The 281,457-nt window shown below is 50.9% G+C and overlaps 8 protein-coding genes, 2 long non-coding RNA genes and 1 pseudogene across 14 annotated transcripts; 8 read left to right on the top strand and 3 right to left on the bottom strand.

The window, feature by feature from the left end:
* Positions 1-18,848: 18,848 nt before the first annotated feature.
* On the top strand, positions 18,849-37,142 carry LOC120858556 (ras-related C3 botulinum toxin substrate 2). The gene is made up of 7 exons (XM_040234689.1): positions 18,849-19,023; positions 21,143-21,214; positions 29,292-29,409; positions 30,093-30,155; positions 30,476-30,635; positions 33,856-33,988; positions 34,595-37,142. The coding sequence occupies exons 1-6, from the start codon at positions 18,989-18,991 to the stop codon at positions 33,984-33,986; spliced, it is 579 nt and encodes a 192-aa protein (XP_040090623.1). The 5' UTR covers positions 18,849-18,988; the 3' UTR covers positions 33,987-33,988; positions 34,595-37,142.
* A 13,434-nt stretch (positions 37,143-50,576) lies between these two features.
* Positions 50,577-57,375, top strand: LOC120858557 (somatostatin receptor type 3-like). The gene is made up of 2 exons (XM_040234691.1): positions 50,577-51,227; positions 55,813-57,375. Exon 2 carries the CDS (start codon positions 55,849-55,851, stop codon positions 57,115-57,117), a length of 1,269 nt encoding a protein of 422 aa, XP_040090625.1. The 5' UTR covers positions 50,577-51,227; positions 55,813-55,848; the 3' UTR covers positions 57,118-57,375.
* Positions 57,376-63,450: 6,075 nt separating this feature from the next.
* On the top strand, positions 63,451-64,548 carry LOC120858558 (annotated as a pseudogene).
* Positions 64,549-69,099: 4,551 nt separating this feature from the next.
* Positions 69,100-76,446, top strand: LOC120858559 (complement C1q tumor necrosis factor-related protein 6-like). The gene is made up of 3 exons (XM_040234692.1): positions 69,100-69,268; positions 71,542-71,800; positions 74,100-76,446. Exons 2-3 carry the CDS (start codon positions 71,548-71,550, stop codon positions 74,645-74,647), a joined length of 801 nt encoding a protein of 266 aa, XP_040090626.1. The 5' UTR covers positions 69,100-69,268; positions 71,542-71,547; the 3' UTR covers positions 74,648-76,446.
* A 21,089-nt stretch (positions 76,447-97,535) lies between these two features.
* On the top strand, positions 97,536-140,271 carry LOC120858560 (interleukin-2 receptor subunit beta-like). The gene is made up of 9 exons (XM_040234693.1): positions 97,536-97,658; positions 97,991-98,207; positions 128,069-128,171; positions 128,722-128,827; positions 130,486-130,634; positions 131,770-131,935; positions 132,475-132,595; positions 133,929-134,013; positions 137,423-140,271. The coding sequence occupies exons 1-9, from the start codon at positions 97,571-97,573 to the stop codon at positions 138,176-138,178; spliced, it is 1,791 nt and encodes a 596-aa protein (XP_040090627.1). The 5' UTR covers positions 97,536-97,570; the 3' UTR covers positions 138,179-140,271.
* Positions 140,272-154,962: 14,691 nt separating this feature from the next.
* Positions 154,963-155,493, bottom strand: LOC120858561. Its single transcript, XR_005719891.1, has 2 exons — positions 155,418-155,493; positions 154,963-155,196 (listed from the first exon to the last, which is right to left on the bottom strand). It is a non-coding gene; the product is annotated as an uncharacterized LOC120858561 (long non-coding RNA).
* A 187-nt stretch (positions 155,494-155,680) lies between these two features.
* On the top strand, positions 155,681-195,279 carry LOC120858562 (transmembrane protease serine 6). Its single transcript, XM_040234694.1, has 18 exons — positions 155,681-155,809; positions 161,294-161,490; positions 166,382-166,515; positions 167,919-167,986; positions 168,561-168,745; positions 169,002-169,043; positions 173,372-173,576; positions 176,259-176,395; positions 177,754-177,866; positions 178,151-178,260; positions 186,507-186,652; positions 187,030-187,128; positions 188,075-188,188; positions 189,578-189,694; positions 190,019-190,187; positions 191,545-191,816; positions 193,806-193,942; positions 194,464-195,279. The coding sequence occupies exons 2-18, from the start codon at positions 161,295-161,297 to the stop codon at positions 194,620-194,622; spliced, it is 2,403 nt and encodes an 800-aa protein (XP_040090628.1). The 5' UTR covers positions 155,681-155,809; position 161,294; the 3' UTR covers positions 194,623-195,279.
* Positions 195,280-198,085: 2,806 nt separating this feature from the next.
* On the bottom strand, positions 198,086-208,869 carry LOC120858563 (BTB/POZ domain-containing protein KCTD17-like). 2 transcript variants are annotated; one of them, XM_040234695.1, is made up of 7 exons: positions 208,615-208,824; positions 207,317-207,425; positions 204,891-204,982; positions 203,862-203,957; positions 201,966-202,091; positions 200,565-200,634; positions 199,067-200,375 (listed from the first exon to the last, which is right to left on the bottom strand). In XM_040234695.1, the coding sequence occupies exons 1-7, from the start codon at positions 208,807-208,809 to the stop codon at positions 200,020-200,022; spliced, it is 1,044 nt and encodes a 347-aa protein (XP_040090629.1). In that variant the 5' UTR covers positions 208,810-208,824; the 3' UTR covers positions 199,067-200,019. The 2 variants fall into 2 exon arrangements, with proteins under 2 accessions (XP_040090631.1, XP_040090629.1); XM_040234697.1 differs by lacking the exons at positions 199,067-200,375; positions 200,565-200,634 and adding an exon at positions 198,086-198,958 and having other exon boundaries at positions 208,615-208,869.
* A 25,054-nt stretch (positions 208,870-233,923) lies between these two features.
* On the bottom strand, positions 233,924-244,830 carry LOC120858565 (3-mercaptopyruvate sulfurtransferase). 3 transcript variants are annotated; one of them, XM_040234701.1, is made up of 3 exons: positions 244,712-244,830; positions 239,101-239,722; positions 233,924-235,576 (listed from the first exon to the last, which is right to left on the bottom strand). In XM_040234701.1, the coding sequence occupies exons 2-3, from the start codon at positions 239,693-239,695 to the stop codon at positions 235,278-235,280; spliced, it is 894 nt and encodes a 297-aa protein (XP_040090635.1). In that variant the 5' UTR covers positions 239,696-239,722; positions 244,712-244,830; the 3' UTR covers positions 233,924-235,277. The 3 variants fall into 3 exon arrangements, with proteins under 3 accessions (XP_040090635.1, XP_040090636.1, XP_040090634.1); XM_040234702.1 differs by having other exon boundaries at positions 244,616-244,739; XM_040234700.1 differs by lacking the exon at positions 244,712-244,830 and adding an exon at positions 244,249-244,369.
* Positions 244,440-252,473, top strand: LOC120858564 (thiosulfate sulfurtransferase). Of its 2 annotated transcripts, none has more exons than XM_040234699.1 (3): positions 244,440-244,489; positions 245,756-246,371; positions 252,006-252,473. In XM_040234699.1, the coding sequence occupies exons 2-3, from the start codon at positions 245,777-245,779 to the stop codon at positions 252,302-252,304; spliced, it is 894 nt and encodes a 297-aa protein (XP_040090633.1). In that variant the 5' UTR covers positions 244,440-244,489; positions 245,756-245,776; the 3' UTR covers positions 252,305-252,473. The 2 variants fall into 2 exon arrangements, with proteins under 2 accessions (XP_040090633.1, XP_040090632.1); XM_040234698.1 differs by lacking the exon at positions 244,440-244,489 and adding an exon at positions 244,882-245,086.
* Positions 252,474-266,090: 13,617 nt separating this feature from the next.
* LOC120858566 lies at positions 266,091-272,696 on the top strand. The gene is made up of 3 exons (XR_005719892.1): positions 266,091-266,244; positions 272,239-272,349; positions 272,543-272,696. It is a non-coding gene; the product is annotated as an uncharacterized LOC120858566 (long non-coding RNA).
* The last annotated feature ends 8,761 nt before the right edge of the window (positions 272,697-281,457 follow it).

Below are 281,457 nucleotides of genomic sequence, written 5' to 3' on the forward strand. Positions count from 1 at the left end.
CAGAGTGAGGTCCAGCCATGCCCTGGACAGCCAGTCAGATAGGGCACTCCATTCTCTGATGGTTCTATGGGCACTTGATGAGTTCTTGGAACAGGTATGCAGGTCATTAATGGATTCTGGGTGCAGATAACCAGTGAAGGGACCAGAGGGGAGGTTATGTGAACTGGCTTGGAGGAGAGAAGGCAGAAGAAGGAGGGGAATCGAGTGGTGGGAACAGCATATGCGGACCACAGAGGTGAGGCTGAGCAGGTGACCTCTAGGCACATCTGTGGGTCGGAGCGCAGGCTGTTAGGTGAAAGAATCTGTGCTTGTGGCTTTAGTAAGGGGCAGGGAGATGAGCTTTCAAAGAAAAATGGCTGCTAGACTGTGGGAGGTTTTGCATGCCAGAACGCAGCATATATTTCTTATCTTACCAGACTGATAATAGATCAGGAAGGACCCACCCTTGGTAGGAAACCTCTCTTGTGCCAGACACTGTAGAGGGGTGTTCATGTCTTTTGTCTCCAGAGCTCCTCACCACATCCCTTTGAGACAGCTATTGTGATCTTGTTTCATAGATGAGTGAGGCTGAGTACCCTGTGGATCACACAACCTGATGTGAAGAGCTGGGAGCCAAGCCTACCGCTAATTTACAGTTTAGAAAGGTTGCTCTGACAGTTTTTTTTTTTTTTAAAGGACTTGATAAGATAGATTAAAAGTAAACAGACACAAATGATTTTCAACAAAGATGACAAGACTGTTCAATGGAGAAAAGTATTATTTTCAACAACAGGTGCTGGGAAAACTGGATATCCACATGCAGGAGAATGAAGCTGGTCCCTTACCTAATACAATCTATAAACATTAACTCAAAATGGATCAAAGGCCTAAATGTAAGACATAAAACAAGAAACTTCTTTAAAGAAAACATAGAACAAAAATTTCATGACATTGGATTTGGCAATGCTTCCTTGGATAAGACATCAAAGGCACAGGTGACAAAAGAAAAAATACATAAATTGGAGTTCATGAAAATTTTAAAAATTAGTGCAAAAATACACTATCAACAGAGTAAAAATGAAACCCAGGGAATGGGAGAAAATATTTGCAAATCACATATCTGATAAAAGTATTATTGTTGTTCAGTTGCTAAGTCAAGTCTGATTCTGTGACCCCATGGACTGCAGCGCACCAGGCTTCCCTGTCCTTCACCATCTCCTGGAGTTTGCTCAAACTCATGTCCGTTGAGTCAGTGATGCCATCCAACCATTTTATCCTCTGTTGTCCCCTTCTCCTTCCTTCAATCTTTTCCAGCATCAGGGTCTTTTCCAATGAGCTATCTCTTCTCATTAGGTGGCCCAAGTATTGGAACTTCAGCTTCGGCATCAGTCCTTCCAATGAATATTCAGGGTTGATTTCCTTTAGGATAAGGGATTAGTATACACAATATATACAGAACTTCTAAAACTCAACAACAGATAAACATACAGCCCAATTAAAAAATGGGCAAATGACTTGAACACACATTTTTTCCAAAGAAGATATACAAATGGTCAATAAACACATAAAAAGATGCTCAACATCACTGATCATCAGAGAAATGTAGAACTACAGTGAGACACAATCTCGTATCCATTAGGATGAATATTGTTTTACAAAAGCAGACAAACAGGAAACAACAAGTGTTGGTTAAGATGTGGAGAAATTGGATCCCTTGTGCACTGTTGGTGGGAATGTAAAATGGTACAATTGCTGTAGAAAACGACAGGGTTGTTCCTCAAGAAATTAAAAATGGAATTACCATTTGATCCAGAAATTCCACTTCTGTGTATAGACCCCAAGGATTGAAAACAGAGCCTCAAAGATACCACGTTTGTGGCAGCATTATTCACAATAGCTGAAATGTGGAAGAACCCAAGTAGCCATTGATGGTTGCATGGATAAGCAAAATGTGGTCTATACACGTGATGGAATATGATTCAGCCTTAAAGAGGAAATTCTGCAAAATGAAGAATTTTTTGAAGTAATTCTGCAAAATGAAGAATGTCTGCAAGCTCCATCCACGCAACATGGAATGTGAGGACATTATGCTAAGTGAAAAAAGTCCCAAAGGGACAAATACTATATGATTCCACTTATATGAGGTCCTTTGAGTAGTCAAGATCACAGAGACAGAAAGTAGGACAGCGGTTGCCAGGGGTTGGGGGGAGGGGGCGGGGAGTCACTGTTTAATGGGGACAGAGTTTCAGTTTTACAAGGTGAAAAGAGCTATGCGGGGTAGCTGGATGCACATTATGAGTGCATTTAATACCATGGAACTGTACACTTCAAGACTGTTAAGACAGTGATTTTTATGTTATGTGCGTTTGTGGTATTTACATATTACAAACGTATGTGTATATTATATGTGTTTATACATGACATAGTATCGTGGGTTGACACATCTGGAACTCCACAACGAGATCTAGCTTGCTGTGTGCGTCTGGGCATCATCACCATGCAGATGACCACAGGGTCATGGAACTGCATGAGGTCATGGGGGCTTTGGAGTGAGTGAAGGACTGAGATCAGATCCCTGTGGAGCACTGTGCTAAAGGTTCCAAGCTGGATGAAGGGCCCAGAGATGAGAATGAGGTTAGACAGGCAGAAGGCCTGCAGGAGAGAGGTCAGGGAAGTCAAGGGCAGGATTTAGAGACATCAGCTGTTCATGTTTACCTGGCATCTGCTCTTCCTTAACCAGAGAGGGTCTTAGCTTTCTTTTGGGACCAGCACCCCTCCACGTTCAGTCCAGGTGATTTATGAGGCTGACCTCATCCGTAGCTCCAGGAGGCAAGTGGAGAAGGCCTGACCCAGGTGCAGCTAATAATATTCCATCCCCTGGCTGTGGTGACTGGTTCAGCAGTAGTCCCATGACTGAAGTAGGGCCAGTGAGATTCAGTCCTGGGACTTCTGGCAGAACAAGGAGGAAAACAAAACTTTCAGGTGTCATTTCTAGCTGGGTAGATGACGCAAATCTGGAGCCTTCCTGTACCACCAGAAGGAGGCTGAGAATTAAGCCACAGCAGAGGATGGTGAGTGGGGAGATGCAGAGCAAGAAAGATCGAGTCCGGATGAGGTCTTACAAGGGCTCCCAGGGGATGCAGTGGTAAAGAACCTGCCTGCCAGTGCAGGAGACACAGAAGATGTGGGTTCAATCCCTGGGTCGGGAGGATCCCCTGGAGGCAGAAATGCTCACTCCAGCATTCCTGCCTGGAAAATCCCATGGAGAGAGGAAACTGACAGGCTACAGACCAAAGGGTTGAAAAGAGTCAGACACGACTAAGGCCGGCCCCACGAATGACAATATGAGCTTCTGGATCCATCCTTGCCTGAAGCCTGGACAACCATTAATAATTCCCTTTCTGGCTATGGCAAACATTAAAAATTGTCTCACTCAACACTATTCCCAATCCATCTTCTCCTTTCCTTCCTCTGCGACAGAGTCTGGAAAGCTAAATTATTATTTCCGAGCCAAGGGTGGCCATGTGACATTTTACGACCAATAAGGAAGTCCCTGGGGAAAGGTGCTCCTTTTTGAGTAAAAGGAAATTCTCATTAAGAGAATGCATTTGGGGTCCTTTGCCCTTCTGCCTTCTTGCTGCTTGGGATGTGACTGTGAGGCTAGGGTAGAGGGGTGAGTGTGTGGCCACCATCTGGCAGATACACAGCAACAAGCTGAAGATACATGACAAGCGCTAAGGATGATGGGACCAAGACACCAGCAGAGCCGAGGCTCCCCACGGCATCGCAGGACTGCTGCTTCAGGCCTGGGCGGCCTCTTCCTGACGTTTTGCTGAATAGGCAATAAGGCCCCCTACCTGATCAAACTGACTCATTTGAAAAGACCCTGATGCTGGGAAAGACTGAAGGCAGGAGGAGAAGGGGATGACAGAGGATGAGATGGTTGGATGGCATCACCGACTCAATGGACATGAGTTTGAGTAAACTCCGGGAGTTGATTGACAGGGAGGCCTGTGCTGCGGTCCATGGGGCCGCAAAGAGTCAGACACCACTGAGCGACTGAACTGACCGACTAACTGACCTGACCAAGCCCCTGCTGCTGGGTTTCTGTTACCTGCAACAGAGTGGAGTCTGTAGACACCTGGGGCTCGGGCAAAGGAAGCCAAGTAAATGCGAAGCAAGTATGCTTAAAAGGGCAGGGAGTGCAGCTGAGTGATGCAGACAGGCTGGGAGAATAGAGCCTGTGATGGAGTCCTGGGTGAGCTCACTTGCCTTCTCTTACCCTCCCCTCACTGTGCTTTTCTGTCCTGCTCGTGGCCTTGGCTGCAGCTCCCCTTGGTCAGTTCTGCGGTGTTCAAGGAGTTGTTCCTGGAGGCCCACCCACTCACAGAGTACGTCCTGTGATTTTTTTAAAGCACCCAATTCTCCACCTTAAATCCCTCTCTACTGAAGATAACTAGGGTGGTTTTAGTTCCTGCACGAAAATATGACTGATACAGGATCAAGAAGTGACCCTTGGGTCTAGGAATCTGGAAGTCCCAAATGACCTTTGAGAGAGCGGTTTCAATGGAGGGGTGGTGAGGGGCAATCTGTTTTGGAGCTCCATTGGTGCCTTTGAAGAACATGGCCTAATACACAGATGCAGGCCAATCTCCAGAAGTACAGTGCTGTGGAAGAACCTGAGTATGTAGATTTAGCTCCCAAGTGTGTCTTTGGCTCGCTGGGGTCCCTTGTCTCCAGCCCTTCTAGGCCTAGTCCCTGGACACCTCATCTTTGTGTATTGATGTCTGGGGTCTGGTCTTGCTACAGTTGGGCCACAGAAAAACCAGATTGCAGTGGGTGAGGGGTTTCCTAAGAAGTAAGGCCAAGAGATGGCTTGGATAGGTGGGTAGAAGCTTGGGGGAACACAGGCAAAGCCCCAGGACTGTTCTTCTCTAGGATGGGAGGCTCGGTGTGGGAAGGGGTGGATGTGGGAAAGCAGTTGGAGATGCTGCAGAAAGAACAGAGCAGCATCCTAGAGGAGAGGAGAGGGACAGATGATGAAAAGGGAAACCTGGCCCAGTGGCCTCAGCCTCCCAGATATTTAGGAGTGTTTTTTGGCTCTCACATCACTGGCCACGTGCTCACGGCTCTCTAGCAAGTGAAGGGGGTGGGCGTGACCACACAGCTGACTCCAGGTCTGTGAGTCGGGAGAGAAGGAAGTTGGAGGAGGACCCATCTCTGGCTGGGTTAGAGTGAGATGGGAGTTGAGGTCTACTGAAGGAGAAGGTTTGTGGTTCCTGAATAGGTGATGGTCAGAGGGCCCCGTGTGTGTGTGAAAGAGTGCCCTCAAGGGCTCAGTAAGGGGTTGGCTGAGACCTCAGTGCCTTGCCAAGACTGAAGTTGGAGTTGCCCCAATGGACTTTCTCCAACCACTGTGTGCAGCCCATGAATGGGCTGGGTAGGGGGTGGAGGGTAGGGATGTAGGCAGGCAGCCAGTGTGTGGTTGGGAGAACAAAGTAGGGAGAAATTAAGGGTGCTTTGGGTAACTTGAGGAGGAAGAGCAATCTGAGAATGAGCTGCTGTCTGGGGTGTGGAGGGGAGGACAAGAAGGGGGGCCAGGGCAGGAGGCCGAAGCTGGGTGAGGGTGGGTCTGGGAAAGCCTGGAGAGGGGACAGATATATCTCCCTTTCCCAAGATATTTCATACTCAGTGACAAGTATATGGTAAGAGGGATTTTCCACACTTATATTTCTAGTCTGGCTCCTTCCCTTGCTCCAGACACATCATCCAACTCCATACTTGACATTCTCATGTCCAGTAGTCTTCTCAACTGAAATTCCCAGAATGGAAGCCTGAATTCCCCATCCTGCAAACCCTCTCCTCCCACCGTCATCCCCTCCTGGTTAAATGGCACGTCTACCGGCCAAGTTGCTAAGAATGAAACTGGCACCGTCCTTGACTCCATCAGCCTGTAGACCGCACAGCATATATCTTGGGTCCAGCCACTTTGTACCTCCTCCACCACCACCTTGGTGGTCCTAGCCTCAGTCCTGTCTCACCTGGACATTTCTGTGGTGACAGAGTCTCCCAGCTTCTGCCCTTGTTCCACAATGCTCTATTCCTCATATGGCCACCAGAGGGTGCCATAGTGATGTGGTTCCTGTGGCTTCCCCGTTCACAGACTGCGCGCACAGTCGTGCCTGGCGCCTGTCGGCCTGCTGGCCACTTGGCCTAGTGCACTTCATTCAAGCTCCACGGGCCTTTTTGCTGCGCCTGAGAACTCTTCGAGCTCCTCCCCACCTTTGCCCTTGGCAGGTCCCTCCTGCAGTGCTCAGACTTCGATCTTTGAGAACTCAGCCTGGTTTCTAGTCAGACTAAGTCTGCCTCTGCCCTTCTGTGTCATTCTCTTCTCCCCAGCCTCCTTTGTTATCTTTTCAGGGCACTTTCACCACCTGTATTTCATTCTATTTATTATATTCTTTATAGTCCGTGTCCCTGCCGGCTCTGAGCTCCCCTGGGCAGAGTCTTGGCCTTTTCCACTGCCATATTCCCAGGGCCCGGTGCCCAGCACAGGTTGTTGAATATGCACTGAGTAGCACATGTCAGCCTGGAGTGGCGCAGGTGACCTGTAGTTCGGGACCTGTCCTCCCCACCCCCCAGGCCAGGTCCTGTTGAAGGTGTCTTCCCTCCCCCTCCCTGCTTAGGGTTAGGGCTCCAGCTCACCCACCTGAGAGCAGGCAGAGCTGGACAACTGACCATAGCAAGGGCACAAGGAAAAAGGTGAGAGTGACACGGTTAAATGGCTGGGGGTCCGTGTGGGAGGAGGGGACACTGAGAGCGGATGGAGCAGGAGCTGCCCCAAGACTCCTGGCCTCTGGCCTCGGAGCCAAGGAGTCTCTGTGCCTTGGTTTGTCCTGTGTGGCTCATGTGGTGCCTGAAGGCTGACAGGCAGGCTGACTGGAGGATGGGGGTGGTCTCTGCTCCTACCTGCTCACGGTAGAGGTAGGGGCTGTGCTGAGGAGTGGAGAGGTGAGTGGTGGGAGCTGAAGGGGGGAGGACACCCACTGCAGAGTCTTGGGGAGACATAACATCTGGCCTGGCGGGAAGAGGAGCAGAGATTTCTGGCAAGAAGAATGGCGGGTGCAAGACCACTCTGAGCGGGCAGCGGAGGGCCTCTGGGGTCTGGCCTGGTGGTGATAGAGGGTGAAGGTGGGTGGGGACCAGCATCGAGACCCTCCTGCCCTAACCATATGGGAGTGGGCCTTCTCTGGGGAAAACAGGTTCCCACTGACATGCCGGAAACCTCCCCCGAGAACTGATACTGACACATCGGAACACCTCTGGAGAGAAACGGTGAGTTCTGAGCCAGGCTGTGAGATGGACTGTGAGAGAAGGAGGTGGAACTATTCAGGAGGGAGAACCCTCAAGGCCCTGGATGCTGGACGGCGAGGAGGGAAAGCCCAGGAATGCTGCCCAGTTCAAGGCTAACTAAACCCATGTATGAAGGTAGCACAGATGAAGGTTGCTTCAGGCAGCGGGGAGAAGATACACTCTTAGGGTAGATGGTGTTGGTCAAGGGACAGCCATCTAGGACTTTCCTGGTGGTTCAGTGGTTAAGAATCTGCCTTCCAATAGAGGGGACATGGGTTCAACCCCTGGTTGGGGAACTAAGATCCCACATGCTGGGACAACTAAGCCTGTGAGCCACAACTATTGAGCCTGCATGCTCTGGAGCTTGTGTCCTGCAAAGAGAAGCCTGCATGCTACAGTGAAGACCCAGCACAGCCAGAAAAAGAAAAAGGAAAAAGGGGGATAGCCATTTGGAAAGACTAAGGTAGGAGTGGTACCTTAGTGTGATAGTACCAGATGTGTCAACTAGCCAAACGTAAAACCGAGATCATGACAGCAAGGAGAAACCAGAGAAGGCTCTAGAAATGCAATTTCAGGAGGGCGGAGGCCCTTCTAAGAATTACAAAGAAACTAGAAGCCAGACAAGAAAAGACAGAGAGACTGAATGACATGCTTCTGAAGAAGTCTGCTTTGTTCAAGCCACTATTAATAACATGGTGACAATCTGAGTAAATGTGGTTGTAACCCATGTGACAAAGAACTAATTTCCCTAAAATGAAAATCAGTGAAAAAGACCAAGCCAGAATAAGAAAATGGGCAAAGGGCATGAAAACACAATGCCCAGAAAAGGGAAATGCAGATGGCTTTCAATGCTATGAAAAAATGCCGGCTTGTGTTAAAAGAAATGCAGATTAAGATGCCATTGCTTTCTCTTTTTTTGGCTTCTTGGAATATCAAACATAAGAAAGGCACCTAGAAGACGATTGATGAGAATGAGGAGAAAAGAGCTTTCACGCCCCGCTGCTGGGAGGATGGCTGACTTGGAGACAAACGGCAGCTCTAGCACCCAGCAGTCTTCAGACACTCACACCTGACCAAACGGTGTGTGCACATTGTAATACAGGGCAGCACAGCTGGAGGATAAACAGGCTGAGGAAAACCAAGCCGTCCTTCAGAGGGAAGTGATCAGATCAATTCCAGCACGTGAAACAATGGAATTCTGTTCAGCGGCAAAAGCGAATGAGGAAGCTCTTTATCGGCAATTATGGAACGAACTCGAAGGTAAATAATAAATGGAAACCAGCTACATGTGAGACACCAGGCCTCGTGTGCTCCCTTTGTGGGTGAGACAAAGGAAATAATGAACGCCTTTTTCTGTCGGGATACTTCCGGAAGGACACAAAGGACACTGGCGATGAAGGTGGTTTTCTAGGAGGAGACTGACTGGCTGGGCTAGAAGATAGGCTTATTCGTGACTTGTCGTGGTCAGTTCTTGTGTGCCTTTTAGGTTTTAGACCATGTGAATGTATTGCTCATTCAGAGGTAATGTAAAAAGATTAAAATAACAAAAAAGTTTAAAAGCTTAACAGTGATGCTGTCTAGGCCCCAGTTTAGGATAGTTGTGTTGTAATGGGATGGGAGATGGGGAAAGCTGTGGAGTTGGAGGGACCAGTGGGCCATCTGCTGGGGGTAAGGGAAGCCCCTCCAGTGGGCAGGGGAGCGAGATCCAGGAGTCATATTCTGGGGATGGTGATAGAACCCAGAGAGGGCTGAGATGACTCCAGGGGGTGTAAGAGAAAGGTCAAGACAGCACCTCGGGAGCAGAAGTGTGAACGAGAGGAGGAGGAGGGTGACCTGGCCAGGGAGCCAGGACTGGAGGGGCAGTTCTCAGTGATCATCAATCGGAGGGTGGTCTGGGGTATGCGGGGAGGGCTCTGAGGTCTGAGGGCTGGGGAGCAAGAGTGGCCTGGCTGTGCTCGGTCCTGGGTGTGTCTGGGACACAAAACCTGATCCAGGGGCAGAAGAAGAGTACTTGATGAAGAAAGGGGTCCGCGCTCTGCATCCAGGGCTTTGTGGGGAATCTCCCAAGCAAAAATCCCCTCCCTGTGCCCTGGACTTGCCCCCTGGAGGCTGCTGGGCCTCTTCTTGGCTCCTCTAGCAGGAAGGAGGGAGATGACTGGAAGTGGAAAGTGGCCTGAAGTGATCGGCAGAGGCAGCTGGGTTGGGGCCCAGGGTAGCAAACAGCCCTCAGCGGCTATTTGAACCAAAACTCAAGGAATTTGACTCCAGAGCCCAGTCATTCTGGGAGGACCATGCCAGGCTGGGGGTCAGATTCCATCAATGGGGACTGCCTGGAGCTAGTCACCCCTTTTCTTCATTTTTTTTTTTTTTTTTAATTTTTAAATTAAAAAAAATTTTTTGGCCACACCGCGTGGCGTGTGGGATCTTGGTGCCCCGACTAGGATTCGAACCCATGCCCCCTGCAGTGGAAGTGCAGAAGCTTAAATACCAGACGGCCAGGACTTCCCTGGACACCCCTTTCTGACATTTCTTGATTGTGATGCTGAGCCTGGGGCTGACCAAGGCAGAGTGAGCCTCCACTCAAATCAGTTCCTAGTGCTACCTCTAGGGGGCCTGCCAGAGACACCCAGGGCAACTTCATCCCATTGTTTTGTTTTGTTTTTTTAATTTAAAAATTCTTATTTCTGTAACAATTTACTAAGTTCCATATCAGTGCCAGATATTAGAATACAAGGAAGACTCAGAAAATGTTGGCTGCTATTCTAATAAAAGGTTAACATTTTTATGAAGATTTAACAATTTTAAAGTTGTATGCATGTGATGATACAGCCCAAAGATTTATAAAGCAAAAGTGAAAAGCAACAGAATTACAAGAACTGAGAAATTCGCCAATATAGTGTGAGAGTTAGCATATCAATACCCTTCTCAGGAGCTGATAGATCAAGAGACAAATGAAAGCAATCTGTAATGATATAAATGATTTAAGCAGACAGTTAACATCTTTGACTCATGAGACACACGTGGAACACTGAAGATGTACACATTTATTTTTAAACTTTTTATTTTGCACTGGGATATAATCAATTAATGATGTTGTGATAGTTTCAGTTGAACAGCAAAGGGACTCAGCCATATATATCCATGTATCCATTTCCCCTCAAACTCCCCTCCCATCCAGGCTGCCATATAACATTGAGCTGAGTTCCGTGTGCTATACAGTATGTCCCTGTTTGTTATCCATTTGAAATATAGCAGTACACATTCAAAACTTCCTAACCATCCCTCCCCACTGGGCAATCATATGTTTGTTCTCTAAGCCTGTGTGTCTCTTTCTGTTTTGTAAACAAATTCAATTGTATGAAGAACCTATACATTTGTGAAAAAACAAACCTCATACTAAGTCATACATGAAGCAAGTCTCAGCAAATTTAAATGAATCAGTGAAATACAGTCCATGCTTTCTGACCACAATACCGTTAGGAAGACAAAACAAAAAACCCCTTTCCCCAGCATTTGAAGATTAATAACACATTTTCAAATGACACAGTCAAAAAGTAATAATGAAAACCCTAAGATACTTAGAACTAAAACACAATAAAATATTACACATCAAAAGTGTACCACAATTTTCAAAAAGCTATAAGCTGTAGCTAAAGTAGTATTTGAGAAAAATTTATAGCCTCAAGAGCTTATATGAGGAACAAAACAAGGCTGAAAACTCATGACATAAGCATTCAAAACTGAGAACTAAAATAAGAACAATAGAATAAACTCAAAGACCAGAAATTAAGTGGAAAAGATTGTATAGTAGAAAGGATATACAAGGCCAGAAGTTGGTTCTTTGAAAAGACTAATAACATGAACAAATTTGGGAAACAATTAAGAACAAAGTTTGGAGACAAAAATAATCAATGTAGAATGAAAAGAACGGATATAACAAAAATTAAAAAGTAGAGATTAAAAAGATACAAAATAATACTATGAATTGCTTTATATCAGTGAATTTGAAAACCCAAGCAAAATAGAAAAATATATTGACTATTTCTAGAAAAATAGACAAAAATTGACTTGAAAAGTAATTGAAATTTTGAATAGCTCTGTATCTATTAAAGAAATTGAATTAGTAGCTTAAAAATCTACCACCCCCTCCTCCTACATCATCCCAAACTAGGCACAGATAACTTTACAAATATTACAAAATATTCAATGAAGAGACAATACAACATTACCCAAACTTCTCTAAAAATGGAAAAAAAGATAACTACTGCCAACTCATTTCATGAAACTAGTATAACTTTGACACCTTCCCCTCAAAAAAAAAAAAAAAAGACAATGTGAAAAAGGAAAATTACTGGCAAATCTCACTGATGAAATTGGGGTCCCCCACCAATACTGGCAGTTTGAAGCCAGCAATATATAAAAGACAATCATCATGACTGCATTTCTTAGGGTACAGTTTAAGCTGCTGTAACCAAAAAACCTCCAAACACAGTGGCTTAAAGAAGACAAGGTGTATTTCTCTCTCACATCCAGATGTGAATGGTTCAAATCTACCATCTCCCACACATCCAGGATTGCAGCAGTATTTCTATCAATACTTCCTGTCCAGTGGAGAGGAAAAAAAGATGTACAGGACACATGGCATAGCCTTCAAGGAGATGGTAATACAAACTGCACTCCATTCATACCCTTTTCCTCCCAATGTGATTACGGGACCACATCTTGTTGCCGGGGACACTGAGAGACACGGACTTCAGCTGGGTATGCTTAGGGTTGGCTACAAATCTTGGAGCTCTGTTCTTAAAAAGAAATGGAGAATGGCTATTGGGGGATAGTCAGCAGCATTTCCCAGATAGACTAAATTAGGTTTATGCAGGAATAAACCTGACTTCCCTAATTCATTGGTAAGTGAACGTTTGCTTAGTTGTTACAATATGTCCGACTCTTTTGCGACCCCATGGGCTGTAGCCTGCAAGGCTCCTCTGTCCACAGGATTTCCCAGGCAAGAATACTGGAGTGGGTTGCCATTTCCGGGATCAAACCCATGTCTTCTACATTGCAGGCAGATTCTTTACTGCTGAGCCGCCAGGGAAGCCCCAAGTGAACATCAGGGAATGTATTAATATTATTCTCAGTATCACCATAGATACATAAGAAAAAAAAGCACTCAAAACCAAACACTTATGGTCAAGATAAAGCTGTTATTACTAAGAATAGCAAGGAAGTTTCTTTAACTGATAATAATATACGATAATAATATCTGCCAAGAAAAGCCTGAATCACATTCAGTGGTGAAATACTAGAAGCATTCTTTTTTTAAAATATAAATTTATTTATTTTAATTGGAGGTTAATTACTTAGAAGCATTCTTTTTAAAATCAGAAATAAGCAAAGATGCCTGCCATCACTGATTCTATTCAACCCAAGGAGTTATGTTATAAAAATTGGGAAGGAAGAAATAAAACTGTCATTTTTCACAGATAAGACTGTCTACAAAAACAGACTCATTAGTAAGAAACTCTCCATAAATTATAATAAGAATTTCCATCCAGGTTGCCATATATATAAGTGCAATCTACAATGTTTGACATTTTTCTATGTATAAGCAACAAACAGAAAATGACATTTTAAAAAGTGTTAGCTATAATGACACTGAAAGTAATAAGGTATCAAGGGATAAATCTTACTTTAAAAGTGCATGACATTTCTTGGGTGAAATTATAAAATTTTATTGAAAGCTATAAAGAAGAAATATGACATTTTAATGGTAGGAAGATTGAAGGATGTTACCAAGATGTCAGTTCTCTCCAAATTCTTCTATAAATTGAACAGAATTCTAATCAAAATCCTGTCATAGCTTTTCTTGGAACTTGACAAGCTGATTCTAAAATTTCTGTGAAAGAGCAAATGGTTAGTGACAACTGTAACAACTTTGAAAAAGTTTGAGAGGAGACTTAGCCCTTCTGAATATAATGACCTAACAGAATTTCGGTAATTAAGGCAGCGTGATGCTGGCTCCAAGGTGGACACATAGACCAATAGATGGAGAAGGTAGGAACAGACTCACACACTCACAGACACACTTGCTGCGGACAGCTCGGCTGCAGCTCACTGGTGACAAGACAGGCAGCTGTGCTCATTAACGGTGCTGCTGGGATGTCCCTGGTGGTCCAATGGTTAAGAATCTGCCTGCCGATGTAGGAGACATGGGTTTGATCCCTGGTCTAGGAAGATCGCACATGCTGCAGAGCAACTAAGCCCAGGCACCATGAGTACTGAAGCCTGTGCTCCTATAGCATGTGCTCTGCAACAAGTGAAGCAAAGAAGAGTAGCACCCACTTGCCACAACCAGAGAAAGTCCCAGCAATGAAGACCCAGTGTAGCCAAAAAATGGAAACAAATAAAAAACGGTGCTGGGGCTTCTCTTGTGGCGCAGGGTTAGAGGTTAAGAACCCACCTGCCAATGCACGAGACACAGGTTCGATCCCTGTTTTGGGAAGATCCCACTTGCTGCTGGGCAAATAAACCCGTGCATCACAACTACTGAGCCTGTGCTCTAGAGTCCAGGAGCGCAACTAACTGAGCCCGAAGTGCCACAGTTACTGAAACCTGTGTGCTCGAGAGCTTGCGCTCCACAGCAAGGAGAAGCCTGTGCACCACAGCTAGGGAGTAGCCCTTGTTCTCCACAACTAGAAAAAAGCCTGGGCAGCAACAAAGACCCAGTGCAACCAAAAGCAAATAAACAAAGTTTAAACATCTAGTCAAGGCTATGGTTTTTCCTGTGGTCATGTATGGATGTGAGAGTTGGACTGTGAAGAAGGCTGAGCACCGAAGAATTGATGCTTTTGAACTGTGGTGTTGGAGAAGACTCTTGAGAGTCCCTTGGACTGCAAGGAGATCCAACCAGTCCATTCTGAAGGAGATCAGCCCTGGGGTTTCTTTGGAAGGAATGATGCTAAAGCTGAAACTCCAGTATTTTGGCCACCTCATGCGAAGAGTTGACTCATTGGAAAAGACTCTGATGCTGGGAGGGATTGTGGGCAGGAGGAGAAGGGGACGACAGAGGATGAGATGGCTGGATGGTATCAATGACTTGATGGACGTGAGTCTGAGTGAACTCCGGGAGTTGGAGATGGACAGGGAGGCCTGGCGTGCTGCGATTCATGGGGTCGCAAAGAGTCGGACACGACTGAGCAACTGAAATGAATTGAACTGAACTGAAACAATTATTCTTAAAGTGGTCTGGAGTAATTGGTCATGGCAATGGTGAAATTAAATCCTTAATCTCATGAAAACTGAAGAAATCTCATTTTACCACAGCCTAAAATCCATCCCAAATGTTTAAGGACCTAAATGTAGAAATGAAACTTTAGAAGCTTTAGAAGAAAATGCGGTAGAATATCCTGATGAAGTTGGAAATAAGGCAGAACTTTGTAAGCAAAACTCACTCCAGAAGTACAAGTTATTAGAAAAGAAATTTAAATCAGACTACATCCAAGTGAAAATTTTATGTATTAAAAGTCACAACTGATTATAAGACATTTCAAAGACTGGAAGAAAGATTTGTAATGCATATAGTAAATTTAAGTTTGAAAATCAGAATATATAAAGAACTTCACCAAATAAGTATCAGAGAGTAGAGATGTGGACAAGAGATATGACAAGATAATTTATGGAACAGGAATCATCAGTGTCTGATAAAGATGCTCAACCTCACTAGAAACAAGTCAGTATAAATTACAGCTGCAACAAGATGCTAATTCATACCCATGAAGTTGGCAAAAAGTCTTACAAAGCCAAATGTGGGCGAGTGTGTGGACCATGAGGATCCCTGAAAAATGACTTTTCAGTCTGCATTTAGGTGAAAGATGTAGGTGCCCGACAGCTCTGCTGTCCCTCTTCTAGAGGAACCTCACCCACCAGCTTCAGGTGTCCATAAATATCCATAGCAGAACTATTTGTAAAGCAAACATCGCAAGCCTCATGCATATCCAGTAACAGGAGATGGGATAAATGCATTTTGATGCAATCATATCACACGATATTACACACAAGCAAAGATACCTGAACAACAGCTACAGGTTAAACATTTACCAGTACACTGCTGGGTGCTTCCAGAATGCTAAGGCCTGTGGTGGGGGGAGGAAGCTGACCTGAGCAGCCCCCGGATCAGAACTAGGACCTCTGTGAGCACGATCTAGGGAGGTGAGTTGGGCTGAAAATGAGGAAGGGTTTTCTAACAGACCCGGCTGCCCAAGGTGGAAGAGACTGTCCCCTAAGGGAATGAGTTCCCCATCATTGGAGGTATGTGAGTTGGACTGGGCAGCTGCTTCGTGGGCCAAGCCTTGGATACTGGAAGTGCAGAGGCAGGGCTGGATAAAGATGGCCTCTGTGATCACTCTGCGTGTGCCCAGAGACCCCGTGCTTCTGTGAGTCAGTGAGCTTGCACAGTGTGGTTAAGAGAGGACTGAATGAATAACCAAACTGTGACACATCCCTGGATGGAACTGCTCACTGACGAAAGGGGGTGGACCACGGGCATACAACAGCTCGGATGGAGCTCAAAAACACGCCGAGGGGAAGAAACCTTTTGCAAGAGGCTGAATACTGTGATTCCATTTATGTGAAACACTAGAAAATACATGGTAATCTGTAATGATAGAAAGCAGATCAGAGCTTCTCTGTGGGGGTACGGTGGTGGGGGAATGGGTGTGCTGGGGTGAGAAGAAACCTTCCACAAGAGTGGGAAAGTTCTCTGATGTTTGGCGTCTTGACTGTGGTAGAGATTTCATGCATATGTGTATTGGGTTGGCCAAATGAACCCAAAGTTCACTTGGGTTTTCTGTAAGATGTTATGGAAAAACTTGAATGAACTTTTGGGCCAAACCAGTATCTGTGAAAATGAATGGAACTGAACACTTTAAATGGATTCATTTAATGTATGTAAACTATGTCTCAATATAGATAATTTAAAAAGAAAAAGTGAAGAGGCCTGGAGAGGAGGCCACTGCTGCTGTATCTTGGTCTTGATCACATGCACAGGAGCCTCAGATGCCCCATCTGCAAAACAAGGCTTCCAGTGTAATGGTTACAAGTGCACCGAGTCACTCTGGGCAAATTCATCAATCACTTTGGGCCTCAGTTTTCTCATCTGTAAAGTGGGGGAACAATAGAGACACTACCAGCCAGGGTTTAGAGCAGTGGTTGCCTCACTGGAGGCCCGCAGAGACTGCTACTTCTCTTGCTTTGCAGATACCCGGTGGTGGTCACCCAGGCTGCCCTACTCCCCATTTATTCTCCTGCCATCCCTGCCCTGTCCTCACAGCCATAGGGCTACCTGCAGATTGGGGCCATCCCAAGATAATCTGTGGTCCCCAGGCCTCTGAGTCACTCTCGTTACATGTTATAGGTTCCTCAGGGGCAGCTTTTCATCTTCCTGGTTTTGTATCCACTGCAGTGCCAAGCCCAGAGCTAGGTATTCAAGTGGTATATAATGGATGCTTGCAGAAAGAAGGAGGGATTCGGGTGGCCCTAAGTCAGGGAAGATTTTGTTTGTGTTGTCCTGGAGATTGGCTTTCTCAGCCTGGAGGGCAGGTACAAATTTAGGGCCGTCAGAGCCATGTACAGTTGCATAGATTGTTCACTGCACAAGGGAGTTCCTTCCACCCCACGGGACAAACAAGGGATGAAACACAGTATATATGTGCACTTCCAAGTCACATGGCCATTTGCATTGGCTGTGTATTCCCAAAGAGGTGCATTCTTTTTTCTTTTTAAATAAACATTTTATTTTGGAATAAACTTAGATTTACTGAAAAATTGCAAGGACAGTGATAGAATTCACCATATCCTTCAACCAGTTTTCCCTTATGTTCATAGCATTTATATAACCACAGAACTTAACCTTAGTATAATACTACTATTTAATTTCAAATTTGTCTTGGAGTTTACTGCCTTTTCCATTAATATCCTTTTCCCCCCCATTGTTTCAGGATCCAATCCAGGATTGCATTGAGTACATTGTTTTCGTTAGATTAACACAGAGATTACCCTATGGGATCCCAGTGGTTGGGAAAAGAATGTGGATTTGTGGGGAGTAGCCAGAACAAAGTCCTTAGGTGGCCTGTGAGGTGCCCAGTCTGGGTTGTAGGGGGGACCCTTGACCTTCCTGACCCTGGCTGGGTGCCATTAAGGCTTTGCATTGTCTCCACTCAGCCCATGCAAAGCACAGAGAAAAGACATCAAAGTTGGTTGGTGAGTTTTAATCATTGGCTGGCCAAGTTTTTTAGAGCAGGTCCTCAGGGAGGACCTTTCCCTTTCTGTGGAAGCCGTTTTTGGCAACCCTGTAGCTTGCGTGGAAGGTTCAGGAAGGTTCAGCTCCTCGTGTTTGTTGGTGGGAGAGGGGTCATTGACCCAGCACCTGGTATTCCACACTCTCTGGGCAGTCTCGTGGTTTGTCCTGAGTGACCAGTGAGCGACTCTGCCCATTGCCTCCCTCCCCTTGTCCCTAGAGCCAGAAGGGTGCTGGGTGTGGGGAGCACAAGCAATGAGAGTAACAGCTAGGTGAACTTGGAGCTCCCTGCAGAAAACCAGTGCCACTGGGATCCTGAGTCTCCTGGAGGCTGAGCGGGCTCACTCCCCTGCCCTACCCAGCTGCAGAACTCAGGTTTTGTACCCCAGACAGCAGCTGGGGTGACAGAGGAGCTTGGAGTCACCTGACCCTGGGTTTGACTTCAGGTTGGGCAGTCCTCGTTAATCAACCTAAGCCCCAGACCTTCAGTTTCAGCATCGTTTAAACGGGCCACAGCTCCTGAGCCAGGGCGCCTGTCCCCAGGGCCCCCTCCAGCACAGGGCCCAGCAGGTGTGGCACTACCGGTCACTTCCGTTTCCCCTTCTCCATCAGCTGACTCCCCACTTCTCTTCCTGCCTCATCATATTTCCACCATCCTTGCACACTCAGGGGCTTCCACACTGGCCCTTGCTCAGGGAAGTCTTCCTGTCTTGCCTAGGCAGTCCCCTCTGGAGTGCCCTTTCTCTGACACCAGCTTTAACGTACCGGCTCAAATGCCACCCTGAAGGTCCCAGCTCACCCTCTGTGTGACTCTGAGATCCCCTCCCTACCAATCCTCTGTGCCCCCATTACTTCCTAGTTTGTTTTATGGACACCTGTGATGAAGCTGTATCTTCCCACTCACATCCTGGACTCACGAATACTAGCTCCTGTGCTTGGGACACAGTAGGTGCTCATTAAATGCTTATTGCTTAGAACTGAGGTGAACTACACTCTTGGAAGCCTCAGGTTCTTAGAGAACAGCTCTGGCCCTGCCTGTGGAAGTATGTCTCCAGCCCCGAGGGTCCCCAGATCTCCTGCTGGTGCCTCAGAGCAGCGAAACCCGTGGGGCTGGCCAGGGCCCAGTCCAGCACCTGAGGGCCACCCCGCCCTGGAGCCGTTCTGCCAGACCGCACGCTCCGCCTTCTGCAAACGGCCGTGGGGGCAGAGGCTTGGGTAAGTTCCCCTTCCGCTTCCTCCTGCATCCTGTCCCGCTGCTGCTGCTCCCCACTCAGGACACCTCTCCAGCTCTCCACACCCCACGCGCCTGCAGAAACGCTGGGGCTCTGAGCTGTCACCACTACCAGCCCCCAGGCCTCGGACACCATGCAGGCCATCAAGTGTGTGGTGGTGGGAGATGGGTAGGTATCTGGCTGGACTTGCTCACAGCTCCCTCTGGGGGTAGCCCTGGGGCCCTTGCACCCTGAAGCCCCCTGCCTACAGACAGAGGGGTCCCTAGGAGGCAGCCAGAGGAACAGCTCCCTTTTTCTCCCAGAGCCCAGAGGGAACCCCAGGAGTGGGCTGCACACAGCTTCACTCTCTGCCCCACTCATCCCGGAAACTGCCTGCGTAAAAGACTTAGGGGTACCTAGGGCCTCTCACCTGCACCCTGAGAGTTGGGGCTGGTCTCTTATGGGACTTTGGTCTCTATATCTGTGGCTGCCGGTGGGGGGTGGGGCCCCAGGCTGACCTGGGCTTTAGTCCCTGACTTGCTTTGCTGTGTGGCCTTTTGCAAGTCACAGTGCCTCTCTGAACCAAAGCTTGGCCATCTGGGAAGAGGTCCATTCCCTCAGGGTTGATGTCGGGTCGCTTGAGCTATTTTGAGTGGTTGTCCTGCACGTATGTGTGCTCGGTAAAGCTTGCCTTCTAAGTCTCAGCCTGCCTGGCTGGGGAGGTAGTGTGGGGATGTGGGTGAGGAGCAGAGGGGGAGGGGCGTGAGAGGCAGCGTTAGGGCAGGAGAAGGGCGGGGCGGGGGGGACTGTGGGGGGCGGCCCAGGCGTGAACTGAAGGCCCTTCTCAGCGGTCGGATCTCTGTGACCTTAGCTTGTCATGTGCCCTTACAGGCCTCAGTTTCCTCATCTGTAGAATGACGGGTTTGATATCCCATCTCTTGGGCCTGCCAGCAACACTGCCTCAGGGTCCAACACAAAGGTACCTCTTGAAGTTTTCTGTAGGTCCATCCAACCCCAATGTACTCCAGCATGTTCTAGCCGGCAGGCCTCCCATCCTACAGAGGGGCAGCCTGAGGCCTTAAGAGACTTGACTTTCCTGTTCAGGGTGCGGTAGTGGTAGGGGGCTGGTTTATCATGGCAGTGGGGTGGGGTAGTGGGGGCGGGGGCTGGTTTATCAGGCAGCCTTTAGCTGATTGTGATACACGGCTCTGCCCATTATCTGCCTGCCTGTCCAGTCCTGCTCACTTCTGCTTTGTATCTGATATGAGGAGGGGAGGGCGGAAGCCACAACGTTCTAGTCACTCAGAGGTACCTTGCTGGCAGGCGGGGGTGGGGGGGGGTGGGGGGGGTGGGAGGGGACGAGGAGAGAAAAGGGCGGGTGGCCCCCTTCAGAGCCAGAAGTGTCGAAACCAAGTGGAGCAGGGGAAGGCCCAGGGCTACCTGTGGCCCGCACCCCCTCCCAGCCCAGCAGATTCAGGGTGCAGACAGCACCAGTCATGGCACTCACTACTGACTTTGTGCTTACCGTGTGCAGGCCCTGGGCTTCCTCACGCTCCTCTGTTTTATCCTCCCAACAACCCTCATATTAGGCACGTCTTACAGGTGGGAAAACTGTAGCTCAAAGAAGTTAAGTCATCTGCTTAAGACCTCATGGGATTTGAGCCCTGGTCTCTCTGATTCCTGAACTCATGCTGTTAACTGCCACACCCTCCAGTGAGGTGGGAGGGGAAGGAGAGGGGTCAGGCAGTCCCCTACATTTGGCGACTGCTATGCTGCGCCAGGACTGTGCTTCAGTCTTTTACCGGCTTCATCTAATTTACATCTCTGTCTCTCCTGTGATGATGGACTCATCTCATCCCTGTTTTCTGGACGGGGAAGCTGAGGCATGGGGAGGTTATGTGGCTTGCCTGAGAGCGCATTCCTGCTGGGTGGGTGATGAAGGATCTGGATCCCAGGGCAGAAATGGCAGAGCCCTGGTCAGGCTTCGGGAACCTCCTGGGGACCCGCTGCTGTTAATCCTCTGTTTCACATCAGAGTCACCCGGGAAAGCCTGTTACAAATTCCCAGATCCACGCCACACTCATGATTCAGAATCTCGGGTAGGACCCCAAAGTCTGTCCTTTAACAAACATCTCAGTGTGATAACGCTGATACAGAAATTCTCAGATGGGGACACTGAGGCCCGCGGAGGTCGGGCTTCGGTCTCCCCTGAGGGCTGGGCTAAGGGACTGTGGAGGTCCTCAGAAAACCTCTCTAGGTCTCAGGCAGGGCCCCTGACTGCTGCCCTCTTGAACTTCCTGTCTTTCAGAGCCGTGGGCAAGACCTGCCTGCTCATCAGCTACACCACCAACGCCTTCCCTGGAGAGTACATCCCCACCGTGTGAGTTCTGCACGTGGGTGGGACGCTCGGAGGCTGGGGAGACACGCATGGACCACCAGGCCCACCGCCCTTTCAGGCACTTCCTGTGTGCCGGGCCTGTGTGGGCACTTAGGGGTCAGGCTCCAGCCAGTCTTGGGCCTGCTGATCTAGAGGGGGAGGTAGCCACCTGTGCCAGGATGAGCACCCCAGGCTCCCAGAGGGGAGAGAGGTGCAGGAGGCAAGCCAGGGAGCGGGGCCTTCAAGCAGGGAGACATGGAGAGCTGGCCTGAGCAGAGCTGGGTGGAAGGGGACTGGAACAGAAGAGTGGAGTGGGTGCAGGAGGAGGGCCTTAACATGGGGAGACTGGAGACGTCAGGGCACATGCGTGTGCAGGGGGAGAGGACAGTGCCATTGGAGACCACACAGGACCCACCCTTGTGTTGGATGTGGAGCAGGGCTGTCACCTGATTTGCAGGTATGGAGGAGTATGTGGGGTGAACGGAAGCACCAGCTCCTCTCTCCTTGATGCTCGGCGGCCCCACTCCCTCACGACAGCCCCCCAGCTCTGCAGCACAGCACTCAAGGCTGTGCGTGGCCTTCTCCAACCTTCCCCTCTGGCTTCACCACTCAGTTCTTCACTTCTTGTTCTGTTTCTGGCCGCCTGGTCACCAAACACACCCTGGACATTTCTACTTCGGGATCTTTGCTCCAGCTCTTCCTTCTGCCTCGAGTGCTTTTCCTTCCCATGCCCATGCGTCTAAGTCCTCCAGGCCAGCTCCAGCATCCCTCCTCCAGAAAGCCTTTCTGACATAGCCTGAAGGGGTCTCTCACTCCCTAGACAGACTTTATCTGATCTTTTCCATGACCAAGAGTCTACAGAGGGCAGGGGGCCATCTCCAGTTCTTTAAGGGACTTAGGGTCTTACATGCAGTATAATCTACACATTATCTTAGAAGTGATGTATATATTTTGAGTTGACCTAAATTGAACTTTATGGAGAGGCCCTAGGAGGATAGATCACAGCTATCATCTCTCAAGGGCCTACTGGGTGCCGGTCCCTGGAAATGTCACACGTGTGTGACCTCATCTGATGCTCGTGGGAGGAGTTAGGATTATTTTAGTCCCACAGTGTCTGTGGGGGGAGCTGAGGCTTACAGAAGCTAAGGGACTTGCGCCCCCGCCCCCCCCCCCCGCCCAGGGTCACCAGGTGGCCTAGGATCTCTCTATTTCTCTCTGGCACAAGGGGCCAGGCTCCAGTTGCCTCAGGGACCCCAGCCCAGGCAGGAGGATGGCAGCTAGGAGAGGGCAGAGGGCAGGAAACCTGGGAAAGCAATTTCTAGCCTGGTTCTGTTCCCAATTCCCCATCGGGGCACCAGTGCCCCCCTTTGCATCAACCTGTATCTGCCCACTCACCATCCAACACCAAACGTTTCTCAGTGCCTCCTGGTGCTGAGGATGGTGGGCTCTAGACGTGGCAGGGAGGCAGGTGCAGCATTAGGCCAGCCAGCTCTTGCAGAAGGTCACTGTCTCCAGGACTGGCACTGGCACTGGCACCACCTACTCTCCTGCCCCTTTCTGAGCCTCAGTTTCTCTTTCTTTAAGAAATGCGGCGGGGTTGGGAGGTGCCAAGTTTCTTGCCCATGCACCTTCCCTGTGCAGGGAGAAGGGAGGTGAATTCTCTGAGGCAAGGTGGGGGAACCAGCAGAGGCCAAGGAAGGGCCAGGTGCTCTCAGCAACCCCTGGTGGCCCCGAGCAGATTCGGTGGTCCTGGACAACTTTACAGGACAGACAGGATGGGCCAGACAGGGCTTACCTTCCCAGGATGCGAGGAGCTGGGTCAGAGATCAGGGCCTGCTCCCAGGTGGGCCATCCAGGAAGGCTCACAGCGTCCCACACAGGAGGCTCCCGCACTTCGTTTCATGCTCGGAGGCCCCCATCCCCAAATTCTTAATGTTTGAACAAGGGGCCCTTCCTTTTCATTTTGTGTTGGGCCTGGCCTGGTATGTAGCCAGCCCTGCACCCCTCCCTCTTTGTCTTCCATACGGAGTCACTTGGCTCTGGACAAGCCCCTAGAGGGGCTCCTGCTTCAAAGCCTGCACTCCTGTGACAGAGAGGGGAAAATAAGCCACCTTGAGCCCTTGACACTGGAGGGTGGGGACAGTTGGAGAGAGTAGAGTTGGGGGAAACAGGCAGCCTGAGATCTCCGGCAGAGAGATAAAGGTCAGGAGGGCTCTGGGGCTCAGGGTGGCAGGGTTTGCTGGGGCCAGAGGCCTGTGCCACAAGAATCAGATCAGATAAGAGAGAGAGCGAGTTCAACTTACTGCCTAGGGTTGGGGGATAAGAGCTCGAAGTCAAAGCCACGTCTCACAGATGGGGAGACTGAGGCCTGCTCTGTGAATGGTCAGGTGCTGGGCATTGGAGATACAAAGACGAGGTAGAAAGACCCTGCTATGGGGTGTTCGTGACCTAGAGGATCTCCCCCTTACCCTCTCCTTATGACCACTCTCAAAGGGAAGCCCAGGTGAGCTTTCAAATGCAAAAACTAGATAGAGGAATACCTTGCTGAAATTCCCCTCTCAAAACCCATTTCCTACTCACTCCATTTTGGTCCTTGGGGACCAGACATGCCAGCCTCCCCCAGGCCTCTGCACTCGCCACTTCCCATCACTCAGTTCCCTGCTGAAGCAGTCCATCCCTGACCCTGGTCTAAACAATCCCTCCCTCCACCCAGGCCTCCTCCATCCCTCCACACCCTGCTGGATGGTCTCCGTTGCCCATCCTGATCTGACTTCTCCTGCTGGGATGGCAGCTCTGTGAGGACAGGGCCCTGGTCCATCTAGTTCACTAGACCGGCTGCTAGAACAGAGTTGAGCACCTCACTGGCTCACTGTAGTGACTGGACCACCCTGGCTGGCAGAGAGGGCATGCTCCAGTCTGCTCTGAGAAGGTGCTGGAACTCAGCCACCAGCAAGGAGCTCGGCTCTGCGGAGCTTCTCTCTGGGAAGAACACAAGGAGTTAATTTGGGTTAGATGGGCCAGTATTTGGTTTTCACTTTCCTTTGTAAACTGGCAGTCCAGCCTGGATTCCCATAGACAGGATGGCGCCCAGCCTCCCTAGTGGAGATTCCAGAGGTCCTGCGGGGGTTTTCCCACCTGGCCTCGCAATGCCCCCTTGACCCATACTCCTGCCACCAGGTGTGTTAATCCCTCCCTGTGTCAAACTGGCTCAAGCCTGCTCACTGCTCCTACACAGCCTCTGTCCCCTCCCATCCCATCTGGGACACCCATGCCTCCGCGCCTCCCCCAACCACCCGCCTCTCTCACTAGCGGCTCTGTCTCCCAGCTTCCCCTCTGACCCTTCTGCAAGATGATCCCACCCAGTGGCCAAGAGAACCTTTTCCAAATGCAAAGCTGAGCATGTCACCGCCGCCTGGTGAAGGCCTTCGGTGGCTCCTATTGTCCCTAGGACCGGGCTGCGAATCCTCACAGGGGTCCATGCCTCGCCTGACATATCAATGCTCCCTGTTCCCAAATCAGCAGCCATGCGTGCCCCGTGTTCTTTGTGTTCTGTGAGCCCACCTTCCTTCCCCTGGAGGCCTGGGTGGTGGTCAAGTGATGCACAGGGCTGAGGGCCATTTCATCTGTCCCATGCCCTTCTTCCTCTCCATGGCAGAGGGCTACAGAGCCGAGTGTGGACCACACAGACTCTGGGTAAAAGCATACCAGCTGTGTGACTGTGGGCAGGTTACTCTAGGGCTCTGAATCCCAGACACAATGTAGAATCCAGTTCCTGGGTCCACTGAATGATCTAAGTGTAAAGGACCCAGAGCAGCATTTGGGACCCCCGGGTGCTCAGCAAGCATGGATCCCCTGCCCTCTGCACAGGTCTGGGTCAGCCCCACGTGCTGTGCTGTGCTTAGTCTCTGAGTCGTGTCCCACTCTTTGCAACCCCATGGACTATAGTCCACCAAGCTCCTCTGTCCATGGAATTCTCCAGGCAAAAATACTGGAGTGGGTTGCCATGCCCTCCTCCAGGGGATCTTTCTGACCCAGGGATCGAACCCATGTCTCCTGCACTGCAGGTACATTCTTTACTGTCTGAGTCACCAGGGAAGCCCAAGAATCCTGGAGTGGGTAGCCTTTCCCTTCTCCAGGGGATCTTCCCAACCCAGGGATGGAACCTACATCTCCCACATTGCAGGTGGATTCTTCACCATCTGAGCCACTAGGGAGCCCCTGCACCTGAGCTCAAACTTCACTTAGCCTCTGGCCATCAACTCACAGTGATGCTTATACCACAGGCTTTTCTGAACTGGGTAACAGGATCTAGCCCTGGCTCTGCCACCAACTGACTGTGAGATCTTGGGCAAGTCCCTTCCTGTCTGTGAGCCTCAGTTTCCTCATCTGGAAGAAAAGAGTGCAGGTTGGCCACGGTGGTGGTGTATGTTCCGTTGGTCCTGGCTGCCTGTGGGTCTCTGGACTGGGGGACTCGGGGGTTGTGGATCACTGTCTCTGCAGGAATCCCTCAGGCTCTGGGGAGGGGACAGTCAGGGGGCTGTTTCAGGATGAGGTTGCTCAGCTTCTCAGCATCTCCCCATGGGATGGCTTGAAAGTCCTCTCTGCCTGGATCCTCTTAGTGGCCCTAAAAGATGGCACTTTTCTTTTTTCACATTGAAGAAGTGAGGCTCAGAGAAGTTGGGCTACTCACCCAGGGTCACACAGCCAGGACTAGGCTTCACAAGGAACTTTCTGGTCCCTTCCCACTCGGGGCGGGGGGCTGTCCCCAGGCAAATCCACCCTCCTATGGAGCATTAGTCTACTCTCTCTCACTCACAAATGAGTGCTCAGAAGGAGACCAGATCAAATCCCAGCTCCTGTGCTCCTGAGCTGGCTGACTTTGGATAAGTTATTTGACTTCTTGGAGCCTTGATTTCCTCAACTGTCTGAAGAGAATAATTTGAGGTTCTTTTGCCTTGGGTCACATGGGACTTCAAAACCTAAGGTATGAAGGTCCCTAGCCCTCTGCCTGGCCCCAGAGCAAGTGCTTAGTCCTGTGACAGGTCCTACAAATCAGCTCTTTCCCCATCACCGTGGCCCCTGAGATCCTAGAGCTGGTTCAGAGAAGATAGATATCCTTGGCTCAAGGAATCTTGGGGGAATTTTTGGTGTCAGAATTTCAGACTAGACATTAGAGGAGATAAAGTCCCTATATCCTAAGCTCACCCCAAAGGAGTGTTTCTGGCCGAAGCCAAAGAAAACATAGGGACTTCTTTTCCCATCACGCCCTGCGGTGTCTCCCTGAATAGTGCCTTTGGCCTGAAATCCCACAGCGGTAATGGGTGGTACCCAGAGCAGACACAGGGCAACTGTTGCTGTTGTCATTTAGCCGCTCAGTTGTGTCTGACTCTTTTGAGACACCATGGACTGTAGCCCCCCAGGCTCCTCTGTGCATGGGATTTCCCGGGCAAGAATACTGGAATGCGTTGCCATTTCCTTCTCCAGGAGATCTTCCCAAACCAGTGACTGAACCTCAGTCTCCTGCATTGGCAGGAGGATTCTTTACCGCTGAGCCACTATGTGCCAAATGCGATGCTGGCCTCAGGGCAGCGAGGAGCAAGCCAAGCCTGATGCCTTTGGGTGCTGAGTTCACCACAGATTACTGAGTAGGGGTGGGGTGGGGGCTCCGACCTGGCTGGGGCTCAGGGAAGGCTTCCTGGAGGAGGTAACCTTGAGATGGGGCTGGAAAGAGGATGAGTAAGAGTCAGACTGGCACCAGGAAAGAAGAGGAGGAAGCCCAGGGAAGAGCATTTGCAGGAACTTTCCAGGCAGGAGGGAGCAGGGCCATCTGAGGAAGTGAAGGCTGGATAAGCACAGGGTATTAAAAGCATCAAGTGGCCCACTGCTTTGGTGGAGGGTGCCTGTCAGAAGACAAATGTCTTTGAGTTGCTCTGAAGCACTAGGGCTTCTGCAGCCTGTCACTGAGCAATGTTCTTGGAGGACTTCATGGAAGAGGCGGCTTCCCAAGTACTTTGGTTCAGTTTAACTCTTTTCTACCTGCACTTACTAGGTGCCAGTCCTGAGACTAAAGAAATAAAGAGACACAGACCCTGCCCCCATGGAGCCCCAGCTACATGGCAGGAGAGACACATTAATGCCAGCTCACAGTCTAGGCAAAGCAGCTGCCTGAGGGAAGGGATGACAAAATCTTTCCAGGTGGGGGACAAGGAAAGAGGTGGCCAGGATGTTTCCCCACAGAGGAGGAACTGCCTGGGCAGGGCTTTGAAGCATGAATGGGAGACAGAGTGCTGAGGGCACAGAGGAGTATTCCCAACAGAGGCACAGGCAGACAGGGGCACAGGCTTGAGAGCATGGTGGACCGTGCGGCCTGGGAGTGAGGAAACACCTTCGACAAGGAGAGGGTGGGAGGGCATTCCAGGCAGGGGGGCACAGCGTGAACAGACTCAAAGAGGCAGGAAGCCTGAGTCTTGCCAGAAACGGAAATGGCTTGGCTGATGTGTGAAGGGAGACAAGCTGGAGGAGCCTGAGGTCTCAGTGGGCCAGGTCAGGGGACAGGAAGCAGGACCTGTGTGGGTGACCTCAATGCAGAGAGAGAGGTTGTGGTCCCTCGCCCGCAGGGAAGCTGCGGAAGCAGCTGTGGCATGGAGTAGTGAACACTGGACGTGGATTCAGAACTGGCTTCACACCTGGTTGGGTCACTTGCTCACTGGCTGTGTGGCTTTGATCCCACTTTCTTTTTGCACAGCATTAGAGACCAGCTGCTGCCTCTCAGGAATGTGTGTAGCGAGAGAAATACTATTGAACTGAACCTTTAAAAAAATCTGGAAGCTCGTGTGATTGTCCCAGAGGCCTGTCTGGTATTGGCAGGGAGTTTAGCATGTGCATACCCTTCAGCACGTGCCTTTCCAGTGTGTGCCAATGGCATTTCCTGAAATCTCCGGTGACTAGCAGCTTTTGGGTTGGGCTGGAAGGCCAGTGAATTAATACCCCAGGATATCCCTCTGCCAGTGGGAGGTGGAGAAGGTGGATAAATACCGCAGCTCTCTGCCTCCTCAGGGGGATGCCCTGAGCTCAGAGGTCCTAGCAAGATGGAGTCCCAGTTCCACCTGCTCCCCAGTAACACCTCAATAGCTTCTGCCCCCTCCCTTGGCTCCTGGGATCACTTCCCAAGTAACTTTCATCTCAGGGTTTGCTTCTGGGGGGACCCAAACTAAGATGGAAATGAGCATTCATTCAACAAATAATAGGTACCTGTAGGACTTCCCTGAGGGTCAAGTGATAAAGACTTTGCCTTCCAATGCAGGGGGTGCAGGTTCCATCACTGGTTGGGGAACTAAGATCCCCTAAACCTCTAGGCCAAAAAACCCACAGTATAAGACAGAAGCAATACTGTTAACAAACTCAATAAAGACTTTAAAAATGGTCCACATAAAAAAAATAACTTAAAAAAAAATTGGTTGACCAGCTGCAGCATTCAGCCTCAGAGGAGGTTAAAGTTTATTCTGATTGTGCCTTTGAGAGAATGTTACACAGTCTCGAAAAATTATCTCTTCAAAGGATGTGTGCTGTCTGCTGTGCTTAGTCGCTCAGTCATGTCCAACTCTTTGTGACCCCATGGACTGTAGCCCGCCAGGCTCCTCTGTCCATGGGATTCTCCAGGCAAGAACACCAGAGTGGGTTGCCATGCCCTCGTCCAGGGGATCTTCCCAATCCAGGGAGGGAACCCAGGTCTCCTGAATTGCAGGCAGATTCTTTACCAGTTGAGCCACGAGGAAAGTCTAATAATACTGGAGGGGGCAGTCTATTCCTTCTCCAGGGGATCTCCCCGACCCAGAAAGGATAGACAGGGCAGAAAAAGAGTAGAGGCAATGTTTTCTTCTTTATGCTCTCCTGCGATTAACATTCTTTTAATATAACGGATTGGCATTTAAAAATTAAAAATCAACCCCAACTGTAGAGTGCAGCGTGGCTTGGGTCCCACTGTGGCCCCTCTCTGGGTCTTGGCCTCTGTCGTGGAACCAGGGACTGCAAGTCCGCAGACTCTGGGGCTGGAAATGGACCCTCTGTCTTGTTCCCACAGGTTTGACAACTACTCAGCCAATGTGATGGTGGACAGCAAGCCCGTGAACCTGGGGCTGTGGGACACGGCTGGGCAGGAGGACTATGACCGCCTCCGGCCACTCTCCTACCCGCAGACGGTACATTGCCCCACCCTCCTCGTGGTCCTGGCCTTCACGTCCCTGTTTCCTCTGCCTGGAGTGCCGGCTCGGCCTGGTGAACCCTGACCCTCCTTGAGGCCCAGCTCAAGGAGTCTCCGCCCTCCATTTGGCTCTGTCTGTCTTCACTGTGCCTTCCCATCCTCCCGTGGGCTCTGGCTCCACCTGGTGCCCAGTGGGTGGGGTAGGCAGACCCTGGACAGGGATCCAGAGGAAGCTCGGGATGATCAGCCCCCGGGGGGTGTGGCGGGGGGCAGGGAGACGAGGGCACAGCGGCAGGTGGCTCTGTGGCTTCTGGGCTCTCCCTCCAGGGTGGCAGAGAAAGGGCTGGGACCAGCAAACCGACAGAGGGGTAGTGAGAGCATGGACTCTGGAATTCCAGAAGGCACAGCCTTTAATCCTTGTAAACCTCACTTTCCCTGTCTGTAGAATGGGGTAGCAATGGCATCGCTACAGCGCGATGTGAGGAGAAACCCCGGCCTTTAGGAAGTGTCGGATAAACAAGCAGCAGCCTGCTGTAGAGAAGGGAAACCCTGCTCTGCCAGATCCTAAAAGCCCAGCATCCCCTGGGCTGCTCCAGCCCTCAGTAGCTGCCCAGGTGTGGAGGGCCCAGGTTGGACGCCTCCAGGCCTCCCCTCACCCGTAACCCTTGCTTGATTCCCCAGGATGTCTTCCTCATCTGCTTCTCCCTTGTCAGCCCAGCCTCCTATGAGAATGTCCGGGCCAAGGTGAGTGGGACGGAGCAGGACCTTAGGGGTTAGGGCAGGCGACCCTGAGAGGGGAGCATGGCAGGGAGGGACTGGAGACTTTGGCCTGCCTCTGGGCAGCAGAGGATGTGGGCAGAGAGGGTTCCCAGTGCCAACCATGGCTGGTGGGCGGGGATAGGGGGAACTCGGGTCTCAGAGACATTTGGGATAGTTAACTTTACTCTCTGATCTTGCCCTCTCCTTTCCACACACCCTCATGCCCCCTTCTTCTCCTCTCCCATCTTGGTGCCCCTCGTCTCTCAACTCCTTGCATGACCTCCTGCCCCTGCCCGCCGGCCCAGTGGTTCCCCGAGGTGCGGCATCACTGTCCGAGCACACCGATCATCCTGGTAGGCACCAAGTTGGACCTGAGGGACGACAAGGACACCATCGAGAAGCTGAAGGAGAAGAAGCTGGCGCCCATCACCTACCCGCAGGGCCTGGCACTGGCCAAGGAGATTGGTAGGGGGCTCGGCTCAGAGAGGGGAACTCTGACACAGCCTTGTGGTGATTGCGAACATAGCTTCCAGGGCCAGACTGCATTCCAACCCTGGCTGTGCCGGGTACTAGCTGTGTGGCCCAGGACGAGTCACTTAGCCTCTCTGCCTGTGTTTCCTTATCAGTGAAATATGGCAATAGAAGTGGTTCTGAGTGGTTAGGAGAATTCAGTGAATTCACACCCGTGAAGCCCCCAGAGAAGCACCAAGCACCCTGTGTTGATCACTGTTGGTACTAGGCCAATCCATAAGCAGCTTCTGACATGACAGACGGAGAAGGGTTGGAGTGGGGTGTGCTGTGGTTTCTCAGAGGAGGAGCAGTCAACTCAAGCTTGGGTTTTCCGGGTAGGCTTCCTGGAGGGGTTGTTTCAGCTTGGATTTGAAGGGTGATGCCTTCCCTTCTGCCTCCTTCTCACCCCCCATTCCCCACCCTCCTGGCTTCTCAGCCCAACTCCTCTTTGCTTCCCGGTCACTGGGCCAGAGAAGTGAAGTGACTTCTCAGGGTCCCACAGCTGGTAGGTGGCAGAAGCAGGATTTGAACACAGAACCGCAAGGCACTGCCGTGGGGCCCTCCTCATGGTGGCCCAGGGCTGTCTGCACCAGCTATGACTGGTGTGTCTGGCCTCTTCCATGGTGTCCAGTTCTGCTGTCTTTCAGGCCCTGACCTGCCTGCTGTCTGGAGACAGGGCACTTGCCCAAGAGCCTGGGACCACCAGCAGGCTTTGGCCACTCTGAGTTGCAATCCAGCTACCCAGGGCTCTCTGGGTCACCACAGGGTCCCCAGGGTTTGGCTCCTGAACTGGTGCGGCCTCCTCCAGCCCCTCCCTCCCTCAACCCTAACCCTCTTCCTTCCGCCGGAACTGGGAGGGCCCTGGGGACTCACATCTCTCCACAGTAAGAGAAACCGCAGCCTCCACCTCCCCTTTCTCATGACTTGCCTAGAGACATGGCCATCTTTCCCAGGGGGCCTCTGCTGCCGCCTAAACACTGGGTCCTACGTCCCATCCTGGGGGCTCTGACTCCCAGGCTCTCTAGTCTTTCCTCAGGGATACTGGGGATTGACCCTGCCTTCTCTTCTTTCTGATCAGCCTGCCCCCCGGATTCCTTCCATCCAAGACAGTGCCTCTGAGCCGGAGACTCTTTCCATTTTAAAGCAGAGGCTTTGGGATAAGATGGGGCCTGGAAACCTGGATTCTGGTACTAGCTCTGGCACTGTCTGTGTGACCTTGGACCAGGGGCTCCCCTCCTCTGGACCTCAGTTTTTCTATCTGTACAAGCCAGCCTGCACACTCCTTAAAGGTCCTTTCTCTGCCAGAAGGAGATGACTTGGGGGTCCTGCCTTGGCCTCTAGCCAATTTTTCTTGGAGCTGATCCCAGATGAAAGTGGGGTAGAGGCAGTGACTTATGACTTTGAACTTGCCTCAGACTGGCCCAGGCCAAGGGGGAGGCCTGGGGAGCCTTCAGGGCTGATGAGACAGTGGCGGCCTCTGTCCACCAGTCCAGTGTGCTGACTTGTGGTGCAGCTGCCAATTCCAGCTGACATGGATTGACCACTTCCTGGGTGCTGGGCTTGTGCATTCTCCTGCTTCATCATCATAGCAACTATGAAGGAGGAACTCTCATCACCCCACTTTACAGAGGATGAAACTGAGGCTCAGGTAGAAGTCAAGAGCTCAAGGTCACCCAGCTGGGATGTGGCAGAGCTAAGACTGGAACCCAGGCTGCGTGGCTCCCTCAGTCATGATCAAGGTGGGAGACTGGGGTGCAGAGAAAGGCCAGGCCCCCAGTCAGGACTCTTTCTCTGGATACTCCTAGCCAAGAAGTAGGAGGGTGGCAGGTGCCAGGAAGGACACGGTGGGTGTGAAAGGAAGAAGTGGACATTGGCCACAGTCCCTCACAGTCCCTTGCAAGGAGACGGTGGCCAAATGCCCAGGGAGACTCTTCTGGGCACAGAAGGTTCCGTGAGACTCCCAGACCTAAGTCATGGTGTTTCGTGCCTGCCAGCCTGGCCCTGCGACCACCGCCCATGCGCCCTGCTGGGACAGTGCCCCCATATGCAAGGGCGATGGGAGAGTCCCGAGTGTGGCTTTAGACAAATGGCATCTTCTCTGAGCTTCAGTGTCCTTGTTCCTGCCCATCCTTTCTTTCCCTTGTCCCGGGTTGCCCCTCCTGAGATCCCGGCTCCCCTCTCCAAGCTGTGTGTCTCTGGGCCTGGGGCATCCCCTCACTGGGCCCGTTTCCTCACCCAGGAAGTGGGGACTCACAGAATTTCTTCACAGGGTTGTCGGAAGCACCCAGCTCAGCGCCTCGCAGGGAGCAGGTGCCAATCAGTGTCAGCCTGCTTCCTCCTCACAGAGGAGTGGACTCTAGGGAGGAAGCAAATTTCCCTGCTCCCACCCCTCTCCCGCTCTGGTTCCTAAAGTTGGCCCCCAGGCTTCTCTCAGGGAGAACTTCTCAATTGCTCACTTCAGGGAGACAGCTTGGGTTGTTGTGAACACAGAAACTCACACAGGTTCCTTCCAGAAGGTCATGAACACTGCCCCAGGAGTGGGGCTCAGCCTGCCTTCTTCACTGTGCCCTGGGCTCCAGCCCTGAGTGGTCACATGGGAGAAGGACAGTCCCCTCACAGGTGAACAAGGCTCCCCATTTCTCATTCCTCTTGCTGAGAGTTCTCAGCAGCCCCTAGGGGATGGGAAATGTGTGTGACTTTGGACTAGCGACTTTTCTGAGCCTCAGCTTTCTCATCTGTAAAATGGGGTGATCTGAAGGACCAGTTCGATGATATTTGGAAGGTCCTGGTGAGCAGCCCATGGGTTCTTCAGGCCTCCTACGGGAAGGTGGAGGCAGGAATGTGGCAGTCTTCTGAAAGAAAGTGAAGTGCTGAGAGATTTGGTCACTGTAGCTTGAGCTCCTTTCTTCCCAGGAAGGTATCAAAATTCCTGCCACTTTCCGCAAATTACGGGCTTATGTGTTCAAGAAAGACACAAACCTGCTATCGTGGGTCTTAACCTTTTCCCCTGAATAAAGCTCCTCCTTTCAGATATGAGGAAACTGAGGCACAGGGGGGTAAATGTGTAAGGGACACAGCCCAGGGGGCCCCCACAGCCTGGTGTGGTTGTATGACTTGGGAGGGGGTTTTGCCCAGCCCTGACCTAGGCCTCTGTTCTCTTGCTGCCCTGACCCAGACTCAGTGAAATACCTGGAGTGCTCGGCCCTCACCCAGAGAGGCCTGAAAACTGTCTTTGACGAGGCGATCCGAGCCGTCCTGTGCCCGCAGCCCACACGGCCACAGAAGCGCCCCTGCAGCATCCTCTAGGGGTAAGAGTCCCACCCACATGGCTTCACGACACTCCCTCCCCCCCTTCCCCCACTCCCCACACACAGCAGGCCGTGGCTGGGAGGGAGGCGTTCAGCCACTGCTTGGTAGCCCTAGGTTTCACCAGGAGCGGCATTTAGGCCAGGACAGATGGGGGACTATTGAAGGGGCCTCAGCTGGCTCATTTGCCTGAGCTGGGCCTGCTCTGTGAGCCCAGTTCCCAGAAGGAGGGTTCAAAGTATCAGAAAAAATGCCAGGTAACAGGAGCCAAGCGTGGTGTCACTGAGCTCCCAATGTGCGGTCCGGGCAGGAGGGCAGAGAGGACCAGGGTAAAGAGATACTTCAGCTCCTGTCCCTCGGGAGAGCCCAGTTGAGCCGGGGAGACCCGACACTCACATATAGGGTAGAGGCAGGACAGACTAGCTCCGAGGCTATTAGGGCAGAAGAGGGATGGGTGGGGGTGGGAGGTGCCCACAAGGATAGAGAGGACTTGGCCAACCTTGAGCACAAGCTGGGAGCTGGACTGAGCTGGGAGCCAGGATAGCTGGGAGCGGGCTGTGGATTCTGCTTGGCCCCAAGTTCTCACCCCCTGTTTGTCTTCCTTCCAGGATGCACCCAGCCTTCCCAGCCAGATGGTTCTGACTCTCCAAGGGCTCCAACCAACGCCCAGTGGCCCCCTGGCTGGCCATGTTCTTCCCTTCCTGTGGCATTTCTTAACAAGATGGCTACAGAGCTTGGTTGACCGTCTTCTCTGTGCTGAAGGTCCCCCTGGAGGCCCAAAGAGTGTAAATTTGTAGGTGCTGTGCCCCCATCCCCTCATGCTCTAGCCTTCTCAAGGGCCAGAAGGAGGTCCCAGCACCCAGTAAGCCACCCCTGCGTTGCTGTGGTCAGATGCCACACATGGTGTCATCTACCGCGTTACTCTTCCCCTCACCCCCAACGCCTGAATCCCCTCTGGGAACTTCAGGCCAGATGGTTGCTGGCCACCACTTATATACCTTCAGAGATGGATCTCTCATTCCCTTCTGGGGCAGTAGTATACTCTAGTACTGATGGTCTTGCTTATTGAGACTTTTTCTGAGGAGCTAAATTAAGTGTCTCAGAAGGTTTGTTTCTCTCTGGTCTTAGTCCTCCTTTGGGGACAACATACATTCAGAGTTTCTAAATCTCTGTGAGTACCTGCCCAGTCAATCAAAAAACAGGGTCCTGCTGACTCCTGCCATCTCTCAAGTCTTTCTGCTCCACTCACAGGACCCTGAGCTGCATTTATCTGTGAGTCTTAAAACTTTCAGACCTTGCCAGTCAGGACTTTTGCCATTGCAAATAGAAACCCTGCTTAAGCAGAAAATAAATTTATTGATTCAAGATTGGAAATATCATGACTTCAGGTGCAGCTTGATCAAGGGGGCTCAAATGAAGTCATCAGGGCTCACTTTCCTATACTTTCTGCTGTCTGGTTCATTCTTGGGCACAGTGACTCTCAGGGCTTCACCCTTCCAGTTTCAAGTTCAGCAAAAAAAAGAGCAAGTGTCTGCCCCAGGCAAAGTTCTGATTAAGGTTTACTCTGATTGGTCCAGCTTAGATCTTCCCCCTTTCAACCAATCACATTTGTCAGGAGAATCCTGTGCTCTGATTGGCCAAACCTAGACTACTTGACAAGCTAGAGCAGGGAGAGTAGGCCGTCGTTTCAAAACCACACCCACTAGGGTGGAGGTGGAGGGATTTGGTTCTCAAAAGGAGGCTGAGAGCCTTGTCAGAATTTGGGAATATGGGTGTCGAGCAGCCAGAAACCCCAGTCTCCAATATTGGTGGTCCCAGGAAAGTGTCCATACAGTGTAAGGAACCAATGGCGGTCCCCGCAGGCACTAAGCACAAGGAAGTTCCTTTAAGAGAGAGATGGGGCTGCTGTCAGATTAACAAAGCTCATCCCTAAAGCGCCACGGATGGGTATGGAGTCAATCTCCCCTCAGTGTTTGCTGATTCACGAATGCCAGACTTTCCAATCCTGTGGATGATCCTGCTTCTCTTTATCTGAGCTTCATCCATCCATTCAACACAAATTTACCAAGCACCTACTCTGTTCCAGGCACTGTTGTGTGGTCCTGCGATTCACTCGAGTTATTGCCCTCAGGGGCTGACAGTCTAGAGAAGCTAAAATAAAGGATTTTTACAAAGAGATATGAGACACTGTCCTGACAACCCAGAAGTCTCTCAATTCGCAGCCAGTGAAATGCTTTGAATTTCCATTTCTGGCTCCCCCAGGGCTCCTGGCCACTTCCACTGCCCCAAGACCTGAAGTTCTGATGCAAGATCTCAGCTCACTGTCCTTCCCTCTTGAAAGCCCCACCATCTAGAAAGGGATGGGGTGTAGGCAGGGAAGCCCCATGTCCTTTCTCAGTTTCAGCTCAGACAAGGTTGTTATGTTTTTAAAGTTACCTCTCTTCTGAAACAACCCCAAAAACCATTAACACTGTTACCTCACCCCACCCCTAGGACACACGACACAAACACAGATATGTGTGGGTCAGAACCCACACTCTAAGAGGTCCAAGGTTTAGAAGCCATGAGAAGGCTTTTCCCAGCAGGCCAGAGTCGAGAAGAACCTCTTTCTGTTCCCTGCCCTTCCGGGGCCTTGGGATAAATCCAGGACCATCCTGGTGGCCTCAAGCCTGGCCACACCCTGCCTTCCTCTCTCCTCTGCCAGGTACTTCTTCTACCAAGCCTACCCCAGTGAATACAGTCCTTGTTTTATACCAGTAATAAAGTCAGGAAATAAATACTCTCACCATTGTGTGGTTTCACCTAGCACATATGATCTCATTTAATTCTCCTAGCAGCCTCCCAATGTAGTACTAACAACTCTGTTTTGCAAAGAAGTAAACAGAGACATAGGAGTTAGGGCTCAATTCACTAAGGCAGACACTGTACTTTTCAACCCACTACCACTACTTGCATCCTCCTTGCTACTAGAATCCTAGTTGTGTTCAGAACAGCAATGTATCTAGCCCTAGACAAAAATACTTGTTCCCAGCCTGCTTTGCAGCTGAATTTCCAAGTTCATTCAGTTCCGGCCAATAAGACATAAAACGAAAGTAATTGGAGAGGCAGCCTGTGTGAAAGTTTTGGTTTTTCTCCATAAAAAAATGATAGAACCAACCAAAACTGCCCTGTGTCCTGGCTCCTTCTCTAGTGAATTCTGATGAGATGTCTGGAGCTGCAGCAGCCATCTTATGAACCTGAAACCACAGACAGAAAAATATAACCTAACATTCTAAGAATGGAGAAGCAGAAAGATAAAAAGCCTGGATTCCTCAAAACTTTGGTCAGCAGTTGAACTACTACTGCCAATGGCTGCCTGTTAAGGGAACAGAGCAAAAATGAAACCACTTATTTGTTTATGTTGCTGTTGGTCATGCCTTCTATTACAATTAGCTTGAGGTCTTAGGACTCCTAGCTCTATGCTCCTTCCTCTGTATCATTGCGTCCAGAACTTGCTGGACATTGGATGAGTCACTCGTTTCTGCTTTGCAAATTGGCTGAGGACCAGAGGCCTTCAGAAAGGAAAGAGAAACCTTGAGGAAAGTCAGTGAAGAATTTTGAAATAGGAAGAACTGTTAGTTATGGGCGAGAGCCGACAACATGATGATGTTCACTCATTTGACAGCATCCACTCCCAAGCACCCTGCTACTGTCAGGCTTGGACAGGGTATCAGGGATTGGCCCCTTGCAATGAGATCATCACCTGATGGGCAGGAGAGCACCTGCCAGATAAGCCTGCTTCATTTGGGGCTCTCTGTCTTGGAGTCTGGCTTATCCTTGTGTCTTCTTCTAAAACAAAGGCCAGGGGCCCCCTTGGCTTTTCCCATTCTGAGCTCCCAGCATTCACTGGTTACTAAGACTGGAAAATTCAGCTTCCCAATATCTGTTAAACCTACCCTGTCATCTGGCCCATCATCACTTCCTGCTCTAGGCCTTGGAATTATCCCCTGGACAGTAGTTATGCTTTCTCACAAGCTTTCCTGCCTGCACTCTCCCTGCCTTGTCTAACCTCCAGCAGGCATCCTGGGAGATCATCTTCATTTAAAAATATAATTATGCCACTCAGAATCCTCCATGTAGGGTCACCACGATCCTAACAAGTACCTGGCATCTAGTGGATGCTGGATAAGCCTCTGTTGTTTATATAAATGAACAAGCAGACAAAAAAAAAAAAAAAAAAGGACTTTAAAGGAGAGAGAAACTCAATCCTTCTAGAGTCCCAGCTGAGCCCAGCCTTCCAGCATCCTCATCAAGGCATCAGCCATGTGTGGGAGCCATCTTGGATGTCTGCCCAGTTGAGTCCCCAGATGACTGCCACCCCAGCCAACATCCTGTGGAACAGAAGAGCCAGACAACAGAGCCCAGCCATCTCACAGGATCATGAAAGATAATATGATGGTATACTAAAATAATGCCTCTTCTGGGGCCAAAGTCCCTGCTGACTCTTCCTTTGATCTCTTAACTCTCCTCCCTACCCTCTTAACTCCTCCACTGCCCAAGAAATAGTCACCACTGGGGCCAATCGACACCATCTAGGTAGGCCTCATGGGATGTGGGAGGCAGTAGGGAGTGAAACAGAGATCTAGGATAGTTCTAGAAGACTTTGGAAGGCTTTGAGAAAGTGAAATGATGAGCAGTCATCCATGTAGTCTGAAGTTCAGTTCAATTCAGTTCCCATATGCCAACAATACACTCTGTGCCAAGTGCTGGGAGCTGGAGGGGCAAAAAGGGGTGAGACCCAGCCGCCTGCTCCCCAGAGGCGCAGAAGACAGACGTGTAACTCAACATCTGCCACGGGGTTTGAGCAACATACCACAAAAGTGCATTCAACAGAAAAAGGAAGAGACCTTGGTTTCAAGGTGCCAGGTAGAGATGTTTCCACCCCCTCACCCCTGGCTGCAAAGCAGCCTAACAAGGAGAACATGAAACAGAAACACAAAACTCTCATCTTCAAAGAAACCAGGAGACACCTGTGGCCCCAAACCACAGTACATAAGCATGAAGAGCAGATGCAGGGGTGGTAAATGATTTAACAGAGCCCAGGAAAGACAAATCTAAGTGCCTGCTCTTCCATGGCAGAGTGGGGTAGGGGGGTTGGAGACAGGAGAGATGCAACCAACTGGCCTTACAGAACTGTGAGGGGCCTCCAAAGTGGCAGACCCAGGTACCACAGATGGTGAGGCAGGAAGCTGAAAACAGGGGGTTGTTTAGAAGTCTGTATAAGTAGTTAGACTCCCTGGTCCTCTCCCCTGCACTATGCACCCAGCAATCACCCCTCCCTAACCCAGGCAGGGAAATCCAACCAGAGAGTTCTGGACCTAAGGACACTAGCCACAAAGCAGATGGGGTGAGGCCCCAGACCGATTACTGAGGATGTGGTAGATTTGATTACGCTTAGCAGATAATCACTCCCTCCTTCCTCTCCCCCTGGGGGAGGGGTGTGCTTCCCTACTCGGCTGATGCTGCCTCGGCTGTGTGACTTGCCTTTTGGCCCATAGGATGTTAACATATGCCTCAAAAGGAGAGGCTTGCTGTGCTTGCACTATGTTCTCTTGTGTTGATGAAAGAAACCCCAGGAAGCCTGCCATTTCCAAGAGTACATAAGAAACAGGGAGCAAGAGTGTCCAGATGACCTGCAGACCTGCAGCTCAAAGCAGATCAGCCTATCTAAGCCCTGCCTAGATCAACCAATCCCAGCTAACCTGAAGGTGTGTAGTGAAATAAAAGCTTATTGTTGTGCACCACAGAGGATTTTTGTGGTTGTTTGTTACAAAGTAGTAGCTGACTGATAAGAGAGGATTCAGTGAAAGTCTGAATACTTAACAGAGAAGACCCCAGCCTCCTTCTCTTAGCCAGTTTAGGAATGCAAGCACCCAGGCATACATTCATCCCAAATAGTAAACCATGGATAGGCTTTGACCGTCCCAGTGAAAAGGCTTATAGATGGTGACAGCTGGTGACATCTGGATGTTCTTGACAAAACATCCAGCTATTCCTACAGAAATGTTCACTATTTTGCGAGTCCTGCCTTCCTACATAGAGTTTCCAGTCCAGTTTTTAATGCTTTATTCTGCAAAATGAATGGATAACCAAAGATGACTAGTTAATTGAGGAAAGTTCTAACATGAAAGAGATCCAATCAAACAAATAGAAAAAAAGGAACTAGCATGAAATAGAGACATAGTAGTGATCAGAAGAATACTTCAGAGAAATTACTATTGCTATCCTTAGAGAGAAAAGGAAATGTCTTATGTCCACAAATAAATATAGAATGCCAAAGCAATAATCAGGAAACAGAACTCTTAGAAATTAAAAATGTGCTGATGAAAATTTTTAAAATTAGAAGAGTTGGAAGATAAAATAAACTAAAAAAAAAGAGAGAGAGAGAGAATCCTTCAGAAGATAGAAGATATGGTAAAAGTAAACAACAAGAAAACTAAAGGATTAATCTATGAGACCAGTAGTAAAATAATAAAAGTTCCAGTAGGAAATAATAAAAAAAAATCTTTCCTAGAACTTAAGAATATACATCTTCAGATTAAAATGGTTCACTGAGTGCCCCCAAACACTTGGGACTGGTGAGGACACAACCTTAACATTATAAAATTTCAGAAATTTAGGGATAAAACAAAGATCCTAGAAGCTTCCAGAATGATATTTTAAAAGTTACCTAAAGTTATACACAAAGCATTGAAGATAAGAAAAAAAAAAAGAATACAGCTTGAAGCTAGAGACCTGGACAACTGCCCTTTGCCAATCTAGAGTCAGTCTAGAGTTTCAACCTAGAATTCTAAGCACACTGGGCCATCCACAAGGGTAGGAGGAGAATTAATGGTTTTCAAGCCTGCATCTTTCCTCAGGAAGTTACTGGAGGATGTAGCCGACAAAATAAGGGAGTAAACCATTAAAGAGGAAGACATCGGATTCAAGAAACAGGATCCAATACAGGAAAAAAAGGAAGGAAATCCCAGATATGATAGTGGAGAAAGTATTCCAGGATGTCAGAGAGGAGGAGTTTAGGAGTCTCCAAGAAAAAATTATCACTGAAATTAAATCCTGGAAACTCCACTGTGTGGTTTTTATGGAGCTTCAGGAGTATATGGAAAAGCTTAGTCCAAGAAAACTAAGATTTAAAAACCCCTAATTGCACTCCTCTCACATGCTAGTAAAGTAATGCTCAAAATTCTCAGAGCCAGGTTTCAGCAGTACATGAACCGTGAACTTCCTGATGTTCAAGCTGGTTTTAGAAAAGGCAGAGGAACCAGAGATCAAATTGCCAACTTCCGCTGGATCATCGAAAAAGCAAGAGAGTGACAGAAAAACATCTACTTCTGCTTTATTGACTATGACAAAGCCTTTGACTGTGTGGATCACAATAAACTGTGGAAAATTCTGAAAGAGATGGGAATACCAGACCACCTGACCTGTCTCTTGAGAAATCTGTATGCAGGTCAGGAAGCAACAGTTAGAACTGGACATGGAACAACAGACTGGTTTCAAATAGGAAAAGGAGTACGTCAAGGCTTTATATTGTCACCCTGCTTATTTAACTTATATGCAGAGTACATCATGAGAAACGCTGGACTGGATGAAGCACAAGCTGGAATCAAGATCACCAGGAGAAATATCAATAACCTCAGATATGCAGATGACACCACCCTTATGGCAGAAAGTGAAGAGGAGCTAAAGAGCCTCTTGATGAAAGTGAAAGTGGAGAGTGAAAAAATTGGCTTAAAGCTCAACATTCAGAAAACGAAGGTCATGGCATCCGGTCCCATCACTTCATGGGAAATAGATGGGGAAACAGTGGAAACAGTGTCAGACTTTTATTTTGGGGAGCTCCAAAATCACTGCAGATGGTGATTGCAGCCGTGAAATTAAAAGATGCTTACTCCTTGGAAGAAAAGTTATGACCAACCTAGATAGCATATTCAAAAGCAGAGACATTACTTTGCCGACTAAGGTCCGTCTAGTCAAGGCTATGATTTTTCCAGTGGTCATGTATGGATGTGAGAGTTGGACTGTGAAGAAGGCTGAGTGCCGAAGAATTGATGCTTTTGAACTGTGGTGTTGGAGAAGACTCTTGAGAGTCCCTTGGACTGCAAGGAGATCCAACAAGTCCATTCTGCAGGAGATCAACCCTGGGATTTCTTTGGAAGGAATGATGCTAAAGCTGAAACTCCATACTTTGGCCACCTCATGTGAAGAGTCGATTCACTGGAAAAGACTCTGATGCTGGGAGGGATTGTGGGCAGGAGGAGAAGGGGATGACCCAGGATGAGATGGCTGCATGGCATCATTGACTTGATGGACATGAGTCTGAGTGAACTCCGGGAGTTGGTGATGGACAGGGAGGCCTGGCGTGCTGCGATTCATGGGGTCATAGAGTTGGACACTACTGAGCGACTGAACTGAACTGAAGCAAATGAAGGCTTTCTTATCTCTCTTTACTATTCTTTGGAACTCTGCATTCAGATGGATATATCTTTCCTTTTCTCCTTTGCCTTTCACTTCTCTTCCTTTCATAGCTATTTGTAAGGTCTCCTCAGACAACCACTTTGCCTTTTTGCATTTCTTTTTATTGGGGATGGTCTTGATCACTGCCTCTTGTACAATGTCACGAATTCCAGTCCATAGTTCTTCAGGCACTCTGTCTATCAGATCTAATCCCTTGAATCTATTTCTCACTTCCACTGTATAATCGTAAGGGATTTGATTTAGGTTATACCTGAATGGTCTAGTGGTTTTCTCTACTTTCTTCAATTTAAGTTGGAATTTGGCAATCAGGAGCTCATGATCTGAGCCACAGTCATCTCCAGTCTTGTTCTGGCTGACTGTATAGAGCTTCTCCATCATTGGCTGCAATCTGATTTCGATACTGACCATTCGGTAATGTCCATGTGTAGAGTCTTCTCTTGTTTTGTTGGAAAAGGGTGTTTGCTATGACCAGTGCATTCTTTCGGCAAAACAGTTAGCCTTTGCCTTTGTACATCAAGGCCAAATTTGCCTGTTACTCCAGGTATTTCTTGACTTCCTACTTCTGCGTTCCAGTCCCCTATAATGAAAAGGACATCTTTTTTGGGTGTTAGCTCTGGAAGGTCTTGTAGGTCTTCATAGCACCATTCAACTTCAGCTTCTTCAGCATTACTGGTCAGGGCGTAGACTTGGATTACTCTGATAGTGAATGGTTTGCCTTGGAAACAGAGATTATTCTGTCGCCTTGAGATTGCATCCAAGTACTGCATTTCAGACTCTTATGTTGACTATGATGGCTACTCCATTTCTTCTAAGGGATTCTTGCCCACAGTAGTAGATATAATGGTCATCTGAGTTACATTCACCCATTCCAGTCCATTTTAGTTTGCTGATTCCTATAATTCCTAACAGAAGCAGAAGATATTAAGAGGAGGTGGCAAGAATACACAGAAGAACTGTACAAAAAAGATCTTCACAACCCAGATAATCAAGATAGTGTGATCACTCACCTAGAGCCAGACACCCGGGAATGCGAAGTCAAGTGGGCTTTAGGAAGCATCACTACAAACAAAGCTAGTAGAGGTGATAGAATTCCAGTTGAGCTATTTCAAATCTTGAAAGATGATGCTGTGAAAGTGCTGCACTCAATGTGCCACCAAATTTGGAAAACTCAGCCGTGGCCACAGGACTGGAAAAGGTCAGTTTTCATTCCAATCTCAAAGAAAGACAATGCCAAAGAATGTTCAAACTACCACACAATTGCAGTCGTCTCACACACCAGCAAAGTAATGCTCAAAATTCTCCAAGCCAGGCTTCATCAATATGTGAACTATGAACTTCCAGATGCTCAAATTGGATTTAGAAAAGGCCAAGGAACCAGAGATCAAATTGCCAACATCTGTTAGATCATCGAAAAAGCAAGAGAGTTCCAGAAAAACATCTACTTCTGTTTTATTGACTATGCCAAAGCCTTTGACTGTGTGGATCACAATCAACTGTGGAAAATTTTGAAAGAGATGGGAATACCAGACCACCTTACCTGCCTCCTGAGAAATCTGTATGTAGGTCAAGAAGCAACAGTTAGAACTGGACATGGAACAACAGATTGGTCCCAAATTGGGAAAGGAGTACGTCAAGGCTGTATATTGTCACCCTGCTTATTTAACTTATATGCAAAGTACATCATGAGAAATCCTGGACTGGATGAAGCACAAGTTGGAAACAAGTTTGCCAGGAGAAATATCAATAACCTCAGATATGCAGATGATATCACCCTTGTGGCAGAAAGTGAAGAAGGAGTAAAGAGCCTCTAGTTGAAAGTGAAAGAGGAGAGTGGAAAAAATTGGCTTAGAGCTCAACATTCAGAAAACTAAGATCATGGCATCTGGTCTCATCACTTCATGGCAAATAGACAGGGAAACAGTGGAAACAGTGGCTGACTTTATTATTCTGGACTCCAAAATCACTGCAGGTGGTGATTGCAGCCATGAAATTAAAAGACGCTTACTCCTTGGAAGAAAAGTCATGACCAACCTAGACAGCATATTAAAAAGCAGAGACATTACTTTGCCAACAAAGGTCTGTCTAGCCAAAGCTATGGTTTTTCTAGTAGTCATGTACGGATGTGAGAGTTGGACTATAAAGAAAGCTGAGTGCTGAAGAATTGATGTGGTGTTGGAGAAGACCCTTAAGAGTCCCTTGGACAGCAAGGAGATTCAACCAGTACATCCTAAAGGAAATCAGTCCTCAATATTCATTGGAAGGACTGATGTTGAAGCTGAAACTCCAATACTTTGGCCACCTGATGCAAAGAACTGACTCATTTGAAAAGACACTGATGCTGGGAAAGATTGAAGGCAGGAGGAGAAGGGGATGAAAGAGGATGAGATGGTTGGATGGCATTACCAACTCAATGGACATGAGTTTGAGTAAACTCCAGGAGTTGGTGATGGACAGGGAAGACTGTCATGCTGCAGTCCCTGGGGTCACAAAGAGTCAGACATGGCAGAGTGGCTGAGCTGAACTGAACTGAAACAAATGAAAAAATGAGACACTTATTAATTCCTGGCTGAGCAGGGAATAATATTTATATTAAATTAATAACAGAGACACTGAATATGCATTTAACAGAAAGTTTCTTATGTTGAGAGGATGGGGAAAAGAGACTAGAGTGTGCAAGAAGCCTAAAATCTTTTTACCATAATATGAAGTCAGTATGGATGGGCAAAACTGGGGATTAAAGTGATAGAAAAATAAATGGCGTATTTAACAAAACAGAGATAAATACAAGGAGAAACAGCTAATGGGGTGAAATTTCCTCTGGGATAGAGAATGGATTAGGGCCAAAGGAGAACTCCTTTTTTTTTTTTTTTTTGCTGTTACAAATCTGTTTAGCACCATTGGTTTTTAACATATACTTGCTAACAGTACTTTGATAAAAGCAAATTAAAAGTAATTGCATTACAAATAAAAAGGAAGCACAGAGGAGCAAGTTCAGAGGATAGAAAGGCTTCAGAGAAGGCTTCGCTGAGCATCTGACACCCTGAACCTGTTGAAGGATGGTGAGAGAGCCTGGGAACAGCTTGTGCAAAGGGCCTGGGGCATATGTGTTTTCCCTGAAAGCCATGTCTCTTAGAAAGAGAGGAAGGGTGAGTGGGAAGAGACACAGGCAGAGGCAGCTTAAATGGGTACCCAGCCATGGTGGGGACTGTGGCTTCCATTCTTCAGTTACAGGTGGCCTTAGAATGGTCTCAAGGCGGAAGCAACTGACATGACTTGTTTTTAACAGACTCTTTCTCCTTAGTGAGGAGGGGATGAGGGCAGAAGCAGGCGGACCAATAAGAGGTGATGGTGATCTGGCCCAGAAGGGACAGGTAGAAAGATGAGAGTTTCAAGTAAAAGCAATAAGGCTTGGTGCAGGGAGGGGCAGAGACAAGCTGATAGGCATTTCCTTCATTTGACCTTTTCATGAAACTTTGGGGCTGGGTGGGAAGTGGGGGCACATGATACTGAAAAAGAAGGTTTGCAGACGAGTTTCTCAAAGTCGTGCTGCTTCACTGAAGCAGATCAGGGACTCAAACTCACCAGCCCAGTCTGCTAACCCATCTCTTTTGACTGCAGGAAGTGTCCCTGGGAACTGTTGCTGGGTAAAAGAGTTAACTAATTCTCATTCCCTGTGATCTTGTGCAGTAGGTGTTTAAGATGATGGACTGTGGTTCAGAGAGGTTAAGTAACATATCTAAGGTCACACAGTCAATAAGTGGCAAAGCTGAGATTCAACCCCAGGAGGACATAGCAGGGGCTGATGAACCAGAAAAGAAAGTGAAAGTGAAGTTGCTCAGTCGTGTCCAACTCTTTGTGACCCCATGGACTGTAGCCTACCAGGCTTCTTGGTCCGTGGGATTTTCCATGCAAGATTACCAGAGTGGGTTACCATTTCCTTCTCCAGGGGATCTTCCCGACCCAGGGATTGAACCTGGGTCTTCTGCATTGCGGGCAGACGCTTTACCTTCTGAGCCAGGACACCCTTAATAGGGACTCCAGTGACAATGAAACCCCAGGGCCTGGGCTGGGAAGGGGTTTTGGCTAATTTCTTCTTAGTCAAGAGGACAGACCTCAGCATCAGTAGCTGCCCAGTGGCCAGCTCTAACCTGTGCATTGTGGAGGAGAAGGAGGAGGAGGATCTATCCTGCTTCTCAGGAATAGGAGGAGTCTGGGCCTCAGTTTTTGGAAAACCACCCATCTGATGGCAGAGACACAGTCAGTCTTGGGGAACCTTCTAGGCTGAGGCTGGAGGCATGACCTTAGGTTTGAGGAGGTCAGAGTCTGATGGGGGAGACATAACATTGTTCTGTTTTGGGGAGGTGGGCTCAATAGCCCCTCCAGGACACCAGGTAGACGTGACAGACCAAGGTGACAGGTTCAGGCCCAGGTTAGAGGTGTACCATGGACCTCAGTGCCAAGCAGGGCAGGGTCACTCCACAGCTCCCAGACACAGCGTCCCAGCTCTCCAGAGCTCACAGGTGTGGAGTTGCACTTCCTTCTGCCTTGCCATCCTCAGGAGGAGGGGCTTATGGGGGGGTTCCAGGGCCACTCCTGTTGAGGGAAGACTCCCTGAGTGGAATCAATGTCTGATCAGGTCACATTTCCCTTAACCTGGTGCCCGGGATCCCTCACCACCTCTTCAACCTCCAGCTGGTGTTCAGCAGATCAGTCTCCCCTTCTTCCTTTCACGGCAGCTACCCATTCATCCATCCATTCATCCATCCATCCATTCTCTCCTCATTGAATGTGCAGTGCCAGGCTGGTGCCAGGTCTGGGGACACCATGGGGACACACACAGAGTCTGCTTTTCTGGAGCTCACAGCCCAGCATAGAAGACACGGAGAGTATCCAAACAAGGGGCACAGCCTGTGCAAAAGCCCTGAGGATGACTAATACTTTCTCACCAGTTCTGGACTGGTGAGCCTTTGAAAACCATACGCCAGATCACAAGACTCCTCTGCTCATGTCCTGCAAGACTCGCAACACATTCGGCCTGAGATGACAAAGCCCCGTGTGTTCTGGCCTCGGCGGCCTCCCTGCCTCCCTCTTCTCCAGCTATGCTGGTCTCCTCCTGGTCCCTCAAACACGCAAGCAGGTCCTCACCTCAGCACAGAGCACAGCCCTTCCCGCCCCATCTCCCTCACCAGCAGAAGGCTTTCCGAGATCACCTGTCTGATGAATGAATGGAGGACAGAGCAGAAGAGTGGCTGAAACAGGCCAGGTGTGCCTAACCCTCAGGTAGGTGAAGAAGATCAGCAGAGGAGACTCGGGCAGGCAGCAAGGCTGGGAGGGTGAAAGCCTGCTGGGCTGCAGGGGCTAGGCTTTATTGTGAGCTTCTGAGAAGTTGCTGGAGGGCCTTGGGTGAGAGAGGGACAGGGTCTCTGATGTCACCCCTCATTCCTAGGAGTCTCAGAGCCTACCTGCCCCTTTTGACCTTGTGCACACAGATCACTGATGTCTGGAGGGAGGGCCTTGTTGGGGAATGGGCTCTAGGCAGAAGTGCTGTGTCCCCCATAGTCCTACTCTGTGCTGACTACCACCTCTGCAGGCATTGTCTTGCTGGCTTTCTGAGGGTCTATAACACACGAGCACTGGGAACCTAGCCACAGAGTCAGTCCAGCCCTGGTCCTGAGGAATGGCCCAGTGTGGAAAGGGGCTTGGTGCATAGTAGGTGCTCTATAAAGATTCCTTCCCTTTTCCCCTCCCTTTCTGGCTTTTACCTCCCCTTGCCTTCTGAGAAGGGGTCAGGCCACCCAAATGGGCAAGATACTTAAGAAGATGTCTTTGGCACAAAGTCACTTTGCCTCTCCACTCACTAGCTGTGTGATCTGAGCAAACTGCTTGCCCTCTCTGACCCTGGCTTCTCCATCTGGAAATTGGATATGCTAACACTGCTCACCACTGGCGGTGTGGTAGCCACGAGGCTTGGTGATGCAGCCAGTTGGGGATGCAGGCTTCATAAAATAAATGAAAGTGAAAGTCACTCAGTCGTGTCCTACTCTTTGTGACCCCATGGACTATGCAGTCCATGGAATTCTCCAGGCCAGAATGCTGGAATAGATTGCTGTTCCCTTCTCCAGGGGGTCTTCCCAAACCAGGGATCAAACCCAGGTCTCCTGCATTTCAGGCAGATTCTTCACCAGCTGAGCCACCAGGGAAGCCCAAAAGGCTGTTGTTACTACCTGCTACTGATACACTTATGATGCTCTTGTTGAAAGAGGAACTTAGGAATGACTGAGTCCCATCTGCCCAGAATCTGGAATCAAGGTTGCCAGGAGAAATACCAGCAACCTCACATATGCAGATGATACCAGTTTAATGGCAGAAAGAGGAGAGGAACTAAAGAGCCTCTTGATGAAGGTGAAAGAGGAGAGTGAAAAAGCTGGTTTAAAACTCAACATTCAAAAAACGAAGGTCACAGCATCCGGTCCCATCATTTCATGGCAAATAGAAGGGGAAAAAGTGGAAGCAGTGACAGATTTTATTTTATTGGGTTCCAAATCCACTGTGAATGGTGACTGCAGCCATGAAATTAAAAGGCGCTTGTTCCTTGGAAGAAAAGCTGTAATAAACCTGGACAGCATATTAAAAAGCAGAGATATCACTTTGCTGACAAACGTCAGTCAAAGCTATGGTTTTTCCAGTAGTCATGTACAGTCGTGAACGCGGGACCATAAAGAAGGCTGAGTGCCAAAGCATTGATACTTTCAAACTGTGTTGGAGAAGACTCTTGAGAGTCCCTTGGACAGGAGATCAAACCAGTCAGTCCTAAAGGAAAGCAATCCTCGATAGTCTTTGGAAGCACTGTTGCTGAAGCTGAAGCTCCAATACTTTTGCTACCTAATGTGAAGACCCAACTCACTGGAAAAGACCCTGATGCTGGGAAAGACTGAGGGCAGGAGGAGAAGGGGGCAACAAAGGACGAGTTGGCATCATTGACTCAATGGACATGAGTTTGAGCAAACTTCGGGAGATGGTGAAGGACAGGGAAGCCTGGCATGCTGCAGTTCATGGGCTCACAAAGAGTTAGACACGATGGAGCAAGTGAACAACAATCTCCCCATGGTCCGGATGAGGAAACCCCTCATGGCCCAGAGAGGGTACAACTTACCTATGGTCACATGGCATGAGCTGGGGCATGGCATCCAGGGGCAATCAGGCCTGTGCTCAAGCTACAGACAGAAATCTTAAGGGTTGGCAAATATGGTCCAGGGGCCAAGTCTGGCTCACTGCCTGCTTTTTTTTTTTTACAGCCTGCCAGCTAAGGATGGGTTTTACAGAAGACCGTTTGCAACTGATTTGAGGAAAGGAAATGCTAACTTTGAACTCCAATGAAGCAAAACATTACCCTTCTCCAAAAAAAAAGGGGGGGGGGGAAGAATTCTACTCTTCTCAGCAGTAGATCTGTATCACCAAAAACAAAAAAAAGTCCTCGATTGCTATTATTATATTTGAAATGTTGTCAATTGACAGAGTGGGAATTTGTGTTCTCCTGTATACCAGCTTTCATGTTGTCTCTTGGCCCCCAAAGCCTGAAGTAGTTGTTCTTTACCCCACCTTTCTGTTCCTCACCCTGCCTGGGGGCTCCCCAGACTCAACCAGTTTCAGGGCTGAGAGCCCCAACCCAGCCTCCCGCTGTAGCTGGGGGACCCAGACCATAGCACTGTGGACTCCCCACCCAGTGCTCGCCCCACGCTCCCAGCCCTCCTTGCAGCACTGACCTTGGAACCCAGCTATCGCCCTGGGGGATGTGTGCACCGTGGCCTCGGAGGCGTCCCGCCACTGGCTCTCGGCCCCCAGCTCCCCTGAGTACCACACTCTTCCTTCCAACCCCTTGCAAGAGCCAAGGCCAGCGTGGGTGGCTGAAATCTCCCCGGTAACAAGATCTGTCCCCCCTTCCAGCCTCCTCCCCAACCTGCTGCCCCTCCTCCCTCATCCGCACCTGCGCTCTGGCCCCTCCTCCCGGCCCCTCCTCCCGGCCCCTCCCGCACCCCCACTCCTGCCCCCTCCTTGCCTGGCTCTCCATGCCACCATCTGTGGCACAATCCTTCTCTGTCACTCTCCCTGCCACCCCCTCCTTCCCCTCCCTCCTTCCCCGCGCCCTCTCCCTGCATCTCTCTCTGCATCCCTCCCTCTGGCCCCTTCTCTGCTCTTTCCTCCTCTTTCTCTTCTGCTGTCAGGCATCTCTCATCACTCCCCCTCATTCTGGCTCTCCACCCACTCGCAGTCTTCTCTCTCTGTCTCTCCCTGTCTTTCCACCTCCGACCGACCCCCGTTTCCCCTCTCTTTCTATTGGTTTCTTATAGTCCTCTCTTCCTCATTGCTCTTCTTTTCCTTGGGAGGTTTCTCCCTGCACCCCACCCCCAGCCTCCTGCCTACAGACCCCCATTTGTGTCCCTTCCCCCCACCACCCAGGACGTGTCCTGCAGTTGGGGGGTGACGCACCAGGCGGTGGGAAGTCAGGGCCGGAGACCAGATGGGAGCGGCTCTGTGGGCAGACGTGGCCGTGGCCGCTGCAGGCTTAGGAGGGGGCCCGGTCCCGCCAGCAGTCTAGAAGTGGGCACTGTGTGGGGACCCCAGCTCAGGGGTGCTCAGGGATGCCTGGGGACTGGGCAGGGAGAGGGGACAGCAGAATGATAACCAGCCTGGCCGCAAGGAGGGAAGCTCTCGCCCCATGGGCAGGTAAGGAGGCTGGGGCCTGGATGGGGTCCCAGAGGGTGGGGTGCTGGAGCCCGCCTTCTGCCCAGGATGAACTTGGGAGGCTGGGGCCGGGGGCTGGGAGAGGGTAGGAAAGTCTAGGGAAGAAGGAGGACTTCCTGTGACTTTCTTGATGGACAGAAGGGTCCTGGGGCCTGGGGGGTGGGCATTAATCTTAGAATCTCATATCATGACTCCAGAATCTCGGAATCACAAAACAGCAGTGTCGGAGCTGGACAAACCAGATGCCTCATGGCATTTAGCTTAAGTGCCAGCTTTCCTGAGCTCCCCTTCTGGACTGGGCACTGTGCTCAGCACACTCCCATTTAATCTTTACAACAAACCTGGAAGGTGGGTACACTCATCTTTATTTTAATAGGAGGAAATTGAGGTCCAGAGGTGGGAAGTGAGTTGTCCAAGGTCACACAGAAATTTGGCATCATTCCTTTGTGGCAGACACTAAGTCCCCAACCTAGGGGCTGTGGGCTTGTAGGCTGTGCTCCTGGGGGTCAGGTCTGAAGTGGGCACAGACCATCAGGGCCTCTTCGTGGGGGGCAGGCCCAGGGGAGCAGAGAGCAAGCAGAATGCAGAGTCAGCCGGGGACCATCAGCCTGTGTTGCCCAGGGCTGTCTCAGTCCTTGTTATCTCTCAGCCCAAGGCCTTCAGGGAAGCCTGCAAAACCAGGAGGCACTGGTAATAGGCAGAACTGGGCTCAACTTCTGGCCTCCCACTTACCAGATGCGTGACCTTGTACAACTGACCGAACTTCTCTGAGCCTCAACTTTCTCCTCTCTAAAAACCCTCCCTCTTGGGTTTGGCAAGGATCTCATGATGTGTATTTGAGGCCTATCCCAGGAGCATCCTCCCACCTGGCTTTGAGTTCTACTTGCTGAACTTCTTGGTCTGTTCATATCTGCGATGCTCTGGGTGCTGCCCTGGGTGCTGTGCTGGGTGCTAACGTTACAGGTACAAATAACTCAGGGTCCAGTGCCTAAAAGCCAGCAATCTAGAAGGGAAGAGGGTGGGATATAGACAAACAGAGAATGATCTGGCATCCATGAAGGCCGTTCTGAATTGCTGTGGGGCTCAGGGCAGCCGCTCACCCTCTCTGGACCCTTGTTCCCTCTGGAAAAGCCTTCCAAGGAGTCTGCCCCCGATTTTCAGGCAAGCTTGTGCCAAAGATAAACCAGACAGGGAGAAAAAGGCCCTCCTCGCCAAAGGATGAACCAGATCATGCAGAGTACCCCACCTCCTTAAAAGGCAGCATCTAAATTGCAGGTCTGACTTACACCCGAGGAAAGGTATAATTTCCTTGCTTCTGGCACTCTGGCCTGTTAAACTTTGACAGGGAAGATGCGCCCAGATAAAGGCGGAGGCAGGGAGTCTTCCAGGGGGGCCAGGGGCTCTGGGAGGGGCTATTTAATTCTCCTGCGCGAAGGCAGGGACTGGCTGGTACCCTGTGTTCCTGCCAAGGCTATGTGTGTTAGCACATGTGTGTGTGTGGGTACACAGGTGTGTGTCTGGGCAGGAGACGCCATCCTCAGAGCTCGCCCTCAAGCTTCCCCCAGGGCATCTGTCCCCGCAGCCTGGAAATTAGGTTTGCCTGGCTCACTGCTCCTCTCTTAGGAGCCTCCCTCCTCTAGCCCTGGGCTGTGATTGGCCACCTGACAGCGATGCTATAAAGAGGAGCTGCACACAAGGAGGCGAGGTGGCTGGGTTGGTGACGCAGAGCTCCCCAGCCAAGGAGGTCTGGACTCTTAAGTTCCCAGATTCACAATTCTGGGTCTAAGGGCTGAGTCCAGCATTCTGGAAATCTGAACTTCAAAGACACAGAGTCTAAAAATCTATGACTCTACAAGTCAGTTCTAAGACTCTAAAATTCCATTTTTAAGTCTCTAAGGGTCTAGGGATTTGGATCCATGATCTTAATAGTTCAAGAGCCTAAGGAGCAGTAAGGAGAGTTCTGAATAGGCTAGTAGGAAAGCTGAATGCCAGCTGGTTTCCCTGACCAGTTATGATCCTAAAATAAGTGCCTTCTCTAGGCCTGGCCTCAGTTTGCCAGCCTGTGAAATGGATGGGTCGGGAGTTGGTGTAATGAATCCTCCCAGCTTTGCCCCTTCCCAACTGTGTGAGCCAAGCGCAAAGCCTCATTTGGTCCCTGTGTGTACTGTGGGGACAACCTAGTGCCCTCTTCATAAGACCCTATATGATGTTGCACGTCACTGCTGAGCCTGGAGCCTGGAGTCGGTGCTCAGTCCCCAGGGACTGGCAGTACTGTTAAGATCCTATGAACCCACCATTCAGACTGCCCCTCAACTAGTGCCTGGGGTGACGGGAGGTTGAAGGCTCTCCTGAGGCTTAGAGGAGCAAAGAGGGGATGCTCTGAGCCCAGTCAGCCTGGGGAAGCATCAGGAGGAGCCAGGGAGAAGGGGTTCTTACCCGTTTTTGGCATTGCCCTGCCTGCTCTGAGACCTTGGAAAATCCAGGTCATTGGGCAAGGGCAATCAGACATGCTCACCCACCTAGAGGCGTCTTCTCTGAGTTGGGGTGCCTCCCCTCTGAAGGAGCTTCACATCTGAAAAGCCATGTCAGGACAGGGCAGTGGGGACCATAGGTCCTGCTGAAGGCATTTCAGGTCCAGGGCTGGGCAGGCAGGGGGACACTGGAGGAAGTTTCCCCTGAGAGCTTTCCTTTTCCCTTGGGGTTTCCCTAGGGAGTCAGGGAAGCCAGCAGCCGAGGGACTGGCAGAGGGGGCATCATTTGCAAAAGGGAGAAAGTCCAGTCCCAGAGGAGGCTCTGGCCTCCAGTCCTGGCCTATAACTGGGTCTTCAGAGAGCCAGGGAGTCCTGCTGAGGAGGCGAGGGCATCCTAGGCCAGGGGCCCTCCCTCAGCAGGGCCTGGGTCCCCTCCGTCAGCAGTTCATCCTCCCTTTCTGTCGAGATTTGTCCACCCGGGGTTCCTCTGATTCACTCAGTGCCTCAGACCCTGAGACAGAACTTATGTAGAAGGGACGCGGGAAAGGACCAGAGCTGAATATGAGCATCTCCACGCTTAAGGAGAGTCAAGTCCGGCAGAGACGCCGGGAGGAGGCCTGGCTCCTCATGACACAGGAGAAGTGCAGTAAGAAGGTGCTCACACAGTGGGGGCGGTGCTGGTTCCCACTGAGCCGCTGGGCAAGCTCTTACTCACACTTCAAGGCCTCCTTGAAGTGCCCTCTTCTCAGAGGAGCCCACCCCACTGGGACAGGGGGGAGCTGACTATTCTTGTCCTCACCTCCAACATGTTATGAATTTTTCCACCATCAGTCAGCCTTGGGAGCAGGAGGGACAGCAGCCGCCCGACCCCAGGTTCACAGTCCATCGTCCTAGGCAGGGCCTTTGTAGGGGGCACGGTGGGATGGGCCAGGCCGAGAGGATCCTCAGGGGCTTTGATTCCCAGGGAAGGGGACACCTCTGAGTGTGTGGTTCTTAACTGCATTCAGAATCTGAGGAATTGGATGAATGCACCGGCCTCTGCCCAGAAAATACAAGGAGGTGTTGTTACCTTTCACTGGAGTTTGGGCAGGGGGTGGGGGCTGGCTATGGATCCGCTGAAGTTCATCTAGAGACTTGGGCTCAACACTGAGGATGGGTGACATGCAGCAGTGTTTTCAAGTGTGTGAGCTGAGACCTGTTGGGGGGTGTCTTAGTCTGTCCGGCTTGCTCTAAAAGAATCCCATAGACTGGGTGGTTTATATACAACAGAAATTCATTCCTCACCATTCTGGAGGTGGGGAAACCCCAAATCAAGGTGCCAGGAGATTCAATATATGGTGAGGACCTGCTTCCTGGTTTCCAGCTGGCTGTTTTCTAGCTGTTTCCTCCCATGGCAGAAGGGACCTAGGACCTCTCTTCAGAACAGCACTAATCCCATCCACATGGACTCTACCCCTGTGTCCTAATCACCCCCCACTGCGGCTCTCCTTCCTAACACCATCACACTGGAGGTTAGGGTTTTAATATATCATTTGGGGGGGAAGGACACAGTCTATCTCAGAGTCTATCAGTGGGTGATCCACTTGGGTCTCTGCCAGTAAGGCGATCATATGTAGAAAGGGCACATATTGTGTTATGGAAGAGTATGACATCGCTGAGTTGCAATATAAAAGGCAGTGGTGTCAAAAGCATTTGAAAAGGGCTGGTATAGAGAAAAGGACCTATGTTGTCAGCAGCTGAATGAATGATCCACTTGCCCCTTTACTGAAACATTTGTGGGACACTTGTCCTGTACACAAGGGAAGGGACCAGGCCACTGTTGGTCTTGCCCTCTGGAGCAGGCAATCCCAAGTCCCCTGCTGCACCCCTACTGCGTCATATAGGGTGTTCACTTTACCTCTCTAAGATTCAGTTTTCTTGTCTGAGAAGTGGGACTACCTTGCCAGCCTCCCTTGCTGGCCTGTGCAGAATGAATGAATGACTTGTCCAACTCTGGGCAGGTGCCCAGGGAGTCTCCAAGTTCAGTGTGATTGGGGAGAGGCCACGGAGAGAAAGTCATGCCCTGCCCTGACCAAGCTGTGTCCTCCCTCCTCCAGGCCAATAGCTGGCTGCTGACCTACCCTCTCTTGGCCATGAACACCCCTGGCTCCCTTTCACTGGTGCCCGTGACCTCAGAACCCGGGAACACCTCCACAGCCTGGCCCCCAGATGCTGTCCTCGGAAATGCGTCCACAGCGTCAAGTGCGGCAGGGCTGGCTGTCAGCGGCATTCTGATCCCACTGGTCTATCTGGTGGTGTGCGTGGTGGGCCTGCTGGGCAACTCCCTGGTCATCTACGTGGTCCTGCGACAGACAGCCACCCCATCGGTCACCAATGTCTACATCCTCAACCTGGCGCTGGCCGATGAGCTTTTCATGCTGGGGCTGCCCTTCCTGGCTGCCCAGAACGCTCTGTCCTACTGGCCCTTCGGCTCCCTCATGTGCCGCCTGGTCATGGCTGTGGATGGCATCAACCAGTTCACCAGCATCTTCTGCCTCACGGTCATGAGCGTGGACCGCTACCTGGCCGTGGTGCACCCCGCCCGCTCAGCCCGCTGGCGCACGGCGCCCGTGGCCCGCACAGTCAGTGCGGCCGTCTGGGTCGCCTCAGCCGTAGTGGTGCTGCCCGTGGTGGTCTTCTCGGGTGTGCCCCGCGGCATGAGCACCTGCCACATGCAGTGGCCCGAGCCGGCGGCCGCCTGGCGAGCTGGCTTCATCATCTACACGGCCGCGCTCGGCTTCTTCGGGCCGCTGCTGGTCATCTGCCTCTGCTACCTGCTTATCGTGGTCAAGGTGCGCTCCGCTGGGCGGCGGGTGCGGGCCCCCTCGTGCCAGCGGCGGCGGCATTCTGAGCGCAAGGTCACACGCATGGTGGTGGCCGTGGTGGCGCTCTTCGTCCTCTGCTGGATGCCCTTCTACGTGCTCAACATCGTCAATGTGGTGTGCCCGCTGCCCGAGGAGCCTGCCTTCTTCGGCCTCTATTTCCTGGTGGTGGCCCTGCCCTATGCCAACAGCTGTGCCAACCCCATCCTTTATGGCTTCCTCTCCTATCGCTTCAAGCAGGGCTTCCGAAGGGCTCTGTTGAGGCCCTCCCGCCGTGTGCAAAACCAGGAGCCTCCCGTGGGGCCTCCGGAGAAGATGGAGGAGGAAGAGGAGGATGGAGATGGGGAGAACCGGCACGAGGGAGCAGGGAAGCAGGGGAACTGGGGGGAGATGAATGGCCGGGTCAACCAGATCATACAGCCAGGTCCCAGTGGGCAGGAGCAGCCTCCCAGCAGCACCACCAGCAAGGAGCATCAGTTCCTACCCCAAGAACCCTTGGCTGGGGAGAAATCCGACACGCTGCACATCAGCTATCTCTAGAAGCCTGTGGAGGGCCAGGGTAGCCTGAGGAATGGGCAAAGACTGTGGGTGCACCTAGGGTGTGCCACCCGAGGTAGCAGGGGCCCATAATGGAATATTTGGAGGCCTGGGCTCTAATCCCCTTGCTGTGTGACTTACTGTGTGACCTCAGATAGGTGGCTTCCCCCTGTCTGGGCCTTATTTTCTCCTCTGTGACTCAGGGATGGGAGACAGCGGCCTGGATGAGCTCTATCCGATGAAAAGTCTGGAGGGGCATCACCACTGGGCTGATCTTCCTGAATAGGGTCAGGATAAGGGAGGGGGTGGAACTTCCCTGGTGGCTCAGGGGTAAAGAATCTGCCTGCAATGCAGGAGCCACAGGAGATGAGGGTTTGATCCCTGGGTCAGGAAGTTCCCCTGGAGGAGGGCATGGCAAGCCACTCCACTATTCTTGCCAGGAGAACCCCATGGACAGAGAAGCCTGGTGGGCTACATTCCATAGGGTCGCAAAGAGTCAGACATGACTAAAGCGACTTAGCACGCACAGCACAAACAAGGGGAGAGGTACAGCTGGGCTCTCCCCTTCAGAGACAGAGCATCCTGAATATTGGCCCTCAGAAGGATAAACCAAGGCCTTGGATTTCCTGGGCTCAGTCAGGTTCACAAAGGAGGGAGTGGGGCCCAGTAGTCACAGGGGTCAGTACTGCAGCCCCAAATGGGAGGAAGTCTTCCCTAGTAGGGAGAAGGGGTGTGAGACTGCCCAGGCCGCACATCAGCTCTGCTCCTCTTGCTGCAAGGCCAAGGGCCAGCACTTCTCCTCTCTGGACCTCAGGCCTCACCTGCTGAACAACCTGATAACCTCCAGGCCTTCTTGGTCCAGATGGTCAGTGCTGGGACTCCTGTGTTCCTGGACAAGAGAAGAGGCAGATTTTCCAGGAAGCTAATTAACTCCAGCTTCAGGGTCCCTGACTGCTTGGGCCCTTCTGAAGCTCTGAGTCTAATTTTGTCTTTGTAATTTTGTATTCCTTTTCTTAAACAAGGACCCCATACTGCACAGGCCCCCCCAAAGGCTAGCTCAGGCCCTGTTGGGGGCAGCTGACCAACCCTCAAAGCATCTTGTTTTGTGTCCTATGGCTGGAAGGGGTCTCGGGGTTTTGAGGGCTCAGGAGCCTTCTCATAGGAGAAATTCTCCCTGCTTCTCCCCTTTCATTGACTAAGGCAGGGACCTGGCCTGGGCGGACTGGCACGGAAAGGCAGAACGTCTAAATAGAACTGAAAAGAAGAGGAAGAAGAGGAGGAGGGAGAGGGGAAGAAAAAGGAGGAAGAGAAGGCAGAAGAGGGGGAAGGGAAGAAAAAGTGGAGGTCAGATCTGTCTCATGACCTTGGGGCAACGTTGGCCCCCCTGGGCTGAGCTCAGCGGCAACATCAATGAAATTGGGTTGCCAGTCAGTGCCTGGCCTGATCAAACTCCAGGAAAGGATGCCATCAGGATGGAAAAGCTAATGCCCTGAAAGGTATGGGGCCAGCAACCCCTGAGGGCCTGCAGCACGCTGAAGTGTTGGGCCTTGATGGGAGCTGGGGGCAGAGCTGAGAAGCAGGGCCTGGCTCCCCAGAGAGGTTGGGAGGAGTGGCATGGCCCTGGCAGGCTGGGGAGCAGGCATCCTGGTCTCTCATTCCCCAGTCCAGGGCGGGAAGGCTCAAGGAAGTAAAGACTAGAGGAGGCTGGAGGGAGACCACAGGGAGAGGCCACTGTGCAAGGTTGGGCCTGGGCTGGCCTGGACTCTCTCCCCGAGATGACCCCTTAGAGCCACAGCGAGACTGGTTCTGAGGAGGGCGGCACCTCTTGCTAAATCTCCCAACCCCCACCCTTCAGAGGGTAGGGGGTCCTCAGAGAAAACATGAGAACCACAACATGGGAGACCTCCAGATCCTGTCCAGCCTTGACCTCTCTGGGCCTCAGTTTCCCCCTCATAAAATGGCAGTGGTTGTCCCAGTTTGCCTGCCTCCTGGGATTTGGGAAGAAAAGGAGTCATCTGGGGTAAACTGCCATGTAGGCTGCAGTGGGTGAGGCTGGGGCCTAACAGATTATAGAGTGGAGGCAGCCTCCTCCTTTCTCATGAAGTGGCTTCTCTGTCTTCCAGTCCTTGGGGGTAAGGACACTACAGGATCCAAGGAAGGGAAGTTGAGGTTCAGAGGCCAAGAATCGGGGGGCAGGGCTTGGGGGAGAATGAGGCCCCATCAAGGGGAAGGAAGTGGACAAAACTAGAGCTTGTACGGAGGTTGGAGCCTGCAGGCCCAGTCCTCATTCTAGGGTTCCCGAGGAGGGTCTGGGGGTCTGAGGGAAGAGGACCCCTGGCATTCCAGAATTTCCTGCTTTCCTGATTCCTGGGGCAAGTGAACCACTTTGACAAGGGTGGCTGAGAGGCCCCTTAGGAAAATTCTGACTCACACTCTTGTCAATAAAGTTGGTGACACATGACGACTGGCCTGGGCCAACTGCTCTGACTAGCACTGTGTTTTAGATTGGTGTGCCTGAGTGGGGGTGTGTCCATGCATGCCTTTCTATCAGGATACTCCTTCTCTCCTGTCTCTCAGCTCTGCATGCTCAGGCCTCCTTGTGTATTGCCTTCCAGAGTCCTGGTCCTCCAGGAGTCATGGAAGATGCTTCTGACAAGCCTCAGCCTATATCCTTAGAGAGCTTGATCCAAAAGCAGTAAACCTACTCTTTTGCTGTGTCCAAATTTCAGACCTCACAGAAGAGAGCTGATTGGTTCTAACTGGGTCACATGATGGCCATATGGATAGATCACCAAAGACAAGGTGATAGAATGCCATGATTGGTCAGATGTGGGTCATAAGTCCATCTTTCCAGCTACAAAGAAGGTGGGACACTGTGACGGACAGTTTGGCCTGACCAGTGAGGTAGGGAATTAGGTCAAGGACAGACTCTCAATGGCAGGGAGAAATGAGACAGGCAGCAACAATAGCAGGATGGAGGAGGAGTGTGTAAATACAGTGGCAGGCCATATAGTAGGTGCTCAGGCATCTTAGCCATATCCACGAGAGAAGGTGCCTTGGGGTGAAACACAGGGCCTGCTGTGTGTGTGGCAGTTGTGCATGGGTGGGAGCAGAGGGACTGCTGGCAGCCAAGGTTGTGTGGGCAGTGGGGCCTTGGCTAGGGTCACCTCTCTGGAGCCCACAGCCCTCCAGCTTCCCTGACTTCCTATGTGTCACTCACTACCTGTGCACACACATGTGCGTGTGGGAAGGGGAGTGTCCTACTAGCCTTGTGCTTCCAGGCAGGGTTCAAGCCTGATGTATCCATGTTCCCAGCGCCTGGCAATGCTGTGGGCCCTTCATAAGATGATTTGGGATAAATGAGTGAATGGGAGAAATTCCATTTCACAGTTCCAGGGGGAAATTGTCACACTGTTACTCGAGCTTCCTTTGATTGGTACAATGTGGTGGTTGTTCAGTCACTCAGTTGTGTCTGACTCTTTGTGACCCCATGGACTGCAGCATGCCAGGCTTCCCTGCATCACCAACTCCTGGAGTTGCTCAAACTCATGTCCTTGAGTCAGTGATGCCATCCAACCATCTCATCCTCTGTCATTCCCTTCTCCTGCCTTCTATCTTTCCCAGCATCGGGGTCTTCCAATGAGTCAGCTCTTGGCATCAGGTGGCCAAAGTATTGGAGCTTCAGCTTCAGCAACAGTCCTTCCAATGAATATTCAGGGTTGATTTCCTTTAGGGTTGACTGGTTTGATCTCCTTGCAGTCCAAGGGACTCTCAAGACTCTTCTCCAACACCAAAGTTTGAAAGCATCAATTCTTTGGTGCACTGTGGTGACCCTGAATAAATGTGGGAAGAATCGAGGGGGTGGAAAGAGCCATATGGGGGTTTGGGGTTAGAATCTGTGGCTTATGGGAACCACAGGGGCTATGGGTTCAGGAGAGGCTCTGGAGCTGTGAGCCCAAACAGGCAGGAAGGGGTGGTGATGGTCCTCCCTGCTTGATTCCTTCTCTCCAGATGTCCAAGTTGCTCAAGACATCCAAGACCCAAGACCTTACCTTAAACTTGTCTCAGAGGCAGTTGCCAGGCAACAGCCCATGGCTTGTACTAGGACTTCATACGTCAGCCTCAGCACCAGCAGAAAGGAGTCTGCAGGGCCTGGGACAAGGAAGCCAAGGACCCAGGGCTACAGCCCTTTTCACCTCCAAGGAATGGGGGAGACAGAGGCCACTGTCCCATACGGAAGTGACAGCCTGGGTTCCAAAGGACTTCAGACACAGAAGAAAGCACTCGAAAGACAACAAGAACTCCAGGTATAAAGTGAGGGGAGTTATACAAGGCCACAGTCCCATCAAAACACCAGGGCGCTCCTCTGTGGCCGGCAGGCCCTGGTGAGACTTGGTGAGTCTACTGGAAGGCCAGAGGGCAAACACATCCCTTAAACGTCATAAGACCCAAAGTCAGGAGACCCGGGACGTAGGCCCACTCTGCCACAAACCTACCATGTGGCCTTGGTCATTCACTTGACCTCTTTGGGCAAAGTTCCTTAAGTTGACAAAGGTTTTCCTGTGTGCAAGGCCCTGACACTGGACTGGTTCCCATGCTTGTGGCGCTCACAGGCAGCCACACAGGTAAACGGACCACTATGCAGTGGGAATGCTAGTGCAGTGTGCTCTGGAGGAACACAACTGGGGAGAGGGGTCTGTGCTGGGGGTGGCACTGAGAGCAGAGGGTGAGCCTGAGTGTGTCTGGCAGGGGGACAGTATGTGCTAAGGCCCTGGGGTCAGAGAAAGGCAGTGAATGAAAGGGAGAAAGGCCCAGTTCAGGGACAGAAGCTGTGTCAGATAGGACCTCCTAGGAAGTTAATTTCCACTGTGCATCGAATTGTGTCCCTCTTCCTCAAATTCATATGAAGCCCTAACCTCCAGTACCTCCAGATGTAACTTTATTTGGAAATAGGGTCCTTCCAGTCTTAAGGAGTTCAGATGACATTACCCTGGAGTAAGATGGATCTCTATTTCAGTATGACTGGTGTTCTTAAAAAAAGGAAAATCAGGACACAGACACGAGCATGGGGAAAATGCTGGGTGATGCACCCAAAAGTCAGTGCCAAAGACAGCCAGAAAACCATCGGAAACTGGGAGAGACGTCTGGAACATGCCCATCCTCTCAACCCTCAGAAGGAAACAGCCTTGCCTGACACGTTGGTCTTGGACTTCCAGCCTCCAGAGGTATGAGAAAATACATTTTGCTTGTTTAAATCACCTAGTTTGTGGTAATTTAGTCCAGCAGTCCTAGCAAACTAATACAATTACCACCAGCAAAACAAAGCCAGCATCCCTGCCTCTCCTGGGCCTCTGGAAGACCTTGGACATTATCATTCATTCATGTCTTCATTCAACAAGTGTTTATAGAACAGCTGCCAAATGCAAAAAGCAGAAGGTAGAGAAATACAAGGTCTGTCTTCAGGGGTGAAGGAAGTCGCATTGAACATAAGAGATAAAGCGGTGGTTCTTAAGCCCCTGCAATCTGGAACTGTCTGGTTTTGAATCCCCACTCATCCATTCACTAGCTGTTTGATTAACCCTTCTGTGCCTCAGTTTCCATCTCTCTGAGATGAAGATGAGGCTAGACATCTATGTTAAGAAGATTATGTGAGTAGTACAGTCCATTGTACAAGGTTTCACTGGTGGCTCAGGCAGTAAAGAATCTGCTTGCAATATGGGAGACCCAGGTTTGATTCCTGGGTTGGGAAGATCCCCCGGAGAAGGGAATGGCTACCCACTCCAGTATTCTTGCCTGAAAAATCCCACGGAAAGAGGAGCCTGGTGGGCTTCAATCAATGGGATCGCAAAGAGCTGGACACAACTGAGTAACTAGAACTTCACTTTCACAGTGCATTGTAGGTACTATGTATTAAATAAACCTGAGAAATGCTTTAACAAAAGTGAGAAGTCATCCATGGGTGGGGGTGGTAATCTTGCTGGAGGGGTTATAGCCCAGCCAAGCGTCAAGAGGGAACTGGAGTTTGTGCTCTGGGAAGAAGTGTGAAAGATGTTCAAAGTACTATTGAACAGCTCTCATATCCATTTTACAGCTGAAGACAGTGAGGCCTGGGATGGTCACATGATTCACCCATGGTCACAGCACCAGAGGCAGACCAAGAACCCCATTTTCTTAGTCCCCACTCCAGCGCCTATAGTTTTTAGAAACTACGAAAATGAAGGTGAGTGTGGCAGGAGTGATGCTGGGTGTGGAAAGAACTCAGAGGCCAATGGTGTCAGCTCCTCCTTGGCAGCCACTGGTGGTGACAGGCGATGTCCTTGAGCAAGACTCAGCAGTATGAAGGGCAGCCCAGGCCTCTGGATTGTTGATGTCAGGACAGAGCGGGGCAGTGATGTCATCATGCTGCTGGTGGGCAACAAGATGGACCTGGCCAGTGAAGGCAGATGACCACTGAAGAGGGCAAGCGGCACGCCGAAGAACTCAGTACCATGTTCATCGAGACAAGTGCAAAGACAGGCTACTGCGTGAAGCAGCTCTTCCGACCTGTGGGCTCGGCTCTGCTTGGAATGGCAAATGTCCAGGAGAGAAGCAAAGAAAGGACGGCTGACATCAAGCCAGACAAACTCCAGGAGCCCCTGGCCAGCGAGGGTGGCTGCTTCCATTGATGCAGTCTGACCTTCCTTTGACACTGCTCATTTGTTGTGATATTGGTTGTGTTCTAGAAGCCCAGCCCAGCCACCCTCCAGCCAGCCTTGCAGCCTTGGCATAGGCCTGTCTGGCAGGCTAAGATGGCCTGCACACAGGAGTGAACGTCACTGATGTATTTGAGCATACACATGTGTGTGGAGGGCAAGGCCAGTCTTCACTTTTTCACAAGACAGTGCTTGGAGCCACACTTGGCCTCCTCCAGGGTCCCAGACATCCCAGGTCCTGGCTCACATAGCCCAGGGACACAGCCTGCAGATAGCTAGGAGCTCCTAGCCTCTGGCCATCTTGTAAACAGGAAGGGAAAATGAGGCCTGCAGTCGTATAGGGCCTCTCCGACTTGCTCTCTGCTTTAATGACTGGGAAACATGTCAATATTTGCATACGGGAACAGCTGGCCCTGCTGTGCTTGGTCAGCGGGCCCAGAGCCTACTTGGTTTCACCACCTGCAAGAACAGGGGTTATCTCTGTGCTCCAGGGTGGGTCTACCCCGGATCATCAGACAGGGCAGGTGCCTGCCCCTGGATGACCATGATAAATGGCAGCAATTACTGCGAGAACAAAGCAAACACACAATGATCACTGCAGTGGGTGGCAGTGACAGGTAAGCTCTCTGCCATACAATCTGTTTCGAACCTCACAGCCACCACTTCTTAGCTCTGTGTGCCTTTGGGCCAGGCTCGAAACGTCTTGGAACCTCAGCTTTCATATCCATAAAACGGGCTCAGTAGCCCCTGACTGTCGCCGGAGCGTTAGCTTCGGATGAGTCGAACGCCGGGCTCTGTGTCCAGCAGGGGGCGCCGAGTGACCTTCCGCTCTCCCCTTGGCTCCCTCCAGCAGCTCCACTCGGCCGAACTCGGCTCAACTCGGCACCATTCGGTCAGACCCGGCTCTGATCCGCCAGACCCGCTTGACTCGGCTGGACTCGGCTGCGCTCGGCCAAGTTCGGCTTTGCTCGGTTCTGCTCGGCTCCACCGGAGCTGACTCTCAAAGGCCCCTCCCCGGCGCCGCGGCGGCTGCTTTCGTCCATCTCGTGTTAGGCTTCTGGCTTACAGGCGCGGTGGCCGGAGCGAAGACGCCGGCGGGTTTCTTTGGGGCGGGGGTCTGTTCTAGCAGAGCCCTGGGTGTTGCCAAGAGTGGCCGCTGCTGGCGGCAGTTTTCCCCAGGGTTTGAGCCCGAAGTGGGAGTGGGGGGTTGTTGGGGCTCCCCCCGCTTGGGGGTGGAGGTGTCGCGCCCCTTAATTTGGCCGAGAGAAGTGGGAGGTGGCAGTAGCCTCCCGCGTACCTTGCCCGCCCCGTCATCTGGCTCTGCCCCTAGTCGGCCGTGAGGAGGAGCCAGTTGGCGCACCTGCTTCCCTGAGCCTCAGTTTCCCGCTGTGTAACCGCCGTCCTTGTTAGGGGCCAGGAGGGCTGGGATGGGGCTGGCTCTTCCTTTCTGTAGGCCTCTTGGGGATTCGGTTTCCCCTTCTGCAAAATGAGATTAAACTCGCCCAAGTCAGATGAACACCTGTAGGACAGACGTGGGTTGCTGAGAAAGCCCAGGACGGAGAAATGGAGTCCGGAGGGCGAAGTTCACCCTCGACTACTCAGTTGGTCGAAGGAGGGGCTCTGCAGATCCAGGAAGCAGAGTAAGCTAGCAGCTTGGGAAAGCGATGGTTCTATTGGACCCCCTACCCACGTTGTTGGAAGAAGTGAGGGAACGGCGCATCTCAGTGGGCCCTCCATCTTACCCCCTGCCAGCTCCCTAAGAAGGGGACGGATGGGGTACATCAGAAGGCCGGGTGGCGTGGGGCAGGTGCCTGGCTCCGTGACTCCCCAGTGGGTGGCGCTCACGGTTTCCTTTGTTTAGTTTCTTGATGACTGCCCTCGAACAGTTATTAATAGATATGTGACTTGCCATACACCACTTGCATAGCTGACTCCAGGAATCCTGTTTTCTGTTCTCTCTCACTTTATGACGGGCACATTTTATTTTTAAAAAATGCATGAAGGGTTCTTGTTGCAAGCACCGAGTTTTACTATTTTTATATCTTCGTCCAAACTTTGGGCTGGAAGGTGGGTGTGGCTAGGAGCTTGGTTCTGAGAGTCAGTGAGTCTGTGTCTCAGATGTGTGCCTGAGGAGAATGGGCTAATGTCCTCACCATATTCACTGGGAGAAGCACTGGTTGGTGGCCAGTGTATGTATCCCATTGAATATCCTGCCAGGCTGCTCAGATGGTTTAGGTCTCCTCATGTCCCTCTGGCCCAGGGACACCAAGACTCAGAGGTAGGGGGACGTGGCCAAGGTCAACAGAGCTGGAAGGAAGTGGAGCTGAGATGTAACCCAGTCTTGTCTGATCCAGGGCTTGTCTCCAAGCTACCTGGGCTGCTGTGGAGAGCTGCAGAATGGCTGGGGGACTAAGGGCTCATGTACAAATGGGGAAATTTTCCGGATGATGGAAGACAGTGGGAGGAAGAATATTATTAAAGTTGTGTATAATATTCCAGAGTCCAACCCTCTTGTCAGCCCTGCCCCTCATTACAGCCAGCTGGCTGGGAGCTGGGGGCGGGGACAAGGGGCCCTTTTCTGGGTCATTGACCACAGCTGGGAGTCAAAGAAGCTGGACCTAGAACCTGGTGAGAATGGTTTTCTTGTCCAGACCTCAGCCTCCTCACCTGTTAAGTGAGATGAGGCTCCTTTTTTTTTTTTCTATATATACCTAGTTTATTAAATTTATATAGCAAAGTTAAGTCATCAAAATGACATTAGCACCTTCCTATGGCATTCCAGAGAAAGTGTGTAAAATATAAAGCTCAAATGTGTGATTAGTCCCTCAGTTGTGTCCAACTCTTTGCGATGTCATGGACTGTAGCCCGCCAGGCTTCTCTGTCCATGGAATTCTCCAGGCAAGAATACTGGAGTGGGTTGCCATGCCCTCCTCTAGGGGATCTTCCTGACCCAAGAATCAAACTGTGGTCTCCAGTATTGCAGGCAGATTCTTTACTAGCTGAGCTATGGATCAAATGTGTGATATGGATGTTTCCAATTCTTTTCTACAAAGGATTGCTTTAACATCCACTTGGAATTCTGTACCACTTTTAATAACTAATGTAGCACTTCCCTTAAAAAATATTAGTTTCTAACTCTTTGGAGAAGACCTTGATGTTGGGGAAGATTGGAGGCAAAACAAGAGGGTGGCAGAGGATGAGATGGTTAGATAGCATCACTGACTTGATGGACATGAATTTGAGCAAACTCTGGGAGACAGTGAAGAACAGGGAAGCCTGGCATGTTGCCGTCCATGGGATCGCAGAGAATCGGACACAACTAGCAACTGAAGAAGAATGTTATTTTCCAAACCTTTGAGTTGAGGCTCCTCTGCAGCGGGCCTGTTGTACGTGGCAGGAGCACACAATGGGCCCTGGACCAAAGCAATCCTGTGTCCCCACCCTGCCTGCCCACACCCCCCATCCCTTTGTCCTCAGATGCTAGGCTTTGTCCTCAGATGCTAGGCTTTCTAAGCCAGATCTCTGAGAGACAGCCAGGAGCCCTGTCCGCCTCCAGAGCTGCTGATTCAGCCCTTTTCCCTCTGGTGGCAGCAGCAGGGGAGGGAGGAGAGGGCGGCTCCCCTTACTTCCCTCCCTCTGCAGCCCTGGCTCAGTGCCCTGGGAATGCTGCCTGGGGCAGGGCCACATAGAGGGCACAGCCGGTGTGGACCTGATAGCTTTCCCAGGGTCCACAGTGCTTCTATCTGTGTTCCTTTGGGCTGCTTTGGACCCCTAAATAGGCCTGGGTGGGGGGCACTCCAGGTGGGCTTGCGAGAGGGAAGCAGCACAACACTAGAAGTTGGGAGAGTCTGGCTCTCATCCCAACTTAGACTCCAGTCTGATGTGTGGCCTTGAGCCAAAGACTTGCCGTCCCTGAGTCACAGTGTCCCTGCTGGACAGAATAAAGGATTGGATTAGATCACCCCTAAGGGTCCTTCCAGGCCTGGATATTCTGCTGTGTGATTATCCCCCCGAAGTAATAGAAAAACAGAAGCTCAGAGACAAGAGATGGTCAACAACACACAGCCAGGACTGTTCCCTCCTTCACACTTTGCCCAGCTGTGAGTGGGGCCTGAGGGTTAACGCCCAAAGCCCCAGACTTCAATAAACCCCCCTTAGGTCACTGCACTCTTGTGCCACCTGAGAGGCACAATGTCACCACCTCTCTCTGCCCAGGGGACAGACCCTGAACTGCAGCCTTTGCACACAACCGTACCCAGTTGGGTCATCGTGGGAACTCCTTCCATTCTGTAGGGTTGTGGTTCCTCTTCACTAACTGTGTGACCCTTGGTGAGTCACATCAGCTCCACCACTAGCTCCTTTTCCCAAGGCTGGGGTAGGAAGAGTAGAAATAATGGATGTCAATACCCTTTGGGTGACAAAAGCCCCTCTGAAGATGAAGGCTGGCACAGGCAGTAAGTACTCAACAAATGTAGAGGGGACTGGAGGGCGAGAGACCTGTGAGAGTCTTTGTACAGGGGTCTTGGCCCAGGGAGCCAGGACTGCAGCCTTTGCAAAGCCTCCTGCAGCCTAACCAGAAGGAAGCAGAGGCAAGACCCTTCCTGGGGCCCTGGGGTCATCTATACAGACTGCCCTCCTGTGAACTTGAGAGTTATTTCCATGGCTCTAGAAGACCAGGAAAATGGATAACCGTAACAAAATTTCCAGGCAGAGTAGGACTTTGGTGTCCATTGGAGGTGGAGCTACTGACCTGGTGGCCACCCTTAGCTGATCCCCGAGGAGATATGACCATCACTCAACAAATACTTACTAAGCCTCCCCTTGTGACTGGCACAGAGGATGAGGCTGGGGACTGGAGTTCTACAGAAAACCAGGGCCTGAGAGGGGAACGGCCTGGCCATTGGGTGCCTGAGCCAGGATTTGAACCTGCGGCAGCTGGGCTGGTGCCCATGCCCTCTGTATGCCTCCTGCCTTGGTGACTCAGGACTAAGGAGCCCTTCAGCTTAGGCTGGAGCCTTCCCCTTTCTGAGCAACTTAGGGGGTTCCTGCCCTTACCCTTTCTGGGGCTTGATTTCTCAGCCTGCACATCAGGAACCTCAGACCCCTTCCTGCTGGAAATGTATAGGGTCTCTGAATTAAACAAGACCCTCTAGGACTACCAAAGAGTTAAGCAAAGGGAATCAATCCACCAGCTCCCTTCATCTCCGCAGAACCTAGAGGCTGGAGGGGAGGGAGCAGGGAGGAGGGGCAGTGGGAAGCCAGCCTGCTCCCTCCGCCCTCCCTCCCTCCCTCCCTCCTTGCTGCCTCCATCCCTCCTCCCTCCCTCCTGGGCCAGCCCGCCAGACCTGGGGGTCTGGGCCAGCAACAAGTTATTATCATCATCGCAAACATGGATCAAGGAAACAGAGGCTGCCGGGAGGCCCGGGGTCCATGAACTACTGTACGAGGCTGTCGGACACTGAGTGAGTGATGGGAGGTCCTGCAGCTTCCTCCAGCAGGGCCAAGGGGGTTGGGGTCAGAGCCTGGAGTGCCTCTCCTTCCTCCTCTCTTCCTGGACATATCTCGGGGCCCTGCTGTCTCCCTCTGGCCCCTGCCAGCACCCCTAGGCTCTCTCCTCCCCATCCCTTCCTCTGACTGAGGTGCTGGGGAAGGGCTGCCCTCCACCGATGCTCCTGGCTTGTGCCCACTCCTGCCTGGATGGGCACTGAATCTGCTCCAGCAGGGCTTGACTCTCCCTTAACCCTGAAGAGGCCCCAGCTCCATAGTGGAGGCAGCAGGGACCCCCGAATCACCCCCGTGGCATGGTCCCTCCACTTGATGCCTGCCTGCATGACACTCTCCCCCAGGGGCAGCCAGTGACCAAGGCTGCGGTTATTACTTTTGTTAAGGGCTGCTTTGCTTCCTGCTTCCTGCGTCCCCCTCCCCCTGCCCCAGGTCACAGTTCTGTGTCACAGATATTTTGACTCCCAGCTGTCTGGCCCAACAAAAATGTCCCCAGACCATGCCAGTTTTCTGGGAACAGTTCTACTCTTCCTGTCCCATGCAGGACTAGGGGAGAGGTCATGTTGGGCAGCAGAGAGAGGAACAAAAGTTTAATTAAGAGTGTTTTACCAGACGGGTGACTTTCCTGCTTTTAAATCCTCCCAAATAAGCTGGTGGGGAGGTGGTGTTGTCTCCTCCTTGTAAAATGTTAAGGAGCACGAAGCCCAGAGAGGTTAAGCCACTAGCCTTAGGTTACAACAGCTTGCAAACCATTCTGGAATCTCTGGTCTGATTCTAAAGTCTCACATCTGTGGCCAGGAAAGAGGGGATTCTGCTCTTCTCAAAACCGATGGGATGTGTATTATAATTTACAAATAAAAGGTAAGGGTGATAATCTTGGCCAGAGTGGGTGCTGTTCCCTGAAGACCTGACCTGCCTTATTGAACAGAACCAGGAAACCAGCACAGGGTGGGGGTGGGGTGTGGGGAACAAGGTCACCTCCAGAAGAGGGTGATGACTCTGGAGGCTGCTGCCCACTGCTAGACCCAGCTCTGGGGAGCGGGGAGGGGAGGGGGCTGGTGCAGGGAGTGCTCCTGCCCCTTTAAGACCCAACTCTTACTTCAGTGCTCAGGTTAGGATAGAAAGGCATTTAAAAAAAATAATAATAATTTTACCTCTCAACCCGTATTAACCACAGAAAAATATTTTTGAATTGTACTAAATGTTACAGGAGAACAAAAAGGAAATAAACAAAGAAACGCCAGAAGTGTAAAAACCAGTCTGGTTTCAAAAAGCAAGTTTCTGATCCTGCGATAATGTGTGCCAGCCCCCAAAGACTGCCACCACCTCAGAAGCTCTTTGCCTGGCTTCCTGCCCACCAGCCTGGCTCGTCTCCAGTCACTGCTGTCCGGGCTACCTTCTGCCCCTCTTCTGGAACTCTGGATCCCTTCTTGGCCAAGGCCAAAGACAGAGTCTCACAAATCCTTGGACTTCCTTGTTCCTTTTAAATTTTCCAGAACTCCCGGGTTCTGTTCCTTAATTCCAAATTACCACCCTGGCAGCTGATTGGCAGGTCTAAGATGACTGATGTGCCTAAGATAATTGACACAACCACCTTCCAGTGAATTTTACTCTCTCCTGCTCCCTCCCTATAGGGTTAGGTGAGGTTGAGTTGTGTAAGCTGTTGACTGCTCAAAGATGCTGAGCAAGGAGGTGGGCTGACACCAGCTACACACCTTCAGTGTTGCATGGCTGCTGGGACTTCTTTTGTTTGTTTCTTTCTAATTAGTCTGTCCCAAGGGGCTCCTTCTTCTAACTTGTATTCCCTTGACTGTGGAGTCAGTGACAGGAAAACAAGGCCGAGGGAGATTGGGAGTGTGGAAAAAGCATTTTACCGTCTCATGGGCTATGTCACATGGGCAGCAGGGCATCGTCCTCACCCACCCCAGCAGAGACCTCCCAGGACCTTCATCTTCAGAAGGGGTCCTCCTTTGTGGGCCCACCTGTGGCAGAAACCCCCAGGGACTGGAGACTCGGACTCCAGGCCCTGCACTACCGCAGGTCTCTTTGTGAACTTGGAGAACTTGTCTTCCTGTTTAGGCCTCAGTCTTCTTGTCTGTTAAATGGGGCACCAGTGCTCCCTCCCTGGGTTACATCAGGAACACCCATGCTGCAGGTGGCAGCATCCACTCTGGGCCTCAGCGGAGTGTAGCCCTTCAGGTAACTATACTCCTGTCCCTCCTTCCTGCTCCAGGTCGCCATGGGGACGGCTACCCTGGGCCTCCTCTGGGCAGCGCTCCTGCTCCCTCTCTCCGTGTCTGGACTCCCCACTGAGGAGCCCACCTCTGGGGAAACTGTGGCCTCTAGTTCCCCTGGGCACTGTCGACGGTGCTGTGACTCTGAAGACCCCATGGTCCTTGCTGATGCTGCGCATGCGTCCTCAGCCTCTCCGTCTGCCCTCCCATATGTGCTGCCTGAGGTCAGGCCCTACATTAACATCACCATCCTGAAGGGTGAGGACCCACACAGGACTCGGGCTGGGCTGGCCTGCTTGGCGTCAAGGAGGGCGTGTGGGAAGGTCTCTCCCTGGGCCTGGGGGAGATGAGGTGAGAGGCGCAGGAGAAACCAGGACAGAAAACTGTCTCAGACCCTTTCTTTCATTCACACGTTATACGAGTACCCACCATGTGCCAGGATCATTCTGAATTCCGGGAGGGAGTGTGTACAAACCAGACAGAGATGCCGTGTCTGTGGGGCTTCTGTTCTAGTGGGGAAGGCACACAATGAGCAATAAACACATCACCCAAGTTAAAAAGATGGATGGTGATGAATGCTATGGAAGTGCCGGGGTGGAAAAAGCACGGGGAGAGCAGGTGTGGGGCGCGGGCTGCATGTTGAAGGCGGGTGGTCAGGGGAGGTCTCACTGAGAAGGTGGGGAAGAAGCCATGTAGATACCTGGCAAAGAGCATTCCAGGCAGAGTGAATAGCAGCTCACTCTATTCACAGAGTGAATAATGGACCTGGTATGTTTAAGGAGCAGGGAACAAGCGGAGGAGCTGAGGTTAGAAACAAAATGTGGGTTTCTTCTCTGAGTGAGATAGGGAGCAAGATGGGGGGCGGGGCTGAGCAGACAAGGGGCCTGACCCGGCTCAGGTTTCAAATGGATCCCTCTGATTTCTCCTGGAGACTAGATGGTGGGAGACAAGGCAGAAATGGGGAGAGCTGTGGGGACCCCCTGAGCCATTCAAGTGAGAGCTGACTCCCTGTCCTCTAAGACCAGACCCCAAGAGAGCTACTTCTGCTGTTGAGGGCTGTTACCTCTGTCTTTGCCCACAACAACCCCGTGAGGGCGGTATACTAAATCCTCCCACTTTGCAGATGGGGAAAACGGAGCCTCCGAGAGAGGAGATCTTCTGGGGTCATACCACTGTCAGAGGCAGAGCTAGGATTTATGAGGAGGAATGCAGAGGACCACTCCACTCCGTGGATCTGAGACCCTCTCTTCCTCACCCCGCTTTTCTCACCACTTCACACATCACTGCTTCCCCAAGGCCAGCAGAGCCCTCTGTGTGAGGTTAACGGGGTACCTGGCTGTCGACAGTACTTCCCCGTCACTGTCCTCCATAAAATCCCATGCACCTCTCCTGGGCCACCTCTCCAGCTGCCTGTCAGGTGGGCGGGTGTCTGCTGTGGCGGAAGGCACCTTTCTCCTTCCCTGGGTCCCAGCCGCAGCTCTTCAGCTTCCTTGCTGTTTGGGGCAGCAGGGTCTCTTCCTTCCTGGGCTCGCTGCGTCATGTATAAACTATGACTACCATCCCTTGGGACTGGGATGAAGAAAGTGCTCTGCAAACTGTAAAGTGCAGGGCATGTGATAAGGTAGTTACTTCACCAATGGGGCTGGTGAGGAAGACTTCTGCAGAGACCTTGACTCCCTCCTCCTTGCTTCTCTCCAGGCTTCTCCTCCGAGGGCCTGTGTCCTCTTTTCTGCCCTTTCTTCCCCTCTTCCTAGCAACATCACTGTGGTCAGAGGGGGCCCCAGGAGAACACAGGGCTGTCCATTTCATTCAAAGGGATGTGACTGAGGGTGATTACTGGCACTGTGACAGGCAGCAGCAAAATATTTGGGATCCGTTTCCTCAAGAAGCACAGCTTCCCAGGTGGCTCAGTGGAAAAGAATCTGACTGCCAATGTAGACCTGGGTTCGATCCCTGGGTCAGGAAGATCCCCTAGAGGGAGAAATGGCAACCCACTCCAGTATTCTTGCCCTGAAAATCCTATGGACAGAGGAGCCTGGCAGATTATAAGTTCATAGAGTCACAAAGAGTCAGACATGACTGAAACGACTTAGTATGCACAGTGGCACTTCCCTGGTGGTTCAGTGGTAAAATATCCACCTACAGGAGATGCGGGTTTGATCTCTGGGTCGGGAAGATCCCCTGACAAAGAGAATGGCAACCCACTCCAGGATTCTTGCCTGGCAAACCCTATGGAGAGAGGAACCTGGTGGGCTACAGTCCATGAGGTCACAAAGAGTTGGACACGACTGAAGCAACTTAACTTGCATGCATGCCACCCTGCTCCTAAGCCATGCCATGCCACCCAGGCGAGTCCCTTCACCTCCATATGAATGGTGGTGGACATGGTGTCTCCTTTAAAGGGTCATTTGGGGCAGTGATGCCTGCCATGCAGTAGGTGCTCAGGAAATGGCGGTTCCTCTGGCCTACCTTCTCTTGGCTAGGGTAGAGCCTTCTGCAGATGCTTAGAAGCAGCCCTGGGCACCTGCCCTGACTTTTCCTCTTCTTGTCCCCACAGGTGACAAAGGGGACCGAGGCCTGCTGGGCTCACCTGGGAAGCTGGGCAGGGAGGGTCCCCGGGGGGACCGTGGCCCCCAGGGCATCAAGGGTGCCAAGGGGCAGGCGGGCAGCCCTGGCAGTCCATGCCAGACGCACTTCTCGGCCTTCTCCGTGGGCCGCAAGACAGCCCTGCACAGCAGCGAGGGTTTCCAGCCGCTGCTCTTTGACACAGTCTTCGTGAACCCCGACGGGCACTTCGACCTGGCTGCCGGCCACTTTGTCGCCCCCCTGCGTGGCCTCTACTTCTTCAGCCTTAATGTGCACAGCTGGAACTTCAAGGAGACCTATGTGCACGTGGTGCACAACGACAAGGCGGCCGTCATCCTGTACGCACAGCCCAGCGACAGAAGCATCATGCAGAGCCAGAGCGTGATGTTGGCCCTGGCACCAGGTGACCGCGTCTGGGCACGGCTCTTCAAGCGTGAGCGTGAGAATGCCGTCTACAGCGACGACATAGACACCTACATTACCTTCAGTGGCCACCTCATCAAGCCCGAGGATGATTAGTGCCTCTCCTGGGGCAGCTCTGGCCTGGGGTGGCTGTGGGCAGGTCTGTCTCCTGTGGGGGCCTCAGTTTGCCCATCTGTAAAATGGGCCCCTGACCTGGTATTCTGGGCAGCCTTCCTCCTCCTTTTTTCCCCCCTCCATCACCCCTCCTAGTCTGTTCCTGTCTCTCTCCTCTTGAACATTTTAAGAAATCTCCTAACCTACATCTTCTAGAACTTTCCCAACCTTTTAGACCAGCCATTTTCAAACTTGAATGTGATACAAATCACTGGGGCATTGTGCTGAAATGCAGAGTCTGATTTAGCAGGTGTGGAGTGGGCCCAGGATTCAGCATTTCTAGTACATTCCTGAGTGATGCTGGTGCTGCTGATCTCTGGGACCCCACTTGAGTAACCAGGTCCTACAGCTTTCACAACATTTTGGTACTTTCCAAACATTTTGGAATCTTCCAAACATTCTGGAATCTTCCCAACATCCTTAAATTTCATCTTTCTAGGATACTTCCTCCTCTTGTCTCTTGCAACCTCTTCCTTCTCTCTGAACTCCTGTCTGCCCCCCACATGCACACCCATAGTGCGTTTATTCAGTTGCTGAACATTCACTGAGCACCCTTTCTGTGCCCAGCTCTGGGAAGGCTGAGGCGAAGCAGACACAGGCCCTGCTTTCAATAAGCACCCAGTCCAGCTGGGGACGGGAGACACAGAGGATCCTGAAAACAGCCCCAGAGAACTTCTTGGGGCTCTGATCATATACATCTGTGTTCTGGGCGTTCAGGCACTGTGGCCCTTCATTACCCACCACTCCCCAAGGCTGACAGGTTAGGATACCAAGGTGAAATGGGTACCCTCTGCCTGTTCCTTTCTTTTCTGCCCCATGCCCATCTTTAAAACAAACCTTGGTCAGGGACAGGTGCTATCAGGAGAGGACTCAGGGGTTTGGAGGCATTTTGGGGTAAGGCATCCCCTGAAGAAGGAAGCCCAGACAAGCTGCCTACATAGCTGGGATGGATGCCTGCGAGGGCTCCTACCCCTCACCACCCTCAGGGCATGCCCTCCCCGCCCTGCTCCCTGGTGCTGTCAGGGCCGTGCACAGCCCTCTCTGCCAAAGCTGCTTGGGCCTCCGTCCTCCCAGGCTCCCAGCCACTGTCAGACACTGATGTCTGTCTCCAGGTGCTCTGACCTCCTTGGTGCCCCTCACCATCCCATGCCCTTGGCCCTCCACACTCTGTTAAGGTGCTGAGGCCCTGCTGCCCAGCAGAGCTGCCTCTGGCTGCTGCTGCAGTTACAAATGCCACTCCCGGGCAATGAGCCAGGAAGGAGGTCACCGGGCTTTGGACCCCTCAGCAGGTCTGGGGAACTGAAGCCAGTCATGTTTCAGGTCAGTCCGGGGACGCTCCTCTGAGCCATGATGCTGAGGGAGGCACTGGAAGAGGCTGAGGCCAATTGAGGGACATCAGGACTTCTGTCCTTTCCCTCCTCCCAGGGTGGGTCAGCCTGGAGGCCCCTAGCCTTCCCCTTCCCGAGCCCCAGGTGGCCAGAATCTCTTCCTGGAGGGAGACGGCTTCCGCCCATTGGTGCTTGTGCGGACTTGGGGGCAGAGGTGACCCCGGTGCCGGTCTCTGGTGCTTACTCCTTCCTAGCCAAGGGAGCCATGGCCACATGGCTGGGGGCTGGCAGCAGGGCCTGACCCGGTGCCGTGAAGGCCAGTCCTGTGCAGCAGCCCCAACCTCCCCAACCTGACTTCACCCCTACCCTGCTTGACCAGTGTGATTAAAGGTTTTATGTTTTCTTGGCAACTCAGATTGGTTGTTTCTGCTCTGTTTTGTTTGCTCACTTTGGGAGGCCAGTGCGTTCCATTCTGCTATGCCCAGGTTCAGAGCTCCAGAGGGACCAAGGCAGTCCAGGGATCTACTACACGTGCTCCCCAGCCACAGAGAAGCCAGCGCCCCCCGGTCACTCACCCAGCCTGTGAGCCTTGGAGGCAGTGGAGCCAGCTAAGTCTGCTGTGCCACTCCCTGGATGTGGCCTTGGGAAAGTCCCCATGTCTCTGAGCCTCAGTTTCCTTGTCTGATAAAATCGGAATGCTGATTGTCCCCCTTATGGGGGTGGCCATAAGGATTAGAAGAAAGGTTGCCTAGTGAGAGCAGCGTTCATCCTTGGAGCCACAACTATTGAGCACCTACTGTGTGCTGGGTACCCCATTAAGCTTGGAGGCTTCAGTGGAGGGAGGCACAATCCCTCACCTCCCAATGGAGAACACCCATGGAGTTTATGTTCTAGTGAGGCCCTTGGACGTGCAGAACAAACCACAGATCCTCACTTGGGACTTCGGTCTCACATTCTCTGTGTAATGTTTACTGGAGAATCACTGGATATTCTCAGAAGGAAAGTGCTTCACATCGTACAGAGGGCAGTCTTTGTGGGTTCTGACTTCTAAGTTAGTACAGCAGCCACTCACATAAAGATACTTAAAGCCGTCTGTGTTGACTCCCCTTACTGGCTTGATGGCAGTATCCTATGCTGCCCACGTGCCTATTGCTGTGTTCAGTGGTTGTCTCAGTACCACGTGGAAGAGGAGGCTATAAAGACAAGCCCACTATAACTGTGCCAGGATTCCCAGGATTCACCTGAGCCTGTGGCCACCCAGGCAGAGGGAGACACAAACCTTTGCTATCTTGGAGCCCATCTGGCCTCTTAAGGAAGTTTCCTACCATAGCTGAAGTTCTCACAGTTCTCACGCAAGAGGTCCTAACAGGGCTGCTCAGGGGAGCAAGGCCACTGCTTGCTCTTTTTTATTTTTTGGCCATGCCCCATGGCCTGTGGGATTTTAGTTCTCCAACCAGGAATTGAACACATGCCCCCTGAACTGGAAGCACGGAATCTTAACCACTGGACAACCAGGGAAGTTCCCCCACTCCATGCTTTTAGCTCAGGCTCTGTTGAAGCAGCATCAGCCTCACCAGCACCCCCGCTTCAACCCTGGTGGTAAAGGTCACCCCCAGTGCCAGGCAGGAGCCTTCTGTCATGGGCATCATGAGGACCTGGTTTGTTTGTTGTTGCTTAGCCGCTAAGTTGTGTCTGATTCTATGATCTCATGGACTGTAGCTCACCAAGCTCCTCTGGCCATGGAATTTCCCAGGCAAGAATACTGGAGTGGGTTGCCATTTCCTTCTCCAGGGGATCTTCTAGACCCAGGGATCAAACCCGTGTCTCTTCTTGGCAGGCAGATTTTTTACCTCTGAGCTACCTGGGAAGTGGTTTGCTGATTACTGAGACAGAAAAGCTTTTGACATTGCTTGCCAAGCACCTGCAGGACTGAAATTTGTCCTTTGCAAACAGAGGCCAAAGGTCACAGACATTTCCAGACCACATGAGTTCAGGGCTCCGAGACCAGCAGCCCTCCATTGCGTCATCAGAGTCACTGCAAACGTTTCCATCTGTGCTTCAGAGGTGGCCTCTGGTCTGGGCCAGTTGTTCCCGTGGGATCCCAGTTCTTGACTTGGAGGCATATCATCACCAGTGGTGGTTAAAAGCCACTCCATCTTTGTTATGGAGACTCTCCCAACAGGTAAGGTTTTGGTGGGGATTGAGCAAGGGCCCTGGAAAAGTGGAGGCCCCCCCAGCCTGCTGCCAGGTCTGTGGTGACATCTCCAGGGCATCAGCAATGCGTAGTCCCAGTGACCCCAGGGAGCTGGCGAAATGCCTGTCACCCCACCGTGGGGGTCATCCCCTTCCCATCCTGAGTGAGGACCAGATGTGATGGTGTTTGTGTGTTAGCAGTGGCAGCCACATGGGTCCTTGAAAAGCAGAGAATGTTTGTTAGATGAATGATTTTTACCTAGCAAAAGGCAAGAGGAGCTGCGGGAAGCAAGAACCGGAGTCCTGGGCCAGGGAATAAAATCATGCAACTCCCTGCCCCCTCCCCTCCTGCCAGCTCCGAGGGCCTGTCCCAGTAGCCTCATGCTGCCACGTGTGCGTCTGGAGGCAGGGAAAAACATGGGCAGGAACTCAGCAAGACCAGAGACAGATGTCAAGAACATTATGGGTGGGGCTAAACTGGGGAGAGCTGCTGCCAGTGGGCAGCTGCGGGAGCCAAAAAGGAAGGAGAAGGATTTCCATGACATGAGTCAAGAGTGCACGAAACTAAGCCAGCGTGGCTGGGAGCAGCTGGTCTGTGGACCCAGGAGGACAGCAGGCTGGGGAGGCGAGGAACCAGGCTCAGTGCTGCAGCACCGAGTCAGGATGAGGTGTGAGGTCGCCTGCAGGCAGTGGCGTGGGCGGGAGGAAGTAGTAATTGGGGTGGAGGCACAATGGAGGAAACAGGCGCCCCACTGTAGGGCAGCAGCAGGGCGGGTGGGCGGTCGGCAGTGGCTGACCTTCCTCTGGCTGACTGTTCTTCACCACTGTGGGCAGTGAATTGATGCCACGAACTCAGATGTACACAAAATAGATCTTGCTTCGTTTCTTCACGACTAAGCTTAATTTCCATTCTGCTGAAGTTGAAGAAATGTGATTTGGGCCAGCTGGGGTTCTTCTCTTACCACACATCCTAGGGAGCTGCACTGAGAGCTGCATCCTGGCAGCGGGAGGGTCACCTGGAAGGGCACACCCCCAGGACACCTATTAAGTGTGTCAGTACCCCTCTCACCCCCACACCTGCTAAACCATGCCTGTTACTGAAAAGCCTCCTGTGTCCTCATTCCTCTTGGGACAGCCAGGTCCTCTCTGCATGCATGCTTATCTCACAAATTCTGTATCCCTCAGAGGTCTGAGCCTAGCTAGCCCTATCTGGCTAGATGCACCATCTGACCCTTTCTTCCCTGGTGTCTCAGCCACACAACCCCCCCCCCCCCCCGCCAGGGTTCTGCTCAGTGAGAGGGGATGGCTCCTCTGAGTCTCAGATGCCCCAGACCTGCTGGAAGTCTTCCCTGTAGCCCTCGCCACCGGGCTCAGCTGGGAAAGAGGGGCCAGGATCCAGGTTCACCAGGAGCCTCAACCTTGACACTCCTTGCCTCCCCTCGGCCTGCCTCTCCCCCCAACCCCGGGGCATCTTGGGCATTGCAATAGAGGGGACTGTGTGTCCAGTTAGAGTATCTTCTCCCAAAGCTCTTGACTGGGAACACAGGCTCTTTCCTTCTTATTTTGAACCATCAATATCAGTTCAGTAGCTCCGTCATGTCTGACTCTTTGTGACCCCATAGACTGCAGCACACCAGGCCTCTCTGTCCATCACCAACTCCCAGAGTTTACTCAGACTCATGTCCATTGAGTCAGTGATGCCATCCAACCATCTCGTCCTCCGTCGTCCCCTTCTCCTCTTGCCTTCAGTCTTTCCCAGCATCAGGATCTTTTCAAATGACTCAGTTCTTCGCATCACGTGGCCAAAGTATTGGAGTTTCAGCTTCAACATCAGTCCTTCCAATGAACACTCAGGACTGCTCTCCTTTGGGATGGACTGGTTGGATATCCTTGCAGTCCAAGGGACTCTCAAGAGTCTTCTCCAACACCACAGTTCCAAAGCATCAGTTCTTCATTGCTCAGCTTTCTTTATAGTCCAACTCTCATATCCATACAAGACTACTGGAAAAACCATAGCCTTGATTAGACGGACCTTTGTTGGCAAAGTAATGTTTCTGCTTTTTAATAAACTGTCTAGGTTGGTCGTAACTTTTCTTCCAAGGAGTAAGCATCTTTTTATTTCATGGGTTCAGTCACCATCTGTAGTGATTTTGGAGCCCCCTCAAATAAAGTCTGACACTGTTTCCACTGTTTCCCCATCTATTTGCCATGAAGTGATGGGACCAGGTGCCATGATCTTCGTTTTCTGAATGTTGAGCTTTAAACCAACTTTTTCACTCTCCTCTTTCACTTTCATCAAGAGGCTCTTTAGTTCCTCTTCACTTTCTGCCATAAGGGTGGTGTCATTTGCATATCTGAGGTGATTGATATTTCTCCCAGCAATCTTGATTCCAGCTTGTGCTTCATTTTGAAACAAGACTCTGGAAAAGCCTCCTTTCCTCTCTCTGCTTTTTGTTACATACCCTTTCTGTATTTGTTAGGATGATCTTGGGTGCAAGAACCACATATAGAACATAGAGCTTTGAAAAAGGAAAAAAATAACCCTAAATCCCGAGGTGAGGTAGCCCTGAAGCTGGTTAGTTCATCAGCTCAGCAGCATCACTAAGGACCCTGACCTGTTCCATATTTCCACTTAGCCCACTCAGTGCAACAGCTTTGTTCTCAAGCCAGCTTCCCTCAGGGCCACAACTAACCCAAGCTCTGGGAAGGAGAGCAGGATGATGGGAAGCAAGATTTACCAGTGAACCCCAAGGGTCTAGGGTGAACCGCAAGGGTCTAGGCTAAACCCCTAAGTGAGATCAGAAAGGTTGTGGCAGGTGAGAAGTGGTCAAGAACACAGCTGGTTCATTTCTCATCAAAGGTCTCTGGCCACATCATTGTCTTGCTGAAAGTTTCACTTTTATTTAGGTTTGAAGGATTCATTAACAAGAGAAACCACTTATTACACACGTAAACAATTTCGATGTTTCATAGATTATTTTACTTAATTTCAACATACAGGCATTAAGAGAAAAGAAACAATAGAGAAAAGTAACAGCATATAAATCACTGAACTGGGCCAGCCTACATCCAGACTTGAACAGTGCTGTGAGGTCCCTCCTTAACAGCAATTTGGAGTCCAAATTGGGAAAGGGGCCCTGGTGGTGCATCCACCCCATGGGTGAGATTTCAAGTTGCAGTTTCTGGGGCTCCTGCTTATAATCCCAGGCCACAGACTGATATCATCATCAGTTTTGCATGCAAAAAATGCAGCTCTGGTTCTACTTTAACCTTTTTACAATGCTGCTTGTTTCACCTTGTGAGTCATAGGATTTGCTTAGACCCTGGGAGGTTGGCCAGACTTCCAGGGACTCAAGAATTCCAAGTTCCATTCCCTTTTTTGTGATATCTAAAGTGTCACTTGTCTTGCTATGCTTGCAGGCAGGTGCGGAATCCAGGCAGTGTTTGGGCAGGTCAGAAGGAGGTCAGAGACTTGCTCTCCTGCTTCTGAAGCCTGAACAAGACTTCCTCCATTTTAATTTCCCTTCCAATCATTAGACATGAGTATCTTCCTCAGCCAGAGTATCTTGGTTCTAGGGAGGCTGCTCAGACTTGGAGACAGCTTTGGCCCTGAGTGATCCCTGATCACAGCACTCATCAGTTATCAGCCCCGACCACTGAGCTACAAAAGTCCTGGGGCACCCGGGCTATAGCAGCAGTAAAATATCACCAGCTCCAGGAGTCCTCCCCAACCCTCCCTCAAAAGAGTTGGGCTTCCCTGAGTTTAACTGAGCCTGCTGGAGACACTGCCTGGGTTTAATTCTAACCAGGTAAAGGAGAGCAGGTTATCTGACATATTAGATCTTTAGTTTCGTCATCTGGAAAATGCGGATAATAATAACAGCTTTAGAACTTCCTTGGTGATCCAGTGGCTGAGACTCTATGCTTCCAATGCTGGGGGCCCAGGTTCAATCTCTAGTCAGGGAACTAGATCCCACATGCTGCAACTAAAGATCCTGCATGCTGCAACAAATATCGAAGATCCCATGTGCTACAACTAAGACCCAGTACAGCCAAATAAATATTTAAAAACTAATAATAACAGCCTCCACCCCAGAAGGCTGTTGTGAGGATTTAAAGGTGTAAGTGTATGTAAAATCCTGACACACAGTTGGCTCTTCATTAGTGTTAAATGTTACTTGAAGGTAGACATTTTATCATATTCATTTTGCAGAAGAAACTGTGACTGGATAATTTCCTCAGTGTGTCTGTTCATTCATTCAACACTTAGGGCTTCATTGCCTATGATGGGCCCTGTGCTGTGCTGGGTAGAGGGGCAAAGCAATGAGCAAAAGCCCACATGGACTCAGCTCTCATGGGGCTTTTGGTCTAGTTGGGAGGGTAGACATCATACAGATGTCGACTTTAAAATAATTCACAACCTAAAAGTTGAGTTATTGTTGTTCAGTCACTAAGTCGTGTCTGACTCTGTGACCCCATTGACTGCAGCACGCCCGGTTCCTCTGTTCTCCACTATCTCCCAGAATTTGTTCAAATTCATGTGCATTGAATCAGTGATTGTAGGGGAAGAGCAAATTAGGCAAGATGGTATGGTCAGGCTCTCTCACCCCGCAGCCTCTTGCTTTTGCCTTATGTTTTGTAAACAATGACTGTGTAACAGCTGAGATCACTTATAGCACTGTGCATGTACCTCACGAGGTACTCACTTGGTCACGACCTGCTTTGTGCCATACACCTGTAAGAGCTTCACCAGGAAAGCCCTGGCTGCTACCACACTGGGGCTACACTGGAGTGGCATCACGGTTATGTTATTTGAGGTTATGTCATGGCTATGTTCGGAGAAGGCAGTGGCACCCCACTCCAGTACTCTTGCCTGGAAAATCCCATGGATGGAGGTACCTGGTGGGCTGCAGTCCATGAGGTCGCTAAGAGTAGAACACGACTGAGCGACTTCACTTTCACTTTTGACTCATGCATTGGAGAAGGAAATGGCCGCCCACTCCAGTGTTCTTGCCTGGAGAATCCCAGGGATAGGGGAGCCTGGTGGGCTGCTGTCTATGGGGTCGCACAGAGTCGGACACGACTGAAGCGACTTAGCAGCAGCAGCAGCAGCAGCATGGCTATGTTATTGCTACATAAATGTGGCTGCTGCCACAGCTGCAGCATCAGCCAAGGGAGGGCTGTGTTACGGCTGCTGAGCCAACCAGGACAGAGTAAACGTGTCTGCAGTTCCTATGGCTCCTCGAGTCTCCTTCCAGCCTCTTAGCTTGCGCCTTGCCTACCCTGGGTCAGTGAACAGTGCACACAGCATGAACAGTGAGATAACTGGCATCCTGAACAGGATTAGCAACACAGTGACTCTATCTAACCATCTCATCTTCTGCTGCCTGCTTCTCCTTTTGCCTTCAGTCTTTCCCAGCATCAGGGTCTTTCCCAAATGAGTCAGCTCTTCACATCAGTTGGTCAAAGCTGAGAGTTATGTTTTATTTGGCGGGAATTTTTCAAATTCCTGCTGAATAAAACACAACTGGAAGCCTGGAAGACTGCATCTCATGTGACCCTGAGAGAATTGCCCTAAGGAAATGGGGGAGGAGCCAGGTTATATAAAAGTTTTGCAACGGGGGGGCAAGTAGTCTGAATATCAAAAAACTATTGATAATTAAAACCAGATATTCCAGGTTAAGGAAGTTAGTGCTTTTCTGTGTACAGGAAGATGCAAGAGTCTGGGCTCGTTGAAGTCATTCCTTCCGTATGTTCCTCAGCCATCTGGGGCCCGGAAGTATGGCAAAACCAATACAATATTGTAAAGTGAAAAACAAACAAACAAACTGAACTTTCTTTCTTTGGGGCTCACCATAGGGATTGGCAACAGTTGATAGACAGCTGGTATTCTTCTCCTGAGTCCCTCCCAACTCCCTCCCTTGGAGTCCCCCTGCTCACATTGGAGGGCTGCAGTAACTGATGACTGTGACATCCTTGTTTAATGATATTGCATAAAATATCCATTTCTTATAGATCATCACACTAGGATCTCTAATTAGGGTCAGTGCTCTCAAAGTAATAATGGAAGAAGCCAATTTGGAAGGTTGAGCGAGGTGGTCAGAGATGGTCTTTCTGAGGAAGAGGTGGTTCAGCCAAGCCTCAGATGGGGAGAGGGGGAACCAGCACTACAGGCAGAGGAACCCCCATGAGCAAAAGTCTGGAGGTGGGAAATTGCTCAGCATGTCCTGGAAACTGAACAAAGGCTAGGAGGCAAGAAGGAGCAGGTTGGCCTTGTCGTGGCAGATTGAGCACAGGTTGGAAAGGAATTTCCAGACACAGAGCATTTCAGAAGGGAGTGAGTTTAATAAGAGCAGGGAGCAGAGATAATGAAGGTTCTGCAGATACAGCAGGCCAGGGAGCACTTATAAGACACTATTAGAACAGCGGGCAGGCTCAGCGGGCTGTGCTTTTCGTGGGCTAGTGGCCAATTTTTATAGCCTCAAGGCAAAGAAAATTCCTGCTAGAAGGGTGGCATTAGGTGATTGATTAGGGTGGGACTTCCCAGGTGGCTCAGTGTTAAAGACTCTCTCTGCCAGTGCAGGAGACACAGGAGATGTGGGCTCTATCTCTGGGTCAGGAGATATGTCTCTGTGTCTCTGCTTTTTAATATGCTATCTAGGCTGGTCATAACTTTCCAAGGAGTAATCAGGGGGGCTTTTGGCAATGGTTACAAAGGGGCTCAGTCAGTTCCAGGTATGACCTTCATTCTGGGCTCCTCTTCTGTGGCCTTGGTACACTGTTTCACTGAAACAGTGACAGATTTTATTTTGGGGGGCTCCCAAATTACTGCAGATAATGACTGCAGCCATGAAATTAAAAGACATTTACTCCTTGGAAGAAAAGTTATTTCCAACCTAGACAGCATATTAAAAAACAGAGACATTACTTTGCCAACAAAGGTCCGTCTAGTCAAGACTATGGTTTTTCCAGTAGTCATGTATGGATGTGAGAGTTGAATTATAAAAAAGGCTGAGTGTGGAAGAACTGATGCTTTTGAACTGTGGTGTTGGAGAAGACTCTTGAGAGTCCCTTGGACAGCAAGGAGATCCATCCAGTCCATTGTAAAGGAAATCAGCCCTGAATATTCATTGGAAGGACTGATGTTGAAGCTGAAACTCCAATAATTTGGACACCTCATGTGAAGAGCTGACTCATCTGGAAAGACCTTGATGCTGGGAAAAATTGAAGGCAGGAAGAGAAGGGGACGACAGAGGATGAGATGGTTGGATGGCATCACCGGCTCAATGGACATGAGTTTGAGTAAACTCCGGGAGTTGGTGATAGACAGGGAGGCCTGGCATGCTGCAGTCCATGGGGTCACAAAGAGTCGGACATGACTGAGGGACTTAACACAGGGAGGACCTGGGCTTCTGGATCTATCTGGCAGGTGATCTTTGAAAGAGTTTAAGGTCATTGGATCAGAGGTGGATCCTGGATTCAAACCCACATTCTGAGCTATTATTTCTCAGAGACTTCAACACCTTTCCAAGTTCTGTGTGTGTGTGTGTGTGTGTGAGAGAGAGAGAGAGAGAGAGAGAGAGAGAGCCCTCAGTCATGTCCACTCTTTTGCTACCCCATGGACTGTAGCCCACCAGGCTCTCTGTCCATTGAATCCTCCAGGTACGTATACTGGAGTGAGTTGCTATTTCCTCCATGGGATCTTTCTGGTCCAGGGATCGAACCTGAGTCTCTGCATTGGCAGGTGGATTCTTTACCACTGAGCCACCAGGGAAGCCCACGGTGCATTTGGGGGCTTTAAAGAACTTTGTATGGGGTGCAAAGTTTGTATAAATGGGCATAGCTGAAAAGAGAGAGCAATCAACTCCGTCCATGTAAATTTGGGTGTTCAAGGATGAGTGGGAGTTTGCTAGGAAGAAGTGAAAAAGAAGCTTTCCATTCTGGGCAATCTAGTTCACAAATCCTGTAAATACTCTTTGAGAGCAAGTCTGTTTCATCCCATCTGGAACTCACCAGCTGGTGCGGGCAAAGGCATGGACCGGGGATCATGGGGCATGTTTCAGGCAGCTATCAGTTGCTGTGCAGTTTTGTTTTGTTTTTTTTGATCCCTCCTCCAGTTCTGCCTGGCTCCAGATTTTGGCATTATCTTCTCATGAGGTCTCTGGCTGCCTTATTTAAACCTGTGCTTCTGATCCCCTGTGTCCTGCTTTCTTTTCTCACAGTGTTCGTCATCTTCTAACTCCCTATGGGATTTTAAAGATAATTTGTTTTTGGTTGCTTCCAGGGCTTTTCTCTAATTGTGGCGAGTGGGGATTATTCTCTAGTTGCAGTACATGAGCTTCTCATTGCGGTAACTTCTCTTATTGGGGAGTACGGGCTCTAGAGCACAGGCTCGGTAGCTGTGGTGCTTGGGCTTAGTTGCTCCGAGACATGTGGGATCTTCCTGGATCAGGGACCAAACCTGCATTGGCAGACAGATTCTTTACCACTGAGCCACCAGGGAAGCCCTTCCCTATGGAATTTACTTGGCTATTGTATTTATTGTTTCTGTACACTGGCTGCTGCTGTCTACCCCAACCCCTAGTCTCCCACCAGACTGTTAGAGTCCACAAACCTAGAAGAGAGCTTGCTACATAGTAGGTACTCAATAAAAATTCATTGACTGAATGAATACATCTTATTTTTTATTTTCATCATTTTTGATGGGATTAAACTTTTTAAAATTATATTTTTTCAACACCAAAATCATTTTTTATTGGGGGGTAGTCGATTAACAATGTTGTGATAGTTTCAGAAGAACAGCGAAGGGACTCAGCCATACATACCCCTGTATCCATTCTCTGTCAAACCCTGCTCCCATCCAGGCTGGCATGTAACACTGAGCAGAGTTCCTTGTGCTTGCTATAAAATAGGTTTTTGTTGGTTATCCATTTTAAACATAGCAGTGTGTGCATGACCTTCCCAAAGTCCTTAACCATCCCTTCCCCTTGGCAACCATGAGTTTGTTTTCTAAGTCTGTGAGTCTCTTTCTGTTTTGTAAGTTCATTTGTATCATTTCTTTCTCGATTCCACATGTAAGGGATGTCATATGATATTTCTCCTTCCCTGTCTGACTTACTTCACTCAGTATGACAGTCTCTGGGTCTGTCCATGTTGCTGCAAATGGCATTATTTCATTCTTTGTAGTGACTGAGTAATATTCCTTTGCATATATGCACCACATCTTCTTAATCCATTCCTCTGTTGGTGGACATTTAGTTTGTTTCCATGTCTTGGCTGTTGTAAACAGTGCTGCAATAAGCATGCGTTGGGGTGAACACGGGGGTGCATATATCTTTTCAGGCCATGTTCTTCTCTGGATATATGCCCAGGAGTGAGATTGCAAGGTCATATGGTAGCTCTAGTTTTAGTTTTTTGAGGAACCTCCATATTGTTCTTTGTAGTGGATGTACCAATTTACATTCCCACCCACAGTGCAAGAAGGGTCCCTTCTCTCCACACCCTCTCCATCACTTGTTTGTGAACTTTTTGAGGATGGCCATTCTGACTGGTGTGAGGTGATATCTCGTTGTAGTTTTGATTTATGTCTCTAATAACTAGTGATGTCGAACATCTTTTCATGTGCTTATTGGCCATCTGTATGTCCTCTTTAGGGAAATATCTGTTCAGGTCTTCTGCCCATTTTTTGAGTGGATTATTTGTTTTGATGCTATTATATGTCATGAGGTGTTTGTAAATTTTGGAGATTAATCCCTTATCAGTCACATTATTTGCAAATATTTTCTCCCAATCTGTGGGTTGTTTTCTTATTTAGTTTATTGTTTTCTTTGCTTTGAAAAAGCTTTAGAGTTTAAGTAGGTTCCACTTGTTTATTTTTGCTCTCATTTCCATTATTCTGGGAGATGGATTAAAAAGATGTTGCTGTGATTTATGTCAGAGAGTGTTCTGCTTATGTTTTCCTCTTAGAGTTTTAGAGTGTCTGGTTTGGCATTTAGGTCTTTAATCCATGTTGAGCTTATTTTTGTGTATGGAGTTAAGGAATGATCTAATTTTATTTTTTTACATATGGCTGTCCAGTTTTCCCAGCATCATTTGTTGAAGAGACTGTCTTTCCAACATTGTGTAGTCTTGCCTCCTTTGTCGTAGATTAATTGACAGTAGGTGCATGGGCTTATTTCTGGGTTTTCTATTCTGTTCCATTGTTCTATATTTCTATTTTTTGTGCCAGTACCATACTGTTTTGATGACTGTAGCATGGTAATATAGTCCAAAGTCAGGGAGCTTGTTCCTCCAGGTTTTTTGTGTCCATAGGTATGTTTATTCTGAGGTATTTTATTCTTTTTGATGCAATGGTAAAAGGAATTGCTTCTTGAATTTCTCTTTTTAATCTTTCATTGTTAATATATAGAAATATAATAGATTTCTATGTATTAATTGTGTAACCTGCAACTTTACTAAATTCATTGATGAGTTCTGGTAGTTTTCTGGTGGCATCTTTAGGACCTTCTATGATTAGTATCATGTCATCCGCAAACAGGGACAGTTTCACTTCTTTTCCAATTTGGATGCTCTTTACTTATTTTTCTTCTCTGATTGTTGTAGCTAGGACTTCCAAAACTATGTTGAATAAAAGTTGTGAGAGTGGGCATTTTGTCTTATTCCTGATCTTAGAGGGAATGCTTTCAGCTTTTCACCATTGAGTATGATGTTAATTGTCAGTTTGTCATACATAGCCTTTATTATATTGAGGTATGTACCCTCTTTGCCCACTTTCTGGAGAGTTTTTATCATAAATGGGTGCTGAATTTTGTCAAAATCCTTTTTCTGCATCTATTGAGATGATCATATGGCTTTTATTCTTCAATTTTTTAATATGGTGTATCATGTTAATTGGCTTGTGGATGTTGAAAAATTCTCGCCTCCGTGGGATGAATCCCACTTGATCATGGTGTATAATCTTTTTAATGTATTGTTAGAATACGGATTGCTAGTATTTTCTTGAGGATTTTTGCATCTATGTTCATCAGTGATAGGACCTGTAATTTTTTTGTGTGTGTGGTAGCTTTGTCTAGTTTTGGTATCAGGGTGATGGTGGCCAAATGAGTTGGGAAGTTTTCCTTCCTCTGTGAATTTTTGGAACAGTTTCAGAAAGATAGGTGTTAACTCTTCTCTAAATGTTTAATAAAATTTGCCTGTGAAGCTGTCAGGTCCTGGACTTTTGTTTGTTGGGAGGTTTTTAATCATGGAGGTTTTAATTCAATTTCAGTGCTTGTGATTGGTCTGTTCATATTTTCTGCTTCTTCCTGGTTCAGTTTATGGAGGCTGTACCTTTCTAAGAATTTGTCCATTTCTTCCCGATCGTCCATTATATTGGCATACAATTGTTCATAGTAATCATTTACGGTCCTTGGTATTTCTGTGGAGTCAGTTGTAACTTTTCCTTTTTACTTCTAATTTTACTGATTTGAGTCCTGTCCCAATTTTTCTTGAGTCTGGCTAAAGTTTATCAATCTTGTTTATCCTTTCAGAGAACCAGCTTTTAGTTTCGTTGATCTGTGCAGTTTTTTTTTTTTTTGCCTCTATTTCATTTATTTCTGCTCTGATCTTTATGATCTCCTTCCTTCTACTAGCTCTGGGTTTTGTTTGTTCTTCTTTCTCTAGTTGTTTTTAGGTGTAAAGTTAGGTTGTTTATTCGAGATTTTTCTGTTTCTTAAGGTAAGATTGTATTCTGTAAACTTCCCCTGTTAGAACTGCTTTTGCTGCATCCCATAAGTTTTAGACCATTGTGCTTTCATTTTCACTTGTTTTTAATTTCCTCTTTGATTTCTTCAATGATCCAATGGTTGTTTAGTAACATATTGTTTAGCTGCCACATGTTTGTGTTTCTTAGGGTTTTTTTTTTCTTGTAGTTTATTTCTAATCTCATAGCATTGTGATCAGAAAAGAGGCTTAATATGATTTTGATTTTCTTAAATTTAACAAGGTTTGCCTTGTGGCCCAGCATGTGGTCAATCCTTGGGAATGTCGTGTGCAGTTGAGAAAAATGTGTAGTCAGCTGCTTTCGGATGGAATGCTCTATAAATATCAATTAAGTTCAACTTGTCTAAAGTATCATTTAAGGCCTGTGTTTCCTTACTGATTTTCTGTCTAGATGATCTGTCCATTGATGAAAGTGAGATATTAAAGTCCCCCACTATTATTGTGTTACTGTCAATTTTCCCCTTTATCTTTGTTAGTATTTGCCTTACATGTTGAAGTGCTCCTATGTTGGGTGCATATATATTTATAATTATTATATCTTATTTTTGGATCAAACCCTTGATCATTATGTAGTGTCTTTCTTTGTCTCTTATAACAGTCTTTATTTTAAGGTCTATTTTGTCTGATATGAGTATTGCTACTCCAGCTTTCTTATTATTTCCATTTGCATGGAATACCTTTTGCTATCCCCTTATTTTCAGTCTGTAAGTGTCTGTAGGTATGAAGTGGGTCTCTTGTAGACTATATATATATATATATATATATATATATATGGGTGTTCTTTCTGTATCCACCCAGCCAGTCTATGTCTTTTGGTTGGTGCATTTAATCCATTTATATTTAAGGTAATTATTGATATACATGATCCTATTACCATTTTGTTAATTGCTTTTGGCTTATTTTTTATAGATCTTTTCCTTCTCTTGTGTTTCCTGCCTAGAGACGTTCCTTTAGTATTTGTTGTAAGACTGGTTTAGTGGTGCTGAATTATCCTAACTTTTGCTTGTCTGAAAAGCTTTTGATTTCTCCATCAAACTTGAATGAGAGTTTTGTAGGGTAGAGTAGTCTTGGTTGTCATCACACGGAATACATCATGCCATTCCCTTCTGGTTTGTACAGTTCCTGTTGAGAAATCAGCTGATTTATATGTTACTTGTCTCTTTTCCCTTGTTGCTTTTAATAGTTTTTCTTTGTCTTTAATTTTTGTCATTTTCATTACCATGTGACTTGGTGTGTTCCTCCTTGGGTTTATCCTGCCTGGGACTCTCTGTGCTTCCTGGACATGGTTGACTATTTCCTTTACCATGTCGGGGAAGTTTCAGCTATTATCTCTTCAGATATTTTCTTGGGTCCTTTCTCTCTCTCTCTTCTCCTTCTTGGACCCTATAATGTGAATATTGGTGTGTTTAATGTTGTCCTGGAGGTCTGTTAGGCTGTCTTCATTTCTTTTCATTCTTTTTTCTATATTCTGTTTTCTGTGTTGATTTCCACCTTTCTGTCTTCCAGGTCACTTATCCACTTTTCTAGCTCAGTTACTCTGCTATCTTTCCTTCTAGTGTATTGTTCATCTCTGTTTGTTTGTTCTTTAGTACTTCTAGGTCCTTGGTAAACATTTCTTACATATTTTCAATCTTTGCCTCCATTGTTTTTCAAAGATCCCGAATCATCTTCTCTATCATTATTCTAAATTCTTTTTCTGGAAGGTTGCCTATCTCCACTTGCTTTAGTTGTTTTTCTGAGGATTTGTTTTGTTCCTTCATGTGGGACATAATCTATTTCTTTTCCTTTTGAGTAGCTTTCTGATTGTGGTGTTAGTTCAGGAGGCTGTTGGGATTGTACTTCTTATTTCTTCTGTCTGCCCTCTGGTGGATGAGGATAAGAGGCTTGTGCAAGCTTCCTGATGAGAGGGACTGGCTGTGGGGAAAATTGGGTCTTGCTCTGATGGGCAGGGTCCTGCTCAGTTAACTTTAATCCAGTTGTCGGCTGATGGGTGGGGCTGGGTTTCCTCCCTGTTAGTTGTTCAGCCTGAAGCAATTCAGTCCTGGGGTCTGTAGACTTCTATAGTAGGACTATTGATAAACTTCAAGAGGACTTATGCAAAGATGCATCTCCTAGGACTGCTGCTGCCAGTGCCCCCATCCCCGTGGCAGGCCACTGCTGACCCATGCCTCTACAGAAGACCCTCAAACACTCACAAGTAGGTCTGGCTCACTCTCCTCTGGGGTCACTGCTCCATTCCCCTGGGTCCTGGTGTGCACAAGATTTTGTTGCCCTCCAAGAGTCTGTTTCCCCCCATTCTATGGAAACTCTGTAATCAAATCCCACTGGCCTTCAAAATCAGATTCCCTGGGGAGTCCCAATCCCTTGGCTGGATCCTCAGGCTGGGTAGCCTGATGTGGGGGTCTAGAACCTTCACAACACTGCGAGAACTGCTTTGGTATTGTTCTCTGGTTTGTGACTTGCCCACCCAGTGGGTAATAGGATTTGATTTTATTATAATTGTGCTCCTCCTACCATTTTGTTGTGACTTCTCCTTTGTCCTTGGATGTGGAGTATCTTTATTTTTTTTGGAGGGTTCCAGTATCTTCCTGCCAATGGTGGTTCAACAGCTAGTTGCCTGAATAAAGTCTTAGATTTGGAGAGGTTCAGGGCATAGGTGGGGAGGTATTCCCTGCTTGACCCTATCAAGCAAGAATCTGCTTTCTTTTTTTCCCTCTGCATGTGTTTTATTTGAACTGACCTACTCTACATCTTTTAGACTCATTGTGACCACATTTTCTAAAGACAAAATGTGTCTGAAACATGATTTATTCTGTCTTGTTACTTTATTTGGATAACAACTTGAAAGGTTTAAAATCAAATCATATATATTCACTCTTATCATTTGATACATGTCCTGAAAATTCAACCCAAAGGAAATGGTACTGGCATACTCCCTTAGTAGTTATTTACATATTTTCCCTGCTCCCCTGGGCTCCCCTGGTGGCTCAGATGGTAAAGAATCTGCCTGAAATGTGGGAGATCTTCCTGGGTCAGGAAGATCCCCTGGAGAAGCGAATGGCTACCCACTATTGTATTCCTGCCTGGAGAATTCCATGGACAGGGGAGCCTGATAGGATACAGTCCATGGGGCTGCAAAAGAGTCAGACACCACTGAGAGAATAACACTCTCACTTTTCCTACTCCCATACTAAAAGACGCTTCCTCGATTTAGACAGACTTCAAGTCCCACCCATCCTGTAGCTCCCACAGTGCCCAGCAGAGTGCTGGCAGTAGGTATTCTGTAAATCCCTATTATACTGATGAGAGCATGAATAGACACTGTCTCAATCCAATACCGAGACCCTCCCTCTTTCCACCCTCCGTCCTTCTCTCCATCCCTCCATCCCTCCATCCTTCCATCCATCCATCCATCCATTCTTTCAACAGCTACAATTTGAGCACCTACCATGAGCCACACATAGCTCCACTTGCCAGAGAACCCATGGGACTCCATGGACTTGACCTGTGATCTTGAGGAGCCACAGTCCAGCCAGGAGGACAGATCCCAAGCAAATCCTTCCCCAATGTCCAATCAATTACAAATGAGAGTGAGTGCTCTGGAGAGACAGGTGGGTGCCAGGATTTAACAGGCTCATGTCGGCTTTAGATGGGGTGAGGCTGCTCTGGGAAGACTGTAGTAGGAGCTCAGAGGGAGCATGGTGAAGGTCCAGCAGGTTTGAGCTTAGAGCTCTCCAGGGGCTAACAGGGAGGCAGGGGCAGGGGCGGCAGGGCTGAGACTTGCAGGATGAGCAGGTGAGGTTGTATCATAAGGGCAGCGAGAAGCCTTTGTTGGGTGGCAGATAGTTCAAGCAAGGACAGGATGTTATCTGATTTTCATTTATTTGCAACCCCATGGACTGTAGCCTACAGGCTCCTCTGTCAATGGAATTTTCCAGCAAGAGTACTGGAGTGGGTTGCCATTTCCTTCTCCAAGGGATCTTCCCAACCCAGGGATCGAACCTGGGTCTCCTGCACTGCAGGCAGACTCTTTACCATCTGAGCCACCAGGGAAGCCCAAGAGGACAGCAGCTGAGGCTTGGCAGTGGTCCTTGGGGAACAGAATGATGGCCAGATGAGCAGAACAAGGGAGATGGACGGCTGAGGAGGTGGGTCACAGCAAGAGCTGCAGGACTGTGAATCCTTGGGTAATTAGGGTCGGAGGTGAGGGTGTTTGGGAAAGAGATGCAGGAGCAGGGGGCTGGGGCCTGGGGCTGTCTCAGGAACCCATTTCTGATCTGTATCAACTAGAGGAATGTGAGGGATCCGTTGAGTTAAGCTTCCTTCTCTGTATCTGGGGGTTAAGTGGGACGAAGGGTTCTGGGAGGCTGGAGGGCAGGATTTAAACCTCCACCCTGCTGTGTGACCTAAGGCTGACATCTGCCCCTGTCCGGGCCCAGGCTCATCATCTCTACAGGGAGAGGATAGATCTGAGAGTCTCCAAGATCTTTTGTGGGTCATTCTCTTGGCTTTCTCTTTCCTTGTGTTCCCCTCATGCCACCTGCCTGGAATTGATGGGCCTTGTTGCTTCCCTGTCTTGTCCTGTGGGCACCTGGAGCTCCCAAGGAGGAAGAGGCCATTGTCCGCTTTGGGCCATTCTCCTTGCTTACACCTCACTTTCCTGCTCCAGTGTGGAGGCTGGGAAGAGGCACACATCGCCCTCTAGTGGTAACTTCTGGGCTCATAATTGGTGGTTTGGTTTTTTTTTTTTTTTTTTTTTGCAGAATGCCAGATCTTAGTTGAGGCAGGCGGGATCTTCCCTATGTCATGCCAGATCTTTCCTTGTGACACATGGACTCTCTAGTTGCCGCATGCAGGCTTAGTTTTACTGCAGCCTTGTTCAGTTGCTAAGTCATGTTCAACTCTTTGTAATCCCATGGACTACAGCATGCCAGGCCTCCCTGTCCGTCACCATCTCCCGGAGCTTGCTCAAACTCATGTCCATTGAGTTGGTAATGTCATTCAACCATCTCATTCTCTGTCATCCCCTTCTCCTCCTGCCTTCAATCTTTCCCAGCATCAAGGTCTTTTCTAATGAATCAGCTCTTCACATCAGTACTGGAGCTTCAGCTTCAGCATCAGTTCTTCCAGTGAATATTCAGGGTTGATTTCCTTTAGGATTGACTGGTTGGATCTCTTTGTAGTCCAAAGGAACTCCCAAGAGTCTTCTCCAACCAGGGAAGCCCTTAAAGCAATTATTGAGCACCCTTTGGGTGCAAAGTACTGAGGCTATGCTCTGTACTATAGGGGATTGAAGGATCCAAAGAGACAACCAGCCTGGTCAGGGAGCATTGCTCTAGGGAGACATTGGGCTGGGCAAGGAGGAGCAACTAGGTACCTTTCTGGGCCCTGCTCCACACTCAGGCCAGGTGCCCTCTGGTAGGCCAGTGAGGCTCAGGAGGGGAAGCTTGGGCCTTACTTCTCGGACAGGGTCTGGGTGGGACAGAATGATGGGAGGGAATGGGCCTCTTGGTGCAGCCCTGGGGTGGAATCCCAGCTCTGCTTCTTCTGCAATGTGACATTGGGTGGGTTCATGGCTTAGAGCCTTGGCCTCCTCATCTGAGTAATGAGACAATACATGCTCCCAGCCCCTGCTGCTGGCAGATAAGATGAGCTGGTGCACATGAAACGCTGGCACAGCGTGGGGGCTTAGTCCCCATTCCCCCACCCCATCCCTTACTCAAGAATTGCTATGAGGTTTTGTTAACAAGATGATCAGCACAGTTTACTGGGCTCTAGGCAGTGTGCCTTGGCTCAGATTCCACAGCTGCCTCTTATCAGCTGTGTGATCTTGGGTAATTTGCTTCACCTCTCTGCACCTCAATTTCTCTTCTGAAAATGGGAATAATTAGTGTATCTCCAGTAGATACCCTGATCGCCATGGTTAAAGGTTTGAAATAGAGCATGACATAGAGGAACTGTAACAGGAGGGAAAGGGCAGGGCACAATTTTTGAAAGAATGACATAGCCCAAGGACATAACATAAGCACATTTGATTAAGAATCAAATGGGCCCAAGATGGCAGACAAGTGGACTTTGATTAGACCTTGATCCTCAGTCAGCAAGCTAAATGACATATCGAGAGACCCCTGACAGTTTCAAGACACTGTCAAAAGAGCAAGGTGGTGGCCCAGTTCCTGAAAATCCCCACCCTTCCCCCAAATAGTTGGAATAATCCTCCCACTCATCAGCATATGAAATTACCCAGCCTATAAAAACTAACCAGGCCACATTTCGGTGCCACTTTACAGTGGTGCATACCCTGTCTATGGAGTGTGCTTCTTTCTGAGTCTGAATAAATCCACTTCATACCTATCACTTTGTCTCTCACTGAATTCTTTCTGTGATGACACAAAGAACCTGAGTCTCAGTAAGTCCAGACATCAGGTGAGTGATTCTAATTAAAAGATCCAAGGGTTTTTTATTCTAATTAAAAGATCCAGGTGGGTTCAAGTTCCAACCTGGGTTTTGGCTGGGTTCCAGTCCTGGCCACGTGGGTTCAAGTCCTAACCTAAGGTTAACGGTTTCAAAACATCTAGACAAATGGTTTTGGTATGGGTGAGTGAGCAGCCAGGTAAAGAGGATGTGTTCAGTCACTCAGTCGTGGCCAACTATTTGTGACCCAACAGACTGTAACCTGCCAGGCTCCTCTGTCCGTGGAATTTTCCAGGCAAAAATACTGATTTGGGTTGCCATTTCCTTCTCCAGGGGATCTTCCTGACCCAGGGATCTAACCTGAGTCTGTGAGCTCTAATTCCATCTCTGTGCTGGCCTCTCTATGTGGATGTAAGCAGATCTTCCCTCCTTCTGTGCCTTATTTCCCCCAACTTTTCAATAAGGGTTGGGCCCACTCAGAGAGTCCTTTCAGCAATGACAACATGGGGCCCTGAATCTCCAAAGGAAAGGAAAGAGCATGTGTGGGCCAGAGGGACTGGAATAGGAGGGAAAGGGCAGGGCACAACTTTGACATAGCCCAAGTACACAACATAAACTAGTTAGAGTGAAATGGGTCCAAGATGGCAGACAACTGGACTTGATTAGACCCTGACCTTCAATCAGCAAGCTAAATGACACACCCAGAGGCAAAAGACCAAGGAGTGGGCTGTGGCCCAGTTCCTGGAAACCTCCTTCCCCCAAAACGGTTGGAATAATCCTCCCACTCATTTGCATATGAAATTACCCAGTCCATAAAAACTAACCACACCACACTTCCTGTCTGCACTTGCCTTCTGAGATGGCCTATACTTATTCTTGCGACATCAAGAACCTGAGCTTCATTAGGGCCTAAACACAGGTACCGTGGATTTTGACTGGGTTTGAGTCCTGGTCACGTGGGTTTGAGTCCCAACTGAGGTAAATGATTTCAGGACCAGCAGGTGCAAAGGCCCTGAGGCTGGCATGGTGGGGAGCCGACAGGTGCACCTCGGGAGGGCAGTGCCCAGCCTGTCTCGTGGGTGGGGGAGGAGGTGGCTGGCTGCTCACTCGTGCCCTCTCCCCTTCTTCCTCCATCCAGGGCTCCCTTCCCCAGCCCCCACCCGTGGATGTGATGGCGGCTCCGGCTCTGTCCTGCTGTCTGCCCCTCCTCGTCCTCCTCTTGCCCCTGGCCATCCCTCAGGCATCTACAGCAGTGAACGGTGAGGACCCTGGCATCTGCAGAGCTGGACTTTCCCTCAGGAGGGAGGCCAAGGCCCTTCTAGAACTTGTTCTGAGACCCCTGATTCTTGGCAGAAGCCCCATCAGCAGGGGTAGAAGGTGGAAGACGGGGCCAATGGGACCAGAGACCGGGTATCTACCTTCTCCCTCGACCATCCTATCTACACTGTACCCACGGGCCTCTCCGAATCCCAGGAAGACAATGTCTTCTTGTCTCTGCCCTGCCTCGATCAGTCTGGGGGTCCTTGCGGGCTGTGGGACTCAGTTTTGTCCTCTCTGAAGCGGACCCACGAACCCTTTCTCTGCCCACCAGGACTGAGCATCTCCTCACCTGGTAGGGACAGGAGTGGCGGGCGAACCCTTGAAGGCCATGGGTGCCCTACAGCCAGCCCCACACGCTGCATCTTCACGGCATATGCTTCCAACATCACATGCTTCTATAACTCGAGAGCCAACGTCTCCTGCGTCTGGAACCATGATGAGGGCCTGCGGGCCACCACCTGCTACTTGCACAGCCGTCAGCCTCCGAGGTGCGTGTGGGGTTGACGGGCAAATGTACAGAACCACAGGGCATGGAGGTCGTATCATCCTGAGCTTTACACTCTTGAAATCCTACTAACAGCTCTCAGACTCCAAGAACTCCGCACTTTGAGAATTTTGGACTAATAAGACCCACAGACGGCTGGTGTCACAGGAGTCTGGAAGAACTGGGGGGTCAGATATTTACACTTCTGGAGCCTGAGTTGCAGTGGGGTGTGTGATCTGGGGTGCAGTAGCAAGTGTGGGCATGAGCCAGACTAGGTAGTTTGGGGACACTGGGCTGCTCGCCTGATACGCCGAGGATGGACTCGATGTTAGAGGCAAGGAGGACCGAATGGGGTTCCCCAAAGTTTTTAAATATCCTGGGATTTTGTGAGATGCCTAGGGCAGCTGTGGGGACAGGGGACTGGGGAGAGGCTGGGGGAACGAACCTGCCAGCTGGGAAGGAACTGGTGAAGGGTCACTGATCCAAACATCCAGCTGGTAGCAGCCAGCAGGGCGGCTTTGACCTTGGCTCCCAGGTGGGTGGTGATTCTAAGGGGCTCTGGAGGGCCTGTCAAGGATCGTCTGCACCCTCAGCCCTATGGGAAGAATTTGGAGAGCTTTACGTGGGAAGGGTCATGTGCCCTGAACAAAATTGTTTCTGGACACTTTCACTGCCTTGGGGCTTGACTGGGAGGGAGAGATGCTCACAAAGGGAAGTGGTGCAGGTTGGGTTGGCATAAACCCCAGGCTTAGAACAGTAATGCTGCATGGGGACCCTCCTGAGGCCAGCTCTGAGGGGGTCCCTCTTTTTCTTCAAAGAGAGGTGCTTTTTCCTACAAAACAGTGAAACCACACCTTTGAGCTGCAACCAGTGAAGCCAGGATCCTGGGGATGCAACCTGGTCCTGGGACATCCTCCAGAAGTGAGTAACCAGAGCTGAGAGGGGTGGCCAGGGGGGCGGTGAGTGCAGAGGAGCATCTTTCTGGTGGAGGCGCCAGCAAACCCAGTGGTCAGGGGCTGCGGCAGAGTGGGCTTCCTGGGCTGGGGAGGCAGGAGGAGGAGGTAGCATCCAGGGAGAGCAGATGACTGACCCAGGGCGGAGGGATCCGAGGTTATTGAGATGTCAGCTGCTCAGCTCTGCTCCTATAAATTAAAAATAAATTAAAAGCTCTGTTCCTCTGCTTTTATAAATTAAGTTTTATTGGCACACAGCCACACCCATTTGCTCTCTTGTTTTTATGGCTGCTTTTGCAGGACAGCAACAATGGCAACACTGAATAGTTGTGACAGAGATCATATGACCTGCAGCGTCAAAAATATTAACTATCTGACCCTTTTCATAAAGAGTCAGAGCCATGCCTTAGATGGAGGATATCAGGGAGAGTGTCCAGCTTATTACAGCCATGGTTTCCCCTGCCATCCATATCCCAGCAGCTTCTCCATCCCCATACCAGCTACTGGCAGTTATATCCCCAGCCTCCTTCCCCTGCAAGCTCAGAAACTGACCATAGTGGATGTCATGAAATTGATGGTGATGTGCTCTGAAGGCGGGAAGTAGAGGAGGATGATGACCCAGGATTAAGCCCTTTGATTACAGTGAGTAAGGACTCCAGGGTGGAGCCTGCGTGGGGTGGGAAGGGTGGGCACTTCCTTTCCTGTCTTCCCCTCTGGCATCACCCAACACTAGTCTCTCCCCATCAGCTTCCACACCCCTATCAGCTTCCAACTCACTGCCTCCTGAACTTGGGATGAAGTCCCCTGCTGCTGCTGCTAAGTCACTTCAGTCGTGTCCAACTCTGTGCGACCCCATAGACGGCAGCCCACCAGGCTCCCCCGTCCATGGTATTCTCCACGCAAGAACACTGGGGTGGGTTGCCATTTCCTTTTCCAATACATGAAAGTGAAAAGTGAAAGGGAAGTCGCTTAGCCGTGTCCGACTCTTAGCGACCCCATGGACTGTAGCCCACTAGGCTCCTCCATCCATGGGATTTTCCAGGCAAGAGTACTGGAGTGGAGTGCCATCGCCTTCTCCAACTTAGCGACTAAACAACACCAAAAGCATGGTTGCTATAGGAGTCTATAAGCCAAGATACAGAAATTGTTTAGCACTTGCTCAATAAACATTTGCTAATTATTATTTGTGGAGTTCTACAGAGTCTCAGAAGTATAAAAATTAAGATCAATTGAACTTCAGAATCATACAGTCTTATAATCATATAAGAGTGATGAAGTAGAATTAAAATAATGAGATGATCCAGGTAAATCTCTTTGATCAAATCTGATTGCAGAGAAAGGGTGGCTCGATTCATCCATTCCACAGATATCTAATCAAGTGCCCACCATGTGCTGGGTAATGTTCCAGGCACCAAGGATACTCGAGAAAATCAAATCCTTGCCCTCAGAGAGCTCAGTCTGATGGGGCAGACAGAAAACGAATAAAAAATCAGAAGTAGATATTTAATATATCAGATGATGATAAGTACTAGGTAGAAAAATGAAACAAGAGATGGGGACATAGTGGTGGGTGGGTGGGGTAAGCTTCTCTGAATGGGTGATATTTGAGTAGGAACCTGCCGATTCCTGGGAAAAGAGAATGCCAGCAGGGAGGAACAGCAGGTACAAAGTTGGAGGTGGCAGCTCGGCTCAGCTTTCTCATCTCAGCATCAGCATGTGGCACCCCCCAAGCTTGTTCTGTCTGCCTTTGTCTCTCTCCTGTCTCCAGTTCGTCTGGTTCCACCCCACTCACTCCAAGTTGTCCACATAGAGACCCAGAGGTGCAACATAACCTGGACCATCTCCCAAGTATCCCACTACATTCAAAACGATGTGGAGTTCAAGGCCTGGTTAAGGTAAGGCGACCACAGCTGCGAGGTGAGTACCTGGCTCCGTCCCACCTGCCCTAACTCCTCCCTGTCCTGGGCACCCTATCCGTCCTTCATCTCAGCAAAGCCACAGAAGCCCCTAATCAACCCCTGCTGCTCCTTGGAACTGCCCCCCACCACCTCCCTCTGGGGTCCCCTGACACCCCAAGGGTCCAGCTGGTATCGTATTCAAGGCAAGATTTACAAAGTCAAGAGGCAGATGACTCCCCCTCTGAAGATTCCAGAGGCCTTGGGCAGCCACTCTTCCCTCTTCAAATCCAGTGTGGTCCACGTCCATGGGGTTTGATCTCTTACTCATTCACTGTGTGTTAGTCACTCAGACATGTCCGATGCTTTGTGACCCCAGGGACTGTAGCCTGCTAGGCTCCTCTGTTCATGGGATTCTCAAGGTAGTAATACTGGAAAGGGTTGCCATTCCCTCCTCCATCGATCTTCCCAGGTCTCCTGCATGCAGCAAATTATTTACTGTAGAACTACCACTCATTCACTTACCCATTCCTTTATTCGCTCTCTCACTCAACAAACATTCCCTGAGTACCTACTACGTGCTGGATGCTGGAGCGAGAATGGAGGGAGAGTCTGACAAGCTGCCTCTGAGGAAACTCACATGGGGCATAGGAACAGACTCTGCGATGTTTTTACATACTCTCATGAGATTTCATTGTGATAACACAGTTGAGAAGGCCTGGGCCAGGCTCCTTCAGACTCATGTGATCAAGCCTTTCTGAGATCTGGGGCTTAGGCAGGAATTGAGCCTTTGAGGATCTGGGGAGGGTCTTCCAGGCAGAGGAAAAAACCATTGCAAAGGCAAAACACGGTCTGTGTGTCTGGCACGCTGGAAAAAAAAGCAAAAAAGGTGACGCCGAGCAGGGAGAGGTCTATGGGAAACCCCTCCTTATGGCTGAGTGGAGAAGAGCCTGCAGCAGAGCCCAGGGGTGTGGGGCACAGGGAAGGAGGGAGACCTTGGACGGGGCTCGGAGGTTGTGGGAGCTCAGACCTGCAGGAGGAAGGAGTGGAGGGAAGAGGCAAGGGTCCAGAATAGGTTCTGGAGGTGGAACCAGCTGATTGACAGATGGCTTTGGATACTGGAGTTGAGAGAGGAGGAGGAGTTCAGGAAGACCCTGATTCCTGGGGCCCCTACAAGTGGCTAGTTGGGGAGCCTTTCTGTAGGAGTGGGGGACAGTGCAGGGTGGAGGGCTGGAAGGGATAAAGGAAGGCACTGCTCTGCTCATACTCTCAGCCAGCCCTGCCACAGGAAGTGAGGGGGCAGTGCAGACCCCTCTGGTCTGACAGCCCTGTCTCTGCCCAAGGACGCCCCGCTACTGACCCTCAGGCAGAACCAGCAATGGATCTCCCTGGAGAATCTCGCTCCAGGCATGGAATATGAGCTTCAGGTGCGGGCCAAGCCCCAGCTAGGCAGCTGTGAGGTTTGGAGCCACTGGAGCCAGCCCCTGGCCTTCAGGACAGTCCCTGCAGGTACTGATGGGGAGCTGAGGTGGGGATGCAGCCTGGGCAGGAGGCAGGGACTGGGGGCAGCTGCTGGGGCAGCGTTGGAGTGTGGGTATGGCACCCTTTGACCATCATTAACTCAGTGGATGGACCTGCAGGGTGGTAACGTGGGCGTGCTTTACAGACGGAAACGGGTTCAGAGAGGGCATGGGACTTGCCAGTGGGCTTGTGAGTTAGTGTGAGGCCAGTGAGATTCTTTCCACTCTCTCTACCCTGAAATCTCAAACTTTTGATTTCTTTTAGTTGCTCTGAGACATATGGGATCTTATAGGACCAAAGACCGAACCTGTGTCTCCTGAACTTTTAGGTGGATTCTTTACCTCTGAGCCACCAGGGAAGCCCCTTCTTATGAAATTTACTTGGCTATTGCATTTACTGTCTCTGCCCACCCATTGCTATTGTCTCCCCTGACCCCGACTCCCACCAGACTGTAAACTCTATACTGTTATAGTCCAGGAACCTAGAAAAGAGCTGCTACATAGTAGGTACTCAATAAAAATTTGTTGATTGAATGAGTACAAGTCTAGAATTTTAGAAGGTTAAGGGCGTATATAGAAGGTTTAGAAGATAGCTAAAAGGTCTTCCGTTCTTGGCTCAGTCAAGCAAGGATCTGTTTTGTTTTCTCTCTGTATATGTTTTATTTGAACTGGCCTACTCTATGCATTTTATACTTACTATGACCACATTTTCTAAAGACAAAATTGCCTATATAGTCTGAAAAATGATTTTTTTTCCCGCATTGTTACTTTATTTAGATAAAACCTTGAAATATTTAGAATCAAACATAGTATTTACTGTTATCATTTGATATTAGGACAGTTGTGAAATTTTAACCCAATGGTTATTGTACGGACACCCTCCCTTTGTTGTTATTATTTGCATATTTGCCCTACTCCCATACTAAGAGATATTTCCTTGAGTTAGACAGATTTCAAGTCCCATGCATTCTGTAACACCCAGAGTGCCCAGCATGTGTTGGCAGTAGGTACTCAGTAAATCACTGTTAGATTAATGAATGGGTGAATAGAACCTTTCTCAACCCAATGCCAAGACCGTCCTTCATTTCATCCTTCATCTTTGTCTCAATCCATCCATCTATCCCTCCATCCTCCAGTGAAAAGGCTCACTTTAAATTCAATGTTCAAAAAATTTAAGATCATGGCATCCAGTCCCATCACTTCATGGTAAATAGAAGGGGAAAAAGTGGAAGCAGTGACAGATTTTATTTTCTTGGGCTCCAAAATCGCTGTGGGTGGTGACTGCAGCCATGAAATTAAGACACTTGGTCCTTGGAAGAAAAGATATGACAAACCTAGACAGTGTATGAAAAGCATAGACATCACTTTCCCAACAAAAGTTCGTATGGTCAAAACTATGGTTTTACTAGTGGTCATGTACGGATGTGAGAGTTGGACCATAAAGAAGGCTTAGTGCCAAAGAATTGATGCTTTGAGACTGTATGGTTCAGGAGAAGACTTTTTAGAGTTCCTTGGAATGCAAGGAGATCAAAACCAGCCATCCTAAAGGAAATCAACCCTCAGTATTCATTGGAAGGACTGATGCTGAAGCTCCAATACTTTGGCTACCTGATGCAAAGAGCTAACTCATTGGTAAGGACCCTGATGCTGGGAAAGATTGAGGGCAGGAGGAGAAGTGGCCAGCAGAGGATGAGAGGTTGGATAGCATCACCAACTCAATTGACATGAATTTGAGCAAATTCCAGGAGACAGTGAACGACAGGGAAGCTTGGTGTGTTGCAGTCCATGGGGTTGCAAAGAGTCGAATGTGACTTAGCGACTGAACAACATCCCTCATCCATCCATCCCTCTGAGAGAGATATTCTTAGGTAGGTTGATAAGGAGTCCAGGGCCCTCAAGGAGGAGAAAGGAACAAATGTTTTTTTCTACATTCCTTCATCTTAGTTACATAAGACTATTTTTTTTCTTAAGCTCTGAGTTGTTATGGAAATGATCATAACAACTAAATTAAAACCAATTAAAAAGATTGCCTAATACTAACTTTCTTTAAGCCCAGAGCTAAAGTGAAAGTGGAGAGTGAAAAAGCTGGCTTAAAGCTCAACATTCAGAAAACGAAGATCATGGCATCTGGTCCCATCACTTCATGGGAAATAGATGGGGAAACAATGGAAACAGTGTTAGACTTTATTTTGGGGGGCTCCAAAATCACTGCAGATGGTGACTGCCTCCATGAAATTAAAAGACACTTACTCCTTGGAAGAAAAGTTATGACCAACCTAGATAGCATATTCAAAAGCAGAGACATTACTTTGCCAACTAGTCAAGGCTATGGTTTTTCCAGTGGTCATGTATGGATGTGAGAGTTGGACTGTGAAGAAGGCTGAGCGCCGAAGAATTGATGCTTTTGAACTGTGGTGTTGGAGAAGACTCTTGAGAGTCCCTTGGACTACAAGGAGATCCAACCAGTCCATTCTAAAGGAGATCAGCCCTGGGATTTCTTTGGAGGGAATTATTCTAAAGCTGAAACTCCAGTACTTGGGCCACCTCAGGCGAAGAGTTGACTCATTGGAAAAGACTCTGATGCTGGGAGGGATTGTGGGCAGGAGGAGAAGGGGATGACTGAGGATGAGATGGCTGGATGACATCACGGACTCGATGGACGTGAGTCTGAGTGAACTCTGGGAGTTGGTGATGGACAGGGAGGCCTCGGACACAACTGAGCAACTGAACTGAACTGAAAGATTACACAACAAAATAACTCATCTTGCTGAAGTGAAGTGAAGTCACTCAGTCGTGTCCGACTCTTTGCAACCCCATAGACTGCAGCCCGCCAAGCTCCTCTGTCCACAGGATTTTCCAGGCAATAGTACTGGAGTGGACCGCCATTTCCTTCTCCAAGAGATCTTCCCAACCCAGGGCTCAAACCCGGGTCTCCTGCATTGCAGACAGACACTTTACCGTCTGAGCCAGAAGGGTATGTTTTTCCTTAAGTTCTATACTAATTATTATATAACAACAATGTATCTTGCTCGAGGATATGTTTCTCCTTTTTAACAAGAACCTTCAGGCTAATCCTGTTATCCTAAAATGTATGTTATGGGAGTGGGTCTAGTAAGACTTTAAAAACCTTGAAACATTCTTTTAATCTATTGTTACTAACCAATTGATAAAGTATATAAAGCCCCATCTGAACTAGTGAGTGAGGTGCTCCCTGCCTCCTTTTGATGTCTATGTCAGAAGCTTTCTCCATCTCTTTTTCACTGTAATGAAACTTTTGCAAAGCTCTGAGTGACTGGAGCCATGTCTTCGGTCCTGAAGCGAAATCCTCTCCTTCAGAGATCACGAATTCGAGACTGCTCACCATAAGCTGTCACCTCCATCCATCAGTTCTTTCAACAATTACAATCTGAGCACCTTCCCTGAGTCACAAAGGGCTTTAGTTGCCAGAGAAGCTGTGGGACTCCATGGAGTTGGCCTGTGATCTTGAGGAGCCACAGTCCAGCCAGGAGGACAGATCCCAAGCAAATCTTTCCCCAATGTCCAATCAATTAAAAATGAGAGTGAGTGCTCTGGGGAGACAGGTGGATGCCAGGACTTAATAGGCATATATCGGCTTTAGATGGGGTGAGGCTGGTCTGGGAAGACTGCAGTAGGAGGTCAGACGGAGCACGGTGAGGGTCCGGCAGGTTTGAGCTTAGAGCCTTCCAGGGGCTGAGGGAGGGGCAGTAGGGCTGAGACTTGCAGGATGAGCAGGTGAGGTTATATCATATGGGCAGCGGGAAGCCTTTGTTGGGCAGGGGTTCAAGCAAGGACAGGATATTATCTGATTTTCATTCTAAGAGGTCAGCAGCTGAGCCCAAAGGCTTGGCAGTGGTCCTTGGGGGACAGAATGATGGCCAGATAAGCAGAACCAGGGAGATGGACGGCTGAGGAGGTGGGTCACAGCAAGAGCTGCAGGACTGTGAATCCTTGGGTAATTAGGGTCGGAGGTGAGGGTGTTTGGGAAAGAGATGCAGGAGCAGGGGGCTGGGGCCTGGGGCTGTCTCAGGAACCCATTTCTGATCTGTATCAACTAGAGGAAGGTGAGGGATCGGTTGAGTTAAGCTTCCTTCTCTGTATCTGGGGGTTAAGTGGGACGAAGGGTTCTGGGAGGCTGGAGGGCAGGGTTTAAACCTCCACCCTGCTGTGTGACCTAAGGCTGACATTTGCCCCTGTCCAGGCCCAGGCTCACCATCTCTACAGGGAGAGGATAGATCTGAGAGTCTTCAAGATCTTTTGTGGGTCATTCTCTTGGCTTTCTCTTTCCTTGTGTTCCCCTCATGCCGCCTGCCTGGATTTGACGGGCCCTGCTTGCTTCCCTGTCTTGTCCTGTGGGCATCTGCCCTCTTCAGGGCAGAAATAGGCACTGTCCACATTGGGCCACTCTCCTTGCCTTCATCTCACCTCCCTCCAAGGTGGAGGCTGGGCAGCAGCACGCATCGCCCCCTGGTGGCAACTTCTGGGCCCATAACTCCGTGTTCGTTGCTGTTGTTGTCGTTGTTGTTGTTTTTAATATTTATTTATTATTTCACTTCTGTAGGGTCTTAGTTGCAGCATGCAGGATCTTTCCTGCCTCACGTGGGATCTTTCTTTGCGGCCTGTGCTGTATGCGGGCTTCTGGCATGTGGGATGGCGTGTGGCCATCTCCTGCACGCCGGGGAGATTCTTAACCGCTGAGCCATCAGGGAAGTCCCTAAACTCAAACGTTCTAAAGCAATTACTGAGTGCCCTTTGTGTGCAAAGTACTGAGGCAAGTGAGGGGGAGGTGGGCAATGAGGGGAAGGAGGGAAGGAATCTTGTGTAGGTGCTCAGAACTGGACGCTAGTGTCACCGATCTGAGCTCAGATCCCGATTACGAGGGAGCCCTGGGTGTTCTCATGTCTAGTGGTAGTCATGGTGGAGGGAGGTCCTGTGGCTGCAATGGATGTTAAATGGCATTGTAGGGGGACCTCACGTCAGCGTCACTCCAGCCCAGGACAAGCAGGCTGTGTTTATTACCTGCACATGCTCAGCGCCTTCAGCAAAGAGCACCGTCCAGAGGGCTCCCTACTGTGTGTGTGGCCATGCCAGCCTCAGGGTTCTTCCAAGCAGGGTGGAGTCGAGATGCTAAGGCCCACGGAGCCAGGACTTCAAGGCTCTAGGGGTGGGGCCTGTCTAGTACAGCAGATGTCTTGGGTATTTAGGCATCTGTTACTTCCTAGGTAGCAGCAGGACCAGCTGGATCTGCACGGCTCAGGTGTGCTTGAAGGACATCTACCTGTACACAGGTGTGCTGGCTAGAATGAACATATCTGTGGGCACACCAGAGATGGCCTGGGCTTCCTGCTATAGGAAGGAGTGGTCTCCTCATCATAGTGGGGCATTCAAGGGAGTCTGGGCACTCTGGGTGAGAGGCTGTGGAGGGGAGCTGGGCATCAGTTGAGGGTTGGAGCAGGGGATGCTTTAAGCTAAGCTCCATGCACCTACTTCAGCCACACAGGCCACTTTACACCTGTATCTACACCCTCCTCTGCCCCTTCACTCAAGCTGGTCTCTGACCCTTGTCCTGTGTTAGATATTTCAGCCTTCAAGGTCTGGCTCAAAACTTCCTCCTCCCTGCGGTCTGCCTTAAAGAGGCAGCCACGCAGGGAGTGTCTAAACACCTCCAGATACGTTTTATTCACCCATGTGACCATTCCTGTCTTCTGTCTCTTCTGTTAGGCCCTGGACTCTCGGAGGCAGACTTGAATCCTGAGCATCTTTTGTAAGGGTCGTAACTCCCAGGATGACACATGCTTGACGAATGGTCCATGGAATTGGTGGGTGTTCTTACCTTCTATGCCTAAGAAAACCATGATTCAGACTCTCCCTAGACAGGTGGAGCACAGAAAAATAGCAGGAAGGCTGGAGTGGGTTCTGGAAGGTAGGCCAGCACAGGTAGAACAGGCGCCGAATGGCCAGCAGTGACTGGAATCCCCATGGTCCTCTCATTCCGAAGGCAGTGAGGAGTATGTCCTCTGGAGCCAGATGGTCTGGGTTCAAGTCCCAGCCCTGGCACTAACCCCGCTGTGTGGCCGTGGGCAAGCTATTTAACCTGTGCCTTAGTTTCCTCATCTGTAAAAGAGGATCGTGAGAATACCTACCTGAAAGTGTTAGTCGCTCAGTCATGTCTGACTTTTTGTGACCCCATGGACTGTAGCCCACCAGACTCCTCTGTCCATGGAATTTTCCAGGCAAGAATACTGGAGTGGGTAGCCACTCCCTTCTCCAGAGGATTTTTCCAGCCCAGGGATTGAACCCGGTTCTCCTGCATTGCAGGCGCTTTCTTTACTGTCTGAGGTACCAAGTGCTGTTATCAGGATTAAATGAATTAATATGATGCTTCTCAAACTTTCCTGTGTGCAGCAATCACCTGGGAACCTGGTTAAGATTCAGATTCAGTCTGGGGCGGGACCTGAGACCCCACGCTTCTGACGAGCGCCTGGGGATGCTGGTGCTGTTGGATCTGACCACACTTGGCCTATTCAGGAATTAACACCCGTAAACTAGGAACAGGGCCTGGAGCACGGTGGGGACCGGGGCAGTGTCATCAGCACTGGTTCCTGGTGCCTCAGAGGAGCTCTGAGGACTTTCTGGCCTCTTTCGGTGTACCTTCCCGGTGCTCTGCTCTCTGGAGCCTTGGTGATGCTGGTGCCTCTTCTGTCTGAGGTGGGCTGTTCTGAACCTTCTTGGTGGTCTGTGCTGAAGGCGCTGAGGAGGGACAGGTGTTAGTGAGCAGGTTTCAGGACAGAGCTGAGAAGAGAGACACAGGAAGAGGGCCTGGTGGCAGAAGCAGCTCACCAGGCCCACCCACTTGAGTGTCCGGGCTCACCCCAGTGTGCGCTTCAGTCTAAACCACACACCTCACAGCTTCCCCTGCCCCCTCCACTCCTGCCGCCCCCTGCTTCCTGCAGGAAGGGCACAGGTGACTTCAGCCAGGGGCCAGCAGCGCTCTGCCTGGAACCGCAGGCCCGAAGCCCTCGGCCACATCCTCTCGATGGAAGTGCCCCTTGGTCCCTTCCTTGCTCTGCCCAGGCCCCCCTACCCCGCCCGGACTCTGGTGCACTGGCCAGGCCTGGTTGGTCCTCGAGTCCCGGCTTGGACAGTGGTGGTGAGACTGGGGTTCCTGGGTGCGTCTGAAGAGGTGGAGGTTGGGGGATGGGTGAGCCAAGAGGCTGTAGACAGAGAGCTCTCTGTTGGGGGCCTGGATGGCTGAGCATCTGACTCAGCTGTGCCTTGGAGACCTGCCCCTCCCTTCGCTCCCTCATCCCACGGTCTTTGTTTTCTACCTAATAGGGTTGTTTCCAGAGGGTGCCATCTGGTGACCCATGAAAAGTGGGTATACAAATCACCTTCCTCAGTCTGGAGCAGGCGAGGGCCTCCTGGCGAGTACAGCCAGTTGCTGACCAAGTTCCAGTTTAGGTTATTTCCCAGCTCCAGGCCCCGAGGAACGACACAGCGTTCCTCCGGCCTTGCCCTGAGATGGGGTAATGCAGCCTGGGGCCCTTCATCCTTTGCTGCTTTCAAGTTAGCTCATGAACTCCCTGGGGCCCATGAGATCAAGGTCACTGGTTTAAGCCCCATGTGGGTAAGCGTCCCTCCTTCCCACTCAGGCAGCTGCCCTGACCCTGCCTGGTTCTCTCTTAAATAGGGAGGCTTCAGGGTGGGTGTGCAATGCACCCTCATGCCAGAAGCCCCCTCTGAGGGCTGAGAAGAGCCTCTCCCACCACCCTGTGGCTCCTCCTTCACCCTCCTACACCCCACCCCAGCAGGAAAGCAAGGTGCCCGGTTTGGATTCCTCCAATCAGAGGATGCCTTTCCTGGAAGAATCTGTCTGACCTGATCCTGTCCTTGTAGGGCTGGGAGGCTGGGCCCAAAGAGGAGTGGTCTGACCCTTTTGGTTCTTGCTTATTCAGCATCATCTGGCCCCCTGTTTCTGGTAACATCACTCATTTATCTTTGGAGATTAACCTTCTGCATTAGACGACATCTTGGTCAAGCTGTCAATCAAAGTACCCCACCCAACCTCTCCAGCCAAGGGGTGGCCATTTGACCTCATCATAGCCAATGGTACTCTTTGAAGAGGAGTGGAATGGGGCTAGGAGACAGCTGGAGTTTGGTGCCTTGAAGGCATCTTCGCAGCCAGGTCCCTGCAGCTGGTCTGGAATCTGCTCCGCTGAGGTCTTGGTCTTGGGAACCACTCCAGATCCTTTCATTTCTGTATTGCCTGAGTTAGCCACAGCCTGTTCCCGTGGTCTGCAGCCCTAGAATGGTGATTACCCCAGGGGAGGACGTGTGACTCAGGGGTTGGGGCCGCTGCTGGAACTCAAACCCAGGTCCCTGAATTCCCAGCCTGTGTCCCCTGGAAGGCGCCCTGGCCTGGGAGGGGGGACAGGACTGAAATGAAGCAGAATCATAGCGAAGATACATGTGTTCTCAGCTCCAGCCCGGTGTTGGGTGGGGGTGTTGGTGGTTTGACTGCTGGGCAGAGTGTGAGGAGGCGCATGAATGTGGAAGGGGGTCAGCCAGTGCTCGAGGCTCCCTGCCACCCTCACACATGCCCTGGCCCTGCCCAGAACCCCTGGCACGTGGTAGAAACTCCCTCCGGGTAGGGATGAGGGGGTGCAGGCCTTCCCCAGGGAAGGAGGAATTGGTAAACAGAGCATGTGCTGATCTGGTTCAGACAAGTCAGGGTGGGTTTGTGACTCTGTGCAGTGGGAGGATTCACAACGGGCTGAGTCTAACTCATCCTGAAAGCGAAACCAGCCACCCACCAAACATGGGGGCCTCCGGTAGGCTGTCTCTTTATTAACCAGCACCCAAAGTGGAAACCAGTCAGTGAGAGAGATTTGATGTCAGCCAGCTCACTGAGTGTGCATGGGCCTCCCAGGCATTCAATCATGGAATTGGCTAGGAGGACATCCAGCTGTGACTGCCTCTCTAGAGTCACCTACAACTGGAGAACACAAGGCAGGTTTTTGTCTTAAACCCCCCTGTTTTGCCCTCAAGAGCTAGTGCTCACGCCTGGACATCAGATCCGCATTACAACACAGATTTTATTCCAAGGGCCCCAGCAGAGAGAAAACCCCAACAGACACACTCCTCTTGTGCCCTCTCACTTGGTTCCCACTTTGCCATCACCCAACTCTTTGCAACCCCATGGACTGCAGCCCACCAGGTTCCTCTGTCCATGAAATTTCCCAGGTGAAAATACTGGAGTGGGTTGCCATTCCCTTCTCCAGGGGATCTTCCCAACCCAGGGATGAAACCTGGGTCTCCCGCATTGCAGGTGGATTCTTGACTGTCTGAGCCACCAAGCCTGGGATGGGGTGGGGGGCTAGAAATTAAAGATGATTTTGAGTCTTAATCTGCATGCTAAGTGACTGTCCACCCTGCCTGGCTTCAAAGCGCCTGTGTCAGTCAGGAATATCAAATGCAAACCAAAGACCCCACCTGGCCGCTTTCGTTAGGAAAGCATTTGGTTCAGGATCTTCTGCAGCTCAAGAATCTCTATAAACCAGGCTTGGAGGGGTACAGTTTCTGAAATGCTCTGTTGTCACCCTCACCAGCCTCCTGGAGTTCTCTGCCTCCTAACCCGCATCCCTGGCTCCCATCCAGAGGGAGGTTTGCAGCAGACACTCCTGAATGGGTGAGCCCGATCACGTGCTCACTGCCCCCGCTGCAAGGGAGACCGAGAAAGTAAAGCTTGAGCTTGTTGCTTGGGACCCAGGGCTCCTAAAGAGGTAAACACCACAAACACAGGAAAGGTTTGCAAAGCTGCAGTGTGACCACGATGAAAAATAAATATCCGGCCAGTACCTAAGAAGAAACATCCCCAACAGAGGGTCCTTGTCAGCCGTCAGCCCCACTCCTCCCTCCTAAAGTCGGCTTCCTCACACCTCGTGGCTGGCAGTGTGTTCTCTCTGGGGCAGGCCTGGTGGTGGGTGTCTTGCTGTGGGTTGAAGTTAAAATAAATGACCATTATATTAAGTAAGAGAATTTCACGTTTAAAAAAACAATTCTCAGTTTTCTGCTTTTTATGAAAATTGAGAATTTCCTGGCAGTATTGAGCCGTCGTTCCCATCTGCCATCCCACAGCAATGGAGACCCCAGTTTACCATGGTCTCCTCCTGCCAGCCTCAAGCATGGGTTCCTGTCTGGCCCCTGTTTCATCTGAGTTGGGGTCCCCAACCCAAACCCACAGTGAGGGGGAGACAAGGCCACCTCCCTCACCCAAAGAAAAGTCTTTGATGTTGGGAGGCCAAGGGAGTTGGATGTATTTTAGCGAAATGCCGATTGTCCGAAAACTCTACTTGATCCCTGATATCTCTACAATACAGCTGGGGTGGCCCTCGAGTGGGCCTGTGAACCTGAGTGAGTAAAAATGATGTCAAGAGAAGCCTGTTTTAAACTTGGTGGAGCCTCTGTAGGAGCACACAGCTGGCAAAGCTTCGAGCTGCAGGTGTGGGGGAGTAAGGACAGGGCCTCCTCCCACCAGCATGCTTCCCAGAGTGCCACCCAGAGGGGCCCTTCTCCATGAATCCTCGATGCTGGCCCAACACCTTTCGTGGCTTTGCACTTGCCCAGAGCGCCCCCTCATCTGGCTCAGTTCAGCCCCTTTGTTCTGAAGGAGACTCATGGTCTTTTCTATGCCCTCATTGTGGTAGTTTCAGAATCTGCCAAAATATGGTTGCCTCTCTTCTCTCAGTCCCACCTTGTTTAGATCCTTGAGGTGGCAATGAGACCCACATACCAGGATGCCAAGAATCAAGGGCCAGGGGAAGGTTTCACAGTCTCTCTGTATGATCCTGGGCCAGGTGGTAGCCAGATCTGCCTCACCTTGCCCCTGCCTACAGCCTGAAGCAGGCATCTTCACTGCTCAGAGGAGTTCAGAGTTCCCGTTCTCGGGGTGGAGGCAGCCATCTAGGGTTCCCACCCCTGTGGCCAGGCTTGACTGGGGCCATCATTCCAGAGCTGGGTGAGCTTCTGACCCTGTTTACTGCTCACCTCCAAGCAGACACTGTAGACAGTACTGACAGCTGGGGACAATCTAAGCGAAGGGACATTTAAATGTTTTGCCATTCCTTAATAAAAACACCCAGAAAAGAAAAGCAAGTAAGCATAACCTCTAGATAGAGAGGAACTTCTCACAGACACTTTGCAAACATCACACGTCCTCTTTCCTCGCTGCAACACCTAGATTGTCTTCTGAGAAAGATCACAGATCTTGGTGAAACCTCTTAAGAATAAGAATAAGTGAAAAGATCTTTTTTCTACCTGTTTCTCACGGGAAAGGGAGGGAAACCATTGTGGGAGCTGTCAAAGTGTCCTCAGAGCTTTCCTGACTGTCCCCATAGCAGGACTCTGGCCTGGCAGTCAGGAGACAGCGGTGAGGAGTGGTGTGACTGTGGACAAAACGCTTCCCTTCCTAGGCACCATCGGCACAGGGAGGTGACCCCAGCGTTCCTCTGTAGAGGCTGGAATTAAACAGGAGTAGCAGGAGGTCTCAGAGAAGGCAATGGCACCCCACCCCAGTGCTCTTGCCTGGAAAACCCCATGGGTGGAGGAGCCTGGTGGGCTGTAGTCCATGGGGTCGCTAAGAGTCAGACAGGACTGAGCGACTTCACTTTCATTTTTCACTTTCCACTTCCCTGCATTGGAGCAAGAAATGGCAACCCACTCCAGAGTTCTTTCCTGGAGAATCCCAGGGACGGGGGAGCCTGGTGGGCTGCCGTCTGTGGGGTCGCACAGAGTCGGACACAACTGACGCGACTTAGCAGCAGCAGCAGCAGGAGGTCTGGTGTCTGGTGACCCTGGAGGAGAACCTCAGCCTCCACCAAAGGTCCCAGGCTTTTACAGTTTAATTCTGATTCCTATTTTATTCATTTTCTTAAATAGGTATTATGTTCCCATGAAACAAAGTTCAAAAGTTACCAAAGGTTATTCAGGAAATATTCCCCACCCTCCACTGCTTCTTGGGTCTCCCAGCTCCCTCCCTGAGGTAAATTCAGTCCCTCAGAATTAGTTCCAGAACAACCCGGTGCCTGTACCTGCCAGCTCACAGACACACACACACACACACAACAGACACTCAGTTGCACACACATTCTCACAAATGCACAACAAGCACACACCCCACTCCCCCTCACACACGCACACCCTCTCACACACAGACAGACTCACCCTACAGCCATCAGGCACTCACACCTACCACCCACACACACACACACACACCCTCACAAACACACACCCACACCCTGGCACATGTCCTCTCACAGTCACACGCTCATGCAGTTACACCCTTCCACTGCACACTTCGAACTGGACTTGGCTTGTTTTCACCCACTGGCACATCCTGGGGATTGTTCCACATCAGTTCAGTTCAGTTCATTTCAGTCGCTCAGTCGTGTCCAGCTCTTTGCGACCCCATGAATCGCAGCACGCCAGGCTTCCCTGTCCATCACCAATTCCCGGAGTTTACTCAAACTCACGTCTATCGAGTCCGTGATGCCATCCAGCCATCTCATCCTCTGTCGTCGCCCTCTCCTCCTGCCCACAATCCCTCCCAGCATCAGAGTCTTTTCCAATGAGTCAACTCTTCTCATGAGGTGGCCAAAGTACTGGAGTTTCAGCTTTAGCATCATTCCTTCCAAAGAAATCCCAGGGCTGATCTCCTTCAGAATGGACTGGTTGGATCTCCTTGCAGTCCAAGGGACTCTCAAGAGTCTTCTCCAACACCGCAGTTCAAAAGCATCAATTCTTCGGCGCTCAGCCTTCTTCACAGTCCAACTCTCACATCCATACATGACCACAGGAAAAACCATAGCCTTGACTAGATGGACCTTAGTTGGCAAAGTAATGTCTCTGCTTTTGAATATGCTATCTAGGTTGGTCATAACTTTTCTTCCAAGGAGTAAGCGTCTTTTAATTTCATGGCTGCAGTCACCATCTGCAGTGATTCTGGAGCCCCCAAAAATAAAGTCTGACACTGTTTCCACTGTTTCCCCATCTATTTCCCATGAAGTGATGGGACCAGATGCCATGATCTTCGTTTTCTGAATGTTGAGCTTTAGGCCAACTTTTCCGCTCTCCTCTTTCACTTTCATCAAGAGGCTTTTTAGCTCCTTTTCACTTTCTGCCATAAGGGTGGTGTCATCTGCATATCTGAAGTTATTGATATTTCTCCTGGCAATCTTGAGCCCAGCTTGTGTTTCTTCCAGCCCAGCGTTTCTCATGATGAGCTCTGCATATGAGTTAAATAAGCAGGGTGACAATATACAGCCTTGATGGACTCCTTTTCCTATTTGGAAACAGTCTGTTGTTCCATGTCCAGTTCTAACTGTTGCTTCCTGACCTGCATACAGATTTCTCAAGAGGCAGGTCAGGTGGTCTGGTATTCCCATCTCTTTCAGAATTTTCCACAGTTTCTTGTGATCCACACAGTTAAAGGCTTTGGCATAGTCAATGGAGCAGAAATAGATGTTTTTCTGGAACTCTCTCGCTTTTTCCATGATCCAGTGGATGTTGGTAATTTGATCTCTGGTTCCTCTGCCTTTTCTAAGACTAGCTTGAACATCTGGAAGTTCACGGTTCACATATTGCTGAAGCCTGGCTTGGAGAATTTTGAGCATTACTTTACTAGCATGTGAGATGAGTGCAGTTGTCCGGTAGTTTGAGCATTCTTTGGCATTGCCTTTCTTTGGAATTGGAATGAAAACTGACCTTTTCCAGTCCTGTGGCCACTGCTCAGTTTTCCAAATTTGCTGGCATATTGAGTGCAGCACTTTCACAGCATCATCTTTCAGGATTTGAAACAGCTCAGTTGGAATTCCATCACCTCCACTAGCTTTGTTCGTAGTGATGCTTTCTAAGGCCCACTTGACTTCACATTCCAAGATGTCTGGTTCTAGATTAGTGATCACATCATCATGACTATCTGGGTCGTGAAGGTCTTTTTTGTACAGTTCTTCCATGTATTCTTGCCACCTCTTCTTAACATCTTCTGCTTCTGTTAGGTCCAGACCGTTTCTGTCCTTTATCGAGCCCATTTTTGCATGAAATGTTCCCTTGGTATCTCTAATTTTCTTGAAGAGATCTCTAGTCTTTCCAATCTGTTGTTTTCCTCTTTCTTTGCACTGATTGCTGAAGAAGGCTTTCTTATCTCTTCTTGCTATTCTTTGGAACTCTGCATTTAGATGCCTATATCTTCCTTTTCTCCTTTGCTTTTCGCCTCTCTTCTCTTCACAGCTATTTGTAAGGCCTCCCCAGACAGCCATTTTGCTTTTTTGCATTTCTTTTCCATGGGGATGGTCTTGATCCCTGTCTCCTGTACAGTGTCACGAACCTCAGTCCTTAGTTCATCAGGCACTCTATCTATCAGATCTAGGCCCTTAAATCTATTTCTCACTTCCACTGTATAATCATAAGGGATTTGATTTAGGTCATACCTGAATGGTCTACCGGTGTTCCCTACTTTCTTCAATTTAAGTCTGAGTTTGGCAATAAGGAGTTCATGATCTGAGCCACAGTCAGCTGCTGGTCTTGTTTTTGCTGACTGTATAGAGCTTCTCCATCTTTGGCTGCAAAGAATATAATCAATCTTATTTCTGTGTTGACCATCTGGTGATGTCCATGTGTAGAGTCTTCTCTTGTGTTGTTGGAAGAGGGTGTTTGCTATGACCAGTGCATTTTCTTGGCAAAACTCTATTAGTCTTTGCCCTGCTTCATTCCGCATTCCAAGGCCAAATTTGCCTGTTACTCCAGGTGTTTCTTGACTTCCTACTTTTGCATTCCAGTCCCCTATAATGAAAAGGACATCTTTTTGGGGTGTTAGTTCTAAAAGGTCTTGTAGGTCTTCATAAAACCATTCAACTTCAGCTTCTTCAGCGTTACTGGTTGGGGCATAGACTTGGATAACTGTGATATTGAATGGTTTGCCTTGGAGACGAACAGAGATCATTCTGTCGTTTTTGAGATTGCATCCAAGTACTGCATTTCGGACTCTCTTGTTGACCATGATAGCCACTCCATTTCTTCTGAGGGATTCCTGCCCGCAGTAGTAGATATAATGGTCATCTGAGTTAAATTCGCCCATTCCAGTCCATTTTAGTTCACTGATTCCTAGAATGTCGACGTTCACCCTTGCCATTTCTTGTTTGACCACTTCCAGTTTGCCTTGATTCATGGACCTGACATTCCAGGTTCCTATGCAATATTGCTCTTTACAGCATCGGACCTTGCTTCTGTCACCAGTCACATCCACAACTGGGTATTGTTTTTGCTTTGGCTCCATCCCTTCGTTCTTTCTGTATTTATTTCTCCTGTGATATCCAGTAGCATATTGGGCACCTAATGACCTGGGGAGTTCCTCTTTTGGTATCCTATCATATTGCCTTTTTATACTGTTCATGGGGTTCTCAAGGCAAGAATACTGAAGTGGCTTGCCATTCCCTTCTCCAGTGGACCACGTTCTGTCAGACCTCTCCACCATGACCCGCCCGTCTTGGGTTGCCCCGCAGGCATGGCTTGGTTTTATTGAGTTAGACAAGGCTGTGGTCCTAGTGTGATTAGATTGACTAGTTTTCTGTGAGTATGGTTTCAGTGTGTCTGCCCTCTGATGCCGTCTTGCAACACCTACCATCTTACTTGGGTTTCTGTTACCTTGGACGTGGGGGTATCTCTTCATGGCTGCTCCTTACTTTGGATGAGGGGTATCTCCTTACCGCCACCGTTTCTGACCTTCAACCTGGGATAGCTCCTCTAGGCCGTCCTGCGCCTGCAGCCACTGCTCCTCGGGTTGCTCCTCCCGGGGTGCGGGCCCTGGCTTCGGGCGTGAATGGCTCCTTCCAGCTGCGGGCTCAGGGTGGCTCCTCAGGGTCACCGCCCCTGGCCTCAGGCGCGAGGTGGCTTCTCCCGACCGTCCCTGACCTCGGATGCGGGGTAGCTCCTCTCAGCCGCCACTGGCCTCGGACGCGGGGTAGCTCCTCTAGGCTGCCACTGGCCTTGGACGCGGGGTAGCTCCTCCCGGCCGCCGCCCCTGACCTCAGACGTGGGTAGCTCCTCTGTAGACAACTGTCTCTTCCTTTTTTTTTTTTTTAAAAGAATTTTATTTGTTTGTTTTTGGCTTTGCTGGGTCCTTGTTGCTGCCTTTTCTCTAATTATGCTGCGTAGGTTTCTCACTGCAGTGATTTCTCTTGTTGAGGAGCACGGGCTTCAGTAGTGTGGCTCCCGGGCTCTGGAGCACAGGCTTGACAGCGGTGGCAAGCGGGCTTAGTTGCCCTGCAGCAGGTGGGATCTGCCCAGACCAGGGACTGCCTCGGTGCTCCCTGGCAAGTGGACTCTTTCCCATCAAGCCACCAGGGAAGCCCTGGCAAGCCTCCTGAAGCTTCCAATATGGACATTCTCTGCGTTGTTTCTGATCTGCCACTTCTGGGTCCTTTCGCGCATTAGAGATTTGGAAACCTCCGTTCTCTTCCTTTTCCTTTTTCTCCTTCCTTCCCTGCAGCTTGACACCTCTGTGTGTCAGGTCATTTTCGAGGCTCTGGGACAGTCTGGGTGAATCAAACATGGTCCCTGTTCTCAGGCAACTCCCAGTGCAGACACCTGAACAGAAAGTCACGACCCGAAATAAGCAAGTGATGTGTATATTGGGTCCAATCAGGCTGGGGTGGGGGTTCCGGGAAGAATCAGTTTTAAATCATCCAGTTGAGTTAGTCTGGAAGAGTGGGCTGGCAGTGGGGTGGCCAGCTCTGTCCTAGTTTTAGCCCTGAAACGCCTGTGTTCTGGAAACTGCCTCAGGCAGAGCTGGACAGCTGCTTCCCCTGGAGCCTTGCTGGTGAGGAACAGGAACAGGAAATCACTTTCTATGTGAATGTCATGATTTGCGTGAGACATGAGTTGCTCAGGGCTGGTGCTGGAATGGCTGATGAACCAGGCGACTCATGGTGGAATGCGAACAAATGGTCATGTGACTCAGTTATAGCCAATGGGAGGTAAGTTAGAAGTGTCTAGGGCAACTTTGGCGAAAGGTCCTTACTTGGCAGAGGATGTCCTTCTTTGCTTCTTCCTCCATTGTCCAACTGCAGGAATGCATGTGTGATGGATGGAGCTTAAACTGCTCTCTTGGTCCACGAGATAGAAGAAAGATATTGGGGATGCCCCAGTAGCAAGAGGAAGTGAGCTGAGGATTCTGATGTCATCATAGGGCCCCTCCACCAGCCCTCAATAGCCTTCCTCTGACGACTTTTAAGAAAATGGTTAGTTGTTTATTTGTCTGAGTCGGGTCTTAGTTGTGGCACTTGGGCTCAGTAGCTGCAGGACATGGCCTAGTTGCTCCGTGGTGTGTGGAATCTTTACTGCCCTGACCGTGTCCCCCACACTGAATGGGAGACCCTTAACCACTGGAGCACCTGGGAAGTCCCTGGATGGCTTTTATGTGAAAGAAAAGTAACTTGCTCTCTTACTTTAGGGTCCTGTTACGCTCTTCAGTTCTCTTTTGACAGACACAGCTGGACTCAATGCAAACTGGGACATTGTTGCAGAGTGGAAGGGGTGGTGGCCGCAAGGGGGTCTGGCTGGCACAAGTCAGGGTGATGACGGGGTCCCAGGGTGGACCTGGGCTGCAATGTGGAGTCAGTGGAGGGTCCCTGGGGAGAAGATGGTGCAGGAGTCTGAAGGCTGCTATGAGGCCCTGAAGTTACCTGGGAGCTGAAGCACAGAGGAAGGGGGAGGGAGCATTTGGTAGAGGCCACGGCTGAGGTGAGCACAGGGTCTGGCATCTCCAGAAGAGGCAGCCCTGTGATGGGTGGAAATGTCATGGTCACAAAGGACACAGAAGCCAGAAGAGCCCAAATACACATGCCCCACGGCTCCTGTGAAAGTGGGGTCCCCAGGCAGGAGCCACAGCTCTGTCCATGAGAGCCAAGGGTGCAGGGAAGTTGGTTCACAGTGGGACCCTGAGGACACAGCATGGAAGGCGCAGGACAGGGTTTAAGGGGCTTTGTATATTGGGTGCTGGGACAGAAGGGGGATGGCTGGAGGAGGCTGGATGTAACCCCCAAACTCCTGAGACCAAGGTCTGGGCAGGCCTGAGAAGGCTCTGTCAGGCCCCTGCCACTGGAGAAGTTTCTGGATTCCTCTTCAGGTCATCTCAGAGAGAATCTGATGTCTTCTGTCAGACAGACTGTGGTTCTAATCCCGGTCCTGCTGCATTCTGGTTGGGTGACCAGTGAGCCTCAGTTTACTTGCCTGTAAAATGGGAAGGAAGGCATTAGCTCTGCAGGGAGCATGGAATCAGCCAGGTGGGCATCAGTGTGTACACAGCGGGTGGGGGTGGAGGTGGGGTGCTTGGCATGCTTGCTGACGGCAGCCATGCCTGAGCATGGACAAAGTTGGGTCCACAGTTTATGCCTTCACCTGCAGATGGATTTTAGCTTTCTTTTTTTAAACTGAAGTGTGGCTCAGACAGTGAAGAACCTGCCTGCAATGCAAGAGATCTGAGTTCGATCCCTGTGTTGGGAAGATCCACTGGAGAAGGGAGTGGCAACCCACTCCAGTATTCTTGCCTGGAGAATTCCATGGGCAGAGGAGGCTGGTGGGCTACAGTCCATGGAGTTGGAAAGAGTCAGACATGACTGAGAAACTAACACTTTCACTTTCATAGTTAATTTGCAATGTTGTTGATTTCTGCTGTATAGCAAACTCAGTTATACACCCATATACATTCTTTTTTATATTCTTTTCCATTAGGTTGATTCCAGGGGATTGGATATAGTTCTCTGTAGAGTGCAGTACAGTAGGACCTGGTTATTTATCCATTCTACATGTAAGAGTTTGCAAGTTCTGCTAACCCCAAGCTCCCAATCCCTGCCTCCTCTTCCCACCTCCCCCTTGGCAACTTCGCGTCTATTTTCTATGTCTAGGAGTCTGTTTCTGTTTTTCATAGATAGGGTCATTTGTGTCATATTTTAGAGTCCATATAAGTGATATCATGTGGTATTTGTCTTCCTTGGATTTTTCTTCATATATGGATTCACGAGTTTGGGGACAGGAAATACATGCACGTGGTATAAAAAAGTCTACAGCAAAAAGCAGACTTCCCCTCCTTTCCTGAGCCAGCTTTCCTCCCTGGGAGAATCAGCATCCCTCGTTTCCTGAGAAGCTTCCAGAACTATTCTAGCCTTAATAAATCTCGGCTGTCATCCTCATCTTTGTGGTGCTCATGTTTGTCACTCTCTCCTGCAGTCAGAAGACTTGCTCTAGGGGAGGGGGAAGATGGGCTTCTTGAGGGCCCACTCCAGGGGGTCACCAGGTGAGAGACTCACGCCCTCCTGCTGCTCGGTCCTCCTGACAGCCCCGCAGGAACAGCCACCCCTCATTCTACAGGCGTGGACAGGGGAGCACAGGCGGGCGGGTCACTCAGCTTCCAGGAGCCTCGAATCTGGTCTTCTTCTCGGCCACACTAGCTCCTGCCTCCTGCTCAGAAGGGAGTTGGCCTGCTTGTCTCTCAGGGTCTTCAACTCTGTTTTCTCACTTCTCTGCTGACAGAAACTTCTGCAGAGCTGCTCTTTTTATTCCCCGTCCTGCTCACCCCATTCCCGGTGGTGAAAGAGATGGCAGCTCACAGGAAAACCTTCCCCGAGGCAGGCAGTTTAGAATAAAGAGACAGCAGAGTTGCTTCTTCTGACACTGGATGGAACGTCACGGGGTCCCTAGGCCTGTGACACTGGATATAGGTGGACATGCACCTTCCCAAACAGGGGGTCTGTAACTGCTTGGTATTAAAAAAAAGAAAAAGCCTGGAACTGATTCTCTCTGCCAAGGAAAGGAGGAGAAAGCAGATTTTAAACCATGACTTGAGAGGCAGAGGAAGGTTCTAGAATGTTCAATAAGTGGCCAATTTGATTGCAATTGTTTGCAAAGGCCCCCCAAATAGTTACCCCTGAATGCTAAACTGAGTCAGGGGCTTCTTGGAAGGCTGAGTGAGAAAGGATGTCTGAGGGAGTTGGGGTGTCTCATTCCATGGCTGGGGTACACCTAAAGGGACGGGTTTGAGTGAGGCCTGGGTGTTAGTGGACATGTGTGTGACTGGATGAAGGTGTCAGAGGCTTGAGGCGGCCTGTGAGATGGGGTGGGGGTGGCATGAGAGGGAAAAGAAGGGGCCTTGTCCCCATAGGCTCTTGTGTGCAGCGTGGCACCTATTTGAGAGTGAGAGACGGCATGTGTGCCACGGTGTACACGCGCGCCTGCTGCCGCAACACCCACAGTGCGCCCCCCCCCCCCCCCCCCCCACCCCCGCCGCCCCCCCCGGAGGAGGGAGATCTTTATCTGGCCCCTGGTGCTGCAGGAGTTTCAGGCTTTCTAACCAGTCAGATCTCCCCCGCCTTCCCACCCCCAGGCCTTACCCCCTCCATCCTCTGCACAGGAAGTGGGCTGGCCCTGGGGTTTTAGTCTCTGCCTGCTCACCATCAGCCGTCTACTACCTGGGCCGAGGGAGCTGGAGCCCGGCCCTGGGGAGATGGCTGCGGTCCCAGCCGCAGAGAGAAGCAGAGACAGAGCATCGCAGCTCCATGTCCCAGCCAGGTAAGACCCACGCTGCCCTGGCCCTGCCTGGCCTGGTCCCCAGGTAGCTGAAGCTTCCCTCCTGACCCCTGCCACCAGCCAGGGGGCTGGAGGTGATTACGGGGATTTCTTTCAGCTCTGACTCAGACCCACCAGAAGTTTCTGCCTGATCTGCCTTCTCTCAGCCCTTGCCCCCAGGCTTATCTTAGAATCCCCCAGGGCTGGGGCAGGCCCTGTTCCCATGTCTCTGGCTTCGGATTCTAGTCTTTCCCTCCCTCCCAACTCTCCCTGTGGGAGGCCAGGAGCTACTCTGGGATGAGGGGCTTTCCCAGGCCCTGTGCTGGGTCCCCCGAGAGGAGTGGAAAAGGAGGTTTGAGGCCTGGGAAGGGGAAGGCTGGCTGAGACTCAGATGTGCTGGGTGCCCAGAGAGGGTGTGGAGTGTGGGTGGGAGAGATGTGGCCTGCACTGGGGATGTGCCCCTGTGTAAAGGGTACCTCAGGAGGCTGTGGGGTGAGGGAAAAGGAGAGGGGCCCCTCTGAGACCTGGCTATGAAGTGGGTGTTCTGGGAGGTTTCTGGGAGCCCTGGGCTGGAGGCTGGACTCCTGAGCTTGAGTTCATCTTTGTTGTCCCTTACTTGTGTGTGTGACCCAGCAGGTCAGGAGGGTCTCCAGGTGCCCCCAAAGGGGGTAGAACTCCCTGCAGGTCAGGGTTTCCCTCCACTCCTGGGGGCTGAGGCCTCCCACCCTGAACTGTATTTGGAACACCTAAGGGGTGGAGCCACCCCCAAGGGTCCCCTTTCTTCCCCCAAGGCCAGCATCCCACACCCAGCTGGGGAGATGCTCCCAGACTTAAACAGCAAGAGGGAGTCCTAGAGTGGAAGAGGAGGGGTTGGCCGGAGAAGCCAAGGGGAGATGGAGCCCCTGCTTCAGAGGTCAGGTGGGATGTGACTCAGACTACCGAGCCCCTGCTTCAAACCCTCCCCCAGCCTCTCGGTACCCCACATCCCATGATATTAGCCCTGGCAGAGCCTCAGGCTACACTGACTGGGTTCAAATCCCAACTCCAGCCCAAGAGGCTTACAAGGGCCTTAGTTTCCTCATCTGAGAAAAGGAGTCATAACAGTATCTACTCATAGGGTTGCTGTGAGCTTTGAATGAGGTAATATCTGAAAGTGCTAAGGACAGTGCTGAGCAGAGTGAGGGCTGAGCATTAGTTATCAGGACCACTATCATCACGACCACCATCACCATCACCGTCATTATCAACTCCATCACCATCACCGTCATTATCAACTCCATCACCATCACCGTCATTATCAGCTCCATCACCATCACCATCATCATTATCCTCCTCTAACTTGACATCAGATAACCTGCGTTAAAATCCAGTTCCTTGGGCAGCTCTGACAGTCTTGACACCTATCAAATGGGGATAACAACACACATTCCCAGGGCGAGGTGGGGACCTAATGAGTTCGTGAGTGTGCTCGGCTGTGCAGTCATGAAGGGCAGGGCACAGGTGTGTGTGAGAATCCAGGATGGAGCCAGCTGGGGACTCAGAGATCCCACTTGTCCTCCCTGAGGCTGGGCCTCATCATTCCTCTGCGAGCTTGAGCAGGTTTCTTAACTGACCTGAGACTCTCTCTCCTCCTCTGCAGGAGGGGGCAGCCCCAGAGACTGTTGGGAGCCCTCCTCATCCCATCCTCCTTGCTCTTTGCCCTCTCGGGGTTCCGCTGCACCCTTTTGGCTATGAGTGGCGGGAACTCATTCTAGATGATGATGCTTCTCCTGCCCGACTCACGTAGGCTGGGGCTGTGGTTTGGCCCTGACCTTCCTGTAATCTTGCACACCTTTGCCTCTACCCTTCTCTTCTCATACAGAGGCTCTGTGCCAGATCTTGTCCTGGGCCTAGGGTGACCCTGCTGGTGGAGGTCTGGCCCTAGGCAACTCCTTCTGGGGGGCCCCAGGGCTATGATCCACAAAGACAGGGCACCAGGGGCTTGTTGGAGCTGCTTTCTTGGGCTCCCCAGGCTCTGGGGTCCCAGCCCTGTGCTCTGTGCTATCGCGGGTTGGAGGATCCAAAGAAAGAGGCAAATAGCTCCATCCTGGGAGCATTGCCCTGGGGAGACAGTGGGCCAGGCAAGGAGGTGCCCCCGGGTAACTGTTTGGGCCCTTCTCCACAACCAGGTCAGATACTTGCTGCCCCTGCCAGGGTTTGACTCCCCAGGGAGGGGAAGCTGTGGGCCCTACCTCTGGGACAGTCTGTGTGGGGCAGAATGATGAGAGGGAATGGGCCTCAGGGTGCAGTCCGGGGTTGGAAATCCAGCTCTGCTTCTGTGATGTGACCTTGGTTGGGCTCATGGCTTAGAGCCTTGGCCTCCTCATCTGAGTAAGGAGACAATACATGCTCCCAGCCCCTGCTGCTGGCAGATTAGATGAGCTGCTGTTGCTGCTGCAAGTTGCTTCAGTCATGTCCGACTCTGTGCGACCCCATAGATGGCAGCCCACCAGGTTTCCCAGTCCCTGGGATTCTCCAGGCAAGAACACTGGGAGTGGGCCGCCATTTCCTTCTCCAGTTCATGAAAGTGAAAAGTGAAAGTGAAGTCGCTCAGTCGTGTCCGACTCTTGGTGACCTCATGGACTGCAGCCCACCAGGCTCCTCCGTCCATGGGATTTTCCAGGCAAGAGTCCTGGAGTGGGCTGCCATTGCCTTCTCCGTTAGATGAGCTGGTGCACACGAAACCCTAGCACAGTGTGAGGGCTTAGTCCCCATTCCCCACTGCACTCACCTCCTCTAGAATTACTATGAGGTATTGTTATGAGGTAATCAGCACGATTTACTGGGCTCCAGGCAGTGTTCCTTGGCTCCGATTCCACAGCTGCCTATTATGAGCTGTGAGACCTTGGGTAATTTGTTTCATCTCTCTGCACCTCAGTTTCTCATCTGAAAACGGGAATAATGAGTGTATCTCCAGTAGATACCCTGATTGCCATGGTTAAAGGTTTAATTAAAATAGAGCCTGGCATAGAGGAACCTCTCGACAAATGGTTTTGGTGTGGTTAAGGGGGCAGCTGGGTAGAGAGGAGGTAACGTTCTAATTCCAGCTCTGTGCTGGCCTCTCTATGTGGATGTAAGCAGGTCTTTCCTCTTTCTGGGCCTTATTTTCCCTAACATTTGAACAAGGTTGGACATGCTAGAGAATCCTTTCAGCAATGACAACATGGGTCCCTGAATCTTGAAAGGAAAGGAAAGAGCATGTGTGGGGCAGAGGGATGCGCAGGTGCAAAGGCCCTGAGGCTGGCATGGTGGGGAGCCGACGGGTGCACCTCGGGAGGGCAGTGCCCAGCCTGTCTCGTGGGTGGGGGAGGAGGTGGCTGGCTGCTCACTCGTGCCCTCTCCCCTTCTTCCTCCATCCAGGGCTCCCTTCCCCAGCCCCCACCCGTGGATGTGATGGCGGCTCCGGCTCTGTCCTGCTGTCTGTCGCTCCTCGTCCTCCTCTTGCCCCTGGCCATCTCTCAGGCATCTACAGCAGTGAACGGTGAGGACCCTGGCATCTGCAGAGCTGGACTTTCCCTCAGGAGGGAGGCCAAGGCCCTTCTAGAACTTGTTCTGAGACCCCTGATTCTTGGCAGAAGCCCCATCAGCAGGGGCAGGAGGTTGGGGATGGGGCCAATGGGACCAGAGACCGGGTATCTACCTTCTCCCTTGACCATCCTATCTACATTGTACCCACGGGCCTCTCCGAATCCCAGGAAGACAATGTCTTCTTGTCTCTGCCCTGCCTCGATCAGTCTGGGGGTCCTTGCGGGCTGTGGGACTCAGTTTTGTCCTCTTTGAAGTGGACCCACGAACCCTTTCTCTGCCCACCAGGACTGAGCATCTCCTCACCTGGTAGGGACAGGAGTGGCGGGCGAACCCTTGAAGGCCATGGGTGCCCTACAGCCAGCCCCACACGCTGCATCTTCAGGGAATATGCTTCCAACATCACATGCTTCTATAACTCGAGAGCCAACGTCTCCTGCGTCTGGAACCATGATGAGGGCCTGCAGGCCACCACCTGCTACTTGCACAGCCGTCAGCCTCCGAGGTGCGTGTGGGGTTGACGGGCAAATGTACAGAACCACATGGAGGTCGTATCATGCTGAGCTTTACACTCTTGAAATCAGACTCCAAGAACTCCGCACTTTGAGAATTTTGGACTAATAAGACCCACATACTGCTGGTGTCACAGGAGTCTGGAAGAATTGGGGGGTCAGATATTTAGACTCCTGGAGCCTGAGTTGCAGTGGGGTGTGTGATCCGGGCTGCAGTAGCAAGGCTGGGCATGAGCCAGACTAGGTAGTTTGGAGACACTGGGCTGCTCGCCTGATACGCCGAGGATGGACTCGATGTTAGAGGCAAGGAGGACCGAATGGGGTTCCCCAAAGTTTTTGAATAACCTGGGATTTTGTGAGATGCCTAGGGCAGCTGTGGGGACAGGGGCCTGGGGAGAGGCTGGGGGAACGAACCTGCTGGCTGGGAAGGAACTGGTGAAGGGTCACTGATCCAAACATCCAGCTGGTAGCAGCCAGCAGGGCGGCTTTGACCTTGGCTCCCAGGCAGGTGATTCTAAGGGGCTCTGGAGGGCCTGTCAAGGATCATCTGCACCCTATGGGGAGAATTTGGAGGGCTTTACGTGGGAAGGGCCATGTGCCCTGAATGGATTTGTTTCTGGATCACTTTAGCTGCCCTGGGGCTTGACTGAGATGAGGAGGGAGGGAGAGATCCTCACAAAAGGAAGCGGGGCAGATGGGGTTGGCATAGAGCTGGGATCAGATCAGTAATGCTGCATGGGGACCCTCCTGAGGCCAGCTCTGAAAGGGTCCCTCTTTTTCTTCAAAGAGAGGTGCTTTCTCCTACAAAAAATTGGAACCACACCTGTGAGCTGCAACGAGTGAAGCCGGGATCCTGGGCATGCAACCTGGTCCTGGGAGATTCTCCAGAGGTGAGTCATCAGAGCTAAGAGGGGTGGCCAGAGGGGCAGTGGGTGCAGAGGAGCATCTTTCTTATGGAGGCCCAAGTATACCCAGTGGTCAGGGGCTGCGGCAGAGTGGGCTTCCTGGGCTGGGGAGGTAGGAGAAAGGAGAAAGGAGGCAGCATCCAGGGAGAGCAGATAACTGACCCGGGCGGGAGGGATCCGAGGTTATTGAGGTGTCAGCCACTCATGCTCCTGCCTACTGTCTGCTTTTATATATTAAGTTTTATTGGCACAAAGCCACACCCATTTGCTCTCCTGTTTTTTTATGGCTGCTTTTGCAGGACAGCAACAATGGCAACACTGAATAGTTTTGACAGAGATCATATGACCTGCAGCGTCAAAAATATTAACTATGATCCTTTCCATAAAGTTTGCCGAGCCGTGTCTTAGATGAAGGATCTCAGGGAGGGGTCCAGCTTATTACAGCCATGGTTTCCCCTGCCATCCACATCCCAGCAGCCTCTCCGTCCCCATACCAGCTACTGGCAATTACATCCCCAGCCTCCTTCCCATGCAGTCTCAGAAACTGACCATAGTGGACGTCATGAAATTGACGGTGATGTGCTCTGAAGGCAGGAAGTGGAGGAGGATGATGACCCAGGATATCAAGCCCTTTGATTACAGTGAGTAAGGACTCCAGGGTGGAGCTGGTGTGGGGTGGGCAGCCACCTCCCTCCCTGTCTCCCTCTCTAGTTTCTACTCTCTCCCCATCAACTTCTACATCCCCATCTGAGCAACTCACTGCCCATTGAACTTGGGATGAAGTCCCGGACACTTACCCTGGTGTTCAAGGCCACTTGGCCTGGCTTCCTTTTCCAGCATGCCTCCTCTTGTGGCTTATATTCCTGCCACAGCAAGGGCCAGCTCTCCAGGTTCAACTTGCCCTTCCATGCCTCTAAACACTTGCACATCATGGACCCACTTCTTGAAAGGCTCTTGTCACCCCCAAAATTGTCACTCACGCTTCAAGTTCAGTGAGGAGTCACCTCCTCCAGGAGGCCTTCCCAGATTCCTGGAGCCCTTGGTACCTCCTCTTTCAGGGTGTTTATGTTCTGGGTCTTTGCTGCCTGATAATGGGTCTGTCTCCCTCATTGGGCTGTGAGTTTCCTGAGGGCAGAGCTTCTGCCATCCTTATATCTCTGTTCTGAATACTCAGCATCAGGGCTGATCTGGGTGGTGATGGGGGAAGGTTGGTGAATGACTAAGTGGCTTCCCCCACCTCTAGCCTATCCCCTTCTCCATCTCCAACCTTGGAGGTCATCTCTAGGAAAGAGATGGGAGCATAGAGTGAGATCCAGGGTTTCTAAATGCAACCCTACTTTAACTGAGTGTAATCTGACTGGCAGATCATTTAACATATCTGAGCCTCACTTTCCTCACCTGTAAAGTGGGGATAACCAGTTACCTGCTGCCTAGAGTTGCTGTAGGGCTTCTGTGGTGGCTCAGAGGTAAGGAATCCACCTGCAATGCAGCAGACGTGGGTTTGATTCCTGGATCGGGAAGATCCCCTGGAAAAGGAAATGGTAATTCACTCCAGTATTCTTGCCTGAGACATTCCACTGACAGAGGAACCTGGTGAGTTACAGTCCATGGGGTCGAAAAGAGTCAGACATGACTTAACGACTAAGGAACAACCACAACAACATGCTTAAGAATCTATAAGCCAAGACACAGAAATATCACAATAAACATTTGTGGAGTCCTACAGAATCTCAGAAGTATAAAAATTTAGATCAATTGAACTTCAGAATCCTACAATCTTATTATCATATAAGATTGCTAAAGTAGAATTAAATTAAATAAATGAGATGATCCAGATAAATCTCTGATCAAATTTGAGTGCAGAGAAAGGCTGCCTCGATTCATTCATTCTGCAGATATCTAATCAAGTGCCCACCACATGCTGGGTAACGTTCCAGGCACCAAGGATACTCCAGAGATCAAGTCCTTGCCCTTAGAGAGCTCAGTCTAGTGGGTCAGACAGAAAACGAATAAAGAATCAGAAGTATATATCTAATATATCAGATGATGATAAGTACTATGTAGAAAAATGAAACAAGCGATGGGGACAGAGAGTGGTGGGTGGGTGGGGTAAGCTTCTCTGAATGGGTGATGTTTGAGCAGGGACCTGCCGATCCCTGTGAAAAGAGAGCACCAGGAGGGAGGAATACCAGGTAGAGAGGTGAAGGTGGGAGCTCGGCTCAGCTTTCTCATCTCAGCATCAGCATGTGGCACCCCCCCAAGCTTGTTCTGTCTGCCTTTGTCTCTCTCCTGTCTCCAGTTCGTCTGGTTCCACCCCACTCACTCCAAGTCGTCCACATAGAGACCCATAGGTGCAACATAACCTGGACCATCTCCCAGGTATCCCACTACATCCAAGACGTCGTGGAGTTTGAGGTCCGGACTAGGTCTGCGGGCCACAGCTGGGAGGTGAGTACCTGGCTCCGTCCCACCTGCCCTAACTCCTCCCTGTCCTGGGCACCCTATCCATCCTTCATCTCAGCAAAGCCACAGAAGCCCCTAATCAACCCCTGCTGCTCCTTGGAACTGCCCCCCCAACACCGTCCCTCTGAGGTCCCCTGACACCCCAGTGGTCCTGCCAGTGGCAGTTTCTAGGCAAGATTTACAAAGCTAAGAGGCAGCACACTCCCCCTCTGAAGATTTCAGAGGGCCTGGGCAGCCACCGTGCCCTCTTCAAATCCAGTGTGGTCTAAGTCACGGAGGTTGATCACTTATTCGTTCACTTACCCATTCCTTTATTCGCTCATTCACTCAGCAAACATTCCCTGAGTACCTACTATGTGCTGGATGCTGGGGCGAGAATGGAGGGAGAGTCGGACAAGCTGCCTCTGAGGAAACTCGCATGGGGCATAGGAACAGACTCTGCGATGTTTTTACATACTCTCATGAGATTTCATTGTGATAACACAGTTGAGAAGGCCTGGGCCAGGCTCCTTCAGACTCATGTGACCAGGCCTTTCTGAGATCTGGGGCTCAAGTAGGAGGTGATTATTTGAGGATCTGGGGAGGGTCTTCCAGGCAGAGGAAAAAACCATTGCAAAGGCAAAACACAGTCTGTGTGTCTGGCACGCTGGAAAAAAAGCAAAAAGGGTGACGCCGAGCAAGGAGAGGTCTATGGGAAACCCCTCCTTACGGCTGAGTGGAGAAGAGCCTGCAGCAGAGCCCAGGGGTGTGGGGCACAGGGAAGGAGGGAGACCTTGGACGGGGCTCGGAGGTCGTGGGAGCTCAGACCTGCAGGAGGAAGGAGTGGAGGGAAGAGGCAAGGGTCCAGAATAGGTTCTGGAGGTGGAACCAGCTGATTGACAGATGGCTTTGGATACTGGAGTTGAGAGAGGAGGAGGAGTTCAGGAAGACCCTGATTCCTGGGGCCCCTACAAGTGGCTAGTTGGGGAGCCTTTCTGTAGGAGTGGGGGACAGTGCAGGGTGGAGGGCTGGAAGGGATAAAGGAAGGCACTGCTCTGCTCATACTCTCAGCCAGCCCTGCCACAGGAAGTGAGGGGGCAGTGCAGACCCCTCTGGTCTGACAGCCCTGTCTCTGCCCAAGGATGCCCCGCTACTGACCCTCAGGCAGAACCAGCAATGGATCTCCCTGGAGAATCTCGCTCCAGGCATGGAATATGAGCTTCAGGTGCGGGCCAAGCCCAAGCAAGGCAGCCGTGAGGTTTGGAGCCACTGGAGCCAGCCCCTGGCCTTCAGGACAGTCCCTGCAGGTACTGATGGGGAGCTGAGGTGGGGATGCAGCCTGGGCAGGAGGCAGGGACTGGCGGGGCAGTCTTGGGGTATGTTCAGCACCCTTTGACCATCTTTAGCTCACTGGATGTGACCTGCAGGGTGGGAAATGTGGGCAAGTTTTGCAGATGGGAACAAGGATTTGGTGATGGGGTGGGACTTCTCAGAGGCCTTGTGAGTTAGTGGAGAGGCTCTTTCCTTTTTCTCTACCATTTAACCTCAAGCTTTTGGTTTCTTCCAAGGTCTGGGGTGGGCTGTTTTCACCTGTTAGCCTATTTCTTCGTCTGTGAAGTGGGTAGCATGGTACCATGGCAGGGCTGCTGTGATGAAGGCATGCGATGCCCCATGTCGGCCAGGTACACAGCAGCCCTGCTGGACCAGCTGGGACCCTATAAAGGTCTTGGGTCAGTGGTCGTCCTCTCCCTCAGCACCACGTTATGGGTGGGGGATGCTGCAGTGACTCGGGGCAGGGCACACTTCTTTAACACCTCCCCTTCTCCTCTTCCTACCCCTTGGGCAGAAACCAAAAAGAAGATCCCACCTCTCCCTTGGTTGATCCACATCTTCTTGGGCGTTGGCAGTTTCTTTGGTCTTGTCCTCTTGGTTTACTTTCTGGGCAGCTTCCAGTGCATCAGGCTATGGTAAGGAGAATGCTCCCTTCCCCGTCTTTCATGTCTCGGTATGACTTCCCCCATGGCCAGGTCAGCTTCTGGGCTGAGCCCCGTGTTCTGACACTCCAATGCTGCCTCTGCCATCCCAAGGGCCCTCCCTTCCTAACATCTGGCCTTTCCTCCCAAAGAAGGAGGCCCAAGGGGCCAGCCCAAGAGGAGAGGCACAGGGAGAACCCCATGGGAACTCTACCCCGAGCATTAGGCTCAGGACTTGAGTATGTATATGTATACGAGCCAGCTGCCTGTGGTGGGGGATGGGGTGTCATTATGGGTCTGACCAGTCATTTGTTCTTTCCTTTATTTGCCGAGTACCAGCTCAGAACCAGGTATGGTGCTGAGCGCTGGGAACGTAAGCACAGCCACAGGCATGTCGTCACATTTTCATGGACTCACTGTCCCATGGGGGATGAAAGATATTTATCACGCAGGTTTATAATGACATGAGATTAGGGTGGTGAAGGAAAGAAGGTGCTAGAAGTACTAGAAGTAGACAACAGGAAGGGGAGCCTCAGCTAAGGGGTGACCAGGGTAAGCATCCCCTAGGAGGTGATGATGGCATTGAAATCTGGAGGAGGAGCAAACCAGGCAGGGAAGGGTCAGGAGCTCGTCCATCCCAGGCAGAGGAAAAGCCTGTGCAGAGACCTTGGGTGGGAACAAGGGAGGAGCATTCCAGGAATGGAGAGTATAGGAAAGTGGGTGTGGTCAGAGACCAGAAGGAAGTTTGGGATCTGAGCCTGGACTTCTGGGCAGCAGCCAGGTTTCCTGGGGTCTTGAGGCATACATCTTGAAGTGGATGCACACAGACACTGGAGCACTCAGCTTGGCAAGCAGTGCACGGGCTGGTATTCAGCTTCTAGTCACCATCAGTCCTCCCCCTTAAGGAAAAAAAAAAAAACCCAGGCACCCTTGGGCAGTGCACAACTTGAGCCACTGTCCACGGCAGCCTTGACCAGGAGGCCCACAGTCTGGCCTCTCTCTTGCCTCCCTCCTCGTGGCTCGCTCTGCTCTGGTCTTCCCTGTGGTCACCCACGCCCACGTCCTTCTGCTCTCACACTTGGTTTATTGACTGGCTCCCCATTAGAATGTCAGCTCCTTAAGAGCAGGGACCTCCTCTGTTGACTCTTCTTGTGTTCTCAGTGCCCAGCACAATACCCTCCCTTACTGGGCATGCAATCAACATTGACAAAATAACGTGTGTGGTGAGGCACTGTGCCCGGCGCTCAGAGCTGTGGGACTCATGGCAGGACACTGTGGGCTCCTTTCTCTTCTCACCCTTCTTCCCTCCCTCCTCTCCCCTCTGTAGGCTGAAGAACGTTCTCAAGTGTCACATCCCAGACCCCTCGGAGTTTTTTTCCCAGCTGAGCTCTGAGCATGGAGGAGATTTCCAGGTAGGAGTCTGGAGGAGGAGGACAGAGCAGATAGTTGGCACAGGCTGGCCAGAGTGGGGGCTGGGGTGTGGACAGGGTCGGGAGGAGGTGCACAACAGTGGGTTTTGCACTTTGGGCGAAGAAATGTAAAGTCAGCTGCCTCGCGGGTATGTATGTGCACAGTCGTGCTGGATTCTTTGCAACCCCATGGATTGTAGCCAGCCTGGCTCCTCCGTCCATGGGATTCTCCAGGCAAGAATACTGGAGTGGGTGGCCATGAAATCCTCCAGGAGATCTTCCTGACCCAGGGATAGAACCCAAGTCTCTTGCATCTCCTGCACTGGCAGGCAGATTCTTTAACAACTTCGCTACCTGGGAAGCCCTGGACCCCTTTCCCCAGTTCTGGCACCAGCGTTCTCAGGCTGAATGGCAGCGCCCATCTGAGTGAGCCAGCCTACCTGGGCTCTAATTCTGGCTCCACCAATTCCTGGCTGTGTGGCCTGGGGCAAGTTATAGAACCTCTCTGTGTCTCAGTTTCCTCACCTGTAAAATGGGTGGGTGGGTAAGGTGAGATAATATTAATATGCTTACGATCCCAAGGACATAGCCCAGCACACAGTTAATGCTCACAAAACCCTCACTGGAATTACCTGTACTGGGCTGCTGTTGGAGCAGGATTCACCAGGTCCAAGTTCTCACCCCTCTCTCTTGTGCAGATCTGCTCTGAGGGGCTAGTGCTTTCCCTGCTCTTGAAAAATCCTCCCAGCCAGCCTACATGATTTATCACAAATGCTAGCAAGGCCTTTAGGCATTTCTAGTTACAAAACAGATTCATTTTAAAAGTGCGCCCTGTATGTCGGAACGCTCTGAATGCCATGCAGAGTTCAGTTGTCTCCCTCAGCCCACACGCGTGCTTCAGGAAGGAAGCTTCTGGGCGGAGGGAGGTGTGGTGGGCCAATTCTACCACCCCACCCCATACTCTAGGCTCCCTAGATTGGTGTTGGTGGAGGGGGTGAGGCGGGAGTGGACGGAGGTCGAGAGAAATGCCCAGAGGCTGGGAAGCCGTGCTGGAGCAGGCCTGTCACAAGCTGGCTTTGGCATTCTCTATCGGGGCTGATCAGGGCCCCTTCTGGAAGTCTCTGGAAAACTCCCAGGTCTGGGCACATCTTGCCTGCAGTGCTCTTTATGTGGGGTTATGTATCTCCTTATAACTTTTCCTTTAGCCTGAGAGGTAGTGATCTCCCCACCAACAAAGGTATTCAAGCCAGCCTTGGCTGACTATGTGTTGGTCACGTGGCAGAAGGGATTCCTAGTGGGAAGCTGGACTAGATGCAGCCTCAGACCGCTTCCAGCTTGAGGTCCTTCTGAGTCGATGGGCTTGGGACATTTTGAGGCAGGACTGCGGTCCTCTCTAGAGAGCTGCATCTTCCCATGGGATCAACCCCAGGTCAAAATGCCTGGCCCAGGCCTTCGTGTGTGGTGGGGGGTATCCCAAAAAGGCCCTGGGGGTGCAGGTGTGACTGGGGGCGACAGATGGCCGAGAGGGACCCCACCCTCTCCTCTGCATCTGGGTGACAGGCCAGCTCCTCTCTGTCTCTCTGCCCCAGAACCCCGAGCTCCAAGACCCCAGGGCCCACTGCCCTGTCCGTGAGACCCAGGAGTGCAAGTGCCATTGTGTGTGATAAGGATGAATTTCTTCCTGTGCCGCACGACAATCCCCCCTCCCCTGCCCACTTCCACTTCAAGGCATTGTGGATGGAGGCCCAGGCCTCGGAAGAGGCTAACCACACAGCTCTGAGGCCCAGCACACCAGCGCAGGCTACAGGGCTGCCCTTTCCTTCTGGCCGCTGCTCAGGACTGCTGCCTGGCCCTGCCCTCTGCTGCCTCTTGGAGTGTTGGAGCCCCACCTGGCCTGGCTCTTGCCCTCTCTCCCACGCCTCTGTCCTTTGCCACCCTTAGCTGGCCCTCACTGTCCTTCTCTCTTGGCCTTTTCTCCTGTAACATGAACACCTGGTTTGGGGAAGGGGGTAGATGCTGTCAAGTGGTCCAGCCATTAATTCACCTGCAATATATCAACTGGGCCTCTGGATCCCCACGCTGGGCACAAGGGTACAGGGAGACCCGTCGCACCTGGCCCCTGTGCTCAGGGGACCACAGTCCAGCTGCAGAAGGCTCCCAGGACAGAAGGCTGTTGGGGTTCTCAAGTGCACCCTCCTGCCCCATCACCCTGTCCTCAGGGGGGTATTGTCCCCTACACCTCTGCTGGCCATGTGCATGCTACCTGTGCCAAGTGTTTCCATCCTCATTTTCTTCTTTAACATCTCTTTGCTGGGCCATAGTGAGGCAGTCAGGAAAGAGGCACTAGCTATTACTGAACTGAGGCTCAAGAGGTGCAGTCACCTGCCCAGGGTCACACAGCTCGTGAGTGCCAGGGCCAGGGCTGGAAGTGGGTCTCCCTGCTCCTTGCCAGGGCTCTCCACACTCCAGAGCAACTGAGAAGTGCTTGCCTCTGATGGGTGCTTGCCTCTCTCAGTGGGTGGAGTGTGTGGGAGGCAGGGGGCGGGACCACTAGCTCCCAGCTGGAGATGGTTCCGTGGCAGTGTGCGTGGGGAACATGAAGCCCGGCTTTTCTACCTGCTGGCTGTGTGATTTGGGCCAGGACACGGGCTCTCTCTGGGCATTCGTATGGTGGTCGTGACGTACTCTCAGGGCTCTTTCTGCTTCGGCAGTGGTTGGTTGGTTGGTTCAGACACTCACACTGGTCCCCACCAGTCAGTCTGAGGATTCCACCCATCTCTATGTCCCTGGGACCTGGAGCAGCACTAGTTTCCCAATACTGCTGCTGCTAAGTCACTTCAGTCGTGTCCGACTCTGTGCGGTCCCTGAGACAGCAGCCCACCAGGCTCCCCCATCCCTGGGATTCTCCAGGCAAGAACACTAGAATGGGTTGAAATTTCCTTCTCCAGTGCATGAAAGTGAAAAGTGAAAGTGAAGTCGCTCAGTCGTGTCTGACTCTTAGCAACCCCATGGACTGCAGCCTACCAGGCTCCTCTGTCCATGGGATTCTCCAGGCAAGAGCACTTACTAGCTGCTCAATAAGCATTCAGGTATTGACCCAACACATCCCATGGGCCCCTAGTGAGCCAGAAAGATCTGTGCTGAGGCTGGGAAGCAGGCACACCCACTGATGTGGAACATTCCCCAAACCAATGGGCCGAGTTTGTATGTGTGTACATGTGTGTGCATTTGGGAGACAGGGCAGCAGGGGTGGGGGTGGGGTGGGGGTGGGGTGGGGGTGGGTTTGCAGTCAAGGAGGGCTTCCCGGAGGCGGCAGCCCTGAGTCTACTGCTAAAGAAGAAGGAGTTAGGGGTTATTGCTGAGTTTGGAAGAGACGGCCCCCTCATCCTCCCACTGTCCTTTCTCTTCACAGAAGTGGCTCTCTTCACCTTTCCCCTCGTCCTCCTTCAGCCGCAGTGGCCCGGACCCCGAGATCTCCCCACTGGAGGTGTTGGACAGGGACACCAAGGCCACACAGCTGCTCCTGCTGCAGCAGGACAAGGGCTCATTGTCCTTAGCTGAGACCAGCGGCCACTCGGTGACCAGCTGCTTCACCAACCAAGGCTACTTCTTCTTCCACCTCCCAGATGCCCTGGAGATTGAGGCCTGCCAGGTGTACTTCGTTTACGACCCCTGCACAGAGGAGCTTGATGAGGGTGGGCCCAGGGCCCCTGAGGGAGCTCTCCTTCCACCCCTGCCGACTCCACCAGGGGATGACGATGCCTACTGCACCTTCCCCCCCGGAGAAGACCTGCTGCTCTTCTCTCCGAGTCTCCTCAGTGGCCCAGGCCCCCTGAACACTGCCCAGCAGGGCACTGGGGCTGGTGAAGAGAGGCTGGCCTCCAGCCCACAGGAGGGAATCCCTGGAGACTGGATCCCCCAGCCGCTGGGGCCTCCTGTTCTGGAAGCCCCTGACCTGGTGGATATTCAGTCACCCCCAGAGCATGAGCTAGGAGAAGCAAGAGAGAAGGTACCTGGCCCCAGTCCAAGAGAGGGGACCAACTTCCCCTGGGCCAGCCCTCCCGGGCAAGGCCAAGTCAGGGCCCCCACTGTCTGCCTTACCCTGAACACTGATGCCTACCTATCCCTCCAAGAGCTCCAGGATCAGGACCCAGCTTACTTGGTATAGACAGACAGCCAGAGCTGGGAGGCAGGTGGCCGTCCACTGCTGCGCCAGGCCTGCTTGAGGACTCTGTCCGTGAGGCTTTTCCGCTGCTGAGACACGGTGTCCAGCAACCTCTGGACATCTCTGCCCAGAGGGCCTCACCCAGTCCTGCACACTCAGCTGTTGATTTCCAAACCTCAGTTGCTGCTCCCTGGTCCTATTGCCCAAGCCAAGAACTTTGGGGGTGGGGTCCTTTGATTCCCCCACTCCCTCATTCGTCGTGGAGTCCTGTGGTTTTACCTCTGAAGCATTTCTCCTCTCCAGCTCTGTAGCTACTTTTCAGGGAGAGTTTGTGGTTCTCCAGTGGTCTTCACCCTGGCTTACTCACTGGGCTTTCTGCCTGGATCACACCCCTCCCACCCACCCACCACAGGACAATCAGCAGAATCTTTCCAAAACATAAATGGAGCTATGCTGCTCCTCCTAGAGAAGGAAATGGCAACCGACTCCAGTATTCTTGCCTGGAAAATCCCATGGACAGAGGAGCCTGGCGGGCTACAGTCCATGGGATTGCAAAGAGTTGGACACGTCAGAGCGAATGGGCATACATGTGCTGCTCCTGGTTTAAAATCCTGCCATGACTCACCAATGCCCTCAGTACAACTTCTTGACCTATTGGTCCTCCAGCATCATGTTGGGACATTCCCATCTAGAATCCTCCCAACAGTCCTACTCAGAGACCCTGATGCTGGGAAAGATTGAAGGCAGGAGGAGAAGGGGGTGACAGAGGATGAGATGGCGGGATGGCATCACTGACTCAACGGACATGAGTCTGAGCAAACTGCTGGAGACAGTGAAGGACAGAAGAGCCTGGTGTGCTGCAGTCCATGGGGTCTCAAGGAGTCGGACATGACTGAGCGACTGAACAACACAGTCCTACAGAACCACTCGGAACTCCCTCACTTCCCCACACCTTTGTACGTGTGATTTCCTGCTCCTGGGGGGCCCTCTCCTCCCTCATCTGGGTGACAAATTCCCCTTATCCTTCAGGTGGCAGTTCTGCTTCCCTTACAGGGAAACACTGCCTCCTCTCATGTGCCCAAACTCGAGATTCAGTGCTGGAGGGACAGGCTCTCGGGGACACAGGGTGGTGGGACAGAGTGTCTCTGTCACATCCCCTTTGGGATCTCTCGTGACCTCGGAATGCTTGCCTACAGCTGTGGCCCGTCTGTGCACAAATGCCCAGCAAAGTGGACGCTGGCTGGATCTTTCCACAATGGCAAGCCACTGGAAAGTAAACCCCTCCAAATGGCGGGTCCTGATGCTGTCGTAGGAGCCATCCCTCAGGCCCCTCTTGCTCCACCTTCCACTGGAGGGGTCTTTTCTGCAGCTCAAAGGCTGGCACACTGCCTCCAGATGGCAGTTCCATTCCCTGCCCTTGACAGAGTCGACTTTACATCCTATCATAGTCCCTGGGTGAATTAATAACCTATCTGGCATCACCATGCCTGGTCTCCCTGTGCCCTTGCTGCCTTCATGCAGGGTGGATATCATCGAGCTCTCAGGGGCACCCCTGGCACTTTGACGTTTCTGAGGTCAAGCCTTGGAGAGGCAGGCAGTCCATGTCCACTAGGTTCCGGCATGCCCGCCCCAGCAAGAGGCTCATCCCCTCACATGGCAGTCCTGCCCCACCACACATGGCGAGCCCCTTCCTTCTTGGTGCTCCCACCACCTGTCCACTTCTCGTCCTTCTATCCCTGGCATTGATTACACTTGTCATGACAAGAATTCTCCCAGAGGTGAAGACCGGGGTGTTCCTGCTATCAGCTGAGGTGTGAAAGCGCGCAGTGCCTGCATTTATAAGCCCTGCTTTCAGTTGATTGGGCACCTGACGCAAGCCCACCCATTAGTTCATCAGCAGCATGCTGATACATGTGTGTATCATGTTTGTTATTGTTTACTTGATATTTTTCTTTAAATCAGTTCAATTTTTGTTTAAATAGTTTTATTTAAGGAAAAATTTTTATGTTGATTTTGTAAATGGAAAAACCAATGTTCAGTATAAATAAAAGGCAATAGCACAAAGTGAGTACGATAAAACAGAATGTTTCAGTTTATTGCCTGCTGAAAGTCTGCTCTCTTATTTTAAAGGGAAGATAAACAAGTGTTGGGAAGATGATGAAGGTATATGGAAACCAAACAGAGACTTCTTTCTTGAGAAAATGCTGAAGGATTGTAAATGGAATGTCTTTTTCACTAAAAGGAATCATATTTATCTTATTCTGTGTCCAGGCACCATTTGACAAGGTCTTATGGGAAAATATTCCACTTGAATATGTAAGTGAAAATTGCTCGGTTGTGTCCAACTCTTTGCGACCCCATCGACTGTAGTCCATAGAATTCTCCAGGCCAGAATACTGGAGTGAGTAGCTGTCGCCTTCTCCAGGAGATCTTCCAACCCAGCAATCGAACCCAGATCTCCTGAAAATATAATTTTATTTTTTTCAGTGTCCTTGATTCTGAAAAATTGGCCCAGATCATGAATAGCAATGTTTGGCATTCATGAAGCTGCCCTCAGGGCAGACATTGCTAATCAGCCATATCTAAAGTACTGGTGCTTGGCAGACACTGCTAGCTGACCACAGCACTCCTTTCTTTGGTGCTTGGACTCAGTCTTAGACTCTGTAGGCAGGTCCCAATTGATCATAGCTGGCACCTGGTGATAGCTCTAGACCAGGTAACTCCTCAGGTTTCTTCCATAACAGAAGTTATTGTCCCCAACTCCAATTTTCTTGGCAGGTAAAACTGAGGCTGAGATGATGGAGAGAGGAAAGCTGAGAAGGGCTTGTGAGCAGGCACATCCAGGGAACCCAGCTGTCTCTACCCAGTCTGACAGGAGATCTGAGCTGGCAGTGAGCAGAGTAGGGAGTTTCCTTACACCAAGTGGAGATGGACTGATGGGCTGGAAGCCACAGTGTGGTGCGTTTTGTGTGCAGTAGGGTGTGGGTCTTGGGAGACGGGGTAAGGAGAGGGCAGCTGGCAGGGGCAGAAGAGATGAAGGAAAGACAGGCTTGCTTGGGTCAGACTGTAGGAGAGAGGAGAGGCGTCAGCTGGGGACCAGGCAGCCTAGGGTCTCAAAGAGCCGTCAGGTGCAGAGCAGTAAGTATGAAGCATCCAGGGCTGATTGGGGAATAAAAGAACAGAGAGGAGAGGTGAGAAGGGCCTTCCAGCCCCTCAGGTCTCCAATGTCTTGAGCTGTATTTACTCCTTCACCTCCCTAACCCCCCAACACCTCTGCTCTCCCCCTACCTACCAATTCCCACTCCAAGCAACTTTCACTGTCCACAGTTATCAAGCAAATTACTGTCGAAACAGTTCATGGCTAGGATGAATCACTTACCACTGTCCTCCGAATTATTGACATCCTAGATAACTTTAAAAATGATCAAGAAGCACCTTTAAAAGTGGGAAGGCAGCTAATATTTTATGTTCCAGACACAGTGCCAGACATTTTCCAAACAGCATTTCATCATCTGAAAAGAACCTTGTGAGGCAGGCGACATTCTCCACATTTTGCAGATTAGGACACTGAGGCTTATGGAGGTTAAGAAATACAGCTGACTGTTGGTGGATCCAGGATTCAAACTTGGTGCGTTTGGTGCCAGAGATTTGGGCCCTTTTGTATATACAGGGCTGCATAGGGGACAATTATATTAGTGGGAAAAAAAAAAACAGGCAAAATTCCATTCTAAGCTTCCTGGTTGTTGTTGTCGTTCAGTCACTCAGTCATGTCTGACTCTTCATGAACCCATGGACTGCAGCATGCCAGGCTTCCCTGTCCTTCACCATCTCCTGGAGTTTGGTCAAACACATGTTCATTGAGTCAGTGATGCCATCCAACCCTCTCATCTTCTGTCATCCCCTTCTCCTGCCCTCAATCTTTCCCAGCATCAATGTCTTTTCCAATGAGTTGGCTCTTTGCATCAGGTGGCCAAAGTGTTGGAGTTTCAGCTTCAGCAGCAGTCCTTCCAATGAATATTCAGGACTGATTTCCTTTAGGATTGACTGGTTTGATCTCCTTGCTGTCCAAGCGACTCTCAAGAGTCTTCTCCAGCACCCCAGTTCGAAAGCATCAGTTCTTTGATGCTCAGCCTTCTTTATGGTTCAACTCTCACATCCATACATAACTACAGGAAAAACCATAACTTTGACTATATGGACCTTTGTTGGCAGTGATGTCTCTGCTCTTTAATATGCTGTCTATGTTTGTTATAGCTTTTCTTCCAAGGAGTAAGCGTCTTTTAATTTCATGGCTGCAAGTCAGCATCCACAGTGATTTTGGAGCCCAAGAAAATAAAGTCTGTCACTGTTTTCATTTTTCCTCCATCTATTTGCCATAAAATGATGGGACTGGATGCTTCCTGGTAACCAGTTTAAAAAAGAAAAGCAGCCTATATTCCATGATTGTGATTGTGATCGAAACCATCCCATTCTTGTGACCTGGAAACATCACTTCTCACTCAGGTTCCTGCTCAGCTTCCTCCTGGTCCACCAGTCCCCCTCCACTTGCCCCCCATTCTTCCACCTCTGAGCCCTTCCAGGGTGATCTTATCATAGGCACATCTGGATCATGCCACATCCCCACCTAAACCCCCAACAACTCCCTGTTGTTTTCAGGATATTAGCTGAAAGCATTAATGTAATAATGAATAACTTAGGGACTCCATGCAGGTCCCATCTGATTCATGGCTCATTCATCTGTCTATGAATGGCGGCTGGAGTCAGATGGATGATTTCTAAGTGCTCTCCAGGCCCTGATAGTCTGTAGTTTCAGGTGTCACACGGAATGTGGCTGGTGGCTGGGATTACATGTATTTCTCTTCACGAGTGGGGGGCTGGGGCTCGAGGGTGGGGATGAGGACAGGGGCCACAACTGACTCACTCGCTTTGGGACATGCTGGTCTCTGGGTTTGAAGCAGACCCACCACCCAAACAATTCACTCCTGGACTCCTACACATCCCTCAGGACCTTCAAGCATCCCCACTTCTGGAAGACCCTCTAATTCATTCCAAGTTGGATTGAGTACTTCCTCCTACTGTGCCCCTCCTGAGATCCCTCTCTTAACCATCTCTGGTGCTATGGGCCAGAGAGATCCTGAGCTAGATTCTGGAGTTACAGAGCTGATAATAACAGCTATGGGAGAAAACCAGCTAGAGCCCCACTAGCACAAGCCTTTGGAAATACCAGGCACGAGAAGACAATAAAGGAGTTTCTGACTCAGGGATGGAAGGCAGAATGTTGTTGTGCGGGGCTGTAGTAGGGGCTCTGCTGGAGTTCAGCTTGTATTGGAAACAATTGTTTGAGGGTGGTTCTTGGAAGAGGGAGAAACTGTTCTTACATATCAGCAGCTACCACTTAGCAATTTGGATTTTATCAACAGGCAGTGTGGGAGGGGCAGGTGCAAGGACAAGGACCTGTCGAGACCACAGTGGAATGTTCTCCATCCTTCAGGGTCTCATCAAAGGGGCATTTTTTGAGCACTTAGCAGGCATCAGACTCTGTTCTGAATGCATTGTGTTACTAGCTCACTTGATCTTTACAACATTGCCACAAGGGAAGGACTATTCTTATCCATTTGGCGGGTGAGAAGACAAAGTCACAGAGTAGTTAATGACTTGCTCAAGAACACAACTGGAACACAGTAGATAGAGCAAGGATTTGAACTCAGGCAGTCTTCAGCTCTCACATGGGCTAGCTCTTTACTGCTTTAACGTGTGTGCACTCAAAGATCTCATACAATCTCTCAGCAACCCAGCATGACAAGAATGACCAAGATTCCAGGTTCTGCATCACAGATGCAGACATGCAGTCCTGAGAGGAGGGTGCCCTGTGCCAGGCCACTCAGTGAATTCGACTCGGGGAATGACTAGAAACCCAGATCCCACCCTTGCAGCTTGCTGTGTCCTGGCCTTTGTCACTGGGGTTGGGGAGGGTGGTTGGGTTGTTGATTAAACTTGAGCTCAGCACCAACAGCCTGGGCCTGGCCCCTGTGACAGCCCCGGGACATCCCCTTGGGTGGCTCTGAGACATTTTCCACCACCGCAGGTATGACACACATCCCATCATAGCGCCCGGGAGGGAGGCTGTCAGACAGAGCTGTGAGAAAGAAAGGCCGGAAGTGCTGAATGGGGGGAGAGTTGCCTGTGGGGAGAAAAGGTACCAGGTCTACAATTCCAGGAAGTCAGGATGCAGAGGGGAGGGAGGAGCTGGCGGGAGATATATGTTTCCAGTCCTCTATGCATCTGGCCGCATGCCAAGCCCCAGCCGCGAAGGGAAGACTGCCTGCTGCCCAGTCGGCAGACTCCAGCCCTTGGGGGAGGGCGTGACCGCAAAGGATGGACGAGTCACACCCTCCTGCTCTGGAGGGCTGTCAATCAGAACCTTTATCGGAAATACCCGACCTGGGAAAGCTCCGGAGTCTCCTAGCTTGGGAAGGGAGGGTAAAATTCTGTACAAGTCTTTAACAAGAGTAGTTCAGCCCCATTAGTTTCAGATACACAGATAGCAGTCTCCCCTTATCCCTGGGGGACACAGTCCAGACCCCCAGTGGATGCCTCCAACCGAGGATAGTGCTGTGTGCTAAGTTGCTTCAGTTGTGTCCTACTCTTTGAGACCTCGTGGACTGTAGCCCACTAGGCTCCTCTGTCTGTGGGATTCTCCAGGTAAGAATACTGGAGAACCTAATCCCATATATTCTGTTTTTGCCTATACTGTACCTACATACCTGTGATAGAGTTTAATTTATAAATGAGGCCCAGGGATCTTCCCCAGGGGTCTAGTGATTAAGACTCTGCCTTCCAATACAAGGGACATGGGTTCAGTTCCTTGGTCAGGGAACTAAGATCCCATATGAGCATAGTATGGCCAAAACATTAAAAAAAAATTTTTTTTTTTAATAAATGAATGAGGCACAATAAGAGAATATCTGAATTGCCAGCATCACTACTCTTGAACTTTAGGGCCATTACTAAGTAAACAAGGGTTACTTGACCACTGCTCTGAGATACTGCTTCGACAGTCCATCTGATAACCAAGGTGGCTACTAAATGGCTAACGGCAGTATATGCTGGATAAAGGAGTAATTCATGGCCCGGCTGAGATAGAAAATGATTTGAAACTTAGGAGTTGTTGATTTCTGGAATTTCCCATTTCATATTTTTGAACTGAGGTTGACCACAGGCAACTGAAACTTTAGATACAGGGGAGTTACTGTAGTTGACCAAAGTTGGCTCCTGGAGGAAGTGTTCTGAGAGATTCAGTTATTCACTCAGTGTGTATTTACTGAGGGCTTATTATGTGCATGGTGTGTGCTAGTAGCCGGGAATGCAGCAGTGGACGAAACACAGTCCAGCCTGCCTTGAGGCTCCTACAGCCCCTTTGGGACAATGGGTGTGGTGGGCAAAGTCCTCACTCTAGACCCAGGTGACATGGATTAAATCCTGGTTTTGCCACTTACCAGACGTGACCTTGGGCAAGTGCCTAAACTTCTGTGTGCCTCCGTGTTCTCATCTGTAAAAGGCAGAGGGAAGGACCAGGACTATTGTCAGGGTTAAGGAAGCGAGTGTATACAAAGTACTTAAAAGAGATGAGCTGGCTTCGGGGAGACAGGACAGACAGATACAGGGCTCTGACCAGGGAAAACCCAAGGGCTGCAAGTGTGGAGGCAGCTGACTTGCTGGGCAGCCTCTCACATGCTCTCTGCTGTTTGGGGCAGGGCTGACCTGGATGCCACTGCAGTGTCTATCTACCCCAAGCACCTGGTAAGTCTCAGGGGGATAATGGCTTAAGGCATGACCCTCCTCAGGGGGATGCAAATGCCCCAAGGGATCAATCTCTAATGGGGGGATTCCAGAGGTGTGAGAAAGGCAGCCCGCCTCTCAAATCCATCCACGTGAGCTGCTGCCAGCCTAGTCCAGGGTCAAGGGCATTCAGTCTGTCCCCTTTGTCCCAGCTCTGAGCCACTCATTCCCTTTGAGGCTCAGTCTCTTCAACTGTAAACTGGGGTGAAAGGTGCAGGGGGAGGGGAGTCTGTCTAACCTTGAAGCTCTCTTCTGACTCAACCAGTCTGTTCTGGATGGAGTCCCCACTCACTCGGCTAAAAATGACCCAGAAAATTTGCCTTGGCAATTTTCCTCCCCAACCCCTGACTCAATGTTAAGTACCCAGGGGAGATACTAATTAGATAAATCTCATGTGGCATGACTGGTAGCCCAGTCTGCTGCAGGCAACCCATTCCCCATTCATTCTGATGCATTTATTGAGCTTCTACTGTGTGCACGGCACTGTTCAAAGTAGACATTGGATTGCAGGGAATTGGGATCGCTTGGGTCAGGGCTTGGTGTTGGTCAACCCCAGTGTTTGAGAGGGTGTCCCTGGCCAAGGGTCCAGTGACTCTAGTAAAAACGGTGCAGGAGAGCTCCAGCTGCAGTGGTCAAAGCAACCATCTGGGAGCTGAGTAAGTCAGCAAAGTCTGTTGCTTGTGACTTATGCAAATAGGAGACTAACAACGAAACTTTTACTGCTGGGATCCCAACTCAGATGCAGATGCTGCTGGGGAAAGCTGTGGGGGGCAGATCACAGCAACAGTGCTGAAAATGATGACAGCAACATGCAGTGAGTACTTAGTAGGTGCAGGACTGTTCTGAGTTCCACTCATCAGTTCTTTCTTTCAGTTTTCACATCACTTATAGTTATTGTCTCATTTTCTATATGACAGAGCGAAGGCATAACTAGACCAAATAACTTGTAACTCAGGTCTTATGCTAACAAGAGTCAGAGTCAGGACTTGAACCCAGGCTTTAGGCTTCAGTACTTGTGTTTTTAACCCAGACAGTGGAAGACAATTAGGTGTGGTGGGGGTCTGTGTCATATTGAAATTGCTCAGAGGAGCCACCACTGACAGTTGCTGTGTTGGGAGGCAGACCCAGATCTTTGAAACATTTAAGGGAAGCTGGAGAGTATAGTATCCTGAGTTTTAAATATTGGCAACTAACTTAAAAAAAAAAATTAAAACACAAACAAGCCAAGCAAAATGTGTCTTCTTGGGAGGAATAAAGAAAAGCCATCTTCTGGGATTTACTGTAAAAGGTCACTTCCTCCAGACCTTGGCTGGGCTGGGTGCTCCATCCTCCCCACCCTGTGCTCTGAGTCCCACTGTGAGCCTTTGCGGGCCCTGATCCCGAATGCCCTGTTCATCACTGGATTCCAGCACCTGCCACAGGATGTTCATTGAGTGAATGTGTAGACTTAAGGGGTGAGGGGAGGGAGAGAGGAAGAAGCAAAGGGAGGGAGAGGCAGTTACATAGCGGTTCCAAGAATGTGGACTTGCATAGAAATCAGAAACCAGTGAGGACAGCCGATGGGACAGAGCCCATAGGCATTAGGACCTCATGCAGCCCCACCAGCATGAGCAACTGCCCTGACGACATGGAGCTTCAAGGAGAAGAGAGGCACCGTTCAAGGCCGGAGCCAGTGCTGGGGTTGCCTCTAAGGGCGGCAGGAAAGCGGCTCCTTGGAGAGCCTTCTGTTCCTTCAACCTTGAACAGGGCTCCCCTGGAGGAGCAAGAGTCAGACTCTCAACCGCCTGTAGCGAGGAGCTCTGGCTGCAACAATATTTGAGGCTATACACACACGTGTGTGTGTGCCCTGGAAAATTTTTTTTAAATTTCTACCTAAGAACTTGCATGCTCAGTAATGATATTGCCCTTTGATTTTATTTTTAAACATTTAATTTGGGTCAGAGTGCTGGCAAGAGCACAGGCCTGGGAACCTGGGTAATTTGCTTTTCAGCCCCAACCGTGTTTCAGCCATGCCATGTGACTTTGGGTAGTCTATTCACCCCAACCCCCTGCCTGGAACCCCTCCTGCTGGGACCCCACGGTGGAGAAGGCCAGGTTGAATGATGCATCAAAAGTTTCCATTCTGTGTCCCCAGCGGCCTGGCCTGAGGCAGCGCCTCTCAAACCTCAAACCCCTGATCAGAAGCCACTCCCCTGACCACCCGGCTGGGAAAGAGCAGGCTGGAGACCTGTGAGTTCTCACTTGGCAGACAGAGGCCAAAGGCCAGGGTCTGAGGGGGCCAGGAGAGGGGTGGCAAGGGGGGAGGGACACACACCCAGAGGGGATGAAGTCAGAGGGCTCTGAAGTCAGGGGTTCCTGGGTCTGAACCCCAGCACTTCCTGCTGTGTGACCAAGAGCAAATGACACCTGCTTTCTCAGCTCTACTTTCTCACCTGCAAAATGGGGTCAAGTGGCCATTTGTTAAATTAGGGGATGAGGCCAGCCTTGTGTTTGGTTAGTAGTAGCATAAAATCACAGAGTTTCAGGGCCTCTATCGGGATCCTGGAGGAACTTAGGAACTTGAACCCCTCTGCAGGTGAGGGAACTCAGGCCACCAAAATGATGACTCCTGCGAGGGCTCCTGTTTGGCTCCACGGCAACCGCTTCCAAAGGATTCCCCTTCCTGGAAGCACTAAGGAGCGTCTCTAAGTCTACCAAGGGCCCTGTCCTCCATCTGCTGTTGTGAGGACAGAGGTCTTCACCTGTTCCACTGTCTCCCCGGGTGGGCTGCATCCCTCAGGGGCAGACACTGAGCCTTGCTTGTTTCTGTGGCCTGGGGGTCAGCATAAGCAAGCACCATGTAGGTGCTTGACACCTGTTTAAAGAAGTGAGCTAGTGCCTATAGGTGTGCGGTGCATTGGACAAAGGTAACAGAGGGACCCCTGCCTGCGCAGCCTCTGAAGGTTTGGTTGAGGCAATGGGAAAGATGGGTACAGCGCAGGTAGTCTCCTCCCCACTGCTCACCTCCATGGAGCTCCAGAGCCTGCAGGAGGGAGAAGGGGGCAGGTTGGACCCGTGTCTGTGTGGGAAGATGGTGAGGAGGTTAGGAGTTCAGAGAGAAAACAGGCTTTGGAAGTGACGTGAGGACCCAGGGAAACGTGGGTCTTTGGAACAGCAGTCCATGGTGTTGTCAGTAACCAGCCTGTTTCCAGCCTCTCACCTTGTCTGTAACAGGCTGAACTGTGTCCCTAGAAGATATGTGGAAATCCCAAACTCTAGTAGCTCTGGATGTGACCTTATTCGGATCTAGGAATTTTTGCAGCTGTGAATAGATGAGGTCGCTACGCGTGCCTGGATCCAACATGATGGGTGTCCTTAAAGGAAGAGAAGAGACACTGAGAAAGACACACAGGGAGAAGGCCATGCAGCAAGGGAGGCAGAGGTTGAAGTCATGCTGCCGCGACCCAAGCAAGGGTACCAGTAGCCGCCAAAGCTGGGAGAGGCAGGAAGGAGCCTCCCTGAGAGCTTGCGAGAGAGTGTGTGCCTGTGGGTACCTTGATCCTGGACTTGAGGCCTCCAGATCTATGAGAGAAAGAGTTTCTATTGTTTTAAGCCACCCCGCTGGTAGTTCCGTGTTAGGACAGTCCCGGGAAACAATTACACACTGCCTTGGCTAGAGGAGCCTCCTTTTTCCAGACACTGTCTAGACAGCATCTGTCGGGGGCACCTGGAGCCCGCCCTTCACCCCTCACCGCAGCCCTTAACTGTGAGCCCTGTGCTTCCTCAGAGGGTGTCAGAGCTGGCTCAGCCAGTCAGGAACCTTCCCCAGGGATATCCCAGCTCTACCCTCACTAGCCTTCTTGAGCTCTGAGACTTGCTGATCCACAGGACAGGCTGACCAGGAGGGTTAGTGCTCTCATGTTTCCCAGCCTCATCCCCCTGAGACAGTCAGTCCCTGTGCTGGACTGAACAGTGTCCATAGAACCCACGTCCACCAGGAATCTGGGACACGCGGTCTTTGCAGACGTAAGCTGGCAACCATGAGGTCATCCTGGGTTAGAGGGGACGGGGGAGCCTGGTGGGCTGCCATCTCTGGGGTCACACAGAGTCGGACACGACTGAAGCGACTTAGCAGCAGCAGCAGCAGCAGCTCTTCTCTAACTGGTGTCCTTATACCAAGAGGGAATTTGGATCCATAGACACAGACATACAAGGAAGAGAACACGTGACCATAAAGATAGAGATCAGAGTGATGCTTCTCCAAGCCGAGAAATGACAAGGATTGTTGGTGACAACCAGAAGCTAGGAAGAAGCAAGGGAGGGTTCTTTCTTCCTTCAGAGAGAGAATGGACTGACGTGGGATTGTGGACTCCCCTCCAGAATTATGAGACAATATATCCCCGTCATTTTAAGTCATCCAGTTTAAGCCAATTTGTTACGGCCACCTAGGAAACTGATATACCTCCCATCAAAGAGATCCGTTCCACCTGCCCTAGGCTGTGCATCCTGGGGGCAGGCCACCCCCTTCTCTCAGGACCTCGGTCTCTTCTGCTGAGTGGAGACATGCAGTCCCACTCCCAAGCCTGAACCTGAGGCATCACTGGGGCTCCAGCTGGGGGCCCGAAACTCAAAATACGAGGTTACCATCCATGGAGTAGACAGGAACTGTTACTTGTTCACTCAACAATTGTTGGCTTGTCCTGTTTGCCAGGCACTGTTCTAGGCTGGGATCCTAGATGCAACAAGACAGACAAACCCTTTGTTTTCATGGGGTTCACAGTCTAGGGGTGGAGAGAATAGGGCAGGGATGATTTCAGAGGCGTGTTGTGACACAATTTGCTTCTGGGCTGTTGGAGTCCTCGCTGCGGGGCTTTCCTAAGTTCAGATAAGGTCAGCTTCCTCAGCCTCCTCCAACGTGACTGAGCTCAAGACATTAAAAATGCAGATATTTGGCTCTTCAGCCTCTTTGCTGGCCAGTCGTGAGCACCTGCTGTGTTCACACAGCACAGACATGGTTGTCGTGGCATTTGTCCAGCGCCTTCTGTTAGTTTGCTTGGGCTGTGTAACAAAGTACCCCAAACTGAGCAGCAATTTTTTGGCCATGCCCCATGGCATGTGGGATCTTAGTTCCCCAACCTAGGATCAAATTCGTGACCCTGCAGTGGAAGCTAAGTGGAACCACTGGACCACCAGGAAGTCCTAAAACTGAGCAACTTAAACAATGGCAATGTAATGTCTCACGGTTCTGGAGGTGAGAGGTCCAAGCCGGCTGTTAGCAGGCTGTTAGCTGTGAGGGAGAATCCATTCCGTGCCTCTTCCCTGCTCTCTGGTAGTTTCCTAGTGATCTTTCGGCTTACCTCAGCCAGTAGAAACATCACCCAGATCTCCGCCTTCATGTTCTCATGGAATTCTCCCTGTGTATCCGTCTCCAAATTTCCCCCTTTCATAAAGCCGTTAGTCATTTTTGATTAGGGACCCGCCCTTCTCCAGTGCGATTGTCATCTAAACTAATTACATTTGTGACTACTCTATTTGTAAATAAGGTCACGCCTAGAGCTACTGGGAGTCCCATATATGAATTGGGGGTTCACAGATCAACACATCACAGGCACCTTCTCTGTGCTTCCAGAAAGTCAAGCACCTGTCCTGCTGGCAGGCACCGAGGGTTGAGGTCAGGGTTGTGACTCGCCCTGGCCTCTGTCTCAGAGCGTCAGCTCATCTTCAGAATGTCTTGTGAAAAGGAATGCTAACGTCCACCTGTTTTCCTTTCCACCCAAGGACTTCTGTATAATGTTCTGCTCTGTTGAAAAGACATCAGATGTGTCTCTTTCATGTCCCTTTCCCAGCATCCAGGACAGCCTGACCCTTCGTAGGCTCTTAATGTATGTCTGTTTGATTAAATAAACTATGAGTTGTGAGTTCAGATTTCACCAGGGCCTCAGTTTCTGCAAATTGGGGCTAAAAATGGTATCAACTAAATGGTGGTTGTGAGAAGTAAGTCAAGTAATCCGAGAAGTGCTAGGGGCAGGGTCTGGCCCACACTGAGTATTCCCCACAGCACTGATCAGGACCTGGAGGGCCCTTATCACAAGGCTGCGATGCAGGGTGAGGGAGCTTGCGGCTGCCTGCCCCTGCCCCTGACTCCTCCCTAACCTTGGATTAAGAGAAAGGCAGCCAGGGATGTCCCTGGGGTCCAGTGATTAAGACTCTGTGCTCCCAATGCAGAGACCACAGATTCGATCCCTGACTGGGGAACTAAGATTCCGTATGCTACATGGCATGGCCAAAAGAATAATAATAATAAAACAAAAGGCAGCTGTGCACCAGGCACAGAATCTGCCATTCACATCCAGTTTCTTCTTTCTGCACCAGGCACAGAATCTGCCATTCACATCCAGTTTCTTCTTTCTGCCTTCAAAAACCCAGCTTTGTTGTCTCCATTCCACAGGTGACAAGGTGGCAGTGCGGGGAGGTGGTATGTCTTGCCAGGTCACAGCAGCTGGAGGCTATGAGATTCGGGCCAGGTCCTCTGTTCTCCAGCTTGATCTTTGCCGCCTGAGTGTGGTGCACATGCTGAAGTCTGTCTCTCCTTGTCCTGCTGGGTCCAGCCTGCTGTGCCCCGTAGCCTCCAAGCCTCACGGGCCAGGCCTCTGGGTAGCTTCTCTGCCCCTGGAGACCAAGGGGACCCAGTGTTAGTGTGAAATGCAGATTCTCAGGGAACAGTAAGGCCTTTGTCCCTTGTTGGTGGGTGTGTCTCACTGGCTCAGGGACAAGGGGCATACTGTTACCCCATTGACAGAGGTTTAATCAAAGTTTCTCTCTTTCTTTGGACTGCACTACTAGCTTAAAGCTCAACATTCAGAAAATGAAGATCATGGCATCCGGTCCCATCACTTCATGGGAAATAGATGGGGAAACAGTGTCAAACTTTATTTTGGGGGCTCCAAAATCACTGCAGATGGTGACTGCAGCCATGAAATTAAAAGACGCTTACTCCTTGGAAGAAAAGTTATGACCAACCTAAATAGCATATTCAAAAGCAGAGACATTACTTTGCCTACTAAGTTCCATCTAGTCAAGGCTATGGTTTTTCCTGTGGTCATGTATGGATGTGAGAGTTGGATTTTGAAGAAGGCTGAGCGCTGAAGAATTGATGCTTTTGAACTGTGGTGTTGGAGAAGACTCTTGAGAGTCCCTTGGACTGCAAGGAGATCCAACCAGTCCATTCTGAAGGAGATCAACCCTGGGATTTCTTTGGAAGGAATGATGCTAAAGCTGAAACTCCAGTACTGGCCACCTCATGAGAAGAGTTGACTCATTGGAAAAGACTCTGATGCTGGGAGGGATTGGGGGCAGGAGGAGAAGCGGACGACCAAGGATGAGATGGCTGGATGGCATCACTGACTCGATGGACGTGAGTCTGAGTGAACTCTGGGAGTTGGTGATGGACAGGGAGGCCTGGCGTGCTGCGATTCATGGGATCGCAAAGAGCTGGACACAACTGAGCAACTGAACTGAACTGACGAGGCATGAGGGATCTTCCCTTACAAGGGATCAAACCTGCACCTCCTACACTAAGAGTATGGAGTCTTAACCACTGGACCACCAGGGAAGTCCGTCAGTTGACAGAGGGAAGCCTGTCTCAGTGGTGGGCGGCCCCGGCCGACAGTTCTCTGAGCTCTTGGGGAGTTGGCACGCTGCCCCTGCTTTCAAATGCCTTCCTTGGCACTCTGCTGCCCACCCCCCCCCCGCCCAAGTCAGCCCCTCCCCCCAGGCTGTGACCAATCGATGGCTCGGTGCTGACAAGTACAGAGGACTGATTGCACAAGATCTGCTTTTCAAAGACTGTCCAGCTCCCAGGGAGAAGAGGGTGGTGGTGGGATGAACCGAGAGATTGGGATTGACGTATATACACTATTCATACTATGTATAGGAGAGATAGGGATTCCCTGGTGGCTCAGCTGGTAAAGAATCTGCTTGCAATGCAGAAGACCCCAGTTCACTTCTGGGTTGGGAAGATCTGCTGGTGAAGGGATAGGCTACCGACTCCAGTACTCTTGGGCTTCCTTGGTGGCTCAGCTGGTAAAGAATCTGCCTGCAATGTGGGAAACCTGGGTTCAGTCCCCAGGTTGGGAAGATACCTTGGAGAAGGGAACAGCTGCCCACTTCAGTATTCTGGCCTGGAGAATTTTGTGGACCCTATAGTCAATGGGGTGGCAAAGAGTTGGACACAACTGAGTGATTTTCACTTTCACTTTCACTTTTCATAGAAGCGATAATGAGAACCGACTATATAGCACAGGGTACTCTACTCAGTGCTCTGCAGTGACTTAAATGGGAAGGAAATCCAAAAAAGAGAAGATATATGTCTATGTATAGCTGACTCACTTTGCTGAACAGTAGAAACACAACATTGTAAAGCAACTATACTCCAATTAGAAAAAAAGACTCCCATTACCAGCCTGCCTCGTCCAGGGACCTGGGCTACTTTGGAGAAGGACAGCGGCAGTGCTTGGGGTGTCTACACCCCAATGCTCCTTGCTCCCATCCTAAGTGCCTCTCTCTTGGAATGTTTTCAGGGAGGGGGGTACCAAGGCCTAGGAGGAGGGGAGACTGGAGGGAGGAAGGAAAATTGCCCTGGGGCTGGGGGCGATGGAGGGGAGTCAAGGCTGAGGTCGGGGTTAGGACTTGGGCAGGGTTAAAGAATAGGAGAAGTGAGGGAAGGTATTCCCAACCCAGAATCCCTAACCAGCCCCTCCATGTGCCCTCTGCTGGAGCCCAAGCCAGTCCTTCTCCTGCCTGGAGGTAGCCAGCAGCCTGTACACACCCAGAAAACCCTGGCTCCCAACAAGTGCTTTGGAGCATGGCCACAGCCAACCACCATCTCTGCTGCATTCCATTCACTACCACACTTGTGACTCCAATGCTCTTATAGTCGTATTAAAAAATGCAAAATTAATCAGGTGAGATGAATTTTAATAATATACTTTATTAACTGCATATTGCTAAGTTATCAACATGTGATGAACCTAAAAAATTCTTCTTCAGCTATTTTACTTTCTTCACACTCAGTCTTCAGTACCTGGTGTGTATCTTACCCATGTGGCACATCTCACTTCAGACTGGCCATGTCCCAGCGGGGATCAAGAGCCACATGTGCCCAGAGGCCACCAAAGTGGATAGCACAGCTCTCCAGAATCAGGCTGCAATTCAAATAACTTCCAGCTAACCAGAAAATAGCATCCTACCCCACCCCGACTCCACCTTCTCCCCTCCTGCCCCGGAGCACATGGGCCCTGCCTCCTTTGCTCTCTTGGAGCCACTGACTCCCCTGGTCTCACCTGTCCAGGTAGGGAGCCCCTCATGAGCCCCTGCCCGCACTGCCCAGGCCCCTGCCCAGCCCCCAGTCCTCAGCCACCCCCACCTCATGCTCCAGGGGACCAGGGGCTGTAGCCAGGCAGGAACATCACCAGGCAACGGGCCTCGAGGGAGAGCTCGGATCTCCTATACCTGCCTGCCAGCCTCCCCGGGTGCCCACGGGCGGGGTGAAGTGGGGCGGGGCGCTGCCTGCCTCCTGCCTCCTGGGCTGCCTCCGGTCTGTTTACCTGGGCTCAGTCACAGTGCTGTCCCCCACCCAGCAGGAAGCCCATGGAGCCTGGGGCCACAGGCCACAGGGGACAAGGGCCAGACACCCCGGCCATGGCTGTGGGTCATTGATCCCAGGCTGGCTGGGTGGGGGTGGGGAGAGGTTGGCCTGGACAAACAGAGGCTCTGAGGCCTGTGTGCAGGCCTGGCACCCACCCGCCACTCCCAAAGGTAAGCGGGGACCTCCAAGACAGGAGATCAGGACCTAGGAATGACCCAGTGACAGAGTCCACCTGGAGAGTCGGGCCTGGTTCCCTGGGGCAGCAGCCAACTGCCCTGCTCTGAGACCTGGTCTGCTGGGCCTCATGGGCCAGAGAGTGACCGGGTGAGCTGAAGGTGAGGAGACCGTAGACCTGGGGAGAGGCACAGGGCAGTGGAGGGGCTACAGGTTCTGGGGTCTGGGAGGCCCAGGGCTCAGCTGTGGTTGGTGGACTCTGGGGCAGGCACGGGGCAGGGGAGAGGCCTGGTTTGCCAGGCTGAAGACCCCACTCTCATTCTGGGCTGGACAAACTGCCCCCTCCATATTCAGATACTCCACCTGGGGTTTCTGGTAGGGGAGACAGGCACAGAGCTCCCCACTGCAAAAACAGGCGGCAGGCTCAGAGCTGAATGTAGCTCTGTGTGTGTGCGTGTGTGTGTACACAAGCATGTACCCAGCCGTTTGTATAGCACAGATAGCTATGCATGTACTTCAGCCCGTTTCTGTTGGTGTACATCTGTGTGTGAGTTTGGGAGTGTGTGGAAGGGACTTTCACCCCTTCCCCTACACTTGGGGACTCAGTCAGCCCAGCTCGTGGTGGGGGTGAACCCTAGGCCCGAATGGCCTCCCCAGTAGGTCCTAAATCAGAATCCCTGCCCCGCTCTGCTCTGTCTACCCTGATGGAGTGACCCGAGTAAGTCCTTTTCTCTCTATATGTGCTTTGGTTTCCCCAACCATTAAGTAGAGAAAACAAGGCTGCTGGAGGCAGAAATAGAACTTGATTGTGTCAGCGTCCAGCTCGGGCTGGCACACAGGAGTCGCAATCGTGGGGCCCCAGCGAGTTCAGCCTCCTGTGGGCAGACTGGGGAGCTGCAATGACCAGAAGGGACGGAGGGAGTGAGGAGCAGGTTCCGGACTGGTGTCCAGGTTCAGGGGAGAAGGCCCAGACCCCGTGGCAGTTGGAGTACCTCCGGTCCCTCCCTCCAGGGGCTCACCGTCGAGGGGGACACAGAGAATGCTCCAAGATGAACTGTGCATTGATGGGAGAAGCCCAGGGTGCTTCAGAGGAGCAGCCACCCCTCCAGGGCACTCTGGGAGAGCTGCCAGGAGCATGTAAGAGCTGAGCAGAGGTGTGAAAGGGCCAGGTCAGGAGGCGGGCAGCCCAGACAGAAGGAAGAAAGCCAGGTGGTGAGCAAGAACTTTCAGGGTTTAAGACACAATCCTGTGACACTCTTCACAAAGAGCTAGCTAGGAATCCTAGATCTGGAAAAGCTTTTTACCATCTTCATTTTCAGAATCAATCACAGGGAAGCCCAATGTGACTAGGATGCAACAAGGGTAAAGTGGGAGAGGGGCGGAAGGAGGCAGAAAGAGTTGGCCAGGCCACACGTGCACCCAGCACCCTGGCTGCACGGGAAGGAACCATGTTCTGCTCTCTGAGCAGGGTATGCAGAGCAAATAGAATAAAGCCCCTGCTCCAGTACTACCAGGGACATAGAAGCGTATGAGGCAATTTCAGTCCTGAAAAGAACTATAAAGAAAGATGCAGCCAAGAGAGGGGAGCAGTCAGGGAAGGTCTCAGTAAAGAGCTAACATTGGAGCAAAGACTTGAAGGAGGTAAAGGAGCAGATCATGAGGCAAGACTGAAGGAAAAGCATTTCTGGCAGAGGGACAGCAAGTGCAAAGGCCCTGAAGTAGCCTGTACTCCATCTGGTGAATGTCTGGCCAGGAGCTGTGTTAAGCTGAGAGGACAGAAAGGTACACAAGACCATGTCACGGAGGCCCTGGTGGGCTGTGACAAGGGCTTTGGGCTCTGTTCTAGGTGGGGCTTGTGAGCAGGATGCGTGGTGAAGACCACTGTGGTGGTTGTGTGGGAACTGGCTGGTGAAGGTGGCCAGATGACTGGCCGGTGTAGGAGTCAAGGTGATAGATGACATTGACCTGGATGGTGGTGGGAGCCACAGAGGTGCCAAGAAGGGGCTGGGTCCTGGGAGCAGTTGGGAGATAGAGTCACAGACTTTTCTGGTGACTGGATCCTAAAAGCAATGGAAGAGTCACCATATAATAGTAGTAAAAGACGGGAGGCTGGGAATGAGGTCTCTTATATTCACCAGTGTGACCCCCGTGCCCAGCACAGAGCCTGACACCAAGCAGGTGCTCAATAAGCATAGAGGGGCCTGATAACTGAATCCTGGACCCCAGAAACTGGCACCACCTCCGTGACCCAGCTCCAAGCCTCACACGTCCTGCTCCCCAGAGGCAGCAAGATGTGAACGAGAGCCCTGCAATGGGAATCTAGGTAACTGGGGCTCTACTCATACAGTCTTTTTTTTTTTAAAGGTTTTTTTTTTAATTTAATTCAGTTTTTGCTCACCCATTCTTTTATGAACTATTCATTCAAGTGGCAGGCCCTGTGCTGGGTTCTATGGGGATCCAGAAGTGGATAAGGCACAGACTTGTCTTTCTTGTAGAGAAGAGGAAACGAAGCTGAAAGCCAGGCAGATTGCTGATCTTGACCAAGGGCTGCCTAGGGGAGAGAGTGGCTCACTCTCCAAGGCCTTGGGCCCTGTCACTGGGCAGGTGACCTTGGCGCTGGCATTTAGGGGCCCATCGTCCTTTAGGCAGAGGATGTGACAGTACAAAGGCACACTTTGTGGTCCTGCAGGGTGGCATGTGTGACGAAAGGAGGGCTGTGGGGGCGAAGGCAGCAGCCTGGCCATGGAGGGCCTTGGGTGCCTCAGCTAGGGGTTTGGAGGTGGCTGGGGGCCTTGAGAGGACTCTGAGCAGGTGAATGGTTGGAGGTGGGCAAGGAGAGCTCTCTGCTGACAACACGGAAGATGTGCTAGAGGCAGAGATGGGAGACAGAGAGGGCATTAGGAGGCTGCCCTGGAGTCCGGGTGGGAGGTGATGGGGAGCCCAGGTGTATTCCTCACCTGCCCCAATTTGGGCTGTGTCAGATCATGCGTCTCACACAGGGTATTTTCTGTGATACTCAGAGTTCCCCCAGATGAATGTGAGCGTCATTTATAAGGGGGGCAAAACCCAGGGAGTGAAGGCAGTGCTTGGGGTATGGGGGGAGGAAGGGGGTGCCTACTGAGCATCCTGCCTGGGACTACACACCTCTGTGCCTCCTCTATCAGATCTATGACCTTCTCTGAGCCTCAGTTTCCCCTTGTACCCTGATGATGTGTGAGGCAGTAAAGCATGGTGGTGAGGGCATTATCCTGGAGACAAATAGCATGTGTTTGCAGCCTGACTCTGCCATTGACCGCAGGATCTCAGTCAAGTTCCTCAATCTCTCTGTGCCTCAACTTTCTCATCTGTAAAATGGGGATGGATAACAGACCCTGTCTCTAAGAGTCTGCAGAAGGCTTACACAAGACAGTGCTTATAAAACACTGGAAAGTGAAAGTGTTAGTCACTCAGTCATGTCTGACTCTTTGCAACCCCATGGACTGTAACCCACCAGGCTCTTCTATCCATGGAATTTTCCAGGCAAGAAGTGGGTTGCCATTTCCTTCTCCAGGGCATATTCCCAATCCAGGGATCAAACCTGCCTCTCCTGCACCGGCAGATGGATTCTTTATTGTCTGAGCCACCAGGGAAATCACTAAAACACTGGAAAAAACAATTCAAATAAATGTCAGTCCTGGTCACCTCTGTGCTCTCCGGGTCCCCAGTAGGTCCTTGGTGATCCAGACTCAGTAAAATAGGGATGTAGCTCTCTGGCAGAGAGAGTGGACTTGGGGCCGAGAGAGGGAAGGAATTGGGCCATCACAGAGCTCTCCTGGCTCTAGCCACCCCACTCAGCTCATGGGGGCAGCCACTTTCACCTGGGGTGGACTTGGACACTCTGAGCAGTGGGCAGGGCTGTCCACTCATTGCAGGATCTTTACCATCCATGGTCCTAGCCCCATGAAAGCCAGCAGGGCCTGCCCCGTGTGTAAGAAGTCCTCTGGTGGATGGGGGTCCTATACCCAGTTGAGAATGACCAGCAGTCGCCTACTTTCCTTGCATCCGTGGAGGCCAGTTAGATCCATGTGCCTGGAGCCAGACATTCTTGGCTGAGAAACTTTAAGCATCACAAACGAGCCCTGTTTTCAGAAACCCTTTGTGTGAAAACCCAAGACACAACCCAAAGGACCCCTCCACCACACACACACACACATACATGTGGGGATGTATCTTAAAGGTACAATGGCCTTTGGGTTGTGGGAAGAAGAGGCTAATTTCTCAGAGGTGTGGAATCCTTGCTCTGCTGGTGGGTGGGCAAGTGAAGGGCCCTCTCTGGACTGTGGAAAACCTGCCCAAGAAGCCAAATAGCTCTCAGCAGTTTCCCGGAGGGTCTAGAAGGAGAGACAGCTGCAGGCCTGGGGGCACAGAGGGGTGACATTCAGGTATTATTTCATCATGATTTGTTATTTAACACCTCATTTCCAGGAAGTGGCCCAGAGTAGCGGAAAGATCAGGGAGTCAGACACCAGGGCTTGGAGTCAGACACCCCATTTATCTGTTACGTAACGTTTTGTGAGTGGCTTAGCCACTCTGGGCTTCAGTTTTTCCATCTGCAAAATGGGGCTGGTTGCCAGCACCAGACATTCATATTGCACTGATAAAAATAAGGCCAGGAAATCCCTGGACTGAGTTGTTGCTAAAACATTCTAGGTCTCAGTCTCCTCTTCTGTTCAATGGGTGCAGAACCTTGAAAGGTATTTGGAGGTTAAGGAAGAAAATACAAGTAGAGTGTCTACACAGAGAGGACCTGAGGAAGAGGAATGCATGGAGACAATGGTCCTCACATTCCAGAGACCAGAGGATTAAAGGGAGTGATATCTATGAACTGTCTTATGCAAACACTACATGAATATTAGTTTTTATCTCCTTCCTCTGCCCCTAAGATACTTTGGACAGTGGGGACACAAGAAGGGTGGTGCTCCTTGGAAGGCAGAACCTGGCTCAACACAGAGCTGACTCAGGGCTTCTAGGCAGGGAGGGCCAAGCAAATGAATTGCATTAATGTTGTAGAAAGCTTTGCTGTTGAGAACGAGGAGCAAGGAAAAAGCATCCCCTGAATGGAAGAGAAGCCAAGTCTAGGAAATCCTGAGGGCAGGAGGATTTGTTTTATAGAAACATTTATGCCATGTACGTACCCCAGTTCCATCTGAGGTTACAGCCTTGGGGGTGGGGTTTAGGTAGTGAAACTTCCTTCTCTCCTCTGATGCCAGATGTAAAGGTAGGGGTTCCAGCTGGCCACCCGGGGTGAACCATTCTGAGGCATGGCTTCCTGCCTTTGGGAGCTGGCTCAGGGCCCACTTTCAATTACTGGTACCTGGCATTATGATCCTGCTCCTCCAAAAGGCAGAGGTGCTGTCTTACTTCTCTGCAAGGCTGGAATTCAGCAAAAGCTCCCTTGCAAATGCCAGGCTGTGTCTAACCCTGATCTGTTTCCTTGCCAGGATGCCCATGGCCAAGGCCCCCCAAGCGGCTGGTGGGCAGGGTGATGGAGGTGATGGCGAAGAGGCAGAGCCGGAAGGGATGTTCACGGCCCCCAAGGACACGAAGAGAAAAGTCCGAGACTACCTCCGCCTGGTTCCCCTGTGGCTGGCTCTGGTCATGTTGGCTTCAGTGGGGGTCCTGCTCTGGTATTTCCTAGGTAACCGCATGGGCCCCTGGGAGAGGCACCTGGGGAGGACTTAGGGTGGTCGAAGGGGCACAGCAGGACAGACCAGGATTCCAGGCTCAGCAACACCTGGAAACTCACTGTGTGACCTTGGACATGCACTTCTCTTGGAGTCTCCCTTCCTGTCTTGTAAGATGGTAGTGCAAAATCCTTTCTGGGGCCAAGTGCCCCTAACTCCCAGCAGCCGAGGAAGAAGCGCTTTTCCAGTTCTTGTAAACTGACAAGCTGAAGGAGTGTACACACTGCCTCCCTTGCTCGCAGCGCTCCTGGGTTGCCCCTGGGCTTGGAGCCAGCTGGCTCAGTTGGAGGAGGCCCAGTGGTGCGGGTGGTGCCTGACACCAATTAGTGTTTCTGCTCACTTGAGTCCAACCTGGGAGCTCTTCTGGGTGGGGAGGACCTTGGCTCTATCATCTCTGAGTCTCCAGGATCCAACATGAGTTGGGATGAAGGGGAGGGGCACCCAGGACTCAGGTGTCCAGGGCAGTGTCCATGCATGCCGATGGCTTTGTACCCCAGCCTGAGTGCACCTGGAATTCAACCCAGAGGGAAATGGGGGCAAGAATGTCCGGAGCAGGTGTGTCTCCCCATGTCCTGAATTTAGGCCCTCCATCTCTGGTGTTACAGCTCTCGGTCAGTCTGTTGGGGCCCCAGGAGCAACTAGCCTATATTCTGGGTGCATTCGTCCATCCATCATTCATTTATTCATTCAGTACTGACCACCTCCTATACACCAGCCTTGTGCAGGTTCTGGAGACAACACTGCCCTCAGCATAAAGTCTGCCAAGTGTTAGGACAAAGCAAGCTGGGGGACCCAACAGAACCCTGGCAGGGACAGCCCACCTTGCCCAAGAGATCGGAGATCTCCCATTATGCACTCTGAGAAAGTTAGACGGTTTTCTTACTGACTGCATCTCCTGGTGGAATTTCAGGTCCACTGAAAGGAATGGGGACCCACTTTGGAGCAGCCACTGGGGAGAGCAGCCTACGCCCGACTCCAAAGGGAGTTGAGGTAGGGGGTGTTCTAGAACCAGCCCATGGGTTGAAGCTGTTAGGAAGCCTGGGTCTGACGCTTACCCACTTGCCATGATGCTAGATGGATTGTGATTCTGCTCAAAACCGAGCAACGCGGGCGAAGAGTGGAAGCTGTGTATATTTTACAACCGGCAGGAAGCCAGGGTCCCAAATAGCACAGGGCTGCTGAGGCCTCCTTAAGCTGCAGGATAATTAGTCTTCAGGGAAAACTTCAGAGCACCAAGCTGCGGCAGTGGGGCTGGTTGGGGGCAGCGGGGGGGAGGGGGGGTGGGCAGGCAGTGGGACAGGAACTCACCTGCCGATTGTCTTCACAGCTTCTGATTTCTCCTGGTTAGAATTCTGGAGTGAATCACCCCACTGGGGGCACAGGATGCTCCATGGGGCTGAGGACCCAGAGGGTGAGAGCTCCTTCCAGCTGGGGGAAGGCAACCCTCTCCCCAGAGGGATGCAAGTAGAAGAGCACTTTAGGAGATGTTTGAATAGTTTCTCCCATCCTGGGCCAGGCAGTGCTCCGGATATTGGGCACTGGGGAGAGGATGGACCACAGACATGCCCTGTCTGGTCTGGAAGGGGAGATGGACAAGAGGCCTGCTACACTGGAGCAGGATAAGCCTGAAGTGAGGAGCAAATGTCTGGATAAGTGGCAGCCTGACCCAGTGGCCCAGGAGAGGATAGGGTGAGGGCCGGCTTCCCAAGCCCAGTGGGCCCTGGGCTGGTCCACTCAGATCCAGGTAGCGGGGCCCTTCATGCTGCCCAGCTGTACTGCCCTGGTCCTTTCCCTCTCCTGCTCTCCTGGGCCACAGTGTTATGCTTTCTTCTCAAACTCTCCCATATCCCCCACCCACTCTGCCTCCCGCTTCAACGAGAAAAGGGAACCACTCAGAAGAGAAGCCCCATAGATGTCCTCCCAGCTGTACCCATGTGCTCTGCCCTCCACCATCCACATGGGTGAACCAGCCCTGCCTTATCTAAAGCCAGCTTATAGTTCTGTGGTTAAACTCTGGGCTCCCAATGCAGAGGGCGCAGGTTCGATTCCTGGTCAGAGAACCAGATCCCACATGCTGTGTGGTGCATCAGGGGGTGGGGAGCAAACCAACCAACCAACAAACCAACAAAAAGCCTTGTAAAGCCTGCTGTCCTCCCAGCCTGGATCCCACCCCTGTGCCATGCAGTGGCCTGGCTCCAGCCATGCCCGCCTCTCTCCTCTGGGGCACCATCCACCAGGGTACAGTGCTTCTCTTTGGCCCTGTACTCAGTCCCTCTGGTCTCCCCACCCCCTGCCAGCCATTTCTCAGATTCCTTTTGTAGCAAACTCCTGGTGTTTCAAAATGCTGTGCCCTCCAGTTCCACACCTCTGTCTGGTACCCTTTTCAATCTGACTCCCTGTCTCCCACCCCCATAACCCCGAGAGTACTTGTCACGATCACCGCTGAATCCAGTGGCCAGTCCTCATGGCATTTGACCTGCAGGCAGCATTTGACTCGTACCTCATCCCCTCCTCCTCGAAACACTTTCCTCACTTGGCTCTGGGGCACCCACACTTTCTTTGTCCTCAGTGATGGCTTCTCCTCTGTGTCTTTGCTGTTGGAGGGACTCTCCTCCCCTCTGCCTCCATTTACGCCCTTATCCCCTGATGATTCCCAAATTTGCATTTCTAGCATTTCCAGCCCTTGAGCTCCACTGTGCACCGGGAGGTTGGGTGGGGGCGGGGGGTGGTGGTGAGGGGATGGGGGCTGGAGGCGCTGCTCCTCCTCCAGGATGTCTAAGGGTATTTCAGACCTCACTGAGAGTTAACTCTTTTATAAATTGTCAGTCTACCTTTGGAGTATATTTTGAAGGGGGCTTTAACTTTTTAATTGATTTGTAACATAAAATGATATTGAACTATTGATTTTCCATGTCTCTGAGGCAATGTGTCTTTATAGACAAGTTTTTCAGAAGTTTGAGATTTTGAGAAATGATTGTAACTTTATCGTATCATCATTAGTGACCTGGACTTCGCTGGTGGTCCTGTGGTTAAGACTATTTCCACTGCAGGAGGTTTGGGTTCAATCCCTGGTCAGGGAAGTTCTGCATACCTTGCAGTGTGCCAAAAAATACAATAAAATAGAAAATCATGACCTAAGAAAATCCTTTAAAATTGAAAAAAATGGAGAGAACATCGCAGGTGATGGTCATTTTAACCTTCCTACATTCCCCCTTACTCCTCTTTCTTTTACTGCCCAGCCCCCATTTGCCAGCCAGCAAACCCAAAATACACCCTGACTCCAATCACTTCTCTCTTCCCTATGCAGCCTGCTCAGGCTCCCCTGAACGACTCACACTGGGACGGCTGCAGGAGCCTCCTGTAGGTCCCCATGTTTCTGCCCTGGCCTGCTCACAGCATGTTCTCAACACAAAGGCAGAGGGATTGTTTTATAAAGTGAATCAAATCATCAGACTTCTTTGCTCAAAGCCTGCCATGGCTCCCATCTCACTCAGAGCAAAAATCAAAGTGCTCCCCGGGTTGCGAGACCCTGTGTGACCCTTCCTCCACCATCTTATCTCCTCCTGCTTTCCCCTTGTTCAAATCTTTGCTGTTGCTCAAACACAGCAGACAAGCTCCTGCCTCAGGGCCTTTGCACTTGCCAGTCAGCTGCCTGGAATGCTCTCTCCGTAGGTTAACATCCACTTGGCCGACACCACCTCCCTCCTCTCTGGCCTCCACGTTGCAGCCCACAGCAACCCTTGATTTCCACCCCACTTAACACCTCTAACATGTTATGTCCTGTGTTCACTGTCTATTGTCTGTCTTTCTTATTAGACTACAACCTGTTAAGGACAGGTTTGATTTTTGTGTTTTTGTTACCTGTTCACTGTCCTACTGGTATATTCCCATGTACTCTAGGCCAGTCCCTAAACATAGCAGGCTCTCAATAAATATGAATTGAATGAATGAATAAATGACTGAATAAGGGTAGAAAGTCCAGGCTGTGAATCTGTTGTCTTCACATCAGTCAAAACAATCTTTGCAAAACGGAAATCTGATGACATCATCCGTGATTTTAAACCTTTCATGGTTTCCCTTGTTCATCAGGGAAAGACCAAAATCCCGCCCTGTTGATGTCTCAGCCTCTTATTACCCCTGTCTGATTGCCCCAGCCAAACAGGCTCTTGGCCCTGGTCCTTACCGTGACCCCCATTGTGGAGATTTTGCATATGCTCTTCCTTCTGCCCTGAGGGTACTCTGCTGCTTCGCCTCTTCTTAATTTATTCTCCATTCCTCCTGTCTCAGATGGAGCGCCACCCTGGCCTGGGGTTTGTCAGGAACCCTCAAGAGCACCTCGTGCTTCTCCTTTAAGACATCCTGGCAGATGAACCCCACAGGCTGCACGGCTGCTGGGGGAAAGCCTGTCTGTCCCATCTCTGTCAGGTCCATGTGGGGAGGCCTGCCTGTCTTGGTTTACTCGCACGCCTCTCATCGGAGGCGCAGCCTGGACAACTCAGTGGACAGCACAGAGGTGCTAAACCAAGAGCTTGACCTTCTGGGCCCAGGATGGGTTTCTTGGTATCCATGTCCCGGACTGATCACCGGGTCAACTTCTGCCTGGGAGCCCCTGGGACACCACCCACCCGTGGGCCTCTGTCCTCCCTGGCTCTGTGTGACCAATTTGTCACTACACAAACTCTGAATGACAACAACAAAAATGATGGCAGTGATGATGGTGCCTTGGAAGTCCAAGATGCTGGAGGCTGTACTGAGGGTTCAGGGTGGCAGGAGAAGGAGTAGCGGACGCAGGAACCATCCCCATCTACTCCCTTGGTTAACCTTTGCTGGTTTCTTCCTGGGCAGGGTACAAGGCAGAGGTGATGGTCAGCCAGGTGTACTCAGGCAGCCTCCGCGTGCTCAATCGCCACTTCTCCCAGGACCTTGCCCGCCGGGAGTCCAGTGCCTTCCGCAGTGAAACTGCCAAAGCTCAGAAGATGGTAGGAAGGATGGTGGGGATGAGAAGGGAGAGGGGAGGGGCCTGATCATGTCCAGGCAGTGGGTGAATCCATCCAGAACACTCATTAGGATCAGAGCCCTGCTCTAGGCACCATGGAAGGCAGACGGTGTAGACTGGTGGGAAAGCTAGTGGACTCTGGAGTCAAATTGCACTTGGATTAAATCCTGATTTTGCCACTTAGTAGAAGCATGACCTTTGAAAATTAGGGCAGCGTTAAGGATGCTGCCAGGACCCACACACGCCCCTTCTCCTCCTAACAATGGCTTATACACTGGGGATGGTCTACCTCACAGCCAGCACCTGTCCAGCAGGGTGGGCTGGAAGTGCTGAGGAGTAATTCCCAGCAGCAGCCCTCAGGCACAAGAGACAGAGAAGGTGGACCCCTCAACTCTTGGGGAGAGCAGTTCTGAAGATGCCGCCACAGTCTCTCAGGCTTCCTTCATAGCTCAGTTGGTAAAGAATCTGCCTGCAATGCAGGAGACCCGGGTTCAATCCCTGGGTCGGGAAGACCCCCTGAAGAAGGAAATGGCAACCGACTCCAGTATTCCTGCCTGGAGAATCCCATGGACAGGGGAGCCTGGTAGGTTCCTAGTCCATGGGGTCGTAAGAGTCAAACATGACTTAATGACCAACCCACCACCTCCACCACAGTCTCTCAGAGATCCCTGCTGGATCTGCTCCTCAGCCACCCACAGCTCTGCCCAGAACCTTCGCAGCCATGTTGGCTGCCTTCCTGCCTATCTCCTTCCCCACTGATGTGCCTTGGAATCACCTGCAAATAAACCACTTGCCTCAGGACCTGCTTCAGGGAGACCCACCCAAGACTCTCTTTCCTTTTCTGCAGAGTGGAGTGATAACAACAGTGCCTGTCTGCAGGGTTGTCGTGGGGTTAAAATGAGAGCGTGTGGATGTTAGCTCTGTGCCACCCAGAGCTCTTTAAGAACTCACAATCCTGCATTCCACCCCACAGCAGCACTGCCATTAAACACGTGCGAAGACCAACTGTCTGAGCCCCCGTGGCTGGTGGTTCGGCCTAAGGAGGGGACTCAGAAGTCCAGGGGGAGCCTCTTAGAGTCAAGGAGTGATCTGATGGAGGGGGAGAAGCCACTGGTAATCTCTGGTCAAGTTCAGAGCTAGTGGAAGGGGCAGGCGGATTCTTTACCACTGAGCCACCAGGGAAGCCCGCCTGTGTGCAAGGAGAGGGAAATAGAGACTGAATGAGGTTTGTTCCCTGTTGTTGTCATTCCCCACCGTGTGACCACGGGCAAGCCTCTCTATCTTATAGATCCCTCAGTCAAGGAAGGCTGTGGGAGGGTCAAAGGGTATCCCAGGGTAGGAGAGGGTTTCTGCAGAGGGGACTCTGATTCTTTTCCCTCCTTTTAGCTCAAGGAGCTCATTGCCAGCACCCCCCTAGGTACTTACTACAACTCCAGTGCCGTCTACTCCTTTGGGTGAGTCTTCTTGAGCACCTCCCACCCTCATCAGCCTTTGCTAGAGCCTGTGACTTGGAGAATGGGAGGGGATGCTGCAGGCTTCTGATGCAACGCCTTCATGTATTAAAATGGGGAAACTGAGACACAGAGGAAACTTGGATTCCTGCATGTGACCTCCCTTCACTGAACTCGGGTTTCTCATCTATAGAATGAAAACAATGGTGAGGCAGGGATTATACTCGACAGTGACTGTGGTGTCTTTATCAAGGGCCTGACAGGTATCAGATGAGACCACGGAGTAGTAGTAGGGGTGGGGAGTGCAGTGGTCCCATTCACTTATAACAGTCTGTGGTATATAACCTAACCTCTCACGCCTCAGTATCCTTATCTGTGAAATGGGTGGGGCTCTCCAGAGCTCTTCCCTCAGAGGGTGTTAGGTTTCCAAGTGAAGATGAAAAGGGATGCCTGGCTCCATGCCCATCACATGAGCCACAGCTGCCGGCCCCCTCTAACTCTCACCAGGAGCAGGGGGCTGGGTGGGGCCCACACTCCAGGCTCCTCCCCCAGCCCCTCTCACTTCCGCCTGCCCCAGGGAGGGACCATTCACCTGCTTCTTCTGGTTCATCCTCCAAATCCCGGAGCACCGCAGGCCAATGCTGAGCCCCGACGTGGTGCGGGCCCTGCTGGCGGAGGAGCTGCTGTCTGCGGCCAACAGCTCGGTCCCTGCTCCCTATCGGACCGAGTACGAGGTGGACCCCGAGGGCCTGGTGATCCTGGGTCAGTACTGGAGACGAGGAACATGGGACGGTCTGGCGAGGCCTGGCAAGCCTGCCTCCAGGAACGGGATGCTCTTGGGATGGCCCCTCTCACCCACAACCCCAGTGGCCGGGAGCCAGGACTGAGGGGTGGGTCATGGGGGACGGTGGGCAGTCAGGGTCAATCTCAGACAGGCTCTAATAGCCTCTTCTATTTTTATTTTCCTTTTATTTATTTATTCTCTCTGTTCATTTGTTTGTTCGTTCCCTTTTAACAGAAGCCAGCGTGAAAGACATACTTGCCCTGAATTCCACGCTGGGTACGCCGCTTTGGTTTTTCCTCTCCACTTGCCTTTTGAGTTGGTATTTTTCTCGGTTTGGCTGAGTGTCAGGGGTCCACACAGCTTCTTTGGGTGCAAGGGGCACTGGTCTGGGGTCACCCAAGGGGCATGATAATATAGACTCAGTGACAGGTCCTGAGCAGGACTGGGGGCCTCTGGGGGGAGGAGGTGCTGTGCACGTGTGAACAAAGTGTGTATTTGCACAAAAGTGTGTGTGTTTCATGTGTGGGATGTGAGTGAGCAGCAGAGTTAGCTGCACATCAGTGTGACCCTGCTTCTCTCCCATGGAATTCCATTTCTTCTGTTTTGAAATCTTATGTTTCCACTGATGGTAGAAAATAATCTTGTCGATTTGAGGTATATCAGTCACTTTGGCTTTGAAACTTGGTCCTGGGAGCTATTTCTGTCACAGGTAAGGATATTCCCTCCATCTTTTCCTTCCCTTCCTCAGCCATTCGGGCTAATCTGTCTTCTCCTCCCACCCCATCCCCATGCCCTATTGCCAGAGTCACGTTGTGCTTCTCCAAGAGGCTCCAGTCTTCCTACTGAGCCCTGGGAAGCAGAGCACCAGCAGGGCCACCAAGGAGTGCTGTCCACATCGCAGGCTGTGTGACTACTGACTCCCGGAATTGGGCAGTGCACCGCCTGGGCTACTACTGTACCCTGTGGCTCTGAGCAAGATCTCCTAAATTCCCAGATTCTTCCTCTTCTACCTAGGGAGGCAGAGTTGAAATCCTGGTTGTACCTTCTCTGACCTTCCTGTCCTCCCATGTGGCTAGTCAAAGGCTTACTTCCTTGGTGGATGGAGGTGATGGGGTCAAAGGACAGTTTTCAAATACTTAAAATCATGATTCTCATACAAAGATATGAGCACATGTCAAAGATTTGTTTAACTCACCAATGAGGGAAGCAGTGGGATTTTCCCTCATGTCTAAGGGAGAGCACAAGAAATTAATCTGTCTATATTTATTAATATGCTTCATCTGACACTGCATTGGTGCACACATTGCCCTGATCCTTGGTCTCAAACAGGCCTTTCCATTGCACTTGCCTGTGCTGAGTGTTCACATGTCCCCAGGTTTCTGGCAGTTGCTTTATAATTATCCTTATTTGGTTCAGTACATGTCTACAGCCCCTGCCCTCCCAGAGCACAGTGTCTCATGGGGCAAGGATGACAATTCAAGTCCTCTAAGTAGGCTTTGGGGGCACTTTCTCCCTGCCAGGCCCCACGCTGGCTCTGGAGACACCAGCTGACCGTGTCCTCACCCCTGCCCTCAGAGGAGCTCTGTGCCCCACGAGGGAGACAAACACATAAACAGAATCTCACAGCACCAAGTGCCAGGGCAAGAATAGAGGTCCCGGGGGCAGTGCAGGAAGGGAACCATTCTGCCCTGGGACAGAGGTGGACCCCCGGGGCTGTGATCCAAACAGAGGAAGGGATGTGTCTCTAGAGGGAGGAAGGGGTGCTCCTGACTAGAGAGGGCCTAGAAGGCTTCATGGAAGAGGGAGGCTCAGGATTGGGGGATAGGGAGGAATCCATCAGATCCAATGGGGAAAGGACACTCCGGGTAGAGGGAGGAGCATGAGCAAAGGGCAGTGAGGAGAATACACAGGAGCTTCATTTACTTTCTCCCAGCCTCCCTAAAGGTGTTTCTGATGATCAACAGAGACCAGCACTCCCCTGATCAGCTTCATACAAAAAAGTAATTATGAAAGCAGCAAAAGCAAGCATCAGCTTGGAGCAAGATTCAAAGAATACAAATGCCTGAGAACAGCCAGGCACCTTTCCCCAGGCTCCCTCTCCCTTCCTTGGCGATGTCAGAGGTTTCTCCCTGGAGAGATCAGCTCCACAGCTAGGATCAGGATGGCCAGGGGTCATCAGGAGGAGGGAGCTGAGCAAGTGGTAGCAGTCAGAGCAAAGCCTGGTCCTTCACCTCCGCACCCTTCCTGGTTCTCAGAACCACGCAGAGAAGGAGGTGGGACAGGGAGTAGCATTATGTCCATTTGACAGAACTCAGAGTGACTGAACAACTGATACGAAGTCACACAGCAGTAAGAGGTGGTGCCAGAACAATCATACAGAGTGTGAACTCCCTGCACACCAGGCTGCCTCTCACATCCGGGGCTGGTTCCCACATCCCTTCTGCTTCCTGGCAGAGCATGCATCCTCCCTTCTTCATAGCTCAAGGTGAGGTTTAAATGACATACTTAAGGCCCAGGTTCACTGCTGGTCCTTGGAGCCTAAGTCAAGCACAGTATAGGTGCCCATCAGCTATGATGAATGAGTGAATGGTATAGGTGATACTGCTGTGCAACGTCTAGCACTGCATTCAAAGCTCGTGGAGAACCACAAGAGAGGAAGCACAGTGGGGGTGTGGACGCAGACAGGTGTGATGGAGCAGGAGGTGTGGAGCGAGGGCAGCCAGCGGGACAGGTTACATCTGAGCCTCAAGTGTGACCAGCCGAAGGGTGAGAAGTCATAGGAGTTTCTTCCCAGCTCCACCTTCTCCCTTTCCCCCACACCTATCTAAAGAAGAATGGTCACTACCTGTATTGAGTACCTGCTATGTGCAAGGCTTCCCAGGTGGCTCAGTGGTAGAGAATCTGCCTGCAATGCAGAAGACCCGGGTTTGATCCCTGGGTCAGGAAGATTCTCTGGAGAAGGAAATGGTAACCCACTCCAGTATTCTTGCCTAGAGAATTCCTTGGACAGAGGAGCCTGGTGGGCCACAGTCCATGGGGTCGCAAAGAGTTGGACATGACTGAAGCGACTGAGTATGCATGCATGTGCAAGGCACTATGCTGAGTGTTCAAACATGCACCCTCCTTAAGCTTTGTGACAACCTAGCAAGGATCACCACTGCCTCCATTCTATAGAGGAAAAAACTGAGACCCAAGGAAGATCAGGTGGAGATTCTGTGAACTTAGATCTGCCTGGCCCAGGTCTGTAAAATGGGGACAGTAATAGAAACTATTTCATGGAGCTGTTGAATGAGATTGTGAGTGTATGGCACTTGGTTCACTTCTGGGCATGTATCAAAATGCCTGCTAAGTGCAATCTGTTTCATTCGTGCTGTTTGATGATCACTAGCTTGAGCTGACTTCCTCTACCTGGCTGCTTCCCAGCCCCACCGGAACACACTCCCTTTTCTCCATCCGAAATGCAGCCCTGAGTCCGCTCCCCTTATTGCCTGGCCATTCTGCTGGTCTCCTGGTTTCCTTGGCATTGCTCTCAGCAGCCAGAGGAGTCCGTGACCCGAGCCCAATCGTGTCCCATCCTTACGTAACCTTCCAGGGCTCTCATGGCTGCAGGACCAAAAGGCTTCTCTCTTGGGCATGAGGGGGGCCCCGCCTGCCTCCTCTAGCTTGCCCTCCTGCCTCCAAGTCCCCTGCCCACCCTGGCCTGTAGCCCTTTGCTCACTCTGTGACGCATCCCCCACCCTCCACCGGACTTCCCTGAGATCCCTCACTTCCGAGATATCCACCCCCCCACCAGGGGGCTCGGGTGGTAAAGAATCTGACTGCACTGCAGGCAACTTAGGTTCAATCCCTGGGTCGGGAAGATCCCCTGGAGAAGGGAATAGCTACCCACTCCAGTATTCTTGCCTGGAGAATCCCATGGATGGAGCACCCTGACGGGCTACAGTCCCTGGGGTTGCAAAGAGACAGACATGACTGAGCGACTAACACACACACATGCAAACACATGAATAAATGGAGTAAAATACAGAAACCAGAAATAGACCCACGTAAACATTCCCTAGTAAGTTTTGGACTTCCCTGGTGGCTCAGATGGTAAAGCCTCTGTCTACAATGCAGGAGACCCGGGTTCGAGCCCTGGGTTGGGAAGATCCCCTGGAGAAGGAAATGGCAATCCACTCCAGTACTGTTGCCTAGAAAATCCCATGGACAGAGGAGGCTGGCAGGCTGCAGTTTATGGGGTTGCAAAGAGTCAGACACAACTGAGTGACTTCACTTCACTTCAGTGTCTATATATTTCTCTGCTGTTCTTGTTACACCCGGGCAGTTGACCGACCCTTTCTCTAGCATTCACCTGGTCTGGTGAGCTCAGTGAGCGTGAAGGGGATGAATGAATGAACCAATGAATGTATGTGTGGATGAGGAGGCTGGAGATGAAAGCAGTGGGGAAACAGGGAGCTGGGGCAGAGGGCCTCTGGGCTGACCCCCGTCCAGCCCCTCTCCCCACCCCACCCCTGCCCAGGTGAGGACCTGGTGGGCTGCCCCCCAACCGGGTCCCTCCTCCCAGCTAACAGGGGTCAGGGGGCCTGTCCCTTTCCCCACTCCAGGTTGCTACCGCTACAGCTACGTGGGCCAGGGCCAGGTCCTCCGACTGAAGGGGCCCGACACCCTGGCCTCCAGCTGCCTGTGGCACCTTCAGGGCCCCCAGGATCTCATGCTCAAACTCCGGCTCGAGTGGAAGCTGGCTGACTGCCGGGACCGGCTGGCCATGTATGACGTGGCGGGGCCTCTCGAGAGGAGGCTCATCACCTCGTGAGTCCCTGGGGAGGTGGTGGGGGGAAGGTTGGGAAGAGGGTGATGGTGTGAGGTCAAAGCCACACCCAGTGCTCTGAGACAAGGGGCTGGGTGACCCTGGGCCCTGTAGTTGGCATCTGGGAGACAGTGAGGCCAGAGGGAGATGGCGAGAGAAGAGTGGAAGTGCTTGTGTACTTTGGGCAAACCCCTTCCCCTTCCCCAGCCCGTGTTCCCATCTGTAACAAAGCAGTTGTACTAGACGATCTCTAAGCTCAGCTCTGGGAGGTGACATGATCTTGTAAGAATGCTCTGAAGGCTGGCAGTCCCTGACTTCCAACGCTATGCTACTGCTTCCTAGCTGTGTGCCCTAAGGCAAGTTACTTTGCCTTTCTGAACCTCAGTTTGCTCACCTGTAAAATGGGTGCACAGCCATTCCTACCTTGCAGGGTTATTGAGAGGATTTCAATCAGATCTGGGCCAAGATCTTTACATACAGTAATGCTGTCCACTATTACCATACTTTCGATGTATCCATTAAACCTCCAGCAGCTGCTAGCCATTATTGCTTATCATTATGTACAGTCTAGCTGGGGCTAGGTCACAAAGGGCATGGAATGCAAGGGATAATCTGATCTTTAATACTTGGTAAGTGGGGAACTAATGGAAAGTTCTTGAGCAGAAGAGAAGAACTTCAGGATAAGATGTGGAATGCTGAAGATAGGCAAGTAGTGGGCCATGGGGAGCCCATGAAGGGGCTGGAAATGGCCTTGGCCTCCAGGAGCCTGGTCACCTTCCCACAGGGTGAGGGTGGGGCAGGGGGCTACAGGAGCTTGGGGGAGACCCTGGGGCACCGGGCTGCTGCCTTCTCTGTCCTGCTTGGGCACCAGCTTCCAAGCCCGATGGGGGTGCCACCTGCATGTTTGGGTCCAGGGCAGTCCTGCAGGGTGAGCTGAGTGAGGTTCTCCCTGGCTGCCTTCCCCAGGGCTTCTCTGATTCTCCAGGCTCTGAGGCTGCCTTTTCATCTGCGGCCCCACCCACTGCCATGTGCTGACAGCAGTTTAGGCTGTGTGTAGGCTGGATTCCTGGAGGGTTCTGGGAAGCAGAGAAGCCAGACACCAGCTGATTTCCAGGCCTGATGAGGGTGGGGATACTTCAGGGCTTTCCCTGGGGCTTCTCCAAGTGCCCCCTTCAGCCTGCTACTGGAGAGGGGATCTGACTGCTGTCTCAGGCCCTCAGAGAAGGTGTAAAATGGTGGATCAGACAGGACTTGGGGGGGGTCCTCAGACTTGCATCCCGTACCATGAGCGGGGTACCTTAGGGGTGATGGGAACACAGAGCGAGGGGCGTAGGGTGGTAGGGGGAACTGGTGGGGTCTCCATCAACTTTCACCTCATTTTAGTTACTACAAGGGCTCAGCTGATTAAGTAAATGAAAAGAAATCCCCAATATTACAAGTGAGGATTAAAGGCAACCTTTTATATCTTATCTCCCACTTCCTGAGGGAGAGGAGTAGCGGAGGCGTGGTGTGTGTGGGGGCAGCAGTGAGAACAAGCTGGTGATGGTCAAAGCAGGAGGACCAGGGAAGGGTGAGCGCCTCCTGGGTGAGCTGAGGCCAGGGGAAAGGACCCTTCCAGGACCCTGGGGCACCAAGACTCTCCTGAGGAAGTTTCTGGGATTGCTCACTCTTCCCTCGCCAGCTGCAGGGTTCCCAGGGCTGCTGTGGATGGTGCTTCTGAGGCTGTGCTTGAGGTTTCTCGCATTTGCCTGGGTGCCCCATTGCCGTCCCCTCACACCAGTCGAGTTCAGAGCCGGCACAGGTCAAGCAGGCAGTACCTCCCTGCTGGATGCCGGCGCACTCCCTCCAGGGGAGGCAGGGTTACCAGCTTCCTAGGAATTAGTCTACTGCTCCAGAGAATTCTGAGTCAAGAGGAAGTTGGGCAGAGGTTGGCCAACAGTGAGGGAGGGGGAAGCCTGGAGCACCGTACCCTGAAATGGGTTGAATGGGGGCACAGACATTGTGGGAGTGCCAGCCGCTATCACAGGCAGTGCCCAGCATGGGTCTGTCTGTGCTGTGGACCCAGAGTGGGGCCTTGGCAGCTTCATGAGCCTCAGTTTCCCCACCTGGTAACCAAGCGGTTAACCTTGACAATCCCTGAAGAACTTTCTCATGGTTGACATTCCTGAGTCTAGAATTCTAAGATATGGTTATTTCTCCTGTGCCTCCCCCAAGTCAAGCTCTGGGTAGAGTCCTGGGGTACCCAGGGGATCACCAGACTGTACACCTGTCTTCTCTCTGTTCCAGCCAGGAGAGCCAGGAGTTAGGTATGGTCAGCCAGAGGGCATGGCCCGCATAGGTGCCAGTCTGGTCTCCTTACAGGGCATAGGCTGGGCACTCAGGGGTCACGGGGATTCTGAGGGGGCTTGAGGGGTGCTGTGGGACAGGAGTCAGCAGTCACAGTGGAATTGTAAGCTCCAGAATTCTGGGAAACCCCTTGTCTTCTCTCCTCTGAGGAGCTGGACTGACCCTTATAGGAGCCCTCTGAGAGGGTTAGACACCTGCCTGAGGACACACAGCAGCCTGGCCATAGACTCAGATGTACAGGCTCCCAGTCCCTCCTCATCTGTTCTTGGCAGCCCACAGCCCTCCCAGACTCCTTCCCAGGCCCCGCCCCTCCTCGTCACCTTTCTCTGTCCCACCAGGGTCTATGGCTGCAGTCGCCAGGAGCCCGTGGTGGAGGTCCTAGCCTCAGGCGCCATCATGTCGGTGGTCTGGAAGAAGGGCCTTCACAGCTACTACGACCCCTTCGTGCTCTCCGTGCAGCCTGTGACCTTCCAGGGTGAGGGGTCAGGAGTCCTTCGGGGAGGAGAGGGGCTCAGCGGCAGAAGCCACGGGTGCTCCTTGGGCTTGCTTTCCCCTTCTTTGCTCTGGTTGGAGATGGGATGGGGGAGGGAAGGTTCTGGAAGCCTCTCTGCTCTCCAAACTCACACCCACCCCTCTGAGCCCCTTTATCTCTCTCTGTTCTGGCTCTATCACCCCTTCCCCTGCCCCACCCATGCTTCCTCCCTCCTCCTCACCTCATCCTCTCTCCTGCCCTCTTGCAGACAACTTGCGTCTTTGCCTCCTCTCTCTTCTCTCCCTCCTTGGCTGTCTCCTCTCCCGGTCCCCTCCCCTGCCCCTCCTCCCTCTGTGTGCACCCTGGCTGAGCGTGGAGAGTGGGGTCCCCCAGACGATCCTCTCACACTAAAGGTCAGTGCATTTGTCCCTAGAGATGGCAGGGGAAGGGTGTTCAGAGGCGGGCGATTCATGGGAAAGGGTGCCCGGGCTGCCCCTCTGAGCCTTCCCCACTCTCTCCTGCTTCTGAATCCCCCTCCACCACCCGCTTTCTCAGGAAGAGCAGGCCCCACCCTTCACGCCTCCTGACTGTCATCATCACCATCAATTATCATCGATCAGCTGCCTCTGGGCAGACAAAGCAAAACTTGAAGTTTCCCGGGCTCCGTGGAGGGAGGGTTACCCCGAGGACACAGAGCCTGCCCCCTTTCCCTTCCTCTGCCACTTCCCCTCCCTCCCCTGGTTCCACCCTCTTGGTCTCCTGTTGGTCACCCAGATCCACAGGTGACCCTGGGAGTCTCTGGGGTTGAAGAAGTGCCACAGTCGGCCCGTTCTCATGGGCGTCTCTGATACAGCTCGATGGGGAGGGGAAGGAGGGCTTTAGGGACCCGGGCTCCATGGGAGGTGTCAGGGCAGCTGAGGACACAGCTGCTCCCCATCCCTCGCCCTCTCACTGTGTGACCTCATCCAAGTTGCTCCTTTTCTCTGAACCTCATCATCTTTGAAAAGGGGAATGGTTCTTTCTCTCCAGTCCCTGTAACCATGAGGCTGGCACAGCAGTGAACACGTTCAGTAAACGATCAAGGGCTGCACAGCTGATGTCAGTAGCGAACATTTATTGAGCATTTACTACATGCCATGTCTGTGTAATCTGCTCAACTATCCTATGAAGTATGTACTTTTATTGTCCCCACTTCACAGAGGGAGAAACTGAGGCCCAAGTTCATGCATTCACACTCAGTCTTTAGGCTGTACTGTTTAGTGGCAGTCAGGGTGGTGGGGTTTCAGCTGCCTCCCACCTGCTGGCAGGTGCAGTGGGGTAGGGCTGAGGAACCCTCTGTAACTTCTGTTCTCTGGGCCCAGCCTGCGAGGTGAACCTGACCCTGGAGGGCCGGCTGGAGCCGCAGGGTGTCCTCAGCACACCGTACTTCCCCAGCTACTACTCACCCAGCACCCACTGCTCCTGGCACCTGACGGTGAGCCCACCTACTCTCTGCCCACAGCACCCTGTAGACCTCCAGGGACCCCAGCTGGGAGGGGAGCACTGTTCTGCCTCTGACCCAGGCTGCCCCCTGGGTACTAGTCCCTCTGGGGTGGGTGGGATGGGTCCCTTGGCCATGGCGATACTTGATGGTTGACCTCAGCCCCAGCCAGCGCTCTATGTTTGCAGGCCTCCTTCCTGCTTCCATCTCCTGGGAGATGGGGCCATCAGTGCCGCCACAGCCGGTGGGCCCCCTAGTGACCGGCTCCTCTGTCCTAGGTGCCGTCTCTGGACTACGGCTTGGCCCTCTGGTTTGACGCCTATGCACTGCGGAGGCAGAAATACGACATGCCATGCACCCAGGGCCAGTGGACCATCCAAAACAGAAGGTACCCACCCTCTGGACCCCCTCCCTTTCTCTGCAGGTAACCTCCCTTGGGAGCTCAAGTGTGGAATCTCAGAGGGGCATCACGGGAAGAGAGCATAGGTGGGGTTGGTCAGGCCTGTTGCCTTACCGTTGACCCCTGTCCAGCTCCAGCCCCAGCCTCGCCTCCTGCCACTCAGAGGTCTCAGACACACATTTGTCATCAGTCACCTTGGATGCTGATCCTCGTTAGAGTGAAATGGTTTCATTGTTGTAGGTACTGTCACCCCACTGCCTGGCACCCCGAATCCTTAAATGAGATGATGCAGAGTCATAGGACTCAGCAGTGCTGGGCACCTTTCCTAAATCCACCCCAGTGCCATCCCTTATCTGCCCCCCATTGTTGGTCAAAATAAAGCAGTTTCTTGGCCTCAACACTGCTTAGCCTGAGTCCACGTGACTTCTGCTAACCTGACCACTTTCCGAAGGCACCTGAGTCACCAGCATCCCTCGTGGGATGCCGGTCTTACTCTCTGTCCTACCCTTGGCCCCCTGGTGACAGAGTTCCTGAGGAAGATTTGAGTCCTTTGGAGAAGTGGGCAGGACGCGGCAGAGCCAGGCCATCCTCTGGTCAGCATGAATGCAGTTTGATCAGTAGGATGAGGGGGGCTGGCCCCCTGAGGGCCATAGGTAGTCCTGGCAGTCTCAAAGGAGTGGGGTGGGTGGGGAGGTGGGAAATGCAGACATTGCAGGTGAGTTTCCCCTGGTTTGGAGAGAGACAGTGGACTGGGGCGTTCAGGGAAGGGATGTGTACAATGGGAGGGGCTCTGTGTCTAAATACTGTGCGGGAGCATCCCGTAGCGGGAGAGGATGGCTCAGGCACAGGTTGTCACCGGGAGGGGGGTGAGGCAGGAGGGGAGTAGGAGGCACAAAGGGCAGCAGCAGAACATCTTGGCATGGCACCATTGGTGCAGGGGTGGGGCAGAGGCTTGGGGAGAGAGAAGGGATCTCAAAGTAGCCTCGCAGAACTAGGGAACCCCCTCCCCACCTGGGGACCAAGAATGCCCAAGAGAAGATTCTACATCTCAGCTCAGGTTGGCCTTCTGCTCTTCCTTCCAACCCTGAGGTCCTAGGGGTCTATGAGAGGCTGGGATTCTAATGTGCAAGGTTCCTGATTTCTTTGTTTCACGGATTTTCAGTATCAAAGATTCCCATACATTAAAATTGGAAAGTTCTGGGACTCTGGAATTCTTGGATTCTGGGGTTAGTGTTCATGTTCACCCACGCTGGGGTTTTGCTTATTGGTTGATCTTATTGAAAAGCATCAGCCGGACAAAGGGGGAACAGGGATTTGACTACCCTCGTTGACTCGTCACCATCCTTTCCAGGGCTTTGGGAAGCTATCAGGGACTGTGATTAAAAGGGAAAAGAAGACATGCCAACAATGTGAGTTTGGGCCTGTGCTATTTGGGGGTGATGTCAGGTGGTGTGACTCTGGCCCTGTGCTTTTTGGAGAGCAGAAGGCATCTTGTCCCACAGGCCCCAGCATGTGGGTGGCTTTCTGGGCATGACTGCCTTGATCTTTCATGGAGCTCCCTCAGGGCCCCTCCCCATCGGCTTGGGGCCATGCAGATTGAGGATGACTGGGCTGACCCCCAACTCAGCATCGGGAGCCCACAGAGTGACCTTGAGAGTGGTCCTTGATTCATGGTCCTCCGAATGAGATTAATATCTTTTCCTGTTGCCTTCTCAACCCTAGAGGTGAATCTGATATCTCAAAGAGGAGCTAGGAAGACAGAAGGGCCCTGAATCTGATGCTTCTTCAAGTACCTCCCACCCCCAAGGCTATTCCATGGGCTGGGAGGTGGGCCCTGGCATCAGGGGCCCCATTGCACCGGCTTGGTGTTCAGCACAGGGCCTCAGTTCACTGGCCTGACAGCCTGTGATGTCAGCAGTATCATCATTCCATTTCCCAGAGAAGGAAACCAAGGCTCAGTGGGATTAAGTGGTACCCAGATGGGTCCAGAGTCAGGGCCCCTCTCCCATGCACACCATGGGCACAGCGGGACACACAGTGGTCCACGCCGTGCTCCCCCAGAGGGCCTCCTGTCTGCCTCCCTGACGCAGCCAGGAGGGTTGGGCAGAGGTGGGGGCCCTAGGTGGTAGGACTTCATGAGTTGCCCTTGGGTTTCCAGGGGGGACCACAGATAGGGAGAGTCTTCATCAAAAGGAATGATGCCACAATGGTGAAATTTCAGGCACTGTGACAGAATCTACCAAAACTGGAGGAGTCTCACCCACCCTAGTGTCTCAAAGCACCGTTGAGCTACAGAAAAGTGGGCTGGGCTGGCCATTGAACCCGATCTTTACCCATTGTACAGGTGGGAAAACTGAGGCCAAGGGAGGACTAAGAACTTGTCCTTCTATTATTATATTTATTTACTTACTTTTGGCTGTGCTGGCTCTTCCTTGGGACTTTCTCTAGTTGCGGCATACTGACTTCTCTTGTTGTGGCCCGTGGGATCTTAGTTCCTTGATCAGGGATCAAACCCACATCCCCTCCATTGGAAGGCAGGTTCTTAACCACTGGACCACCAGGGAAGTCCCTGGCCTCTTGTCCTTGTCTCTTTGTCTTGAAGTGGCGGGGGTGGGGGTGGGGAGGTGAAGCCCCACAGGGCCTGGGGCTCCCACCCCCCTCCCTCTTCTGAAGCCTCTTCCACCTTGGCCGTTGACAAGGATCGACAGAGGGGAGGCTGGGGTGATAAAGATGTGCTCAGAAAAGCCTGTCCACCTGGCTTTGCATGTAACTCTGGGTACATCCCGTTCCTTATCTATAAAACAAGAGAGTTAGGCCAGCCCAAGGCCCTAACTTTTTATTATTTACCCATCAGAAAGATGTCTCCCAGTAAGTTGTGTTTATTAGTTCCTAATGAAATGTCATTCCAAGTTGGGCTGGAGAGGTAGAAAGAGTTTAGCTGTTGATACAAGAAAGCAGGATTCAAGTCCTGGCTCCCCTCCTTCTATTTGGCAAGGACTCACCTTTCTCAGCCTCAGGTAGCCCATTTAAAAAATGGGCATGAAGCAGACCTCCCATCCAGGGAAGAGTAACTGAAATGATGGGTAGAGGATGCTGGCTCCTGCAGGCTGGGATAAAGCCCAGTTCAAGAAGGCACCAACCATGCATTCAGGACTGGCTCCTGACTCTGCACCAGGCAGGCCCTGAGCTCGGGTGCCGTTTCCTTCATCCTCAGCAACCTGGCGAGGGAGCTGGCCCCACGCTGCCTTCACAGACCTATGAGGGACCGAGGCACAGAGAGGCAAAAGCATTCCCGCAAAATCACCCAGCTCATAACTAGAGAAAACAGAGTTGAGCAGTAAGATCCAGAGCATGCATGAGGGCATGTGGGCCTGTGAGCGTGTGTCTGTGAGAGTATGCACGCGCACACTTGTGCAGTCTTCCCTCAGAGCCTTGGGGCAGCCGTGTCAGCTGTTCCCTCCCATGGTCAAGGCACCCTTCTAAGGGGACTGACCACTGCTGTGTCTCTCACATCTGAGAGCCACCTGGGAAGTCCCATCTCTGCCTTCGCAGACCTTTGTAAGGATCAAGGTCCCTAGGAGAGACTCGCGGCTCCCTGCCCCTAGGCTCCTGCCCGCATCTGAGTGCAAAAGGGGAGGCAGAAGTGTACCTCCAGATTGCAAGCACTGGGCAAACCGTTTCCTCTAGTTCTGATCTTTTTTGATAACCATCAGCCCATGTAGTTGCTGGGAAATTCTTTGAATAAGCATTTGTTGGAAAATCTGCTTGTGTGGGTGGCAGAGACATGAGAGGTCTGGGGAAGGGTGTAGATTTCCAGGCACAGGATCTGTAGGGAGGGGGATGCACAGAATGGCCATTGACGAGGAGCGACAGAGGGTAGGTTGGGGGAGAGGGGGTCTCACCCCTCAGTGCCAGCATGGTGATGAGGAGAGGCTGGCTGGGCTCCCTCCATTGGCGAGGCATCCTTGGGCATGTCACCTTCCTCCTATGAGCCCTTAATGCCTTCCCCCCACCTCCCTCTTTCCTCCCCAGTTTCTCCTTGGCCTAGGCCTCATGCCCTTTGAGTGGCCTGGATGTGGGGGAGGGAGCTGACCTCGTGAGATCCGGCCAGCAGCGGCTGGGTTTCACAGAACCAGCTCTGACAGGGTGTCAATACAGCACAGGCTTCCCCCTTTCCGGGAACCTGCCTCCTGCCAGCTTCCTCCCCTGTGATGTCACTTTTCTTGTGATCTGCCCAACCATTTCCACTTCGCCTATGGCGACAGGCAGAGTCACTGGCTCCTTAAGCCTGCTGGAGCCCCTCAGGCTGGGCCTGGATATGGGGTAGCCCTTCTGGTCTCCAGAGCCCCTGGGTGACCACAGAGGCTCCCCGGGCACTGCTGGGGGCTGGCAGTGTGGAAGGAGGAGCTACTGTCCTCAGTGAGCTCACAGCCCAACGACGTCAGCAGCTAGGTTTCAAAGAAATCCTTCTCATTCACTCCATAAAACATCCTACGGGGAGCTAGCACCCCGTCTTACTACAGACATGAAAACAGAAGCTTGCTGAGGTTGAGCGAGATTCCCAAGGTCACACAGCTGGTTCACGTGGCAAAGCCCAGCCTCAGCCTCAGCTCTGCAGCTTCAGGTCCAGTGCTCTGGCCACGTGAGACACTGCTGGCCTCCCTTTTTCAGTGCTCGCATTCTCTGACTCTCTTTCCCATTTAGCCTGTCTTGAGGGAAGGGAATATCTGTGTGTGTATATTCATCCATCTATCCATTCACCCACCTTCAATCCTTCATCTACCATCAGTCCTTCCTTCCTTCCATCCATTCATCCATCCATCAATACACCAACCCACCCTTCCTTCTTTCCATCTACCCACCCTTCTATCCGTCCATCATCCAATCTTTCTTGAACTCCTTGAGTTCAGCTAGAGATGCTGATATGCAAGGTTGACCGGATCCCTGCTTACTGTCTGTGTGAGGCAAGAAGCAAAATTCCACACTTTCAGAGAAAGCAAGGCAGGCATGAGTGCAAAAAATGGTGCCTTCAGACCCCGAGCACTTTGTAGCTGAGATGAGAGGTGGGCTCCACAGTCTTAAGACTTTTGGCACGCCTTGGAGAGGGTGTATGCCAGCATTTGATAGATGAAGAGGGATTGGAGAGTCAGGGGATTTAAACCCTCTCCCAGAAGGCACTGCAGTAAGAATCAGAAACGAAAATGTGCAAAGAGGCCAAGCCAGTGTGTAATTCCATAAGCCGGGCTGCTGTCGGGGAGAGGGAGCAAGGGAGGGAGGAACCTCCTTAGCTGGACTATACATGCCCTGGCTAATTCAGGCAGCCTCTGATTACTTCCAGCCAATGTTTCTGGGGTGTATTTTTCAGAGGCAAGAATCTAGGCCGTTATGTGAAATTAGCTGGCATGTGCATTTTTTAAAAGGTTTTTAACACTGCATAGGCTAAATAGATCCTCTTTCGATTGAGTAATTTAGCCTGCATCGCCAGATTTCAGCCTCTGCCTTGAATTCTTTTGTTCGTGTCTGCTAACGAAGAGCCTTGCCCCAAAATGTCCTTAGAGCCTCTGGCCACGGCGACCACGCAGCCCTCAAATTCTTACAAATATAACGTTTCCCTTCCCTCTAACCCAGCGCTGATTCTGTGTCTGTCCACGGTGAGCATGTGGGGACAATGCCCCAGGCCTCTGAGCCTTAAGTATGTTCAGGATGGCCCTGATTTCTCATTTCCCCTTGCTCAGTATCTCCCACCCCCCAGATTCCCTATCCACTCACCAGGACCAGTCTCCGGGGAGGGTAATCCTTGATAACTTTTACTGAAATACTTTAAAAACAAATGGACGATCCCCACACCATCCCCGCCTTGTTTCCTTAGCTTTGAAAGGATAAGAACCAGGTTTGCTCGGGACGCCCCCTGGTGGCACCTCATCCGTCTCTGGTCCCCCTGGGCCGTACTGGCCTGGTTCTCAAAAATTTCCATTTCAGAATCCTCTACACTCTTAAAAATTGTTGAGCAACCCAGAGAGTTATATACCTCGTATAAAAACTATATTTGTAATCTATATGTACAGTAGTAGAAATGAAAACTTAAAACATTTAAACATATTTACCAATTCATTTAAAAGAAAAAACCATTACATTTTAACATAAAGAAAATGAATTATGTTTTCCAAAACTAAAAACATTTGGTGAAGAAAAATATCCGCATTTTATGTTTTTGCAACTTTATTTAGTAATTGGATTAATAGACCAGGACTGAATCCCCACACCTGCTTCTTCGTTCAGTGGGTTACAGTATCACATACCCCGTAGTCTCTGGAAAATTTTACTGTATTCTTACATGGGGGCTTCCCTGGTGTCTCAGACAGTAAGGAATCCACCTGCAATGCAGGAGACCCAGGTTTGATCTCTGGGTCAGGAAGATCCCTTGGAGAAGGGAATGGCTAACCACACCAGTATTCTTGTCTGGAGAACCCCATGAGTGGAGGACCCTGGTGGGCTTCAGTCCACGGGGTCACAGAGAGTTGGGCACAACTGAGTGACGGTACACACGCGAACATCCTTACATAGTTTCTGGAAAATTCTACTTTATCCTTGTGGAGAATGAGAGTGAAAAAAGCAAATGATACCTGAGAATTATTATAAAAATAGTTTTCTCTTTGAACCTCCAAGGGTCCCCAGGCCACATTTTGAGAACTGTTCATTGGCATAGGGGCAAGAATATGGTTCCCGCAGCCAGACAGTATGGCCAGGTCTGAGGGGGGCCATAGGGGACATGAGGGCTCAGCCTCTGGAGCTCATGTGGGTGAGGGTCAGGGTGCCCACCTCCCCATAGAGCAGGCCCGGGGGGGGCTTCTGGGCTCTGAGGAGGCTGGATTCTTGCCTACCTTCGCATTTCCCTCGCTGAGCCTCTTCTGGAAAACAGGATGAGAACAATTCCTGCTTATAGGGTGGAGCTGCTGTGACCTCAGAATCCCCATGCAATGAGGCCTCCAACTATTACTGAACCAGTAAGTGCTTGCCATGTTCTAGGAGTTACGAGGAAGCCTCTGACCCCTGGGAGACAGGGGACCTGCAGTGTGGGCTGCTGCGCCCGCTGTGAGATGTTCCCATCACGCTTTGGGGCACTCCCACTTGCTCTCCTGACTTCCTCCTACCTTCTCTGCTAGCGTCATTTTCACTTCTCCCCGCAGACTTTTCCACCCATATTCTGGGTGTTTCTCTCATCTGTAAAGGCATTCCCTATAGGGGCGGGCATTCCTATGATCTGATGGGGCTGACCCATCTGTTCCATGAGGGTGTCCTGCCTGGGAAGGCAGGGTACCCTGGGTTGCTCTCTGTGGTGGGTCCTGCTACTCTGGGGGCGTGGCTGCACCTTCCATGAAAGCATGTCCACTTGCTCTGCGAGGCGAGCTGGGACCAATGCTGTGTGGGAAAAGCCCCCTTTTCCCCCTGCCCGGGAGTTGGGAGGATTCCTACCTGCTCCCCAGGGGGTGGGATTCCACCTTTCTGTGGAGGTCTCCCACCTGCTCTGTGGGAACAAAATCATCACCCGTGGGGGTTGGGGGGCCAGCAGGGATATGAGTGTGTTCCCATGGTTGGGGGATGGTCCCACCTGGGTGTGGCCATGCTTGAGAAGGTGCTGCCCATCACCTGTTGGTCCTGGAGCTGCACTGGTGTCCCCTTGTGTCCAGAGAGCCACAGGGAAGCCCCCAGGGCTCTGGAGACTTCTCAGTGGGAGGCACGGGCTTGAATGGAGAGCATGGCTGTCTTCTTGCCCCACTCTGACTGAGTACAGTAGGAACGTCCCTTCTCACCTATGGAGAGTAGACTAGTAAAGGAATTTTCCTTCCACTGACACATTGGAGCCTTTTGTCAGGTCAACAGAGACGAGAATTTCCCTTGTTTTATAAGTGAGGAAAGTGAGATTCAGAGAAGGGCTCTGACCTGCTAGAATCTCACAGCTCCTAGGTGACTGGGACTAGAATCCAGACGATAAATTTTATCGAAGGCTTCTGAGCAGGGCAGTGACACTGCCAGGCTGCTTTCTGGATGACTGTGGGGCTGAGCGGTCACCCAGGGGAGAAACCACGACGGAAGGGGCGGCGGTGGGGTCGGGGTGCAGCTCCCCTTTCTTCCCCAGCTGCCCTCTCCTTGCTCTGTCTGTGCACCGGGACCCAGGCTGCCCCGTGCCTTGGACCAGCCCGTGTAGCCCTCAGTCCGTCTCTGGTCCCCTCTAGGCTGTGTGGCCTGCGCACCCTGCAGCCCTACGCTGAGAGGATCCCCGTGGTGGCCAGCGCCGGCATCACCATCAACTTCACGTCCCAGATCTCCCTCACCGGGCCCGGCGTGCAGGTGCACTACAGCCTGTACAACCAGTCAGATCGTGAGTGTGGGCAGGTCGGGGAGTGGGGGACCCCAAAGCCCCTTCAGCTTCTCCCTGCTTCTTAGCCCTCCCTGGAAGCACCTAGAGGCTAGTCTAAAGGAGTGTTGTGTGTGTGTGCATGTTCACTTGTGTGCCCACATGTATGCATGAGCATAGGCAGCTTTGCGTGTGCCCACATGTGCAAGGCACTCACAGGTGTTTATGAGCTATATACACTCATACATACCCGAGTGTGTGCTGTGTGCATGTCCCCAGACATGTGTGTCCTCATGGACCATGTACACAGCCACATGGTCACACATGTGAGCACACAGGTGTGGTGTGTCTGCACGTGTTTTCATAATGATGTGTGTCCTGATGGTGCCCTCCCCATCCAGCCTGCCCTGGAGAGTTCCTCTGCTCCGTGAACGGACTCTGTGTGCCTACCTGTGATGGGGTCAAGGATTGCCCCAACGGCCTGGATGAGAGAAACTGCGGTGAGCAGCCCACCCACTTGGTCCCTCCTCTCTCCCCACCTCTGTGCTGCTGGGCTGAGCCTATCGTTTCGAGATCTCCCAATGGGCAGCTCCCATTATCAGCATTCAGGAAACTCCCTCGCTGTGTTGAGATGCAGGGTGGATGCACAGGATGGGCAAGTGTCCTCTCCAGGGTTTCCCCATGGGGCAGTGGCAGAGACAAACGGGGACCCAGGTATGCTGCTTCCCAGCTCATGGCTTCTTGCCACCAGGCTATGACCCTCAGCCTTCTGCACAGGCAGCCATCCGAGAAGGAACAGAGCAGATGAGGGAGGGCAGGCCCAGGAGGAAGAAGGCTCTTCAGCAGGGTTGGGCAGGCCCAGGGTGGCCAAAGAGAGGACACTGTATCTGCCTCTTTTGAGCAGGGCCCTCCACTGCAGCGGTTCAGACTGGAGCTGCTGACTCTTCCTGGGGCTGTGCTCACCGCCACCCAACCCCGGCAGAAGGGGGTCAGAAGGGGCTTCTGACGGTCCCTAAGCCAGGATTCTCTTGGAATAATAACTCTGCCTCTGAATCCTGGCTTCTGGCCCCCAGAGTCACCATCACAGCAGCCTGCATCCCATCAAAGCCTATACATGTGGGAGGGAAGTAGGAGGGAAGGGGGATGTGCCTGCCTCTGGACTGATCCTGCCTTCATGCTGAGGAAGGCACCTCGTATTTGGAACCAGAACATCTGGCTTCAAGTTCTCGCTCAGCCAGGTGACCTCAGACAAGTCACTTTGTTTCCGTTTTTCCACCAGTGAAATGGAGTATCTCACCGGGTTGCTGTGAGACTCAGGTGCAAAGTAGCTGAGAAAGAGATTTGTGATCATAACTTGCGACACCACGCATGGTCTCCAGGCAACACAAAGTCCCAGCCTGGTGCCTCTGGCTTCCTCCCACTTGGCCCTCCTCTGTGTCCTCACAGTCTGCAGAGCCACATTCCAGTGCCAGGAGGACAGCACGTGCATCCCCCTGTCCAGGGTCTGTGACCGGCAGCCCGACTGTCTCAATGGGAGTGATGAAGAGCAATGCCAGGAAGGTAGGGCAGGGTATGACTAGGTATCTAGAGGGAAATCAAAGAATGGGCTCAGCCAGACGGCCTGGCCCTTCTCCATGCTTCTTCCACAAAGGTTTCTGCCCTCTTGTCCAAATACTTACCTGCCCATCTATAAGTGTGCCTATATGTCCATCTGTTTACCCATCCATCTGTCCATCCATCCATCTATCTATTCATCCATCCAAATACCCATCCACCCATTCTTCCATCCATCCATCCATCCATCTGTCCATCCATCCGTCTTCTGGTCTCTCCAACTATTTGTCTGTTCGTTGATTCATACATCCACCCACTGATTCGTCCATCAGCCTGTCCAACCACCTATCTCCCTGTCCACTAAGCCATCAATCTACTCATTTATTGGGTTTATTTGTTTACCCAATTACCTGTCTGTATGTCCATTGTTCCATCCTCCATCCATGCATCCATGAATGCACAGGTGCAGGCATCCATCCAGGGATCTAACTAGTTGTTTGTCCATTGGCACCTTATCCATCTAAATAGCTGTGTGTCAGTCTTCTTATCAGACCATCAAACTGCACATTTATTGGCCTGCCCAATCTCTTGTCTGAGTCTCCATTGTTTTATCCATCCATCCATCCACCCACCCATCCATCTCTCAGACCATCCAACCTTCACTTGCAGATTACCCAGTGATATGCAAGGCAGAATAAGGAAAATGAAATAAAAGGCACTGGAGAAGTGGTCCCCGTCCTCTGGGGATTATCTGATTAAAAAAAAAAAAAGATGGGTTACTCTGGGCCAAAGCCTCTGAACATCATATCCAGTAGCATAGGAAGACTGGAGGGCAAGGAGGAGATGAGGCTGAGAAAACTAGAGAAGGTGGGCTTTGAACTGGGCCTCGAAGAGAAATAAAACTTAAATAGAGGAGGAAAGGAGACCAGGTGAAGTCTGGCTGGTGGGGCAGAAACTCTTCACAGTGTAGGCAGTGAGGAGCAGGTGGGTGTCTAGGTGGGTGGGGCCTGGAGGGCTGCCAGGCCAAGGAATATGATGGGAGGGGCATAGCCTTGTTCTTGGGAGCCCTGCTCATCTCAAGGTGGAGGCACAGTTCTGGCTTCAGGTACCACACCTGGGGAAGGCATGACCCTACCGTCAGGAGCCCAGGTCTGAGAGGGGAGACATCACCTTCTCTCAAAACACCAGTCTGAGGGAGCGAGGGGTCAGGAGGGGATACGGCCTGCCTCTAGGGAATCCTAAAGGAGCCTCAGGGGACCCTTTAGAGTGATCAAGGGACCCCTCCCCAGTCGTCTCCTGGCCTCTTTCAGGCTCCATCTTCCCTGGGCCTTGTTTTGGAGACTCCTTCAGGCTCAAGGACCCACCCTCTGCACCCTGCCCCCCACCCAATCCTAGGGGTGCCTTGTGGAACCTTCACCTTTCAGTGTGAGGACCGCAGCTGTGTCAAGAAGCCCAACCCGCAGTGTGACGGGCACCCCGACTGCAGGGACGGCTCGGACGAGCAGCACTGCGGTGAGCCCTGGGCGCTCCGACAGGCTGGGGTGGGCAGGACACCCTCCACCTGCTGGGCCCACGAGCATGGGGGGCAGGGAGGTGCCCACCCTGGGGGGCTGGAGGGAGAGCTCACCGTCTGTCCATCTGTCTCTTTTTACCCCACCTCTGCCCCCTCGTGGGGATCCTGCCCACCTCCCTCTCTCTCGCTCCCTCATTCCCTTTCCCTGGCCCCCTCTGTGTCTTTCCTCTCTCCTCTTCCATGCCTCTCCTTCTGTCTCTGTCTCACTGGTTCTCTCCTGCCTCTACCCCTGCCCTTCCGTCCACCCCTGCCCCTGCCCCCAGACTGTGGCCTTCAGGGCCCCTCGGGCCGCATCGTGGGCGGGGCCGTGTCCTCGGAGGGTGAGTGGCCGTGGCAGGCCAGCCTCCAGGTTCGTGGCCGACACATCTGTGGGGGGGCCCTCATCACTGACCGCTGGGTGATCACTGCTGCCCACTGCTTCCAGGAGGAAAGGTGAGCCTGGGGACACAGGCCACGAGAGGTGGGTAGGAAGGTGGTGGTGAGGGGGTGGGGGCAGCGTGTCTGAGATCTCAGCAGACAGAAGGGAGGGTTGTGGGAAGCCCCTCAGACTTGCTGTCCCGACACTTGGGTTCAGCCCTGACTACCAGAATACACTCTGCGCCCTGGGAAAGGTTGCTCACCCCTGCTGTGCTCTGCTTCTGGTGTCTTGCTCTCAGCTGGGCCAGTGAGCCATTCACTTACTCATTCCTCCATTCAGCAATATTTGTTGTGCTTCTACTATGTGCCAGAGGCTGTGCTAGACACTGGGGTAGAGCTGAGAACAGAATTCCCGCCCTGGTCAGAGGTCGTGACACCCTTCTCCAGGTGTGCCTGTCCCCTACCCCAGGGACAGAGAGATGCAGAGAAGCCCACAAGAAGGGCCATCTCACCCTGCCCACAGACATCCCCCCATCTCCATGGTGAGCTGACAGCGCCCCTCTCCACCTCCAGCCTGATGCCCTGTGCTCCAGACCCAGCCCCCAGCACGGCAGCCCTGGACTCTCTCCCCACACCTCCTCCTCTTTCCTGGGTCTGCCCAGTCCAAGCCAAAGGCCTGGAGCCATCCGGGCGCCCTTCCTTCTCCCCCACACTCAGCCAGGCAGCAAGCCCTCTCGGTAGTCCGAACACATCTTCAGCCACTGCCCGTCCATGCTGCCACCATCACCCCTGCGTCACTGTAGCAGCCCAGAGTCCAGCTCCCTTCTGCATCCTATGCCTGGGTGCCCAGCTGCCCTTCTGGGTTCAGTCTGACTACCCAGGTTCTTTCACTCCATCCCTGGCTCCCCACTGTCCACAAGGTAGAGAAAGACCTGGATGCTGACCTAGCCTCCAGGGGTCTGCACAGCCCAGTCTCTGCCGATTCTTTCACACTCAACTCCCACCCGCTCCTCCTGAGGACTCGCAATTTCCAGGGGTTTCCCAGTTTCTCCATCTAGAAAGTGCGCAGAAAACATCTGCCAGTGCCTGGCACTGTGCTGGATTTTTTTTTTTTTTTTACATCCACAGTCTTATTGAATTCCCCCAGGAACGGAACATATGAGCCGAAGATGCTATTCCCACTTCACAGATAGGGTGACTGAGGCCTAGAGAGGTACACTCACCTCTAGGAAGGGATGAAGCTGGGGCTGAAATCCAGGCAGTCAGACTCCAGGGCCAGCACTGAGCACCACACTGCCAGCTGCACGGTCTACCAGAGCAGGGTGGGGATGGGTGTGGGGGACCAGGTCCCAGGTGGGAATGCTGGCTATCACAGGGATCTGGGATGGGATGGGGGAGGCGGCCGCTGAGCGAGTCCCCCTCCCGCCCCCAGCATGGCATCCCCGGCACTGTGGACCGTGTTCCTGGGCAAAGTGTGGCAGAGCTCACGCTGGCCGGGTGAGGTGTCCTTCAAGGTGAGCCGCCTGCTCCTGCATCCATACCACGAGGAGGACAGCCATGACTACGACGTGGCCCTGCTGCAGCTCGACCACCCCGTGGTGCGCTCGGCCGCCGTGCAGCCCGTCTGCCTGCCTGCCCGATCCCACTTCTTCGAGCCGGGCCTGCACTGCTGGATCACAGGCTGGGGTGCCCTGCGAGAAGGCGGTGAGCTGGACTGCGGGCAGGGGAGATGGGGTGGGTCTGGCTCGCCTAACTTCTGAGCCTGGAAGGGAGTTGGCGAGTGACCCTGGGGCTCCACTCTTGCTAGTCCTGGATTAAATGGGGTTGTATTTCATAGAAAAAAAAAAAAAAAAGGCTTTTACTACAGCCATGGGTTGTCTCCCTGGCCCTTCCCTTCCTTCCAGAAGGGCACTTCAGTTCAGTTGCTCAGTCGTGTCCGACTCTTTGCAACCCCATGAATTGCAGCATTCCAGGCCTCCCTGTGCATCACCAACTCCCGGAGTTCACTCAAACTCATGTCCATTGAGTCGGTGATGCCATCCAGCCATCTCATCCTCTGTCGTCCCCTTCTCCTCCTGCCCCCAATCCCTCCCAGCACCAGAGTCTTTTCCAATGAGTCAACTCTTCGCATCAGGTGGCCAAAGTATTGGAGTTTCAATACCTTTCAAGTGAAGGGCACTTAAGGAGAACCAAGGTCATGGAGGCGATCCTGGGGGATATCTGTGGGGTGACAGGGCAGGCCAGGGACCCCATGGCCCTTGGGTAAGCTCCAACCCTGTGCTCCTTGGACAATGGGAGGGTATATGTCTGTGTTGGGGGGACACTTTTAATTATTAACACTTACCACATGGAGGTTAGATTTTAGGGGAACATGATTTCATTTAATCCATCCAACAACTCTAGTTATTGGTAATCATGGACCCCATCTTAAGGATGGGAAAACAGAGACATTTAGTATTGACTCAAAGTCACACAGCCAGGGAGAGTTGGAATAGAGACTAGAACCCAGGACTGTCTGACCCCAGAGACTCTGCTGTTCCTGCTACTGCCTCCCAGAAACATGAGTTTCTGTCCTTCCCTCCTGCACTGACCAGAGGCTGCTGTCCCTAGAGGCCAGCTCTCAGTTCTATACACGACTACAGCCATGCCCTGCACCCTTCGTGGTGGTGGTGTTCAGGAGTGTATACTGTGCTTTACAATCTGGAGGTGGGTGAGGTTGAGGGATAATGTAAAATGGAGAAGCTGAGGCTCACGTGTAAAGTGACTTGTCCAAGAACATGATAGAGAATAGAGGTCAAGCAAGGATCAGTCCACTTGCTCATTCATTCATTTAGTGATACATTTGTGAACATCTGCTATATGGCGGGCATTGAGTTGGACAAAGCAGTATAAAAATGAATAGGAGACAGTGCTAAGAGCTGACACGGATGGGGGTGTGGGGGCAACGACAGCCCAGAGGAGGGGTGGGCTGAGCTGAGGCTTGCAGGTGGGTCAGCAGTGTCCCAGCAAAGCGGAAAGGCGTTTCTGGTAAGAGCATAGGTGGCAACCCACCTGAGAACACCCAGCACCAGAGGGGAGCCGGGAGCAGGTGGATCTGGGTGAGGACAGGCAGGAAGGACAGGCAGGGGATCTCAGTCAGGATCTTGAGCTAGGATTCCTACTCCTGACCTGAATGAAGGTCTCAGGGCTTCAGGAAAGAAAACCAGCGTCTGGGTCCCACCCCAGCTGAACAGACCGGATCCTCCAGTGGAGCTAGGCACAGGGTGTATATTGAAACTCCATGGTTGGGTGGCGGGGTCCTAACACGAATCCTCGAGGAGAAGCGCTGGCTGGACAATGAGCAGACGCTGACTAAGTTTTAGGTGGGAGCAGAGGCGTGAGGTGTGTGCTCTGGAAAAATTCCCCAGGGCTGTCACAGAGAAGAGGGGAGGCGGCCAAGAGGCCTCAGGCACGAGGAGGGGATGGAGGAGAACCTGAGGACACTGGCCTGGTGGGTGGGGGGGCTCTGTCCCCATGAGCCACTTGGAGAAGGAGCCAGAACAGAGTGTCAGTGAGGGGGATGGTGGAGATGGGAGGGAGGGCAGAGCAGGACGAGGAAGGAGCTCTTGAGATACGAAAGGAACAGCCAAGAGAAGAGACGGGGGCCTGGGCACCTCAGATCCTCTTACCTTTGCCCTCAACCCTGCTGGGCAGGCCCCACCAGCAACGGCCTGCAGAAGGTGGACGTGCAGCTGATCCCGCAGGACCTGTGCAGCGAGGCCTACCGCTACCAGGTGACACCCCGCATGCTGTGCGCCGGCTACCGCAATGGCAAGAAGGATGCCTGCCAGGTGACTCCCGCGGAGTGTGCCAGGGGGTGGGGAGAGGGCACGGCTCTCATCACCAGGGCCCGGCCCTCGGCTCACAGCAGCCTGAAGCAGCCTCATGGCAAGGTGGGCTTGGCAGTCCTCACTTTGTGGGTGAGGAAACTGAGGGTTGGGAGGTTGAGAGACTGCCTCCAGGTTGCAGACACCAGATCAGAAGAGACCCAGGTGCCAGGTCTGAGAACCAACCCCAGCTCTGCTTCTTATCCTCTGAGAGGCACTTTGCCCAAGTGACCCAGCAGAGAGGACGAGACGGAGCTCACAGAATGGAGGCAGAGCTGGGCAGGGCATCGGGACACACATTCAAGCTTCCGTGACAGCCAGGCCCCTCTGGAGGCCAGGCTGGGTTGGTTCGGGCTCCCTCCATGTATTAGAGGCTTCCAAAGGGGTTGTCATTTTCCTGCTGTCACTCTCAGAATATCCCCAGTAGTCCAGCCCTTTACCTGGAAGTGGATTCCTTTACTCTGCTGTCTCTCCGCGCCTTACAGGGTGACTCAGGTGGCCCGCTGGTGTGCAAGGAGCCCAGTGGCCGTTGGTTCCTGGCAGGGCTGGTCAGCTGGGGTCTGGGCTGCGGCCGGCCCAACTATTTTGGCGTCTACACCCGCATCACTGGTGTGATCGGCTGGATCCAGCAGGTGCTGACTTGAGGAGCTGCCCCCCTCCAGAGCAGGGGCCTACCTCTTGGACTCAGAGAGCCCAGGGCACCCACTGGGGGGTTGGGAGCAAGTATTCTGCAGGCAGCAGGGCCTGGAAGGGACAGGAGGTGGTGTCTTTCCTGTCCCCCAACCTAATGCCTGATATCAGCCTCAGTGAGGGTACAAGGAGGGAGGTGGGCCATTCGCTGGTGGTCCAGACCACCCCTGAAGGCCTGGGATGGTCACCAGTCCTGGATGGGGGGTTCTCATCCAGGCTGTCACCTCCTGATTCTCTCTTCTCCTCCCTGCTCCTCCGCTGCTGACTTTTGTGGGGAAGAGCTGAGCAGTGATCCTGTGGCTGCAAGGTCCTCCCGCCACCACCCCTGCCCCAGTGCAAAGGCTGTTGGGATGGCATCTTCTCCAGACAGCAGATTCCGGCCTTTGAAGCCCTCGGCCTAACTTGAGTGGTGGAGGAGGAAGGTGCTCCCACAGGAAGGGCCCTCAGAGTCCTGGAGACAGTCAAGTGGGCCAGCCGCCACTGCAAGCCAAAGGGTGGGGAGCCCTGGGTCCAGGGTCCTCCCAACCCCACCTGCCCCTTGGGACTTCACTGTCCATTCTCACCAGGAGGTGAGCTCAGCTGCCCTGTGGAATAAAGCCGTCTGACCCAAGGTCCTACTCTGGGGGTTGAATGGGGCCCCAACACCAATCTCATGCCCTTGACTGAACAGACCCTTGCTATCTGCTCAGCCTGTTGGCTAAGTGTCCAGAAGGCCAAGGCGGGGTCAGTGGGGGTAGGGCTGACCTCCAGGGCATCTGCCTAAATCCCAGGAGCCACACTGGAAAGGCAGTGGTTGGGTGCCCTCAGGTCAGAGTTGGGCTTCCCAGGTGGCGCTAGTGGTAAAGAATCCACCTGCCAAGCAGGAGAGGCAAGAGACACAGGTTCAACCTCTGGGTTGGGAAGATCCCCTGGAGTAGGAAATGGCACCCCACTTCAGTATCCTTGCCTGGAAACTCCCTTGGACAGTCCATTGGGCCACAAAGAGTCAGACACATACAGGTCAGAGTCAGGGCTGGGACAAGTGCTGGGCTTCTTCTGGAAGCCTAGGAGGAAACTGAGGGACAAGGAGCCTCCTGATCACACCAGGGAGGGGTCAGGAGTGGAGCCTGGGGCGGAAGCCCTGTCTCCTGATTCCCAGGCGACCACTTCTCTGTCTCAGCACTGCCTCTGCATTCTGCGTCCCTTATTCAGCACCTCACAGGCTCTGACCACGTGCCAAGTGCTGTAGTGGGGTCATGGAGCTCACAGAACTCGGCTCCTGATCTCGAGAGGGGTGGGATGGTGATCCAGTGTGAAGGGTTCTGGGGGAGGCAGCCAGTAACTCGGAAAGTCAGGGAGAGCTGCCTGGAGGAAACTTGAGTTGGGATTCAAAGGCAGCCAAAGTAGGGAAGAGCATTCCAGGCAGGGGAAGAGGATATGCAAAGGCACAGAGTCCTCAAAGTCAGTGGCCTCTTAGGGAAAGTCATTTGTTTTTAGTTTGGACAGAGGTTGGGGTTAGGGGCAAAGCAAAGGAAGAATTCCTTTGGGGAGGGGCAAACTGAGATGAGATGGCAAAGAACTTGGAGTGGAGCTAAAGATCTGATGCTGGGCACTCTGGGGAGCCAGGAAAGGTTCTAGAGCAGGAAGGTGACACACAAGTGGCTTCACATTTAGAACCAACATTGACATCAGCGTGGAGAAAATGGGAGGCAGGGAAGCTGGTGAGGAGGCTGCTGTAGAACTCAAAAAGGAGGAGGCCTGGACCAAGCAGGGCAGTGGGGATGGACACAGCTTTGAAGGACCTTCATTATCCTCCAGGTGCATGGGTGGTGGGGGTAATCTGAGGACCTCTCCCAGCTGGGCTGGTGGAGTACCCATTGCCTGACCTGGGGCACCTGGGGAAAGAAAGGCTCTGGGAAGGTATCATGAACTTAGGGTGCCTCTAGGAGGGAGATGTCCAGGAGATAGGCAGAGCTTGAGAGAGGTTTGGAGGGGGGATTTTCCAACCACCCTGCATGGAAGGTGGTCCAGGGAAGACCAAAGAGGTAGGGAAGACACACGCACTGTAGAAGTGGGGGCCCAGAGTAGGAGGCTGAGGGGTGGTATGTCCAGTGGCTGGAGGGGAGCTAAGGGGGTGGAGTCTTAGCAGCCAAGGCTGTGGCCTGAGTGGGAGTGATCAGGGAGGGCTGTGGGGTGGGCCCTGATAGAGGTGAGGAAGAAGGGTGTCAAGCACAGACAAGTCTTCCTTGGAGCCTGAGTGGCAGGAAGAAGCAGCGGGGAGCCTCAGCAGGGACCTAGTCTCCAGAGGGTTTTCAAAGGGAGACAAGGAGTAGCCACCGGAGCCACGTGTGGGGGCCCTCCATCTGCTGGGTCCCCCCTGTGGAGACGGAGCAGATGGAGCAGCTGCTACGGGGGGGTCACCTTTGGGGAGGGGACAGGACTACCCCGGGGGGCCTCTCAAAGGGGGAGCAGAACACTGCCAGAGGGTACTTTGCTGAAATGCAAATTCCTGGCCTTATCCTAGTCTTGACACCTGCAAGATAAACTGCTGGGGGGAGGGGAGGAGGGAAGCAACATAGACACTCAGTAGGACCAGCACATGGTGACAGAATTGGCCAAGGGGGGGGGGGGTGGGCGGGGCTTCGTTGGACTCTGAGAAGATGGAGGGGAGCCTGGGGTTTGTATTTCTCAGGACTTGGGACAGGGGGTGGAGGTGACCAGAAGGTATCATAGCGGTAAGCAGAGGGGACGTCCTGGGAGGTTAGGATGGAGCGGAGGTGGCAGGGCAAAGCTGGGGAGCAGAGGGCCAGCTGAATGGTGTGGTGAGGTAGGGAAACTCCAGATGCCTGGAAGCCTAGCTCCCCAGCCCTCAGCATCCCAGCTAATCCATGTCTGCCTGGAGGCTGTGGGAGACTGAGTAACTCTGGGGGCAGAGCCTTAGAAGTCACCTTGTCCAACCCCTTGCTTTACCCATGAAGAAACAGACCCAGAGAGGGGCAGATACTTTCCAAAGTTTACCCAGCAAGGCAGCGTTGGTACCCTGGACACCCACCCACAAGACAGAGGATTCAGCCATGATACTTCCCCTCAACACACACGGGAGAATGACAACAGGCAGACCCCAGGACTTTGGGGAAAAGCCCCATTACCTTTGGACTGTCTATCCCACCTTAAGTTTAGCCCCTGATCCAAGGGACTTCCCTGATGACTCAGCAGATAAAGAATCCACCTGCAATGCAGGAGACATGGGTTCAATCCCTGGGTCAGGAAGATCCCCTGGAGGAAGAAATGGCAACGCACTCCAGTATTCTTACCTGGAAAGTCCCATGGACAGAGGCGCCTGGTGGACTCATCCACAGGGTCACGAGAATCAGACACAATTAAGTGCACAGAGCGCTGTCCCCAAATGTGGCCCAGAGAAAGGGAGACAGCCAGGCCGGCTGTTTACTCAGGTTTTATTACACGATGGGGGTGGACACAACTGAGAAGCAAGTACCTGGCCCAGGAGCCTGTAAACGTGAGAGGCCCCTCGCTCAGCCCCTGCCAGCCCCAGACTCTCCCCTGGGTGGAGGGGGGACGGTCCCCTTTCCCTTGTCATCAGTTCCTGAGGGGCCCCGCTGCCCCTGCTGAATCAGTGCCCGCCGCCCTCCTGGCCAGGCCACTCTGCGCCCAGCAGTACGGATGGCAGGGATGGGGTAGGCGTGGGGAGCAGCCAAGCTGAAGGCCAAGTCACCCACCCCCTCCTTCCGATATGGCCGACCCCCAGACCTTTCACCCCCACCAATCCCTGCATCTCTGTGCTGGGCCAGCCTGCGTTTTACACCCTCCCTGAGGGCCTTCAGGGCCCTCGCCCCTCTTGGTAACCTCACAACAACCTTGTGAGGTAGCTAGGGCAGGACGTGACCTGGGTGACACACAGGGAGACTAAGGCTCAAGGAGGTGACGTCACTGGGCTGGGGGGGAGCGTAGTATTTGCCATGCAGCTGGGGGCTCTGGGGGCAGGGACGTGGGGGCCCGGGAGACACAGCTGGACAACACCACACTTCGGCCACAGGCAGGCAGCTCTGCCCAGGGGTCCCAGGGCCCACCTCAGGGCTTGAGAGGTCCCCGCGGGCCCCCTCCCGGACCCCGGAGGCAGGGGTGAATGACATCCCCTGGGGTGTAGACAGAGGTGACAGCGGGGAGATCTCTTCCTCTGCCTCGGGCCGGGGGCCCACCCCGTGGTACAAAAATAAAGGATTTCAGAACGGAACCCCAAGTCCCTGGAGGCGATCTGGGGCCTTACATCCGGGTGCCTCTGGCTTGTAACAGCTAGAAAATAAGAGGGGCAGGGGGACGGGGTGGGGGTGGTCAGAACACGGGGAGGGGAGGAGGGGGTGGGGCCAGTGAGGAGAAGGGAGTGCAGGGCCAGAAGGGCAGAGGGGAGATCGAAATGGAGGGGGTGGGTGGGTGGGGGAGACAGGGAGAGAGAGAGAGTTAGGTGAGTCACGAGGTCCTTTCTGCGAGGAAGGAGGAGGGCTGAGGCCCAGAAAAGGTGGATTCAGAGCTGAGGAGGAGGGGATACAGGAAGGCCACCCGGCTTGCCGGTCTGCTGAGAACCCCACGCCCCATCTTGGGCTGGGTGGTGGCCTCCTAGGAGTCCATATTCTGCCAAGACTCTGGCTGGGGGAGTGAAAGTCAAGAGAGGCTGGTCACCAGTGTCTCAGGCAAGAGGTCACAGAGAACAGCTGTCAGTCCCCATTTTAGAGAACTGTGGCCCGGAGAGGGACAGTGACTTGCCCAAGGTCACAGCAGGTAGATAAGATGGAGTGGGGGCTTGTGGGCTCCTGGCTAGGGCTTCTTCTGCCACAGCCCAATCCTTAGCCAGCTCCTGCTGACTCTCCCAAGGCCACAGGCATCCAAGTGTGGCCTGTCCTTCCCAGCCCCGCAGAAACTGGGGACCCAGTGCCCCCAGGCTGTGATTAGGAGTCCTGGGCGTCAGGGATGAGGTCTGGGCACCTGGCTTCCGTCTCCCTTCCCTCCTTCCCAGCGTGGCTCTGGTGCTGATGGGCAGGTGGGAGAGAATTTCCTCCCCCTCTTGTCTGCTCTCAGAGCCTCATACCCAAGGCCAAAATAGGCTGAGAAACTTGGGTGAGGGAAGAAAATCAGCCGGAAGTTCGGCTCAAGTTCAAGAAATAAGAGATGAGCACCCTTCTGGCTTCTGCCCCTCCCTCCAGCTCCGCCAGGCTACGAACCAGGCATGGCAGCTCTGGGGGCATGCGAGGGGCCCAGGGGAGGCCCTCCCTGCAAGCACCACCTCAGGTCTGAGGGGGTGCCGCCAGAAACCTGCAAGGAGGAAACGTGAGGAGAACGTGAAGCGCCGGAGCAGTGCCTCAGACGTGGCCGGCAGGGGGCGCCGAGGAGGTGCAGCTGCTCCCCTCCCCCCCGGCCCGGGAGGCAGGAGGTGCCAGAAGGGGTGCAGGAGGCGGCAGGCAGGGTGCTCTGGGATGCGGGGCCGGGGCGCCTGGGTGGAGGGCGCAGGAGGCTGGGACCAGGACAGCCCCGGGATGGAGGTGTGAGCAGGCAGAGAGAAAACCCGGACAGGGGCAGAGAGGGAAGAGGCAGGGTGTAGGTGAGATCCAGGAGGAAGAGGTGGATGAAGATGAGGCAGGACCTCCGGCGGGGAGCGGAGGAGGAGGAGGCGGTGGTGGGAGGGAGAAAAGGTTAGCGGGATCCTGAGGTGACTGGGCTGCAAAGAGAAAGTGAGAGAAGGGATGGTTATGCAGGTGAGGCGCCAGGCATGCGGCTGAGCTAACCCTGGTGGGCCCGCCCGACCCCTGGCCGCCCCCGGGACCCCGGGTCCTGCAGCTGGCTCCAGCAGGGGGCGGGCGGGAGGCGCCGGCTCCTCCTAGCAATCGTCCTCGGGGGTTGGCTGCACCTTTCTCCTGCGCATCTGCCTCCACCTGCGCCTCCTGCTCCTGCTGCTGCTCCAGCTGCTCCTCCGCGCTCTGTGAACCAGCCGGCGGACCCAGGGAAGAAAGAGCGCAGAGCTGACCCGGGGGCCGGGGCCTGCTGGCGGCTGGCCCGAGGGCCCCCGTCTCAGGGTGAAGGGGAGGGGCCAGAGGAGGAGGACCTTCAGGGGAGCGGAGCGCTACAGCCGCAGAAGCCGGGGTATCGTGTCCGGTCCCGGGAAGCCTGGGGAGGGGCCTGGGGGAACCAGCGGGAGGGTGGGGACCTGCTGAGGATGCTGGCAGCTGCCGCTGTGACAGCGGTGGGAGACGAAGAGGGTGGGTGTGTGGCTGGGGTATCCTTGAGGGGTGCCCGGGAAGGCCTCATTTTAGAAGGACCAACCCAGAGTACATATGAGGCCAGGGAAGGCCCACGACAGACACCAGCCAGATCTGAGATGCCAGCACCGGCTCTGACATCCCAGATCCTGAGGTCTCTCCCAGAGAGGCAGGAGCAGCCAGCTCACCCTGCACCCCTGCAAGGCCACGTCAGCCACTGGCCCCGCTGGGGGTGGGGTGGGCACGGGAAGTCACAGCACAGGAAGGCAGACAAACAGACGGGAAGCAGAGTTCCTAAGTCTTCAACACACAGGGACAGGCTTCTAGAAGGAACGCTCTCCTTCCTTCCCAGCCTGGCTGCTGCCTGCCCTGCTGGTTCCACCCTGGACTCCTGAGGCTTCTGACCAACTCAGGGTCTGGGGTGATAGGACCTTTGATCAACTCCTTCCCTGCAGCCAGCTGAGGCTGCCTCACAGGCCAGGATGGAAACACAGGGTTGGACCCTGAGGGCTCCAGACCCCTCTGCTGCTGAGTCCTATGTGGGGAGCCTGCAGAAGGGGCAGAATGAACAGATTCGGCTTCCCTGCCCCAGCCCTGGTCCCCAGGAACTAAACTGGCCCCTTGGATCCCAGAAGTTCCAAGCTGGTGGTCCACCCCTTCACTTCTCTGAGAATACAACCAAGGTGCACAGGGAGGATGCGACCTGTCCAAGGTCACACAGCACTCACACCATGCCCAGACCCCTAGTCCAGTGCATTCCCCCGGTGCCATGCTGCCCCGTGGCCACCATGTGCCCACCATCCAAGTAACATCTAAGTCCACTCTGGTCACACGCTGGGGCTAATCTCATCTCACTGTCCCTGGAGCCTGGGCCTGGGTAACTGGCGTGGGCAGACAGGACCATGGGTGGCATGGGATGGATGGCATCAGCTGTGATCAGGGCGTCAGGCGTGTGCAGCAGGAGGGAGAAAGAAGAAGCACAGATGGCCAGGCGGAGGGCAGCAAGGGGAGGGAGGGAAGGCAGGGAGGCTGAGGTCGGGTGGGGGGCTCACCTTGGTTTTGCGGCTAGACTCGGAGCTCAGCCCATGTGGGGAGCTGTAGAGCTCCTTGGACACCACACACAGGAACTCTGCCTGGTCCTCACTGCCATAGTTGTAGGAGGAGCCGATGTTCACCAGCTGGAGGGATGGCGCATGGGGAGAAAATGATTGGTCAGGTGGGGTGGGGGGCAGGGGTGGGCAAACACTGGCACTTGTCAAGATACTGACTGTGCCCTGATCTTGCTGCTCCATTCAGGCCCATCCCCCTGGCTTTCCAGAGGACACCTCTGGCCCAAAGTCAGAGTCCTCTCCACCTCCCCAACCTATTATGCCTCTGGTCAATTTCCAGGGCCAGCCTCCCCACATGGCTTGGCCGGGTCTGATCCTTAGAGGAAGGCAGTTATCATTGCTGTTTCTCCCCCACTCGGCCTAGTCCCAGATCTGACAGGCCACTTCCAGAAGCAGGCAGAGATCTGTAACAGGCAGACTGTGCTCCTGTGTCCCGGGTGTGGCTGAAGCAGCCCCAGAACCAAGTCGCAGGATGGGGTCCACATGACCTGGTGGAGCACCATAGAATATTCTGTTTGTTCTTGGAAGCAGAGGTAGACCAGATCACCTGTTCCTTAGGCCAGTGGTGCCTGGCATGTTTGCTCAGCCTCTAGGAGCCCATGCAATTGCCAAAGACTCTCACCTAGAGAGCAGAGGAAAGCAGCCCCACTTTTGGTCTGGGATCCCTAAAATAACTACATCTGCAGGCCCCTCCTGGCTGATAAAAGCTCTGCACATGGTGGCTCTCATTCAGCCCCCAGGGACCCTCATCCTGCAGACAGAGGAAAAACCAGCCAGCCCCTTTAGCAGATGAGGCCTTGAGGGATGGTTTGTCCCACAGCCAGAATGAGTGGAACAGGATTTGAATCTAGGACCCTGAGTCCTCTCTGGAATCCTACAGAGTCAAATGCTTCTAATAATTCATAGGATGCTAGCTAGCTTCAATGTTTTGAGGCCTACCCTGGGCTGGAGACTTGATCCATGGTCTTTCTAATCTACACAACGTTCTGGCAAAAGAAGCACTACTGGCCCATGTCACAGATTGGGAAACTGAGGCCAAGAAAGAGATGACCTGCTCAAGGTCACAGAGCACGTCAGTGGTGAAGCCTAGATGTGAATCCAGGCTTCCAGTTCCTGGACTGGCCTTGTTCTTCCCCCCAGGCCTGGCCATCCTGGGGAGCCTGGCCTTCCTCTCCTTTCTTCAACCTCCAGGTGTAAGGGAGCTTGTGTGGATAAAAGAAAGCCCAACCCTTCTCTTCTTAAGGGCCAATCTGACCTTGGGTTGGCTTGCTGGCTCTGATCCTCTGGAAACCTGAGAGAGGTGTGACGTCAACTGGATTACTAGGGCAACCTGTTTATGATAAAAATCTCTCCTGGCTGGTAAACTGCATCAGCATTGGGAGGAAATGCAGGTCATCATGAATACCTCAGGGGAGGCTGCTGCTCTGTGCTTCTGAAGGTGGCCATGCTTGGAACTGGGCTTGTCCCTTGTGGGGACCTGGAATCTATGCCTGTGGAGTTGCTACAAGAGGTGTGGCCCCCAGGGGACCTCCGCTCTCCTCTAGGGATCTTGTCTCCTCTCATCAGAACTGTCGCTTGGGGGACAGAGACTCACACACTTCGGTGTAAACGCTACCCAGCTCCTGGGAGGCTTTGCCAGAGCTGCCTTGTGGCCCGTGGGGCTTCCTTTGTCTCTCCTTCCCGATCAATCTGCTGCCAAGTGTGGCCTTTCTTAATCTTGTTTGTTTGCCTTAAGAAGACTCCTGGGTAGGGGCTGCAGTGGGGTACCCCAAGGCTGGGGCTGCAGGAAGAGAGGAGCTTGCTCTGCCTGGACATGTGGCTCCTGAGTGCTCCACCCACCTGCTCAAAGCGCCAGCCATCAGACATGGTGGAGACCATCTGTGTCAGCTCCTCTTCCTGGCATTGCAGCACGCGGTACACATGCTTGGGTGGGACCTGCGGGCAGAGGGCGATGTGGAGGGCACCTTGTGGGAGTGCCCAGCATCCCGGGATGGGAGAGCACCTGCTCTTCACTTACCCTCTACCCCTAAGAAGGACAGAAGGAGGGGATGGAGTTGGGGTGGTAAGCCAGAAGTCACATTCTGAGTAATTGTGATGTGCCAGGCACTCAACATGTGTGATTTCACTTAATCCCACCAAAAACCCTAGGAAGGTTCATGGAAGCTCTGAGAGGGTTGGTTACTGGCCCAAGGTCACCCAGCTAAAGAGGTGCAGGACCAGAATTGGGACACAGGTGATACAAGGGGTAAGGAAGAAGGGCTTAGGAGGCATCCTGGGCCACTAACTGAGGCAGGTCCTCCAGGAGACAGAGCACCCCCTCTTCAAGCTCCTGGGGAGAGAAGGACAGTGGAAGACAGTGCCTCCCTACCCATCTCTCATCTTCTACCTCTCCCCCAGGGTGGGCAGAGAATTCCACCAGCTCCTCCTGCAGACCGGCCACTTAGGCCCAGGGTCCAAGCTCAGACATGCCAGCTCCAGGGGGCCACTTGAGCCCATGAAATGGATGGTGTACTAATCCCCATTGCCCCTACAGGGCCCCCTGTACCCTCATACTGACTCCATATTGCCTGTGAGGAAGGGAAGGGTGGGCAGTTCTCAGTACCTCTACATGCCCCAAAAGGAAATCAGGATCCAGAGAGTGGAGTGACTGGCCCAAGGTCACACAGCAAACAAAGCCAAGGCAAGGACAGAACCTGATACATGTCTCCCAGTCTGGGGCTTTGCGGGGCGATCTGGGAGCTGGACAACCCCTTAGAGGGCAGCTCGGCCTTCCCAAGAAAAGCTAGTTCTGTCTCTCCTGACCTCCCTTCTCCGCGCTCCCCGCCACCCCCTGCTCTGGCCATGGATGCTGCCCCGCTGCCCCCTGACCTGTGTGACGGTGTAATCCTTTTCCTCCATCCGGTCTTTGATGATGCGGATCAGCGGGCCAATGTTGTAGAATTCCGCTTCCTCCAGGACGCCTGACACAGAGCAGCGCCCACATCACTCCCACTGCCCCCATGCCCCATTCTCGCCTTGTCCCCTCCATCCCCACCCCCTGCTCCAGTCACACTAGGGTGATGAGCCTCTCTGAGTTCAGGGGTCAGGCAAGAGGGAACACTCCCTTCTTGGGGACTCACACTCTCTATAGCAGGGCTAAGAGGCTGCCGTTCAATGGCACCATCTCCCTGGTGTGCTGAGCACAGCGACCTGGGACACCTACCAGTCCCCCCGTCTGGGGCTAACTAGAGGCAGCAGGCCCATGGGACTGGACCCTAGAAGGCCACAGTGAGAGGGGCCTTGGCTGACCTCTGATTACATGCTCCCACTGATGAAGCACATGCTAAGTGGCAGGCACCATGCCAGGCATGTTGCACTCTTTACTGTAGTTCATTCTTAGCACGAGAAGTAGATACTTTCATCACCCCCACCGAGCAAACAGGGAAACCAAGGGCCAGGCAAGGCAGTAGCTGTGCAACACCTCACACCCAGCACGGGGCAGAGCTGGGGTTCACACTCAAGTTCCTCTGCCCTCCAGTCCCACTAAGTGCGCGATCTTTGTGTACATGCATCTCCCTGACCAACCACACTTCACAGTCTGCAGAGCCTGTCCCGTGCTCAGCACAAGCCCCCAGGCGTGCTTGTCCCCACGCAGGTAAGGGAGCCATTTTAGAGACTGAGCGAGTGCCTCTCTGGTGAAGGGGACAGCCCTCAGCCTTTGGACCCCCCTCAGCTCCTCAGGGCAGGTCCTTTGCACAACTGGCCTCTGGGCTCCTGCGGGACAGGACCCACATCTGATGTCCCTGGCTGTCCCCAGTGCTCACATCCACCTAACACAGAGGAGGCGGTCAGTGCATGCTACTGCCAGGAATGCCCCCCTGTGGGGCCCTCCAGACGACAGACAGCAAACTCTGTATCACGGGTCCTTGGTGCCAGGCGTGGCACTAAGCGACACACTTGTTTCCACTCCTTCTATCTTCACAGCAGCTCAGCAAGGTGGGTGCTATTGTTATCCCATTCCACAGATGCAGGCATGGAGGCACAAGGGGATAAGTGACTTTCTAGGGTTCACACACTAGTCAGTTTCCTGCCAAAGCCCCTGGCCCCTTGGAACAGGGCCCTAGTCCTGTCTGAAGGTGCTGGGAATGCCAGGGCTTTGACAAACCCAGACCCTGTAAACAGGTGTTAGCTGTTACGCTGGAGTGTTTAGCTCCCTTCCCCGTGGGAGCGGCTTTTGGGCCCAGGCCACGCCCATGGTGTCTGCTCCCCCAGGGGCCACCAGGAAAGCTGTGGGGCTCCCAGAGCCGATGCCTAGAGTGGGCTCTGATTCTGAAGCCCTGGTCCTCTGGAGAGCCACCTGGCCTCTAGACTACTATGTCCCACATGGGTCAGGAGGGAAGACTGTGGCCCGAGTGAGGAGGGAGGGGCTGTGTTAGACCCCTTCAGGGTACAAGCCCTGGGACTTGCGATGTCTGTTTTCCCAGAACACATCCCTAATGGAGATCACTGCCCCACTTTATACACACAGTAGAGACTCAGAAAGGAAAAGTGACAAGTCCAAGCTGGCCTGGCTGGGTCAGCTGACCCAAAGCCACACCCTGTGCTCTAAGGAAAAGTGGGCTTGGCACCCACCTATAGTCCCTGCTCCAGGCTGCAGTTCTGCCAAGAAGCCATTCTCCCAGGCATGGCTTCCCTGCCATCTGCTGGGCCAGGAAGTGGACATTTACAGGGCCTCAGCTACCCAGCCTGGGAGGGACCAAACGCCCGCTAGGGAGCAGCCTCCCCACTCCCCTTCCTCCACCCACAACCAGCACTGTGCAACAGAGGCTGTCAGATCTCGGGAAGAGTCACCCATTCCACCTCCCTGCTGACTGTGAGCCCTCACCAGGCATCTGAGATACCTGATCACTCAAAGAAAGAAGCATACCTCTTCCCATGGCCATTTCTACCCCCACCTGGCTCACCACTGGCTTCCCAGGAAGCCAGGGGAAAGGACATCCCTTGCCCCTGGCAGAGGCTGCAGGCCTCACGGGCTTCCTCTCTCTTCTGCCTATGTTTCTGCCACTTCCCCAGAAGCACCACCCAGTGGAAGCACCCAGTGGAAGCGTGGACCAGTCACCTTGGCCCTAGGCTCAGCCTGGGTAGAGGCTTTGGCATCCAGTCCTGTCTGGGATGAGAAGAAGCGGGAAACATGGAAGAAAAGAGAGGTCTCCTCTGGATGGGAGAAATGGCTTTGGACCACCATGGAAGGCCCTGCAGGCTAGAGAAGACAGGCTTAGGACGCAGGCCCTGGCCAGCCCCCTGGACCAACTTACCCTCCTCAGCCATGTCCTTGTCTAGCACTAGCTTGCCATGCCGGAGGAAGTTGAGGATGGGCCCAAAGTAGGTGGGGTCACGGTCGATGAGGTAGGCCCCCGTCTCATCCTACAAAGGCAAGGGGCACAGGCAGTGAGAAAAGAGTGAGCTCCTCTTCCCTGCTGACCCTGCACATACCCCAACCCTTCAGTCCCAGTAAAGGATAGAGGGAGGGTGGGGGCGGGGGGTGCAGTGTTTGCTCCAAAACGGAGTGGTGTGATGGAATAAAAGGACCTTGGGGTCAGATACAGCTAGGTTCAGATCCTGCCTCTGCCTTTTCCTGACTCTGTGACCTCGGGTCAGTGACTTGACCTCTCTGAGCCTTGCTCCTCTCCCCCACAACCAGGGAGAATTGTGAGCAGCCAGTGAAGTTTCAGTGGCACCCAATCCAGTGTAGGGCTCAGGGATTGTCTCTCTTAGAGGTTGTTTCCTGAAGCCAGCCCTACACGGTCTCTAGCAGACCCCAGTTATTCTGGGGATGTTTACAAGTTTCCAAAGGAGCTGTTATCTCATTGGATACCCTCATTGGATACCCTGCAGGGAGGCTTGAGAGAGTTTCAATGCAACTCTACAGAGAGAAGACAGAGACATCACCAGGTAAAGAGACTCACCCAAGGTCACAGCATCAGGTCAGGAAATGGGAGAGAAGGGGCCTTAGAGGTCATCGCCAGGCCGGCCCCCTGGGGCTACAGACCGGAGGCTGAGCTGGAGCAGGGAAGGATCTGACCCAAGGTCATGCAGGCAGTTTGCAGCAGAACCGAGATGGGAACCCAGAAATGGTGCCCCAGGCCAGCATTCCTCCCCATGAAGCCCAGCTCAGAAGGAACCTGGGATTTCTCCACCCAGCTCCCTGTACCCCTAGGCCACTCACACCCTAAAGGGCAGGGAGAAGCCGACTCTAACTCCTGTGATGCAGGAGTCCAGTTTGGGCAGGAGAGAAGGCCCTTCATGTCTGTCCTCCCCACAGCGCCAAAGAAATGGGAGAGACCTTATCCAATAGTCTCCTGGGTGGGGAGCCCAGGGTAGAGCTCAAAAGCTCCAAATGGCCCCAGCCTGGCGTTGTCCTGTTGCCAAGGCAATGGGCACATCCTCACTCTCTGATCCACTTCCTTCTCCCCTCCTTCGACCAGTTCTTCTTGCCTCCAGCTCTTCGGAAAGAAACCCAGCCGGGTTTCCAGCCCCGCGAGCAGGCCTGGCTGAATAGCCAGATTCCAGCGAGCGAGGGATCCCCAACGGCCGCCCACCCCGTGGGCCTCACCCGGTCGGACTGCAGCTCTTCCCCCTGGCACAGGCGGCTGAGGAAGGACTTCTGCTCGCGGCACAGCGTCTGCCTGGTGGTCAGGAACACCGTGCCCCCCACGTTGAGCCGCACCCACTTGCCCCAGCCGCCCGCCCCCGCCGGCGGCGCTGCCTCACCGGCCTCCATCCTCATCGCTCTTCCCAGCGTCTGCATCCTCCGGGCAAGGAGGCTGGAGGTGGGCAGGTACCGAGCGCCGGGCATGCCGGGAGCTGTAGTCCGAGCCGCCGCGGGCGAATGCGGCGGGAGTGAGGATCTTGCCTTTCCCTAGCCCCGCCCTACTTTGTCCTTTCTGGGAGGTCTACAAACGAGGGTCTCTTAAAGATGCTCTTGGCCAAAGTGCTCTGTGTTTGGGGAAGGTCAAATTCGAGGTTACTGGGAAAATGATGAGTGATACCCCAAGTCAGCAATCCTCCTATTCTGCCTCCACATTGCTTTCCCTTTGTCCAGTCTGGGTTATCAAACAACTGACAGAGAAGAAACTTTTCCCTCCCCCAATTTTATAACAGCATTTACCTGTATCTGTTTTCTAATATTCTTTCATTCTGCTTTTGGCTGGCAGGGGCTGGGGAAGAAAGGAGCTGTGCTCTTTCCCCACGAAAACTCTCTTTGAGGACAACAGAGCTGGGCTTACAGTTGGCTCAGCACCTTCTATATTCCAGATGCTTTATGCATCTGTATTATTCACTGATGCTCTCAGTAGCCCTGTGAAGTTGGCATTACTGTACCCATTTTACAGAAGAGGACACAGAAGCAAAGTGACTTTCTGCATTCACACAGCTAGTGAGGGTCAGGCTGGCAGGAACCCAGGTGGATTTCAAGTGCATTTCCACCACCAAGGCCCCTTTCCTGCTCTGTGGGAAACATTTCTAGGGAGGAAGAGTGGAGAGGGTACTGGATGAATGTCCGGAGAGCTAGGTTTTATTCTGGCTTTTGTAGGATGAAGTGCTGGGAGACTCTCAGTTTACTCATCTGTAATTCGGGAAGGGGAGGAGGGATTGGTTCTGTGGATGTACTTCTGAGCCAGAGAACTTGGCGGGGGTCGGGGTGGGTGCTGCTATTGTGGGTTCTGCAGGGTGCGGGAAGGGGACAGCTCCTCATGTGGTTTGGGTCCTGAGAGAGAAAGGAGCAGAAGGGAAGTCACCCTCCTTTAGCTTATGGGATCTTAGTTCCCTGACCAGGAATTGAATCCAAGCCCTTGGCAGTGAAAGCACCAAGTCCTAACCACTGGACCACCAGAGAATTCCTGAAAGCTATCTTTAATTTCCTTTCCTTCTCACTATTTCAGTCAGTGATCTCTGTGTCACACACTCAGGCCACACCCACTGGGCAGCCTGGCCCTGTGGTGGGGTGAGGAGGGGAAGGTTCTGTTATCCCTCAGGTTCTGTCTCTGTAAACCTTTCCCCTTGGCAGGGAGTGGATCACAGCTGCTAGACTCCTGCTCCTGGGAACGTGTGTTCTCTTAAACACAAATTCGAGTGTGATCTTGAGCCACCTCCTTTCTGAATCTCAATTTTCCCTTTTGCGAAGTGGGAAGTGTCACTGAAGAACACTGTCATGAAGATTCGATTATGTTGGTAAAACAGCTGGCATAATCCATGGCTTGTAGTATACTGAATACATGAATGAATGAAATAGGATATAAGTTATGAACTGGCTTTGGAAGAACAGCAGCCCTCCAGGCAGCACTCCAAGCGCTTGGTGAGTCCTCCACCGTCGTCAGCTGAAACAAAACCAAAGCAGGGAATATGTCTTCTTCCACTTAAGGGTCATAGGCAGGGAGTAATGTGGTCAGATGTGTAACTTGGGCCACTCTGGAGACTGCAGAGGAGACGGCTCAAAGCCCTGAGAGACCAGCCAGGAGGGCTCCTAAATGAGGGCTAGGGAAGCCCCAACCAAGGCAGCATCAACCAGGAGTAGGCGGCTTCAGTGGATACTTGGGAAGCCGAAGTGAAGCTTGAAGGGGCTGTGGGAAGAAAGGAGAAGGAAGGAGAAAGAGGAAGGAGGAGGGGCAATGCTGACAACCCTGGCTTCTGGCTTGAACCAGCAGTGTTTCCCTGAAGCAGGAGAAGCTGGTCTGGGGAGGCATCAGGGCTGATGAGGTCAGTTTGGAGCCTGTATCTCCAGTGCCTGTGGAGCAAGAGACCATTGTACTGCAGGTGTGATACTGAGCAGAGCAGCTTAGGCTGGAGAGGCCTGGTGGGCTGGCCTGAGCCTACAGCAGGGAGGAGACCCCTTCAAAGAAAACCTGAAAAGTCCCAGAGCTAGAGACCCAGGAAGGCCCTCTCAGGTGGTGGCCCCAGAATGGAGAGGACAGGACAAAGTCTGGAGAGCGAGGAGCAAGAGCCTTACTCCAGAGACCAAGAAGGGGCCGGTTTGCATGAACAAGTTCACAGGAGGAATGAAAGCTGAGAAAGTGGAGCTGTAGCATCCTGGAGCTGTGGCAACCCACGGCTTGCCTGAACCAACCTGCTCCTGCAGGTGTGACAGAGCCGAGGCCTGGAGGCAGAGAATAACTTGCACAGGGTCACTCAGCAAATGTGGAGCAGACCCCAGATTTCTTGGGCCGCCAGCCCTGACCCATCGGGGGTTGCCTCTCCCCTGCGAGGAGCACAGACCACGCAGCACACACGGACAGCGTAGAGCTTTTAAACAAAAGAGGCATGTCATGGGACAAAATTCAGATCTCTCTTTAAGTGAGGTGAAATTCCTTACTACATTGAATTATTTCACAATAAAACTGATATTAAAAAGAAAGAAGGAAAGAAAGAAGGGCTTTCCTGGTGGCTCAGTGGTACAGAATTCCCCTGCCAATGCAGGAGGCATGGGTTTGATCCCTGGTCTGGGAGGATCCCACACGCCGCAGAGCAGCTAAGCCTGTGCACTGCGACTGCTGAGCCTGTGCTCTAGAGCCCTGGAGCTGGAGCTACTGAAACCCGTGCACCGTAGAACCTGTGCTCCGCAACTAGAGAAGCCATCAGAATGAGACGCCCCTGCGCCGCAATTAGAGAGTAGCCCCTGCTCGAGAAAAGGCCTCGCAGCAACAAAGTCCCGGCTCTGGTCTTGGCCTAGAGGGGCAAATGGATCAACCCCTCCCCAATACTGGGAGTCTTTAGGACAGGGATCAGTCTTCTTCCTTTACACTGGCTTCTGATGTGTTTTATTTCACTGCTTCAGTGCTTCCTATGTGCCAGATGCTATTCTAAGCCCACCTCTCCCATGTAACAGGTGTGCTCAGGGAGCCGGGTGAGAGCAAGAGCTACCATTTATGCATCTAACATGCTGGAGACTGTGTCCCAGGCATTCTGTACTGGCGGCAGCTGCTGTCACTGATAAAGGGCTTATTCTGGACCAGGTCAAGTCTGTGCAGAATTCTTTTTTTTTGTTTTGTTTTGTTTTGTTTTTTGTTGTTGTTTGTTTGTTTTTTTGTTTTTGTTTATTTATTTATTTTTAAATTAATTTATTTTTTATTTTACTTTACAATTCTGTATTGGTTTTGCCATACATTGACATTGTGCAGAATTCTTAAAACAGCCCCATGTGTTTGATCCTGTTCCCTCCACCATCTTATGGAAGATGAGATCGAGGCTCTGTGACCATGGGCCTTTCTGGGTGATGCTTGGAATGGCAACCAAGGGCAGATCTGGCCTTCAAGCTTGTCTCACTGACTCTGAAACTCAAGCTGACGCGGAGTCCCAGTACACCCTTGCACAGGCCTTCTTAACTCTGAGAATGCTGGGAGGAAACTATACCCACCTGGGTGGTCCAGTGCAAGTTTGCTTGGCTCATTGCCATCGTGGACCATCATGGGGTCCTGAAGGTGTTTCAGAGGCTCGGCCAGCATCTTTGGTCCCAGAGTGGAGGGGGAGGCTTACCCCCCTCCTTCCTCAGAAGCCCCTACTTATACCTAAACACCAGCATCTCCTCAGTAAGCACTTAAAATGTTCCCACCTGAAGCAATACCACCTCCCTCCCACCAACCATCATTCAGTGACATTACTGCTTACTGAGCACCAACTGTGTGCCAGACATTGAAACACAGAGATGAAGGCACTAGGAGTGGTCCCTTCCCTAGAGGGGCTTAGGATTAGAGGAGGTGGGCTTTTTGAAAAAACATGGAATCCCAGACTATTCTGCTTGTAATCATGGACTGGTACTCTTCATAGTTTTATGCATGTCTTCTGAATTTAGAGGATAAAATTAAACATCCCTTGGACACTTTCTCAGGATGATGGTTACCCTGGAGAAGGGTCAGACTTCAAATGCCTGCTGGTTATACTGCCCCCTGCTGTCCCCTTCTGGGAAGAGCAGCGCTCAGGTGCTTTTTAACATGGCTCAGAATAGGGCTTGAAAGTGAGACAGGAGAGAGAGATGGATTAAGGGGCACAGAGCTCCCAGACAAGGATGCCAGCCCAGGCTTTGTGGCTTGCTAGTTGGGTGATCTTGGCAAAATCACTTAACTTCTCCGAACCTTAGTTCCCCCATATCTAAATTGAGAATAATTGTGCCTAGCTCATGCTGTTATTGTGAGGATTCAATAAGCTAACAACACATGAAACCACATGAAGAGCACTCAGCACGCTGCCTGGACAAAGCCTCAGGTCCTGTGAATATTGGCTTTCATGAAACCAGTCCTGCCACTCTGCCTATTGTCCTTTGGGTCCAAGATCAGGGGCTAAGCCAAAGACTGCCCCCTAGGATGCATTTCCCAGCAGCCTGGAATGAACCAGCCCAGCCAACACTTCTCTGCTGGGGTCGGAGGGAGAGGCAGAGAGAAAAGCCACTCCAAATGACCCAGCCTCCAGGGCAGAGCGGCTGCCATTTCCTCATGCTAAACCCCTAAGATCTAAAGGGGCCTGGGAAACTTTCTACTGCCAGAGCTGAAGGAACAGAAAATACATCCTGAAGTTCTCACCTGAACACATCACCATGTCCTATTTTGAATCTTCTCATTTTCTAAACAGCATCCCCTGCATCTGAGGGTTTTGTTCACATCTGCTGTCACTTTCATGACTAAGATGTCATTCATCTCTGCTGGGTTTTTTGGAGTCAGTCCTCCTCTGCCCCACGTTCAGAATGTCAGAACATTCTGATTCATCTCAACTCTTCTTTTTTTTTTTTTTTTTTTTTTTTTAACGTCAAATCCAATCCCATCCCTGCCTTGGCTGACAGATCTGCCTCTTACTTTGGGATGGAGATTGTTGGTTCTGAGTTGGTACATCTTCAGGTCACCTGAGGAGAAGAACAAGCTTATGCAGTAAAAGAGAGGGTGTCTTTGCCAGCCAGAAATATTCAAACAGGCTTTCAGAGGCCCGTGGTCCAGAGTTTGCATTTCTGCTCCATGGTTTCCTGTGAGACCTCACTAATTAGTTATGTAACCTCTTCAACTATCACTTAACACCATTTGCAATATTTATATCATAACGTTATTCTTACTTCTTAGTGTTATTACATGCAGTTAACGTTAGTTATTATGACTGAGCACCTACTATGTGCCACACCTGTGCTAGAAGTATTATTATCCCATTTCACAGATTGAGCTCAGAGAGGCTAAATGCCTGGTCCACAGACTTGAATGTCTATAAGATAACAAGTTGCAGAAGATCATAGCAACCCACTCCGGAACTCTTGCCTGAAGATTCGCATGGAGAGAGGAACCTGGTGGGCTATAGTTATAGGGTCACAAAGAGTCAGAAACGGTGGCAGCAACTGATCACCCATGCATGCAAGATAACAAGTAAACCACAATGCATTCACCTAGAACTTCCTCTAATCGTCAACAGATATTCACAGAGCCTGACCCAAGTGCTGGATTTTAGAATTCTGAAGTGGAGGTGCAGACCCTACTACCCTTGAAGAGCTCACCCAGAGGGCTCGTTAATGTCTGCAGACTCCAGGAGTCACCTTTCGCATGGTAGAAGGGCAGTCAAGGGTCTGGAGGAAAGGATGCTTGCCTTTCTCCAATTTGCACCAAAGTGTAGCTGAGTTTGACCCTGACACTTTCGCATCGCTGGAGCCCCTGCTGAATGCCCTCCGCCTGCACCCTGCTCTCTTCAACTAGTGGGGCCAGGTCAGGGGTGGGGAATGGGTGGTTAGCGGGGCTCTCGGCCTGTCTGGGCCCCGTGGGAGTGTGGCCGGCGATTAGACTTCACCAGTGGGGAGCACACCAGTCTGCCTGGGTCCTTGGTGGCCCTTGCAATGCTTTCCTGCCCACCCTATCCACGCAGTTCATCTGCTCTTGTTGGCTCCCCTTTCCAGAAGCTCTGCTCTACAATACTGAGGTCATGACCATCACAACTAATTTACCAGCCTCCCTCAGAGATCCCACTCTTCCCCATAAAGGTCCTTCTGGTTCCTGGGAAGATCATCCCACAGGTAGAATCAGGAACCAAGCTTGAATCAGGAATTGTACAAAATCAGGAGCTCCTGCCTGACCCCTGGGCTTTGTGGACCACTTCCAGCCCCGGCCCCTGCTGCCAGAAAGATATTTATGAGCACATCAACTGGCCCTGCTCTGCACCAAGCAGTCTCATGGATTAGCTCTTTTATTCCCACTCCAATAGGGAGACTTGACTATAATTGCCATCGTACAGAGGAGGAACCCTCTGCATGTTCTGGGTGCTCTCCTGGGCCCCCAACTCCTCCTGCACCTTCACTCCCCACCGCCTCCTGCTCCTGCATGGCCTGGTAAGCAGAATAGGGAGTGGGAAAGGAAAGGACAGATTTTTCTTGCCTGGTGCCCATGTCCTCTACTGCAGCTTTGCTCTGGCCAGAGCAATGATTCATGCAGGCTCGTTTGCCCTGGAGGATAGCTTTGAGGATTCTTTGGAGCCCACATTGCTGGGAGTGGCTCGCTCTGGGGTTTCCTACCCTGGCAGAGACTCCTGTTGGCTGTCTGGGGCACCCCACTGGGAGTGAGGACCACCTCACTGGGTCCTGCTCCCTCCTGCCCTACCCCACAGCCCTCTGGACAAAGTCCCTTCTGGGCAGACCCTAGGCATCTTCTTCACCTGGGTCTTCTGTGGGTTCCCCAGAAGTCCTGGCTAGCTCATTGCTGACGTGATTCACCCTGTGCAGCCGCATCCACTGACCCTACCACCCAGCAGCCAGCCAGGCCAGCATCTCGCCTGAGGCTTTCCCAAGCAGAGGTCTCGCCCAGCCTTTGAGTTCCTTCCACCTCCAACCTCTGAATCCAGGAGACACAGCTCAAATTCTTCAAGTGAACTCCCTGAAACCCCCACCGACCCAGTCAACCTTTGGGGAGGGGAGGCACCCCAGGCAACTTCCACCATGGGGAGTGCCACAGCACCCCAACAACTGCCGCTAGAGAAAGCCTCCCTCTGCCTTCCAATGGCTCCTGTTGGCATGTCTCCTGTCTCTGCTGTGGGTGGGAGGTGAGGTCTCCTACGGTTTCTAAATTAGTTCTTAACCAAGGCGGCTGAAAGAACTGCTTTAGATGGTCTAGCACCTTGTTTTGGAATGTGGGTGCAGTTAGCAGCCCTGTGAAACTGAATCAGAAACCTGGTGTTTGAAAAATAACACATAGAGAACAAACTTGTGGTTACCCGTGTGTGTGGTGGGGGAGGGGAAATATAAGGGTAAGGGAGTGGGAGGTGCAAACCATTAGGTGTAAGATAGCCTCAAGGATGTGTTGTATAACACAGGGATTACAGCCAATATCTTGTAATAACTGTAAATGGAAAGTAACCTTTAAAATTGTATTGCAATTTGTTTAAATAAAATTTTATTTTGAAGTAATTTCAGACTTGGAGAAAAGTTGCAAAAATAATACCAAGAATTCTGGTAGACCCGTTACCCAGTGTGTTAACATTTTTACTTCATTTGCTTTTTCATTCTCTCTCCTTCTTTTCTTGTTCTCCTAAACCATTTGGGAGTAAATTACAGAGTTCATGACCTTGCACTCAAACTCTTCAGTGTGATCTGAAAATAAGGACATTCTTTTCTACAACCACAGTACAATGATCAAAGTCAGGAAATTAGCTTTGATACAATGTCATTAACTTATCTAAGGATTTCTTCAAATATCCATTTGTCTCACTAGTATCTTTTATAGAAAAAAAAAAAACCCAATCCAGGATGTATTGCCTTCAACCATCGTGTCTTATTTAATCTCCTTTGATGTGAAACAGTCCCTCGGTCTTTCTTTGTCTCCCATTTTAAAAGAGGACAGGCTACTTTTATAGAGGGGCTCTCAATCTGGGTTTATCAGGGTTTATCAGATGTGTCCTCATGATTTGATTCATGGGCTACATCTTTGGCAGGGACTCCACAGAGGTGACGCTGTGTTCTCAGCGAGTCATCTCAGGAGGCACACATGTCAACTGACCCCCTTACTGGAGGCTTGCTGTTGTTCAGTCACTCAGTTGTGTCCAACTCTTTGTGACCCCATAGCCAGGTTTCCCTGTCCTTCACTATCTCTTAGAGCTTGCTCAAACTCATGTCCATTGAGTTGGTGATGCCATCCAACCATCTCATCCTCTGTCGTCCCCTTCTCCTCCTGCTGTCAATCTTTCCCAGCACCAGGGTCTTTTCTAATGAGTCGGCTCGTCACATCAGGTGGCCAAAGTATTAGAGCTTCAGCTTCAGCATCAGTCCTTCCAATGAATATTCAGGACTGATTTCCTTAAGGATTGATTGGTTTGACCTCCTTGCAGTCCAAGGGACTCTCAAGAGTCTTCTCCAACACCACACTTTAAAAGTATCAGTTCTTTGGCGCTCAGCTTTATGGTCCAACTCTCACATCCATACATGCCTACTGGAAAATGACAAGTACTGTCATAACAAGCACCCCAATTATGCATAAGTGTTTTCCTATTGTTGGAGGTGTATCTTCAGGGGAAATTCCCAGAGGTGGAATGGCTGCTTCAAGGTAAGGGCATATGTAGTTTCATTTAATAGCTATGTGATTTTTCAAGCCTTTCATGATTCAGAAATAGAGAAAAGCCGCCAGAGGCAGAAGTGAGAGGGAACAGAGGGGAAGAAGGGCAGAAGGCAGAATGGACAGGAACCAGCCTCCTTGGGGACTGCACCACTGCACTGGTTCCCAGAAACCTCTCTGGTACCTAACTTACTTGGGAACTTTCAGAAGCTCCTCCCACCTCATTCTGGACTGTCAGGAAGCATTTAACAGGAGGCTTCCTGTGTGCTGTTTTGGATCTGTCATGAATCCTCTGTTCCTTATTAATTCCTGAATATTCAGGAATTAAGAGAAGTGGCAAACCGCTCCGGGCTGAGAATGCATGCATTTCCTTCCTTAGTTTTTCCATAAGGTGATAAGTAGCTATTTACAACCCTCTTCCTTTTTATGAACCATACCGTAAAAGTGATTATTTACAACCCTCTCTCTTTAATATGGATTGCCTTATGTTTCCTTGATAATTTGTAAGTCTGGACTTTTGATCTTTATCTTTGCTGAACAAAGCTGCCTTTTAAGACAATATATATACCCACACTATGTTGACTAAAACACCCTTGTTCCATCAGAGCTTGGGTCCCCATGTCTTTCTTTTTCTCTCTCTTTCTTTCTCTCTCTCTCAGGCTAATTCTTTGGAGTGCAGAAGCCCGCTGAGCTCACTTTCTTGCCTGGGCTTGCAAGACCCTCATAAGAGGGCGCCCTGTGCCTACGTGAAGCAGTGCAAGTCCCGTGTCAAGGGCTTTATTGTTTTCTGCATAAACCAAGGAATGTCAGCCTCTTTCTCTCTCTCTTTTCTTTCTTATCATTGACTCCGGACCACCAGGTTCTGATCCATTAAAGGATCTCAACAAGTGGTGCCCAAAACAGGGGCCTGGTACACGTGGCGGATTTGAACAGAGTGACTCAAGGACCTATTGAGGTCAGTAAGTACTAAGACATGGGTCAAACAGCTGGAAAGCCCCATCACTTTTCTACTTTACTTCATCATTTATTTAAAGTTCAGGGACTTTCAGTTTCATGCCAGCAAATAGAGGCTTGCCTTCAGACTGTGGTTGAATGTACCCCTTGGTTCCCTGATGAAGGTAGTTTTGATTTAGAAATTTGGCACCGAGTCAAAGAGAATGTTGAATGAGCCGCCAGACAGGGAAAAAATATTCTGATAGATTTCTGTCCCCTGTGGGCTCTCATTAAAGCTGTGATTCTGCCATTTCAAGGTAATTCTAGCCCTCCTGATATTTGGCAACAGGCAGAACACTTATTACATGAATACGAATTAGATGATGAAACCTTACAAAAGGCCCAATTAGAACAACATAATAAAATATTTCAGAATTTTCCTATAATCCCTGTCCTGGTTGCTCCAAGCACTCCTCCCCTGCCAGCAGGCCCAAATCCCAAAGTCTCTCCTTTGCTAGAACCTAATGGTTCTGGCAACTGCTTCCCTAAGACACCTTTTGACATTTAAACCAACAACACCTTTCTGAATAACAATAATAAGTTTTTACCACATACTCTTAATACCAGCGAATTTGTAGTAAGAATTTGCTACCTACTCACTCTCCTTCACGACAGAGGCTCTCTGAATTGCTGGCTTTGCGATCAGAAGTCTCTGAAGCTGATGGTTTCTCTGCCTTTCCAGTTTTTAGAAATCCTGATGATCAAGGGCACATAATACCTCAATATGAGGATATTAACTTTTATCACATGCAACAAATTAAAAAAGCTATAACTATGTACAGCCCGCATTCACCTTTTACTAAAGTACTGCTAAAGTCTATAACATCCTCTATTGGAAATTTTATTCCCCATGATTGGTGAACTTTAATAAAAGCTCTCCTTAAACCAGGAGATGTTTTTCTGGAACTCTCTTGCTTTTTTGATGATTCAGCGGATGTTGGGAATTTGATCTCGGGTTCCTCTGCCTTTTCTAAAACCAGCTTAAATATCTGGAAGTTCACGATTCACATACTGCTGAAGCCTGGCATGTGAGATGAGTGCAATTATGCGGTAGTTTGAGCATTCTTCTGCATTGCCTTTCTTTGGGATTGGAATGAAAACTGACCTTTTCCAGTCCTGTGGCCACTGCTGAGTTTTCCAAATTTGCTGGCATATTGAGTGCAGCACTTTCACAGCATCATCTTTCAGGATTTGAAATAGCTCAACTGGAATTCCTTCACCTCCACTAGCTTTGTTCGTAGTCATGCTTTCTAAGGCCCACTTGACTTCACATTCCAGGATGTCTGGCTCTAGGTGAGTGATCACACCATCGTGATTATCTGGGTCAGGAAGATATTTTTTGTACAGTTCTTCTGTGTATTCTTGCCACCTCTTCTTAATATCTTCTGCTTCTGTTAGGTCCAGACCATTTCTGTCCTTTATCGAGCCCATCTTTGCATGAAATGTTCCCTTGGAAGCAACAGTTAGAACTGAACATGGAGCAACAGACTGGTTCCAAATAGGAAAAGGAGTATGTCAAGGCTGTATATTGTCACCCTGCTTATTTAACTTCTATGCAGAGTACATCATGAGAAACACTGGGCTGGAAGAAGCACAAGCTGGAATCAAGATTGCCGGGAGAAATATCAATATCCTCAGATATGCAGATGACACCACCTTTATGGCAGAAAGTGAAAAGGAACTAAAAAGCCTCTTGATGAAAATGAAAGTGGAGAGTGAAAAAGTTGGCTTAAAGCTCAACATTCAGAAAACGAAGATCATGGCATCTGGCCCCATCACTTCATGGGAAATATATGGGGAAACAGTGGAAACAGTGTCAGACTTTATCTTTTTGGGCTCCAAAACCACTGCAGATGGTGACTGCAGCCATGAAATTAAAAGATACTTACTCCTTGGAAGAAAAGTTATGACCAACCTAGATAGCATATTCAAAACCAGAGACATTACTTTGCCAACAAAGGTCCATTTAGTCAAGGCTATGGTTTTTCCAGTGGTCATGTATGGATGTGAAAGTTGGACTGTGAAGAAAGCTGAGCACCAAAGAACTAATGCTTTTGTACTGTGGTGTTGGAGAAGACTCTTGAGAGTCCCTTGGACTGCAATGAGATCCAACCAGTCCATTCTGAAGAAGACCAGCCCTGGGTGTTCTTTGGAAGGAATGATGCTAAAGCTGAAACTCCAGTACTTTGGCCACCTCATGAGAAGAGTTGACTCATTGGAAAAGACTCTGATGCTGGGAGGGATTGGGAGCAGGAGGAGAAGGGGACGACAGAGGATGAGATGACTGGATGGCATCACGGACTCGATGGACGTGAGTCTGAGTGAACTCCAGGAGATGGTGATGGACGAGAGGCCTGGCGTGCTGCAACTCATGGGGTCGCAAAAAGTTGGACACAACTGAGTGACTGAACTGAACTGAAACCAGGAGAATATCTTCAATGGATAATGTGGTTTCATGATATAGCCAGAGATCATGCTAACAGGAATGCTCAAGCTGGAGCTCCCTCAAATCAAATTACTTTTGAGATGCTAACTGGTACAGGACAATTTGACGATATAGAAGCTCAAATAGAGTGCCCTCCTTTGTTACATGAACAATTAAAAACAGTGGGATCGAATTACTTGAAGCTTGGGATCGAATTACTCCTCAAGGGGAGCTTACAGGTAGCTACACGAAAATATTCCAAGGACCTAATGAAACGTATCCTGATTTTTTAGCTAGATTAGAAACTGCTATTTCCCGTATTGTAATTGGACAAGAAGCCAAAAGGCAACTAGAGAAATTACTTGCTAATGAAAATGCAAATCAGGAATGTTAAAAGACTATAGCTCCAATTCGTGAGACAGGGACTATTATTGATTATTTGAAGACTCAGAAACTCAAAAGATGGAAATGCTAGCTGAAACAATGGTTGCTGCCTTAAGAAAGGGAAATGAAGGATGCTTTACAAGTGGAGACAAGAACCATTGAAAAAGGGACTGCCCTAAGAAAGCTAATAAAAAAACCTCCAAAAATCTGCCCTCGCTGCCGCTGCTGTAGAGAAATGCATTGGGCCAAAGATTGTAAATCTAAATTTGACATTCAAGGGAAACCTATTCCGGGAAACTCCAAGCAGGGAACCCCCCAAGTCCCCTTCAACAAAAACCAGGGGCAAATTCCATCTTCTCCCTCAAACCCTAAACATCCGGCAATGCTGCCCTCGATATACCAGCCCTAAATGACATTCTCCTTTACCCTCAAGTTGTCCCTTCTAGAACACCTACGGGACTTTTTGGACCCCTGCCCCCACAAAACTTCAGTCTTTTACTTGGCCAATCTAGTTTGACTTCTAAAGGAATTACTGTTCACCCTGGAGTAATTGATTCAGATTATAAAAGAGAAATTCAAATTATGATGTTATCTCAGATTTTTATGGCAATTCAAAAATGGGGGTAAAATTGCTTAATTACTTCTTTTACCTTACATTTCTATTAACTCCTCTAATGATACACAGATGGGCGGATTCAGCAGTACAGATCAAAAACAGTCCTTTTGGACATCATTGGTATCTGAATTTGCCCGACCAACTATAAATATCAAAATTAATGGTAAAAGATTTTCTGGTCTCCTCGACACTGGATCTGATATTATTTCCAAACATTTATGGCCCAAATCCTGGCCTGTACAAAAAATTTCTTGCCAAATTGCAAGGATTTCTCAAACCAAAGTATAAGAGGTTTATCACAGTACTCAGATTTATCCATGTGAGGGACGAGAAGGCCAACCTGCAACATTAAGACCTTCTGTGATAGATACACCCCTTAATCTAATAGGAAGGGACTTCCTTATGCGATGGCAAACTCAGTTATACATTCCATTTTTCCTAGGGGCCACCGCTCATTTAACAAACAATACAATTATTAAAATATCTTGGAAGAATGATGAACCTATTTGGGCAGAGCAGTGGCCCCTCACGAAAGAGAAATTACAGGCGGCTAAGGAACTTACAGATACACAACTAGAATTAAAGCATATTGAGGAATCTTGTTCTCCTTGGAACTCTCCTATTTTTGTCATAAAAAAGAAATCTAACAAATGGCGTCTCCTAACAGACCTTAGAAAATTTAATGCATCCATGAAACCTATGGGTGCATTACAACCAGGAATCCCATCACCTACCACTATTCCTCAAAATTGGCACATTATTATTATTGATTTACAAGATTGCTTTTTTAAAATATACCTTTACACCCTTTAAACTGAGAGAGATTCTCTTTCTCTCTCCCTTATCCTAATCATATCAGACCTCATGAATGGTCCCAATGGACTGGACTGCCACAAGGGATGACGAATCCTCCCACCATGTGTCAGGACTATGCAGCCAAAGCCCTTGAGCCTGTGAGAAAGCAATTTCCTAACTTTCTTGTTATTCACTCTATGGATGATTATGTTGTTTTTGGCTCCATCTATCTTAGAAACTCAACACGTTTGATATAGCTCAACTATGCTTAAAAAACTCTGGATTAATCATTGCCCCTAAAAAAATCAAACCTCTACACCTTACCATTACTTGGGGTTTGTTGTTAACAGACAACATATTATTCCTCAACTAACTCAGATCTGTACTGATAAATTATCAACCTTAAATGATTTTCAAAAGCTCTTAGGTGGTATGAATTGGATTGGACCTCCTTTAGGCATTGCTAATTATCAAATGAATAACTTATTTAATATTTTAAAAGGAGATCCTGATTTAAATAGCCCTCGTTCACTTTCTCAAGAGGCACGAGAAGAACTCTATTTAGTGCAAAATAAATTACAAAAACAATTTCTTACTCGCATCAAACTAGATTTACCTCTAGAATTATTTATACTGCCCTCTCTTCATTCTCCCATAGGCCTTCTTGCCCAAGAAGAACCCGTTTTAGGGGAATAAAGTCACTTACACCCTACCTTAATTTAATTGCTCTAATCATTATCAATGGAAGAAATAGGACTAAAACTCTAATTGGCTCTGGTGCTCATAAAATTGTAATACTTATCAATAAATCTCAATTTGAGAACACATTACAAACTTCTACTGATTTCCAAATAGCTTTTCTGGAATATTTTGGAGAAATTTCATTTCATTATCCTTCTGGTAAGCTGTGGAATTTCTTCAAAAATACTGAATTTATTATTTCTCGCATTATCAGCTCACAGCCTGTAACACAAGCTGAGGGGACTAAAACGCCAAAGCTTCATTCTGGTCTCTTAAGGAATATAAAGTCTTTTATATTAAATTTCATTCTGCTCAACAAAATGAATTATATGCTCTTATTCAAGTTATTTGCCTACATCCTTACCCCATTAATATACTCTCTGACTCTATATGTTCAGTTTTTGTATTAAAAAATATAGAAACCCCACCATAATCTCCAATCAACCTATTTTTCAACAACTCTTTTTCAAACAATAATTTGTTGTTAGAAACCACAATTCTCCCATTTATACTACACATATTCGAGCACATTCTTGCCTTCCCGGCCCCATGACTCATGGTAATGAGCAGGCTGATAAACTGGTTTCCTTTGCTACTTTAGAGGAACAGCATGCTCTGTTTCATAACAATGCTGGTTCCCTACACCAGCTATGGAAAATCCCATACCGCCAGGCTAAAGAAATTATTAGTAATTGCTCTACTTGTAGACCCCTACATCTTCGACCCATCGCACAAGGTATTAATCCTCACGGTTTGCAACCTAATGAACTATGGCAAATGGATGTAACTCATTGCCCTGAACTTTCTCCATTTTCTTTCTTGCATGTCTGTATCGACACTAATTCTTCTTTTATCTGGGCCACACCTCTTTGCGGTGAGGTTGCACAACACGTTATAACTCACTTATTAGCTTGTTTTGTTGTAATGGGAACTCCTAGTTCTATAAAAACAGACAATGGCCCTGCCTATATTTCTAGACACTTTAAATAATTTTTACAATCTTTTTCTATTAAACATATTACAGGTATTCCTTATAATCCACAGGCACAAGGCATAGTCAAACGAGCACATCACACACTAAAGTTGCAAATAAAAAAATTTAAAAAAGGGGAATACACAGGAATCTAAAGCAGACTTTACTAGATTCCAACATAAGATATTTTCTAAACCTATATATAACTATTGTTAATACAGCTTTATTTGTTTTAAATTTTTTAAACTTACCACAGGGCGATATCTTAACAAGAGCAGAAAAGCATTTCAAGGAACTGAAGGACACTTCTCTCCCTCTGCCCATTTGGTACCAAGACGGGTTAACAACAATGGAAATCTGGGAAACTAATCTTACAGGGAAACAGGTATGCTTGTATTTCCCCAGATGGATCCAGCGAACTCACATGGCTTCCTCTTCGGAAGATTCAACCCAAGGGGGCCCCCAGCCTTCAAAATAGAGACAAAACAACAAAAACCCCAGGAGGAAGAAATTCAAATTCAGGTCATGGCGGCTCTAAAGATCTCAGGGAAGCGCCGCCCTCAGCAGCATCAACCTTAAGATCGCCCCACTTGGGGACACATAAAAACCCTTACTAATCGAGCTGAAAATTTGGTCTCTCAACAGGGAATGCCTCGGAGTCCTGAATACATTCTCCTGGCAATGCTCAGTCTACTTGCCCGTGCCTCCCCCATTCAAGCTCTAACTAATCATACTTACTGGGCTTACATACCCAACCCCTCTCTACTACAAGTGGACAGAGAGAGGACCAATCATTCAACTAATGACTCTATACATAGGCCTTCTCCCTGGAGCACTAAAGGGCCCTCACACCCTGAAGAAGAAGGAAAACTAATTAATATTTCTCTAGGTTATGAAGTCCTTCCTTTGTTCATGGGCCCAGCAGAATTATGCAGAAACATTAGCCAACAAACTTAGGCTTTCGCCCTGCCTCCCAGAAAGGATTTTTGGATGTTGCTTGAATTATTTACTGCCCTTTCTTTGTCTGTGGACCATGTTTACACTACTGAGACTTTAGGGAAAGAGTTAGGGAAAGAACAAAGAACATTATGCAAAGGGTTTACTTATAAGAACTTTACATATGCTCCTGTTCATTGGGACAAATGTCAAGCCAAATCAGGGAAATTAATGTTTGTGGCTAACCATACAATTGTTGATTGCAGACCCCATGGTATGTGGTTATCTAACTGCTCAGATGATATTAACAGCACTGTGTGTGCCTAGGCTACTCAAGTGACATGGAAGGTCACTGACACTACGACGGAGCATTACCATGACAACGGACTTCTTTGGTGGCTTGAAGGTGGATTAGCCCCACCTCGTCCTAGAATCCTTGATAAACAGAGTGGGCTTGAACAATGCGACATCTGGAAACTTGCTGTGAGCACTGAAGAACTTGGTACTCGGACCGGACATTTCACAGGGACCAGTCGTGGTCATAGTAACTATTTCTTTCTCTATAATCAGTCATATTTTATACAGGCCTGTGTCCCACTTCCTTTTGTTATAGTCATAGGAAATTTACCATTTAATAAGACTTTACTTTCTGTAACTTGTATTAATTGCAAACTATATACTTGTCTTAACTCCTCTATTTCTTTAAGAAATGATTCCTTTTTGATTCTTCCATCTCGATGTAATTTGTGGTTACCAATCAATCTCCAACGACCCTGGGAAGAAGGTCCCATGGCTGGACTTGCATCCAGATTACTTACTGAACTGCTCCAACGATTCGTTGGATGGCTGATTCTTGGCATTTTGGAGTTAATAGCTATTTGCACCACTGCTGCTGTCGCTGGTGCTGCTTTACATACCTCGATTCAAACACATAATTTTATCCAAAATTGGACTGAAGATACTCATAATATATGGGCTACTCAGGCTGAGGTCGATGAAGATATTCAAGAGGAAATACAGGAATTAAAAACAGCCATCAAATGGGTCAGAGATCAATTAATAGATTTGCAAAACCAAGTGATACTAAAATGTGATTGGAATTCTACTCAAATTTTTTGAATTTGTGTTCAATTCAATCATAGTGTCTACAACTGGGAACAAATCAAATTTCATTTACAAAACATACATGATAATGCCTCTCTAAATGTACAATTACTGCAAAAGGAAATATTTGAAACCTTTTCTAAATGTCTGCCCTCTTCTACTAATTTGGAAACTTTAGCTGAACAACTAGCTGATGAATTATCTGGGCTAGACCCATGAGGATGGTTGCAAAGTACCCACAGTATTAGGTCTGGAATTGTAACTTTGGTGATTGTCTTGGTAATTATATTTGTTGTTTATTGTTACCTCTCTATAAGGTTGGTTAATACTAAACAAACTCAATTGGTCAGGACCTTTTTTACAAACATAATAAAATTAGGGGAATTTTCAGGAAGTATTTAACAGGAGGCTTCCTGTGTGCTGTTTTGGATCTGTCATGAATCCTCTGTTTCTTATTAATTCCTGAATATTCAGGAATTAAGAGGAGTGGCAAACCGCTCCCAGGGCTGAGAATGCTTGCATTTCCTTCCTTAGTTTTTCCATATGGTGATAAGAAACTATTTATGACCCTCTTCCTTTTTATGAACCATACTGTAAAAATGATTATTTACAACCCTCTCTCTTTAATATGGATTGCCTTATGTTTCCTTGATAATTTGTAAGTCTGGACTTTTGATCTTTATCTTTGCTGAACAAAGCTACCTTGTAAGACAGTATATATACCCACACTATGTTGAATAAAACGCCCTTGTTCCATCAGAGCTTGGGTCCCCATGTCTTTCTTTTTCTCTCTCTTTCTTTCTCTCTCTCTCAGGCTAATTCTTCGGAGTGCAGAAGCCCACTGAGCTCACTTTCTTGCCTGGGCTTGCAAGACCCTCGTGAGAGGGCGCCCTGTGCCTATGTGAAGCAGTGCAAGTCCCATGTCAAGGGCTTTATTGTTTTCTGCATAAACCAAGGAATGTCAGCCTCTTTCTCTCTCTCTTTTACTTTCTTATCGTTGACTCTGGACCACCAGGTTCCAGTCCATTAAAGGACCTCAGCACTGGACCACACAGTTCTGCATTTTATCACATGCTTGCACCTAATTACTGGGTGTGGTTGTTAGTATTAAATAATTGCCTCTTTCCTCCTGTTTTTTTCTGCCAATTGCTACTATGTTCTTTGAAGAGAGGAAGTACAACTTTTATAAAGAGTCTTGGAGATATGCATCAAAGTGCACACATAACTTGGCAAACTGTCTAGCCTGGTTCCATTATTCCTCACCTGTGAGCAAAGGTGTAAGCATGTGTGAGTGCATTCCTATGGGGCTTATGAACCCCCGACCCAGACAGAAACCCCAACCCTTCTTCTATGACCCCCTCTCCAGTTCTGTCTCACCATTATGAAATAATTCCATCCAGAATTCCAATCCCAGCCCTATCCTTCCCGAGATCTCAGGTGAGTCACCTGACCTAAGCCACCATCTTCCTTATCTGTAAAATGAGAGGAAGGGGTAATAACACCTATTTCTCAGGGTTGTTGGATTCAGTTAAGTTCAGTTCAGTCGCTCAGTCGTGTCCGACTCTTTGTGACCCCATGAATTGCAGCACGCCAGGCCTCCCTGTCCATCACCAACTCCCGGAGTTCACTCAGACTCACGTCCATCGAGTCCGTGATGCCATCCAGCCATCTCATCCTCTGTCGTCCCCTTCTCCTCCTGCTCCCAATCCCTCCCAGCATCAGAGTCTTCTCCAATGAGTCAACTCTTTGCATGAGGTGGCCAAAGTACTGGAGTTTCAGCTTTAGCATCATTCCTTCCAAAGAAATCCCAGGGCTGATCTCCTTCAGAATGGATTGGTTGGATCTCCTTGCAGTCCAAGGGACTCTCAAGAGTCTTCTCCAACACCACAGTTCAAAAGCATCAATTCTTTGGGGCTCAGCCTTCTTCACAGTCCAACTCACATCCATACATGACCACAGGAAAAACCATAGCCTTGACTAGATGGACCTTAGTCGGCAAAGTAATGTCTCTGGTTTTGAATATGCTAGCTAGGTTGGTCATAACTTTTCTTCCAAGGAGTAAGCATCTTTTAATTTCATGGCTGCAGTCACCATCTGCAGTGATTTTGGAGCCCCCCCCAAAATAAAGTCTGCCACTGTTTCCACTGTTTCCCCATCTATTTCCCATGAAGTGATGGGACCGGATACCATGATCTTCGTTTTCTGAATGTTGAGCTTTAAGCCAACTTTTTCACTCTCCACTTTCACTTTCATCAAGAGGTTGTTGGATTAAGTGGGTACAAAATACTTAGCATTGTCCCTGGATATGGAAAGTGCTCAGTAAAGAGGAGGGATTTTTTAAAATATCTGTTTTATTTAGTATTTATTTGGTTGCACTGGGTTTTAGTTGCAGCACTCAGGCTCTTCCATTTTCATTGCAGCTTGCAGGATCTTTAGCCATGGCATGTGAACTCTTAGCTGCGCATGCTGGATCTAGTTCCCGAACCAGGGATTGAACCCAAGTCCCCTGAATTGGGAGCTTGGAGTCTTAGCCAATGGACCACCAAGAAAGTCCCAAGGAAGGTTTTTTAGGGTCTTTCTTAGCCCTGCCAGGATATTTATATACACATCAGATGCTCATTAAGCCCTGACTATGTCACTGTGCTGGGGCCAGGAAGAGAACCATGAATAAGATATGCTACCCTCAGGGGCATCTAGGCAGGTGAAAGGAGGCAGGAGTGACCTGAGTAGGACAGAATATGAGTAATTTATAAGGCATGGATGTCGGGCTCACTGTGCAGGCTCTGTTCTCAGTGCTTGTATGAATCTGATCCTGTGAGGTGGGTACTGGATTTTTCCATGACAGATGAGGAAATCAAAGCACACTCATAGCCAGTGAGCTGGAGGTCCAGATGCCTCCAGAGGCTGGGCTCTGAACCCCATCCCCTATTGTTGTTCCACATGGAGTGAGGAGGCACAGGCCAGGGGATTTAGAAAGGGGCTACTGGCCTGTGCAGACCAGCCTCTCAGACCCAGAGCCATCTGTTCCACCCTCTCCTGTTCTGTTTCATCTCTTAGATCCTCCTCGCCACACCCATCACTGCCTGTCTGCTTTTCTCCACTAGGCCAGTTCCCCTTATGTCTTTATCCTCCATGCCCCAGATCCTAGTACAAGGCTTGTTCCTGAAGGTGTGTGCTGGAATTAATGACTGGACAGGTTGTATCTGTGTGTCTTTGGCATGGGGGTGGGGGTTGTGACCTGCACCAAGGCAATGAGAACAGAGGTGGAAATCATGGCCCTGAGTGTTGATTGGCCATGGGGAAGAGAGGCCAACTCTGGAGAACTGGCTGTCAGGCAGGTCTGGGCACAGGTGACCCCTGCGTGGTGGCCATGCATACTGAGACAGGGGACACGGACAGAGGAGCAGGGTGATGGCACTGCAGGCAGTGGACCCCACTGAGTTGCCGGAGGCCCTGGTTCACCAGAGGTTTAAGGCCTAGAATAGTTGGCATCATCTGGAGAGTGGGCCCACCTAGAAGCAAATGGAGACTCTGGAGAGCACAATATTAACTAGGATGGACAGTGGTCAAGGACGATCAGGAGATGCAAGGACTTGAGGACTGGAAAGTCGCAGCAATGGGGGCCGTTTAGTTTAGGGGCAAACAGTGCTCACAGTGAAGTGATGAAACAAAGCCACACAAAGAGTTCTGGTACCCTCAGTATACTGTGTCCCACCCCCTGTTAAATTTTGGCGTGCTTAAAATGATAAAGCTTCAGGTGTAGAGAACAAACATGTGGACACCAAGGGGGAAAGAAAGGGTGGGATGAATTGGGATTGACATATATACACTATTGATACTATGTGTAAAATTGATAACTAGTGAGAACCTACTGTATAATACAGGGGAATCTACTCAGTACTCCGTGGTGACCTAATGGGAAGGAAATTCAAAAAAGAGGGGACACCTATTGGAGAAGGAAATGGCACCCCACTCCAGTATTCTTGCCTGGGAAATCCCATGGACAAAGGAGCCCTGTGGGGGCTCCAGTCCATGCGGTTGCAAAGAGTGAGACAAGACTTAGCGACTAAACCACCACCTGTATACATACAGCTGATTCACTTGCTGTACAGCAGAAACACAGCATTGTAAAGCAACTATACTCCCATAAAAGTTAGTTAAAAAAATTATACAGCTCCAGTTAATCTGAAAATTTCACCTCCTCCCAAATGACTCATTCTCCATATGTAAGGATAATAAAGCTCCATCCTTCTTATATAGGGAATGACCTACAGTAGAAAATGTCTTAGATCATTTGGAGTGCTCCCTTATCTGACATCACATCCACCCTGTATGCAGCAGGGCAGTTTGCTCCCATTTTCCAGATGAGATGACTGAGGTCCCAACTGGGAAGGGTCTGGAAAGCATACCTTTTGGCGCCTCGAGCATAGCCAGGACTGAATCAACACATCACTTCATTATTCAGCCCACTGTGCAGGGTGGGGGTTTGTTGGTGCCATGATCCCTCCAGGCAACAAGCCAGAGAGTGAACAAAATCCAATGCACATGTGAGATGAGGCTTGCAAACTTCCAGTTGTCCCTGACTCAGAGGGGGTTGCTCAGCAAATATTTACCAAGTGGACAAAACTTTCATCATCCCTGCTGTACGATGTTGCAAGTTCCTGGAACACACATGGCGAGGTAGGATGGGTGCTGGCAAAGGCTGGGACCCTGCAGGGAACAGTTAATTATTCTGGGAGTTCAAACTTGCAAGGCAGAGCTCAGGAAGGCCCTGGGTCTTTCCTAGCCAACTCCTCCAAAGTTAAACCAACTGCAGCTCCGAGAAATTTGGAAAGGCACGTCTCTATCTCCCTTCTCTCACCCCCAAGAATGTTGCCTCTGAACTTTTCTAGATCCATGGAGAACCTTCCCAGGAGGAAAAAACCCCAGCTCAGATTAGCGGGTTCCTTGTTTGTGGGCAGAGGTGGTGAAGGGAGGGGTGATGGGTCTGGGGTTGGGGGTGGAAGCCTAACCAAATCTCCTTTCTCAAAACTCAGGGCCTGGCTCAAGATACTTGCCCACCTTCCACAAGCTTGCCACATGTGTATCCAAACCCTGAGTTCTACTCCCTTCTCCCCTTGATCCTGAAATTGGGAAAACCAACTCAGGTTTTCCTAATCCACCAGAGAGGCTCCTACCCTGAGAATTCTAACTCCGGTTAGGCTCCTCTCTCAAAATACCTGTGTGCCCTTAGGCAAATCACTCAGTATCCTTGAGCCTGTCTTTCCACTTGTTGTTGTTCAGTAGTTAAGTCACGTCTTATACTGTGACTTCATGGACTGAAGCACGCCAAGCTTCTCTGTCCTCCACTGTCTCCTGGAGTTTGCTCAAATTCATGTCTATCGAGTCGGTGATGCTATCCAATCATCTCATTCTCTGTTGTCCCCTCTCCTCCTGCCTTCAATCTTTCCCAGCATAATGGTTTCTTCCAATGAGTTAGCTCTTCGCATCAGGTGGCCAAAGTACTGGAGCTTTGGTTTCAGCATCAGTCCTTCCAGTGAATCTTCAGGGTTGATTTTCTTTAGGACTGACTGGTTTGATCTCCTCGCTGTCCAAAAGACTCTCAAGAGTCTTCTCCAGCACCACAGGTCGTAAACATCAAATCTTCAGCATTCAGCTTTCTTTATGGTCCAACTCTCACATCCATACATGAGTACTGGAAAAACCAGAGCTTTGACTAGATGGACCTTTGTCGGCAAAGTGGTGTCTTTGCTTTTTAACACCCTGTCTAGGTTTATCATAGCTTTTCTTCCAAAGAGCAAGCGTCTTTTAATTTCATGGCTGCAGTCAGTTTGCAGTGATTTTGGAGCCCAAGAAAATAAAGTCTGTTACTGTTTCCATTGTTTTCCCATCTACTTGCCATGAAGTGATGGGCCCAAATGCTATGATCTTAGTTTTTTGAATGCTGAGTTTTAAGCCAGCGTTTTCACTCTCCTCTTTCACCTTCATCAAAAGGCTCTTGTGAAATGAGTCTATTGTAAAATAGATCATTTCACCATTTCTCTCTAAAAATATACCCTGAGCCAGTTTCTCCTTCCTGGCTGAGAGGCTTTTCCAGGGCTGGAACATAATTCTCATACTCACGTTCCCTTCCCCCAATGCTGGAAGTACAGGAGACACTCAACATGCTGATAAAGTAAAAGTCCTTTACAAAATAACAGTAACACTCGATATTGACTCTGTGCCTGCCACCAACCTAAGCAGTTGCTATGGATTTTCTCATTGAATCCCTATGTTGCTCAATGAAGGTATGATTACACTCATTTTGAAAGTGAAGAAACTGGGACTTCCCTGGTGGTCCAGTGGTGAAGACTCCACAATTCCAATGCAGGGGGCATAGGTTCAATCCCTGGTGGGAGAACGGATCCCACGTGTGGTTCACAACAAAAATAAATAGACAATTAAAAAGAAAAAGATGGGGGCTTCCCTGGTGGTTTGGTGGCAAAGAATCTGCCTGCCAGTGCAGGAGACACCAGTTCGATCCCTAGTCAGGGAAGTGTGCCACAACTACTGAGCCTGCACTCTAGAACCCAGGAGCTGCAACTACTGAAGGCTTCAACCCCTAAAGCCTGTGCTCCATAAGATGAGAAGCCACCGCGATGAGAAGCCACCACGATGAGAAGCCCGTGCACTGCAACTAGAGAAAACATGTGCGGCAATAAAGACCCAGCATAGCCAAAAATAAATCAATAAAAATTTAACAGCAACAGCAAATGATGAAGAAATTGAGGCTCCAAGGGGCTCAGCCTTGTGTCCAAGGTCAGGCAGCCTTGCATGGGGCAGGGGAACTGGAAGCCAGATCAGACCTCACGTGTATTTGCCAACAAATCCAATTCCTTGAAGAGGCAGGGACATTTTTAAGGGAGAAAACGAGGTTTGTCTGAAACCAGCTGGAAAGGAAGATTCCTAAACTGTTAAATTCAGCCCCCAGGGGAAAGCGCTTATGATGGGGATATGGGGGTTCCCTCCATGCGGAGACCTGTTTATACTGGTCCTGACTGCTGTCATCAAGTATGGCCATTGCTCCTGCAGCACTGGTGCTCAACTAGGGGCTTATTTTTGCCTCTTTGGGGACATTTGGCCTTATCTGGAGACATTTCTTTCTCTCACAACTGGTTGGTGCTGCTGGCATCTCATGGGTAGAGGCCACAAATGCCATTAAACATCCTCTGATGCCCAGGATGCGCTTACAAGGAAAGATTATCCAGCCCAAATGTCAGTTATCCCAAGGTTGAGAAGCCCTGAGCCATGAAGATAGGGCTCAGGGCTGGGCTCTTGGCCAGGTCCTTGTCTGAAATTCCTTCTTCAAAAGTACATATTAGTCCTACTTTATAGGTAAGAAAGTTGAAGCTCAGAGAGGTGGGACTTACTTTAGACCTTTTATTCAGAAAACCAGGATTCTGTCCCATTGGTTCCCCACCACCCCTGTAGACTTGGGAGAGACGACTCAGAGTCAGAGGTGAAAAAAAAAAGTAAATTCAGAGTCAGAAAATCTGGATCTGGTTCCAGCTGTGTCGTGAGTCCATCGTGTGAGCTTGGGTAAGTCACAGCCCCTTCTAGTTTTTTTTTTTCCCTTCTGGAGGTACCCCCAGTACTGGCTGACACCTGGGCCTTTGCTACCAAGAGATGCCTCGGGGGTTGGAAGATGCCTGAGGGAGGGGTGACCCAGGTTCCGACAGAGGGCACCTGGGGCCTTCTGACACCCATGTCCATCCTTGCACAAATAAGAAACATGGAGGGAGGAGAATAGATTGCTTCCCCTTGAGAAACCTGGGGAATAAGGGTTCTTTCCCCTTGAGCAGAAAGGATCAAAGCTCTTCATATTGCCCACCCCTAGGTAGCCCCAAAGGCAAGGCTCCAAGGGTGGCTCTCAGAGTCTGGAACTAGATTCCCCTTTAATTTGACTAAACTCTGCACTTCTCCAAAACATTCTGGATGGGCTAGAATGGCCCTCCTTGGTGTGGTACAGCCTCCTGTCTTGAAATGAAATGTATTACTTACCCATGGGGAGGGGCTGGCTTTGGGTGGGACTCCAGACATAGAACAGCAGAGTCCCCTTAAATAACCCAGTAGCCAGAAGGGAGACCCCAGCAAAAATCCCCTGGAGAGGGCAATGGCTGCCCACTCGAGTTTGCTTGCCTGGGGAATTCCATGGAGAGAGGAGCCTGGCAGGCTACAGTCCATGAGGTTGCAGAGACTCAGACGCTACTGAGTGCCTAACACATTCATTCATTCATGCAGCAAAAGAAGCAGAAGACAGCTGTCAGGGAGACATTCGGTCTCAGGACTGGAAGGCCTCTGGGGCCCCAGCACCGCTCAGAAAGCAGAAGGGACACGGTCCTCAAGACACCCTGGCTCCATGGAGCTCCAGAGCTGGGCATGTTGGAGCTGTCAGCCCAGGAGCGGAGGAGAGCTGAGGCAGCCTTGCAGTCAGAAGGGTTTAGCACTTGACTGTTTTATTTCTTCAACAGAAGGGAAGTGGGGCTCCAGTTCAGCACCATGAGGTCAGCTCCCCTCCCCCTGTGCCCGCTGCCTCCTCCTCTGCTGCCTCCACTGGGAGCCCACAAGTCCACAGAGTTCCTGGCCTCTGGGGTGTCACCCCATGTACCACCTGAGTTGGAGGAAGAAATACTATCCTGGTCAGAGCAGAGTCGGAACCACTGGGCTGGGTACCGCTGGTGGCTGGGTGTCACCCGAGATTCCTGTGTCCCACCACGCCTCAGTGGGTCTTCCCCCGGCCCTCGGAGATGATGTCCTCAGGTTGGGCGCGCATGTACCACTCCACCCAGGAGCCGTCGTAGATGGGTACATCCGGCTTGCCGCAGAGGTAGGCCCCCAGGGCCACGTGGCAGGCTGTGACGCCGGAGCCGCACGTGGCCACCAGGGGCAGGGACAGGTCCACCTCCTTGTCCTGGAAGAGGCGGCGGATCTCCTCGGGGCTCTTCTCCAGCCCGTCCTCGGTCAGGAAGTCTGTGAACGGGATGTTGATGGTGCCGGGGATGTGGCCGGGCTCGATGCCTGCAACAGGAGAGCAGGAGGCAGGGAACAAATGTTTGCACAAGGGCAGTAGGAATGGCCCCTGCAGGACTGAGAACCTTCCATGCAGCCACAGCACTACCCTCTCTAAGCATCATCTCAGGTAGTCTGCACAAGCAGGAAACCCAGGCAGCCACTGTCTACAGGAATCTGTTTTACAGGAGATGCTGAGGTTTGCTACTGTCCAGTGTCACGCATCTAGTGAATTGCTGCCTGGAATCCGAACCCAGGACTCAGACTCCACAGAAGCACCTCTGCTTCAGGTTTCCTGAAGTCTGACTGTGCTGACAATTAGAGGAAGTTCTAGGTAAATGCATGCTGGTATACTCGTTATTTTGCGTGTGTGCATGCTCAGTAGCTTCAGTCACGTCCAACTCTCTGCAACCCCATGGACTGTAGCCCGCAAGGCTTCTCTGTCCATAGGATTCCCCAGGCAAGAATACTGGAGTGGGTTGCCATTTCCTTCTCCAGGGATGATGGGTGTTACTAAAAGGCCCTCTTGGGTGGCATGGGGATATATTGCATATCGTAAATAACAGTAATACACAGTAACAGGAATCACTGTAGCTGACCTTACTGAGGGTTTATTTTGTGCTAGGAGCCCCTCAGTTGTATTTCTACCTTTAATCCTTGCTCTAATACTATGGGAAAGCAATTACTCTTCTCCTTTTTGTACAGACGAGGAGATAGAGGCACATGGAACAGACTGGCCCAAGCTAGTCGGAGCAGAGAGGCCCCAGAGCCTGTGCTGCCAAGCAGGACCCACTGCCTGGGAGGGGGAGGGGCAGGAAAGCTTCTCTGAGTAAGCCCTGAAGGCGGAATAAGATTTAACCAGGTTGAAGGGCCTGGGTGGTGGAAGTTGAGAGCATCCCAGGCAGAGGGCATCAAGCAGGCCAGGTCTCAGGCTGTGGAGAGGGGACAATGGGGACACTGATATTCTCCACTGATTTAGCTGGAGCCTGTACACACATCAGCTCGTTCACCTTGACAACAGGCCAGCTGGGCGTTTATCCTTATCTTCCATTTCACGAATGAGCAAGCACAATGGAGGTAAGCATTAAGCATCCCTGTAAAGACCCACAACCAGGGAAGCACATGTTAATTATTCCACTTCCCATTTCTCAAGTGCATCCTGTATGTGCAAACATGGAGCTAAGTGCTTAACGCATTTGCTCTCATTTAACCCTCATTGCATCCTTTAAGCTCCATGTTTTGCTCTGACTTGACCACACAGAAGCTGCAGTTCAGAGACTGAGAGAGTCATTTCCTAGGCAGGTTGATAAGAAGTCTAGGGGTCCTCAAGGAGAGAGGGGTCTGGAATTCTCAAGGAGGAAGAAAGGACAAACTTTTTTTCCTTCTCTACATTCCTTAGGATTATATAGCAACAATGTATTATGCCTTAGGACAGTCTCTGGATTAAACCTTCTGGCTAATTCTGTAAATTATGGGAGTAGACCTGCTCTTTACAAGGATTATATAACAACAATGTATTATGTATTCTGCCTGAGGACAGTCTCTGGATTAAACCTTCTGGCTAATTCTGTTATCTTAAAATGTAAATTATGGGAGTAGGTCTGGTGAGGTCTTTACAACCTCCAGATATTCTTTGGATTTACTGGAGAGTATATAACTTCATTGCTAACACTAACAAGCGGGTACTCTTTCTACCCTCTTCTGATGCCTATGTCAGAAGCTTTCTCTATCTCCTTTATACTTTAATAAAACTTTATTACACAAAAGCTCTGAGTGATCAAGCCTCGTCTCTGGCCCCGGATTGAATTCTTCTCCTCCAGGGGCCAAGAATCCCGGCGTCGTGATTCAACAACAACCTTTCAAGAACAGGTGACCTGCCAGGTGTCACACAGCTAGTGCAACCCAGGGAGAGCTCTGAACCCAGGTCTGGCTCTGGCTCGCTGCCCTACATTGCTCGATCGCCCCCACCCCCACCCAGGGGCTAAGCTGAAGGGTCCCACAGGTTCAAGGTGGTATCCCTATTAGGCTGAACCATCTCAAACTGCCACTAACTTAGGTTCAAAAAACCTTGGCCATCAGCAGTTTCCCACAGTCATGTCTACACAGCTCTGCAGGGTTACCTGTGTCGGGACCTCTCTGGACACCATCCAGCTGCTGGGTTTGTCTTCAGGACTCACTGGGAGCATGGTCCTTGCCCTCAGATCACCCTAACAGTGCTAGCACAGGGTGAGCCCAAGCTGCTCTAGAAACAGAAGCTCCAGCCAGCCCTGATTCAGGGGTAGAGGGATGCATTCCGGGAGAGCTTCCCAGAGGAAGAGGCAAGTTCCCTGCATCCTCCTCAAAGCAGACATGAGAGAAATAACTGGGGGATTACTGGTTGCTCAGTGCAGTTAAAGGTACTGCACTGGAGTTCAATGCCTGGCTGCCTCCTGAGATCTGGGAAAAGGTCGCCCTTCTAAGGCTCCATGTCCCCTTCTGTATGAGAAGAGCACCCATCTCATTGGGATCTTTTTTTTTTGGCCGTGCTGGGTGTTTGATGCAGCACACAGGCTTCTCTTGTTGCAAGAGAACAGGCTCTCTAGTTGTGGCTCAGGCTTAGTTGCGCTGTAGCATGTGGGATCTTAGTTCCCCAATTAGAGGTGGAACCCATGTGCCCTGCATTGCAAGGCAGATTTTTAACCACTGGACCACCAGGGAAAGAAGGAAACGGCAAACCCCCTCCAATATTCTTGCCTGAAGAATCCCAGGGACAGAGGAGTCTGGTGGGCTACAGTCCATGGGATCACAAGAGAGTCAGACACGACTCACCAGCTAAACAACAACCACGATGGAAGTCCTCTTGCGAGATCATTAAAAAGCTCACACCAAAGTGGTTACTGATCCACCTGCTTTGTGGGGACCCCTTCCCAACCCTGCTCCTTACAGAAGGGGATGTGAAGCCTTAGAATGGCTGCCTCTCCTCAGATCTCAGGAAGCAGCCAGATGTTGAACTCCATGGGGAACCCAGCCCATGTGGGAGAGGCCCTGCCCCAGTCGAGGCCAGCAATCACCCTCTATTCAGTTTCTGCTCCAATCTGGGGCAGCAATCTCTCTCCGTACTTGAGACTCCTCTGTCCTGGTCTCTGCTAGCCTTTGGCCCCTCGGACGACTTTCATTCTCCACTTTCTCTCTCCTGTTTCCTGGCTCCATCACCCTCAGAGATGGTGGTAGACTTGATCAAGCACCATCTATGTGGGGCTTTCCCCCAACTGGGCCTGTCCCCTCCTCTCATTTGGCAGGGACCCCCATCCATAGTACTGGGAGGGTGCTGATTGGATTCTCACACTTATACAGGGCATTCTGGGTTTCCAACTATATTATTGCCTCCACTTTAGAATAAAGCCCAGAGACGACTAGAAACTGGGTCTCAGCCGGCACCCCCATGCTGTGGGGTGAATCTCAGCTGGCACCCCACCACCCCACCCTTTAAGGCAAGAGTGAGGCGAGGGCAGTGCTCAGGCAGGGACTTCCTGGGCACTTTGCTCATTGGTTACCGTCTCGGGGCTCAGGCTCCGTGCCACGGAAGCGGCCGGCGGCACGGGCATCCACCACTTGGAAGCGCCGGGATTCAAGGTTCTCCTTGATGTCCTCGTATGTCTTGATGTAGGCGGGGTCCAGCACTGCGTGGAACTCGGCGGGCTCGGGACGGCTCTTGCCTGAGCTCAGCGGGAGGCCCTGGCGCAGCCAGTTGCGGAGGCCACCGTCGAGCAGAGATACCGTGCGGTGGCCGAAGACGCGGAACATCCACCAGACGCGCGGCGCTGCATAGAGGCCCTGATCGCTGGCGTCGTAGACCACCACGTGGGTGGCGGCACCCACGCCCAAGCGGCCCGCGTACTCTGAGAAGTGTGCCGCGCTGGGCAGCATGTGGTCATATGGCGATGTGCGGTCGCTGCACTGGTCGATGTCAAAGAAGGCGGCGCCCGGGATGTGGCGCTCCTCGAACTCGCGGCGCGCGTCGCGGCCCAGCTTGGCCAGGTACCACGAGGCATCGAGCAGCCGCAGGGGCTGCCCGGCCCGTGGGGCCCGGAGTGCCTCAGCCACCCACTGCGCTGACACGAGCGCGCGGAAGAGCTGCTTCGAGGCCATGGCGGCGGCGACACTGGGGCTGCAGGCCTGGGCGACAAGGAGGAGGTCAGGAGGGTATTAAGGAAGAGGCCAGTGGCCCAGGGGCAGGAAACACCTGTGCCCCTGGGGCAAGGGCGGGGTCCAGGGCCCGAGAGCACAGTGGAGCCTAGGGAGGGCAGAGTCCAGGGAACCCGGAAAACCAGCGGTGATAAACCCAAGATACGGACTTAGATCACCAGGAGCCTCCCCTCCCTTGCCCTGCTAAGCCTGGGTATATACACCAAGCAATCACCAGAATGACCATGACCCCTTAGAAGGGGCAAGGCTATGGCTCTCACCACTGCTTGAGGTGGGGCTATAGCGAGAGAGCCCAATTAGGAGAAGGCCCTGCTGGCTTCCCAGGTGGCCCCAGTGGTAAAGAGCCCATCTGCCAATGCAGGAGACATAACAGACTTGAGTTCTATCCCTAGTTTGGCAAGGTCCCCTGGAGAAGAGCATGGCAGCCCACTCCAGTACTCTTGCCTGCAGAATCCCATGGACAGAGAAGCCTGGTGGACTACAGCCCATACACAGGGTAGAAGAGCCAGACAGGACTGAAGTGACTTAGAACGCAAGCTCCTGGCACTTTAAGGCAAGTTGGGGCAAAGTCTTGGACCCTCCCCAAGGTGCAGCTCAGCTTTGCTTGCAATCAACCAAGATCCTTGGTGGAATTCACCCATTCATCAAACATTTATATAAAACAGCCTCAGAGGACTAGCAACTGGGATTAGTAAATTAATCCTCCTTCAGTTCAGTTCACTCAGTCATGTCCGACTCTTTGCAACCCCATGGACTCCAGCACGCCAGGCTTCCCTGTCCATCACCAACTCTCAGAGCTTGCTCAAACTCATGTCCATTGAGTTGGTGATGCCATCCAACCATCTCATCCCTATGTGTGCTTTAATTCTCACAACACCTTACAACACTACAGGACACAGAGTAATCTCTCAATTATTTGTTACATGAGTAACCTCAAGAAGGTTTGTATTCTTCTCATTGTTTCCTGGAGGGGACACTGAAGTTCACAGAAGTGCACTAAAGACCAAGGGTCAACAGCTAAGAAGTGGTGGTGGTGCCAGGCTTCACAGCAACTGCCAGGCAGTTCAGCAAAGTCTGATTTCACTCTTTGAGTTTCCGCTCTTGGAGCTTTCCTGGTCTGCATTGCAGGAGACTGGGGTTCAATCTCCTGGGGAAGATCCTCTGGAGAAGGAAATGTCAACCCACTCCAATATGCTTGTCTGGAGAATTCCATAGACAGAGGAATCTGGCGGGCTATAGTCCATGGGATCGCAAAGAGTTGGACACGACTGAGCGGCTCACTTTCTTCCTCTCTGGAAACAGCAATTAGGGCCTCATTCCCCACCCTCTTCTCTCCCTTGCAGGCCAGCAGTTCTGAGTATAGCAGTTTACCAGCCCACCATGACAAGTCAGCTCACAGCCTTCCAGGGCCAGGCTCCAAAGCGTGGACACCCTAGGTGCCTTTGGGCAGGTTAGAGAAAGGTGCCCCTTCTGCCAGGCAGAGGCACAGTCTCCACCAGGACGCGTGGCTGGGTGAGTGGAGTTCGAGCTACAGGTCAGCCCCACCCACCGCCTTGGCTGTGTACCCCTCAGTGCAGGGTGCAACCTTGCATCCATGCCAAGCAGGCCTGCCACCACGGGGAAGGGGGTGGGTAGAGAATGGAGCATTTTGTGGAGTGCCCCTGCAGGCCATGTACTAAGCAACACAGCCTTCAGCAGTCACTAGGTGGGGCTGCCTGTTTCTGAATGAGACCACTGGTAGGTAGAGATAAAAATGCCTTGCCCTAGTCACAGAGCTGGTCAGGGGCAGCCTCAAGATTTACAATTGGGTTGTAACTTCTGAGGCTAAAGTTCCCCAGCCTGAAGGTCAATGAGGACCAGGGCCTCGTGTGTCCACAGTGTGATATCTGGCGCCCAGTCTCTCCCTCAGTCTCAGTGCAGCCTGGCTTTTAGGAACCCTGCTGCCCATGTGACCAGGCCCTGGGAGTTGGCGGCCACAGGCCTGCTCAAGGAAAGTAATTGCAGGACTTCTCTGGTAGTCCCGTGGTTAAGACTTTGCCTGCTGATGCAGGGGACATGAGTTCAATCCCAGGTCTAGAGAAATCCCACATGCTCATGCTGTGGGGAAACTAAGCCGGTGCACCGCAACTACTGAGCCCGTGCTCTAGAGCCCACGAGCCACACTCCTGAGCCTGAGTGCTGCATCCGCTGAAGCCTGCATGCCCCAGAGATGGTGCTCCGCAACAAGAGAAGGCACCACGGTGAGAAGCCTGAGCACAACAAAGAACAGCCCCCGCTTGCTGCAACTGGAGAAAACCTGCGTGCAGCAACGAAGACCCAGTGCTGCCAAAAAAAAAGAAAAGAGACACAACATAATTGTAGAAAGTCCGGAGTTCAGTGGGAGCAGAGGGGGCACACTAGCTCAGCCTGAGGTGTGAAGGTGGGAGGAAGGGAAAATCCAAGCTGATTTGACATGTTCAGGGTGAGGCTGCCAGAGGCTTTGGCTAAGGGGTGATCGCAGTGCCTGTGGGTTACATTGCACTAGGTTATGTTGAGGGATTCAGCAGGTCTCTACTTGGTGTTGGAGAAGACTCTTGAGAGTTCCTTGGATTGCAAGGAGATCCAACCAGTCCATCCTAAAGGAAATCAGTCCTGGGTGTTCAGTGGAAGGACTGATGTTGAAGCTGAAACAACAATATTTTGGCCACCTGATGTAAAGGGCTGACTCAGTTGAAAAGACCCTGATGTTGGGAAAGATTGAAGGCAGGAGGAGAAGAGGATGACAGAGGATGAGATGGTTAGATGGCATCACTGACTCAATGGACATGAGTTTGGGTAAACTCCTGAAATTGGTGATGGACAGGGAGGCCTGGCGTGCTGGGGTTCATGGGGTTGCAAAGAGTCGGATACAACTGAGCGACTGAAATGAACTGAACTGAACTACCTGGATACGACTGAGCGACTGAAATGAACTGAACTGAACTACCTGAAGACCCCATGGTGAACCACAGCAGCCCCTCCCCACTCCTCATTCTTGAGGCTCCTTGGTTTTTTCCACAGGGATCTATTTAGAGTGGAAAGAACACTGACTTGGGTGCCAGAGCCCCTCCACAGTGCCAGTCCCATGCCTGTCTTAACCAGGTGTGTGCTGGCCAGGCATGTGAGGGGCCCACAACCATTTCCATTTCTTATAATTGAGCTTTCAATCTTCACCTCTTAATGGTGAAAATTAAATAATGAACATCAAGTGTTAGTCACTCAGTCACGTTTGACTCTTTGTGGCCCCATGGACTTTAGCCATCAGGCTCCTCTGTCCATGGGATTATCCAGGCAAGAATAATGGAGTGGGTTGCCATTTCCTTCTCCAGGGGATCTTCCTGACCCAGGGATCAAACCCGGGTCTCCTGCATTGCAGGCAGATTCTTTACAGCCCCAGTGAACATCAAAGCACCACCATAATGCCCTGCATATGGCTGGTTTTAATGATCATTAAAGACAGCTTCATAAAAATCCCATTATTTCTTCAAAGTTACTCTCATGGGTGGCCTCTGATCCATCGTCAGCAAGTCTAGAACGGGGGCTTCAGAGGTCTGAGGTCATCCTGGCACACACACATACACACACACACACACACACACACACACACACACTCTCCCTATGCTGGACTGGCAGTTCCCCTTAAGGACTGTAGGAGGTAGAGGAGGTTTTGGGAGAGCAGCCCATGTGTGTCACTGAAGGGTGTGGACCAGGTTCTGAGGTGCTTGGGCAGGCCTGGATGGCTGCAGGTGGGGCTGCTCTGGGAGTCAAGGACCCCCAGACAAACAGGACAGGCCCAGGCCTATCTCCTGGGTGCACGCTGTGCTAGGGGAGGCGTAAGCGCCAGGCTGCCGTCTGGGATGGGCCCTGGAATCGCAGGGTCCAGTCAGACTCGACCTTCTACAAGGGCTTCCCTGGTCTTGTACTTCCTGGCCCTCTCTCTCCCTTGACTGCAAAGCACAAAGCTCAGAGAATTCCCTGGGTAAATGCTTATCAAAGTACGAGTTTTTGCAACTTTCCGTGAGACTATCATTGTCTCAGCATGAAAAGAATTTTTTTCCAAGGGGGATGAAAAAAGCACTCCAAGCATACGTAATAGCATATACAAAAACTGAGTAGAGGCTGGTAGGGGTGTCCCAATAGCTTGCAAGAAGCAGTTGTTAGATTTTCAGGAATTAAGCCAACTGGTTGTTAAACACAGCCATTTAAAAAAATTAAATTATATACACTTATAATGAAATAGGTTAAGGACAAAGGCAGTTTTTAAAATAAAATATGTGACTTCAGGGATGAGCAAGTAAACAAAAGCAGCCTCTGCCACCTGGGCTTCAGATCCAGGATTAACAAATGGCCTGGCCTCAATGTCACCGCGAGCCCCTGGGCAACTCTCTTCCAAGTCTTTAAAGAAGTTTCTGGCCTACTCCCAGGATTGTTATGGGAAGTAAGTGACAGCTGTAGGAGTCCCCAGTAAAGTGCCTCACCAAGCAGGCCTTGACAAATGTTAGTTTCGTTTCACTCCAGCAAGTTCTTTGACAGTTCGTCCTCCTGGAGCCTGTGGGTCAGTTGGCCTCCTCTTCCTGGCCTTTCGGTCGGGATTTATTAGTCCTCTTCCCTGTCACCAGGTGACAACCCCCTCCCCCTGCCACTTACCCCGCCCCCGCCCAGGGGGCCGCCCCCCAGCAGCCGCGGACAGCCGTCCTTCCCTCCTGGACTACGGAAGGGGTGCGTCTTCCCTCCTAGACTACGGGCCCCTTGCTCTGCTCAGACCCCTCGGGGGAGCCCCATGCTGCGCACCCCGACGATCGGCCTCCCCCTAAAGAAAGGCAAGAGCCACGCCGCAGCAGTTACCGGAGTCTCGGGCTCCCGGCTTCCGGGTTCGGCCATGACCTCGCGCAGAGAGCCCCCTCCCCGAGCCCTCAGCAGTACCCTCCTCCCGCCACCAACCTGCTGCGGGCCAAAGGGAGGAGACTCCGGCACAGCCCACCGCCCGGGCCACTGGGAGCCTCGGCTGCCGGCACCTTCCACTGGCCGGGCCTTGGGGGGAAGCCCGCGCCACCGAGCCCCGCCCCGCGCCGCCCCCCCCTGCCGTCCAGTTTCCTCCTGGGTCCCCGCGGGTTCTAGAGGCTCCAAGAGCCGGGGGACTGGCCCCGGGCAGGCGCGGCGCGGGGCCGGGGCGTATGGAGTGGCGGGCGGCGCGCGATCCCCCCCGGGGACGGCCGCGCGATGGTGTAGGCCGGCCGGGGAGTTGCGGGCTCCGGGTTTGAACCTGCCAACTTCTCCAGCGGGCAGGGACAAGCGCCAGGGCGGCGGCGAGGGCGAGTGAGTGCGGCGGGGAGGGGCTGCGGTAGGCGCCCGGGCCGCTCGGGATTGGGCCGCCGGCCAAACCACCTGCGACCCTGGGGAGGGTCCCGGTGGCGAGAGCGGGGCGGGGGTGCCCCGGGAACCCTGGACCCAACTCGGGCAGAGGACACCGAGCTGGGCCGGACGCGGGCATTTAGGAGGCGGGCGACCCCAGGTTGCTGAGAGACTGCAGGAAGATTTACAAGGCGAGAGGCGCGGGTGAGGGCGGCTGCGGGCCTCCAGCGGACAGTTCCCCATGTGCCCACTCCCCTACGCTCCCAGGAAGGGTTCTCTAAGCCCAAGATGCATTCTCCTCCCATCTTGGACATCTTTTCGCTGCTCCTGGAGGATCCTGAGGGAGAGTATAGTAGCTGCTAGGGCCGGACACGCTCCCTGGCAGCTCCGCGATCCCCAGCCCTCTCGCTCCACCCACTTCTGCGCGGGCGGGCGGCGCAGGGAGCGGCGGAACCAGGCTTTCCCTAGGGAATCTGCAAACCTAATTCACTGCACACCCCAACCCTGCCGGGTTGCCATAAACACGACCCACCTAGGGGAGTGCAGTGGGGAAAAAGCTCCTCCTCCCAGGCCCCAGCCCAGTGCACGAACAGTCCTCACGCCGATCTCTTTCCTGGTTCCCACCCGCGCCAGGTGACACGGAGAGCTGACACCATGGTTCAGCAGGTGCTCTACCGGGCGCTGGTCTCCACCAAGTGGCTGGCGGAGTCCGTCCGGGCTGGGAAGCTAGGCCCTGGCCTTCGGGTGCTGGATGCCTCCTGGTACTCGCCGGGCACCCGCGAGGCCCGCAAGGAATACCTGGAGCGCCATGTGCCCGGCGCCTCCTTTTTTGACATAGAGGAGTGTCGGGACAAGGCCTCGCCTTACGAGGTGATGCTGCCCAGCGAGGCGGGCTTCGCCGACTACGTGGGCAGCCTGGGCATCAGCAACGACACGCATGTGGTGGTGTACGATGGTGACGACCTGGGCAGCTTCTATGCGCCGCGGGTCTGGTGGATGTTCCGTGTGTTTGGCCACCGCACCGTGTCCGTGCTCAATGGTGGCTTCCGGAACTGGCTGAAGGAGGGCCACCCGGTGACATCGGAGCCCTCACGCCCAGAGCCAGCCATCTTCAAAGCCACGCTGAACCGCTCCCTGCTCAAGACCTACGAGCAGGTGCTGGAGAACCTCGAATCAAAGAGGTTCCAGCTGGTGGATTCACGGGCCCAAGGGCGGTACCTGGGCACACAGCCGGAGCCAGATGCAGTAGGTAGGTGTCCCCGTGGGGAGATGGTCCCTAGGGAGCAATGCTCATGGAGAGATGGGGGGTAGGATGTCTGGGACCCTCTCAAGGTTTTGCCCTCAGCGGCCACGAGGAGGGCCCCAGTCTTTCCATCTGTAAAATGAAAGGGGAGAGTCCAACCTAAAGGTTTTTCCAGCTGTGATGCGCAGGAACAGACACATGCCTTCCCGTAGCCACATGCTAAGGCACAACCGAGCATCTGTGTGGAGTGGCATCAGTAGAGGTAACTGACAACATATCCACCTGCATCCATGCCCACTCACTAGCTCCCCAACATGCTCAATAGCGTCCATGAGCCACACAGGCATCACTGTACAGAAGTCTCCTCAGGACTCCTCAAATTCTTCAGAAATTCTTAGCAACATGAACAGGGCTGTTCCCCAGCACCCTCTCCCTCCTCCAGCTCTCCCAGATGCCCTGGCCTTCCCTAGGTTGCTTGCTCAATTCAGTGGCAGAGTCCAGATTTGAACCCAGTGCTGCCTAGTTTCAAACCAGGATGCACCACCATCCTGCCCCACCCTCACCTCCCGGGGCCAGCAGGGAGCCCCGGCGCTAGGCATCTCCAAGGATATGGCTCATGAGTCCCCTTCTGTAGACAAGGAGGGAGGGTTCTACACTGGTGGAAGTTGGGGTGAGGGGAGTCTCAGAACTGCATTCTAGAACCTCCTAACAGGACCACAGAGGTCTTGCCATCACCTCTCCTGGACACCTCCAGTGGCCAGGACCTCACTGCTCTCAGGGTGCGGGATGGCTGCATGGGGTGGGTGGTGGTGGTGGGGGTGCAACACTGTCCTCAGGAAACCTCTGTGGAATCCACCTCCTGTGCAACATTTGGACTAACTTGTTGAAAAGTCTGTTCCTTTCTGTGCCTCTGTGGAGAGCATTGTGAAAGCCATTCCAACATTCTTAGAACAGGAGGGTATGAAAGGTCACCTCTCTGGTCAGAGGGGAGGCTGTGGTACACAGAGGAAGGGGTGGGTCAAGGCCACTTGAGTAGTTGGAGGCAGAACTAGGAAGGCACAGGACTCTGCCCTCCCCGCCGTGGCTTTCTCCAGGACTGTGTTTTTCCTGCCTGGCTTGCTCTATGAAGGTCTGAAGTTGAAGGTTCAAGTTTGTTTAGCTCCTGGCACCAGCTCCTGCAGCCCCCTCCTGGCCTTGGTTCAGGGCACTTTCCACTCCTCGGCACTTGAGATGCCACTGCAGGGAGGAGAGGTGAAATTGTTTCTCTAGCTATCCCCCAGCTTGCCCTGGAGCAAGCAGAATAAATGAGCAGCAGATTCGGCCTCCGTTCTCCCATTTTAGAGATGAGGAAACTAAGTCTCAGAGGGGGGTAAAAGCCAGCTGCTGCAGGTAGGACCTCCTGCAAGCCCCTGATTCTAAAGTCCCTGGCTCCTCTCTTGTAGCCAGCTTCTCCCCTCCAGTTCCCATCTGGAGACCAGGGAGCACAGGCCCCAGTTTGAACCCTACTCCTCCTTTATACTGGGACCTCAATCAGTTCATTGCTCAGCCTCTCTGCGTTCCCTAATAAAATTAAAAGAGTAATGCCAGCCCTACCCACCTGGCTATGTATTTATCAAACACAGCAATGGCTGGAAAGGTACTTTGAGAAGGATGAAGAACACTGCAAAGCCTGGGGCTGTCTGTAAAGCCTAAGAGGGTTTGCTGGCCTCCTATACAAGACATTAGGCACATAAGGCTCTGCTGAGCTCATGGGATCAGGGAGGCACCCTGTGAGCTCAGTCATCCAGATATAACACCCAGGGGAGTATGGGTGGCAGGCCCTGGGTGTCCTTGGAAGGAATGATCCCCAAGAGGAGCTGGAAGCAGGGCCTTAAAAACCCCACAGCCACTTTCTGCCCATTTCAGGCAAGCAACCTCCCACCTGGCCTCAGCTGTGTGCTCCCAGTGCCTTTGGTCCTGTTTGTAAGAGGAGAAAAGTAAGAGTCAGACCTGAGTTTACATCCTAGGTGTGGCCTCCGGTCTCTCGCTTCACCTCTGAACCCTCCTATTGAACACCATTGCTCACCTTGTAGAAGGAGCCTTAGGGAAAGGGAGAGAACAGAGGTGGGAGTTGATCCAGCTCAGTATCTTTATAAACCTTATTCTCTTTTCCTCCCCTCTGCTTGGAAGTGGGGTCCATGAGGGTCAAGAGGGAGAATATTGACCCCTTAATGCTTACTGTTATTTGCAGGGCCCTTTATATACATTCTCCCCTGGGCAACTACAGCAGCCAAGCAGGGGAGGCAGATGGGGGTTCCAAGTGGTCCCACTTTGCAGGTAGGGAAAGGAAGCAGAAACTTCTGCAGTGAGACATTGAGGCCAAAACTCGATCCCAGTCACAGGATCAAAGTGGGGTTATTTCCCAAGGCCACTGCTGTGTCAACAAGCATGGGGTGCTCACAGCTCTGAAGCGTTGCTTCATATTGCTTCATGGGGTCATGTGACTTCTGCCTATGTGTCTTCCCAGGGCTGTGGACTGGGGTAGGAAGGGGTAGGGGGTGTCAAGTTGACTCCCAGCATGCAGGGCTGGGGGTTGCCTGCACTGGGTTCCTTGATGTCTTTAGGAGGAAAGCAAGAAAGAGCTACTCAGGTTTTCCTGGCCTTGAAAGCCCACACCTATCAGTGACCTGCGGGATGCTAACTTGCCGACTCGACTACCATCTTCTTGGCCAAAGTGGGAATACCAAGTCCCAGACCTCTGAACTGGTCATCATGAGAGGTCATCTCGGTCTGCCTCAGCTGCTCTTTCTAGGAAGGCTCAGGGTAGTCAGAGTACACGGGCTTTGAGGTCGGACACAGCTGAGTGCCCATCACACCTGTGCTGTGTGTCACGGGGCAAGTTACCTCACCTCTCTGAGCCTGGGCCCCCCGTCAGTGCCAGGAGGCCCATCTGTATGGTAATGTGCGGACGCAGGAACATTTCTTCGATAAGCCTCCCGGGTGCCTGATGCCAGAGGTTTGGCATGGTGGCTGGGGAGAGGAGAGCCGCAAGCCTGCAGCTGATGCTGGGCCTGGAGGGACAGCAGCAGCCCTTGCCCCTGGGCGCACAGTGCCTTTCCCCTAGTTGGCTGGTCTCCGAGGTTCTCCAGCCAAGTTCACCCCAGCCCTCCCCCTACGCAGGCGGCCAGTTTCTGCTCATTTAAATTCCTCGGACAGGCCCTGGCTGGCAGAAAGGGAGGGCCTCCAACTCCTGAGGCTTGCCCAGGGTGTGTGGGTTGGGGGGCCAGAATCTATAGAACACCCCCTCCACCCCTACTACCACCACTTTTTTACTCAGGAGAGGTGCCTTTTGTGTAATTAGAAAAAAACAATAAAGCTGTTTCATCAGGGATGGATGGAAAGAAATAAAACAGCATTCAGGACTCAGTAAATGCTGTTTTTTTTTAATGCACTTCATCCAGCCCACTGCCTGGGTACTGAACCTTTTTTTCTTTTGTGCCTGCATGGGATTTAAGTTCCCTGACCAGTGCCCCAGCAATTAAAGCCCAGAATCCTAACCATTAGGCTACCAGGGAGCTCCCTGAGACATTTTAAGTTGGTTTCTTGGAAAAGAACACCCTTGAAGCCAACAGACCAATTTTTCCTCCTTGGTAGGGTCAGTTCACATCAGCTCTCAGGTCAAAATTTCCAGACAAAAGGATGAAATGACAACAGGAATAAAGTGTTAGTCGCTCAGTCGCAACCCTGCAACCCGATTTACTGCAGCCCACCAGGCTCCTCTGTCCTCGGAATTCCCCAGGCAAGAATACTCAACCCATAAATCACTATAATTTAATAAGTCAGGATGTCTACAGTCAATCAAAGGAGCTCTTGACTGGGCCAGCGAATTTCAGATTCTCTTTGGCCTTGAGGTGAGGAGAATGGGACATTGTTGGCATGATTGCCCACCTCCTGGGTGCTCAGGTTGTTAAGGGCTTTCGTCTGCGGAAGCTGACTTCCCCACAAGCCCGTGAGACAGTGTGGTTATCCCCCCCATTTCCCAGGTGGAAAGCTGAGCCTCAGACACACAGGGCACAGCTGCCTTCACACTGCCCCAGGATGTGCCCTGGTTACCCTGGACACACTCTCTCTCTCACACTGCTGCCCACCTGGTCCTGCCCCACAGTCTGGGTTAAGCAGGGGCTTTGGGAGACAAAGAGGCCCCACTCCCAGTGGGCACTCCAGTCTGCCACGGTGTGGGGCACTTGAGGAAGAGGAGTGACCACGGCCATGCTGGAGGCTGGACCTTAGCCTTGGCCTTGCACCTGGCACCAGCTCGGCCACGGCCCAGTTCCATTGGCCCCACGTGATGGCTATTCTGAAGCCCAGACTTGGCCGAGGGGCCTAACTAGGTGTAGAGAAGTTTCTGGAATGGACCCTGGAGCTAGCCTAAAACCCCATTCCGCTTCTGTGAAAGCCTCTCAGGGTTGCTAGGAAGGTCCTCGAGGGACCGCAGGGCCCCCACTCTCACCTGCCCCCCAGGGTAGGTGGGAAGGTGATGGAGAAGCAGCAGCACCGAGGGTGGTGGGCCGATTGAGGTCGTCGGTGCTTTACCCTTTTCAGCAGCCCTTCCCACTTCCCCATGGGGACACTGAGGCTCAGAGAGGTGCGGCCTCTCCTCTGCTTAAGGTCGCCCCTCGGTAAGTGGCAGAGCTGGGATTTGAACTTCCGTCTAATAATAGATCACATGCTCTTTACACACTGTGGGCTTGACAAGAAAACCAGGGGACTCGGCACAATCCTGGCCCTGCCTTTACCTCGCTGGGTTGCCTTAGGCTAGTCTTTTCACTCTGTCAAGCCTCAGTGTTGCTGCTAAGTCGCTTCAATTGTGTCCCATAGACGGCAGCCCGCCAGGCTCCCCCATCCCTGGGATTCTCCAGGCAAGAACACTGGAGTGGGTTGCCATTTCCTTCTCCAATGCATGAAAGTGAAAAGTGAAAGTGAAGTCGCTCAGTCCTGTCCGACTCTTAACGACCCCATGGACTGCAGCCCACCAGGCTCCTCCGTCCATGGGATTTTCCAAGCAAGAGTACTCGAGTGGGGTGCCATTGCCTTCTCCTAAGCCTCAGTGTACTCATCTGTAAAATAGGGTAATGTTATATTTAGTGAATCGTGGTTCTGTATTTAACCTCTATCTTCCTTGCTAGACTGTAATCTCCCTGAGAGCGTGGTCTGTGTCTCCCCTTCACCCAATGTTCTTAGCAATTAGTACTCCCCATAGCATTTGCATTCCTCATCCCATTTGCTCTTCTCCACAGCCCTATAACATAGGAATGTAACACTGAGCCCATTTGACAGAAGAGAAAACTGAGGTTCAGAGAAGTGAAGCAGTTTGCCTAAGGTAAAGGTTAGTAGATGGTAGAGCCGAGACTCCTCCCTCTCCTCTCAAGCAGGTAGAACATACCTATATCAGGTGGATTTGATGGGGGGTCGGGGTGGTGGTCAGGAGCATTGGATGTAGCCAGGGCTGGAATAAACTAAGCTCTGAGAAAGGCAAGGACATTATTTTTTGTTTGCAAAGCTCTCTATCCTCGTAACCATGGTTGATTCCAACCTCCAGGCTCACTCACCCCCACCCCCTGTGCTGCTCCTAACCCTGTCCTGTCCTCTGTTTTCGCCCAGGACTGGACTCAGGCCACATCCGAGGCTCGGTCAACATGCCTTTCATGGACTTCCTGACAGAGGATGGCTTTGAAAAGAGCCCGGAAGAGCTCCGTGCCATGTTCGAGGCCAAGAAGGTGGACCTCGCAAAGCCCCTCATCGCCACATGCCGGAAGGGTGTCACCGCCTGCCACATTGCCCTGGCCGCTTACCTCTGTGGCAAGCCCGATGTGGCCATCTACGATGGCTCCTGGTTTGAGTGGTTTCACCGGGCCCCCCCGGAGACCTGGGTGTCCCAGGGGAAGGGTGGGAAGGCCTGAGTGGTGGCCTCTTCTCCCCTTGCCCACAACTCCTGCTGGTAGAGTGATCTGGCATGGCCTCCAGCTAATCTTTGCCTCCTCAGCCAAGGAAATGGACAAGTTTTTAGAATTAATGTGTAGAGTGCTCCTTTCCCCAACAACACTGGAATAAACTTGGCCTTTTCAAGTAGCTGTGTGTGCCTCTTTCTCCCTGGTTCCATCCTTGCCCTTACTTTCCTCTCTTTCAAATTCCTTAGAACCTACCAAGGAAGGAAACTTCACAGCAGCCCCCACACTGGAGATACCACTTTATTAGTTTTGGCAAAAGAAGTTGCCTGTTGATGCCCATCAGGTGGAGCACATCAGGCCCTTACCTGGAAAGGGCATCAGTAAGCTGGAAACCAGGCTTGCTGGGGGCCACCCCTTCCTGCTGTGGGTCCAGCCCTCTGGGAGGAGAGGGTAGAAGAGAAGACAACTGGTCTTTCACTTGAAATGAGTGTTCAGGGAGATGTCCCACAGGCCCTGGGGCCTTTCAGAAGTGGTGATGATCAGATGATGCTCAATGAACCCAATCTTCACCGCAACATGCTTTACAATAAGCAAGGCATGAAAGTAACCTAAATGTCCATCGGCAGATGAAAGGATACAAAAGATGTGGTACATATTATATGACCAATAGAATATTACTCAGCCATAAAAAAGAACGAAATAATGCCATTTGCAGCAACATGGAGGGCCTAGAGATTATCATACCAAGTGAGGTAAGTCAGAGAAAGATAAACATCGCATGATATCACTTACATGTGGAATCTAAAAAGATAATACAAGTGAAGTTACTTATAAAACAAAAACAGACTCACGATCTTGCAAAACAAATTTATGGTTACCAAAGGGGAAAGGTTGGGGGTGGGGGAGGGAGGAACAAATTAGGAGTTTGGAATTAACATATACTGACCTCTTAATATAAAATAGGTAATCAACAAGGACTTGAATATCACAGGGAACTCTACTCAATATTCTTTAATAACCTATATGGGAAAGGAATCTGAAAAAAGAATGAATATATGTATAACTAAATCACTTTGCAGTACACCTGAAACTAACACATGATAAATTAATTATCTCATAGTATAAAGAAGAATTTTTAAAAAGTAGGTAGGCCAAAGGAAGGTGGTCTCTACCTTGGGTGTCTTTCCTGGCTCAGAATAAGACCTTTTGAGGAGTAATGGGGGGAGGGACCAGAGAAACAGATTCAGTCCCTGGGAGAAGGTCTCAGAGCTCTGGCAGTGGGAATAAGAAAGCTGCAAGAGAAGAAAGTAACCTTGGGGTTTAATGGGAAGAGAGTAGATCCTTGCTGTTCCACCCCTGCTCTCATTTTGCTCTGATCCCTCATCCCTTTGAAACCAGCTTAGACACCTCCAGGTACATCTTTCCTTTCCCTCCCCACTCCCCTTAACCTAATTTACACTCAAAATCACACCTGGGCCTTTAATAGTCTAGTCTCTTCTAACTGTTAGACTCCTACGCATACATCAAGACCCAGCTCAAATGGCCCTTCTGTGAGCCCCACCCCTTTTCCCCTAGATAAAACTAATTACCCTCTCTTAACAAATTTGTAATCCCAAGAACATCCTTCACACTTGATGGCATCTGAGCCCTCTGTGCATAGCATGCAACCAAACCCATGGGTGAATACTTGGGACATTTTGAGTGGATGAGAGAGTGAGCAATGCTTGAAGGGCCCTGCTGCCCCCTCAGTTCTGGCTCTCCTTGGCCTCTGTTCCCCAGGGTGGGCTTATAGCCCTCTGAGGTAACAGAGCCCTGTGTACAGTGATCACCATGGCAACTCCAATGGACAGGGGTGGGCTGCTCCCCAGCAACTATCCACTGGTCTCCAGCAGCAGTTGTGCAGCACAGATCTGCACTCCTGGGCCTCGGAGTGAACACACCAGGGCAGTTCATATGTTTTCCGACGTTATGAGAGAGAGTGGACAGGTGAGGCAGGGACCCTGAAGTGGGCCGGGAGTCTGCCAGGACATGGGGCTTCATATTCTTTTTCTCTATGCAGAGCTGCTTGTGAGTGGAGCTCCCAGACTGCAAGGGATCTACTTTCCCTCCCTCCTTGACCAACGTCTCTTGGGAACTTTCTTTCCAGGTCAGAAACTGTCAGTGAGCCTATACTTCTGTTCAAACCAGTCCAGGCCACTCTGGACTGGGGGTGTCACTGGAGCTGATGGGGAGCTCCAGTGGGCATATTGGGGGCGGGGGGTGGCTGGGGATGGGGAACAGGGACAGGAGCAGAAAGAAGTGGGGCTTGGTTTCAGCACCACCTGTGAGAGGTCCTATTTCTTTTCTGAGCCTCAGTTTCTCCAGTTGTGAGTCCTCGTGAAAAGAGGCTAGTCTCCTAGATGGGGGAATACTTAACACATGAGCTGCATTTGTCATCTTGTGCTGTAAGACAAATCACCCCCAAACTGAGCGACTTAAGACAACATTTATTACCTCATAGTTTCTATGGGTCAGGAATACAGATTACCTTCAACGGGCCATCTGTCTCAGGATCTCTCACAGACGGTGATCAAAGTATTGGCCAGGGCTTCTGTCTCATCTTAAAGGACAGTTAGTGAAGGACCTCTTTCCGTGACCATGCCCAAGGTAAGACTCAGTCCCTCAGATTGTTGAACTGAGAGTCACATTTCTTCTTGAGCTGGTGGCCACAGGCCCTCAGTTCTTTGCCGTGGGGGCTTGTCCAGAAGGCAGCTCACAGCACAGAAGCTGCTTCCATCAGTACAAGAAGAGCCAAGAAGAGTCAGAGAGATTGTTAACAAGACAGAAGTCACAGTCCACCTCAGCCCACCCTCTAGCTTCTGATGACAAGCATCCTTTCCAGGACTTCCCTGGTGGTTCAGTGGTTAACTGCCTTGCAGTACAGGGGACATAACTTCAATCCCTGGTTGGGGAACTAAGATACCACATGCCTTAGAGCAACTAAGCCTGCGAGCCACAGCTAGAGTCCATTTGCTGCAACGCAAGTTTTCGCATGATGCAATGAGACCCGACACAGCCAAAAAAGAAAAAAAAAATTTTTTTTTTTTTTTTTTAAGGAAGCAAGTCACTAGGTCCAACCCAGACTCAAGGGTTGAGGGGAAACACAGTGTATGAATACCAGGGGGCTAAGGGTCGTTAAGAGTTGTCCCAGAAGCTGCACAATCACCAAACAATGAGTCAAAATTAATAGGGCATTTTGTTTGGGGTGATTTTTCAAGAGAATACAATTCATCTGGTTCTTAACCTCTCTGGGTTTATTGGCAGAGACCAATTGGTAGAGAGTCTCAGTTTCTTTTTCTATAAAATAAAGGGATTGGATTAACTAATCTCAAAGACCCTTTCCAGCTCTGACTTAATGCTTCTACGTTTTCCTTATTAAAAGATACTTACCACTTAGATCTAGGTATTAATCATCATTTATTCTAAATCATTTTATCCTATTCATATTACAAATTTCACAAAAATCCTTTAAAAACACATGCAAAAGAATAAGAGAATATGAATAAAGAAAAAATTCACTTAGAAGAAAGGAACATAAACCTGAAAGCTGCAGAGGCTTTTGAAGATGCCAGCGCTGGCCCTCAAATTTGACCCAAAGGCCGGTTCTTTGGAAGAAGGACAGAGATTATCCCAGAGTCGATTCCTGCTCTTGGCTCTCCTCCATGTTGGCCAAGCTGGTTCCTCTCTTTGAATGACCGGTTAGTAAAAATAGACAAAATCCTATTTGCAGAAGGCAAGTAGTCTCCAGGATGGGGTGCTTGGGGCAATGCCCCTCCCAGCTAGGGGCCTGCTGGGGGCCCCTAGAGAGGGTTGAGTGGTACAGATGGGGGAGGAAATAGAAGAAAAAGATTGCAAAGGAGGAAGAGGACCCCCAGGTTCCTTGAGAAAGAGGCACAGGGGATGGGGTGATCCAGCCTGCCAAGGTCCAGGAAGCAGGTCCAGTGCCAGGGGTGATGGGTGGATGGAGCAGGGGGCTCCTTGGTGCCAGAGAGCCCTGGAGGCAGCACAGGGAGCCCTCTGGTCAGGGGCTGGGCAGATGGCCACAGGCCTCCCTGTTCAGCCCTCCATTCATCTTTGTTTACAGAGACTTGTCATTTGAGATGGCCCTGTGTGTTTCTTTGTCTGCAGGACTAGACTTGGAATTATCGGTTCCACAGCAAGAGCCGATGGAGCTGGGCCACCGAGCAGGTAGGGTGGGCAAGCAGGGACATGCTGAGTGTACATGCAGGGCCTCTGGAGGGACCCCCTGAGGACAGCAGGGTCTAACCCCTCCCCCTCTTAGTCTTGCTATGGCCTCTAGACCTGCTGTGTGGCCCCGACTTCCTTGAGGCTTCTATCTGAAGACAGAAGGAAGAGGAAGGGCACAGAGGGTTGCTGATCCCCTCCCATCTGCCTGGTCTGGGGATTATGACCCCACCTTAGTGTCCCCTCTTGTAACCAAACGCAAGTTCATGTGCCCATGGCACAGTGAAGCCATATAAACTAAAACATCAGAATTTGGAGCCGAAAAAAGTTCCTTAGAGGGCCAAGCAAGGAAAATGGGTGGCTCATGCTCAAAACCCCTGAACTCCTCAATGGTTTTCAGACAGAAGATTTTATAGGCTTTGGGGGGAAGGCTGTAAGGTATGTGACTTCCTTCTGATTGGGTGGTAGTGAGATAACAGAGTGGTGCTCTAGGAATCTTGTGCTCTAGTCTGAAGTTTGCATCCTCCACCAGGGTGGAGACCTTACTTCTTTTGAGAAAAACTCAAAGATATTCCTTGAGGAGGAAATAGGATCCTGCTTTAATCACTGCATTCTTCTTTTTTTTTTTTTTCCTGGCTGCACCACACAACTTGTAGGGTCTTAGTTCCCCAACTGGAGATCAAACCTGCACCCTCAGCTGTGAGAGTGTGGAGTCCTAACCACTGCAGTGCCGGGGAATTCCCTGCAATATTTTTTTATTATTATGTATTCATTTATTTGGCTGGGCTTCCCAGGTGACTCTGTGCATAAAGAATCCATCTGCAATGCAGGAGACGCAGGAGATGCGAGTTCAATCCCTGGCTCTGGAAGGCTCCCTGGAGGAGGGCAAGGCAATCCACTCCAGTATTCTTGCCTGGAGAACCCCATGGACAAAGGAGCCTGGTGGGCTCAGACATGACTGAAGTGACTGAGCACACACACATACTGGCTTTCTGAGCCAGGGACAGGAGATGTGTTCCCAGCCATTGCAGCTCTCCTAACCCTAAAGGGCAAGTGGAGGGTGAGCAGGCAGTTAAGATAAACTGTGTTTAGAGGAGGCAGGCCTGGGAGAAACAGGAGTATGGATCCTGGAGACCTGCCCACTTCCTCCTCACTCTTCTCCTCCCCACCATCATTACCGCCATGGAGCTGAAATCAGAGTATCCTGTTCTTGCCCCTTTGTTGTCTGCACAAAAGAGGAGAAACCTGTTCCCCCAGACCAGACTGCCTTCCCTCCCTCCTGTCTTGTGGTTCTGGCCAACAAACAGGCAGCCAAGAAAAGGACGCCTCTGGGGACAAGGCTTCCAGGATGGGGACAGTGAACCTTCTCAAGAGAATGCAGGCAGACAGCAGTGAGAGCACTCAGCACCGGCCTGATCAACCATGGCCCTGCCTTGTGCTTGTGGGGAGATGGAAGCCCAGCTCAGGGCAGGGCTCCTCCTGAGCCCACAGGGCTGTGTATCTTTCAGGAGTACTGGAGGATCCATCCAAAACATTGTGGAGGGACAGCTACCACCTGAAACTGAGGATTGTGGGGATGGCTGTATGTGGGGAGGGGGCAGAGACAGACCAGTCTTCTGTATTTTGCCCAGTAAGAAGGTGTTTATTATATACCACGTGTACAATGCTATATAAAATGTGTTGTAAGTCACCGCGCAGGGGGTTGTAAGGTGAACTGTTACTTACTGGTCCTTAGGAAAGAAAACATCACTGGTTGGATCAGAGCGCATTGATTGTCAGATGCAGCCAGATGTCAAGGATGATAACATAAGACAGGATATTTCAGAATTGATGAGCTGCAGGGTGACCCTGGGTCTGACTCCCCTACAGCCACCTACTCATTCACTCCCTCACTGATGGGTGCCACCGGCATCTCTGATGCACAGGGTTCTGGTGGGTGCTGAGGGGAGGCCCAGGACCGACTCACCTGTGGACCCACTACCATGACTCCCCTCCCCGATCAGGGAGAGAAAATAGCGGGGTTTGAAGCTTACAAGGATGGTGAGAGGGGAAAACCCAAAGAGATGCATGGAGCGTGCTGGGAACAGAGTTGTAAGGAGGCGTTGGCTCCACCAGCTTGGGGTGGGTGTCAGTGAGGACTCCCTGGTGGGGATGAGTTGGAAAGAACCTGGAGGATTCTGACTCAGGAGAAAGGAGGAGCTGGACTTCCAGGTAGCAGAACCAGTCTGAGCACAGGCTGGGAGGTCGGACACCATGAGGTGTGGTGGGGGAGGAGTGGCAGCTTGGCTGGAGCCAGAGATCAGGGAAGAGAATGAGGAGAACTGTGGGCTTGGGGCAGGAGATTCCCGGGCACTGGAAGTCAGGGTGAGTGGGGATGGGGACAGGAAGGGGAGAGATGGGGTGTGAGAGCTCGGAAGTGGCCGGGATGACACTCCTCCATGAGCTGGAGAGCAGAGGAGAGAAGTGGGGTTGGGAGCAGCTGTAACTGGGGACAAAAGCCGGCCAACCCAGCTCAAGTACTTTCTAGCTGTGTGACTTGGCCAAGCCGAAAGACGCCCTCTGCCAGCTTTCACAGCCGTTCACTGGATCGTTGGGGGTCGGGGGTTGGGGGTGGTGGATGGAGAGGGTTCAAAGTGCAGAAGGGAACTAACCAAATGGAGTCAGTTCACTAAAGCACAGAGAGGTCACCTCCTTTTCTGAAGGTCACACAGCTAGCCTCAAGGCTGGTCAGGCTGGGGCCGCAGCCCCTGTGGTCAAAAACAGTGAGGGCTTCCTTGTCCAGTGGGACACTTTTCAGGCTACTACCCTCTCTCTTGGTCTCTCTCCTGATTTCTCACCCATGCTTCTGTCTCCCGTGACTTCTTTCCGTCCTACCCCCCCAACAACCCATACCATCTTTTTTTTCTACTCTGGGTTGTCTGTCTGTTCCCCCTCCCCACCCCCATCATCGTTTTCCTACCCTCCACTTTCTGCATCTGTCTGTCTCCTCTCCTTCCTTCCCTGTCTCTTCCCTTTTCAGGTACAACCACTCTGACCAGGGCCCATCCGAACAACAAGAAGGAAGGCCAGCAGGACACGGATCCCTGGAGAGCTGCCCATAGCCCTTTGGATACCTCCAAGCTCAAGTACCAGGCCCCAGTCTCCCCGAAGCCATCCCTGTACCGAGGAGACAGCCCCCGAAGCAGCTCCCTACGGCGGGCCTCCCTGGAGGAGATCCCGCCTCCACCCCCTTCAGCTGTCAGCCGGGGATCCCCCTGGAGGGACTCAGACCCGGAATCTCTGAAGAAGGGGAGCTTCAGACCCTCCTCGAGGGAGAGCAGGGCTTCCTTACGAGAAGGGGCTCAGCCATGCCAGGTGCTGAAGGAAGACCCCGACTCTGGGGCCCGGGGCCAGAGCGGCAGCAGCATTCCCAACAACATTCGTCACAAGTTTGGGAGCAACGTGGTGGACCAGCTGGTCTCTGAAGAGCAGGTGTCAGAATGGGGCACAGGAAGCTAAGGGAGGAAGGAGGGTCAAGCATGGAGATGGGCAATGAGGACCCCTAAGGAAGTTGCTCTTGAGGACAGAGTCCCTGTAATAATATCATCAGAGAGTAGTGTTTACTGCACACTTGCTATGGGCCAGGCACTGTGCACTGTTAGTATTCACATCTAACTGTTCAATTTTCCCAGTGAGGGAGGTACTACAATAATCCTCATTTTACAGATTAGAAGCCCAAGCTTTAGCAGGTTTACGTAAATTAACCCAAGTTAAATGGGATCCAAACTGTCTGGCAGATTCTGGAGCCCTGGTCTGTAATGATTTTGCACTTACAAGATTTATGTTAGAATTAGATGCTTTTAATTTAAGTCTCTTCAAGGGGGCAGGATTGACTGGGAATCAGAAGATTTAGGTTTGAATCCTGGCTCTGCCCCTGAATCCTGGGAGACTTTGTATAGCTACTTCTTCTCTCTGAACCCAGTCTCTACATCCATCAAGTGAGGCTGACTAGATCAGGCTGGCAAATAACAGAGCCTGAGTTCACGGCAGACATCACCAATCGATGCTGGCCCTTTCCCCCCACTTGATACATCATTGCAGGAACTCAGTGCTGATCAACTGAAAGTTGAGAGAAAACTTATCTGCCTACCTGCCACTTCTGGTCAAACAGATATTTTGAGGCATTTTGAGACATTTTCAAAGTCACCGTCTCAGCCCTTATAATGGATACACTGTACAGCAGGCTGGGCTCTAGTCATTGTTTCTTTTTTTGCTATTGTTCAGTGGCTAAGTCATGTCCGACTCTTTTCGACCCCATGGATTGCAGCACACCAGGCTCCCCTGTCCTTCACCATCTTTTTTAACAGATGATAAATCTGGAGCTCAGAGAGGTGAAATGATCTGCCTGGGGTCACACAGAACAAGTAGAAGAGCCAGGGTCAGAAAGGCTATGGGTGGGTCCCTTTCTACTTTATCATCTTAAGGTGGGGTGACCCTTGCACCTGTTAGTCTGGGAGGTCAAAATCCTAAACCCCCCACTCCACTTGGAGGATCTTGCCCCAACTTGAGGTTGGCAGTATGGTCATTATCTCTCTCTGCCCTTCTTAGCTTAGGGAACGTGCCATTTCTCTCTCTGGCCATCATTGTCTTGGGCTTAAATTAAGAGATCTGTGTTTTGTTTTGGTTTAAATCCAGCTGTGACCCAGATCACAAGTGTCATAAGGCCAGCAAATATTAGAACTGGAAGTTACTTCAAAGACCACCCAGTTCAGCCCCCACCCTCATTTTAAGAGTAGGGGAACTGAGGCCCAGAGGGGAGCAGAGACTTGCCCAAATTAGCAGCTGGTATATGGCAGAGTTGAGACCCAAACCAGGTTCCTGGCTCCTAGGCCTGGGCTCAACCACTCCTACCATTGTAGGAGGCCAACCAGGGCTTCCTTCTCTAGCTGTATGCTGGACTGAGTCCCTGCCCTGAGGCCCAGTTTCCTTCTTTATGAATTGTGGAAATAAAGATGTCCCCTGGTGCTGTTCCATAGGGCTTCCCTGGTAGCTCACACGGTAAAGAATCCTCCTGCAATGCAGGAGACCTGGGTTTGATTCCTGGATCGGAAAGATCCCTTGGAGAAGGGAATGGCAACCCACTCGAGTATTCTTGCCTGGAAAATCCCATGGACAGAGGAGCCTGGTGGGCTATAGTCCATGGGATTGCAAAGAGTTGGACAAGACTGAGCAACTGACAAATTCACACGTTCAGTGTAGGGAGAAGTTTTCATGATCATTTTCTTCCTTGATGCCTGAGGCCCATGTGAAAGCTGAGGTGGTATGGGAGGGTGAGGGCGTTCAGCTATGCCAGCTCCCAGGACTGGGAGTTGGTTGAAGGCTGCAGGCTTAGGGTGGGGAGGAGTGGTGAGGGCAGGCTCCAAGGGAGGAGAAATTAGAGGGGAGATGTGGGATTCACTTTGCTTCCTTACCTTTTGTCTTCTCTCTCTCTCCTTCCCTTCCTACTTAGGCTCAAAAGGCCATTGGGGAAGCCTTGGAGGGCCAGAAGAGGGCAAGCTCATGGCCCAGCAGGATCCAGAGCCCCACGGAAATTACCTCCATCTTTTCAGACTACTATGATCTGGGCTACAACATGCGTTCAAACTTGTTTCAAGGTCAGGCCAAAAGACAAGGGTATGGGCTATGAAAACCCACAGCCTTCAAGTTATTGGGCCAGGAAGGACCTGGATCCCCAAAGGAATCTAAGACCCCAGGATACATCCCCAGGGACACTCATTTGACAGCCACCAAGGGCCACCTGTATGCCAGGCCTTGTGCCAAGTGCTGGGAATGTCCAGTCCCCTGGCAAGTCTGTCCTCACGGAGCAGACGTGGTCCCTCCCAGTTGACAGTCAGCCCTACGTCCCCCCTGTACCTCTGGTGTCCTAATCTGCCAAGAGGAGGCCAGTGGATCTCTGATCTGGCCTGCTTTGATTACAGTGACAGTATCAGACTTCCTGGGTTCAAAGTTCAGCTTAGCCAATGGGTATGGCCTCAGGCAGGATCCTTAACCTCTCTGAGCCTCAGCCAACTTTCTTGGTTGTTGTTTTTTAGTTGCTGAGTCATGTTCATCTCTTTGCGACCCCATGGACTGCAGCATGCCAAGCTCCTCTGTCCTCCACTGTCTCTCAGAGTTTGTTCAAATTCATATCCATTGCATCAGTGATGCTATCTACTCATCTCATCCTCTGCCTCCCCCTTATCCTTTTGCCTTCAATCTTTCCCAGAATCACAGTCTTTTCCAATGAAATGGTTCTTTCCGTTAGGTGGCCAAAGTATTGAAGATTCAGCTTCAGCAATAATCTTGCCAATGACTATTCAGGGTTGATTTCCTTTAGAATTGACTGATTTGATGATCTTGCAGTTCAAGAGACTCTTAAGAGTCTTCTCTAGTACCACAATTTGAAAGCATCAATTCTTCATCGCGCAGCCTTCTTTACGGTCCTTCTTTATGTACTTTCTTGGTACAATGGAGCTTATAACACGACAGGATTTTATGAGGAATCAGCTTACTATCTGACAGGCCAGCATTTTTCTTTCCCAGAGCCCAGCAGGGGCACCTCCGGGGCAAAGTATGGGTCAGAGGCCAAGACATCTGCAATAAGTTCTGTGGGCCTCTGAGGTCCTATTTGTCAGAGGAGTATCTCTAGCTCCATCTCACAGGCTGATGGGAAACAATTTCCCCAGGGCTTCTTGGTCATACAAGGTGGATCTGAAACTCAAATCCAGGTTTTCCTTCCGCCTGCAAAGCCCCAGAGTCTTTTCCCAGTACTTGGTCACCTCCCAAAATATGACCCTGTTCCCAGGGGTCTAACTGATTGCTCGGATGGGGGTCCTTGGTGAGCAAGGGGCAGCTTCTCTCTGTCCCCACATTCCAGTTTGGCCTTGTTGCAAAATATCAAGTCTTTCTGTCCCCTTTCTTTCTTCCCTCCTTACTCTGTGCCTTCTCAGTGTCCTCAGGGCCTGGCAAACCTCCTACCTGGCTCAGATCCTCATCACCCAAGGAACCAGACAACCACTGGAAAACTTTCTGAGTTTTCCTTTGAGCTTGAAGAAGGGGTAGTGCTTGGGGAGAGAAGAGAGAATACAGCCTCAGATTGTCCCTTTCTGAGTCTTGGGAGTTGGCCTTCCATTACAATTATCACTCAATAATTTTATGTATGTTTTTATATGGTGATGTCTGAAGTGAAGTGAAGTCACTCAGTCGTATCTGACTCTTTGTGACCCTATGGACTGTAGCCTACCAGGCTCCTCTGTCCATGGGATTTTCCAAGCAAGAATACTGGAGTGGGTTGCCGTTTCCTTCTCCAGGAGATCTTCCTGACCCAGGGATCGAATCCAGGTCTCCTGCATTGTAGGCAGACGCTTTACTGTCTGAGCCACCAGAGAAGTCTCTCTCAGTTCAGTTCAGTTCAGTTCAGTTCAGTTCAGTCGCTCAGTCATGTCCGACTCTTTGCGACCCCATGAATTGTAGCACACCAGGCCTCCCTGTCCATCACCATCTCCCGGAGTTCACTCAGACTCACCTCCATCGAGTCGGTGATGCCATCCAGCCATCTCATCCTCTGTCGTCCCCTTCTCCTGTCCCCAATCCCTCCCAGCATCAGAGTCTTTTCCAATGAGTAAACTCTTTGCATGAGGTGGCCAAAGTACTGGAGCCTCAGCTTTAGCATCATTCCTTCCAAAGAACACCCAGGGCTTATCTCCTTTAGAATGGACTTGTTGGATCTCCTTGCAGTCCAAGGGACTCTCGAGTCTTCTCCAACACCACAGTACAAAAGCATTAGTTCTTCGGTGCTCAGCTTTCTTCACAGTCCAACTCTCACATCCATACATGACTACTGGAAAAACCATAGCCTTGACTAAACGGACCTTTGTTGGCAAAGTAATGTCTCTGCTTTTGAATATGCTATCTAGGTTGGTCATAACTTTCCTTCCAAGGAATAAGCATCTTTTAATTTCATGGCTGCAATCACCATCTGCAGTGATTTTGGAGCCCCAAAAAATAAAGTCTGACACTGTTTCCACTGTTTCCCCATCTATTTCCCATGAAGTGATGGGACCAGATAAAAGAATGATATAAAAAGCATCTGTGTATACTTTACCCAGAGCTTCCCTGGTGGTCACATGGTAAGGAATCTGCCTGCAATGCAGGAGACCCTGGGTCAGGAAGAGAACTTGGAGAAGGGAATGAATGGCAACCTACTACAGTATTCTTGTCTGGAAAATTCCATGGACAGAGGAGCCTGGCCAACTTCAGTCCATGGGGTCACAAAGAGTCGGACATGACTGAGCGACTGACATGTACACGCACTCTTCAGCCAGCCTGAGAAACACAACTTCATCAAGGGAGCAAACCCATGGAAACAGTGCAAACTAGCTTGCATCAGCTTCTAAGAGCTGATTGTTAAATTTTACCAAATTGTTGATATCATGAGCTATCTTACAATTGGCCATAGTCCTACAATTGACCTTTGAACACAGAGCAGTCAGGGTGTCAATCACTGCCCTACCCGTATCCCCAGCACACAGTCAACAATCCAAGTACTATCTGCCCCCAAAACAAAGGAATTGATAAATGACTCACCCAAGGGAGGATGCTGAGATAGTTGAAACAGAATCACGACTCAAATCCTAGTTCTTTTGATTCCATGTATGGTGACCCATAAACAAACACAAACTTGCCCTACACCTAGTTAATTTTCAAAGAACTATAGAAGGAAAATGCAGGTACTAAATTTATTGAAAAAAAAAATACACAGATAGGTGGACCTGTGCATTTCAAACCTGTATTGTTCAAGGGTCAACTCCAGAAATTGGCAAGGGCTTACAAATTAGGGCATTGCTTTGTGCACCCAGCAGAAAGCAGACAGGCAGTGTGCCTCACCCATCCATCCCCCTCCATCCGCCCAGGTTGGTCCTGGCATTCGCTGCTCCAGGCTGAGGAAGTGCCTGTGGCTGGACAAGAGTGGGAGGGAAGAAGCAGGCTAGCTGGGGAAGGCCACAGGAAGGTCTTTTCTCTTAGTGAGGTGAGGAACCAAGGGAGGGTCTTAAGCAGAGAATGGCATTGACTTAGATTAAAGGATCATTCCAGTTGCTGTGTTGAGAACACAGGGAGCTGGGATAGAAACAGGGAGAACAGTGAGGAGGTGCCTGCAAAAATCCAGGTGGGGTAAATGATGGGGGCTTGGTCTAGAGAGCAGGGCTGCTGCATTTTATGACTCTAATGGGTACCATTGTGCAAGAATGGGCTTCCCAGGTGGCTCAAGTGGTAAAGAACCTGCCTACCAACGCAGGAGATGTGGGAGATGCCGGTTTGATATCTGGGGTGGGAAGATCCCCTGGAGGAGGAAATGGCAACCCACTCCAGTATTCTTGCCTGGGAAATCCCTTGGACAGAGGAGCCTGACAGGCTTCAGTCCATGGGATCACAAAGAGTCGGACACAACTGAGCACGCACACACATTGTGCAATATGGTGGCACAAGGAGGTAATGGTGAAGGTGATGTGCAGGGCACAGAGGCTATTTGTGTAAGGCAGGGCAAACACAATATACTAACCAATGGATTTGGGGTGCATGAGAGGGAATAAAGGTTGATGTCATGGTCTTTGACCTGAACAACTTAAAGGGTGAGATTGTCATTTACTGAGATAGAGAAGGGTCCAGGAGGACTGGCTTGAAGAAATCCTATGCCATGCTGAGTCATAAAGGTAATCTTTTATATAGTCTACTAAAATATTCAGTTTTGGTTTTCACACCTAAGTCTTTAATCCATGTGGAGGTGATTTCTGTTTTCAGTGTGAAGCAAGGATTCATTGTTAATTTCTCCTTGGTGTGAATTACCAATTTTCTCAGTACCTTTTACTGAATTATCTCATCTTTTCCCCTCAGTGACCTGCAGCGGTACCACTGGTCTCCATCAAGTTTCCTTATGTGCATGGATCAGTTTCCAGGCTCTCTATTCTGTCCAGTGGTCTAATATTACACTTTTAATTATCAGGGTATTATAAGTGGCCTGATATCTGGTTGGGCTGTCTTCACTCCCCACCCCTTCACCACCACCAGCAGGAACAGCTAATGTCATAGTTTATTCTAGGCTCTTTGCTCTTCATATAAATTCTAAATCAGCTTGTCAATATCCATGAAAAATCCTGTTGGCATTTTGATTGAAAGTATTGATACATTGAATCTATAGCTCAATTTAGGGGCAGTTGTCAGTTTTCTGACAATGAATTTTCCAATCCATGAGTATATTCTACAACCCCATTAACTTAAATCTACCTTCAAAATGTGTCAATAACACTTTACAATTTTTTTTCTGCAAAGATTACACAACTTTTTGTTAGACTTGCTTTGAAAAATCTTTTATCTACTTTTTGCTGCTTATTGCAAATAGTATATTTTTTAAAATGTGATTTTTTTTCTAACTTTGCTACTTATATACACAGAGGCAATTTTAATTTTTGTATATTAATCTTACATCCAGAGAGCTTACTCAATTCACCTATTAATTCCAGTAATTTGTTTGTAGATTCTTTGGGACTTCTTATTTTTAATAGTAACAATGGCTCTATTTATGTGTAGCATGTAACATGAGCCAGGCACTGCTCTAAGTACTTTATATACATTTTAATTTTCATAAGAACCTTAGGCAGTATTGCTATAATCTGCCCCTGCCACCTTTTTAAGATAGAAAAAATAACTTGCTTAAGGCTACTTGCTTAAATAACTTGCTTAAGGCCACACAGCTAGGAATAGTCAGAGTTGGGGTTAAACTCTGACAGCCTGGGACCAGAGTTCATATTATTACCCATGAGGCTCTATTCCATCTTTGTACCATCTTTGTTAATTAATAAGCAGGTATCCTTCTCTGCTTCTTGAGTCTAGCGTTTTACTATTAAATCCAATATTTTAAAAGGAATTTGAAGGTACCCTTTATCAGATTGAGGGTTCCATTTATTCTTAGTTAGCTAGCACTTTAATTTTTTAAAAAGTCATGCATGGTGCTGAGTTGTATTAACTATTTCTACAATTTAGTTTTTTTTTACTGTACTGCTCGGCTTGCATGGATGAGTTCCCCACCCAGACCCTTGGCAGGGTGGAGTCTTAACCACTGGACCACCAGGGAAGCCTCATAACGTTTTTCTATTTTTGGCTGCGTCTCACAACATCTTAGTTCCCCGACCAGGGTTGGAACCCATGACCCCTACAGTGGGAGCACAGAGTCTTAACCTCTGGACCACCAGGGAAGTCATACAGCTATTACTTAGATGATCATATGATTTTTCCCTTTGATCTGTTGATGTGGTAAATTATAGTAACTGATTTTTAAATAGTAAACCAAACTTGTATACCTGCATTTAAATTAGTATAGATGCATTATCAGGCTTCCTGGGTGGCTCAGGGGTAAAGAATCCGCCTGCCAACACTGGAGTCGAGGGTTCAATCCCTGGGTTAGGAAGGGAAGATCCCTTGGAGAAGGGAATGGCTACCCACTCCTTGCCTGGGAAATCCCAAGGACAGAGGAGGCTGGCGGGCTATAGTCCACGTGGATCACAAAAGAGTTGGACACAACTTTGCGATTAAACAACAGATGCATTTTTTTTTAATTGTAAAGGCTGTCTTGTAGAAAAGTGTATAAAGTCTTTGTGTAGAGTATAAAGAATAATAATAACTAGTTGTGTGCCACCTCCTGGGTCAGTGGGTGGCTTTACAGGGACCTTGGAAGCCTCTCCTGTATTTCTCCCAGCTGCCTCATCTCACTTTTGTTTGACCAATTTTTTTGTTGTTTTTGGCTCATGGCTGTGAAAGTACTAAGTCCTAATCACTTGACCAGCAGGGAAGTCCCTGTTTGACTCTTGTTAACAATCCCTTTGCTTTTCTCTATAGTGTCAGATCTCCTGGGCAGGAGACATTTGAGTACAGACCAGAAGGAGTGGGGCTTGGCCTGTGGATTGCAGAGGAAGAGCAGTCAGGCACAGGAGCCATGCTAAGGACATAGGCTCTTTCTGGCCCTTTTACTGGGAATCACTGCAGGATTTTGTACTAAGGAGTGACTTCTGTTTCCAAGGATCCATCTGGCTGTAATGCTACAGGACAGAACCCAGAGGGGCAGGACTTAGAAGCAGGGGGACCAGTGAGGAGGACCAGATCAGAGGCAGGATTGAAAATGGCTCCAGGCTGGTCCTCTCTCCACTAGCTCACATCTGGTTCACAGAAACACATGCATGTACACCCTTGCACTTGAGGGATTATGCCTGGTGCATTCTTATCTGGGGCTAACGCCTCTTGTTCCAAGCCTTGGTGCACCCCAAACTTTCAGGCAATGTGTCAAGCTCCCCAAGTGACCCCAGGAGTTATTTCACAGCTCAGTCTGTTATCTGATCTCTACTAGCCTTGGGCTTCAGTCCAAGTCTCTGACGTAACATTGTGTTCTGTAAGCATTTAAATCGATAAATACCAAACACCATAAAAATCACTTTTTAAAAAGTGGATTTCTTTCTCAATAGCATCACCGTTAGAGAACACGACCTGTAATGATTACACTCCTTTCAAATGTGGAGCTTTATAACCCAGCAGATGGTCAATTTTTATATATAATCAATATATATTTGAAAATAATTTGAATTCAGGATTCTGTATTTGTTCAATAAAGCAGGCTTGCTAATTATCTCTATAGAAATCTTCGAATTCCTTATTAATATTTTTTGTTTAATCTATTAATTACCAAAAGATGTACCTTCAAGTCTTTCCCTATGAGAGCAGCCTTGTCAATTGCTCTTTGTAGTTCTGTCAGTTTTGCTTTACCAATTTTGTGATTATTCCAGTGCAGCTAGTTTAGAATTATTATGTCACCGGAATGAAGTGCTTTTGCTTTACAGTCTATTTTATCCAATATGAATGTAGTGTGACTAGATTGCTTTGTGATTTTGAGATAATTAATCCTTTTCTGTATTTCCATTTTTATCTTCTCTTTGTGTCTTTTTGCTTTAAATGTGCTTTAAATAATATATCTTAAAACATCTATAGCTTGATCATCTGTTTTTTAAACAGCTTGTCTACTCCATTTATATTTATTTTAATTTTTGATAGATTTGGATTTATTTTAATGATCTTATTTTGTACTTTCTGTTTGACCTAATTTTTCTATGCTGCTTTTTTTCTCCTTGTATTGGATTTGAGTGAGCTTTCTTTCTTCCCCCAGTCTAATTTTTGTCCTTATTCTTCCTGTTCTCTCAGTGGTTATCCTTGACTTTTTTTCTTTCTGGCTGAACTGTGTGGCTTGCAGGATCTTAGTTTCCCTATCGTGGAAGCTCAGTCCTAACCACTGGACCTCCAGTGAATTTCCTATCTTTGACATTTTTACATGCATAGTTAGCAAATTCTAAAGTTACTGGACCTCCAGTGAATTTCCTATCTTTGACATTTTTACATGCATAGTTAGCAAATTCTAAAGTTAATCAAGGTATTTCAGCTTTTCTGAACAATATAAAGGTGTTAGAATGCTTCACCTTTATTCTTGCCACCCCTCTAATATCAGCTAATGCGTGATTATTTTACAGATTTTTTACTCTACATAAGCAAAGTAGTTTAAGCTGTGGATTCTGGAGCCACAGGGTCCAAGTTGAGTCCTCCATCTTTCACTTACCAGCTGCGTGACTTTAGACAAGTGACTTAACCTTTATGTGCTTCAGTGACTTCAACAGCAAAATGGGGGTAATAACCACACTTCTTAGGGTTGTTGGGAAAATTCAGTGAGGAAGTTCTGTAAAGCTTTGAATGAAACAGTCTGTGCTTAGCACCTGCTACTTCGTCAAAAATACTTAACTGTCACAGTCATCATTTTGCTCCATATATTCAACATTGTACTGTTGTTATAATTGATGTGTATTTACATTTATTCAGGGTTTCCAATATCTTTGCCTACCATCCGTTCTTTTACCTCAGATCTTCCTTCTGGGATTATTTTTTCTTTCTGAATTATGTTGTTTAGAAGATATTTTGGGTGAGATTGTGTTGTTGGTATTTTTTTTTTTTTTTTTGCTAAGCTGTGTGGCCTATGGGATCTCAGTTCCCCAAGCAGGGATCAAACCTGTGTCCCCTGCATTGGGAGCACGGAGCCTTAACCACTGGACTGCCCAGGAAATCCCTGTTGTTGGTAAATTTTAAGCTCAGAAAGATTTTTATTTTATCCTATTCTTGGAAGAGTTATTGTAAACAGTTCTAGATTGTTGATTTCTTTTTGTCAGCACTTTGATGATGCTAGTTTATTTCCTTTTCACTTGGATGGTTGATTAAACTCATTATTATTCTCTGTAAGTAATCTGTCTTTTCTCTGTGGCTATTTCTAAGATTTCATTGTCTCTGGTATTCTAAATTTTACTTGATTGTACCTAGGTAAGGATTTTTTTTTACTTAAACTGACTGGGGAATTGTGATTCTTGAATCTAAGGATTCATATATTTCATCAATTCTGAAAAAAATCCAGCCACTATCTTTCCAAATATTTTCTCTTCCAGTTTTCTCCACTCTTTCCTTTAGAACTACAATTAGACATATGTTAGGCCCTCTCATTTAATCTTCATTTAACAGTTTTTTATTTTCCACATCTTTATTTCCCCCCTCTATGCTGCATTCTACTTAATTTCTTTAGCTATTATCTACTAATTTACCTTTTTTTCTCATCTGTATCTAATTAGCTCTTTTACCTGTCTGTTGAATTTGTTTTTAAAAGTTATGATGTCAATTTTCAAACTTAAAGAAAAGTAGAAGTAGAGAAGAATTTAATAAGCAGATATTGCACTTACCATCCAGCTTCAATAATTATCAATACACAACTAATCTTGTTTCATCATTTTCCTCACCCACCCATTCATTCCCACCCCAGATAATTCTGAAGCAAATCCCAGGCCTCTTACCATCCACCATCTTTCTTTTTATTTTATATTCCATCTGTTGTATGTGCATGCTGTCTCGTCAGCTGTGTCCAACTCTTTGAGACTCTATGGACTGTAGCCCACAAGGCTCCTCTGTCCATGGGATTCTTCAGGCAATAAAACTGGAGTGGGTTGCCATGCCCTCCTTCAGGGGATCTTCCTGACCTAGGGATTGAACCCATTGCCTTTCAACTATTATATTTCATTTCTGAAATTCCATTTGCTTCTTTTACTAACCAGTCTGTTCTTTATGGGTAGTTTTTTATTCTTTGCTTATGTTTTTATTCTCTTTTTCACAACTTCACACACTGAATGACAATAATTTTATATTCTGTAACTGATCATTCAAATCCTTGTGTCTTTTGGAATTTGGTCCTCTGATGATTTTTCTGACTTCTGATCATGGTAACTATTTCCTTGTATGTGTTTTAACTTAACACACAGACCTAAATGAAAATATAGGTACCAACTGCCACATGCCAGCTGCTCCAAGGAATGTAATCTTCCCAGTATTGTGAGAACATTTTATTCTTTTGAACAGATCAAGAGGTCAAAGCTCTGAGAGATTAAAATCTTATCTGAGGCCATACTGTCCATAAATGATAGACCTTGGGTTTGAGTCCAGGCTAGCCTTCCTCTGCCTAACCTTTCCTATCCCCTGCCCTTGCACAACCCATGATCCACAGGGGAAACTGACACCCAGATATGAACCCTGGAGTACTTGACCTCTGTTGACTTGGGGCTTCTTTTCTTCATGGGGTTCCATAGGGGCCCCACAGGAGACGAAGAGCCTCATGAAGGCTTCCTACACCCCCGAGGTGATTGAGAAATCGGTGAGGGACTTACAGCACTGGCATGGCAGGAAGACGGATGATCTGGGTAGGTGGGAAGCTGGGGGTGGGGAAGGAGGGAACTCCCTGGTAGGGTGTGTTGGCCTAAGGTCCTGAGAGAAACCACAGCAGCGGCCAGAGCCCTGGGGTGGGCCCGGAAGACATATGGGTTGCCACTGGGACCTGCACACTCCAGAGGTCCTCTTGGTGATTTGTGCTGGCTCCTTCTCTCCTCTCTGCAGGACGGTGGCACCAGAAAAATGCGATGAACATGAACTTGCAGAAAGCACTGGAGGAGAAAGAAAAGAGCAAAAACAAGAACTCAAAGTAGATACAACCCAGGAGAGGTGCCCTCCGCTCAGAGAAAGTGCTAGTAAAGAAAGGCACACATCCGAACCTTTGTCTCTGCTTGGCTCCTCTCTTCAGGTTGGGGGAGAGGGCAATGTGTAGTGCTGGAGAAACCTCCTGAGAAAGGACAGAAGCCCTAACGGTCCAAACTACCGTTCCCTCCTCACTCAACCCCAGCCTCTCCTCCTGGGGACACACACACATGCGCGTGCGCGCACACAGACACACACACAGACACATACAGACACACACACACAGACACACACAGACACAGACACAGACACACAGACACAGACACACACACACACACAGACACACACAGACACAGACACAGACAGATACACACAGACACACACACACACACACAGACACACACACACACAGACACACACACGTTTCCCTCATAATTCCATGAAGGGATGTGAGAGCAGAGTGGAACTCTACTCAGGCCCACGGGGTGCCTCGCCCGGGGCGAAGGGCTTCTATATAGGGGACCGCTGCTGGATCTTACTGCACGGCCTCCCTAGCACAACCCCAATTATTTCCAGACATCTGTTCCTTTCCCAAGATCCAACGGACTTCAGAGGAACTGGCCATGCCTCCTCCAATCCAGGGGTAATTTTGATTGGTCTTCAGGAATTCTAACCCTTCCTTCTACACACAAAGTGATTGGTTCAAAAGGGGCATGTGATTCAACTTGGGCCAATGAGATGCAAGAAAAGGTGTGGGTGTGTGGCGCATTCTGGGAAATTCTTTCCTCTACTTGGAAAGCTTAGGAGCCTTCATTGCTCCTCTTGTGGTGAAAGAAATGTGCAGAGCAGACAGCTCTTGGCAGATACCCTATGACTAAAGGAACTGCAGACACTGCAGCACAATCTGGTCGCCCATGACCTCACCGAACTCCATCCTCCTGGCCAGATGTTTCCCCCCCAACACCCACCGCCCACTCCCTCTGGACTTCTTATAATGTGGACCTGGGCATCTTCTCACTGTTCAGTCAAACTCATCTTGAACCGATAAAGACCCCTGGTAGCAAGAGAGGAGGGACCTCGGAGACCTTCTCTCCAGAGAAGGGGTTCCAGGTTAGACAGTCATGCTTGCCATCTGATCCCGAAGCTTATAGCCTGGTGGGTCTCCAAGACATAGCACTCTCCAACGCCCAGATCACTGATTTGCACTAAACCAACCCCAAACCTAGGAGCTTGAAATGACCACAGTCATTTATTTACTTAGATTGTGCGGTTTGAGCAGGGTTAGAAGGTATGGCTCATTTCTGCTCCATGGGGTATCTGCTGTGAAAATGGCTGCTTCTCTCACATACCCTGTGTCTCAGCTGGAGGCCAGTTGGGCATTACTTTTTCTTTGTTGGAGCTCCGCCTCTCCTTGTGGCAGCTTGGGCTTCTTCCTGGCATGGTGACTGTGTTCCAAGAAGGAGTCTCTCAAGGAGACAAGACTCAACGTGTTAGAACTTATCATGTCTTAACACTAGCTTGTTAATGTCCCTGTGGTCAGAGACAAATACGGTCAAGTCAAACTTCTAGTGGGAGGTGGCTAAACAAGAGCATTCCTATCAGCAGAAACAGTTCACTGGGGACTCACCACACTAACTGTCTACCACAGTGACCATCATCCTCTGGGAAAATCAAAAGTACATCTTTGGCAGAAAAAGGGGGCGGGCCCCTTCTTCCACAAAAAAGAGTGACATCTTTAAGGTAGGATTGGATGTAGTAGAGGGAGGTGAATTCAGCTTGATTTAATATTTACTGGGTACCTGACTGTGTAAAACATTGAGTTCAGCTCAGCTTTCTAATATTAGGTACCTAATTTCTGCAAGACACTGTTCTTGTGTGAGAAAAACTAGATTTCATCTTTCAGTTCAGAGCAGTTCAGTCACTCACTTATGTCCGACTCTATGTGACCCCATGGACTGCAGCACACCAGGCTTCCCTGTCCTTTAACAACTCCTGGAGCTTGCTTAAACTCATGTCCATCAAGTCAGTGATGCCATCCAATCATCTCATCCTCTGTTGTCCCCTTCTCCTCCCACCTTCAATCTTTCCCAGCATCAGGGTTTTCTCCAAGGAGTCAGTTCTTCACATCAGGTGGCCAAAGTATTGGAGTTTCAGCTTCAGCATCAGTCCTTCCAATGAATGTTCAGGACTGATTTCCTTTAGGATGTCTCCTTGCAGTCCAAGGGACTCTCAAAAGTCTTCTCCAACACCGCAGTTCAAAAGCATCAATTATTCTGTGCTCAGCTTTCTTTATAGTCCAACTTTCACATCCATACGTGACTACTGGAAAAATCATAGCTTTGGCCAGATAGACCTTTGTTCACAAAGTAATGTCTCTGCTTTTTAATATGGTGTCTAGGTTGGTCATAACTTTACTTCTAAGGAGCAAGTGTCTTTTAATTTCAAGGCTGCAGACACCATCTGCAGTGATTTTGGAGCCCCCCAAAATAAAGTCTCTCACTGTTTCCATTGTTTCCCCATCTATTTGCCATGAAGTGATGGGACCAGATGCCATGATCTTAGTTTTCTTAATGTTGAGTTTTAAGGCGACTATTCCACTCTCCTCTTCACTTTCATCATGAGGCTTTTTAATTATTCTTCATTTTCTGCCATAAGGTGGTGTCATCTGCATATCTGAGGTTATTGATATTTTTCCTGGCAACCTTGATTCCAGCTTGTGCTTCATCCAGCCTGGCATTTTGCATGATGTACTCTGCATAGAAGTTAAATAAGCAGGGTGACAGTATACAGTCTTGACATACTCCTTTCCCGATTTGGAACCAATCTATTGTTCCATGTCCAGTTCTAACTGTTGCTTCTTGACCTGCATACAGATTTCTCAAGAGGCAGGTCAGGTGGTATGGGATTTCCATCTCTCGAAAAATTTTCCTCAGTTTGTTGTGATCCACATAGTCAAAGGCTTTAGTGTAGTCAATAAAGCAGAAGTAGATGTTTTTCTGGAACTCTCTTGCTTTTTCGATGATCCAACAGATGTTGGCAATTTGATCTCTGGTTCCTCTGCCTTTTCTAAATCCAGCCTGAACATCTGGATTCAATAGTAGCTATTGAGTAGCTACTATCTGCTTTGTCTTCTCAAAGCCTGCCACTGTTTTATCAATTAAGTCTGGTGGTGGTTTAGTTGCTAAGTCATGTCCGGCTCTTGCAAACCCGTGGACTGTGGCCTGCTAGGCTCCTTCGTCCTTGGGATTCTTTAGGCAAGTATACTAGAGTGGGTTGCCATTTCCTTATCCAGGGGATCTTCCCAACCCAGGAATTGAACTCATGCCTCTTGAATTGTAGACAAATTCTTTACTGATTGAGCTATGACTTTGGCCACCTGATGTGAAGAACTGACTCATTGGAAAAGACTATGGTGCTAGGAAGGATTGAAGTCAGGAGGAGAAGGGGACGACAGAGGATGAGATGGTTGGATGGAATCACCGATTTGGTGGCCATGAGTTTGAGCAAGGTCCGGGAATTGGTGATGGACAGAGAAGCCTGACATGTTGCAGTCCATGGAGTTGCAAAGAGTCAGACCGAACTGAGCAACTGAACTGAACTGAACTGAACTGAACTGAACTATCTGCTCATCACATATGGCAACTGAAAAAAAAAAAATGAGCCATCTAGAGAATTGTAGCTAAAGTAGACCCCATCCTGTTCTGATATAGAAATTATAATATGCCAGATGCTTATGGTTGTGTGCCAGATGCTTTACACACACAGCCTTATTTCATCCTTATGCCATCCTCAATGCTATTATCATCCTCTCTATGAAGATGAGGAAACTGAGGCTTGGAGAGACCAAGGAAATTCTCCAGCAGGAAGCTGGGGTGGAAAATTCAGGAAATTCTGTTCAAAGTTGTTTTCTGATCTACCAGGCAATCATAGATACTGAGGGCCATAATCACTTGGTTCTGTTAGCCACCACAGGGCACAATGGTATGAATTGTACAGTTCTGTCCTTAAGGACATCACAGTCTGCAGAGAACTGATGTGGAGGGAGCTGGCCTTGAGACTCATCCACCCATCTGACAAACATATACCATGCATCTACCCTCTGTTCAGTACTGAACAATAAACCAGAAGTTCAGAGATGAATAAAACATGGCGCCTGTCCTCAAGGAGTCCAGAGTCCGGGGGAGAGATGAGTCAATCAAAGATGCTCACAAGTTTTACACATGCAGTGAGAAGGCCATATGCGGCCAATGGAAGCGCAGAGGTGAACTTGGGATGGGGGCTCATAGATGACCTCATAGAAAAGGAAGATCTTGAGGCGAACCTTGGGACATGAGTAGGTAGGCTCAGATGGCCTGGAAGAGATACAGCATTCCAGACTGAAGGCATTGTGTGAGCACAAACCTAGCATGCTTATTTGGGGAGCTGCTTATTCATTAATCTTGGAGGGTAGGACTCCAAGGTGGGGCACAAAGGTCAAGGGGGAAAGGTTCACAGAAAGAAAATCTATACTTGGATGGGACTGTGCCTTCTGAGGGTTTCGGATGTGAGATCCAACCCTTCCTCCAGGAACTTAGAGTCTGGCTGGAACACAAAGGGCTGATAATGACAGAAGCAACCACATAGTCAAGTTGAAAACATGCTCAGTACCTCCACTAATTAGAGAGACCGTTATGCAAATTAAAACGATAAATTCATAGAGTTGGCAAACATTAAAATGCAAGTATAGGTGAGGAGAGAAATGAGAAGTCACATACACTCCATGAATCCTGAGTCCAGAACAGCAAGGAAGAATTTAGCAAGGTTGAAATTAAATTTTACAGCCTAGCACTTCAATTTCTGCATAGCTTAGAGAGACTCTGAAACATGCACACAAGGAACCTCATGCAAAGATATTCATTGCAGCATTGTTTGTAACAGCAAGACAACACACAGATCTGTTAGGCAGAGAATGGACAAGGCAGGTAATTTATGACAGTGGAAAGGGCCAAACCACATCTACATACACCAGCATGGAAAGATCTGGAGATATATCATAGTGGGTGGAAATGACAGTCTGCAGAATGAGCCTTACAGTATGAAATGTGCCATTTATGTAACCTTCAAAAAGCATACACCCAACAGCTTCATTGCTCATCAGAGCTGAGCAATTTTCCACCTTCACAGTATGGAAGGTGGATTGAAAGGATACTGCAGAAATTCAACTTCACATTACATTTGTTTTGTTTCTGTAACTGCTTTGTTTCCTGTAACTACTGGCGAGAGCTGGCAAGATGCTCTCTGAGAGAGCTCAGATGCTTAGGAAGAGCCTCCAAGTAACAGAATGTGGGGAAGGTGATTTTAAGTTAAACGAGCAATTTCAATTTGAACAAAATGAACAAATGAACAAAGACATTTTATGTCTTTGCTTCAGTTAAAGATTTTATCTCCGGACATTAAGAGAAGCCCTTTTTCATTAAACATTGAGTATTCTGGAGAGAGAGAAGCTGCAATATTGGCAAAATAAAACATGCACAGCTTTTAAAACTTAAATGAGACCTTAATTTCACTGTTGCTGTTTCCAACAGCATTCCTTGTTCATTGTATTTCTGAGGTCATTAGATGGTGGTGGTGGTTTAGTCGCTAAGTTGTGTTCAACTCTTGCGTCCCCATGGACTGTAGCCTGCCAGGCTCCTTTGTCCATGGGATTCTCCAGGCAAGAATACTGGGGTGGATTGCCATTACCTTCTCCAGGGGATCTTCGTGATCCAGGGATTGAACCCGGGTCTCCTGCATTGCAGGCAGATTCTTTACTGACTAAGTTACGAGAGAAGCCCATTAGATGGTAGACATGGTGATTCTTAAGTTTCTAGGAGGTACAGGGACCAGGTCTTAAGTAGAACTAGTGCATAGAATGGAAAAGTTATTCATCCTCCATTCTTGCAGGACTTCATTTACTCAAAGTGATTCAGATCTGTCTTCATATTTTCTGTGATATTCAAGTACCACCTGAGGGAGAAACCTATAACAACTTCCAGTGCTCTATCCTGGGACTCAGGCGACCTGCTGTACCTGGCTTTATCCTAGTCCAGCTCACTCCCAGGTGGTAGTGTCTCTAAATTACAGCAAAGTACTTAGACCTTAGAAATCCAGCATGTATGTGCTAAGGAGGGGACCCAGAGACCATTTAATTACACCTTTCTAACCATGTATTTCCTTCTCTTCATTCATAGCTCCATTTTAGAGCTGTGGAAGCTAAGGCCCAATTAAGTGAATTTCTGTTTAATCTGAAAGTGAACAGTACACATAGTCAGCTTTGCAAATCCAAACTGTCAGTGACAGTCCAAAGTGGCTGGAAGAGGTTTTCTGCCTTCTCCCTCTGGGAATCACTGTCTCCGTGGTAAATGGGAGCTAGCAGGACTGTAATAAATCCCAGCTTGCCCCGTGGCTCAGCGGTAAAGAATCTGCCTCCAATGCAGAAGCCACAGGAGACCTAGGTTTGATCCCTGGGTCAGGAAGATCCCCTGGAGAAGGAAATGGCAGCCCACTCCAGTATTCTTGCCTGGAGAGTCCCATGGGCAGAGGAGCCTGGCAGACTACAGTCTGTGGGGTCACAAAGAGTCAGACATGACTGAAGTGAGAGCATGCACGCATGCATGCAGTAAGTCCAGAGGAAGTCCAAGAGGCAACAAGAGACTCTGCAGCCACAAGTGACTCTCTAGCTGGGCTCTAGTCCCTGAGAAGATCACCTTGCTTATCAGAGACTCATTCCCCTTTACCTCCAGGGAAATAACACCAGTCTCAGGACTGTCTGAGAAAATGCATGTCCAGGATCAGGCATAGCACATAGCCCTCTTTCAGGCATGTAATAAATGCTTATTCTTTTCTTTCGGGCCTAGGTTTCCCAACTATGTTTCAAGAAACACTGGGACATATTAATAAGTATGATATAAAGAATTGTCCCATTGTCAAATGGATGATGCTGATTTAATTTTCTCTTTGTGCAAGATTTTTTAGGACCTAGAGTATGCAAAGATTCATTGTGCCACTGCAAATTATTGCCTAGTCTTCACTGTTTTCCATTGTGCCTAGCACAGACAGAGAAAGCCACCAAGAGCTCTAACAATAAAAATGATTTTATTAAAATTGCAGGTACAGAAGCTTGGGGAATCATCTGGGGGAGAGGAGCCTTGTTTTTTTTGGCAGGGGGAGAGTGGTGGTGGATGGACTCATGTGTCAGCCAGGATGCTCCGTATCAAAGCTAAAGGGCCTGGCCTCCTCCCTCTGGCCAAGCATGCAGGCATCTCATCTGGGAAGCTGATAAGTAATAAGAGAAGGCATGAGCCTGTCCTTAGGACAAGGGGGTGAGTTTCATGGTGATCCTGTGTGAATTAGGCCACGTGAGGGATAACCCAGCCTCTTCTCCCATTCTTGTGCTGCTGGCTTCCCTGGATTACAAGCTAGAGGGTGACTTGCTCCCGGTAGTGGCCAGAAGGCAGGCCTGGATCTCCCCCATTCCTTATCTCTTTCTGGTGGACTTGCATTTACCAAGCACCTAGTGTGTACTGGGTGTTTGGCACCATGGAAGAGACAGAGATGAGTTGTCCTTATGTTCAGAGGGCTCCCAGGCTACAGGGTGATAATAACAGAGGACAGAGGGAATTCCTTGATGTCTAGTGGTTAAGACTCTGCCTTGCAGTACTGGGATGTGAGTTTGATCCTTGTCAGGGAACGAAGACCCCACATGCCATGGAGCAACCATTTCTGTACAACTGAGAGTCTGTGCACTGCAATGAAAGATCCTGCATAATGCAACAAAGATTCTGTATGCTGCAACAAGACCTGACATAGCCAAATAAAATTAAATAAATATTTTTAAAAATAATGGAAGACAGAGATGAGCAGAATACTAAGGAAAGTTTGCTTTTTTCTTTTTTGCAATGCAAGGGCCTGATTTAAGCTTTCATTACAGAGGCATCCACTTGAAAGATGGAGATCACAAAGAAGCACATTGCACAGCCACAGAACTAAGAAAAGAGCCGTGCCACCTCCCACCCCATGCCCCGACCCCTCCACTGAGTTTCCTCAGTTATAGAGATCTTGGTTGATTTCAATCACTGACTATTTGGGTCACTTGTTCTCACACTTTAAATTTCCCTGCTTATGTTTTAAATTCACCAATAAACAGTGCCAACTTAAAAAAAAAAACAAAAACACAATATGAGAGTTGTGAACTAAGTTTTATTTGGGGCAAAATGAGGACTATAGCCCAGGAGATAGCATCTCAGATAGCTCTGAGAAACTGCTCCAAAGAGGTAAGGGAAGGTCGGTATATATGTGATTTTGGTAAAGGGGGAATACAGGCGATCAAACACACATTTTTTACAGAAGGTTGCTGCTAGTCATGGTAGCTCAGCTGGTAAAGAACGTGCCTGCAATGTAGGAGACCCTGGTTCGATTCCTTGGTTGGGAAGATCCCCTGGAATAGGAGACAGCAACTCACTCCGGTATCTTGTCTGGAGAATCCCTGTGGACAGAGGAGCCTGATGGGCTACAGCCCATGGGGTCACAGAGAGTCGGATACGACTGAGGGACTAAGCACAGTACAGTACAGTACTGCTAGTCACGAGGAGAATACATGTCACCAAGATGTCCCCACGAGGAGGCGCCAGAGTCAGGCTCATACATTGGCTCCTGAAGATACCTATCTGAAGACCTGTTCTGCCAGTTTTCCCAGAGCTCAGAGTGCCTCATTTCTGTGCTCTGCCCTGAACTCCTTTCAGAGGGTGTTGAAAGTCAGCAGCTGCAGCAGCAACTGATTTAATAATCCTAGTAGAGGCGGATGGCAAGTGCCAATCTGT

This window comes from Oryx dammah, unplaced genomic scaffold, assembly GCF_014754425.2.
Source record: "Oryx dammah isolate SB20612 unplaced genomic scaffold, SCBI_Odam_1.1 HiC_scaffold_29, whole genome shotgun sequence".
Lineage (NCBI taxonomy): Eukaryota > Metazoa > Chordata > Mammalia > Artiodactyla > Bovidae > Oryx > Oryx dammah.

Excerpts from the sequence above, each read along its gene's own strand:
- LOC120858556 (XM_040234689.1), top strand. The coding sequence starts at position 18,989 with ATGCAGGCCATCAAGTGTGTGGTGGTGGGAGATGG. Across the intron at positions 21,215-29,291 it reads GGAGAGTACATCCCCACCGT|GTTTGACAACTACTCAGCCA; the intron begins GTGAGTTCTGCA and ends TTGTTCCCACAG. Across the intron at positions 30,636-33,855 it reads GGCACTGGCCAAGGAGATTG|ACTCAGTGAAATACCTGGAG; the intron begins GTAGGGGGCTCG and ends GCCCTGACCCAG.
- LOC120858562 (XM_040234694.1), top strand. The coding sequence starts at position 161,295 with ATGCCCATGGCCAAGGCCCCCCAAGCGGCTGGTGGGCAGGGTGATGGA. Across the intron at positions 167,987-168,560 it reads AGTGCCGTCTACTCCTTTGG|GGAGGGACCATTCACCTGCT; the intron begins GTGAGTCTTCTT and ends CGCCTGCCCCAG. Across the intron at positions 187,129-188,074 it reads CCTGGATGAGAGAAACTGCG|TCTGCAGAGCCACATTCCAG; the intron begins GTGAGCAGCCCA and ends GTGTCCTCACAG.
- LOC120858559 (XM_040234692.1), top strand. The coding sequence starts at position 71,548 with ATGGGGACGGCTACCCTGGGCCTCCTCTGGGCAGCGCTCCTGCTCCCT. Across the intron at positions 71,801-74,099 it reads TAACATCACCATCCTGAAGG|GTGACAAAGGGGACCGAGGC; the intron begins GTGAGGACCCAC and ends TTGTCCCCACAG.
- LOC120858565 (XM_040234702.1), bottom strand. The coding sequence starts at position 244,651 with ATGGCCGAACCCGGAAGCCGGGAGCCCGAGACTCCG. Across the intron at positions 239,723-244,615 it reads GCCGGGAGCCCGAGACTCCG|GCCTGCAGCCCCAGTGTCGC; the intron begins GTAACTGCTGCG and ends CTTGTCGCCCAG. Across the intron at positions 235,577-239,100 it reads GGAGCCTGAGCCCCGAGACG|GCATCGAGCCCGGCCACATC; the intron begins GTAACCAATGAG and ends CTCCTGTTGCAG.
- LOC120858563 (XM_040234695.1), bottom strand. The coding sequence starts at position 208,809 with ATGCAGACGCTGGGAAGAGCGATGAGGATGGAGGCCGGTGAGGCAGCG. Across the intron at positions 202,092-203,861 it reads ATGGCTGGCGCTTTGAGCAG|CTGGTGAACATCGGCTCCTC; the intron begins GTGGGTGGAGCA and ends CCATCCCTCCAG. Across the intron at positions 200,376-200,564 it reads GGCAGATGCGCAGGAGAAAG|CCCAGTCACCTCAGGATCCC; the intron begins GTGCAGCCAACC and ends TTCTCTTTGCAG.
- LOC120858564 (XM_040234699.1), top strand. The coding sequence starts at position 245,777 with ATGGTTCAGCAGGTGCTCTACCGGGCGCTGGTCTCCACCAAGTGGCTG. Across the intron at positions 246,372-252,005 it reads GCCGGAGCCAGATGCAGTAG|GACTGGACTCAGGCCACATC; the intron begins GTAGGTGTCCCC and ends GTTTTCGCCCAG.
- LOC120858560 (XM_040234693.1), top strand. The coding sequence starts at position 97,571 with ATGGCGGCTCCGGCTCTGTCCTGCTGTCTGCCCCTCCTCGTCCTCCTC. Across the intron at positions 98,208-128,068 it reads CACAGCCGTCAGCCTCCGAG|AGAGGTGCTTTCTCCTACAA; the intron begins GTGCGTGTGGGG and ends TTTTCTTCAAAG. Across the intron at positions 134,014-137,422 it reads AGCATGGAGGAGATTTCCAG|AAGTGGCTCTCTTCACCTTT; the intron begins GTAGGAGTCTGG and ends TTCTCTTCACAG.
- LOC120858557 (XM_040234691.1), top strand. The coding sequence starts at position 55,849 with ATGAACACCCCTGGCTCCCTTTCACTGGTGCCCGTGACCTCAGAACCC.